The following is a 222,610-nucleotide window of genomic DNA, read 5'->3' as shown; positions in this document are numbered from 1 at the left end:
TTTTTTTTGAGGGGGGAGCGTTATCCCAGGGTGTAAAAACGGGGGATCCCCCCGCTTCTCAGGAGGCCAAGAGGGGTGTGGGCGCAGCCACGGGGGTGTGGCGAGGCCAATGCGGTATGGGGGAGCCAAGAATGGTGTTGAAGGGGCCAAGAGCAGTGTGGGAGGAACCAAGAGCGGGGAGGGGGGGCCAAGAGCAGTGTGGGAGGGGCCAACAGCAGGGGGATGGGGGGGGGGGGGCAAGAGAAGTGGGGGGGCCAAGAGGGGTGTGGGAGGGGCCAAGAGTGCTGTGGGAGGGGCCAGTGGCAGTATGGGGGGAGCCAAGAGGGGTGTGGGAGGGGTCAACAGCAGTGTGGGAGGGGGCCAAGAGGGGTGCTGACAGGGCCAAGGGTGCTGTGGAAGGGCCAGTGGCAGTATGGGGGGGGCCAAGAGGGTGTGGGAGGGGCGTGAGAGGGGCCAAGAGCAGTGTGGCAGGGGCCAAGAGCAGTGTGGGAAGGGCCAAGAGCAGTGGGGGGGGCAAAGAGCAGTTTGGGAGGGGCCAAGAGAAGTGTGGGAGGGGCCAAGAGAAGTGTGGGAGGGGCCAGTGGCGGTATGGGGGGGCCAAGAGGGGTGTGGGAGAGGCCAAGGGCAGTGTGAGAGGGGCCAAGAGCGAGGGGGGCCAAGAGCGATATGGGAGGGGCCAACAGCAGTGTGGGAGGGGCCAAGAGTGGTATGGGAGGGGCCAATAGCAGTGTGGGAGGGGTCAAGAGGGGTGTGAGAGGGGCCAAGAGCAGTGTGGGAGGGGCCAGTGGCAATATGAGGGGCCAAAAGGGGTGTGGGAGGGGCCAAGAGGGGTGCAGGGGACCAAGAGCGATATGGGAGGGGTCAAGAGCAGTGTGGGAGGGGCCAAGAGCAGTGTGGGAGGGGTTAATAGGGGTGTGGGAGGGTCCAAGAGGGGTGGGGGGGCCAAGGGGGTGTGGGAGGGGCCAAGAGCAGTGTGGGAGGGGCCAAGAGGAGTGTGGGAGGGGCCAGTGGCAATATGAATAATACTAATATAAATAATACTAATACATTACAGATGTATTACTTATATATTACATTACGTAATATATTTAATATCACTTATTGTATCACATAATGTACTATATATTGCTTCTGATATATATTGTCTATAATATATACTACTTACATAGTACCCCAAGTAAAAGAACTACTTCAGTTGGCACTCAAGTTGGCACTTCAGTGGTTACATATTATGATATATATCACCTAAATAGTACTAATATATTACTTATATATTACATTAATATATTACATAGCACTTGCGTAGCACTTAATGTATCATTTAATGTACTACTTTATATTATATATATTGCTTCTTATATATATTGCCTATAATATATACTACTTACATAGTACCCCAAGTAAAAGTGGCACTCAGGATGGCACTCTGAGATATATCATATAATATATATTACTTAATGTATTAGTAATATATTAGTAATATATATTACATTACTTAATATATTTCGTATCAGTTATTGTATCACTCAATGTATTATATATATTGCTTCTCATGTATATTGCTTATAATATGTAGTACTTATATAGTACCCCAAGTAAAAGTACTTCTACAGTTGGCACTCAAGTTGTCACTTCAGTGATTACATATCACCTAAATATTACTATTGTAGTACTAATATATAACATATATAAAATATTACTTATATATTACAATACATAATGTATTTCGTATCAATTATTGTATCACTTAATGTACTACATATATTGCTTCTTATACATATTGCTTATAAAATATAGTACTTATATAGTACCCCAAGTAAAAGTACTACTCAAGCTAGCAGTCAAGCTGGCACTTAAGTTGGCACTCTAGTTTGGAGGAAACAGTGCTGTACGGCAACCCTCGTACGTGCAGGGGCTTTCCATGAGAAGTTTTCGCTGTGGGCCTAAAAGCGCTGCTCTGGCTCTGCTGAACGTTTGTGTGTTCCCAGTGAAAGGAAGCAGCTAGGCAGGGATTGCTGTGTGCAGCATGGTAGCTTGGAGGAAACAGTGCTGTACAGTGACGATTGTACCTCCTAGTGCTTTATGTGAAAAGTTTTCGCTGCGGGCCTAAAATGCTGTTCTGGCCATGCAAGTTGTAGGGGGGGCTGGCTGGGGTTCAGGTGACACCGACAGGGTGCAGGGCATCTGGTTGCTGTCAGGGGGTACAGTTGGCATGCGGGGTGCTCAGTTAGCACACCAGGGCCAAGCCGACTACAGAGGTCTCAGCATATAGAGGGTAAGTTTGGTGTGCCGGGCATCTTGTCGGGCTGCAAGGGGGCTGGTTGAGGTGCACGGGGTCCAGGCGAGGCGTAGGGGCTCTCGGTGAGGTTCAGGGGGTGTAATTGGCCATCTGGTGGCCCAGAGATGTTCCAGGGGGGCCAAGTAGTGAGCTCGGGGTCCGGTGGCTTGCAGAGTAGCCAGGCAAAGTCTAGGAGGTGTGGTTGTGCTCTAGAGGGCCTCGTTGGTGTGTACAGAGGCCCAGCAAGGTGCACGGGGTCTGGTTGGTGTGCAGGGGGCCCAGACATCTACGTGGCGAACAGCACATCTTTAACTTCTTTCCCCAATCCTTCTCTAATGTTAAAACCGTAGGGTCGCTCAGAATCACACATCATCCTTTTGCCATTCCGGATGATGTAGCCACATAAGAAAAATCAACGTAAGGCACTTCCTCCCGTTTCCCTTCCCTCCAACAAAACAACATCGACAGTATATAGTGTTAAGCTGTAAGGTCCGTTCTTTGGCCACTTCTCTCGATCTTCTAAAACGTACAGCGGCCACCAACGATTACAATAGTCAATTAATTGTTTCCCAGATAAGGGGTTCGCTTCCCACGTCCCTCCAATATTTTAATATACATTCCAGAGGTGAATTTTTGAAAAGACCGCTCTCAGACCCTTTAGACCGGTCGGAACCCACATTAAACAAAATAAACAATTACGTACACAAAACTATGACACCGCCTAACAGACTAAACAAGGCTGTTATACAAGATAATAATGAGACATGTACAATGGCCAATACCCCATGATACCCTAGCCTGCATCTTACGCGCAATCGAGGCTTTCTTCTGACCCCAGGCGACACTCCAGGCACGTCACCGTAATAACGTGTAATCTCGCCTTTCTTCCCGGGTTTCCCTTAATAGCAGAGTCCTGTGGGAATTTCTTGCGTCCAGTCTTACGGACAGGCTTTTCCAGTCTGTGTTACCATTGGTAATGCCTGAAAAAAAACACAAACAAACCAACCAACCAAAACAACCAAAAAAAAACCCCACCAGGGCTCTTACTCCAAACTCACCGGATCAGGGGATCAGAGGATCTCCCCGAAAAACCACTTAGGCGATGCCAGTCTTCACCATCCCGTGGGTTCGTCAAGTTTCCGAGGCAGCATCCCAGCCGGGTCACCGAAATTCTCTACTGAAATCGGGAACGAAACCTCCTTAACTCCAGGTTTAGCGTTAACGCATGGGGATTACTTTATCTGGCGGGGTACGCGAGGGAATCGTTCTGCCTAACTCGCCTGTCGTACATAACCATTAGCCAAAGCTCATATCATCCCGTTATGTGCCTATTCATTAACTCATTATCGTCGTTATATCATTATTACCTGTGCGATTTAGGTCCCTGAGGGGCTTCCACGGAGGTCCTCGGCAGGTCTATAGCAGTTTCTGGAGAGGATCCTTTCTCGAACTTTGTCTAGGTTTTAGAATCGGGCCTTTCTTGGGTTTACATCTGCGCTTTCTTACATCCGCCTGCCTTCAGATAGTTTGTTCTTTTTCAGAGGGCCTTGACATTGAAGGACAAGGGCTTCCGATTAGGAGTCTCTCAATTAGACACGGAGCCTCTCCACATACGCGTTTCCGGGGAGGCGTTTATCACGCTCACCTAGCCGATGGATCTCCGTGTGACAGATGACACGTCATAGGCGTTTGACCGATCGCTTAAGTTTTTACGCTACGCTAAGCAATTATTTTTGCTTGGCCATTTTGCAACAGCGGTGTTTCGGTTTGCCATCGGTATTTTTTAATTCTTTCGTCTCTTCATCCCTGGGCTTTTACAATTGGCTCGTATCTCGGTCACCGCATTTGTTTTTAAATTATTTTGTCTCAGTTTTCCCCGTTGCTGACCTCTTAAATTTTATTTCTACATCTCCCCTGTAATTTGCCATCAATATTTCTTATTTATTTCATTATTTCTTTATTAACCATCGCTTTTAATGTACCCTGTCTACCTGTATTCCATTCGCGTTTTTTTCAAATTATTTTTTGTCCTTTGTTTGTCTCCACACCCACGTTCCCTCCGCTCCCCGGAGCCCTCTCATTCTCGTCATGATGTCTTTCGAGACAATCCTCGTATCTGACAGCACCGTTTGAGCTCCACGGCTCTCCGCGTACATCTCTTACGCGGACAGATCCCTTCCTCGGGCTTTGTCCACACCCCAGAGCTGTCTTACTTAATCACCGCCATTTCGGATGCATCCGTTTGGTTGATTGTCCCCCGAGAACCTCCGTACGTCGCGGGGATGCCTTCTCGAGTTAAGCATCCTGTGCGAGAGCCGTCTTTTATGTTTGACTCTTCTCCCGATGTCAGCGTGCCTCCCGAGGCCATGCTCGTGCTCCGCTGCCCTTTATCGGCTCTGCTGTCAAAGTACCGAGGCCTGAACGACAGGTCTCGAGCCAAAGTCACCCTCTGGACGAATCTCACGACCAAACGTGTTATATACTGACTGTATCCAATCGTTACTGACATACGTAGCTTGGATAGAACATCTCATTATTGAGATATGTAACTTAGATAAAACAGTACAGGAATATACCGACATTTCCTAGTTTAGGAGCCAATTATTGAGGTTGATTACGCAAACTCCCTCGGTTCCTCTTATGTTGACATTTCCTCGTTTAGAAGCCCATTATCGAGGTCGAATTCCTCGGTTTGTCCTCAAGCCTCGGCCAGGCTCGGGAAAGAATCTCAAAGGAGGACGACGAGTCGACTCAATCCACCCGATGTCTTGCGTGCATTTTGTCAATTCTACACATTTACAGATTTGTTCGTTAACCCATCTAAAACCGGAACCCTCGCACAGCAGACGGAGACCTCGTCCATGAGCGGACGCACCATGTAGGACTCACCAGTTGCCGGGAAAGTCTCTCCGATCCTTCGTCGTGACGGGGCTCCCCGGCTGAAGCACGGATCCAGGCGATGGTTAAGCACCAGGACGATCGGCGATGTATCTTTCTTAATTGCTACGACTCACCTGGTATAGTAAGGACTGGACAAATCGCCTTATTTTTTAAAGCGGGGGGGGGCGAGTGGGGGGGGGGCGAGGGGGGGGGGCGAGGGGGGGGGGCGAGGGGGGGGGGCGAGGGGGGGGGCGAGGGGGGGGGGCGAGGGGGGGGGGGCGAGGGGGGGGGGCGAGGGGGGGGGGGCGAGGGGGGGGGGGCGAGGGGGGGGGGCGAGGGGGGGGGGCGAGGGGGGGGGGGGCGAGGGGGGGGGGGCGAGGGGGGGGGCGAGGGGGGGGGGCGAGGGGGGGGGCGAGGGGGGGGGCGAGGGGGGGGGGCGAGGGGGGGGGGCGGGGGGGGGGGCGGGGGGGGGCGAGGGGGGGGGCGAGGGGGGGGGGCGAGAGCGGCGGGGGGCGAGAGCGGCGGGGGGCGAGAGCGGCGGGGGGGGGGGGGGGGCGAGTGGGGGTGGGCGGGGGGGGGGGCGAGAGCGGTGGGGGGGGGCAGGGGGGGCGGGGGCGTGGCCAAGAGCGGCGGGGGGGGGGGGGGCAAAAGCGGAGGCGGGGGGGGGGCAAGAGCGGGGGCGGGGGGGTGAAAGTGGGGAGAGGGGGGCGAAAGCTGGGGGGGGGGGGGGGGCGAAAGGGAGGGGGGGGTCCGAGACCGGCGGGGGAGTGCCGAGAGCCGAGAGGGGGGTGCCGAGAGCTGGGGGGGGGGTCCCCCTAAACTCACCCATTCTCTTGATGTGGATTTTTTTTCTGGTCTTTGACAAGCAGGGACTGACCCAGCTCGCTCACCTGGGTGAGGGGAGAAGGGGGAAAAAGCCCAGAGCTGAATGGGAACAGCAAACAAGCAAGCGAGTGGGAAAAGCAAAAGGGAAAAAACGAGAAAGAGGCGGCAGCCGTTTACCTGAGGGGAGCCGGATCCTTTGCTGCGCTTCCGCTGGGACACGTCTCACAGCAGGTGTGAGGGGAAAAGAAGCGGCGGGCGGGGTGAAACTGCGACGAGCCCATCGCCACGACTGTCCCTTCCTTCCCCTTTCTTCAACCGGGCCGCAGCCCCGCCCCGAGCCCGTTAAAAAGTCCGACCCGCCACAGTTCCCCGCCTCCCCTCACAGCCGCGGCTAGCAGGGTCCCGCTCCTCTGCGCATGCGCCGGCGGCAAACCACGCCCCCTATCGGTCCGGGCTACGCTGTCAGCCCGCCCGCCCCCTCCCTCGCTTCGCGATTGGTCGAGCGCGGCCGCCTTCGCTCCACCCCCTCACACCCCTCCGCACCTGCGGGCGACACTATCCTCGCACCCCCTCCTCCCCCCCCTCAGGTGGCAAAAAAAGGCGGGAAAAGAGCCTCTCCCCTCACGGCCGCCTCCCTCCCGCGGTTAAAAAAATAACCAAAACATTAAAAGGAGACTAAAACATCCTCCGACGACCGGAGACGGCCGGTTTTATCCCTCCTCTCGCCAAATTAAAGGCGTTTAAGGCACCTGCTGTGATTTTCCCCAGAGTCCTTCCCTCAGGGTGGAGGAAGAGGCAACAAAATGGCGCCCGAGGTTACGAGGGGAGCTCGCTGTCCCACAGCCACCACCCTCCCACATCTGGTCCGGGGATATTGGGGGGGGGGGGGTAATCCTGCACCCCACAAGCACAGGGAAGCCTTCATCACCCACCGGCACAGCTGAGGATATCGTAAACCTCTATGGGGATTTGGGGACCCCCCTCTCCTTCCTCCCCCATCCTCCAAGCCTCCACATTCCAACCTCCCAGTTGAGAGACACCCCAGGACCCCCCCAGAATTGCCCCTCTGAAACGCACCCCTGTTCCGCCCACGGTTTTCCTTCAAGAAGGGCTTTTTTTTTTTTTTTTCTTTTTTAAACCATTTCTCCCTTGAAAAAAAATTAAAAATAAACATTTTGCTGCAAATGTCCCATCCTCAGAGTGGCACGGCCGCCTGCAGCGCCTCTGAAAGCTTCGTGGCGATTTCCGCGGCAGGATGCGGGGGGGGATCAGTCCCAGTTTGCGGGAGAATCAGGGGCGGTTGGGGAAAAAGGGGGTGTCTTTCCTCCCCTGCTCTTTTTTGCAGCTTTTTCCTCCATTTCTCCGCAGCCCCTGGCCCTGGAGCAGGGCGGGGAGGGCGGCCACCTCCTCCAAACTGGGGTCACGGGGTGCGGACCCCTCCCCGCAACCCCCTCCGTCTCCACCCGGGGATTCAGCTCCACTGTCATCGCGCCGAGCTGGGGGGGATCAAATGTCAATCTATCACCCCCCGCTGCACCCCCAAAAATACCCCACCTTCTCAGCAACTCCCTCCCCCCCCCGCCCCCCCAATTCTTTCCACACCTCCAGGTCGCCGCAGTTATCATCCTCCGTGGCTAATTCTTCCTCCCCACCGGGTTTTTCCTCCTCCTCCTCGGGGACACACAGGGACACCCCAATGCCCGTCACCGTCTCTGGTACAGCTGCAGGGGGGGCCAGGTGAGATTTTTTTTTGAGGGGGGAGCGTTATCCCAGGGTGTAAAAACGGGGGATCCCCCCGCTTCTCAGGAGGCCAAGAGGGGTGTGGGCGCAGCCACGGGGGTGTGGGCGAGGCCAATGCGGTATGGGGGGAGCCAAGAATGGTGTTGAAGGGGCCAAGAGCAGTGTGGGAGGAACCAAGAGCGGGGAGGGGGGGCCAAGAGCAGTGTGGGAGGGCCAACAGCGGGGGGATGGGGGGGGGGGGCAAGAGAAGTGGGGGGCCAAGAGGGGTGTGGGAGGGGCCAAGAGTGCTGTGGGAGGGGCCAGTGGCAGTATGGGGGGAGCCAAGAGGGGTGTGGGAGGGGTCAACAGCAGTGTGGGAGGGGGCCAAGAGGGGTGCTGACAGGGCCAAGGGTGCTGTGGGAAGGGCCAGTGGCAGTATGGGGGGGGCCAAGAGGGGTGTGGGAGGGGCCAAGAGGGGTGTGAGAGGGGCGTGAGAGGGGCCAAGAGCAGTGTGGCAGGGGCCAAGAGCAGTGTGGGAAGGGCCAAGAGCAGTGGGGGGGGCAAAGAGCAGTTTGGGAGGGGCCAAGAGAAGTGTGGGAGGGGCCAAGCTAAGTGTGGGAGGGGCCAGTGGCGGTAATGGGGGGGCCAAGAGGGGTGTGGGAGAGGCCAAGGGCAGTGTGAGAGGGGCCAAGAGCGAGGGGGGCCAAGAGCGATATGGGAGGGGCCAACAGCAGTGTGGGAGGGGCCAAGAGTGGTATGGGAGGGGCCAATAGCAGTGTGGGAGGGGTCAAGAGGGGTGTGAGAGGGGCCAAGAGCAGTGTGGGAGGGGCCAGTGGCAATATGAGGGGCCAAAAGGGGTGTGGGAGGGGCCAAGAGGGGTGCAGGGGACCAAGAGCGATATGGGAGGGGTCAAGAGCAGTGTGGGAGGGGCCAAGAGCAGTGTGGGAGGGGTTAATAGGGGTGTGGGAGGGTCCAAGAGGGGTGGGGGGGGCCAAGGGGGTGTGGGAGGGGCCAAGAGCAGTGTGGGAGGGGCCAAGAGGAGTGTGGGAGGGGCCAGTGGCAATATGAATAATACTAATATAAATAATACTAATACATTACAGATGTATTACTTATATATTACATTACGTAATATATTTAATATCACTTATTGTATCACATAATGTACTATATATTGCTTCTGATATATATTGTCTATAATATATACTACTTACATAGTACCCCAAGTAAAAGAACTACTTCAGTTGGCACTCAAGTTGGCACTTCAGTGGTTACATATTATGATAGATATCACCTAAATAGTACTAATATATTACTTATATATTACATTAATATATTACATAGCACTTGCGTAGCACTTAATGTATCATTTAATGTACTACTTTATATTATATATATTGCTTCTTATATATATTGCCTATAATATATAGTACTTACATAGTACCCCAAGTAAAAGTGGCACTCAGGATGGCACTCTAAGATATAACATGTAATATATATTATAGCCCTAGGGCCACAGGCAAATGCACTAAAATACACATGGATAACTCTAAATTTTGACAAGACAGCACAAAACTGCACTTCTGTACTTTGCGGGTAATTAAAGTCACACAGCTGCATATGGGCAGCACAACGTCGCCTTAAGCTGTTTTCTTCTAACATACCACAGCCACAATTTTCACACAGCTATTTCCAACCGTTTTCGTGAGCGCAGCGGTGCAGCCTGGCGTGCCACACTACAGGTAACTCCGACACCGCCGGCGAGGGAAAACGCGCGCGCCCGCCCGCGCAAGCGGCGCCCTCGCGGCGTGGCACCGCAGCCGGCCCCGCCCCCTGCTCGCGCGGGGCTGGAATGGGGAACAGCCGGATCGCGCATGCGCAGTGTACCTTGTGCGATGCCCTTCCCCACCCTCTGCCGCTCAGGCAGCAGCGACTGCACCGAGGCAGCCGGGGGCAGCAGAGACCGGCGGGACGCCGTCCCTGTGTGTGCTCGCCGCCGAGCAGCGCGGCGGGCTGCAGTCCCCGCCGACACGGACGAACACCAACAAAGACAGGCTCTGCTGACGGTCACTAAGCACCGGGACGGGGTGACGAGCACGAGTGTCACCTGCTACCGAAAGGCTGGAGAACTTGACTAGACACGGCGAGCGGCTAGGCACACGCCGGAGCCTGAAGGCTGCACTGCACAGGCAGTAGCCTGCTGGTGGCAGTCCCAGCACCGCCAGCCGAAATGCGCATGCGTCGCATGGGCGTCTACACGGTTGTTACCAAGCGACAGCAGTATAGCCCGTGGGCTGTTGTGCGCATGTGTAAATCGGCTGGGTGCAGCACCCCGCGTGCCCGCGGAAAAGCGGCTGTGAGCCCGGCCAGTGGCGTTGCAGATCTGGAAACTGCACTGCCTAGCTGCGTAAAACGCACGTGGTGGAAAGTAGGCCAATCACGTGACAAGCCGCAGGCGCGATGGGACCGGCTGCAGCACCGGAGCGCAAAACGAGAGGGCAACACTGAGCACCCTCAATGAAAACACGCATGCGGGGTGCGATTCCCTGCAGCATTGGCCTCTGATCGCTCGAGGGCACCTGTCAGTATGCGCTGCACATGCGTAAAGCCTCGGGCCACTGCTCCTGCCAGACTCTGAGCGATGTGCGCGCGCGCAGCCATGGGCACATCTGGCGGCGGGGCGGAGCTTGCTGGCTGCGGTCTGGTGGTAAGTTACGGGAGTGCTCCAAAGAGCTCCGTAGGGAGCGCCCTCAGCCCTCCCCCCCCGAGTCACAGCGTGCCACCTCCGTGCCTGCTGCTGCTGCACAGTGTCCTGGGGACGGGCTGTCTGCTCCACGGAGCTGACAGCAGGCCCAAGCGCAGTGAGACTGAACGGACCATCTTGCAGACACAGGGAAGAGACAAGGGCTCAAAGATAGTCCGTGCTTCTGGTCAATGAAAACCAAAGGAGGGCAGCAGCAACTGTTAGAGCAGGAGTGAGATGGCTGCCTGTTCTGCAGCCGGGCTAGTGCCCAGGGTCAGCAGCGATTGAGGCCAGGGTCACGCCCATAAAGTGCACAAAGCAGCCGAGTGTGCTGATCTGACAGCCCGTGCACTGCCACAGCGGCAGCTCTCTGTGGCTGCAGGGAGCTTGTATCGTGGACTCTGAGCGGTTGAAGTGGGAAGGGGCTTCTGGAGGTCACCTTGTCTAACCCTCTGTTTAAGCAGGTACACTTAAAACAGTAGACCAGAACCACATCCAGATGGTAATTTGAGTATCTCCAAGGAGGGAGACTCCACAACCTCCTTGTGTAACTTGTGTCAGTCCTCAGACACCCTCACAGTGAAAAACTGTTTCTTGATGTTCAGTTTCCTGTGTTTCAGTTTGTTCCCACTGCCTCTGGTCCTGCCACTGGGCACCACTGAAAAGAGCCTGGCTGGGTTCTCTTTGTACCCATCTGTTGATAACTTACATACATTGATGAAGTCCCCCTCTGAGCCCTCTCTAGGCTAAGCAGTCCCAGCTCTCTCAGCCTCTCCTCACAGGAGAGATGCTCCAGTCCCTTATCATCCCTGTGGCCCTTTGTTGGACTCTCTCCAGTATTGCCATGTTTCTCTTGCACTGGGAAGACCAGAAGTGGACACAGCACTCCAGGTGTGGCCTCACCAGTGCTGAGCAGAGGGGAATGATCACCTCCCTCATTCTGCTGACTATACTTTGCCTAGTGCAGCTCAGGATACCCTCAGCCTTCTTTGTAGCAAGGGCACATTGTTGGCTCATGCTGCTTTCCAGCTGGGCACCATCACCATGTACTAGCGCCTGGGGTTGTTCCTCCTCAGGTACGGAACATTGCACTTCCCCTTGTTGAACTTCATAAGGTTCCTGTCATCCCACTTCTCCAGCCTGTACACACAAATGAGCCCTGGAGCCAGTCTGCCTATGTGGGCTCCGGGCGCTAGCAGAAGGCCAGCCAGCTAATCATAAAACACCCTGCCCTACTTCAATCCTTGCACTCGTGTTTACTGTGCTGAGTCTAGATAGTGGATGCCTCTCCATTTGAAAGACAGCAAGAAAAGGCAGTGAGAACAACAGGAGATGAGGAGCAGGGTCTGGCCTTAGCCTTCATCAGGTCACTGCTGCTCTGCTGTGGATGCCAGTTAGGATAAGATGAAGGTCTCACTGACCACCGGCTCTCAAAAACAGTTTATGCTCAAAAGGTTTCCAAACACACCCCTCCTACTGTATAAGGCAGGGCAAGCCTTGTGCCCTTTGAAATGCTGGTTATGAAATTCAGTTTTTCTGTAATTTCCCCACTTTGTTTGCTTCAGTCAGCATTCACAGATTGGCAGGGAAGCTCACTGAGCAGACCTTTAGCAAGGAGCCCTCCATACTCAGCTTCTATTTGCTCAACAAACCTGTGGGAAGGAACTCAAAGACACTTGAAACAACTCTCCCAAGAAAGACCACCTCTGAGCATCACCAAGTTGTCTGAAAAACATGGCAAAGGCCACAAGGCACCCCACCATGGCCCCCCCCATGGAACCAACAAAAGCTTCAGACACCCAAAATGATTGCTGCACGAGCCCAAATGTGGCAGCAAAGTGGTAGAGGCTGCCCTACAGACCCCCAAATGAGTTCCCCCACACTGAGAACAGAGCTCAGATGTGAGTAAAAGCCTCAGGGCCCCTGCAAACATCCCAGAGACTTTGACAAAGTCCCAGAGAGAAATCACAGTACCCACAGACCCATAGGTGTCTCACCACAGGCCCCTGGAACAGCTCCAGAGGTGATCAGAGCACTTCAGGGATCCCAGGCTCACTGGAAGTGAAAAGAGCCACAGAGGACCCAGAAAAACCTGCCATGGGACCAAGGGTGCACAGGACCACATGGGCACCAAGAGGCCGACTCCAACCAGTGAAGGAAGATGAAGAGACATCCGGAGTCACGGGCAGGACTGTGGGTAGTTTGTGGTTGCTGTGAGTACTGGAGCATTGTTTTGGGGTGGAATTAAGGGGAATGAAGGCAGGATGGAGGATGAGGGGGATATATCAGGCTTCAGGAGTTCTGTCAGAGGTATTGTTGGACTTGGGCAGCCCTTAGGGGAGGGAGTCGATTCAAATCTGGGGGTGGCTTTGAGGTCTAGGGACTTCAGAGTTTGGTGGTAGTCTTGGGGCAGGTTTTAGTGACTAGGGGCTTTGGGGTCTGGTTTGAGTGGCACCTGCAGAGCTCTCAGGCTGATCAAGTTGGCAAACAGCATGTCAGGGTAGGAGCTATCTACCAGAGGGGTTCTAAGTGCATGTGGGTGATAGTGCCTTGGGTTCTACCTGTGGCTAGTGACATTGCAGGAAAAGTCATGGGGGACCCCAGAAGAAGCGTTGTCTTCAAAGACATTGTGGGGGACTCCAGTGGCCACCACATCAGGGACCTCTCTGGAGATGAGAAGCCCACACCCCTTATTCCTTCAGGCCCATTTCCCATTACCCTCCACATTCATTACAGAGCAGCCCTGGTGAAGATCCAACCCTACTCACCCCTCACTCTCCCAGCATGCAGGGCCCTCCCCACACTGACCTGCCTGGGCTCACCACAAGGACTCCATAACAAAAGCCCGCCTGCAGGCCTGAGGCAGAACCTCATTTCCATTCCTTGTGTGTTACACCTCTCAGACCTTCCTATAAACAATGCTTAACCACTGTTCCTTCAGCTTTTAAAGATTTAAGCGCTGATGGCATTTAGTTAGTTTTGCCTCTCTCAAACACTCCTTGCTCTTTCCTTTCTTGTTTGCTACCCCTTCAAGGCCTCTTCTATACTTACATACTTCCTTAGAAAAACAGCACTGAAATGAACAAATCAGGTCATATTGTTTCTCTTCCAAGTTTTTGGTCCTCAGAGGATTACCCTGCAAAAGAAACAAATCTACTGAGCCTGGTCTCACTGTTTCAGAGTTTGTTTGGGAGCACTGAGGCAGGGTTTGAGGTCATCACAGGTGTTTTGGGGCAGGATTTAGTTGGTGCTCACGTTAGTTGGTGCCTCCAGTCTGTACGTGGGGGTTGGCCCTGACTGTCTTTGCCTGTAGGTGTGGAGATTTGAAGAGAGGGGTGGCAGAAAGGGAGAACAAGGAGGAAGAAAGAAAACAGAAAAGAAGGAGGGATGGGAGGGATGAGATAAGGTGAATTCGTAAGACTGAGACGAAAGGGGGCAAAGGAGAAATGAGGGGTAAGTATGAGAGTAAAGGAGAGAAGGGAGAAGAAGAGAGAGAAGAAATGATGGCATGAAAAATGGTGGTGAGACAGGGAAAGGATACAAGTAGGGAAAAAATCGAGTGTGAAGAAATCAAGAAAGGGTGGGGGGAGGAAGAGGGCAAAGTAGCAGGTGGGAAGCAAAGAAAGGGAGAGCGAGGGGAAACGAGCTATGAGAAGAAACCTGTAGGGCCGATGGCAGCATACAACCACCCCGGCGCCCCTCAACGGCTGGGAAGCGCGGGGGTAGGGGCGGCGCTGCACGAACCCCGCGCACCGGGCCGCGCGCCCCGAGGACCGGCTCGCTGCGGCGGGAGGAGCTGCCCCCGGCGCGCTCTGGTGCCAGGCGGGGCTCGGCGCCGTCGGCCGGGTAGTGCCTCTGCCGCCGCCTGGCTGCTCGCGGCCGCGCAGTGCTACCGGAAAGGAGAGCGACCTTTGTCAGAATTTTGAAGACGAGGGGAGGGACTGGGATGGTTTTTAAGCGATTGTATGGGAAGATTTGGTCAAAGTTCGAAGATGATAATACCGTTTGAGAATGTCTTTGAGAAATCAGGATGGGATGCTGTGAGGAAACGCTGGCTGCATGTCTCAAGACAGCAATAGATGGCTCTCGGTCTGGAACTTGGTGGGAGATGCTGGGAAGGGCAAGGAAGACAATAAATAGGGGATTCAAAGTCTCCAGGAGCTGCGGTGGAGCTGTGACAGAGGGATGCCAGAGCCTGGAAGGCAGGAAGGGGCTACGCTTCCAGGCTGATCTTCTGGTGCTTTGAGGTACTAGACAGGTGTCAGGGCGTAAGGTTTTACCCATCTTTCGCTTAAAAAATTGTTTATTTTCTGCTTTGCTGCACTGCAGGCTGCGAGCTAGATGCTCATGTCCTAAGTGGTACCCTAAAAACAAACACCAGTGCTGCTGTGACCGTAACTCGATTCTAACAGGTGTCCCAAATTAGATCTCTGTATTGTTCTCTAATGTGGTATCTCCTATGCAGAAAGATTCTTTTATTTCTTTTTTTTAATGGATACCAGTACTAATGCTGTGCAAGGCAAGTACTAGATGGACATCTCTGCTAATTAAATTAAATGTATAGACTGAAAATATGTATGCCAAGTGGAAGCCAAACATCAAAAGTGACTTCAGCCTTTATCTTAAAGAGACAGTAAGGTCACAGTAAGTTCTAATGTCCTTTTCAGTGTTGTGAGATCCTTGTTGTTTCTCATTACAAATTAGCTTGTCATTTTGCAGTCCTGCTGCTGACGTGAAGTTTGTGGAGAAAGAAATTAAGACCTTAGAAGCTGTGTGTCATGCTACAACTGAGGTTTAAGTCGTCCACTCACAACCCATAAATATCTCTTCTGTCATGCTGCCTGTCTCACTGAGTTACTGTGACTGCAATTATGCCCAGATTTTGTGAAAAACTTGTGCAATGAAAATCTCAAATTAGCGCAGAGAAGAAATGCATTAAGTATTTTCTAAAGTAAGACACAGACTAAATAGAAAAAAAACTTTTCAAATAGAAGTGAGTGGTCTGGTAAACATCCTAGGGCTCTATCAGATGATCCTGTATGCATTTTGAATTTACTGTCAGTTGTTGATGAGGCTCTGCGTAGAATCTCTTCCTTTGTGTTTGACTTGGAGGTTGCTGGGTTTTTTTAATACGTTGTTCGCTTGCACAATATTTGGTGCTTAGGAAATTTACCATAAAAAATCTGGTTCTCCTGTTACACAAGTTTTTTTCTTCTCCTTAAGAAATAAGGAGCTTAAGGAAATCATCACCAGCGAGTTGGGTTGAATAAACTCAAAACCACTGCCTCCCCGCCCTCTCCAAAAAGCTACTCCTACACAGAATTCCACCTCATATTCCATTCATATTCTTCATTTCCCCTCCTTCCATGTTTGTCCCTGATCGGACAGCTCAGACCAGTCCATGCCATGCCCCAACCCTGCTCACCCTTCACCTGCCCAGCACAAAGGGCTCTCCCCTCACTGACAGGACAAAAGCCTGCCTGACTGCCTCCTCACAGCTCCAAGGCGTCTGCATCTGCAGGACCAAGAGCATGCGCACCAGTTCATACTGGGAAGGCGCCAAAGGGGAGAAGAAAATCTGGGGAGGATCAAATAGGCCACCCAGGCTAACCGCAGGCTGCCTGCAGCCATTGCTGGGTGGTATCATCCTCCCCTTTCCCTAGCACCTTCTGGCAGGGTCATCCTCAGAGGATGGACAAGAGAAATCCTGGTGACAAAGGGAACGTGCTTGCCATGGCCCTTATCCACCACAGGGAAGGAAAAACTCACCCCAGGCTCCAGCAAGGTTCAATTTTGAGTGCTTTGTGCCCTCTTGCATAAAGGTGATCAAAGAAATGATAGTATGTATTGATTTGATTATGACTGCTGAAGGAGGAAGGAGAATCTCAGGAAATAGGAGAGTCTCTTCTTACCTCTCCTTTCTCTCCCCAGGAGTACCTCTTAAGAGAGAAATACCTATGCTGGATTTACACAGGGATGTCCCATCCGACCCCTTCCCCTTCACTGCTTCCCTCACTCCAGTGTCTGATCTATTTTGTGGGGTTCATCAGCTAAATTATGAGGAGTCCCAGTATCAGTTAACACCCGGTCCCTCACACAACAAGAGAAAAACAGTGGTTGGAGTGGGGCTGTTGATCTGTGTGTTATCTTGATTCCACCCACCCCACTCCCCCTAACCAAAGATACCTGATCTCCAGGAACCCTACACTAATACAACAGATCCTGAGAGCACTTCCTCCTACAATCCTTAGTGGCCTCATAGATGCTGCATAACCCTGTCTGTGGGACAGCTTGTCCAGGACAACTTTTACTGTGTGCAAGCATCACACAGGGAGCATCTACACAAGAGTCAAAAAGCAGATTCACTACCACATACAAACAAGAACTAGGATTTAAGGGACTAGCAGCATAAGATTAATATGCTTACTGCCCATTTTCCCCATGACCATGCTGATAAAATCCAAAGAATTGCCACTGCCCAGGCAACTACTGGTCAGAGAAGGACTAGCTTCTTCTCCTGGTGTTTCCAAAATGCTAGCTGCCAATTGCCCAAGTTTTCCTTCAAAATTATTAAGATTTTCACTATTTCAATGCTTTCTGTGGGTTTCCGTGGGTGGGTAACCACCACAAACCCTCTTTCTCAAATCCCTGAGGTACTACCTAGCCCCATTTCAGGCTCACATGTCTGTGCTTCCACTTATCTTGCATGGCTACACAGTATATACTTCCTCACAGCTCTTTCCAACAACTTAGCAATTCCCTGAGAAGTCTGAGTGCATGTAGTGAAGCTATCAAAACCAGGTCTTGAATCAGACCCCAGAGAGATGAACCCTGGATAGTGAGGGAACATTACAAATGTTACTTAAAGGTTATTCAAGAGTTCTGTCTTTCAGGAGCTTATAATTTACTTTAGCAAACTACAACACTCTAAACATAAACTGTGAATCCTAAATGATAAAGCATGGAGCTTGAGAGCACAGTGATCAATAAACCATAGGCTCTCAAGCATAGTGATATCCTGTAAGTCATAAACCCCTGGCAATATATGAGCAAACACTAAAGGCTGAACCATGAACCCTAAGCAATAACCACTAAAAGCTGGGTGAAAACCTGGAAATGCTGTTACAGTTTTACAACTTTTTTTTTTTTCTTCTTTTTTTGAGGGGATGTGTGCAGAATAGTAGCTTCTGGCTGCAAAATGGTATTTCTGAGAACTCTCATACACTATTAACACGTTTAATGTGTTTACAATTCCAAAGACCTTTTCCTGTCCTGATTAAAGGCATTGAACGGTGCTTCATATGGCCAACCTCAGGAAAAAAGGGGTCGAAACAATTACATGTGAGATAATAGTAACTCAAGTCAATGGTTTCTTTTACCATTCAGAATCAGCAGACTGACTAGTCAAAGGCAAGACAGTTGACTGACTGATAGCTATTACTGGTGTAAATGGGTTCCAGGGCAGAATTTGGGGTGTATGTTACCGCATCTAAGGGACAAAAGATATTTCAGAGAACATTCCTAAATACATGCAATTCCTTAGCTATAGCTATTGCAAACAACTATACGTGGTATGTAAAGAAAGCTAAGGAGAACAACCATAATGGCTATGCAGAGAACACCTAAGGGTGCTTGTACATACTAGAAAGCAAATCTCTTTTGTGGAAAAAAAAACAAAAACAAACCAACACAATAGCTTTTATGATCTTATGTAAGATGACACTTTCAACATGAAGTTGAAACAGAAAATATCTGTGCCTTCATGTGTGTATTTGCAATAGGTAATATCCTAAATTCAATCTAATAAAAAAATTACGTGAGAGTATTTTATGGGTAACTAACTGTATGACACTCTGTAGTATAGGCATAGGGAAGTCTCACAGTACTCCTGTATTACCAGACACAAAAAAAGGCATTGTTATAAACATAAAAGCCAACTTTTGACTGAATAACACATCTGATGAAAGACAAAGAATTCTGATAGACGCAGTACTTTTCTGACGGTTCTTTCTCTCAAAACAATTACTTCATTTTTCACAAAGCAGCATCATCCAGCCTCAACAGCTAAACTCGACAAGCATTTTTGCCTCCTGGGGTTTTCCAGGGGTTATTCTGACTACTGATAAAGCCCGTAGTGTTGTGAAATTAAGTCATATTAAATGCACTGAACAGAGAGCATTAATCTGGGCAAATTACTTCCAACAATTAGAAACCCATGGGTGTAGCAAATTCAGACAATAGTTTCTATTAGAGAACATAAGATTAATGCCATATATAACCTCCTTTCTCGTAGACTGTACAGCTCAAGGAAGGTTTTCATTCTACTGTGATACAATTTAGAAAATATTTCCTGCATCTCTGGTAGAGTAGATGCCTAGCCTTCCCTATTAAGTTATCCATAAGTGTCTGGGATGATGGGTGAGAACACAATTTTTCTTTTGGAAAAACCTGAATTTCAGCTGAGGGGGAATGTGTGGGAAGAAAAGAGAAATATGTAGCATTCTTTTATTTGTTTTGAACAACTGTCATTGGGAGTTAAACATAACTGGTTACATTTCTTGTGCATATTTGTAAGCATTTTTTGGCAGAGATGATGCCATCTGCAGTGACATCTGTACAGTGGTAACACTCGGATGAAATTATTCATTCTGCATTTAGGCTAGAGATAATATAGAAATAGGAGAAGTTTCAACAGTTCAAAAGCTTCTGTTCTCCCCTGTCCCCTTTTGAGATATTTCTTCCGTATTTTAGCCATCTGATCAACTGCACTGAATATGTGCTTCTAGTCAACCGCTTCTTAAACTGCTGGAATGCTGATTTTCCACCTGTTCCCATGTTCTTATTGTTTACTGTTCCTGACACCGGCTTGCTTCGCTAAAGATATATCTGGTGCCTCCAGTGTTTACAGACACTCTGATTCTACTTCCTCTTTAGCATGCACATGGAAAATGGATCTCTGTACTCTGCTAAAAATAGTTCCCTCATTTTATAAAAGATGCGCCAGATAGACATACAATCCTTGTATAGATAGCCCTTAGTTTTTCCTACAGTGACCGTGCTTTAGTGACTTTATAAATTAATTTCAGGCAGTATTTTTACATCATTTATTTACCATCAAAAGGCTTTCCCCGTTGCCCCCCTCCCAAATTAAAAAAAAAGGAAGCCTCTTATCATTGTCTTTATTATCTATGTGGCCCATATTCACAGAAAATTAAACATCTCAGCACATCAGTATGGACTCTGAGAACAAGTCACCCATGTTTTTTGTCTTATTATTTGAAAATGCTTTTGAGACACATTTACAGGAAGTCTCTGTATGATAACTCCCTTGAGTAAGTATTTGTTTCTCCACCGAGTTTCTCTGATTTAGGACAGATCCAACCATCCAAAAGAAAAGTGAAATGTCCTCAAGTTTTACACATAGTAACAGAATAATTTCTCCAAAAGCATTATTGGTGGGACACATGCATCAGGCCCTGTAGAGGAAAAGGCTAGTGTATTTATCAAAATGCTTTAAGTAAATGCTCAGATCCATCCACCAGTATGCAACATTCCTAAACTGGCAGTCTGAGAAGAAAAATCTCTGTTATGATAGCATTTTTCACTCTGATCACCAGAAAGTTTGTGCTGAATGTGGAGGACAAAAACAAAGCCTTCATTGAGGCAAATATGGAGAGTGCCTCATTCATGAGAGAAGGAAAAAAGGAATCAGGAAGATAATATGACACTTTGCAGGCATGCAAATCTCACTGAATAGCAGCGCAAGAGCACTTTTCTGAAGTATTATCCACAGTCAATTGCCTGCATACAGTCTATTCACAGATGTCTTTGCTCTGCCAATCTAAAGTAGCTGTTCTCTCAATAATGTAAGAGTAAATACACACTTGTGACGCATCCAAATATCACTGTCTGCATTCAAGTGTCTATCATACAAAAACACTCTTGAGTTCAGTCAGGCACTCTCAGGCACAGAAATTTTTTAGTTCTTAAAGGTCAGTAATGACAGTTTCATTTCACTGTTCTGCACCAAGGATTTTTTCTATGCAAAGCTCTAGTGTCGTTTGAGAGAGCAGTGCAGAACCAGCTCTCCCGCCTATAAAAGTAATAGTTTTATTTCAGCATCCTCTGTCTGCTCAAAACCAGCTGTGACATGGCCTTCAAATGACAGAATCCGCCTCAAACAATTCACTAAACTCTCTGTTTTGTAAAACCAGTTCTCTAGACTGTGGCAGCTTTCAATGGAAAATCCGAGCTCTTTATCAATAGGTCACTCTTCCAATTCTGAATAATTTCAGAGTTACATCTAGAAATATTTACAAAAGGTGGTTCTGGCATGGAAAAACTGAATATACTTCATAAATTCACTTAGTATTCAGTGAGCCTGAGGCAAAGTGATCAGGAAGAAGAATGTGTCGTAGGTAGTGTCTTCAACTCCCCAACCTCCAAGCCCAAGGGTATCTGCAGGTCTTTGCTTAAGCTTCTACTGCATTTTTAAGTCTTTAAAGGGCCTGCTGCATTCTGTAAGCACTACAGCTAAATTTGATGTTTCTTGACACATTATTGTCAAGTGCACTGAGAAAGATGTTTCTTTGTGTACCAATATATGCATATATCCTCCTGTGTTGTCCTCAGTGGGACATCTCTTCTACATTAAGGGGCTACAGTTGACTGAATAACTAAGGAAAAATGTAATAAGTAAACTGTGGAAGCTTGTGGGTGTTTTATCATCCAGTTTGTACCTAAAATTACTAAATTACATACATCATTATGAAGAAGAAATTGACAATTTGAATGCCTGGAGAAGAGTGGCCCAGCCATCACATGTCACTGGTATGGCTCACTGTCAGTAGAAAATATGATTTCAGGCACAGGCAGTGTCTATAGCCAAGTTTCAGTGTTAAACATTAGCTTGCTATATGTGGCTGGTGAATAAAAGGTCATTGGAATTTCAACTTCCAATTCAATCAATTAATCCCTTCAGGACAGTTAAATGGTTGCAAGTTAGAAACATGAATAAGACCTTGTATTGTGTAGAAAAATCACTACAGCATAGCTGCCATAAATTTGACCTACTTAGATTCACAGAAATGTAGTGGAACCGTACTTGTGTTTGTTCTTAGCATCATAGGAAAATTCAGGTTGGAAAGGACATAAGGAGCTCTCCAGGCTCCTGCTCGAAGTAGCGTCAGAAATAAGGCCAGACCAAGTTACTCAGAGCTTGTAAAAAGGAATTCAAGAACACAACCTGTCGTGGTTTGAGCCTGGTCGGCAGCCAACCATCACACAGCCACTCTCTCTCCCTTCTCTTCCGGCAATGAGAAGGGACAGAGAGCCAGGCTTGGGGTTAGAGATAGAACTGGGATGGGGAAGAATCCCCCTTTATGGTCACAAGCAAGAGGCAGACTCGTTAGGGGAAGAAAAAAAGAACATACATTTATTACAGACACTAACAACACTTAACAGAGTAAGACAGTGAGAAGCATTGCCCCGTCTTGAGAACACCTTCCCCCCACCCCTCCCTTCTTCCCGGGCTCAGTTCTGCTCCCGATATCTCTACCTCCTCCCCCAGTGGCGCAGGGGCAGGGAATGGGGGGTGCAGTCAGCGCTGCCACTTCCTTCATCTTCGGTGAGGGGAGTGTCCAAAACTTGTTCCTCCTGCTCCATCGCGGTCCCCCTCTCACAGGAGACAGTCCTCCACAAACTTTCTCCGACTCGAATTCCTCCCACGGGCCGCAGCGTTCCCCACACTGCTCTGTCATGGGTCACTAACTTCCTCCGACTGGATTCCCTCCCACGGCTGCAGCCCTTCCCGAGCTGCTCCGGCGTGGGACTCCCCCGCATGCTGCAATCCTCCCAGCACTGAATTACAGCAGCGGGGCTGCCTTTTCCCATGAGACCCCGGCCTTCTTCGGGCACAGAACCTTGATCATGCGAGCAGGAGCCACAGGCCACAAATCAATGTCTGCTCCACCGTAGATCTTCATGGGTGGCAGGGGGGGGCCGCCCTGCCGTCTCACCACAGGATACAGGGGGGTGTCTGCTCCGGCACACCTCCCCCCTCCTTTCTTCCTCCATTCCCCCACTGACCTTGGTGTTCACGCAGCTGCAGCAACTCCTTCTCACCAGTCCCACTGCCCGTCACCACGTCCCTTCTTAAATACGTTATCGCAGAGGCGCAGCTGATGGGCTCAGTTTTCCAAACAGAAGTGGAGCTGATGTGGAGCTGGGGGAGCTTCGAGAAGCTTCTCACAGGGGGCCGCCCCGATAGCCCCCTCCCCTGCCACCAAAAACAACTCCACCACTCACTCAACCCAGGACACAACCTCTAAATGAAAAGCAAGGGGCAAAATACCCCTTTTACCCTTTATTCCACCACTGCCACTGCTTAAAAGACTGCAGAGAACTAACCTTAAAAGTACATTTCCAACAGTCATTTGTCACCTGTATTAAGTTATTTGGTTCAAATTATATAAAATCCCTTGTAAAGGAAGTCATGTGTATTAATGGGAGAACAGGTAACATCTGGGGGAAAACAAAAGCAATACAGCTTGTTATTATTTGTGACATTCATCAAAATAATCTAATGCTGACAAATTTGAAAAGTGATCTTTTGTCAGTGCTTTTTCGTTTACTAAATGCTTTAAAGAGTGGCATGAAAGTACAATAGAAAATTGAAGATTTATATTTGTGACAACTGTTACTTTACAGCACAGACCTTTGAGGAAATAATCTGAATTCTTCTGTTTCAAACTGATGTGATTTAATAGCGTGTTTTGGAAATGATAAGCTGGGTGAGAACTTGCCTGTTTTCTACTAGGTTCCTTCTGACAAACATCCCAGAGACTACAGTTTCAGAGCATGAATGAGGAAAAACTGAAGCACAAGGGACATACTCTATTGCCTCCTTAATACGTGGAAGCTGGAGTTGCTCTTCTCATCTAATTTTTTGCACACGGCATTGCTGTTCCGATACATATAATCAGTACTAAGAGTTTTTGTTTGGAATAAAATATATTTGTACAGGAGCACAGTTCCCTGCATAGTTCCCTGTTGGTAGGACTGTTCCTTCTTGATGCTCTTGTAGCTTAAGGCACAAACAAACAGGGAATTATAGAAATAGAGTTGGACAAATTGCTTAACTTCTGAATCACAGGCTCTGGAATTATCTGCATATTCACATTCACTGCAAACCGGTCAAAACAAATGAAGTCTGGTGAAACAGCACATTACGTGGCCAAACTGGAAATGAAGGACCTTCCTCATTTTAAAAAATTTTAAGTGGTCATGCTGCATCTCTTCCATAAGTTGTTATTTCAGGGTCAGATGAGGCAGGTAAATTTGTCAAAGCATGTGGTAGAGAGTTTGAGGGGCTCCTAATAGTTAGCAGCTATCTGGCCAACTAGTTAAAATTTGGCAGTTAATGGGATAACTCTTGCATGGTTGACAATGAACAGGACAAAGAGGTAGCACATCTCATACCGATCCAAGTTATTTGGAAGAAACACAGGACTCAATTCACCTCTGTCATGAATGGGGATACTTTTATGGAGAATAATGCAGTAATGAAACAGTTGAGCTTTGTGTTTGTTGTGAGCTGAGTTGATTGTGCTCAAGAATATTCACTGTACGACTCTTCCGTGGCCTAACTACAAGCTGTACCAAAAAGTACCAACTCACCTTTGATTTAGCTGGTCTGCATGAAGAGTAGAGGCATAGCTGCATGGCTTTTGCAATTAATAGCAGATGAAGCATCAGCTCCTGCAGTTTGTCCCCCTTCAACACTGCAGGACTGCATGAGCATCCATGTCAGTGTACCCTTGTGGACACCATATACTTTTCCTATGTCTCATTGCCTTACTCCCATTCTGATACAGGAAAAAACAAAACAAACAAAACAAAACAGTTGCATTTCTTCTATTTTATATCACTTTAACATTGCTACCTATAAATCCCAGATGATGCTATTCTGAAAAAGCCACAAACTCCCAACAAGAAACAGGAATGGGCTCCAGTGAGAGTCTATATGTCTTGTGCCAAATGGAATGCTGAAAGATAATTTTATTTTAATGGTTGTTTAGTACCGTAGAAAAGTGTCCTGTTAATAGAGATATTTTCTACTTGTCACGAGAATTTGTTAATACTGCCCCCTGAGGATCGACACTGACTCCCTAAACCTCTTGACTTTTGACAATAAAGCTGGGAAATAAAAAAAGTTTACTACATAATGTATAATTTTTTTTTTTTTTTTTAAGATAGCCTGTCAGACTGTGTTTTTAAAAGTTGCAACATACATTCTTAAAGGTGGGGAAAATGTAGCATCTTGTTATATTGATTTGATCATCAGTTCTAATGATGGAGCTGAAAGAACCTTTTTCTCTACCAGTCCATGCCTGATCGGATATTAGTTAATTACTTAATGCTAGCTTGATTCTAAAAAGAGACCCCATTCACATCAGAATATCCACCTAAAAGAAAACTTTTCACAATAACTTTCTAAAGTATCAGAGCCCTAAGTAAATGAGTCATTACACAGTATTATAGCTCCTCTGATGGACAAAACAAACAATCAAGCAACCAAGCAAACAAAATCCCTGAAATTGCACAGGAAGGTTCTATATACCACCTTGTACCACCTCCAGTTCTAGTCTGAAAGCATTCCTTGTCCCCACCACTTCAAGATTTAGAATTTGGATTAGTCAGTTTAAACATGCAGCTAGAAAAATGCCTATTTCCTTAATGGAAATAAAATAAGGCCATCAGCCTAAGAAGTAGGAAAACAAAGAATATTCTTATAAGGTTACAAAGACTGATGCTAAATGCATGTTTATGTACCATGTAAATTTCTGAAGAACATAAATACTGCCTTACTATGTATTAGTCCTATTGCTTAATCTAAGTTATTTGATTTCCACCTGCACAGGTCAATCTATATATTCTAGAATACAGAAGCTACTGTCTTGTATGGTTTCAGCAGGCTGATTCCCTGCTGGAATTCAATGGATGACTCAAAATAAAGACAAAAGGCAGCCTTGCATGAAAGTTTAGAGAATACTCTGTAACACCCTGCTGCCCAAGCCACTCACACACATTATAGCATCGATTTAAGTGAACTTGAAAGAGTGTAAAGGCTATTTTCATATTTATTTTGCTCTACAGGAGTGAGTGGCACTATGTATGTTTAAATAATGCATTTATTCTTTCACAGAGTTCAACATCCACACAGATACAGTAAAGCGACCTTAACTGAGCAGACAGATTCGTGTATGCCTTCCCTTGGACGTTGCTTTTGCAAATAACTGTAAAGAACTAATGTACAATCTGCCCCAGGAAACCCCTTTGTTGATGGGTGTACTTGCCTCTTTCTGGGAGAGGCGCGCTTCTTTGTGTACTTCTCTCCCCTGAAAATCACACTCACTGTGAGTAGATGAGCTCACGGAAGATGAAAATATTTCACTGTTTTGTTTACTGTCATTTGTGACAAATATGCTTCAAAACACACACCAGTATGACTTGCCTCAGCAAGCCGGTGTCTCCTACTGGCTACTGCAGAAAATCCACTTAGAAAAGCAATGAGTTTACTCTTTTTATTTCAAAGACCTTTATGTATAGAATACTATATTCAAAACTCTTCAGGTAAAAGTACTGAAAGGGAGTGACTTTTTGGTTTTCGTCCAGAGTGTCAGACATAAAGACAATACGATAATTTTCTTCTCTTGTTGCTAACGGGGACAAATACTTGAGAGATATGTATCCCAAAATAGTTCTGTGTGTGAAAACACATTTGTCACCTGGGAATTAGCTATGCCTATTTGTTACGCTGATCAACCAGACAGTGATCAGATTTTAATTCCCCGAGAATCTTGCACTGTGCTGTATGTAAATTAAAGTGCTACTAAAGTTTGCATGAGCAGGAACTAACTTGTCCAGTAAGATACTGGGTTATTGTGCAAGTTCTTCCCAACCTGTTTTCAAATACACACATGTACATGTGTAATGAGTAGATGTAACCTCATCGCTAAGCCTTGCAATAAACATTGCTAAATTTTGTAAGAGTTTCATGAAGAAACTTCCCTTAGAAAGTAAGTATAATATGTAAACTTCCCTTTGGTTTCAATTTTCAAATCCAATAGGTTTATAGGAGCTGTTTAAATTCCCCCATCACCTTCCCAGTAGTAACTTCATGCAGTTTTTCTATCTGTTGCATAAAAAACAACCAAACAAAACCAACAAAACAAACCCACTTGTCTCTTGCTGTAGATTATGATTTTATGCTAAACTAGCACTGATGAAAAACAGTGGTACCATAGGGACTTAATACATTTGGTGTACGAGAGTTAGCTCTGATTTTCGCTGTAACCGAGGACCACTTTATATAGTTTTTAGTCCAGTCAGTGTTAGGGTTACATATAGCAATGGGACTTTGGGAATTTGCTGTGTGCTACTGGGAGTATGTACTGGTAGATTATTCTGTGTCCTTTGTTAACTGCACCCACAGGCATGACTTTATTCAGAATTTCTTATACGGGATGATGAAAAAGGAGCAATGTCACTGGCAGAATAAAGCTTGAGCACTGTAATGAAAACACTGCTCCTTTCATTGCAAGTTTTGTTGAAAGTCGATTAAAGATATGCATTTAACTTGTACATAGCTCAGAATATGAAGAGCAGCATGCTGGTTAATCCTGAATTATTGATTAAATTTAAACAAACTGGGAGGTTTTTCAGGGGGTCAGCTTGACTGCAACATACCAGATCAGCTTTGGCAGACAGAAAATACAAGGCTAAATTCTTTTTTCCAGTCAACTGATTGGAACATAGGCCACCAATCTAGCAAGTGCACAGCTTGTTACAAAAGTGTGTGTTTTTAAACTAACAGCCACAAGCAACCAGTCGGCTCAGGTAGGAGAGTACTTAAGAGCATAGTAAACAGACACTGATTTTGTCCTAAATTGCAATGATCTTACAGTCTATTAATTTTCACAACACAGAATACCACGATAGTATCAGCACAGCCTTGGGAAAAACTTGTTTCATATGCACAATGGTGACCTGCTTTGATAGCTATTTTTGGCAAGTCATACCTAATCTATAGTCTGACATTAGTAATTGGAGTTATAGTTTATAACCAAAAAATGGGGTTTAGTTACAGTTTTGCATAAGCATGCTTTCATTTTTAAAGGCTAGCAAAGACTGATTTAATACCAACATATCTACTAAGGCGCTGGTCAGATTCTTCTAGAACCCCTACTTGCATTATGATAAGGGGAGTTCCCAGGTTTTATTTCTAGACCTTACACTGAAACTACCTCGCGGCACAGTCTGTCGCAGCATAGAAGTCAACGCAAACTCATGCTCGTGTTTGTCAGTTCCATTTAATGGTACATGCTGTCCTGTCAGCACTGACCACCAAGGGACAAAGTACTGGAAATGCACTTGAGGATCTGGAACAAGAGCACCTGCAGGATTGCTGTCAGAGGTGTGCGACTGATGAGGAATTTACAGAGCAAGAAAAGCAATCTGTCTACGCATACACACCTATTGTATACCCTTTTAATCCAGACAGACCTTATGCATATTGTATTAAATAGCCCTCTCATTTGACCACTGTGCCAGAAAAGCCTGTTCTTGCCATGCTCCTTATTGCCTTGACATTGAGCTATGCTCAACTAGTTTCTCCCAAGCCCAGAAGTCTTCTACCCACATCTTTGTCATAAGTCATCTGCCACCTCCTCTAAGTATTGATAGAGTTCTTACAGCTGTTTTCTACAGTTTAACCTTCCAGACATAAATTCCAGCAGGAAGGCCAACTGTCTCCCACAAAGCTAGTTTTCTAGACCAAAACCAGCATGGCTCTGGGATAATAGCAGCACTGTTTTAAGAATGTACTTCAACTAAACCCAAGTTCCAGAGTCCTTCCTCTCCAGAGGAGCAGGAGGTCTACTGGCTGCAGTTTATACCCAAGTATTCTAGTTGTTAATAAGGTCAAAAATAAAATCCAAGAAGCTTTGATAGTGAAAAAGCTCACCCTTGCCATCAATACCCTTTCAAGGCCCCTATCGGAAACTAATGCCTCTCTGAGGGCTGTCTAGATGCAAATCTGATACTTGCAGCTACTTTCTATCCTGAACATGCCTTAAATGAGTTTTCCAGCTCCATTTTCAAAAGCAGAGCCAGTCATCTCCAGGTATGCCGGCTTCTTCCAGATGCAGCCTTAAGGGGCAACTCGAGCCGTTCAGTACTGATTGGCAAGGCTTTTTGAGCCTCTGGCTTAAATATTATCTCATTCATACAGGTTGGTTAAATGAAAATACCAGCATAGTATTCCTCAGCCTTAGGGCCTTTAAAAAACTGCTAATAGACATACGTAACAGACCTTAGAACACACACACACAGAACGGAGGTGTAAAACTACTCATAAAAGAAACAGTCCTAGGATCACGGCTGAAAGCCTTCATCAGGGAAGCGCAAAGGGAAGGACAGCTACTTCTCTGTTCTAAGGGGCCTTTTTCTTTAAGTGTTGGTCTACTGCCTAGTCTATGTCAGTGTGCTAGAATTCTATGCACCTTATATGGTTTGTTCTGAAATGGATGGTTATTTTAATGACTTCACAGATTTTTTCATCCTATAATCACATAAAAACATTTTCACATAATTGTCCTCATTAACCGAAATCATCAGTGCACATGAGAAACCTCTTTGGCCCAACTTCACTGTGAAAACCTTCACATGGAATTATTACTAAGTGACTTTACATTTTTTTTTTAATTTCTAGTGTACATCTTAATCTGTTTTAGAAGACAGAATGCCTTGCTTAGCACCTCACATTATTCTGTTGCCTTTCCTTGAATAAAATGAGTTCCAATGATGAGACTGCTGGTTTGATGCCGGTTTTACACCCTTTCTGGAGAAACACAAACAGGGTTGAAAAAAGCCTGGTAAGGGAACCAGACCCTGACAGGCTAGACACAATTCCCCACATCTCCTCCCTTTTTAGAGTTCAAAATGGTGAAAAGAAAGTCAGAAAGTCTTCTTCTTGTTGGGCAACTAACAGGAAAATATTTCTGTTTGTACTTAGCAACACTGAATCAGAATTTTTAGTACAAAATCAGTTTGCAGAGCCTAACCTGTTACTCCAAGCTCTCTGCAACAGTTTTACTCTGTATTCTTGCCTTACAGAAATCTTCAGGGCTGAGCAATTTTTCGAGAGAGTTCACTCAGGGAAAGATCTCCACAGCTAAAAACCTCCACAATTAATGTGGGAAAATGGAAATACCACGCTTATGTAAAATGACTGTAGTATGTTGGGGTTTTTTTGCTTTATGATGGAAAACTGATCTGTACTATCTGCACACAGAAATAAGAAAATTATTATTTTCAGTCTCATTATATTACAGGAAGGATTTTTAAATGATGAGCTTAATTTGTACCCTTACTAAAAAGCATAAAGTAAATGATTAATATAGAAATGGGTAAAGTTTGTACCTTCTCAGAAGTATGGTTGCCATCTAATCTGCCATCTGAATCCACGCAGTCTCTCATTGAGTGTGTCTTAGAATTAAAACTAGGAAGTTAAGATCTGATGTTGCTTCGGTTCAGCAGAAAGACATTAATAGTGGATCCTGAATATATTCTGTAACTATCTGAAAACTTCTTGCCTTATTGAAAAACAAAGAATGGTAAAAGGAAATAGCTGGTAAAACAGTTTCAAGGCAGCTGCCTAGAATTTTTCATGGTAATTAGCTCAGTTCACAGACTTCAAAAATATAAACAAGACTCATTAAATATGGAAGAATGACATTTCTTACATTCATAAAACTATAGATCAGCATTTGTAAGCCCTCATGAAAGCATCTAGCCCTCATCCTAATTAGATATGGTAGTTTAAAACCTAAATGGGGGGGGCAGATATCTATTGTTGATTTATCATTTATGGCATTTTCTGCTAGACTAAGATGATGCATGTAGGCTTTCAAATGCATAATCCCAATGCCAGTTTCAGTAGTTATGAAGAAAGGACTATGTTAACAACAAAGTCAGTTTCATATCCTGGTATTACACTTGACTGTCTATCTCCTCAGTTTAAGGGATGTGGCCTGAGGCTACAGTCATGATAGTGAGCTATATATAACACATGCACTAAAACAAGTATAGAATTCCTGTACGGACTGAAAAAGAAAAAAAAAAAAAAAAAAAAACAAAAAACACAACAAAAAACAACCCCAAAAACAACAAAACCAAAAACCTGTATGCATACATGCATTCATTTGGAATAGTAAGTCTACCTCATGAGTCTCCTGCTGTACCTTTTGTAAGGTCTTTAGCAGATAACTGAAACCTGAAACAAAAGTTCACATATGGTTTATCAAAATATACATAAAACCAATTGTCTGCTTACCTACAAGAAACGTTTGTCATTGTCCTTCAGTCACCAGAATGATTATCTGTCGGCCATATGAATCTCAGGATGAGCCGTGGCTGATTACAAGAAGCTGCACATGTGCATAAAGAGGCCTGGTGTGAAATGGCAACTTCCCGCTGAGGACCAAAGTGCTGGGCTCACAGACATTTTGTACTTTGGCAAACTCAGTCACCAGTGAAATGACATTTAATTTTTTTTTGTATCTAGAAGAGTAATTAGGTGAGCAGGACCCATCAGATTGCAAGCTTCCAAGCCTCCCATCTCTGTAAGACAGAAACATACTCAGCAGTTATCCTGAGAGGGAACTGGAGATAACTTGGCACTGTGCTGTAGTAGCAACACATCACTGGTTTTGAATTGCAGAACCGAGTTCAAAGCAACAGACTCTTTTGCCTTACTACTGGAGGGCAGAGAGCACAAACTTAGAAGACAATTACACAGTACCAGTCATTTTTTTTAAAAAAATAATGCAGTGGAAGCACTACGAGCTCCAACACTGTGAAAAGATTAGAAGCTAAATAAATTTTGAGCAAAAATGGTTATGTCTTGACTGTGTCACGTAGCACACTACTGCATAAACCTCCAACATTGCACAGAACAGGTGTGTTCATCAGTGTGGTATTGAGCAGGAATTCGTTGCAGCTGAGCTGATCTTAAATCCTGTGCTCTGATTCAGATATTGCGTGGGCACATCTTGTCACGGATGTGGATAGCTCAGGCACCTGTAACTCAAGCTGGCGCTTGTACTGACAATTCTTGTAGTTTGGCTAAACTGGGACAAAAGGAGTGAAAAGACACAATAATTGTTTCTAACAACAAAAAGGGATTGAAGAGAAATCAATAACACAACTGAACATGGACAAACATTAAAAGGAAGCGATGGACGCATGCAGTTGACAGAACACTGAACACCATTATGTGGAGATTATTTCAATATTGGTACTTGATTTGAAAAGATGATTAGGCAGGTCTAATTTCTCTCTCTACTAGTTTCCATCTAATTTCTATCACTCCTCTTTTTAACTTGTATTAGGATGACATTTCAAATATCAGTGCTCTACATGAATTCCAGAATCAACTTGTGCCAGCGGGGAGACATACATCATCTGAATGAATGCAAGGAAGCTTGATCAAAATTTCAGCCTTGTGGTTTTTTCTGAATGCTTGCTAGTTTTCTTTCAGATCTAGAAAGTTGCAGATTGACGTATCTCTGGATTTTTTATGTTGTGATTCTTTTCTCCTAGGATCTATGCCCTACTGGTTCTGGGAAACTTGTGACCTCTGCGTTTTTAATTAGAACTCGTAACTTTTTCCATAGCAACATATTTTGATGTCGCAAATACAGAATCTGTCAAACCAAACAACTTCTGGTCAGATGAAGTCCAAATACATATAAATGTTGAGCAGCAATAGGATGTATGATATGACAGAGTTTAGAAAAAAACCTGAAAACAGACAGCAAGAGAGAGATGGAAGTCTTGGCTTTGGTTAATTTATAAGTTTGATCTTAGTAATTAATAAATACAAATATAAAATAATTACACTGCATGCTGAACTAGTTTAGAAAAAGGATTCTTAAGACTATTTTCCTTGCAGTTGAGAACAGATAAAATCCAGCTGTCTGACTGGTGTGCCGGTACTCACATGGTACAACAGAAGTGAACTATTCTCAGGAAATATTATAGATACGGAAAAAGCCTTACTCACAAGGACAAACTGTATAAGTAGGAAGTGAAAGAAAAAGAAATCCTCGGCAACAAAATCTGAGCTCAGATATTAATGAAGCCAGGATTAATGCAATTCAATATGATGGGGTAAGAAGAATAATTTAGTATAATACAGCAGTTATATATGTATTTTTTCAAGTACATTTATTTATGATACATACCTGGCATGTGCCAAAAAATCATAGAATGTTTTGGGGTGAAAGGGACCTTAAAGATCATCTAGTTCCAACCCCCCTGCCCCGGGCAGGGCCCCCTTCCCCCAGCCCAGGGGGCTCCCAGCCCCGTCCAACCTGGCCTTGAACCCTTCCAGGGAGGGGGCAGCCACAGCTGCTCTGGGCACCCTGGGCCAGCGCCTCACCCCCCGCACAGGGAAGAATCTCATCTACATCTCCCCTCAGTCAGTTTAGAACCATCCCCCTCATCCTACCCCCACCCCCTGACCCAGAGTCCCCCCCCACCTTCCCTGCCCCCCCTTTAAGCCCTGGGAGGCCACTCTCAGCGTCCCCCCGGAGCCTTCTCTTCTCCAGGCTGAACCCCCCCAACTCTCTCAGCCCGGCCCCCCAGGGGAGCTGCTCCAGCCCCCCCAGCATCTCCGTGGCCTCCTCTGGCCCCGCTCGAGCAGCTCCGTGTCCTTCTGCTGTTGGGGGCCCCCGAGCTGGCCCCAGCACTGCAGGGGGGTCTCCCCAGAGTGAAGCAGAGGGGGACAATCCCCTCCCTGGCCCTGCTGCCCCCCCTGCTCTGGCTGCAGCCCAGGGTACCAGTGGCTTTCCGGGCTGTGAGTGCACATTGCTGGATCGTGTTGAGCTTCTCGTCAACCAATGTGCCCAAGTCCTATATTTATTTCAATATTTAATATTGAAAATATTAACACGTATTGGTTGTTATATTAATTCCAAGTGTAATTTTGAAATATGAATATATTAACATAGCAATATATTTCCTTCAATATTCAATACAGAAATATTAAATATTTCCTTCAATAAGAAAAACTAAGAATTGTTGTCATTCAGATACACTATTTCTGTGTTACTATAATTCATTCATTGATTCTCGACTACAGACATTTTTTGGTATTACTGTTATTGACACCGAGGTGAGCTTTTTTAATGCATTTCAGTGTCAGTAGAGACTTGCACGGAATATTGCTTCCTGTCACCTTTTCCTTGTGATTACCAAGAAAGGCACTACCAAATTTCCTCTCTAATATTAAAAAGTCTTAGACAGAAATAATATTATGTTCTGATTAACAAGACTTTTGCTCACTCTTACCATAGACAGTTAATTGTGCTTCCTCTTCCTGCTTTAAGCTAAGATTAGGCTTCAGACTAAGAAAGCCTCATTTAGTGCCATTACCGATACCATGCAAAACAATCACCCTTTTGCAAGGACACCCATATGTAATTCATTGTCAGGCCAGCAGACAAGAGATATGAATGTGCTCATGAAGATTTTCAAAACAAATGTTGAACTGCATGAACATCTTCAAGAAGAAAGGGCAAACACCAATGTGGGAATAGCTGCGCTTTTCTTTTTCCTTCTGCTCAGTGTTAGACACATGATTACTATTCCTTTGTCTACTCCATCTGTTTCCAATTTCCATTAAAAAAGCCTGGAATATTAAGTTAGACTTGGTGTGTTTTAACCTTGAATTGCAAATAAGGCCTTCCTAGAGCTCCTGGACCCTCCACTATCACAGGCACCCTGCCTGAGTGTGTGTCAGGGGAGAGGGGCACAAAAACACAAAAAGATTTCCTAGCAGATATCTCATATTTCCCCTTACCCATCTCTGGTATAAAAGAAAACTGACTAAATTCAATATTCCAGAAAATGTACTTTGGTAGCCTTCAAGACCATCTAAACAGAGTATGAAAACAGTTGAGCTTACTTACACAATTTAGATTTTATACTTTAAAATTAAATTCTCTATTCATATAAACTCTCCTACAATTGTCAGAAGAGGTAATTTTTCAAATTAAATGCTTCATCTCACCAATAGAAGAAAAAAAAGCCCCACTGCTGTGAAAGCTTATTCCCAAAAAACACATTCTAAAATTTATTTTAAAATAAGATGAAACAATTGAATAAATATACTGCTATACATAACATTAATTTAAGCAATCTGACAGCTACTTTGCTGGTGTTATATATGAGATACAGGAGCATCACTGTATTTACGTGTGCCTCAAAAAGGACCATATTATTTTCAAAAACCAAATAGGAAAACCAGAATGTTATTGAGCTAGAGAAACAAAATTCACATAATGTTGCCTTCCAAGTATAAATTGTTCAAGCTTACACCCACAGCAAACTGGCATATCTTATGTCCAATCAGCTTTGTCAGAGAATTTGAAACTGACTTTGCTTTCACAAATCCAGCAGCATTTATTCACTTTCTGTGTTTGCAGTTTTCCCAGCTATTTCCATAGATGCTGGCCGCCTCACGGGTCCTAAGGATGCCATAGCCTTAAACAGTCTTATAAATCTAGAGGGGGAAATGATCTGTCTCTCGTCTTAAGCAGAGAGCCTAGAATGTCTACAGGGCTTTACTAGCAAAGCTGCTGAAAAAAGAGCCAAGATTTCTGGGTCCCTGACCTTTCCCAGCCCTCCTCCACCAGTATCAGCCTGCAGCCTGCTCTGTAGAAGTTTCTGCTCACCCAGGGAGAAAAATTAGAAATCTTCTCCAGGGACACTGTCTTTCACCAAGCCACTCATCAGTCCAATGAAGCATGGAAACCAGAAAGAAAGAAGTGACTTAAAAAAATGTATGTCAGTCAATAAGGGTTTCCCACAGCACAGTGTAAATGCCCAGTCTAACACTGCGTCGTCAGCAGAGCCCTCGCCTTCATGCTTGGCTTTTGGTGTTCGGCGTGAGCTGGAATGATGCAGAACCAATGCCAAGCATTTCTTGGTGATTCATGCATCTGTGAAACATGTATGCGTAAACATGTTTAAACTGAGTAATATCAGCACTTAACAGGTGTTCAGATCCTCTCATCCCCACCAGTCATACAAATGTGTGTAGCATTTCATTAATGGCGTACTTCCTTCAAAAATTTTTAGACATAACTAGTATGTAAGGCTTTTTGAAGGCTAATAACAACTGTATCATTTCTCGGAAAAAACTCCTGATTAGTATACTCTCATTTTTATTCTAAGTCACCACAGATCAAGGTAAAATGGATAAATGGGAAGAATTTTACAATAAGCTAAAAATCAGATATTAAAAGTAACCAACTGCAGTATACTTTTTTTTTTTTTTTTAGTTCAATTCAGTAGTTTTCAGGTTATGATTAGCCTTTTTTAAGTGAAACCTATGAAACAGTTTGTCTATGCAATTTTTGTGACTGCCACTAATTCCTGTCACAGGTTCTGCACAGGGAGGATGTGAGGTTTAGAGAGATTTTGCACCACCTAGTGATCCACTGATGTCTGCATCAGCAAGAGGGGAAGCAGCTGCTAGCAAGGAGCTACAGGTGTGTTTTGAATGGACATAATGCACTCTCAGCTCAAAACTGACAGCAGGTTTGGAAACTGCTGTCCCAGAAATACAGGTAGGCTAATGCTCTTTCAGAAGCACAGTTCCAGCCTGCACACCACGACCATCTTCTATGTTTGCTTTAAAACTACTTCCTGCTGGTGCTGCTAGACGGACCTGGTGCTTGTATTGGAAGAGGCCTTAACAAGCCACTATCCCGCTGACTGCCGGGGGCACCAACATTACGTGCATGGAGGTCTGAAATTGTAACAAGACTTTACTGCATGAATGTGTGAAGATGACATCATGAAAGCCACAGACTTCATGCTCTGCTCAGGGCGCTGTCACCCCAGGAGGGAAAAGCCTGGTGTCAAAACGTCTGATGAGAGTACAGCCCAAGCCATGACACAAGCCTGCTCTGAGCTGGGACTGCATACAAGTCACAATATTTTTCCTTACATAATCATAGAATATCTCAAATTGGAAGGGACCCATAGGGATCATCGAGTCCAACTCCCCACTCCAGGCACGATTACCTAAAACTAAATCATATGACTAATGGCATCACCCAGAAATATAATGATATATTGTATATATTATACAATCTGTATAATATTATATTTTATATTATATATCCTACATATGTGTAATCAGCAGAAATATGAGGATGTAAGAATTAGTCTCTCACTCTTATAAATCCTTGTAGTACAGTAAGTATCCAGTATTTTTCTCTATCCTTTTTTGTGCTTACACTGAGTCATAGTTATCTCAGGTAGCCAACTGCTCACAGCTTCAAGTGCTGGTGCACTGTTTGTCCAGAACTGAATAGTATAAAAGCCACATGTAAATAAGCAACACAAAAGCAGTTTCCCTTCTCCACTCAAACCGCTGTGGGCAAAATGCCAGGACCTTGAATGGAAAGACAATGTCTGTCCACTTTCAACTGTTTTGTTCAATGTAAAAGCCACAAATTTCTTACCTGGACTTTGTTTTTTCCAGTGAATTCTGTATTACACTGTGGAAAGTAAATGTAACAAATATTTAACTTCCCTCCAACACAAAGTGCCTTCAAGTAAGCAGTGAATCAAATCAAACATCTGTTTAGCTAAATATCTTGCTTCCTACAATAATGTCTACAGGATAACCATGGAAGTGTATAAGATAAGGACATACGTATATTAAAGGGCTCCAGAATACTCTCTCATTCTCCAGAAACTTGTATTTTAGGGGTTTCTTAAATCAGAAGACAGCAATGGTCTTCCCTGGATTTCCTTTCCAGGAATGTGTTCATTTTCCCTTGAACCCACACAAATTTCCCATGTTCACAACATTCTACGGCACGGGGAAGAAAGGTCATCTTCTCTTTACTCCAAGAGTGGCTTTTGTTATCCCCTACTTCTCATGTTGTAGAAAGCACACTAGCATTACCTTTGCAATGTCTCTCATGACTTAACAGAATTATCTCAGATCTTCCCCTTTTTCCCCATTATTTTACTCCTTTCCAGACTAGTGTTCAATTTATTAAGCTGCTTCTGCATGAAAAATAATGGCATACTCTTCATTTACCTTCTCACCCCTCTTTAAACCTTTTCCAGTTCTACCATCTTCCTTTTGAAGCAGTAGAATGAGAACTGCACATGTATGCATGTTTAAGGTTTTTTTTTAATCCCGGGGCATCACTTCACATTACCAACGTTGACCTTTATCTTTCATTTGACATATAACGTAACAACATTCTCCTGTAATTCCTCAGGGACACGGAAGGATAGAGCCTAGCACGAAAAGACAGTCTCCTTATTATCCTCCCGCTCCCAATCACTTACGAATGCTGATGAGCCTGGGTTCAAGACCCCTGCAGGACCTCCTGGAAATTGGCTATTGCATCATGTCTTGTTGCCTGCCTTCTAAAGCATTAATTTCAGTGTATAAGGACTCTACTCTCACAGACCATGGCAGCGTAGCATTTTCAGTACTTAAATGTGGTTTCTGAAATACATCATTATGATTTTGATATCATTTCAGACTAGAAAATTTTATAATGTTTTTATTTGGTTCTATTTAAGTACATTTCCCATTACTAGCCCTTAGCATAAACATGATTTTGCACATCAATTGTTCAGCAATAACTACATGACTTCTACTCCAAACAAGCAAGGTAACAAGGTAGCTTATTCGCTGCTCTGCAGCTGCCTTCGACGCTAAAGGCTTCTACTGAAGGATAGCCTCAGCATACTGCAAACGTGGAATTCGAGTACACCAGGGAAAAATATAACTATGAAGTGTTCACTCAATCAAAATTTGTTGTAGTTTTAATTTATAGTCACATTACTTACAGAACTTATGTAATTAAACACTTCAGCAAGAGAAACGTACTACTGTATGTAATTATGGTTTATATAGCAACATTAAATATTTATATCTATGAAATTACAGTTTACTCTGTCACCAGAACAAGTTCAGTTCATGGAGACATCACACTAAGGACAAGTGAAATTTTACTTGGAAGTCCCCTAAAACAAGAAGAAAAAACATGCTTTAGCAGTAGATTGTTTTTGTCACTAACTAGAGCAAAGAGTAAATTTCCTGATTATAGTCAGAGAGACTGAGGAATAATTTTTACTGAAGATAGCCGGTTTTACAGATGATATGTAGATCTACATATACAGTCTCTGAATTATGCTTTGTCAGTAAGTGGAAACTAATGGTGTCTCCTCAGAGAAAGACACTTGCATTCCTCCACAGCCTACAGCTGTAGTTCATATACTGTGGCAGAAAGGGGAAGGACATGGGCTAAGGGGAAGGGCAAGGGGAAATGGAAGAGAGGAGAACAACAGGAGAGGAAAATGAAGAGGAATTGTGGAGCTCCTCCACTTTCTCTGCTCTTACATTCTGTGAGCAAACAGATTACATAAAGATTATTAATTTCAAATCTACGCTACGATTTTATACATACTTTTGTGAGGAAGTGAAACGGATAAACAACTAAATTCGTAAAAAACAGTGATATCAAAATTTACCAGTGTTGCCAATAATTTCCCGGGAAATTCTTCTCTCAGCTGAGGTAAATAATCATAGTTCTACTGAATTCTGTGTGGCTTCACTTTAAATCTTTCTAGACAATTTCAAGACAATGACTGAAACACTTAAGTTTTGCAGGGTTAATCTCAATTGTAGAATTCAGAACCATGCGCTGAGATTAAATGTACCGCAACACATTGGGGACAAGGCACTCCAGAGCAATGATCATACCACATGGAGGGAAGTTTAACTGGCTCAGTCTAACCAGCAAAGACTACCTAGAAAGCGAGAATGAGGCTATAGCATATCTGAAATCTTACAGCTCACTGGGAATTGGGTATTTTACTCAAGTCTGTAAGGAACCGTGTTGGATTCACAACCTGGAACCTTTCCCTCTCAATAGTAGGCACCAGCAACTTCATTTTCAAAATTCTCTGTAGCCCTCATTCATTGGTAACGTGGCAGTGAATGCAACTGCTTGCACTGCAGCACACTGCACTCATTCCCTACACTGCCTCAGTTTTTACCATACCTCTCCAGGAAGCACGAGGCACAAGGTGAATTTCTTCTTTCTATAAAAAAATCGTAACCCACATCTCCCATCTTCTGAGAGTGTTCTAGCTGCCAACCTGTTATGTTAGGAGTGGGCAGTAGCGCAGATAAGAGCAAAGCAAAGCCCACCCCATTGTTTCTAAGCACCTCTAACCTACAGGCCAGCGTTAACCATATTCTGAGAACATCTGTTGGATGCAGTCCCTTTGGGATCGCAAGAGGTGACTGCCACATTTTTAGAATATGATCAGATTTACCTATTGAGAAGCTCAGGGAAGGCAACCATTCCATTTCACTTCAGAGCCTCATGGCTCTCCAAGATTGCTGAGTCTCTAGGGACTTATTTAACTATACAATAAAAGAGTAAGATGACAGCTTACGGTAGTGCGGTAGATTTGCAGAGGTTTTTCAAGACTGATACTTTAAAATTAGGTGATGAAACCTAGCCCTCTGATTTTTCTGAACTTTGAATCTGGCTCTGTGTAAAGTCTTTTGAAAATGAAAGACCACATACAAATGTCACCTGCTATCCAGGCTGAATGGGAGGTGATATTTTTGGTAGCATTAAATTTTTATAGAACTTCTTTATGTCCAAGATTCCTCAGTATTTATTTTGCAGTTATGTGTCTATGTCGTCTGGGAGTCTTGGTCTGAGAACTTTCTGCTGTGGTTTTGTTCGGTATTTGAATTAAGAACCAGTTTCTTTTTTGTGTCACGGAGTCACGCCCCTCCTCTCCCCCCCAAGACTGAAGTTTGGGTTTCTTTACCCATCTTTGGAGAACTTATTATCTGACATTAATTCCCTGAGCCTACAGATTAACCATCCTGGCATATTTAAAGTCTAAAATCTAAAACCAATCAAATGAGCGATAAAGGCAAAACATGACACCATCTGAGAATAAACATTACATTTGATGGATCAGCTGGCAACACTTCAGGAGCTATATGGAATTTGTTCTCATCTCCTGGTGGCAATCAGTGAATCTTATTTTTCTTTTCAAGGGAATGACTATAGGGAATTATTTGCTAATACAAAATGGCTAAAATGTAACAGTCTGTCAAAAGTTGAACCTGGTGATCTGATACATTGCAGTTTAATTTTGTAGAAGTCAAGTCAGTGTTCGGTAGGATATTAAATCCTTGGAAATTCCACTCTGTACTTTGTTTTTTCTTGCCTGTAAGGATGAGTGAAGCCTTTCAACAGAGGCAATAATCCTTTGTTTTTCTAAGTGGAAGATAATGCAGAATTCCCTTCATTAAGCAGCATATGCAAATAAGAAGCATAACTTCAGAGTATCCAGAAAAAGGAACAAAAATCCACAGTTGCTGTCTGGAAAGCTGCAGACCACAGAAACACTTCACCCACAATAAAAGGATGAAAAATAAATGGACTCTGGCAACTTGTGATACATAAACAGACATTTCAGTCTAATAATTGTTGAAAAGCCACAGGTATACTCTGGACAATAGACTACTTTACCAGAAACAGCATCTAAAGAAAACCAGAGAATGCTGTACATCAGGTTTACTATCCTTGACTTCCTTAACTGCTCTGACTGCAGCTGAAACTACTCCATGTTTTTACACTGCTTACTGTTCTTACTTCTAAGAATTCCAAGGGACAGTTGAATACTGTGAAATGTGATTATGATTATAATAAAAATAAAAGCAGTATGTTCAAAACATTGTCTTAAACATCTAGGTAACAGTTGCTGATGCTTTGACTTAAGGTTAAAATGGATTCATTCAGCATCTGGTACTGAGTCACCGTGACAGAGGTTAGAACGTTATGTTTGTGTTTAGGTTATCTGCTATAAATGCATTCCCGTGACTGTCCTGGGATTAATTTTATGAAGTCTGACATTTATGAACTATCACCTTATTATTACTTGGTCCTCACAGGGTTTTTTGGCAACTCCCTAACTACCTCCCCCATTCAACAAAACAAAAGGAAATAAGAAAATGGAAAAGGTCAGACTTCTGAAGTAATCTTCACCATGTGCTTAACATTTACATCACAAAAACTAATGGAGTAACTGTAACTGCAGGCACATGAGATAATGGACATAAGCTCTTTTTCCTCTGTGGTGCAAGCACCTTCTCACACAGAATCTGTCACTGATTCTTTTCCCAATTGCATGAGTTTTATTTCCCATTCTCTTCCAAGATTCCATCAACCCAGCCTCTAGCTAAAGTTTCATAAGACAACTATTTTTGACTTCTCTTTATGAAACTGTTGCATCACATTATAAACACTTGCTCTTTACACTGTGATAAATATTCAGGAAGAGAAACAGCACTGTGTTGGAGTAGGTCTGGGGTGCTGGAGATGCATACAGGTTTACGGTAACATGTCTGTTAAATCACTAGGAAACAAAATACCGCCAAATTTTCATCCAGCCTTTACTGGGACACAGTGTTAGTCCACATATGATTAAATGCAAAGCTATTCTCACTCTGACCTATTCAGAGAACAAAATCATCTTAAAACTACTGGGCCCAAATAGACTGATTGTTATTAGGATTTCCTTTCTCATTATTATCAGTATATATTACTCAATAAATACTGAGCGGGTGAGGCCCTCTATAGACAGAGAGGAGCAGCCTCACGTTCACAAGCCCGGGTCCTCATGGGGGACTTCAACTACCCTGATATCTATCGGAGGGACAACACAGCAGGGCATAAGCAATCCAGGAGGTTGCCGGAATGCGTCGATAACTTCCCTCTCTCCAAGTGACAGAGGAGCCAATGAAGAGAGGTGCTGTGCTGGACCTTGTTCTCACCACCAAAGAGGGGCTGACGGGGAGTGTGAAGCTCAAGGGCAGCCTTGGCTGCAGTGACCGTGAAATGGTGGGGTTCAAGATCCTTACGGCAGCAAGGAGGGTGCGCAGCAGGCTAGATACTCTGGTCTTTGGGAGAGCAGACTTGGCCTCCTTAGGGATCTGCTTGGCAGAGTAGCATGGGATAAAGCCCTGGAGGGAAGAGGGGCCCAAAAAATCTGGTTGATATTCAAGAATCACCTCCTCCAAGCTCAGGAGTGATGCATTCTGACAAAGAGGAAGTCAGGTAAGAATGCCAGGAGGCTGCATGGATGAACAAGGAGCTCCTGGACAAGCTCAAGCATAAAAAGGAAGCCTACAGAGGGTGGAAGCAAGGACAGATAGCCTGGGAGGAACACAGAGAAACTGCCCGAGCAGCTAGGGATCAGGTTAGGAAGGGCCAAAGCCCTGATAGAATGAAATCTCACCAGGGACGTCAAGGGCAACAAGAAAGACTTCAATAGGTACACTGGTGATAAAAGAAGACTAGGGAAAATGTGTGCCCTCTCCAGAAGGAAATGGGAGACTTGGTTAGCTGGGATGTGGAAAAGGCTGAGGTACTCAATGACTTTTGCCTCAGTCTTCACCGGTAAGGGCTCCAGCCCCACTGCCCAAGATGCAGAAGGCAAAGGCAGGGACTGGGAGAATGAAGAACTGCCCCCCGTAGGAGAAGGTCAGGTTCAAGACCATCTAGGGAACCTGAAGGTGCACAAGTCCATGGGATGTGATGAGATGTATCCGCAGGTCCTGAGGGAACTGGTGGATGAAGTGGCTAAGCCACTATCCATCATTTTCAAGAAGTCACGGCAGTCTGTTGAAGTTCCTGCTGACTGGAAAAGGGGAAACATAACCCCACAGTCTTAAAAACAGAAAAAAAAGACGACCCAGGGAACTACAGGCCGGTCAGTCTCACCTTCGTACCCAGCAAGATCATGGAGCACATCCACCTGGAAACTCTGCTAGGGCACACGGAAAATAAGGAGGTGATTGGTGACAGCCAACATGGCTTCACTAAAGGCAAATTATGCCTGACAGAATAATGGAGAAATCAGAGAAAAAACCCCTACATAATGGCAAACAGTTATCAGAAGTAGCCCCAAAAAAGACACCAAACACATAATAGGGTACTAGATGCAATCTTATTCATGTAACGTCTTTAGGTCAACACATACAGTGGTCTATGACAGGCAAATTTAGGCCAAGGCAACAGAAGCTGAGGACAACTTATCTTGTCCTAGGTCAAGATAAAATTTAAGAAGCGACAGCTTGCTTGCTTCTTTGCTAGCTGGGAGCTAATGTGAAGGTACTAATATATTTGTCAGATATCCTCGCTGAAATACACTTAATGCTAAATTGAGAAGTGTTCTTGAGAACCTCAGAAGTGAGGAAATGAGCAGGAGTAAATAGTGCCTCCCTTTTGATACTTAGGTTCATGGAAGCTTTTTTGAAATTATGACAGTTAGGTGACAAGTTGTAACCACTTACAAGGTGTTACCTATTGTAAGGGAAAACTGTGGAGAACCACATCTTGCTTTAAAAAGCTTTCTAATCTACCAATTTACTCAGAGATGGCAGCTCGAAAGAATATAGACTTCTGAAAGTGACTGGTGTAGAGCACAGCCTGAGAGCTCCAATTTCTAATATAAACACATTTTAATCTAAAGCTGTTTGAAAAATTAGACAAATGCCTCAATGTAGCACATTTCTACCTCTGTACATAAGAACTCTAAATGCTAGAAAGCTCTCAGAACATATTACAGGAGTCTATCATCTATTACTAGATCTTCTTTAAGGTCCCTTCCAACCCAAACCATTCTATCATACTGTGGTTACAGGAGCCTCTTCTCAGAGAAACTGGAGAAAGCCACACCTGACAGCTCTCCCAAATAAAAGTGCTGGAAGTCCTCCTTTACAGCAGGTGAAGGAAAATGTTAGTTTAGGTGAAGAATCTGTCACAGATCTGACACAAGCTCCAGCATGATAAAAGAAGACATGAGACAAGTTGTCTATGAAAGTGTTTTTCATGTCAGCCAAATCCATTCTTCACATTGCATGAGCTACAACAGAAATGGGTACGGCCAAGTTTTGCAAAGTGATGCATTTTGACTGTGATGGTGCCACAGTGAACATTCCACTGTAATGTCAGCTTTGTAAAACTTAAAATCTGAATTATCTTTCTTTGCTGTTTCTTTTCTATAATAATTTCTAGTGTGGCCCACTAGCTTTGACAATCAACATAACCCGCCACTTTCTACGGGCACTAATTACCACTTTCTTCTGCATTTCTATAATGCAAAACAAAAATATGAGAAACAAAAAGTAGCTTATGAAGTCCACAACAAGAATGTTTTAATATAATGCATTAGTTTCTCCTCATTCAATTCCAGTGAGGACTATACGATTCCAGGAATGTGGTTGGTCCAAAAGTTTCAATGTCACTGAAATCCTAATCTTTAGAAAACACTGGAAGATGAACTTTGACTGTATAGACCTTTAAATAAAAATAGCGTTTTTACAAATGTATTCTTCCCAAGTGCCTGCTTCTTCCTAGTATGTTTCCCATCCTAATACTGTATGTTTTTGCAGCTGGCAACTGACACTGCCAGTGAGCCTTTATGTTCAATGTTATTTAATATATTCCCATCAGAAAACTATTTTTACTATTCAATTTCAGTATCATCTTGAAGTGTCTTGCATATAATGTTCATATTTTAATTTGCATTTTTTCCCATAGGATAAGTAAATAAAGACTCAAACGACAATATTGAAAGAATTTAGGCTTGTTTGCTGAGAGAAAGAATTTTACAGAATGGAAAATCACTTTGTTTTACTGAAAATAAAGCAAAAGATGCTATTTTATATTTCAGACAGCTATGTTGGAGATAACTGATACAGCACCATCATAATAGGACATTTACATTTAATTTTATAGGTATGGGAAAATAACACGTTCAGTTATCATTATAAATGGTAAGATGAAAAGTTCTCAAAATATCATCCTATTCTACAGAGCAATCTCTTAAACAGCTACAACTAGCCCTTCAAGAGGCGGTCGGTGTGGATCTGTGTGCACAGGCCATTTTTTCATGAAACTGTCATTTCCTGGCCTAACATTACATGCTGTGGCTAAATCCATGCCACCCAATTTTCCCCTCGTGTTTCAGCAGCACGCTTGCAAGGAATCACACATCATGTGGCCCTGCATTCTGCTTTCACTGTCACAGGGTGATGCAGTGGAGGAAACACCAGCCTGTTCTACGGCTCAGAACCATTCTTTGTGCCAAGGGCATTTGAGTTCAGAGCTCTCACAATCCTTTCTAGATTTTCATACATACAAAACTCAAAACACCTAGCAAGATGGGATCAGTTCCACCTGACAGTACAGTACCAGCATAGACTACAAATGGTTCTTTCATTTACACTTCCAAGATACTTTGCCCACAAAACTGTAATTGGCATTTTGTCCATGCTGCTCACAAAGCTCTGATTTACAGTGTCTGAAGAGTAGATATCACTTACATATGTTTGCTCAGGACATATCTGCCATTGCTGCATAACAGCAAGATGTAAATTTCCTTTCTGCCATAGTCTACTAAATAAGCATACTCTGGCCCTTGCCCTGGACTGAGAAAATTTTTATTCACACACAACCAGTATAAAAATACCATGACCTCTTTAACAATCTTCAAGCCAATACTTTTTGCTGAATTGGAAAAATAATCTTATGTGGCTACAGAAATAATGTTTGTGTTTTATCAGTGTTGTTCCCGCCAAAGGCTGGATTATTTGCTTCACATCCATTTAAACACAGGAAGGTTATAACAGGGCAGACAGCAATCTGGACTTTATTGGCTGGGAAAACTGACCTTATGAATCTGATTTGATACATCTGTCCTTTCGGCTGTCTGCATATATGCCAATGCATCCAGTTGGCCATGTGCCTGCTCAGCAGTAGATCAGCTTCTGTGGCTACTGCACAGAGGATTTTCCATTTCCCCCTCTCTGCTACAAAAATAAATATATTGAAAGAAGTGCAGAAAGGAAGACGTGTTTATGGTTGCTTGTAGGTGCTTAGGAGAAACAATGTACTGTTATGATGAATGGTCAGGAAGCCATTCAAACCACCTAGAGCAACGTTCATTATGTCTATCCATCTCTCTCTGTAAGCAGACACTGATATTACTCTCATTGGCATACTTTCTGAGTACACAGGAGAGTATATGAATGGAGTGCACCACTACACAGTGTTGCAGGCCAGCTCACATCCCAAATATCCCAAATACTTCAACAGCAGAAGATTGGTATCTACCACTTGAACCCATTTGAAAATACCAAACTTTCAAAGAGACCAAGTTTCAAGTAGAGAATAAAGCATCAGAACTAGCACTGTATAACTACAAAATAGGTATTATGATGTAACAATCACTTCAGCTAAGCGAATTTCTGAATGGCATTTATTAGAGTGAAATGTTTCACTTTGTTTATCACCAGACACATGAACTCTGTCGCTCTACAGGACAGTGCAAATACATAACAGAGAGTTTTTTGAAGGGACCAGCAACCCCTTTTTCCTCAACTGTTTTGGCCATTCCGTGATTTAGAACCATCCATATAGGCTTACACCATTTGTTTTCCATTAGTAAAGCAATTTAATATAACTAGTGAATACAAGGAGAAAAAAAAAAAAAAAAAAAAAAAAAAAAAGGCGGCATACATTTTGCTCATTGCCTTTTCAAAATGAAGACTGCCAGGCTATTTAAATAAAAGTTTCTATACCAATAGGCAGTTTTTAAGACAGCTCATACTAGCTCAAGAACATGTTCTATTCTTTCTGTTAGCTGTCACTGATCTCTAGGACCCCTGATGTGAAACTTCCAAAGTGCTGCTATTATAATCTACCTGGAAAAGTGACACTATATGATAGATGTAGGAAAAAGGGAAGTTAAATATTGTAATTTTAGAACGTTTCCCTCCTGCCTTAGATTTTATTTTTCAGGAGACACACAGGTAATTTCATGATTGATAAACTTTTCTGTTTCAAATGTCTGACTTAGTTACTAGATGCATATAGCAGCCAGAAAATCTATACCTAAGAAGCCTGGCATCTGTACTGATTTATGCTTGTTTCAGGCACTGTTGTTTAACTTCACAATTGGAGAGCAGAGGATTAAAATACAGACTAGCCTCCATACTATGGATGGATTTGACAGTGCAGCTGCTTAGAAGGAAAGCAAAGAATAGGCTCATGCTATTGATCCAATTTTCTGCGCTATGCTGAGAGGATGAAGCAGTTTGATTTGATTTTACAATGACTCCACTTCCCAACATCTCTTCTAGTAGTGCAGGATAAGATAAGAAGATCATGGGAACAGCAGCTGATAGAATAATCCATCCATTGATTTCTTCTCCCTCCTTACTCCCTGTGTTTTAATTGAATTTTGTGGTTCAGCATTGGTTTCAGCCTGTGCTTTCAGAGTCAACTAGAGTACAAAATAAAGCAATGGGAAAAATCAAATTCTTGAATTTTGTCCAAATGGAATTGGACAAAAATAGACTCAAAGATTCTCATTGCAAATTTGACTCTGGAATGAAGGTTGTGTTGTTTTGTTTTGTTTCGGGGGGTTTTTTTTGTTTTTTTTTTTTTGTTTTTTTTTTTTTTTTTTGTTCTGGTTTGGGTTTTTCTCCTTTTCACTCAGCTCTTCCTTGCAATAAAGGGGATGTGAAAAGGAGAATACTGGGAAAGAGAAATTTGCTTGTTCCCAGCAAGCAGGTTAAAAAATTAAGGGAGTTGGCCGTTTTGAAGAACTCGCTTTTGACACAGAAGTCACAAAAAAAACTTAGCAGAGTGAAACAAGTTGCTGTCAGTCACCTCTTACATAAATACTTTCTTTGCCGATCCTGCTAGAGCTTGGTTTGCAGTCTCTCATCAATGCACTGTGTAAATGTTAGTAATTTAAATGCTGGGCATCTAAAGGCATTCCACTGTTAAATATAATTCTAAAAGAAAGGGAGACATTAAAAAATAGCGATGAACAGTTCACTTCCACTTCAGCACTGGGCAGAGTCTTCACATGCCCTGCCTTCCCTATGCTTAAATTAAGCTTCAGACAAGTAATAGTGTTTTCCACCACCTTAAGAACATGGTCCTGCTCCACTCTTTCTTCCTGCTTTACCTGGAGAATGCCTTTAAGAATCTAGGAGTTAAGATTTACAAACATAGATGATGATTTTTTTGACAATGTACTAACAACCAAGACTATGGATGATAAGCTCCAATTCAGTATCTCCCTATTCTCCAGCATCCAATGTGAACTGCAGGTAACTAATGCTCTTTCCTCTTGAGCAGAGCTGTGGCAAAAGCACGGTTCAATTCCAAAAGGACAGTGTGTGAACAGTGCTGTATATACTTTTTCGAAAGTTCAAGTGGCTAGTGAACTGATAGGCCATATCTAAACAGAAAATACATGACGAAAAAAAAAAACAAGATGCACAAACAACTGTTCACACTGACAACAAGGTTGTACAATGACTTAGGGCCCACTAAAGAGCTGCATGCATGAAACCAAGATTAGAGCTGAAGAATAAGGGAGGTACTCTTAGAACACCATGTAAGTTACCCTGGAGCTCCAGAATCCCTTACTAGCTGTTCTTTATAGGAAAATATTAAGCATATGTGAAATTTATAAGTTTGAGTTCTGCTCTTAATATAGTAACACTTACAATTCCTAGATTAATTTCCAAGCCCAATTACTTTACCCATCTGACGGCTTGCATTTGGAATTATACAAATTTTGGAAAGTCTTATGGAATGGCAAATACAATTTAAAATTGTATTTGCATGTCCTGAGGAGAATAGTAAGAAGAGGAAAACCCAAAATACCAACTCTCCCTTCTTGCATAATGAAGAATAGTTTTAAGACATAATGTGGTTCAGTATTTCAAAAGAATCACATCATAGCAAGGAGAATGGTGCCAAGACACATAGCAGAATGGCAGAAACTCATGCAGCGCCAAGTCTTTAACACTACAGATCTAGGATATTCACATGCAGAAGCCAGGCATGATGCTACCCACACGTCCACATCTAGCCACCAACTATGCTGCCTGGTCTTTCAGATTACAAGAATGAAGACAAAATGAGGCAAGAGCCTTCAGCAATACTGATTATCTGCACATTTGTCTGAACAGCAATAATAGGACAGACAATCAAAACTCCTTTTTATGGCAATGACTGCTATAATCTTCTTCATGTTTGGAAAGAGGATATAACATGTGCATTGCATTAAGGAAAGGAGGAATAAGATCAATACTGAGGTTATAACCAGTAACTGTCTCTCGTTTGGGGATCACCTGGTCTAAGCAGGGTTCTTCCTGCCATCCAAGGAGGCCCCACATGAGTTTCATAACCTGGGCTCAAGATGAGCTAGCCACAATGTGCGCCTTCTCCCAGTGCTTCCAGAACAACATTCTCACTGAAACACTCCGCACTTCACCAGACCTGAGGCAGCACTGGCAATGTAACTAACTCATTGATTCCAGGTATAAAATACTGTGCAAATTTTGTAGTGGTAACATATCCACTTCATCCATAGCCTCCAATTCTTCAACAGCACGCAGAGTAAGCTTTTGTTTGCTGAGCACTACATGACCGCATTATATAAAGCTGCTGCTAGCAATATCAAAACATATTAAAAGTTTAACTAAGACAATGTGTTTCAGAAGAATTTGCTTTCTTTGGAGCTGGAATGTCCCCATAAAAAGGCATGATCTGTAGTAGACTGAGCTGTCCAATGATCTGCAAATGCTGCACATTGTGTCCTGGAGTAAACCCTGCTTTCTTCAAACCCAAATTGGTTTGGATTTCTCCTGTGCATGCAGAGTGCATTTTCAACTAATGCTACAGCTGCATGTCTTAAATCTGCATTTTGATTTGTATGGTTGACTTTCACAGAAGTACTTTCACTTTACAGTATTGCAGGTATACCTACAATGCCACAAAGCCTCTTCACGGTGCCCCTGGGAGGCAGGGTGTATGCAAGTGTCCCTGAAAAGCATCGCTTGATCCATTACCTTGATTTGGCCAAAAAAAACAGGTTTTTTTTTCCCCAAGATGCTCCCTCTTCCTGCTAGCCTGCTGAAAATACTATTATTTACGTAGATCTATGCAGCATACAAAAATATAATTCAGCACATGCACATTGTTAATGTCTTCCTGTGCCAACACAGACTCATGGTTACTAATGGCCTTCTGTTTCTCCTGAGTGCCTCCCTCCCCATCTCACCAGGCCTCTCACCTCTACTTCACCTCATGCTCTGCAGCGTCACACATCTCTACTACAGCTGTTTCACTGGTTTTCCTTACAGCTTCATACTCCCCAGTCTCCTCCACCTCCCTGTTAATACTTGTGGTCCCATATTAGTGCACAAGTCAAGAAAGTCCTGGACACATAAAAGTGAGTCAGCTGAGAGCTTCACTTTGCAGCTGATAAAGGCTGAGGGATTTTAATTTTGCAGACTCTTGAGAAGATTTACCCAGCAATACAGAGGTGAAAAATCATCATGAAGATGAGACAATGTCTGTATTATTGAAAGAAAAATCTGGTGCATGAGTGTTACAGTCCTACCAGGGGTTGATTCCATGCCCAGTTTTCCTCACAGCAAAACTGAAAAGCTGTGCCTTCATTCAGTTTTCAACTTAGAATACTTCTCACTTATAAAACTATGCCTTATATTGAAGAACAACTTAACATACATAAGCACTCCCACACTGGCTCAGTTCAAAGGTAGTTCTGGCCTGGAGTTCTTTCTACAACAGAGTCCTGAACATGCGTAGAAAACAAGTGCAAGAAACAGGGCAAGTGCAGAGCAATTCACTCTTTCATATACCCTCCCAGTTTACTGCCTTTTTTAGTAGTAAAGACAAGTTGTAACATTGGCAGGGAGTTCCAGCTTTTTACACTTTCACCAGTTCTTTTGCTGTTACACAATACAGAGCTCAGGTCCTGGAAGACAAATATGATATGAAATACTTCCAGAGCCCTGCTTTAAATGCAATCATTTGCACGCCTTTTCTGTCTTCCCCCAAAGCCTCTTTAAGATTTATCACTAAAGAGAAGAAGATATTGGACACAGAGATGGTGAAGAGCAAGTCCATCCTTTGAGTATTCTGGTGTCAGGGTATTCTGAGCACATTCTTTAAGCTATTTTTAAATGTCCCACTCTCAGTAGTCAAATGCATCTCACTCCAAGTTTGATGTTAAGCCTACGTTCCTAACTTCATAGCAGGACCTCCTACTACATCCTTTGTATCGTCCCTGGATAGTACTGAAGGGACTACAGCTCAGTGCAGAAGCTAGGGTCAGTCATAGCTAGACTGAAATTCTTCCTTGTTGTCTGTGCACATACACATAGTAAGAGAATACTTATAAATGCAGGGGGGATAACCCACATGCTTTAAGATAATATTCATATTCTGGTATCTAGTAAGAGAAAGGCAGTTTAAAAAATTTAGTGCTGACTGCCTTAAAAAATGGGCTCCCTCCAAGAGAGACAGAACTAGCTTCTCCTAGCAACGTGGAGTGGTATTCAGCAGGGTGGACTGGTGTTCAGTCTGAGACATAATTCACATGCCTGAAGGAAAACTGCAGTCACAGTCTGATCTTACTACTGTGAATGCAGAAAGGCCTTGTCAATATCTGCAGAATTTGAACCAACAGAAAAAACAGGAATCAGCCTGACAAAGTGATAGCACTGCTCTTTTCAGTGAATAAAAGCCACTGCAGAAAAGAGACATTTTACACTCCACTGTTGTGAACCTGGTCTCTAGGTTTGGACAATTTATCTCCGTCAGGTTATGCAAGCCTGTGTGTGCCCAGAGAGTGGTAGCCTCTTCAAGCACATTTTCCTTTTAATTAAAATAACATTTTGAAAATAGAATTGCCCTGTGACAAGAATAAATGACAGAACAGCGGCTGTAGTGATTAGCTTGTAAGGACTTGTATAAAGCAACACGAATGTGCTGAAATACACTCTTGCAGAATATATAAATGATTTCTTCACATGGGCGAATGGGTTCCTTGGGTTTTTTATGAACATTTGGTGCAACAGATGGCTTGACTACTGTGGACATAAAAATAATTTTATCAGATGTCACCACTGGTTGCAAATGTCAGACATCTCAGAAAACATGTATGCCTCAGCAATCACCTACGCAAACCTCGGGGCAGCTCTCTGCATCCACATGCTGAGTCTGTGCACAGTTCTAGTCTCAAGAAGGGCACAGTAGCGTTAGAAAAGGTTCACAGAAGAGCACGTAAAGAGACTGACATGATGAAATAGCTGACTTATGAGGAGAGACTGGAAAGACCACGACCCCCTTGGATGGAAGAGGAAGAAGCAGGATGGGTCAAGACACGATGAAGGTTAACAGGATTATGAAACTAGTGGATAAGGTGAATATGGAACTGCTGTTCAAGAAACCTGACATTACTGAAACTTGTGGACACTCATTGAAACTGGATGTGAGATCAGTTCAGAATACATACAAGAAAGTATTTTAATGAGAAGGTAGAGAACTTCTGGATATTGTTGCCGCAAAAAAGTTGTGGAAGCAAATAGTGCCTGTATGTTGAAAAAAGAACCAGACAAGTTCACAGACAAGAGGCTCACTCAGATATAAATGGAATTAGGGTAGGGGTGTGCTTTCAGTATGCATATTTCAATTATTTTGAGTAAATCTTATCTCTAGCTGCTGCTTCTGGGGACAAAGTGCATTTTTTGTGAAACTAATTCTGCTGTAGTCATTAAACACTCTTTTCTGTTCCCAAAACTTTAATGGAAGAAACAAAACAAAACAACAAAACTAGTACATTTACCACAGATTACAGACTAGAAAAGCTAATGCTTTCAGGCATTGATATACGAAGAGTTAATAACAGTACTGGTTTTAATTACTGCCATGCAACACTGCTAGGAACAGAGAACCGTGTTTTACAGCAACTCCTAAGTGTGTTCCTCCTTAGAAACACAGAGAAGCACTGGTCAGGGAGAATCCTGCAGATGGGATTCTTTTTCAAAGACTGAATTCAAGTTAAGGAAATTAAATCTTGAATGACTGGGAGGAAATCTGTGGTTCTCCCCAAAGTATGGCCTCTAACATGGTAACTGATTTATGGTAAAGCGCAGGTAGCTTGAAAGCTTTTACAGGGCATAAGTGTTTGAAGAAACTCGCTGATATTGTCAAGCCTGTTCTGGTACTAGAACTTGGAAAAATCCTATATGAACTTTAAAGCAGACATGTAATTGCTAACTTTACCAAATTACTTTTTTTACCTCAACTCCATAGCTTGGCAAACTTCTGCTAGTTAGTATTTCAGTCTCCTCTGTTGTGGCACAAATATTCTCTGAAAAAGTCACAGCAAAACTGGTGCCCCTGAGAAAGAAGCTTTAGGCAGAGTGTTTATAGAAAAAGAGGTGGGCCAAACAAGCTAGACCTCTTCTGGCTGTGTTTAGACCAAAGAGCAGGAAAAGATATTTAATGAAAAGCCTAAATTTACACTTAAAAAAAAATTTATATACCAGCAACTTAAATGCTGAAGTGTTTGTCCCACCTCCTCCAAAAGATTTAAGCAACGAGGCAGCCTACCCTGATAGCATGGAGTTCTCCTCTTGTGGTTGACTTTATGACAAAAGGTCAAGGGATACCCTGAAATGTTTTAGGGCACACTGAAAAAAGAAGATACTTCTGTGAGAGAATCTTTGGCACAGCGCTCGTAGTTTCTGTGATGTTCTGAAGCCTCTTGCTATTCAGGGCCACTGAAGCCTCCCTTAAGAACAAGTACAACATGCTGCCTTGTGGGGATTGCCTGTAGGTCAGACTGATACACACTGTGTTCAATGTGCCTCTAGTGAGATCTGCTGCTAAATGTGAAGATTCAGTACTGCAAGACCGAAAAGAAGGAAAAACTCTGATATGATCATGTCATTTGCCCACTAACACGGTAAAAAGGATCAGATTATAATACTCATCCCCTGTGGATATAAAATCTCTTAAGAAGTTGCCAACTCCCCAAGGTCATAAGCAAAGTATGGCTGTACTGACAAATTATTCTCATTATCTCAGCACGCATTATGCACATGTGATGAAGCCAGACTTTGACAAGGAGACATAGTTTCTATTAGAGCACGTTAGAAGAGCAGTAGAGATGAAGAAGAGAAAACATGAGGCCCATTTCATAGAGCAGAGCAGAGAGGAGTCATTCTACACCACAGTAGATACTCCACTCTGATCCCAGATCCTTTGCAGCAAGCAGAGGAGCAATGCTGGAAGCCAAGGCTTATCAGATAATCTGCAAATGATTGCCTCCCTATCCAGCAACAAGGAGCATGTCCAGACCTCCTGAAGAACTGTCTCATTTCATGCTGACAGTGAGTGAGTCTTTAAACAGCTAGGAGCTTCACTGACAGTGCAGATATCCCCCCAAAAAGGATGCCGCTATCAGACTCTGGATCTTAGAAAGTTTACTGCTAGCACAGTGCTAGTAGTATATAATCAGTAAAAAAAAAAAAGAACCCAACCCCCAAACAGGCGAAGCATGCATTTTACTAGCTCTTGAAATGCTCCTGTCATGGACATGAATACGAAAGGCACACCAGACCATGTGTTCTCCTTATAAAAATTCATCAAAGGAGCTTTTGTCCATGGAGAGAGACCTCATATAGACATCCACAACTAGTGAATTCTGACTGACAAACTCTTTGAGGTTTCCAAGAACTCAGACTTCAACCCAGGTCTGTTTCAGCCAAGTGCAAAAAGCTACATCCTAGGAAAAACCCTGTAGCTACTAAGCAGAATATTTTAAAACATTTATCCTCTCACAGAAGAGCATAGAATGAAAATCTGAGTGCTGATTTTCAAAATCCATAGTTTCTTTTATATTTTAAATAGCACATATGCTCTTGTTTGACCCTCACTGCCAACCAACAGCTGAGCATTAATAAAAAAAGTGTTCCAACAAAAGTGTAGGCCTCGTGTATTCCAGAAATATTTGTAGTCACTATATCTTTCCAAACACCTATCAGACAAAATCTCTGCTGAGTCTGAAAAGTAATGTAAAGTTTTTCTCATAGCTCTGCTCTGTCTGTATGTCACTGCCATTAGAATTATATTCTCTGTCTGTAACAGCACTTGAACAATCAACTGACAGCTTGCTTTTAGTAAGCTCGGTCTTTTGAGATGTTTTCATTTATAGTAAAATGATTTCTTCCTATTGTGTGCTATATGACTAACCAAAAGAGAAAGAAAAGACTAGTGCAAATCACTTCCATAATTCACCATAAATAAATGTTTCTAACCACTGCTTGTTTTGAATTGCAGTATATTGGAAATGCATCATGTACAGACAATTTTCCAACACATTCAGGCTACATTCTGTGTGTGTTATTGACTCAACTGTGAAGCCATGTGGCAGAAACAGTTAAGAAAATATTTACAGGAGACTGAGTCCTACACTAAATCAGTAATGAACTTGTTTGTCTGACCTATTTATTCACGACCCGTAAGTGAGCGTCTCCTTTTTTCTAGTAACTTCTACCATACACATAATACTATGAAGTAATGATACACAAACTAACAAAGACAAAAGAGACCACTTAATTCCTGTATCACCTTTTTAATTTTTTGTAACTAACACAAGAAGAGAATTTGCATTGTGATCATTCCTTCCAACCTCTTGATTAACTTTTACTTAGCCAATCGTGGGTAAGCTTCTTCCAGGTGAGTATTAAGCGAAAACTTTAATCTCTCTTTAGATTCAATTTAGCCTTAGGAAGAGAGCTCTCAGACAAGTTTATGCAAGATAGCTATGTTCTATTTTCTGGAAATTTTAAAAACTGGAAATGATAAATATTCTTTTAGGTAAAACAGGCAGTGTCTTACACTTTGAATGCCTCATTTGAGATGCTTAAAACTTTTCCTGCATTCACATCAAAGCACCCCCAGGACAGCTAGTGGAAGTGGGTTATTTTTGATACATCTTTTTTCATGTAGAGACTTCATATTACTAGGAAGTATTGAATGTAACTGTTCACATACACACACGTAAATAGGTTTCTGAAGAAAATAAAACTTGCTAACCTCATGCCATCCCCCTATACCTTCGTGGGAGCTCTGAAAAATGTTTAATGCTCTGTGTGCCCCTTTCTCAGCAACGTACACCTCTCAGGTGCCAAGATTTTAAGAATGACAGCTTTGCTCACCTATGCTACTTCCAAACCCACAAAGATTTCAGAAATAAAAAAGGACTTTCATCATTTTGGGCAGCTTTTTTCCTTGAAGAGTGTTGCTTCTAGACAGAAAAACCCAGCTACTTCTTCTCAAAAGCCTTCCCTGAGACTTTCAGCAACACAAAAAGACAGTGACTCCAGGAGGAATCCACCTGCAGTCCTCTAGCCCTCTTACAATCCTAAACATGCCACAAGCATAAGGCACTTTTTTCATACATTGTGCCTCCTCTGCCCTCCAGCTTTCTTGGACAGAATCACTGATGTGGAGGGAAGAGCCTGTGACGATCCTGTTGCTGTTGGAGGTCTCTGGGCAACAACAAACTCAGCCCAGTGGTCAGAACAGACAGCCCTACAGTCAGGAGAGCACAAAACCTTTTACTTGTAGTCATCACTCTCAACAGTGCTGCTCTTCATTTTGGCCTGAGCACTTTTGTTTTCCTGAAATGAAACGTGTCAGTGCATTACATGGCAGTACTCAAGCACATGGTGGATTGATCTGCTCTGAAGGGGAACTGGAGATGTTGTTTAAGGAAGCTGATGCAAGAGATCACGGGAGACTTAAAATCATTGTAGTGGAGGCAGAGAAATAACTGGATGCAAATCTGCAGAGAAGCAGGATTTATTAGTTCTGTGCTCACAGAATTTCCCTCTATGCAGCTGCTTCTCTGATTCCAGAGTACATCTTTTCCTTACTCAGTCTAACATTACCATCCCTCACCTTGTAGGCGGCGGCCTGCCAAAGCAAGAAAACTCCCACCTTGTGGAGGATAGAAGTTAAGCAACCATGCATATAGTAAGACTTTTGTCTTTAAATCTGTTGTTTTGACCACTGCTTAAAGAGAAAGATACATGACCTCTGTGCAATGCTTTCAGCCACTCAGCTCAGACTATAGTGTATGGGATTAGGCACTCTTCTTGGCAGTGGTGGTGTGCCTGTAGGGCCGCATCTACTCCAGAAGCTAGAAATGGTGTTTGTTTGGGTTACAAGGGAACATAAGAAAAGAGAATACAAGCTCGTGCTTTTTCCCAAGGACTGCTGCAGCTGTTTTGCTTGCTTGCTTGTATCAGCCGACTGGTGTGAACTCAAGAGGTACAAGAATAAGGTACAAGAGGAAGATTTCTGCAAGACAGAAGTAAGTGATTGTGATACAGATGAAGTACAAACACAGTATATTTTCGATTACTGTGTCCAAATGAGCTTTTGTGACCACAGTTTTAAGAAAAAAAAATGGCAGTTCTTCCCAAGAAATCAATTGTAGAGATGCTAAGCACAAGTGTGCACTAACTTTTTAAGTAAAGGGGAAAAAAAAAAGCATAAGTTTTTGTATTCTGTTTTGATGCTGTTTGCTACAGTCACAATGGGCCATAGTACTCTTTCAAATTTTCCAGCACAAAGTCCTAATTTGAGAATATTCTAATGAAGAAAGACAAATGATCAACACAAGAATAGCCTGGCTTTTCTGCAACAAAATATGAAGCAAAGGCCAAATCCCGAGGTCAGGTTTTACAGGCAAAACTTTCAGAAACTCTGATGACTGGCTGTATAAATGAAGGTATTACATTTTGGCCAGTGACTGCTATCATGTGTAGAAAACATTTTTCTTTTAGAAAAACAAAGCAATCTGCATAATCCTGGCAAATTGGGAAGTCAATTTTAGCACTTGCATGAAGCATTTTGTGCTGCAATTTCCTTAAGTGTATTTCAGGCAATTTCAAATGCACACCACCTCCAAGAAACAGTCTAGCACTGAAGCCACTGCTATCTTTGGCAATGTGGAAAAGAAATGTAAGGTTTGCCTACTAGTTTTAATAAAATATGAAGATATCCTTGCTTCGAGCTCAGAAAACTGCATATACACATGGCAAATAAGAAACCTTATCTCAAACCTACTTTGCCTTCTTGCTCTATGCCTTCTACACATCTCTCCCCTCTCCAAAAGATTTTAAGGATAAGTCTCTCCAGATGGCTGCCCTCTTCTGGACAGAATCAAAACATGTTTGATTTTTTTCCACATAGATAAAATGTAGTGGTCTGCTTTTCAATGGAGGATGATTCAAATTTTTTTCCTTACATCTGTGTAATCACAAAGGCTATGCTATGCCAGGATGAGAATAATGAAATTCTAAAGAGCTGCTTCATAATTCTCTATATAGTTAGACAACTATTTTTAGAGTAGAGTTTTTTAGCCAACTTGCTTTTTTTTTTTGGTATCTTAGGAAATTTTTCACTTTTGCTTTTCTTTTTTAGATTTATCGGTGCTTAAAAACCACTGTTGTTTCCTTGTAAAGTACTTAATCCTCCTCCACAAACATAATGGAAAACATTTCCATATCTCTTTGTTGCGTACGGTAAGCATGTTAAACACAGAATATTACATCTGGAAGGGTTCTTATATAATATCTTTTCCGCTGCCCCAAGTCAGGGTCAAATATTTCTTTTCTACTCTAGATCAGTGTTTGGCTGACCCCTGATAAAGACAGCTGATAATAGGGACTGCACAATTTTTGCAGGGAACTCAGTCCACTGCTTCACCGGTTAACTATTAGTGTTCCTATACGTCTGTTTATAGACTCATGATATGAGTAAAGGGCTCTAGAGAGGATTTTCAAGAGGACCCATTCAACAGGGAGCTTGGAGTTTCTTCCTGTGAGCTCTCATCTTTAAATTGAGTGCAAGGATTAAGGTGCAAAGCAGAAAGGCTACAGACAAAACATCCCTTAAAGAGGGTTTCAGTTCTCGACAGTGGAACCAGGAAGTTGGAGGTTTTTCTCAGCATTATGTATGCGTAGTCATACAACCAGCGCACGCTCTGAAACTTTCACTGCACATCTGTGCATCACTGCAGGGACTAGGCACCAAGCCAAAGGCTGAATTCCTACGAGTCCGTGCAGCTCCCACACGTTTACAGCACTAGGACCCAGAGGGAGCTTAATTTCTGTGAGTCAGTGCAGCTAGCTGAGCCCTGAGAGCAGTGAATGAGGCTGGAAAGGCAGAGCGACTGTGAATGGCTCTTCTGGCTTGGGAAAGTGTCCACGGACTGGGGTGCTACAGACTACAAAACAGCTTGGACAACCCTCTGGATTCCCTGTACCCTCGGCACCTAGTGATACTGCTCTGAGGTGAGTGACCCCACAACAGTCACTTTTCACAAAGCAAGTTGCACCAGTTGTGGAAGTTTGGTATCTTCAAAATTAGCCAATGTGGTTTTGCTGTACAGTAATTTTTGCTGTCTTGAGGAGGAACAGATCAGATGTCTTTGAAATAAGGAGTGCTTGTTGCTTAAAAATAGCATTTGCAAGAAAAGCGTGGTCTAGTGAAACTGAAAATTGCATCTACTAACGCAGGTTAAACTGCACGCACATCTGGAAGGTGTTCATAAAGCATTTGTGTTTAAGCTAAAAGCTTGAAAAACCTCTTAAGTGAGAACAGCTTAATCTTAGAGAAATGTATGAATTCTTCTCATTATTTTTATCCAGGTATATGAAAACTTAGTTTCAGTTGCATCATACAGCAGTTACACCTATATGAAAATTCTTTACTGTCTTTGTTCTGAATATTAAAGCTTACTTAATGCATTCCTTTTTTTTTTTTATCCTATGATAATTCTACTCTAGATAAGAACTCCTTTCTTTCTTTACTACTATAAATACATTGCAGTTCTGGTAAATCAAAGCATGACTGGCCGAAAGCAGAAACCTTTTAACTATAGGCAGAACAGTAGTTCACTAAAAACCATGTATCCTCTAGGATGTCCACTTCAAAAAGCTTACAGACTCCCTGCTGCCTGCCTGTTAGTGACAATATGAAACAGACAATGTTTATTGATTTATACCAGGTGATAACACTGTTTTATCTGATACACTAGTCAGAGATAAAAATCGGGACCCAAATCAAGGAGACTGAAGGAATTTGTGTGCTGAGAACAAAAGTGTTTGTGCTTCAGTTGTTTTCTTCACTTTAAATTCTCCTTATATGCTCAAGAAGTTTTAGAAAAACAGCAAAAGTGAGCGTGCTTGTCAGGCTGGTTTTTCCAAGTTGTCACAACTGCGAAGTTGCATTGTAACTGTTAGACAGATAATTTATGGGTGTTTTCATGCAGTAGAGTATCACAGTAAAATCTTTTGGGCACTTTTTTTGCTAAGTCAAAATAAAATGGGACCACTATTTGCAAAAAGATAGCGAGGAAGCTAACTCACCAGTACATTCATACTCTGCACTTCTGAGCTGTTTCAGATATTATAGAAAACAGGCTTTTAAAAATAACCACGACAACTCCCATTTCAGACATTTGTCTGAAAACGAGAAGTTTACAGTATTTTCTGCACTTTCACAAAAATTTTACAGTGATGGAATGAGGAACCAAATAAATTGGAGTGTTCACATGAGTATGCTAAGAAAGATTTAGCCTTTAAATATATTAATAATTATATTTATAAATAATTTTCTAATAATTCTCAACATATGGGTTAGAATGATCCTTTGTGCTCACTGTAATTCTCCACTGAACTTAAAATGAAGACATCTGAAAAGATAATTTAAGCTTTTGAGTGAGAAGATGGACACTGCTTAGCTAAGAGGATGAGAAAAATAAAACCACAGTTACTTTCTTTACTACCTTACTGTAAGACTGACAGATCCTTTTAGGGTGAGTGGCTGGGATTGATCAAAATGTGAAATCGCTATTGCTCTACTGCACAGATTCGTCAAGAGGGCTCCCCCCCAGACCTTGCTAAGTAAACAGTTGTTACATAGAGTAACTAGGCGGTCTATGTAATCACTGTAAGATGTTAATTTAAAAAATCAGGTTAGAAAAATACCAAAAATATGTATTCAGATTAGCATTTTCAAGTGTAAAATGCCTTTCTTTAATGGGATACCTAGAATAAGGGTCAGATAGAACACATTTGAAAACTAAATTGTTTCAATCCATAGATTTAGTACCATAAATTCCCCTACTGTTCCATGGTTTTGGACACATAAATATGTTCCTTTACATACAGATTCTATTAATTGGTTTTCTGTTTCTTTACAAAATGCTTTTATGACTAACAGAATACCGAAAACACATTAGTTAGCATCACTTGAATTAAATTTCAAGCACGTGGAAAAAACACTGGTGATTTTAAGAAGTTAACATAAATCTGACATTCTTTTAGCCTATATTTTAAGAACAAATTCTGCTGATAAAAAATAAAGGGTTAATAAAATTAATGCTTTCACTCCAAAAGATTCAATATTGTAACACCAAAAGGCAATGCTGAATTGGTGAGTTTATAAATATTTGTCCATCCTTCAAAACTCAGACCAATAAAAGCTAGAGAAACTCAACTCCTTTCAAACCAGCTACAGCAACGGTGACCTCTGCTGGCAACCGCCCTCTCATGAAAAGTTTTAAGGGCTTATTCAGAAAGTGACCACGAACTATTTATGAGATCACCTGATACACAGAGAAATGTAAGACAACACCACTTCACACGAAACTTGTGCATGGTGAAGAAAGTGAAAGACACACGCGACAATGCTACTACGACTGCGTTTCTGTCACAGTAAGAAGGAATTCTTCCTATGCTGAATTTGACTTGAGTCCAGTCACAGAGGCCAACGCATTTACAAGCCCTTCTATGACAGATGCATCTCCCGCTCTGGGATAGCTGTCCTACGGGATGCGTGTGGCTTGTTCTCCTGACACAATGCCCTTTGTGTAGCTCTGCTGAATTAATTAAATATTTGTGTGTGTGTGTATTTATACCAAAAATTACGTGGCCAAGCAAAGCAATCATTTTTGCTTTTGCCAATGGATCGTAGTATCTATTAATGTGAGTTATGTGCACTCTAATCTGCCTGGTTTCACTAATACTAAAGCTATGTAATTTAGTTGTTGGAAAGAAAATCTCAGACCCTCAGTATTAACCTATACCATCCCCACTTCCTGAATATTGTTCGTAGTTCTGGTCATCATTTACACCTCAGAAAAAAAAATAAAGTAAATCAAGAAAAGGTGCAGGATGATGAAAGGCCTGGAACATTTTCCATATTTAGAGAAACTACATAAATTACGATTTCTAAGTCTGGAAAAGATATGGCTGAGGAGGGGTATAATGAAGATATTTATAGTCATAATTGTCCTTAAGATATTTAAAAGGAAATGGCTGTTGTCTTGTCTCCCGGTTCAAAAAGCAAGAAGTAGGAACTACAACTAGCAGGTGGCAAGCTCGAGGCAAACAAAAGGTGGTTCCTCTCCCCATGCATAACTGAGTTTTGGAATTCCTTTCCACGGGACACTGTAGTTTGCAGGGGTTCAGAAAGTATCAGACATACTAAAAGCAAAGTCACTACCTGTGGTTCAGGAAACCTGTGCTTCAACGACTACTGAGTGGGAGAGTACACCAAGGAGATGATCACCATATGGTCACCCCATTTGTAACACAACTCCCTAAACATTATTAGCTACTGCAGGAGACAGAATACTGACCTGGATGATGTAAAAAATAGCATGGAAATATGACATCATTAATTACACTGACAATATAAGTTTCATTTTGAGAACTGTATCACCCTGCAAAAATACAACAGTCCAAAGAATGGCAATGCAAACCTGAATGCCAAGAACCACCAGCATATTCCGAGGTTGAAAGGCAGAGACATGAGATGCCAACCTGACTCTGCTAACCTATCCTCAAGTGTAGCTGACTTGCTGTTGATGCATTAATGTGTTTTTCAGCCTGTGGCATGCATAAAGAAACACTACAATTACACAGAACTTCCTGGGTGTAAAAGTGGGACTTTGAGACTACAAATTTTGCTTCTCTGAGATTATTAGGTATTTGCAAATCAGTTAGGATGCGCTGGAATATTAACACAAGGCACTTGTAAACAATTATGGGAACACAGGAGAAGGGATGAAATCAAATTTAATGGATGCACAAATGAAGATGTAAGACGCTGACTGCATTGCCAGAGAGTTGGGAAGTCACCAAGGATATAGAGTTGGCTACAGCAATTCTCTACTCAGTACATCTCCAAATGCATTAGCTCCAAATGAAGCACACCCAAGTACAGCACACAGCACAGTTTCTTTCATGTGTTTAGAAGAATAAGAGACAGAAAGACAGAGTAGTTGACTACCTTCAAGCATAATGTCTGTGTGACTATGTTCATGTGGAAGACATTTAGATTACACCATTACTGTACAGCAGGAGAAAATATGCAAAGTGCTGCTCAATATTTTGAGCCTGCATACAGCTATTAAGATGAAAATTGCTGCATGCACATAGAAATGAGGCCCTACGTACATATATACACAAAGAAGACTTCTCTGGTATATTATCTAGCTCCAAAATTAAAATGACTGCATGAGGTAGTCTGAAATAACATGGTTGATGGCTTGACTGACAGGCTTCTGTAGCATCATTTGAATTTTCTGTGCCGTTGTTCAATGAATGAAACACCTCTGACTTTTTCCTTATCTTGGAGGCAATGTTTATTTCCCAGTAAATAGCCTTTCTTCTTTTTTTCCCTATGCCCTTGCATTTAGAGCCATGCTTTGAGATTTTATGGCATAGTAGTTGACACTATCAGATGACCCAAATCAAGATCTATCAGACTCACATTCTTTGTTGCTGGGATCAGTTTTATCACATGAACATGGTTTCCACATTTCACAGTGGTATTCTCTGGGAGAAACTGTGAGATGGTGACAAAGCATAGCACAAATCCCGAGAAATTGCCTGACCTGGCCTTTACAGCCCAAACCCTAACACAGTTTCCCCTCAGACTGACAGTTCCTACAAATATTTTCTGAACACAACTCTGATCACTGTCAGAAATCACACCCGCAGTAATCAGACAACTTGATGTAGTTCAAGAATTTTGTTCAGGAATTTTCTAAAGCTGAACACTGAATACAGACTACTAAACAGATTCCAAAAAAGCTTTCCCTAATTTATGTTCCTGGCTCCAAAATAAAATTTTCTGTTCCCATAGGGTACATTAGAATGTGTTAAAATATCAGATTCTGATCCCATTGATTTGTTAACATATCAAAATTCCCATTGATTTCAGTGGAAAAAGATTCAAGCACAAGGACAGAAAAAAATCAAACACAAGGTAAGACAATTTCTTTGACTTTGTTTTGGGCCCCAGTTTATATATTATTGACAAAATCATAATGACCATTTATGCTATGAAAATATGAAGCTCCTTCCAGGAATAAAATTAATGAAATGAATGAATAATCGAGAAAATAAATCTGCTTCTTACACTTAGGGTTGGTCATTTATTTTGAGCTGCCATATCTGTGAGCTGCGCTAAAGAGGATGCAATAAAAATTGATTTAGCTCAGTTAGTTGTTAACTGCTCAGAAAACTAATAAAAGATTAGACTGTTCCTGACAGTTCTGACCTACAGTGAGCAAATTAGTCCAGTATAAATACTGCTGGGAAGTAGATTATTTCTTTGACAACTTTCTATATGCTAAGTATGGCTTTGCTAGTCTAAAAATTACTATTTGATTTGTTCCATATTCTTAATCATTTCACATTTTTCCCTCCATACTGTATAGGTGTAAAGGTGACAGATTTTTTTTGTGGTCTCATTCATTGATTTACTTTGATTGTCTTTATTTTGTTCTTTACACAACCACATGCAATCCAGGCTCTTAAAAAAAAAAAAAAAAAAAAAAAAAAAAAAAAAGAGCTCTTCAGAAATTTTTGTGATGGAAACTTGCCAAGCACCTCATTGCTATATATTACTTTGATTGTGATATGTTTAACAGCTCTGGCTCACAGAATATGTGCTTTTCTATTTTGAAACATATATTTTATTTTTTGAAGCCTTTATGTGCTGGATGACTCAGGTATGAAAAAAACCTTGTGCTTGTTCACAAAGAGATTTGCCCTGTGGTGAATGACACAGCCTGCATTTTCCAAAATGCATCATTTCCTGCCCATTATTTCATGATCCTTTTGAGACGCTCTGTGTATCAGCCCCAGACCAGCAAGGTGTTTTAGGCACATGCATTACCACAGCCACAAAAATCACCCATTTAAACTATTCATTGCTTAACACATTTCAAGAATAACTCACAATCCTGATGAACACAACTACAAACTCAGCCCTACTTAGGAACTATGCTTCCAGTAATCATGGTGATGATTACACTGTGGCCTTTAAGGAGGGTCAGCAGGCAAGAACTGTCAAGCTGTGCAAGCATGAACGTCTTTTGTCACTGCAGATATCCATATCCTCAATTTTCTAGTGCTTTCATATTTCAGACTGAAAATTAACACTTCTACACATCAGTCTTTCAGCAATGGCACTTTCCCTCATTAATAATGGTCAAAGGGGCATAGAAAAGCCATCTCTGAAGATGTACAAATTTTTCATCTTATTTAGATGTATGAAGCAATCTTTCAAACTGTAATTGATTGACTGCTACACTGCACACAGTCTGGAGGCAGCTGCAGCTCAGAGATTTGTGACTTCATAGGACAATTTGCTTCAGGGCAGGATGATCTACGAAAGAAAGGGTGATTTTTTTTCAAAAGCAGCTACGAATTTCCAGTTGCACTGTATTTGTGTGTCCTATTTAGAACGCACTTAGCAGGTGAAAATCAGTATGGAGTTTGGGAGCACAACAGCTTTGGAAATTTCATCCCAGGAACTGAAAATTGTGCATTTAAAAACTGAGATACCCAGAAATAACATGTTCTATAAAGCACCCGATTAAGAGAAGTACGCTAACTTACATTGCATTCTATATCAACTGCCACCTGCATTTCTGGAAGTCCCTAGGAAACAAACTGTACATGCTGCTGTTGTATTTCAGTTTGTGTTCATTTGTTTCTGAGAGTTTAGTAAATTAGAAACAAACAAAAGAAATCCTTTCTAATAATCCACATCTAGCAGAGTTTTATACTCCATTCAGATTCCACTGCTGTTTACAGATTTCAAGGATTCAAGTACGCTATGAGAGTGAAGTGCTCAAAACCTAGGAGACAAATACACATGTATGTAATATTAGGGGGATTTAAATGTTCTGAATTACATTCACACATTAATTCTTTTGAACTAAATATGACTGTGGATATGGGGATTGTTGCTTTTACTTTTTATAGATACATTTCACTAAATTTGAGTGATTTTTGTAATCTCTAGAAAGGCAATGTATTCCCAAGTAACCACTGACTTTATTCTGTTTTGTATTAATATATCAAGCTTCCATAGGTTTGCTTCGTTATAACTTCAGTAGCCCAAGCATAGGCTTATTTCATTTCCATTTTCTACCAGACACCTTGCTGGAGAACGATGTTGCACACATGCCCCACATGAACAAAGGGAGTACTCCCTACTGTCTACCTTGCCCCTTGACAGTGGTAACACTTTGCATTACAAAAATTACAGGTTTCTTTCTGAATTTAAAAAACCTCTTTAGAGTCTTTTGTAGTCAACAGATATATGCTCCTTATGTACCGGTAAGAAAACAGGAAATTCCACATCCAAAATTAATAACATGGTAGGTATCTTAAGTTTTCCATGGCTTTCTGTCCTTTTTTCACATGCAAGCGCTTTATGAACACAAGCAGAATTATGGACAACACCTACAGCACCATGTTTGACAAGTTTCTTCAGATTGCTGCTTGCCAGAAAATTTGTATACTTTTCTGTTTCTGAACGCCTAAGAATTTTTAAGTAGCAGGAAAAATAAATATACAGTTACATATTTCTGGTTCATTTTTAAATATCGCTAGCATCTTCACACATCTAGAAAAGGAGACTAAGCTTCATGTTGGACTTTCAACATGGAAAATACTTCAAAGTGATAAACATAAATACATTTGTGTTTAAAAATCACTATGCAGAACAAATTAAGCAAGACAGTTATACAGGGTTCCTGAGAAAATGATGACTTTCAAATACTGAGAAAAAATGTAGAATCAAAGAATAAATCAAACTGGAAGGGGCCTCAGGAGGTCATCTGTCTAGCTTCCTGCTCAAAGAAGGATCTACGTACCATTTACTATAAGACTAGGATTGGGTAGGCAATAACAAGCATCAAACTTTCTGAAATATTATTTTCTTGGATAGATGCAATCAGTGCAGCGTTCTGGGGATAAGCAGAGTACAGCCATACAGCAGCTCTTTAAGGAACCCAGAACCAAAGAACTGCCTTAGGGGTGACATTCAGTCTCCTAGGTAAGACGTGAATTGGCTCCACCGATGAAGGATAATATCCATGTGATAATTGCCTGTATTTATTACTGGTTTGACACCTACAAGGCCTTCCATATGAGAAGTCACACATTCTTTCTCTCATTAGTCAGTTTGGGGGTTTTGGTTTTGTTTTGGACCTTCATTTTTGCGTTTCCTTTGAAGCTGGCTGCAGTTCACAGTCATCAGCTTTGCTATTTTTTTTATCATATATTGCCTTTGACCGAGAGTTCGGGTTAAGTACTTCTGATACCTATAAAAAAAGATATCCTTTCACATGCTAGATTCTTTCCTCACTATCTGGCTGCTCTACTGGGGACTAAGCCCAACTCCTTCGCTCTCCCCACTATCGTGTTTTTGGACTTGAGACAAACAATGAAAGTCTGAAGAGGCTTAAGCAGATTTAGAAGGCACAGATGCTTGGTGCCTCTTCCACTACAAAAGCTAAGCCCATCAAAGGGAACCACCTGATGACAGGTTCAATAGCAACAAAAAGCAGTTGTTTCAACATCATGTAGTTAAGCTGCAGAACTCCTGGTCACAAGGTAATTTGTGGCTAAAAATGTAAACAGCTAGGCAGGTACAGGGAAGGGAAATATACTCAAGATTTTAAACACACAAAACCCCTCTAGCACAGAAAACTGCTCATCCCAACACTGCAGAAGGATAGAAGAGTGGTTGGAAAGGTACCACTATATGCTTATCTTGCTCTTGGACACTTCCTTAAGGATCTTCATGCAAGGCTGTTTTATATTCACTTATTCCCATAATACAGACTTGAGTCCTATAAATAAGGCTGGTATTCTTTGCTCATCTATGGATGACATTCCTACCATGTACTGGCTGTTTCATAACATGTTGTTTGCTTATGCTCAGTTTACCAAGCGATCCATAATGCTCGATGAAAAGTGTTTTCCTCTTCTTTGTCATATTATTCATATTTACATTAATTGCAAATATTATTTGTTGCTGAAGGTCACAGACGTGCATGTTAAATAGCTTAGGGTCTACCCTTCTCTGTTCCTCTGAGTTTCTCTTTTTACTTCAGTCCCTTCACCATATTAAACAAGCATTACAATAAGCAGTAGAAATAATGAAACCTTGTTCTCTATGCTGATTAGAGGTGTCTGATAAATTTGCAAGCATCTGTGAAGTTTGAATAACTTTTAGGACATACAGTTACACGTTTGTGCTAACAAAAATTCTCTAATCAAATGGACCTCCAACATCCTAGCTCTTGTTTTGGTCAGGACCTCTACCTATCCCACATTTTCATCAAACTTGTAGAAACATATTAACATATTATCTTTATGTAGAAACCTATTAGCTTTAAAACCTCTAACCTTCTGTGATTGACACTCTACAATTTCAACGGTCATTTGGTCAAGGGTTCACAGTGTCAATTCACAAGTGTCATTTCTGTACTGAAAGAGTCTGAAACCAAGTGATGATCTTTGTTGAATCCAGTTTGAAGTCTACACAGCGACCAAGAACTGTGTACTCAGTTATGCATTGCACTTCTGTAGTAGCTCATGTTTTGTTTACAGATATGTAAAGCCACAGAAACTAGGCATGCTTCTATTGTCCATGTCAAGAATCCTCTCATTATCTATGTTTTTGCTCTGCCCAGATCCAAATCCTCCCTTCCCCAGTCATTCTTGCCAAACCTTCTTCTCGTCATTTTCTCAGGCACATGCTGTAAACAAAAGAGTGCAAAGGTTCACTGCTCAGCCTCCCATTCCAAGACACTTTACATACGCCAAAAGCGTGAGCTTCTGGCTCTGCCAGAGCACGTAGAATCACACGCAGTAGAGGGACGTTGACCCATGAGCTCTCCCTAGATGTGTGCTCCTGCACTGTAAACTGCCTTTGTGAAACAGACTGGTTTTGTGAAGGACTGTCACTAAAGACCACTTTTTTTCCGTGTGTTCTGAGAGAAAAGCATGTCCCTCTTTCCTTCTCATTTCTCCCACTTCTTCTCTTCTATTTGAAAGCAAAGAAATTTGAAAATTATTTAATTAACTAGATAATTTCTTCTCTTTGTTCAATATTTCTATTTCCTTTAAAGAATTCAAGTCCTCTGAATTCAGTCTTCAGCACTTGACCATGATCATGTCATAACTTGAAAGTGAAAGAAAGTAATTCCTATGAAAATAACATATTTCCAATGCCACAGGAAAACTGATGTAATATTGTTGGCCAGATTTAAAGTTCATCTCTCTACCTTTGAAATAAAAAAAATTTGCAAAAGCTCCTTTCCAAGTGACACATACTTAAACTCTGACATTGTGCACAGGAACTCGGTACACAACTAATCATCAGAACCGCCCTCTGATTTTGATTTTAAGCAGGCAGAAAATGATCTTGTAAGGTGTACAACCTGATTACCTGCTTTGAACCTAATATTAATAAAAAAAAATCCATAGAAAAGTGGAAATACACTCGATAAAAACACAATAGGCCTATTTAAAAAGATTTTTAAGTCAGAAACCTGCTAGGCATACTTTATTAAAAAAAAAAAAGTTTCATTTTCTTCTCTTAGACAGTCTAAAATTGTAATTCATCATGTATTCATCATCTGCTGAAAACTGGAGTAAAAATAGTCAAACACCAAAGAAAAATCTGTTCCTAATAGCATGATTATGACAATAATCTGTGGAGTCCCACTCTTCAATAGCATTTAGAATTTTCATATTATAGAACACATCTGGCTACAAATGTTGTATTTTGTCTCTTTCCACTCTGTGCTCATGCATACTATCTCCCAATTCAGAATAAAATTGCTTTCTTGTAACTATTATGATTCTTCCTGACAATTTATTCAACAGACAAAAGCATTAACAAATGATACTCTAATAAATATGACAAGGTGTACGTCAAATATCCAGACAAAGGAAATACGTGGTTACACACAATGTTAAGTGATGTAATGACAGTGAATTTCAAATATGTCAGGTTATTTGAACTATCTGATACCAGCACACAAAACATGAAAATACAGATTTGAAATGTGTGGAGTCCAGATATGGTATGCTGTCCTGCCTGCAGAAGAGTGTCAAAGACTTTGTGAATGTGTTCACTTGGCACGTCACCTACCATGCAAAAATGCACACATTTCATAAAGGATGCAATTTCTATTTTTCACTATGGGAAAATATTTTTAGGTATTCTGTTCAGGCAGTTGCTCTCATTCTGTCCTGCACTGATCGACACTAAACAGAAATACAAACTAGAGTCATAATTACGTGGGGAAAGGATTATTCATTTTATTATACTTCCTCTGTTGAGACTAATGATTAGACAACAAAGACCAAAACCGTATCAGATAGTTCACATCTATCACCAGCAGGTTCCCAGATGACCACAAGTTGTAGGTACAGTATACAACCTTTGGAGTAAATGTGCCTAGATTCTTTATGATATCCAAATACTGTTCTTCACATGGTGGAACATAAATGTAGAAAAAGAAACAATTTTTGGTTTGTGTCACCCAGCACCGAAAACCAGAATTGAAAATTAGCATTATAAACCCTGAGTGAGTTAGTAGGAAGTTTTATTTGTTAGTAAAAGGTCCAATGTGAATGTGGAATGAGAACTTATATCCCTTTCCACCTTCCCCACTCATATGGGGGAACTCCAAATCACCTGTTCTATAAACAGTGCAGCATGGACTCACGGTGAGGCAGAAGAAATAGAACAGAACTCTGAAGAAGAGCTCTGACAAAACCTTTTAACCTCCTTCTCCTATTTCCTTCAGCTTTATTTCACTTTTCTTCCAGCAATGCCATCATTCCACAAATCATAAAATAAAAAAGGAAGAATCTTAAATTTCCAGCATTTGTGTTGAGTGAAGCCTTATTAGCATGAGTCAAATTTATCATCTTGACTCACTGAAAGCAAAAACAAGAAAGAAAAGTAATTGCTTACTTCGTAATAATGGATCTTACCTAAGGTTCTAACATCTGCTTTGCACAGTCTGTACTACATAGTATAGGACAGCCAGATGAAAATATGTTTAACCCAGATGCATGATTTACAGCCAGATGTCTGTGTTGTAACTCTTATCTTTATATGGCTGGTAATTAGACTACTTTGTCATACTGTATTGGGTAACAAAATGATTATGAATACATTAACTGTGACACTGTATTAAGGTGTTAAGTGTGTTTGGAATTTCCAATATTACAAATGTGATGGAACAGCTTCACATGACAAATATCAAATATTCATCAAAGCAAGCAGTCAGTAAAATTGTGCAACCATGTCGGTGCAGGAAAAAAAGATGATTCATTTACAGATGTGCTGATGATAAATTTTTCATTATTGCACACAACCTGGGGCACATCAGGAGCCAGACAAGAATTTTAAAAACTACCGTTATTTTTGACTGGACAAACTCTTGCAAAAAAATTGACATAACCTGTCTTCAGCTCCTACCTGAAACAAGTTTTGCTAGATGTAAGAAACAAAACCCATAGAAATATCCTTTTGGGATTCATTATCTAAAAGTAAGAACTGGAAAACCTACTGACTTAACTCCAAAATACCCTATCTCCCTTCCAGGTGTGATTTTTGGTGCTAGTAGTAATATATGCAAGAGGTTGGGTAGGCTGGTATTATTTATTTTTCTGAATGCTTCTAAAAACTTGTTTTAATTCCTAGAGGCTCTGGAAATTATATGTCCCAGAAACAAGGCAGCATTGCAGCATCACTCAGAAAGAATAATGTGACAGAGGGCAGGTGCCATGTTCCAGTCTGTTAATCTGCACATTACAGTGTAACCTAACATAAACCTATAAAATGGAAATAAAGTTCTTCTATTTGTAGCAAGACCTAGTAAAAATCTTCAAATTACTGCAAAGCACAAATTTTAAGTAAGCAATTAACTGCTTGACTGAGAATATCCCTACTTTTTATTTTATCTAAAAGTCATGGGTGATATTTTGAAACATTTGATTGAACTAGTCACGCGGTCTTGATTATGGTTTAGCATTTTCTTCTGTGTAGGCCTACCCATAGGGAATGCCATTCATACCAACAGTGAAGTAGAGCAGGATGACTCAACGGATTAATCAGCTTTCTTTTTTCTTATTAGGAAGCAAGTACTTGTTTTCCCCAACTGCTAAAGTGATCATGGTCAAGCTCATGTTGTAACTCACATAGCTTTGGTCACCCCTGACTCACATTTAGTAACCTGTACCCTACAGTCTGTTACACAGATGTATGACTGATGAACACAAATAGCCATATTGCATCCAGTGTTTTCTGTTCACCATAAAGTCGTTGTCATTTGGGGGAGAAATGTTTCTGTTCCTGTTGCTTTCTGATCAAGATTTGTCCCTAATTTGGAAACAACCATAAACCCAGGGTTTATAGGTTCTAATAGTAGTATCAATTGCTACCCAGACAAGTAGCAAAGTAGCAACTGAAACCAGAGCACCTGTATTTCGCTGAATCAATCTAGCTACTTCCTTAGCTAGAATATAGCACAGAATCTGTAGATGAGCCATATCCCTAATTTCCAATCCAAAAATTTGCTGAATTTATTAACCAAGCTTATGGAAGAAGGAAAAAAAAAAAAAAAAAGGCTACTTGTAGAAACCTTAAGTAAACATGGAGCTTTTTTTTTTTTTTCTTTCATTAATAGGTAAATTGCAACAGAAATGCAGCCCGTGTACAAGTGATGTATGTGATCATTGTCATGAAATGCCTACAACGTAAATGGACTTAATGACAAAGTTAAACAAATCTCAATTAAAGGCACAATAATTCTAGACAGACAAAAAACATCACTCTCCCAGCTTCCCACTAAGTATGTCTCCAAGCATGGAAAGGTTGCCAACTGTGGGGAACAGTTTAGAAAGTTAACAACAGAAAAAATGAGATTCAGTGGGGACTGTAATCCTTACTCCACTAAGCACTGCCAGAGGCCTGACATGAAGAAACAAGTAGTATTTCAAGCAGACTGCAAAGGCAAGGGAAAGATTAGTATCTATCAGAATCAGCTACAGATGAGATTCTTACTGATCCTTGAATGTCACAAGAATCGAGAAGAGCTAAAAGGAAATTTAAAGAAAATAATCACGTATCTGAGGATTTGGTTTGTAAATTTAAAATAGCTTTCCCTATGTTTCAGCTATATATTTTCAAATAGCTGTGCGTGATGTAGGACAACGTTACAAGAGTAACTTCACTGTCAAGTTCCAAGTTCACTGTCAAGCTTAGTCTTGTATGAAAAGGAAGGACAGGGAGCAGTTTTGTTGCTGTAGCTAGCATTGCTGTTACTAGCCTCCAAGCCATTGATTTTCATGTTTAAGCTATGCTGCCATGGGTTTCATTTCTGCCTTATCCCTGTCTATCCCTATTAATAAGATTAAGACTTTGCTCTCATTCTTCTAATTAAAATGCTGTAATTCTGGGAAGAGATTCCAAGTCTTCTTTCAGCAGGGTAATCAGTATATCTGTGAGTTGAAGTTACCATTTTTTAATGTCAAAGTCTGCACAAAGATAGCACTATTCCATGCAGGCCATAACTCTTTATCCACGCTGGTTTGAATAACACTCTCCATTCTGTAGCAGTGGTATCAACAGCATTTGCATACCATAGCTAGCTGCAGTGCTGCCGCAAGCTGATGAGTTTACAGGTTTTGGAATTGTCATCCTTCTGAGTAGTTTAAGCAACCAACGACACTCCATATCTTGTTATGCTAGGAACATATGTGCATTTGTCTGCAACATTTTGCCCTTATTAAACTGGAAGAAGCATGACCTGAACTTCAAGCTGTATTGCACTTACTAGCTGTAACCTTCAAATATTATTTACAAGTAATAAGAAGCTATAGAAATAATAACTATAGCAAGTTACCATTTCACAACCTTCAGAAGTACCTCCTCCCACTCTGATTCCTTCCCCTGTATCTTCTATAAGGTATGTGATACAGTACTAAAAGAAGTTTTTGTTTAATCAGCCTCTGCAAGATATTTTTGATGAATGTAGGGTGAGAAAATCTGTTACAGCAGTTTAGTCATCCCAGTTTCAAGAGTTCACACATTCAATCTACTGATTGCTCTCACTATGGAAATTGAAAAAAAGGTTCATACTTAATATAATAAAAGACAGCAAGGAAAACAATACACTGGTAAACACCGTAGCAGTAATCTTCTAATCCTGGCCTACTTTTATTAGAGTTCCCACATTTCAAACTCTGCATACCAGAGAAGTCAGTGGAACCCCACAGGAAGGTGAAGTGTGAATAGGATAAAGATATGCGACAACATCAGCAATTAGCATCGCTTTTCAATTTAGGCATTCAGATTTATTCAGACTTAGAACAAGGCCAAAGAGAGTTGCAGAAAAAGTGGTAGAAACATGCAACTGCACAGTTAAAAGGAAAGAGATGCATCTTCCCCATTCTGCTTTTTGACTGTAGCAAAAAATGGAATCAGCAAGCAAATGATGCCAGAAAATGAACATCTAAGAACCCTACAAATGTTCCTAATGCAAATGTGTTGCCAACTGCAGATTTGTAAGAATTGTTGAGGCTGACAGGTTAGTCCAACTCCACGTTTCCTGTTCTTAAGTAGAGGTTGCTGAAACCTGAACTTAATTTAAACTTCTTTGCACTTTAAGGATTCCCATGTATAAGGGGAGTGAACAGTACAAGAAAGGATGGGATCTTTTCTTTACAAACACTCTTCTCTTAACTGTTCTTTTGCACAGAGTAACTGTATGACCAGGAGAACTGTTCAAACACGCAGGCATTTATTTCAGACAACTGTGGACTCCCAGCAAGGGAGGACATCTTGCACTCTGTATCATCATTCACTTCCCTGCATATTACACCGACTGTCATTCAAACTTTGTGTGAGGTAAGGATGTTGCAGAGTGGTCAGGCTCCAGAGGCCACTGGTTCAAGATCCAGACAAACCCCTTCACACATTTAAATTTCACCTTCAATTTCATTTCACCTTAAATGTCTGGGTGGGGAAGAAAAACCTCCTATCTCAAAACATTCAGAGCAGCTGCCTCCCCTCAAACTCTGACGTAATACAAAGACAGAGAACTCCTACTCATCCACTGCTCACTGGGTCTGAGCCCAGAAGCCCAGACCATACTGCTAAAATATGGACACAGTTCAAACTATCTTTGCTCTCTGGGATCATTAGTCAGATTTTTTGTGTAGCAGCTGCCTGACACATTCAGGATGCGGGGAGCTTTGCACAGTGCAGAAGTTTGGATTATATTTTTCTAGCCTCATACGTTTAGTGTCAGGGTCTCAACTAAAGCAGAGCAGAGATTCTCAGAACACAGAAATGAAGCAACCTCCTAAATCAAGTCACTGTACTTACTAAAAGGAAATGCAGTTTGAGCTAGTTTTTCTGCATATATATTTTTTTGCTATTTTACAGAATCCACTACATTGTTACTACCTCACCACCTAGCATTGCAACTGCACAAGTCACTATGCAAGGCGTTAATACAGTAATGAGTAAATACCCTCCACAGAAGATGAAAGCCATGATGTTTAAGATGACAAGACGTCCAACATGCACTGCAGCGAAGATTGGGTAGGGCAGCAACTCTGAGGGAGATGGTTTCAATGTGTGAAAGTAGAAGGCAGGGAGACTTGCAACTAAGGAGAGGACACAATCAGAAAGCATGAAGAGCAGACAGCACTTGGAGCTGGAGAGGAAACAGAAAAGAGCATGTTAAGACACAGGCATGACCAAGGGCAGGACTGAGTTCCAGAGAATATGAGAATATACCAGCAGGAAAATATTGCTCAGTCCTTGAGTGTCCTGCCCAGCAAACCATTATCAAATCAGCACAATTGCTGCAAAGAACAGCTGTTCTGTTTAGACAGGGAATGCACAGCTCTGTCTGGCCCTGATGGAATGATTTAATGCAAGCGCGCATCGTGTGCGTTTGATGCTGTACCACTTAAGTCATAGTAGCAGTCACGCACTAGGTTTGGCAACGGTAATTCCATTCTTCTACTGCTTTTTAATCCATTCATTTCATAAAGGTGCAAAAAAGGATGATGGTAAAGAGAGAAGAAACTGCTACTCATATAGACTACAAATATTGACAAGTTTTTCTACTACTTGAGGCACACACACATGCACACACAAAACTATAATGAACAAAGAAGGACAGTAGGGCAAATAGAAGAGTGCAAAGAAATATGATCTGTTTTCCAACATCCTGAACACTTATGAAGATCAGCTTTGCAATGGTTTATTCTGCTGTCAATTAATCAAGATGATCTTCTAGGCTGAAAACAGTTTAGAACAGAAAACATATAGGAAAAAAAACGTAAGTATGGAACTTGTTGCATAATGTCAACACATTTACACAGAAACCATACTTTAAACCTAAGCACTGAGTACAAACATACAAAGCATGAAAGCACATGAGTGAAAATTCCAACAGCACCACAGTTTACAAAACAGCTCTCTGTCTGTTCATAGAAAATGATGTAACATTGCTGCTTCTGAAGTGCTAGGACTCACAGATTAAATCCTATTTGCTTGGTCCCTTTTCCTGATCACGTCCAGATGGGCCAAAGCATTAGAACAAATGGCTTAAAGCATAGAAAGAACCTTGTGGTTTTTTTAGTAAACTAACCTAGATGTCAGGAGACTTATTTCTTCTATTTCTTCTGTAAGAACTACTTGTGCTGCCGGAGAACATTACAACAGTTACGCAGATGATACTGCAATCTGATAACTCTTTCAGTATTTCTGTGTTTTACTTTGTTTTATTTGGCAATGTTTCCAGATTTTTTTGTGGACAGCTCTACTACAGATCCTGTTCCTAGGAGATTTTACCCTCTCATTTCAAAATTGCACCAGATTTAAAAGGGTCTCGCTGTGCAGAGAAATAAACCCCTTTTTTCTACCTCTTCAGTAATTTTCAATTTTTAAGTCACCAGAAACTACTAAAAACCCTTCAAAGCTGAAAGTTCTTGGACCCAGTTAAACTATTTGCTTAGTTTAGACGGCAAAACCCACCATATTTCATATCTCTGTAGTGAAGTACTTAAGAATTCTAAGGAAATTGCTCTGAATGCAAATAAAATGGGAAAGGCAGGTGGAGTACAAGAGTTTGAGCATCACTATGCCTTCACAAGATTCAGAACAAGCTCAGGCTTTCCAATGAGAAGATATACAAATGGTTGTACAAATCTTTGCATGTCACCTCACGTATAGCAGGACACAGCTCACTGCTCTCCACTGCTTATGTCCAGTAGTCATCTAGAAATTATATACTTCTTAAATTTACAGGAATATGTCCAAGAATACAGAAGTCAAACAGCTGATGATCAACAGACCAATTCCTTAGTTTTTTATACATTCAGTTCAACTTGGGGCATGCTGATTTAAAGAAAAACATTAGCATTTTAAGTTAATTAAAAGTATTATTCCCATACCTTATATGGGCTTTTAACAAAGTAAGTTAAATGCAGTTACAATAAGGTAGGCACAGAATTAATGTGGCTGCTGTGGGGTCAATACCCATTTTCAGCTGCAATGAAAATAAGGAAGTCAATTTCTAAAAGCTCTCTTTTGAGTTTTCTTCTCACAATTTCCATACTGTCATGTAAAGTAAATCATTAAAGAGGGAATTCAATCACTAAGAAGCTGATTGAATTCTGTATGTCTCATGAAGGTAAAATAGATTTAGATAGGGAAGAATATTCTAGAAGTTTGGGTTTTTTTTTTTTAAAGGGGGGGTGGGGTGCCAAGGGAGAAAAGGAACATAGCTACTACTTGGCAAAAATCCTATATTATTTTAAAGGTTCTTCACTTGCTACAGGATTAAATTCTACTGATAGACCACAAGCTAGTGGCAAGGCCCATTTGAATAAGTGTTTGTAAAACGACTTGATATTTTTGGATGGAAAATCCTACATATGCAAAGTAATATTCTGTTTCAGTATGGACTATTTCTCTACTATCTCAGCAATCTCTGAACGAACAGAAGAGCATCCTCATTTTGTAAGGTGGAAGTTCTATTTTGCAATTGCTTGCCTATACCCTTAGGGGGTTTTTTAATGGAAAAAAATCCAACACATCATTTTGAACTGCTCCAGCTACAAAATCTTTTATCAAATGCAGCCAGATCCTCAGCTTCAGTAGAACATTTTAAAGTTCTCCCAACTCTAGCCTTCTTTGTTGAATCCTTCCTGCATTTTGACTTGTCAAATACAGACACACTTCAACTTCTCCTTTGTATTTTCAAAATTCCCGCACCATTAAAATATTGTGGCTTTTAAAAACATTATAAAATCACTGGAAGATTCGTAGAAGATAAAATTCCATGTTGATGTAAAAAAGGAATAGAACAGGAAAGCATGAAACATACAGGCATCAAGTATTAAAAGTCATGAGAATCTTAGCCATAATGTCTTTGTACTTGCATAATGTTCTTTTCCAAATTCAAGATCCAGAGAAACATTACAGATGATGGAATCTATCTTTGGGAATCTAATCATGATATTTGAGCTCCTTTTTATCTTCTACCTCATTTTTGGAGTTATCACATTTTATGCATTACACTACAATACACGTCCAATCGCTAAAATTCTCATTTGTTTCAAATTTCTTTGTAGACAAGTGAAGGAGGATAACAAAAATGAAAATTATGAGCCTGAATAAAAATTAAATGCTAGCATTGCTGTTAGGATTCAGCTGGTTCTTATTAATCAGGGTTTGGACATGAATCAGGATTTATATTCCCTTCTGAAGAGCTGGAATAAGATTACTAGTTGGAAAAGTTTACTGGCCCTTAAAGATATTGTGTTTTTCTGCCTTAACTTCTTTTGGCTGTAAGATGGGATAGTAACATTGTAGTCTCATTGCCCTCATACTTTCTTTTCCCAGATGAATTCCAGTTTGATTCTGGTAGTTTAATAAAGTCTTTCATTTCTTGTCATTTCGTATTGGAAACCTCAGGACCAAATACAGCAAGCTAGACACTTGGCAGAACGAGCTCAAGACCCATTTGGGAAAGGTGTAGAGGGAGACAGGGACAGGCCATACACCCACCCTCATGCTCCCCTTTGGAGTCTGTTTTCAGCAGCAACTAGGGAACAACTCCTCTTCTTGTGTTGGGACAGGAACTGCAGGTGAGCAGCAATACTTCATGCTGGCTGGTAGTTAGGCAGGATGGAGGCATCTGTTTCCATAGACTTCAAAGGCATCCAACTTTAAATGGGTGAGATGGATTTATTCCATTTATGATGCACTATTTCTCCTGTCAGTTAGTGCCTAAGATCTTTAGTCACTCCTCTGTGTCAATGAATTAGGATTTATGAAACCCCGCAGCCTTATAAAGTATATACACAGTTTGAAGTCTATATTGAAAGTTCCAAAGTAATCATCACATGTCAATCATTAATTTTAGGATTTTCTTTATAGATTACAATATAGGGATGATATACAACTGCACTATGCTCAGATAACTTATTTCTAGCCAGCATTGTTATTTCTAGTTCACTCAATATTACCAGTTTCCTGCCCCTGAGGCCACTGACTTCAAGAGAATCAGATTCACATGCTCCTTCTAAGGCTGTCTTCTAGCATTTATTTTCAGAGAGATTTGTCACCAGTTTTGATAAGTCACCATTAATTCATTATTCTTTCACTGTATTTAAAGATATTTTTATCCTGACAGAGACAATATCTGTATCTTTTATTTAATGAGTGTCAGTTTGGTTTTGTTATCTTGAATAGGATAAAATTTTCTCTTCTGTAAGCGTGGGTCTGTGCATGTTTAACACTGTACTAACAGCCAATCCATCACAATAACAGCTGCATCCGATTGCAAGTTTTTACTGGTATGGCCATCATGACCTGAAGATCATTTATTGTTTTCAAAAGGAAGACACATTTTAGATGACTGCTGATGACTCTAAATTCCCATGAGTGTATTCTACATGTGAGAGTATCATAATGCCATACATTACATTCTTAGAAACAGAAGTCTTGATTATGTTTTACAACTTAGTAATTACAAAATTAGCCCTTTTAAAGTTGAGCTCTGCCTGTCCTCTGTCACAAACCTCCACCACCTACTGCAAGAAACCACCACCTGTTGCTGCAGGCTGGATTTCTCCCATCAGGTAGCTTTACTTGTCACCCTGTGCTGAAGGAATGGAGTGTCAATGAAGGTGATGGGCAATAGACTTGTTTCGTCTTTTTGGGCTTCTCTGAAGAGACACTAGTAATTGAAATATTTATGTACTGGTTCAGGACGATAGGAGTTGTAAAATTAGGCCCCTGCAAATAAACCATTCCCCTTACCTATGCCCCAGTAAGCAGAAAAAAAACCCTAGGAAGTGTTTTCCAAAGCTTTATCTGTTTCCGATTTGGTGAATTCCCTCCCACCCTGCAGGTCAAGACTCATAGTGCTATTTCCCCTGTGGACAGATGCATCATGGGCTATCGAGCATTCTTGTTATTACCCTTACCGAAACTAAACTTGAGTCAGAAGTCTAGAGGTAGATAGTTGTTGCACAATCTGTGATGACGATGATCATGGTGACATGATGCATGCTCATTGCTTCAGGGCAGCATTTTTCTCAGTCTACTGCTCTCCCTAGAAATACTCAAAGGAACATTTCGGTACTGGAGACATTTGGTATAAAAGGAAGTGTATGAGACACAGGTAGGTTCCAACTGGCTCTTCAGCATACATAAAGGTCTTATTTACAGGATGAGTCACTGTAGATATAATAGAGGAATGAAAACTTGAGTCCATTAGAAATTCCCATTTTCTTGCTCAACAGCTAAGATCAAGGGAAAGCTGAAATACAGTGCCTCTGACACTGCTCTTAGTCATGATGGCTTAAAAATTCCCTTCAAGGCCTCTCAGGCCTCAGAATATTTTTCCCTGAATTGCTACTGCTAAATTTTAATTCATATACCTGCTCAAATGTTTCAGTGAGGAAGATGTGCCAGCAGACACCTTCTCTTTAACAGCAACTGACTGCCTCATTTCTCTCACTACCAGAAGCAGTCAGATAAAACTAATACACTACTTGTTGCTTATTTTGGGGAACTCCATGATCCCATTTGCTGCATAGACAGCCAAGCATATCATCCATCACTGCAAAAAATACCAGAAAACAAGTGGCAGTTTACTGGCTGCAAACCATCTGCTAGCAGTAGCCCTAGCATAGCACACATGCTCCATATTGTGTAATTGGAAAGAACTGCACAAACCTCACTGCTGGGTCAAAACCTATATAGTATGAACCTTTTCTTCTGTCATTATTGACTAAAGCAACCACTTCTCATCTCTGAAATGGAGAAGTCTTTGGGGATACTTTGGGGACTTTCCTGGCTCATTCAATACTGTGAAAACTATTATTTCCTGCTATTATGATGTTGGTTTTCTTCTATTTCCTGTCATCTGAATTACAAAATTGGTAAATCAGATGTGTGTTCACACAAGCCTAATCCCTTGTTCTTCCACACCTTCTGCATGAACTGCATGAGACTTGAGAGCAACTAGGTTATTTGCACTAGGAAGCTCACTTCTGAAATATGCGTCATTTCATAAATTCAAGATATATCAGTGTTTCTTTAATCACAAAAAGACTCAAATATCCTTTCTGTTTATCTTTTGCACATCCCTAAAATATGCCAACAACTTAAAGAATGACAGAAAACATTCCAAATTGTATCATGCATTAGATTACAACGTTCTATGGTTTTTGTTTATTGCCTATGTTTATTTTTATTTAGAAAATCATTTACTTGCTGTATTTAAGTCAAACTGAGCATTAATTTATCTTTTCTATTTCTAGCATAGGAGCTACTTTAATGGCATCTGGTGAACGTGTAATTAGAAGGCTGAACTGTCTTCTCTATTAAAATAAGGCACAAAAAATATTTTGTATTACAGACAAACATGCTTCATTTTTACTAATATTTACAGTTGGTAATACCACATCGATAGCCCAATTCAACTCTAGTGCTTCACACTTGACCTAGTCAGCCACTACTGGAAGCAGCAGGATACCCAAGAACCTCAGGACCGACAAGACAGACAACGCTTATATATTATCATTGGTTTCTGTGCTCTAGCAGCATAACCAGTACTCCGTATGCAGCAAATAGTAAGTATCTAGGATAAAAACTGAGACATAATTAAAGCTTTACTGGCATATTATGGACAGACAAACAACAAAAAGGCTTGCCAAAGCATTTTGGAAAATTTCGTTCCTTCAGTTAGAGCAGCACCACACTTCGTGCAAGCTGAGCATGCTCCTGCACGTGTAGTACCATGACAGGAATTACATAAGGTGTCAGAGGTGTCCCAGTATAAAATCAAGGCTTGGCCTCAGTTTCTACTTCATGCTAGAACTGTAACACAGCAGTATGGCTCCAATTACTGATTGCTTCACCAGGTTTTTATTTATTTTCCTGGTCTTTTCTCACATTGTGAGATTTCACAAAGCTACAATCACCATATTTACAGAACTGTATAATGCTAAGAAAAAAACCTCACAGGAAAAAAAATATGGCACTCTTCAAGGAAAGCAAGAATACATTTCAACCAGACATGATGGAAAATCAGACTTTTAACACACAGACTATATAATTAATAGCTAACAAATTAATAATGAGGAACTTTTTCCTGCTCACCCCATTTCCACTCACTTTTAGCAAAAGCGCGTGGCAATAAACGCTCAGATTGCAGTCAGCAAAAGCTAAATGGAAAATTAATTGGGCTGAAAACCAGCAAGTTTTCAGTGCTCAATGCACATCCTCAGCCCTTAAGAGTTCATTGTAGAAAACTTTTCTGTGTTTGAGTGGAAAGTAAGTCATCCTTTTGTAAAAAAAAAAAAAAACAAAAACAAAAAACAACCAACAACAAACAAAAATTTTGGTGGCTGGATCTAAATCATGTGCAACTTAAAAAAACATGGAAGTTTTACCTGTTTAAGAGAGGTGTGGTCGAAAATAATCACTCCCATTTGCCTCAAGAGAATGTGTATTAAATTCTGTCATAGTGCAGTCTGACTAGTATTAATGACTGAATCCTTCTTTAATTTACAGCATTTGGGGGACTTTGCCAATACACCAACACTAGGAAGGGATAAATTATCTCTGCAGAGCTGTAAGAGACACGGTAAGGTAGGGATTTGCCCTAAAGGAGAAGGTTGCAGTTCGATAGTAGGAGTCCTTCTTGTATTATTCCATGAAGTCTATTTGTAATAGTGCAATATTTGTAAACTAAACCCTAGGGGCTATCACTATTAAAGTGATGGCTGACTGTCAGCTGTTCCAGCAGGGAAGCTTTATATACACTTGTGGGTAAAACTTGTATTGTTCTTGGTCATGACAAAAACATTTTGTTTCACCTCCCAATGATTGTTCTAGAGATACCACACTGTAGAAAAGAACAGCATTATTGTTGGTCCTGTAAAAAAACCTGGATGACCTGTTTCTGAGTACTGTTTCTAGTTGAAACAAGGCAGTACAGTGAGACTCAAATTTCTGCTGGAAACTGAATTACTAGAATTCACGTTCCTTTAAGACTACTATTACATGGCTGCACTACATTGGTAGCAAAGAAGAAAGTCGCTGTTTCTCTTTGTTCTACAGGTAAGAGAAAGAAGAAAACTATTCTTAATCTCAAGGATGATTCTTCTCACAGTGCTCTTAATGCCCTGGGTCTGATGGATACTGGGAAGTTCCTATGAGCCCCAGAGCAAATTTCACTACTGGAAAGCTGTCTATTGTTGATGATATAATGATAAAATGTAACCAGAAATAGGAAACATTAGAAGACCATGAACTTTCTGAAATGCAATTGTATGTTTTTCAAGTAAATTTCAAGTAGCAGATTTTCATCTGTCTTCCCCAGCCTTTTTTGCTGAGTCAATGAAAGAGCGAAATCAACCCACTGTAAACACAAATACAAAAATACCTTTGTTTTGTTTGGCACTTGTTTCACTTACAGGTGCCTGCAAGCAAGGAATTTTTCAGGACACAGAACCACTTGCTTTTTGATGTAATCCATTTCTCCACTCTTACATTAAGCCCCTCGTAACACTGCTCTTAGACTGTTCAGCTTTTGCTAGTGACATCTTCATTGCATGGTTGCCAAATAAGCAAAAAAATAGGAAGATTGAGCATCCATATTTCAATTATTACTTTTTTTAGACAGCCCTTAGATCAGTTGGTAAATACTGTATTTGTTTTATTATAAACCCCCTATGAAGCATTCATGTACAAATAGCACTTTTTTTTATTTATAATGTGCCACTACTCCTACTAAATGTGCTGAGACTAAGAAATAAGAATGAAGTGGGTTTTTTTACCCTCCAGGTCTGTAATCCCGAATGCATGTAAATTCTGAAGAAATACTTCAGTAGGATATTTTATTAACCTCTGGGAACAGTAGGTAGAGAGGAATAGTACACAGATGCTGTCTTCAGCATCATTTGACTAATACTGCATCATTTACTGGATTCCATCACAACAGAGAATCCGGGAAGAAGACAGTAAAAGAACTTTAAAAAAAGCCCGGCTGAAAATAACCTATTCTGTGGTTAAGAAACCAGCCAGTTGGAATTGAAGCAGTGTTTTCTTAGGGTGGCAGAACAGTCGGAAAAGTTGTTGGATTATTTTTGGCAGTGGCCAGCATATTATAGCTCTATCATTACTATTACTAAACTGTCAAGAGTCCACTGAAAGGGTTATTACTTTACTAGTACATTCTTGCAAAAATATAGCATATTCAGTCTGGTAGCATGAAGCTTTGGGTTTCAGAATTTTGTTTGACCTGACACATTCGTATCACTGCAACTGGCTTAGCTCCTAAACTCTTCAACTACACAGGTACAGTAAAACATAAGCAATGATCTACAGACAGCAGCAAATCCAGAGGGTCCAAATCAGTGTGGAAGTGTTGCATAACGTAATACAATGAGCACCTAACAGGTTGGCTCCTGTGCCCTGCACTGCTTGAAAATAGGCTTGGAAGATTGCAGTTAGATTTTTAAAAATTATGTAGCTTGTATTTAGATCTTGGTAAGAGCCAAACTCAGTGGCCACAGTTACTGGCAGTCAGCTCTCCTGGGGACAGAAACGGTGCAGGTGTGAAATTAATCCAGTTTGTGCTTTGGCATTAGCAGCATGTTCTTATCAAATGCACTTGAATCTGCACATTGAATCCAGCAGTAACTTTTGCAGTACAAAAGGACCTTATACAACCCTTATTTACCTTATTAAATAGAACAAATAAGCTATCTAAATATTTAAGATTAATACAATACTATTTCTATCACTTTCAATAGCACCCATGAGTTTACAATCAGAAGTGTACTCTGCTGAGAAGGTGTAAGCATGCTAGATTTAACTGGTGAAGAAGATAATGGTTCTCCTTTGATTTGGGGTCCATATGACCATTTACAGTGTAGTAATTAAGACTGGAGTTATTTCTGCCTTTACAGTAGTCAGAAGACAAGCATTTAAGCATGTGTCTTCATGTGTTCACAAGTTTTGAATCTTCCTTTCTTCTCAAATATCAGACACAATCAGGTAATTCTCTGTCAACAAATGGCAATCTGTGTTTCTCCTTCTGATTATTTACTGAATTGACCAAAAGATTTCCCTGCTGTTGTAGCTGTTGCTTTCAGTCCACTGCTTTCCTCTTCTTCACTAGGCTTCAGCAGCTACCCTTATCTTATGGCCGATTTCTCCTAAAACTGGGAGGAGGTTTACAGTTTATGTTGCCTCAGTGAAAAGAGTATCCCAGCCAAAGAGCTCATTTGAACCCACTTTGAATCACATACCAAAAAAGCCCCCAAAGTTTAAGGCCTCTGTCCTGTGAAGACTCTTCAGATTCTCTCCTAATCCAGAAAGACTCAAATATGTCTCTGGCCCTCACCTGATTCCTGCTTGAATGCTAGTGAAAAAAGCCAGCCTACTGTCATGGTTTGAGCCTGGTCGGCAGCCAAACACCCCACAGCCACTTGCCCACCCTCCCCCCCCACCTAGGAATGGGGGAGGGAATTGGAGGGGTAAAGGAAGACTCACAGGTTGAGATAGAAACAGTTTAATAATGGTAATAAAATTATAACAATGACAGTAAAAGAAAATATAAACGAGCAACGCACAATGCAATTGCTGACCACCCGCTGACCAATATCCAGCCCATTCCCGGACAGCGACCCTGAGATACCAAGATCCCACAAATGCAATCCTGGAAGCAAGAGAGAGTCCCTTCCCAACCACCCCCTACTCTATATAGTGAGCATGGTGTTGCATCGTATGGAATATTTCATTGGCCAATTTGGGTCTGGTGCTCTGGCTGTGCTTCCTCCCTGCTTCTTGTGCACTTGTGCACAGGCAGGACATGGGGAGTTGGAGAGTCTGTGAAATCTCAGCAGCAGCTGAAAACATCAATGTGCTATCAGCATTCTTCTCATACCAAACCCAATGCTGAATACAAAGCACAGCACTATTCTAGTTACCAAAAAGAAACGTGAACTCTATTCCAGCCCAAAGCAGGACACCCACCTAGAACAGAAAGAGGGTAACTCATTGTCTTTTTACATCACCAGTGCTAGTTCGCCAAACAGCTTGATTAGAAGATTGCATCAGGTAAGGACGCACTTGGTTCACCCCCTAAAATGTCATCCCAAGCTTGTCTCTGAGTTTCATTTCGTACAGCATACTGATTTCCTGGGGTTTTTTTCTTAAAATTGCAGCTATCCAGCACTGAGGCTGACCAATTTACTAGCTTTTAGCACACAGTGACATTTTGCTCTGGCAGTATAAAAGCCTTAGAATTATTTTTTTTTTTCCTTTTTTCTTTTTCCATGTGTGAATGAAAGATCTCATGCATCATCTCTTCACTGAAACAGATCCTCAGCAGTCTCTCTTACGAAATTGCTCAATTGGAACTCATGTTCCAAACAATCAGCAGAGTCCAGTCACTCTCACTGGACAACCCGGGAGATGTTGTCACTCGAGTCTGCTGAGATGCACACTTCTTTTTCCTCCAACCACTTTCACTAAACATTACACTACTACAAAACAGCTCAGCCAACTCTGTAACTGCATGTCTTCATACTTAGCCCAAACAGTGATGGGGAAGGCTAGAACTAATCTATAGGTAGCTGGTATTTCATATGGAATATTACAATCACCGACAATGTTACTGTACGTGTTGACAAAAACTCAAAGGACAAACAAAAGTTACTTTCCACTGGCTGTTCAGAATGAGTGGTAGTATGCACACTGACGACCCTCCTTCAGGATCTCTACAGGAATTCCAGAGCTTGGGGCATCATAAGAAAAGACAGCACAGGGCATGAACTGCATAACTAAGATGTGTGCACAGATTTGTGGATAGGGCATAGATAGGTTCATGCCCTACAAATGTCAGGTACTACAAACGTCTCTCATTTTGTGTATTGACAATAGGACTGCACCATTTTGATGTACTGGGTCAGAAGAAGGACCCAGGGCTGGTGATAGTGCTGTTTAGATGAACATGGACAACCAAGCAGAGTAGCCGCCAAGTTTTACATCGGCTACACTTGCTGGCATACAACTTGTAGTGCCTCTCCTTGTAACCAGACTTGCTTCCCAGACAAAGATGAGGGGGGGTCTGAGCCCTCATTTATCTATCACTACTGTGCAAACTTTGCTCAGACAGTGACATCAGCAAGTATTGCTTCACTATGCTGCACCACTCCTGGTTTTGGTGAGCCTGGAAGAGAGGGATTGGGAGCAGTGGATTGTTAACCACAGTCAGGAAAAGGTGCTGAATAAAGGTAGCTCTGTATTACAAATGTGCTGCTCTCAGAAGTTGAGAACTGCACTTTAGACAACCTTTATACTGTAACAGAGAAAAAGGCACAGTTCAGAGAGCCAAACAAATGGATTTGTCCCTGTATGCCTGCTATTAAGTGGGGAATGGTACTGAAAACGCTTATTTGCTGGCTAATTATTGAAACAAATACTTCTACTTCTAGTGGAACTCAGAATAAGCAACTCCCAGACTCAGCTCCGCAGTCAAACTGGCCCGATGGCATGCTGCAGCCAACCCCAGCTCAGTGTCTGGATGAAATAAAGACCTTGCTGCGGGAGCAGTTTTTTGTGCAGTATCCTCAGAGGTAAGCACAACACACACACTCTTCTCAGAGCAGACTGAAATCATCTGTTATGAGTATCACACAGTAGCCTGAACAGCTGTACCAGAAGAAGTGTTTAAATGACACTTGACCAACATAAAAGTGGGGAAGAAAATCATCACCTTGAACTTAAAAAAATTATTGATCTGTCTTCTAAAGAATGAAGACGAGGGCAATTCGTATTTAATAATCTTATTTTTGGAAAAGCTTAGTTCTTTGACTTATTAAACAAGTTGCTTCACTGATACCCACTAGCTAGCTATTGCCTGGCTAAAATTGGAATTTCCACTTACTCCATCTTCTTTTATTCAGTCTCGAGACATCATAGCTTTTGTGGGGAATGTTTACTTACAACGAGGGACAGTCCACTTCAAGTCACAGTTCTCATTAACATCCCCTGTTTTAGTATAGTTTTTGTATTTTTGGCATTGAAATGCCTGTGATAACCTTTGTGGCCGATGTTACAGATACCCGTGTACTACCAGCACTAAAATCGGCAGCTGTGCATCTTCCTGGAAGTTCAGATGGCTGCACTTGGCATGCACTGTGAACACTACTATAAAGCACGATGAAAGCGTCTAGTAACTAAGTATGTGACAAAGTTTAGAAATAATCCCCCAAAATAGCCTGTAAAATATCTGTACATGTCAGCAAAAAAAAGTCCACAATCCACAATCTGAGGCATACCTATTCTTTCAATGTTGACTTTTTTTGCTTCTGTTGTCATCAAGCCTAATTAACTTTTTTAACCTGTCAGTTTCTATTATCCACTAATTTAATAATTGATTAAAAGATTAAATTTTGAATCTTATTACCAGGGATCCCAAATATATTTTGTCTGGTTTTGGGCCACACTCCCCATAGAATGTTTTACCACAAGGAGAGGAAACACAAGGCAAGTTTCAAAAAAAAGCAAGTAGGCAAGATCTTTCTGATTTGGTGTTAATGGCCTTAAAGCAATAATCTTAGCATATGCAACATAAGAAACTCAGAGGAAGGAGATAAATGTAGCTGCATTTTAAAGCAGTGAATCTTGTATAGCACAAAACCAGAAACAGCTCTTTGCTAACATTGCAACGTCTCTTTCCTATAGAAGGAAATAATAAAAAAAGGGTTTAAGTATAAACACAATAGGTTGAGGCTATTGGCATGTCTAAATTGTGCCTGGATTTTGTTCAGCAAACCTTTTCCATTAACATTTCTGTCGGGAAAACTAACTCTTTAGAGATGTAATGAACCATCTGATTTTAATTTGGTTGTAGAACAAGGGGTTATTCTCTGAATCGTGCAGAGCCAAGCTATTGAGCTACACCCAGCTCTATTTCCTTATACAGATGATGATGACTGCTCAAACACGAGCAGCATGTGGGAAAGCTGCAGCCCTCAGCCTTGTTTTAAGCAAATTAAAGTAGCCTGGGAACAGTAAGGATTTTCTCCGAGAGAGATTTGACTCTCTTCATCATCATTTTGTCCCCAGTTCTTCCAGCCCAACTGTTGCACAGACATCTGCTAATGTGGCTTTTGGCCCGTCTTTTTCCTCCCCTTGATGCAGGGACTGTAGCATCTTCACCTTCTTCAGTCACTGCCTTCACTTGGAATCTCCTGCTGATTTCTTACATGCTTTCCCCAGACCTGCAAAAACACTGCCATTTATTTAAATTCAGCTCTTGTCCAAGATAAGACAATCCACACGAGATCCTATGGGACATCTTACAGTTCTACATTTTCTACAAGACTCTGCTCTAGCAAAGCTAAAGCCCTGGTTTTGTGCTTTAGTGCTGCTTATGATTCTACTCTGAGAAAGCTGAACAGAGAGAGAGAGGGGGAACTTCAACAGTAATTGACCCACACCCAGAAAAAACATTAAGACACGCTGGGAAATCACAGTGGAACTGCAGAGCCTGATTCCTCTTCTACAAAACCCTGTTTGTCCAGTCTATGTGCGGCTGCCTGCCTGCTGGCCGGACACGGCGTAATTCAGGGCCAGCTGGGACACGTCAGGCAAAACAAGGCAAAGAGACAGGGGAGGAGCCTCACTTGGTAGGGTTTTTTTCTGTTTATACCCCATCTCTGCTTATTAAGTCTTCACAGAGGAAATTCAATGTCTGCCCTTAACTGCAATTTCAGATAATTTTTTAATGTCTCTTATTCCCAGGATGCCTGCTGCTGGTTTGTTAACCCAACAGGTGGATGAATTAGTCAACACATGGTAGTTACCTAACAAGGTATTACTGATGCTGGTCTCCTAGCAGAGAGTTGTTATTAGCGAAGTTTTAGACATTTGTCTTATACTATTCCACACTCAAACAGATGTGCATATTCTCCAGATCAAAGGAAGACTGACACTTGGATCTGCTATGCAGTCCCATTTGTGGACCTTCTTGCTTATGGCCCTCTGAAAAAAGGAAGGTGTTTCCCTGGACATAATCTCCAGTACTGTGGCCACAACAGTTGTAGCTATGCTATACGCAAGATGCCAACCCAGAAGTAGCCCGTCACCCATGGTGCTTCTATGTAATATCCGTATTTGTCCAAATGAACAGCTTGAACATGGAAAAATCCCACCTGCCACCGTGACATGCGATGCCCGAGCTCTTCTAGGAAGTAGCCTGGGCTTTATCTGCCCCAAATCAGCCATGTGGTGCATCCTGAAAGGGCAGATGTGATAGATGGAGGGTGCTGAGCCAGCCAGAGTGGTGGGGCCCGTTCACATGGCAGGTAAGCGTGGCTGTTGGATATGTGATAATGGCACGATTCACTGGGGCTCCCCTCCTTCCACAGGTACCAGCTTGGTGGTCCCCACCCTAGCTCTAAGGACACCTCTGCAGACAAATTAACTGAACAGACAGCTGGTTTAGACAAGAGACTGCCTTTACTCTCACTACTCTGCAGGGTATTTGCAGACATGAGACCAACCCTGGCCAAAAAAGTTGCTGCAAAAATTACTGGAGATTTCACTCCTGGGAACATGCTGTTGCCATATGGTCTCCACATTAATAGCACCATACAAGTGCTTCATAAACAGTGTTCTAATAACAAATACCAGAGGAGTTAATAATAATCTAGCTATTATTTTCTAATGTTCTTGCTTTATTAAGAACACTTATGCTGTCTGAATGAGGTCTTCCGGAAGAACATCTGGCACTCACATGAATACCTGATGAAATCTTTATGATCCTGGGTATTTTATGAATTTGCCGGCAACAGCATCCATTTGTGCCAGCATGGCTTACAGTAACATTACGTTTTTCTTTTGTTCTAGGTGCATAGCGTAATGTCCATGCTGTACTACACTCTGATTATAGCTTTTTTGATCGGCACACAGGCAGCTCCAAAATCAGAGGACAATGCTCCACTGGATTATCCTGCAGAACTCTCCCTGCTCAATACCCACCGGAATAACAGACACCACATTCCCAAGGCAGCTCCACAGACATCCCACGGCCACTCTACTTGGACAATAGGTAGAAGAGAAGCTATAAATATCACCGTGGACCCAAAATTTCTTAACAAGAGGCGTTTCCGGTCTCCTCGGGTGCTGTTCAGCACACAGCCTCCCCCAGTGTCAGGCGAAGGACAGACTACGGGATTTCGCGGCAGTGCAGGTTCTCTCAACAGGACTGCCAGGACCAAGAGGACCGCGCACCCTGTACTACACCGGGGAGAGTTCTCAGTGTGTGACAGTGTCAGCATGTGGGTTGGGGACAAAACCACAGCCACTGACATTAAAGGCAAAGAGGTGACAGTGTTGGGAGAGGTCAACATTAACAACAACATTTTTAAGCAGTATTTTTTTGAGACCAAGTGCAGGGACCCTAAGCCAGTCTCCAGTGGGTGCCGAGGGATCGATGCAAAGCACTGGAACTCTTACTGCACCACAACACACACCTTTGTCAAAGCGCTGACAATGGAGGGCAAGCAAGCAGCCTGGCGGTTTATTCGAATTGACACAGCTTGCGTGTGTGTGCTCAGCAGGAAGTCAGGGAAACCCTGAGATGGATCTAAACCCCATGACAACGTCCTCCTACCCCCTACCTCAGTCTGTAAATTATTTTAAGTTATAAAGGACTGCATGGTATATTTATAGTTTATACAGTACAGAAAGAACCTCATTATTTATTAAACTCTTTTGGAAACCTTTTGTGTTTTGCAATTTATTTACTGGCAGAACCCTTCAACAAATTTTCACCTTAGTCTCACTCAGCCCTACAACTCTGAAATGTTCACAGGGCCACTGAACAATCTTTGCTCGCCATTCTATAAAAAGAAAACATTTTTAACAGTTTTCACACATATTCCTCTTTCCCACAACAAAAGAATTTTCCTCACAAAACCTACCAGTTTACTGTAAAAATCTTGTAGGTTAATTTTAAATCTAAATGTTTTGTCCAACTACCAAGAGACTGAAAAAGACCCTTCTAAACTTGCTTCCAGTTTTATTAATGATCCATAAAGATATTAATCTTATATAATTAAATTATCTTAGTGAACTCATGGCAGAAATACTAATTCTTCATGTTGCTAGATACATATCTGAGACAGACCTTTAGTGCAGTTTTTAGATTGCCAAATTATTTTCACTGCAGAAATAATCCATTCTGAATTATTTTGGAACATTTGTCTGCACAAGACTAGAATCTAGACGTATATATTATTGCATTAAAATGGTATTTTACAGCTCATTACTTACGAGCTATATTAGAGCGATGGGGTTGCAAATGTCAATATACATATATAAATTTTTAAAAGTTAACGTGGCTTATAATTAAAATTTGAAAATTCTCTCAAGCTACTAGCTTGGCAATGGGGACTTAACATAGGATCAATTTTTTTCATGCATGATAGAATTAAAAAAAAAAAAAAAAATCACCAAGGCTGTGTTTTAGCAAGGAGCCCCAAAATAACCCTATGCTCGTAATTTCTGTGCTTTGGGCAACACTGATCTCTAGAAGTACATGGTGGAAACTGAGGCCTGTGATGTGCATTTCAGTCACTGCACACTGAATAAAGCTGCAGTTTCTCTCATTGTTTCCTTTGGAAGAGCAGCTGTTATTCATTGCAGAAACTCTTTCAAAACAAATACCATTAAGATTTTTCAGCTTGGTTTCTTCCAAATCCTAGAGGGCACACTTTCACCCTTGTCTTGCCCCAAGCACAGTTATTTCTTCAGCAAAAAAAACAGACCTGACATTTGCTTCCTCCACATAAGCAGCAAAGGGCAGCAGATCTCTAGAGAAAATGTGTTGTGGTAAACTAGTGCCGGTAGAAATAATCAAACCTAGACAAGATGTGCTTTCTGGTACGATAGTGCTGGTCTATGTGAAGGGGAAGGCACTGAGACAGAGACCATTCCTGATAATCACTGGTATGCCACTTTTCGGCCCCCCTCTACTAGGTAGTTATGGTGTGGGACAGCAAAATTCCAGTGAGAATGTTTTGCTCTCTCCAGAACAACATATTTGCAATATTTGCATGAATAGTCAGTTATCTGAAAGGTCAAAGAGAGGGCAGGCTCCTGACTGTCCTGTGTCCTCCAAATAATGACGACTTGTTCAGGAGCAGGGGGAGGCAATGAAGACTAAGGAATACTTATAGTGCAATCATGTAGGCATCAGATTCTCTGGCACAGTAGCAGAACACACCAGCAGCAGCAGTCACCTGCCAGTCATCACAGGAGAGATGGAAGGAGATCCGTGAAACAAACAGTATTCTGAAGCAAAGCAAAACACAGAATTGGAGCAGAATCCCGCCTGTGTTCTTTGGTGGCCTTAAAGCAATGGATAAAAGTAACAAATCTGCATTAGAAGTGCTCTTTACCATATATGACACAATGCAACTAGGGAAAGAAGAAGCTGCTACTCATCCAGGACTTCCAGGTTTATGGAGACTGCCATTATTTTTACCACTGACATAACAGAACTGCAATTGAAAGTATCTCATGAATGCATTTGGTAATTCCAAACATGTGTAAGACTTGGCATTTCTTCAAAGAGCCCTGAAACTGATTACTTTCTTCCTAAAGCAATCTTGGGAGCTGGCATTCCTTCCACATCCAGCCCACTTATGAGTTCCTCTGACTACACCTTAAAGCACATTCTTGCTAAGAACAGGGTACTACAACCTATAACACACATCTGAGGGACAAAGAGCTGGCATTAAAAGCTCTATAAACTATTGTTACAAATCTGGACCTTGATTACAATTTCAATTAATAAATATTTAGCTATTCATTTGGGGGGGAGGGTTTATTTAGTCCTGCAGATACTGATGCGATCTAGTCCACATTTATCCCTTCAGCTGATTTTTATATTGTGCTCCCATGGCTGAAACTAGACTACTGGTTCATCCTTCATCACAGTGATCCACTATATTACTGGTATTTCTTGCTAGTTCATAAAAAGGTCTCAAAAGGGAGGGTGGAAGAGTAAAAAGGACAGGTCAGTGCATTCACACTTGATCTTGATCCCACTGTTAATTGCAGAAGCTGGAATTCCAAACTTAGGAGCTAAAAATTCAAGCCTGTAACTGAAATTTTCAGGGCGTACATCATTTCTCTCCCTGTACATATGTTACTGTTATGCTTGTGTGACACACTGATGTGACTGGTGATCTACTGAGTAGTGGTGAAGTATTTAAAGAAATTAATGAGAATGTGGGGCTTTATGACTATGAAATAAGAAAAAACCTGGAAAAGTGCACTCTTAAGAGAATTATTGCTATATTTCCATTTTTGTATTAACTGTGCTCTTAAGATGACAAGATAAGGCACCACCTCTGAACACAGCTACATAAACACAATCTGTGAGATTCCTCCTGCAGCACTCAAACTTCATTCCACTTACAGATGTTTGTGCCACATGCAAAGACTAGGATTTAAACAACAGGAGTCCTAGCCATTCTTGCAGTAACTGGCATCATGCTTCCCTGTTACCTCCAGCAACAAAGCTCAAGCACAGAGTTTCATGCAATCTGAAGAAGTTAGTATCATACAATAAGGATACCCTGAGCAGCCAGAAATTAAGTACAGGTCTGGATGCCTGGAGATACAAGGAACTGTCATCTCTGGACATGCCACAGAACAGATGAGACAAGTATCTGCCAGAAGTGCTTCTGCCTTGAGTGAGGTGCAAGGACTACATAACTTTCAGTGACATTTGCCACAATTTTGCATGTTTCCAGACAACAGTTAAACTATAACTCTTTTTGTTTAAGTCATGCTCACAGTTGTCACTCATCTACAAAAAGGTGGAGAAAGAACTTTTGAACATTTTTCGTTATGTATATGGACCCTTTTAAACATGGCCCCATATATTTGTAATTTCAATACATGGATGAAAGAATACAAAATTCACGCAGTGATTCCTGTGTAGAAACTCACAAATGCTACTGGTATACAGCACAGCAAGCTGTGTTAATAAAATCAGAAACAGAACAAAACCTGTAAGAGCATTTTTCGATACTGTTATTGATAGTTCTTTATCATACCTAGGCGTTTTTCTTTTTTTTTTTTTTCCCCTCCAATCAAGCATGTGCTAGTCTGCCATTTTATTGTCTGCAACTCACATTATGATCAATGTACAGAATCCTGTATTGATGCAGTTAGGTACATAGAGACTTGACTGCCTTGCTCAAATGCTTGCCTTTTTCTTTTGATAGACATTCCTGCCTAATGTCAGTGTTTATGTTTACTCATGGAGAAACTATGCTTTCAACAGTGCCCTCTCTCAGTGGCTCAGAGTTACTGACAAGATGGCAGTAGGTGACAAACTCATCTGCTGGAGAAATCAGACAGATGGCAGTTACAGCAAATTGTATGATTAAGAGGTTATACAGTAAAGCAAAGATGGAAATCTGTTTTCTTATGTGATTTTAAGGAAGGGGAAAACAGTTACAGGATTACTGCTCAGCAGGAACTGCCTGGATTCTGTACAAGATCTCATGTGATCAAAACTATACCACAACTGCAAGAGAAAGGATGAGGGACCAGAAGAGCCAGATGACATCGTAACTCAATTTACACTGCTGAAACACTGTTAAATGCACCCAAAACAGTTTATTTGGTGTTGCTTCCACTGTATCCAAGGAATTACAAGAACATCCATATTTGGATAAGTTACTTTCATTTGTAATAGCTGCAGTTTGAATTCATATGTTGATTCAAGACTGCAGTTCAGCACGGAGAGTTCTGCAATGGAATGGACTTGATAACCTCACTCATATTTGTATAAAGTTACAATAACTGACAAACCTGGGAGGAAGGATTTGTACAAATCAATTTTGTTCAACGTAACTGCTAGCTTCATTTCTCAAGAGTGCCTCTGGTATCCACAGCTTCTCCACTTCCTCTGAAACAAATGGTTGCTGGATTCTCTTCTGACTGTTTAACAAGTCTAACAAGTTTTAATTTATACGAGCTTGACAACTAACTGCTTCTCTAAAAATGAAGTGCCTTCGTTTCTTCTTAAAGCCTTATTTAAGGATTGAAAACAATTATGGCTAAGAAAAAGGAAAGCTACTTCGTATAAAATAGGAACAACCAGAGGGACTGATACAAAACAGATTTATTGGAAGAACTGCATAATCACTGTTACAGGAATCTGAAATTAATCTCTTTAGATTCTGGGTAAAGAAAAATGAGATTCTTATATTTAAAAGGCAAATCAGCCCAGACTTTGTTTCACCTTTAGCCAAATGCCATGTGCATGACACCAGCAACTTCACTACTGCTCATTTGGTCTAAGGAGTGTAGGTTAAATATTGCCTGGAGGTAAACAGATCATTCTCCAGAAAGATGAATAAGATGTGGACCATAATCAGTTTCTATCACTTAACATCCTCTTGTTACTGCTGTTATTACAGTTTTGGTTTGGTGGTGGTTTTTGTTGGGGAGGGGGCGCGGGGGGACAACGATGACACATGCCTGAAACCCTACCGATTACATAATCACGCCTACTGCCAAGTTGATGCTAAAAGCCTGGGATGCCAGAAAACCCATTCTAACGCCTAGACCTGCAAGGTTTTACTTCACTGGGCCTTGCCTTGATTATTTTCACTTCAACTGCAATACAGACAGGAAATTTTGACAGAGAAGGAGGCAGGTTACATAACAGTCGTACTTTCTCTATATGCTTCCTTTCATCCGCTGTATATGACACTACTGCTTCATTATCTAATCCCTTATTTAAACATGCAATTAAGAAGAAATGCTGTAGAAGCCACACCCTTGTCATCTTTTCTTTAGCAAGCAACACCTTTCATTAGAGCAATTACAACCACTGTCAGGGAACTTACCTGTAGGGCTTGGAATCACTGTGTATTGTATTTTCACTTTTCTCCGTCTTCTAGAGGAATTCTTTGCTCTAGAAAAGTCAGTTTCTATATGCCTACAAATAAGCTATTCTGATATGATATCTCTAGCATTACAGAACAGCCCTTGGACCTGATATGCAATCTTGAATTCCAGCATTTGGCCTGCATGACTGTTGAAGGCTGTACATTGCCACTTCAGTAGCACCCTTCAACCAAGCTGCTTTATGAAGTGAAAATAAACTATCAGAAACTAAGTAACACTGAACATTGCAGCCCAAGTGGAACAAAATATGTAATAACTACTCTACAGCAATTTAATATTTAAAGAATACAACCCAGCAGAACACCCAGGCCCAGGAGGCAGAGTTGAAACTGAGAAAATACAAAACAGAATTATCCAATTTCCAATCTGGCCAGGAGGCAGTATCCATTGCTTTTAGACAACATATGAGAATCATGACAGGACTAACATTTCATCAGAAAAATGGATGTTGCTTTGGTTTGGTTGCTGTGAAAGAGCAACACAGCTTCATAATAGTTTAAAGAAATGGTGACATTAGCTGCACAATCTTAGAGCTAACAGAGATGTGCTTTCCTCAGCCCAATCAGCTGACAACTTTTGTTATTTCCTTGATTCAAATAGGAAAAGGTAAGGTTAACATGCAGCACAGAAGACAACATCCCAAGCATGACAACAGCAGACACGAAGGGCTTTGCAGTTAGGAGAACTGCTTGAGAATTCTTAATTTCTTCAGGACAGAGCACTCTGACCAGAGGATCACCTCTTTCCTATGTGCACAATTCTATAGCAGATCCCAGGCATCACCCTCAAATTATCAGATCAAATGTTTTGTCCTTATCCTCCCAGTAATAACTGTTCCTGATAAAAGTAAAAATAATCACTGCAATCTAGCAAGCACTTCCTCAATGTTCTTTGAGTTTTCCTTAGAGTCCTTTCAGACTTCAACAGCACCAAATACTTTGATGGAATCAGAAATTCTTAGTTTTTGGAGGGTTTCCCTAAACTCTCCAAGAAATTAAGAGGAACAATGAAGCTGCCAAGTTTTACTATTCATCTTTGTTCAAGACAGCCATAATTTTGCTACCTGTTGTCCAAATGATGAGGACACTACAATCTGACTATAATTAAAGTCACCAGGGTGGGGTAGGAGGTTCTTCATTGTGTTTCTGTCAAACTGTTCTGGAGGACAAATTTTTCTTGCTTTACACCAAAGGTAAACAAAGAACCCTCAAAATGTTCATGTCTAAATCAGTTAAATGGATTACTGCTTTAAATGCATATCGCTTTTTCTTCTGAAGCATAGCTTTCAGCACACATGGCTTTTAAATGGAATACTGTCCACCAGCTTTAAAGCACAAAATCCACCATATTTACTCTGCAAACTGGTGCTTCACTTAATACTCACATCCAATTACTGTGTGATGGCTCCTGCCTGGAAAAGGCAAGCCCATACTGAATACATTGACTCATTGATTGTCTCGTTTTTTGAACTACTTCTGTTTACATATTCTAGCATACACAGTGGCCCCTCTTCAGGCATTTAGCAAGATCTTGCCCTTAAGTTTGTGATTCAAAGCATGATCATTTGCGAAATGAATCATACAGTTGTAAAGCTATGAAATAACATTCAACCAAGGTAGTAACTTTAGCCTCTGATGAACACAGTGCAGATGCTCTCAGCATCTCTATGAAAAGCACATCTGCTGTTGCTACTGATCATATGCATCCTCTGGAGATTTTGTTCTGTTTTCCTTTTTTCTCTTGGATCATTTGATTTGGTTAGATTCCAGTTCTATTGCAGAACAAGTTAAGCTGTGGCAGGAAGGAAGGAACGTGCACAGTCTGAATTCCCTTGTGAAAGGTCTATTAACCACTAAATAACAAGACTTTTATTACAGGTTCTAATTAAAACAGAACTTGTCTGATTTAGAAGTTAAGATGTGTACTAATTCAAAAATTCAGTTTGGTGTGTTGCAGTAACATTCAAGCTCTATTCATTAACTTGATGCACAGTAAAAAAAAGGAAGGGGAAAAAAGTGTTCACATTTCCAACTGCAAATGATTGTTTTGGTTCTAAGTTCTTCACACAGACTGGAACTCAAATTTAAAAAAAAAAAAAAAAAAAAAGCACATGCACTGTGAGTCTTTAAACACCATGGGATGACATTTTAAGTGGGGTGGAGCATGCTGAGCACAGGAAAGAGCCACTGATTAGGTAAATAATGAAAGAGTGTGTACAATTTGTTAAACAATGTCCACTATGTCAAAGCTATAGTTGTGAGATCCAAATTTTTATTCTGTTTTCCCACACAAAGTTAAGAATACTTTGCAGAAAGTCATGAAAACCAATTTCCCATTAAGATAGTAAAAAACTGAGCAGGCAGATTTTAACAAATTTTTCCACAGCTTTTACATCAACTGACAATGACTGTAAGAAATTTTAGCCATAAATATTGTTTACCAAACAGTAAAAATAGAGGCTCAGGTTAAAAATATTCTGAATCAGAACAGCTGCATGTAACTAGATAAGATGAAGAACTGAAGGTGACCAGAATAAGAAAAACATAGGAAAAGTCCCTTGTCCTCCATTAGCTTCCCAAGACTATAAAATCAGAATAGACAAGGAGAGCAAAAAGATTTTCGTATCATAGAAATAATTTTAGGTGATTAGTAGCATAATAAAGGCAGTATCTAATGGGAAAGTATTGTTCCAAACTGGGACTGTTTACTGACTAATGATGGAAGTCAAGTACTCTCATTCTAGAAAGACAAGAGTTCTTGAAGTTCTCTGACAAAGTGCACTCCAAAAGCACATCACTGAAGCCAAACACAACATACTTTGCAAGGGCTATTGTTAGTCTGAAGAAAGCAACTTTTCAGATGTCTACTGAAGCATTAGACAAGCTAAATTCAAAATAGTTAGGTACTAACACCATTTCCAACAGCCATCTAGCATGCATCTCAGAGTTATTTGCCAACCACGATATAAGAATTATGACATACAACTGTATCACTGAACTGTAAAAACCAGGCCAAAACCAGACGACGTTCAGTTACTTTCTGCCATGAGACTGATAGCTACTAGCCACCACCCACCGACCCATACCTGATAACCCAGCTCCCAGCTAGCTATCCAAGAGAAGACAAGATGCCCCAAACCACAATTCCAAAAGTAAGAGCCCCTGCTTCCTGGATAACCCTTTTCTACATGCTGAGCATGACATTATATGATATGGAATATTTCATTGACCAATTTGGGTCCATCGCTCGGGCTGTGCTCCCTCCAGCTTCTTGTACACCTGCACACTAGCAGGACATGGGAAGTTGTAAGGTCCTTCATTTCTTAGCAACAACTGAAAACATCAGTGAATTCTCAACATTTTTCTCATACCAAATCCCATACTGTGAATCCAAAACATTGCAAGTATTACAATTAATGACTAATTACTGACATATGAAAGAGGAAAAAAAAAAAAAAAAAAGGTTTGGTTTACTTGCACAACCTTCTGTTGAAGTTTTCATACTTCCTCCCTGTTGCTGCTGTTAAGAGAGCCTCCAGAGCCAGGAGAACTATGGCAATAAAGTTTCTGAAAAAAGTTAAAGGTACTGTATCCTGAGTTGAATCAGTTACTCTAATTACAATTTCCACAGCCAGCACAAGGAGGAGAACCGCACTATGAAAATTAAAGCCATACATTCCAGGAGTAGCAGATTTCCATATAAGCTCAGCACTACTGACAAATGCACCACCTTCCACCCAATTAAGTTACATCAGGAGATTTATCATTCTGAAATTGGAAGAATACAGTGACCCCAGCAACTTAAGTTATATTCAACCTAGAAATTTCCTTCAAATTTGCAACTGAAGTACTGAATGGCCCTCTATTTCACCAACGTTTAGAAGGCAATACAGGTCTTAATTTTCTGATTTTTTAAAAAAATAAGCAGACAATTCTTTGGAGAATGTAACATACAGACCATCTTATGCATTTGGGACAAATTTAAACAAATAATATTTATCTCATCTACCCTAAACTCAGGTCATGTTCAACTATCATACTGCTTAGACATTGTCTAATGCAGGTGAACAGGTGAATCATTCAGTGATTAATAACTTCCAGTACAGCTGTCACCTGCAGCAAGGCTTAAACACTGACTTCTGAATATCAAAGCTATGCAAGGGCAAATAGGTGCAATCAAATTAATAAATGAGGTTTTTGCAAACTGGAACTGCTCCTAGCTTCTTCAGCACTAGGCTGAAAAATTATGTTTATTGTAAGACTTTATTCTTTACATTCATAACAACCAGTCATTCTTCAGATAAAGTATATGCTTGCAGCAGTCTTGCCATTGATCTTGCACTGCAATACAAGTCAACAAATTCTGGGGTTTCTGTTAATTGGTTCTAACAGGACCTTTCATCTGAGCATAAAAGGTGATTCAACAAACATTTAAGATTGCCATTTTCTCAGCTTTGCCCTGTATTTACTTGCAAACCGCTGCCTTTTTAAATAATGCTGACATAGTTAGGAAAAGGCTGTACCACTAAGCACCCAGATGAAGCCAACAACTTAAAATCAAACAGGGTGTCTTGCAGTTTGCATGGTTCCATTTTGTTTTAGCAATTTAGTCCATCCAGTCTTATTTTTATTTTCATGCACTATATTTTTTTGTACTCGGGATCTTGCTTATCATTATTATTTTTAGATGTTCCTCAAGAGCAGCAGCTCTCATTCTGTTTTTGCCCGTTTTTCTCTATACTTACCTACTTTGCACCTAATCACATGAATCTTCATGTTCTATTTTGCTACCTGTTTATTTCTCAAACTGTCACTCTGATTAATAAGGCACAGGAGATGCCGTAACTCACTCATCAGGCAGGTGACCATGCACAGCAGGGCCCAGTCAATCAATCTGGGCCTTTAAAACATGCATCATTCCTTACCAAAAGGATCTTCCCTGTCAATATCCTGAATGGAAATGGCAGTTGGAAGCAGGAGCAACTAGGCCACAGTTTTAGCTGCTTATGATAAACGAGTGGATGGAGGAATGAACGCACATTTATCCTCCAAAGCTCACACAGAACAGGCTGCAACAATGCCGGTGCTCCCGTCAACACACTTCACGCTTTACCTGACAGAGCCTCTATCGTCCAAGTACCTTAGATCTTTCCCCCAGATATGTATTAAATGCTGTATTTTGCAACTTGAGCCCCAGTTACAGTTGGAGACAAATCCACCACACCACAGTGTTCAGAGCAACCCATGGAAATAGTACTTTCCTGGTCATTTGCCCTGTTTGTAAAGAGAGCTCTGCAACTCACTCCACTGGAAAACTGCTAATTATACCTCTTTGCAAGGCTAATCATTCTCAGTTACCTTGTAGATGTAAGGAAGTTACTATATAGTGATTATATATTATATCATATATAGTGATTATATATGACGTAGTGAACAGTAATTTATGCTGATCTGAGGCAGGACTGAAAATGAGCAAAGATGTGTACACATATGGCATGTATTTTGACAGTTTCCTACCAGCAATCTTCATGTAGGTAACGCATCTCAAGCAGTCATTGTAAAGCCCTAAAATACTCTTTGAAAGAAAATTTACATTTTTGAAAAGGCTTTTTTGTGGGGGTTTTTCTTTTTGAGGTTTTTTGTTTGTTTGTTTGAATAAATACAGTGGCTACGACAATAAAAAATGTTTCTGGGCTGACTCCAGTTGTTTTCCTGGCTTTTTTCCAATGGTGTTCAAATCAGGAGTTGTTCAAACTAACAAACAGTAGTTTTGTGGTTTACTCATACAAAAAAATTGGGAGCTCTGGTATTTTTTTAGCACATATTACTAGCAGGGTTCAAGAGTACCCTCTCCTCTGTCATGTGGTTCTGGCTATGCATAAACATTGCTTTGACCAATAGGGGCAAATTTAGATACTTTCCAGAATGATTTGTTGCATTCTCACGACAGTTGCGAACCCAGACTGGATTACATCCAGTGGGAAAATGTTTAGACAAAATACTGCACCAAACAACACTCCTGAGATGTGCCTGTGGTTTGCCTATACCAGAAAGTAGGGTTACAAAAAGACATCTAAAAATGTCATGCTGTGATTGTATGTTTCAGAGCGAATAATCTATTCACAGGGAGTAATACTCCAAAGATAGTTCAGGCCAAAAAAATGGAGCACCCAGCAAATGTGCAGTCATGCACATGATTTTTAACACCAATCATTTGGTTCAGCAATGTGTAACTCAAATATCATGACAGTTCAAAAATGGAAACCAGAAAAGGAAAGGAGCTACATGGGAAGACTAGAAAAGGAAACTATCACTTCACCTTCTCCTCCAAACACTCTCCCTCCTGACCTGCTAGATTTTAGCTTTCAAGAGTCCTTAGGAAATACTTAGCTAAAATGACTACTCCTCATTCAGTGATCAAACATAAGAGGTAAGCATGTGGGGACCGGGAGCTGGAAAGCACAAATGCAACATGAAATTGGAAGCAGGATAATGGTCTTAACACCTCTACTATGCGGCACTAGCCAGAGCATAACCAGCAGGATGACAGAAGCAACTATTCTCCTATATACAATAGCTTCCAGAGCAAAGAAAAAAACGTGAAGAGAGACCACTGTGATCAAAACCACCCCAGGGAAGTACCAAGAGTACAGTCACTATAACTAGGTAAAAATGGAACGGTGAGCGGCTGGCTTTGGATGCCAGGCGTAGCCAGTCTGCCACCTAAGTAGTTTCACTTCCTCCAACATTTCTACCTGCACTCACATTTTTTACTTACAGATTTTGTGACAGATCTGCTTCCCGTTCACTGCAGAGTTATGCTGGAACAGCTGAAGTTCAACTACAGCTCTTTTTGCACAATCAGGAGCGCCATGGCATATAACGGTTGAGGGCAGAGAGTTTATGTCCATCGCAACTTATAATTCTGTAGTAATACTAATGGTTCCTTTAACGTCTCAAGTATTTTAGACTTAGCTCCGATACCAACTTAGCCACAAGCTGTTCCACTGCAAACATACAGAAAGCAAAGTGATAAAACACTTCTGCCAAAATATTTCTGGCAAGAACCAATGAAACAGCAAATGCTGAAGCTCCACATCCTTAACTACAGTTCAGCTCCTTATCAGCCTTTGCCTCCTCAATTCCCAACACTTAAGCCCAGCCTATGCCTCTACTCAATTCTTCTCACCAACTAGTTTAGAACATTTGCAAACAGTTTCTTGGGGTGTTGTTCTCCTTCCTATTGGTTTCCCCTTTCTTATTTTATTAGAGTTGTTTGGACTTGTTCTGCTTGCGTAGATTTCACTCAAGGCAACAGAGTCATTTCTGTAACGCTTCTCACTCAAAACATTTCTACTCTCAAAGGCATTTTTGCATTTGCCTTCAATTTTCCTGAACACTACGGCAATACAAGCTTCACAGCCTTGCATTTTTAGTCCCTTCAAGTGAGTTTTAGCAATTTTGGTTTCTCTTATTGCTACAGCAGATTGCTGTGAATAGCAGCTACTATATGTGCACATTCATACAATACAGAAATAATTAATTATGTCTGTAAGTTTGACACATGTTGTTAGAAGTTCATTAAAACTACATTCTTACAGTCATCTTGTATTAGTATGTTTATGAATATTTTTTCTGACTCAAGCGACACCATTACTCAGCTCTTCTTACACTCTTTGTTTGCCTGAAGCTGTTAGTTGTTACCTAAAGCTGTTTAGAACCTAAAAGATGTTAGAAATTGAAATTATCTGGAGATAGCTTCTTGTCCACCACTGATCACAGGTAACATTATAAAAGCTAATTAGCTATTATTGTTAAGTTACTCTCAGACACAGTGCTAGTTACTTTCATTCACATCTTTGCTGTGAATGCACCAAAGATCCTTTGTAAACCACAGACTAATCAACATCAAAACAGCGAGAAAATGTAGGAATGACTTACTAGTTATTAAACTGTATGTCCTTCATTTTGTGTTCATTCTCAGTGTTTAAATTCACTTTATTTCTAAACTAGAGGCCAAAGTGAAACTTCTTGTATTTATTTTCTCAGTGTGATGGAGTAAGCAGAAAGTCAGTGCCACTTTATGACAAATTATGTTAACTTACATTACAAACAATGGCTTAGACTTTATCTGAGATTAATTTTGAAGTAGTAACAGCATAAAGCTGAGATCACTTTTCTCAACCTGGGAAGGTGAAAATTGTGGTGTCTTTGTGGACTGTCTGGTCCAGGAAGGAGAGGCTAAACTTCAAGGTCCATCAGCAGAATGGTTCATTTTATCAGGGTGGGAAAGGAAATTAGAAAAAAACAGAGACAAAAAATAGAGGACCTCTGAGCCAACATCAGCAAAACCAAAAAAACCTTCTTAAATTTGTCAAAAACAGTTTCTACAGCTTTTAGGACCTGAACAGGATTTTGGTAGAAGTATCTAACCCTCTATTTAGCCTCTTTCTTTTGCATAAATGCAAGACACTGAGGGAACTGGGAATGAACAAGCAATCAAATAATCACTTCAGCCTCTTGTATTGGATCACACCAACCTGCCAGACCTGCAATGAGCTATACCCAAAGGAGGAGGGGAGTGGGGGGAACCCTTAGCATACTATGCCAGCTCTGAAAACACAGACATCGCCTCTACGAAGCAGACAGTGTTCTTATGTGTAAAGACGTAACAAGTCAAAATGAGAGGATTCTTGCAAAGAGACCTTGAGGCTAGTTAGTATGATTCAGCAGTACTGATATGGGCTGTTTTTATACCCCTAGACAAAAAGTAACATGTGAAAACAGTTAAAGCTCAAATGCTACTTAAGAGTATTTAGTGGGGCTGTTGGTTCCATTATGGCTCATCCAATGCATCTCATTTCTTCTGCATTGATGAAAGTAACATGAATAGAGGTGTATTTCCAGATCATCGAATAATTCTTTTCCTTTTTCAGATAAAGGTATGTTTTAATGTACTCATCATTCTAAAAGACTGTTTTATACACCTTTGGAAACTAGCACCTACTCAAGATACTACCAAGAGTTGATCTTACTCATCTACACAAACGTATTCCAGGGCTGCACAACTGAGGCCCCATTTTATATAAATAGAGCACTACAAGACACAAATGCACCACCTCTTCAAGTAATTGTATTTGCCTTGGAAAAAGATCTTGTAATTGAGATGGAGTTATACAATACGCATAGCAGAAAGAAAACTAATAGAAGAAAATCTGATTTAGCTGGAAGAGTCCTCTCTGAAAATTCCATGCTGCCTATAGCTCCAATGCACAGTTTAAAAACATATTTAGACCATTAAAAAAAAAATCTGATGTATTCAAGTCAGACCAAAGGTTTGCTATTTCAGCACCTTGTTTCCAACAATGGCCAAAACTGCATGCTTACAGCTACATGCTTATCATGCATACTTGCTTGATGGCTGGTAAAGATCTGGGTACAATTTAAGCCACAAACAAAAGAATACACTAAACCCCCTATGGTTCTGAGATCTATGAGATATGAAGAAGCTAATCAATATCATGTATCTTGCCACTCAATGAAGAAATACTTCTTATGCTTTTACAGGAAGAAGAAAAACAGCAGAAAATTTTACCAGCTATGAAAAATAGGAGGAATACAGCAAGAGAAAGACTCTAGTGAGCAGCTGCATTATTAAATTATCCTCATTAAGACAGCTTCACCATGAAGACAACTGCAATTTTGTATTCATTAAGTTATAGGTGAAAACCCAGAGTAACAGATTTTATTAACCTCCTGAACTCACAGATCATGGATGGAAAACATTTGTCTTTCTGAACAGGCTTAAAGTGAAAGCAATCTACATACAGTGTTATTCATTGCACTATCACGAAAAATGCCATGGGTTTGTAATTGAACTGGAGCTTGAGGATACGCTAAAGCTACCATGAGTCTGGGAAACACAAATGCACTTCAACAGTGGAAGGAGTTCAGTCCCTTCTGAATTATGCAGAAGGACACAACGTACATTCAGTTGCATGACACAAACCTACTGCAGCAGGAACCAAAATGCTACCGAAAGTAATCAACTACGAGACAAGTACATACCACCCCTCACCGTCTTTCTTGCCATCGCTGGCATATATAGAATATATCATTATAATCATCCATTATCACAAACTGCATATATCCTATACCGTTATCAGCATATATCGGCCTTACATTCTGTCATACCTCTACTGTCAACCACCTTGAGCTGCATCACTTGATAGATTAACAATGGTAACATATATTATGTTATCAACAACTTATGGTGTTTGTTCAACTGTCAGGGCAACCTCCTATTTTAAACACCAGTGGGCCCCATTCATGTTGCTGGCGGCACCGACCACATTGCCATGTGCTGTTACAGTACAAACAGTGGCAGAATACTAGCTTACACAAAACTCAGAATGCTGGGTATGGAGGAAGCAAAGAAACTTGCTACTGCCCACTACTGTGGCAGGCAGTCCCAAAAAAATACCAAATATTATCATTATATTACTCTTATAGCTGAAATTTGGTTCTACTTCTGCCGTGTGTTCTTTTCATTCCTCTTTCCCTTCCTTTAACATTTATCCATCTTTTAATGTATAAAGAACATTTAAGTTTGTATTTCAAAAGCATACATGCTCTTGGCCTCTGAAAAATCACCAAAAAAATCACCTTTACTTCCCACAGTGTAGACCCAGAGCATCCAAAGTATATTTGCTTGTTATATTAATAGAATTCAGAAAATTGGTCTACAAAATTCCTAAGAGAGAATCAGCCAAAATTAGACTTGGCATCTGCACAAGTCTCAGTTATTTGTTGGAATACTTAGACAACACTCTTATGTTATTGTCTCTCAGTTCATTTTTTCTGCTCATGTGTTCCCCAAAGAAGGAAAGAATGGTATTCCTGTTCTCTGAAAAAGGACACATCTTGCTTGTTAGTGATTTAATTATTTATTTTCCCCTTCTTGAATCGTTGGATCATGAGGCTTAAAATCCTTCTAATTCTTGCTCTTCCACATGAGGGTACAGAAGTTATCCTACTGCCTCAAAGAAAAATAAATGTGAAGAAAATTTTACCAGCAGAGGAGACATCTCCTTTCAATTTTTGTCTTTTCAGCTGGATACTGCAAAGAGAACCTTCAGAGATCACAGAAAGCCTGTTAGTTACGTAAATCTAAATTAGTAACACAGAAAACCTGAGGTATTCAATGCTAGCATAAGCAATGTTGCAACGTATACCTCCCAGCTCCACAAGGCTCTTCCTTTGTTTCACCTTTGTGCACCTAGAGACAAAATAGAGGTGAAGTATGAACAGGGTTACTCTCCTATAAGGTTGCTTCTGAAGGATCTCTGCAGCCAACTGAGAACATTTTCATTTTCTTTCTTCCATTTGATCTTCTCTGAAACATATTCTTCATATTACTCCTCACATTTTACTTCCATCTGGTTTCAGATTTTGATTAGTAACTTGGAAGTTCAACTTTAACAGCTCAATGCAGGGACTCAAGCTGTTTCCAGCCATTTTCCTCCTTGAAAGATCTTAATTCAGTCGTATGGTTCTTTTTACTGTACCTCTGCACACACTGGAGGCTATATCCCTAGAAAACAATTTCCAACTCTTGCAAAGAGCAAAAAAAGACCTACCCTCTGCAAACATAAGGGGGATTTGTTATCCAGGAAGAAACAAAACATACAAAAGAGAAGATACTGCTTTAAAAATATTTGATATACAAAATGTCATTATAGGGAAGCTGCAAATTGTCAGGTTTATCGGACAGGATACAATACACATTTAAATGTTAGTCAACAGTTTCACCAGTAACACAAGACCAAGAATACCTCAGCTATGTGAACTCAGTCCAGACTTCACTAGAGTCACCAAAAACCAATGCCCAAGTTACTGCTCAGAAAATAAGAATTCAAAATGTTCTGTAATAAGCATTGTTTTGATGGGATATTCATGTCCTTCCCTGTGCAGGATCAAGAGAAGCTGGCAGTCATCAATTGTGTAGTCAGGTCAGGAAAGGCTGGTGGATGGTCCCACTTTCACCACTAAAAAAAAATTATTGTCATTCATAAATTGCGTATGGAGTTTCCATTACATTACCCAGGTCATGTCACAGAAAATAATGGCAAACACAGGATTCATTGCCATTTACCCTAGTAACTTCACTCGATACATCCTTGCATGCACTGAGAAGCACAAGTAACTAATGCAGGTTATTTCACTGAAAAACATTCAATACAACTGATTTTCCAGTAACTTCTCACAGACCTTTGCTCATGTGTCTTACTTTCTTCAGCTATTCAGCTCAGAGAAATGACACCATACACAAAATCTGAAATGTTATTTTTTTTCAGTGAAAGGTTAAAATTTTGATACCAGATCTGCTACCAACTCTGCCCATGCACAATTTTTTAAACTACCTCTTGTCCCAAGCAAGTCATATGTTGTCACATAATGCTGTCAGTACACTTTCTTTCTGCATGTTTCTCCATGTTCAAACATAGAGAACTATTATGTAATTTAATTGGAGAGTTGACAGTTCCAGGCATCCTAGGGCTCCTGCTCTACATAGTCAATCTCCTCCATGTTTGAGCTCAGTAACTGGCAGTACTCATACGTGTTTATTAAGAGCTCAAGAAAGTACTGTTTATGTCTCTTATCTCCCAAAGAAGCTTCTGCTCTAGTTCCTTCCTTTCTATCAAAATCATCTCACAGCTGCATGTGTAACTCTGCTATTTTGTTCAGGCTAATGATTATTATCCATTGTTCTGTTATTCTTCCGCACTTCTCTTTTTCTTTCCATACTCAGTACCTTCTCTGATGGCAATTTCAGCTGTTTTTTTAAGAAAGCTCATGTTCCTGACTGCAGACAGCAGTAGGCCACACGTGCAGCAGCACAGGAAGCCCAAAAGAAACTAGAGTATTAAGTGGCTTAAGTACAACTAACTAAAGGACTGTCTTGGAAACTATCTAATTTAAGCTAAAACCCAAAATCTTTAGCCCAGCTCAGCATCCCAGAATTTGACTAAGCTTTCATTTCTGTTCTCTAGTTCACCAAAAATACTTAGGAAATAGAAAGTTCACCACAAACTCCAAGTCAAGGTATTTGCTTTAAAAAAATATGTATAAAAAATCGTCCTGGGTTGAGTGAGTGGTGGAGTTGTTTTTGGTGGCAGGGGAGGGGGCTATCGGGGCGGCCCCCTGTGAGAAGCTTCTCGAAGCTCCCCCAGCTCCACGTCAACTCCACTTCTGTTTGGGAAATTGAGCCAATCGGCTGCGCCTCTGCAATAACATATTTAAGAAGGGACGTGGTGACGGGCAGTGGGACTTGTGAGGAGGAGTTGCTGCAGCTGCATGAACACCAAGGTCAGTGGAGGAACGGAGGAAGAAAGGAGGGGGGAGGTGTGCCGGAGCAGACACCCCCCTGTATCCTGTGGTGAGACGGCAGGGCGGCCCCCCCCTGCCACCCATGAAGATCTACGGTGGAGCAGACATTGATTTGTGGCCTGTGGCTCCTGCTCGCATGATCAAGGTTCTGTGCCCGAAGAAGGCCGGGGTCTCATGGGAAAAGGCAGCCCCGCTGCTGTAATTCAGCGCTGGGAGGATTGCAGCATGCGGGGGAGTCCCACGCCAGAGCAGCTCGGGAAGGGCTGCAGCCGTGGGAGGGAATCCAGTCAGAGGAAGTTAGTGACCCATGACAGAGCAGTGTGGGGAACGCTGCGGCCCGTGGGAGGAATTCATGTCGGAGAAAGTTTGTGGAGGACTGTCTCCTGTGAGAGGGGGACCGCGATGGAGCAGGAGGAACAAGTTCCGGACACTCCCCTCACCGAAGATAAGGGAAGTGGCAGCGCTGACTGCACCCCCCATTCCCTGCCCGTGTGCAAGGGCACAGGGAGCAGGGAGGGAGCACAGCCACAGCACCTGACCCTAATTGGGCAATGAAATATTCCATATCATGGCATGTCATGCTCACTATATAGAGGAGGGGTGGTTGGGAAGGAGCTCTCTCGCTTCCGGGATTGCAATTGTGGGATCTTGGTATCTCGGGGTCGCTGGCCGGGAACGGGCTGGGGATTGGTCAGCGGGTGGTGAGCAATTACACTGTACATTGCCTGTTTATATATTTCTTTTTGTTTCCCCTTATCATCATCACTGTTCTCATTTTATTGCCATTATTAAACTGTTCTTATCTCGGCCTGCGAGTCTCCCTTCACCCCTCTAATCCCCTCCCCCATTCCCAGGTGGGGAAGGGGAAGGGAGGGTGACCAGCTGCGGGGGTTGGCTGCTGACCAGGCCCAAACCATGACAGTCTTTTTGGCGCCCAACGTGGGGCAGAGGGTTGCGATTTGATAAGGATATTAATTGGGAGAGGTAATGAGCAAATTACAGACTGAACTCCGTTAGTGGAATGATCTTTGCAATGTCTGTAGTTGTAACTGTGGGGAAGGTGTTCTCAAGATGGGGCAATGCTTCTCACTGTCCTACTCTGTTATGTGTTGTTAGTGTCTCTAATAAATGTATGTTCTTTTTTATTTCCCCTAACGAGTCTGCCTTTTGCTCGTGATCATAAAGGGGAATTTTTCCCCATCCCAGTCCTATTTCGAACCCCAAGCCTGGCTCTCTGTCCCTTCTCATTGCCAGAGGGGAAGGAAGAGAGAGCTGCTGCATTGTGGTTGGCTGCCAACCAGGCCTAAACCACGACAAAAATACAATTTGCAAAAACTCCACTCAGCAGAAAGAAGGGAACTCCTTCTTATTCCAGACACAGAAAGCTCCTCCTAGACAGGTAAATACTATTCAATCTTAAAAGATAAGCTCCCTTTTCTAAGCAGATGGAATGAGCTGTGCAGTAATATGATAATGCAGTGAAACAGTACAAAAATGTAAGACCATAGTGAGCATTAACCAGTACTTTACAGATTGGAGTAAGTTAGGCAACATAACTTTATCCTTGCCCATGGCAGAGGGATTGGAACTAGATGATCTTTAAAGTCGCTCCAACCCAAACCACTCTGTGATTCTATACTTGACACCTGTGGCTGCATACTTTGCAATCGAGTTCCCCAGAGATACAGCCTACAGAGCTCTGATAGCTGGTTCCCAGCTGACCCTCATAATCACATTCAGTTCTAAAATTTAGAAATTAATCAGTTAAGTATGAAACAAGTGGGCTGAGAGTTGATCACAGCCTTCTGAAAGAGACATTTTATAGCTACATTTTATACAATTACAGACCAAAACAGGAAAGGAAAAATATATAGTGAAGTGTATTGTGAAGTTACAATAATTATTGTTCTGTCTGATAGCATCTGTGGGATTACATTAAACATCTTATGTTGGTAAAAACAAGCTGTTGGTTTTAAAACAAGAGACAAGATGATAACAAGACTTAGTCTTTCCTCTTTTCTTACCCAATTCTTTGTCTAAAAGGTTATTTAGGATCATCCCCATCCACAAGTCCCATTCACATTACCTTTTTTTTTTTTTGTAGCACTGCTTTTAATAAAGTACAGGGATTCTTATGTCAGAGACCAATGAAACTACAGCAGTGTGGGTCTACCCATGGTCTTGTGGTAACTCCTAGCACCCAAAAGGTTAAGCACATAGACAGACACGTTCTCTGGTACATAGCACCATAACCACTCATGAGAGGTTACTACGATTTGACACCTTTTATTAGCCATGTGCTCTAAATTCTGATTACAGCTGAACTGCAAAAAAAACCTGCAAGAGACTTCAAATATGAGCTTTATAAAAGTTAATAAAAATTGGAGGATTCAGATGCACAGTTTTCCTACCGCTGTGCTGTTCAGACACTGGGTATACAGAATACACATGAAAAGCAACAGATTAGATCAACATGCCTGTAGTAAAAGGTAGGTATGCGTCCTCATCCACACTATTCCACTCAGGTTTTTGCACTAATCTCATTAAGTTTCCAAGCATAACCCAACAGTACTCTAAAGAGCAAAACCAGCATCTGCCACAAGACATTCTCCCTCTTTCTTCATCCATGGGAAAACAGATGGAGGTAGTCTTCTTTCACTCTGTGCCTAGCTTGCTACTGGAGTCAGATCAAAAAAGCACACCTTGCATTTGAATGGAATGCAAAGAGATCTGAGCTGGTTCACAGATCCTGTGTGGGCTTGTCCAACAGCCTTCAGCCACATATTAGCAAAGCTTTATCCTCTGCACACAGTTCTTCCTTGCTACAAGAAACATCACACATGCATGTCAGACTGTCAAATAATGTGTCCTACCTCAAGCAACTGCAAACAGGAAAAACTCCCCCTGTGACTTGATATTCATGAGGAAACATGTACAGAAATCCAAAAGTGATTGGTCAGCAATACAACTTTTTTTTTTTTAAAAGAATCTTTTCCCAGCTTCAAATTATTTAAATTAATAACAGCAAGATGGCAGCCAACTAACTAAATGCAGCCAGCCAAGACAATTCATCTGGCTCCCATTATGGTTCTTGCACCCCCTCTGATCCAAAAGCTGCATTTTCATCTATTTGTATGATGCTGGGCTTATCTGGAAGCCCACGCAGCTGGAAAGTGAAAAAATGAAGCTACAGTTTAGTTGGTTCTAAGTTCCTTTCCCTAATAAGAGCATCCTTTAGTCAACTGAACTAAGTTGGTAACAAGTTTAGTCAACTGAACTAAGTTGGTAACAAGTTTTGGGGTCTACTGGCAAGCCTGTACTACCTTTCTAGTCTTCCGGTTTTATACTTTATAGAAAGGCTGTCAAGTGCTGTTTGTTCCATTTCCACAAAAGCAATCTTTTTAGGGCATCACACTATACTTGGGGAGAAGACAGAACTGGAGCAAGAGCAATACGGTGGGAGCAGACTCCAAAGAGCAGCTCAACTCTTTGGACATTAGCTCTATTTGAGACTAGATTTTCTTTTAAACTTGCCAAATATCCCACATTTCCATGGTTGATCCATGTACAAAGACAAAACACTACTGCAGTCAAGCAGCAATCTTTAGATCATTTCCTCCTAATTGCTTACATTACCCATAAGCAAAATTTACACCTGGAAATTTACACCTACTTACTCTCCCTCAGGAGGCTGTTGGGGAGAATCACTAATCGTTCTACCAATCCAGTATCAATAAATCTTAGCAATTCCCATGTACAATTCTGTCCACTGCGGCTCCTGAGTAAGCATCCTACTATTCTGACCTATACCTATTCTGAAATAAACAGCTCAAGTGCCCTCTAGTGTGGTTTCAGAATATCTAGTCCATGTTTTTCCCACTTTTGTGGGACTAAATGAGAGGGTTTGTATTTGGTTTGAAACATTTTTATAGAAACGTCCATAGAATTGTATGACATAAGCCACTGTGAAAAATACTTTGACTGAAAAATTGATGGTGATTGTGATTTTTTTGTAAAATTGCTGAGTAATAGTCATGCCTAGTTTCACGGGCATATTACCTGTTTTATCACCAAAATGCAAAATAGCAAAATTTACTAAACATGTCTGAATTTTTCATGACCATTATATCTGCTTATGAAGTGATGCTACAGTTGGGTTCTTTTCTTGATACTGATGGGTTTAGAGCATCACCATTCTAGAAAACAAAAACAAAAACAAAAACAATCCTTCTACTTACTTTTTCAGTTTCCTGTATTGCCAAACTTTTAATATATATTCAGCAAAGTAATTTTTTTTTCTTTCTACTACATTTTTAGTAGCTTTTTGGCCACAATAAACATTTTCTGAAACACTCAAGTGATTCTTATTTTTCTATTTTAATTATTTCCTAGCCCTAAGTTTTTGACCCTAAGAAATTTGACCCTTTTAAGGGTATTCACAGGCTGAATAATGAACATGCTTAGATCATCTCAGAGCATATGTTTCTGGAAGCTTTCCTGGCTGCGGTGCGTGGTCTTTCAAATAAGCTTCCTGTTTGAGCTAATACACTTATTTATCTTCAGTAGTGTGCACACTGTGAAAGCTAATAGAGTCAAGCACCAAATGGGTTTGTTTTTTCCAAACTGAAGGTAGAAATGGGAACAGTACAGGCTGTGGACTAATATAATTGTTTCAGACATTTTACAGAGTAGTGAAATTCTCAGAACTGACTTGAAAGAAATTCCAGATACACAAATATATGTTATGGTCATACCAAAGGTCCATCTACTTTTATCAGTAGCCGCAGTAAATTCTTAAGGAAACAGCTTGAGAATGTAAGTGTAAGAACAGGGGGAGTACTTTCCCAGTATTAGCCTTCTGGAATTCAGTAATGTTTGTTTTAAGAACAGGAAAAGAAAATTTAGAGTGACAATAATGGAAATAAAGGACAGCCCAAACTATCCAGTAGATGAATGATTTCAAAGAAAGAGTCCCGTCATTTGGCTCATCTTTACACAAACAAATTTAAACACCAGAACTAGATCTCCCAAACTGTCCTCTACGGTTCACAGAAGGTAATGAAAAAACAATACCTTTTTACCCATTTTTCCTAAAAACTTCAGCCTATTCCATTCTTAATGGCCTTTTCTATTACTTCTAAGACCTGGGAAAATGTAGAAGTCTATTTAAAACACTGGCAACTTTCCAGTCAGAAGTCGCAGCTGTGGCTAGGATCAGCAGCTCTTCCTGAAATTTTCTCTTGTTCTACACATACAGTACCACAGTGTAATTGCATCAGTATATTTCCTTCAAACTCTCCATTTCACGTCTTTTTATCCTTAGCCTTATATATCTTCTTTCCCCTGAACTCCTGCATATGTTCCATTTTCATGTTGTATATGTGTCTGTGTGCCAGTATGGCCTTGGCAGTAATATTTTCCCTTCGCATCATTGTGTATCCCTTTACGCCCACATTTTTGCCCACCTTGTAGTCTCTGAGTTCAGAAATAAGTGAATCCCCACATCATGGGAATTTTAACCATCTTTCAAAGTCAGCTAGTAACTAATTCTGAAGAAAACAATGTAGACATGAATCGTCTTCGTAAAATGTGTGTTCTGATAACTGGGGGTCTTTTGAGGAACAACCCGGCTATCCCACAGCTGTTGGTGGGATACCAACATTACTGCTGAATAATTTTAAAACTTTCATTAAAACAGACTGGATTTTTTTCCCTTGCCTTTTTGGGTCTTCTTAAAACATTTGCTTCGTCAAAATTCCCTTTTTTTAAAATTCTGAGCAAGTCAGGTGCAACACTACAATTCACCTTCTGTTTTCTGTCTTCGTGCCTGTGATAGGAAATCCCACAACATGCCTCATTTTTGTCATTTGTGTGAATGTTCAACTTTTTTTTCTTCTTGTCTGCAGTGGTAAGTCTTTGCAGCAATTTGTTTATATGACTGTTATGCATAATGGCTTTCTCTTAGTTCTTCTGACGTGTGAAATTGGTGTAAATTCTGAAATTTTCAAGCCAGAAGCAGAAAAGCACTGCTCAGGAAGACATGGGAATGGAAGAGCAAATTAAATTCTATCATGACTGGAATAAGGAACCATATGAAATAGAACCATCCTAGTAAAGTATGTCCTAATGCTGGCATGATTTTCCTCTTCCACGCTGCAAATATTTTAACTTAACAGTCTCCAATGAATGCTTCTTACAGGAGTTAGTAGGAGTTGGGGAGGAGGGCTATAAAACTCAACAAAGTTTTGTATACTTAAGCATACAATAAATAGTGATTACAGACATGGGCAAATTTTACTTAGCATGAAAAAGGAAATTGTACGAGTACCTTTGCCCCGGAAGGACATCTTGTACATCTCTAAAATGCTAGTAGTTGTTACGGATGCAACAACTTTGTATAAATAGGACAAGAATAGCTTTGGATACACCATTTTTAAGAGTTCTTCCTCTTCTCAGTTCATCTGCTTCCTAGCAAATTTCCGTGGAAGATGCATGCAAAAGTCAGCACCATTTCATTTTATTTGAGAAACAAGCATTTGCGTGACAGAATGAAGCTATATTGGACCCTTCCTTTCTATTTTGTCCTTGCGAAGGAGTGATTCAGGGTAAAATTCAGAAAACCTATTTAGACTCCTCAGTCAGTGCCTGAGATTCTGCTCCTCAGCAACAGCTCATCCTGCAGGGTTAAGGCAGGATATAAATGATTACATTTAATTGGTGCTTAGACTGGACCACAAAGTTCCCACAACATTCATAGAGCATGTAAAGAAGCTGCCCAGTCAGAGGAGTGGCATCTTATCTCTGCCTATATCCCCAGAAGACCTACCAAGTAGGCATGCTCTGAAGATGCCTTATACATATGTAAAAATCACTGAAGTTAACATGCAGCCCAGCAGAGAAATTTACTGGGTGAGTGGGGAGGAGAAAGGCACTCCTGTTGCCAGTCCACATGGCTAACTTGAGTCATGCTATTGTATGTGGAACCATTACCATTATGTAGCCTGTAGAATAGGTTAAATAGCAGAGAAATCTTCCCCAAAATTAATGAAATTATTTACCATAAACTTGTTGGATTTAAGATTCCTCACAACAGAAACCAAAACTTCTCTTAATTGAACTCTGTGTCCAAATATTCTTCTGATACAACACTGGCAGAGTTTTTCTGTGTCAAGAGAAAAATCGCATTTTGTAGTAAGGGTATAGAAGGCAGCTTGGTGGTCCCCCAGATATAACACTGACCAAATGCTACTAATGATGTAGCTTTTTAATTCCAAAATGTTGTTTGTCTGGTTGTTTTAAAAGCCATCTTTCTTGATTGAAAGCCATCAAGCACGCAGTGAAATAGGAAAAGAAAAAAAGGGCTTACTAGACTTTTTCAGCTCCCTGGTTTTCTTCTACTTAACCAGCAAAAAGAACAGATTTACATTCTTTAAGATAATAAACAATACACGTTCAGATATCCAACTGTCTTGGGTTCTAGTGAGCATTTCTCTGTGATTCTGAGCACCTGCTACAGTTCACACATTATCTTCTGCTGTTGTCATTATATAGTGAACTCAACAAAATGTCTAAACTTCCATCAATTCCTAGGCTAAAGTAGTTCTGTGGAAGCAGATACTTCTCTTTAAGGACTTCTGATGTCTGCTGGGCTAACTTCTCCACCATCATCATGAGATGCAAGCCCTGAAATTTCGTGCTACTCATTCCCTGCTGCTTATGGTCTTCACCTTCCATTGCTGGAATGATTATGCCAGCTAGAAGTAGATATGAACTGAAACCAGAATCTGTTGCTGGGAGCATGCCTGGCAATACATCGCTCATTCATTCCCTAGCAGCTGACCCAACTTACAGAACTCAGCAGTGGAACTGTTATTTCTCATCATGTTACAAATCACCACTGTCCTTTATGTCAGTAAAGTGAAATGCGGAAAGTATGTGGCACGTTTCACCACTCAGTTCTCTTATTTCACGTTCCAGTCTTGATGCATTTTTGCAGGACCACAGAAATGTGTAGTTTAAAACCTGTCTAGTAAACTTCCTTGATCCTAAGGCATACGCTTTGAATTTAAGTAATTTTCTTTTTTCTGTTGCCCTTTGGAACAGTTTCCTTGTCCTACTTGTCTCAAACAATTTTCAAATCAAGACAGCAGCAACAGCACATTCCATCCTGTAATGCAGATTGTGAGTCAGGGCCTTTGGGACCTCTGTGCTGATGGGATGAAATTACATGTGCCCTCAAGCAATAGCCCCAGAGGTATTCCTGGAATGGCTGGCAATGCTTGCAATACTGTACAGTACCCTGAATTTCTGCTGTCGAGACACAGTACAGGAACCCTGTTACTTTCCAGGTGAAAAGCAGAACTGCACACCTTCCCCTAGATCACAGCATAAAGCACAGAGATTAGCAGCACTTTTTATTTCTCTAATAAACAGTCCCAAACCACTATGAAATAAGTCACTCTTAGGCCCTTTTTTATGTATTAGATTTTAATTCCCTAAAGAGAAGAACAGATTTACATGGGAGTAAACCACAAGGCTGAGCTAGGACAAGTACTCAAGACCTTACAGTTTTGTGATCACTCCAGTAGCCTAGTCTGTGCAGAAAATCTCCACTTTTATTCACGCTGGGCCTCATGTTGGTTGTGATATGTGCCTCATAGACCTGTGATAGCATCCCGAGCCCAAAATAAATCAACATACAAATGCCAGAAGCTCTGGGAAAACAGCCTTTTCATGTGTCACTGTGCATTAAGATCAGGGAGCACTGGCAGTACCTCAAGGCATTCAGTCTGTAAGAATGAGGATTATAATGTCAGTCCTTCACACTGAGAAGTCTGTAAATATAGGAGAAAAGTACACATGCAAGTATGCATCCGCTTCTTGGTATATGCAGTCCAAGAAGAATTTGCAGAGTCAGTAAAACAGTGTTGAATCCCATGCTATCCTTCCCTACTATACTCTTTCATTTTTACTCATGTCACATTCTCCACCATGACCAGTATAGCATATTTGAAAAATAAAATTAATTTTTAAGTCTTGATGCTTGGACCATGTTCTTTGCATTGCCTGAATAGTACATGGCCTTGATAGTATGAGAATGCATTTTAGGATATTATAGTTTTGAAGTATTAAGATATTAATTTATAATTAGGTATACAGGTAATTATCTATCTTTATGCTTTTTGCAGCAGTGCATACAGCAAGGTTACTAGTTTCGACCCTGTGGTTTTTTAGTTTCAAAGTGAAAAGCAGCATACTGTTTGATTTTGGAGGGACAGGGTTCAGGTTGAACAGGGCATTCTTATTAGTGGTGGAAGGAATGCTAAGGCACGATTATTTCTTATCATGCCATGTATAAGTGAACGTACCACAGAATGAAACAAAGCATGCATTTGGATCTTCTCCTTTTAGGTCAAGGTAAAGTGTTTACTACTTCAGACAAGCATGTTCTCCATTGCAAAGCAGCATGGTGAAAATGAATATGGCTCCCCTTAGAATAATTATCATGAAGAAGTCTGCCTCGGCTCCAGAACAGTTTCAGTTATGATACAGAAGAGCACACAGTAAGTCTCAAAAGACAACACGGAGAGCGAGTCTAAGAATCACATACAAAAGAGGGAGTAAATAGAGCAGGTAGACAGTGCCAGAATATGTTGTACTTCAGGGAGAGCATCTCACCTCTTTAAATCAAGGTCCATTAAAGAGTCATTCTACAGATACCCTCTTCAAAACATTTTTTTACTCTGTGCTTAAAGCTTGCACTGTAATATGACATACGTTCTGGAAATTGTCCATTTATAAGGACAGAAAGGCCATGTTGTCCCGGGTTGAGTGAGTGGTAGAGTTTTTCGGTGGCAGGGGAGGGGGCTATAGGGGCTATAGTATCTCACACTATTATTGCTGGCACGTTTTTAAAGCTCTATAAGGGCTTTGCGTTTTAAAGCATGGTAGAAAAGAAAATAAATGTATATTCAATAACATGAAATCAGGCTGCGCACAGGCAAATGCCATTCATTTCTGTGACCTAACTACTCACATTCAGTAGTTAGTCACACTGTAATCCACAGCGGAGACTCGGGCCTAGGCCAAATAAATTGATCCCTGTAAAGCTGTTCCAGACCCCCTGTGACTCTCATCATAGAACTAGTTCCATACTTCATTTTCCATGCTGACCCAACCAGCTAGATTAGCTCAAAACGACATTAGCCATCATACATAGCAGAAGAATTCCTTCTCATTAAAGCCTGAGCAACAGTTTTGATAACCTGATTTTCCTTAGTATTTTTCACAGTTTGACAGATCATGTTATTACCCTCTAACCCAGGTTTCCTGGGAAACAAAGCATCTCCTTACTCTTCTAATCCTTCCATGGAAACAAAGCCGAAATAAAACACTTCATGGGCATTCATTACATTTTATCATACATAGTTCATGGACCTATCCACGTCAACTACCCAAAACGTGCTACTGCTTAATGGGTAGCAGAAACAACTAAACTTGCTTTTTGTAACAGTCACTTCTTGTCCAATGGCAACATTAACCAGGGACAAAGCTTCCTTTCTGGACAATGCTTTGTTTCATCCCAAATCAAGGAAACACTCCACTTCTGAGAACTGGATTTTGCTAGGGCAAAAATGTGTGAAAGGGACCCTTCACAAACATGCAAGCCGCTTCCAGCTTCTAGTATATGTGTTTGTCTTCTTTGATTTTTCTGGAGGGGAGCACATTCTTTTAAGTTAAAGATGACATTAGATAGTTCAGCTATGATACGGAACCTTATTTCTGTTCTTCCTTTGCTAGGGAAAATTTAGTGGAAATGTTCCTTTGGAACACATGCAGTCATGCCTAAGAGGCTGTGCATGCTGTGACTGTTTACATGAGCCTGCACACTATGCCATCATCAGTCGTTCTGCAGACATGCCCTGTACACTGAACTCACACACAGTATGGCTGTTCGTCTAAATATTCAGGACCACTCACCTGCACCTTGCAGAGGAATTTGCCTTAGTAGGTAGAGTTGCTGCAAAGTGGAAGTATGCAACTCACATAACTGGAAATCTACCTGAGTAGAGAAAAGTCAGGCCCAAAGAGCAGAAGGAATCTGCAAAGAGAGAATATTAGTTGGTAATTGGATGAGTACCTCTCGTGCTTAGCAAATAACTGGGAGGGGACTCAAAAAGCCAAACTGGGACCAAGAGCTGCTTACTCGGAGAGAACAGACAAGAAAACAGAGTATTCTTCTATCCTAATTTCCATTTTTCCCTAAGGGGAGATGGTAGAAATAATACCTGGATCATGCTTGCTGTAGCAATTAAGTAGTTTACAGGATTTTGTGCTTTTGCAGACTTGCAATGCTTTTTCTGAAAAGCAGCTTTCAGAGATAGGCCAGGATTTGAAGCACAGCAAATTCTGGACACTCCTAAAAAGAGAAAACCAGGCCAGTGCAGTTGTCAGGAGATCCAACCATAGTTGTCAACAGCCTCATATAAGCTTTGCAGACTGATCTGTCATGCAAGTTCCTGATGCAAAGCAAGTAAACATATTTAAAAAAAAATCAAAAAGTGTGGAAGAAACAAAGGATCAGACTATTTGCTCAGACAGTTGGAGAAGCACAGTCCCTTCTGACCTCCTTTGTAGTCCAGCAAGCAATTCCTGAGCTACATTCTGAGACAGAGGCAGAGTTGCCAGGCCTAGCATTCCGGCAATTACTCAGTGGAAATGGAAACAGCAATACACATGCCAATGGTATGATGCAAGTTTCATTGTCCCTCTCGGAATGAGAGTCCATTAGGGTTTCTGAGCTGTTTTCTTGGAATTTAAAGTCAATTGTAGTTCCATGTAAATTACACATTTAAGCCAGGAAATAAAATATCTTTTTTTTCAAGGGAGGTCCTCCTCATTCCCTGGCCTACGCTTCTCTGAAGAGCTATTTTGGACCTTGAACAGGGAATGTGAGCTTAACATGCGCAGAAAGAGCTGAGAAACAGGGAACAGATAGGACATGGGGTAATGACTTTAAACTGAGAGAGTAGATTTACATTAGATATAAGGCAGAAATTATTTACTGTGAGGGTGGTAAGGCACTGGAACAAGTTGCCCAGAGAAGTTGTGGATGCTCCATCCCTAGTACTGTTCAAGGCCAGGTTGGACGGGGCTTTGAGCAACCTGGTCTAGTGGAAAGTGTCCCTGCCCGTGACAGGGGGCGTGGAACTAGATGATCTTTAAGGTCCCTTCCAACCCAAACCATTCAACGATTCTGTGAAACCCAAACAATCCTCTGTATAGCTAAGAAGCATGAATATGAAAGTTTTGTTGTTCATAAAGCATAAATGTGGAATAATCGTAGGTGCATGCTTGTAAAACACTTAGCAAACAGCTGAACACTAGAAAGAAATAACAATATTGCGCCCTCCTAATTTCTTAAAGGACAGTGGGTTAGCAGAGAGCAATTTGGAAGACAATGAAAAACAGAGGAAGAGTTGGTCAGACCTGGAAGAAGAATAGTAAAATTCAGGCCTGTCGGGATACATTTTAAATGTTTTAATTCTTTAGTCAGTTTAGGGATGATCTTTATGGGATTAAAAACTCAGGCTTTCTTCTAGAAATTTAAATTAAACAGCATTTGCTCCAGCAAGGATAGTTTCTTATCTATCTGTCATTGCAAGTAAAATTAAAAGTAACATCATATATCTTTCAGTATCTAAATATCTAATGCTACAGTTGGATAATACTTCTTCCAAAAGTTTCCCAGTATGCTCTGCAATAAGAAAATAAGCAAAACCAAATGGTCCTTTCCCCAGAATTTGCATAACTGTAAATCTAACTGCAAAGAAATTTCCAGGTTAGAAAGCTATTGCAAATATCCGTATGATTGTTTCATCCAAGATATACTATGTAAGAATCTATGGGGGAAAGGATACTTTGCTAATAGAAGCCTCTTTAATGTAGAAAGCAATACAGTCAATGGGTTTTGAAGCTGGACACATTCAAGATGTAAGTAAAATGTCAGTTTTCATAGCAAATACGACTAACTACCACAGCTCATGAAATAATGTTATGAACTGTCTACTAACTTAATGTGTACTTCACAATTTCATAACCCTATTGACAAAAATGAGTGTCTTCTTTCCTTAAATATATTGATTGCTCTATAATAGCCTAAGAAATGAAAATATTAATCACCTTTTTCATTTTCATCAGAAATCTCTTAATGTATAGAAAACCTGGAAAGCACAAACATTATTATAATAAATGTCAGGGCTTACTAGAAAAAAGCAGAGAACTTGAAGTGGAATAGGAGAGGTTTCTACTTTTAGAGCAATAAATACATTAGAGGTAGAAATCCGTGTATCTGGAGGGAGGCAGCTGCCCAGTCCAGTTGCAGCAATTAGCACTTTCCCCGGGCCCTCTGCCCCTCCCGCCCCGCTCCCGCGTGGCAGCACGGAGGGCGCCAGCAGGGGGCGCTGCCGCACGCGGAATGCCCGCAGCTCGGCGCGAGCCCGGCCCGGCCCCGCAGCCGGGGGGGCGGCGGCGGGTGCAGCAGCGGGGCAGGGTCCGACGGGGCCGGGCCCCGCCCCGGGAGGGGTTTCTGCTGTGGTGTTGGCATCAGCTCTGAAGAGAAGGCTGCAGAGAGGCTGCTGGTTCCCGTCCTACATTTTGTCCTGGCCACCGAGCGACTGGGGACCAGCCAACGGTGCCGCAGCCGAGGCTCAGATCCGGGGAGGGTTGAGGCATCTGAGACTGAGCTGGCAGCAACGCAGGGAGCAGAGGAGATCTAGTCCTGTAAGCTAGACTTCCACAGTTCTCTCACAGATCTTTTGAGGTCCTGTAACATCGCTGGCTGTCAGCACACCAGGTTACTTGACCTCACCATGCATGACCATTCATGGGGGGACTGCAGGAGGAAGTGCTTCCTAGAGAAGCTAAGAACTATACGGTGAAAAGTGGTATGGTGGCGGAATTCAGGTGGATACTGACCTTGTACCCAGTTGACAGGGCCAGAAGGCTGGGGCAAAAGGGCAAGGTACAGACCCCACACCCTCCCTGCCACTAACTCACTGAATGATTTGTCTCCTCTCCATCTGTACTTCTGTAGAGTGTGCAATCACTTGATTAAGTCAGCTCTCCAGCCTCAATTGGTTTTCTGTGGTGATTAAGGTAGCACCCATTGAATGTAGTCAGGAAACAGCTCTCCCATCTAAAGTAAAGGGGTCCTGTCCCTGCAGCTCCTCCCTATATATTCACTCTAAATCTTCCTTGGCTATCCAGAACCTGTTTTACTATCATCACCTCACAATGAGCTCCAGTTAAAAAAAAAAAAAAAAAAAAAAAAAAAAAGTATTTTTCTGAAGGAACACAATCCTTGTTAGCTTTTCCAAAATAAAGGCATCAGGAATAACCACAATCTTCCTCCTCTTGGCTGCATGCACATACAGTAATGATCCCTGTCATGGAAGAGCACATACAATGAGTAGATGAGACAAACCAGGGCTCACAAGTTAAGTCAGCTGCCCTGGATAGTTGAGGGAGATACATGGCAGAGCTCCGGATAGATAGTGTGACCCTTCCACAACCCCGTTCACTGTCCACCCTGTAAAGCTGTGCATACCGATTTAGGCAGAGATGCCTTCTGCCTTCCACTGTTGCTTACTCATCTGTCTCCTAGATTAAAAGGTTTTATCAACAGCTAAATTAAAACCCAAATGTAAATTTAATTTGTTGCCCTTAGAACCTGGATTGCAATTTGCAATGACAGAAATTCGCAAATAGTGTTTATTCAAATCCAGATTTTTATTTTTAAATTGAAAATGAAAAGGGGGGAGTTTTTTTCATGGCTTCCTGTTTTTGAAAACTGCCTGTAACTCCTAGAAACAGGCTTTGCTAGATCCAGATATTGAGGAGTCTAAAAATCCTGCCCAGAGTGCTATGAGAAATTGTGGAGCTCTAAAGGACAGTTTCTGAAAGATGATCTTTTGATCTGCTTTGAGGAAGAAGAGTCATTCTGTGCTACCAAACCTCTACAATAACTTGGGCTTAAGAGGCTTAGTGAGGGGAATAGGGCCAAGACTGAAGTTCACAGGCTAACATTTTGTGCAATGGACTGTTTGCTGGCCCCCCTTGCTATAGCCCTGGGAACACATTTTAGAGGAAGAACAGTGCATAAGCAGCTAAATCACCACTTCTGAAATGCTTTTAAGAAAAGATAATCACAAAAAGATTGAATCAAGGCCACATCGAGTGATCTCACACTTCCTGACTACAGTTAAAAGAGTTGGACGACGAGAGAATATGCTTTTGTCACCATGAATTACTTTCTTCCGGAAGCAATGGGATATTAACATAAATGTATCTGCAACAACAGATGACCAGAAAAGCCCAGCCACATAGATTAGAATATCAAACTGATGTCACTATTCACGACACCAGTTGAAACTGCTAGCTGTAAAGAGCAAAACCTTCCTGATATATTTAGCATCAGTTCAATTGGATTTCTTTCACTGCAAGAATTACGTAGCAAGGAGACCTACTTACGAAGGCTGAATGCTCCATTCATAAACTTTTAGAGAAAATCAGCATAAAAATTACTAGAGAAGCTTGATAAAAGACTTTTTCAAAAACTGTCTATTTTGCCATCAGAAGCCAATGCAAAATTGCTCCCTCTTTTAGATTTATTGCTTCAAAGGTATCAGAGGATCATGAAGCCCCTTCCTACTGTTTGATACATCTCATTGTCATTAAGGTATTTTGTCTATTCAAATGGATTCATGTTTTTGTTATTTTAGAAGGAATACGCAGCACCTGGTAGGTCAATACCACGATGAGCATCACTCAAGAAAAAAAAGGCAACTGCAGGATTTTGCTGTGTCATAAGGTAGGCTGAATGTTTCTTTTTAAAAAAAATAATAAAGTATATTTCATTGCAAGTGGAACAAGAGATTCTTAATAAAACTCTGCCATTGCAATTCAAATAAACTATTTGGGATGATTTTCCCCAAATACTGCCAGACTTTAAAGCAGCTGAAAATAAACAGCAAAATGAGTGAAAGTATTATTAGAGGAGTGTAGTTGCAGTTGAAATAAAAAGACTCAATAATTTTTTCTTATGCCTTTTTGCATGGTTTCCATACACACCTTGGGAAACACCAATTCTAGACATGAAAACAATATGGACAGGTAAAACTACATGGTTACTTTACTAGAGCAGAAAACAGGAAATAACTGCTTTATTCATTAAACACTGAGATAAAACACTTAACATAGAAAACCCACTTCTCAAGAGACTCTACCTTACCTTGTACTTTCTTGTCAAGGCCCCTCAGGCAGCTTCAGACTCAAGACTTTCTGAAGACCATGAAAGAAAACAGCAGCTGAAAAAAAAAAATTGTAAGAGGAGAAAGATTAAGATCTTTACAACAGAGTCAGCGTTTTTGGTCAAGCCTTGAAAACAGGATTGGAAGTATTAGTGCTTGGAAAATGAATTTTAGGGGCCCTTGGTTTATGAGAGTGAAAACAATTTTAAGGAGAACGACCCTCTTCCTGCTATCCTCATACTTCACACGTCAAATTCTCGATCTTGCTTGTGGGCTTGCATTCTAGTACCGCCAAATGTAAGTGTCTAATTTAAAGTCTTAGCCTGAGACACGTGCCACAGCCAGAAGCCCGAGAGAGAGGGATTTTATTGAGCGCACGCGGAAAAAGCGGCGACAGGGTCTGCTGCGTGCCCCCGACAGCCGCTGCCGCGGGCGGGCGGGCGAGCAGAGCCGCCGCTGCCGTCCCCACGGCTGAGCCCGGGTTGGGCGGCCAGACCCCGCGGCCGGCCGGGCTGCCGAGGGCCGGGCTGCCGAGGGCCGGGCTGCCGAGGGCCGCGCTGCCGAGGGCCGGGCTGCCGAGGGCCGGGCTGCCGAGGGCCGCGCTGCCGAGGGCCGCGCTGCCGAGGGCCGGGCTGCCGAGCGCCGCGCTGCCGCCGGGAAGCAGCGCCGTGCGGGCAGCGGGCCCGTGCCCTCAGGGCAGGGCCGCGGAGGGCGGCCCTCCCGGCCCCGGCCAGCGCTCTAGGCACGAAGCCCGGCCCGGCCCCGCCGCCTCCCGGGGCGGGCCCGGGGCGGTCCGGGCAGCGCCGGCCCCGGCCCCGGCCCCGGCCCGCCCCTCGCCGCGCCCAGCCCTGCACCTGCCTCCCGGCACCGCCCCGCGCGGAGCCGCCGGCGAGTCGGGCCCAGCCGCCTCGGAAGGTGCTGCCGGAGCCAGCGCCCGCCATGGGCACGGCGCGCGAGGGGATGCGCTGCATCAAGATCTTGCTGTTCATCTTCAACTTGACCTTCTGGGTGAGCTCCCGGGCGGAGCGGAGCGGGGCCGGGCGGAGGGGGGCCGGGCGAAGCCGTGCCGCCTGCGGCACCTGCCGCGGGCGCTCCCGGGCCCCGGCGGCCGGCCAGGCCCGACCCCCGCGGCGGCGCTGGGCCCCGGCGCGCGCGGCCGGCGGCCCCGGGGGAGAGCGCGGGCGGCGGGGTGCCGGGCCGCCGCGGTGCCGGGCCGCCGCCGGGACCGAGCATCGGTGGCCCCGGGGGCGGCCCCGGGGGCGGCCCCGCGCCGAGGCGAGCTCTGAGGAGGAGTGCTGCAGGACGGGCTCAGAGTTTACCTTACAAGAGTGCCCTACCAATGCTCTCGGCGTTTACTCGCTCCTATTACGATACGGCTCTTCCTGGGAAAGTACACACTTGATATGACATCGCTGAGAAAAGACGACATCTTTCTTAACTGATAATTTAAAGTAGTGACCATTTCCCCAACAAACATAAAATTTCAAACAGGAGGCTGTGGGAGGTTCTCCCAGCATCCCATGCAGTGCACTGCAGCAGAACACTTCTTCATAGCATCACAATGCTTTGTAATAATGTAATTCCAAATAGTAAACCAACAGCTGCTACTTTTACAAGTTCATCCTAAGAGAAAGTCCTTGCATCATATTGCAGTTACTTTGCTGAAAGATACCCTAATGTGGCAATGAATAGTGTCTACTCCAAAGCCCTCAAGAGATTTAGAGAATACTATGCCCGTTCTCCCCTCATTGCACCTTTTTAATAGTCTCACATTTCCATAGCACAACTGAATTCAAGCTTTCTTTTTTCTTTCACTTTCCCTCAGGCTGTGTTCTCCCTCCCAGTAGCTTTCCCAGTTTTCACACTGGAAAACAATTAGCAATGTTATCTTATTAAATGACTTTTTCTTTTTTTTTTTTTTTTTTCTGATGCACTGTTTTTTAAAAAGAAGTCACAAAACAATCCTGTCCAGCATCTCTGGAGCAAGGAGTTTGGGGCTTTCGTCTCTTTCGTGCTTGAAACACAGTTAAACCAAATGCTTTTCCTTCTTGGTGACAGCACTGCAAGTTCCGGGTACACAGTGCTGCTGTGCTCAAGCTGTAGGAGCAGAGTGATGTTGCCCAGCTGCAGCTGCAAGTCAGTAGAAGGACAAAGCTTTGTGTTATGTTGTTACTTGTCAAAAAGTGACAAGTACTGTGTTTTGTTATCTGTCTTTCACTATGATGGAATAAACCATCTCCTCAGCTGGACTGGGGGCATTCATTTCAAACACATCCAAACTACCAGAGGCACCTAGAAGGCTGGACTGACAGGAGGGGACTTGTGGTGTGCTCTAGCAGTCCAAAGGCAGAGTCCGCGCCTGCAAGTGGGGAGGTTCAGATGACTGGGGTGGCAGGAGAACCTCACACTATGCTGTGATGCTTCTGTGAGGAAAGCTGTGATCCCAAGCTCTCCAGCCATATTTTTGTCTGCTTTCTTTGCTTGCTATAGCTATGCCAGATGAATCAAGTGCCAGGCAATGCAGGACAGATGAAAAAAGCACCATGCCAGGCTACCAGGGATCTAGTAAGCAGCAGGTGTTTTGTGAACCTCATTCAGGTTGCACAGTTGCTACAGATGTAGGCTCAGGGCCTCCATCGGAACAGTAGCAGAGCACTGTGCCTGGTCCTGCAGGATGCTGAAGCTGTTTGCCAGGACACACACCATTGCCTGGTAGGCTTATAAGTATGTCTGGCATGCAGTGCATCTGAGACCGTCTGTAGATCTTTCCCCTCAAACAGCATGCCTTGACACTCCCTTTTGATCTAGCCTTGTTCACATTACAGGGAATTTTTCATTGCATCTGACAGCATCCATCACTTGTTTGTTAGTCATTTCTGTGATCCAAGATATTGTACACTGTAATAATCCTTTTACCTCCCATGGTGATTTACAGAAAAATGCCCTATCATTATTGGTCTGAACACACTTAACTTCAGCACATCCCTAAGAACAATGCAAGCCTGCCTCTCTGGTAAGCCTCTAAACAGAACCCATCTTAAACTAAGCAGCAGTTCTGGAATGGCAGATGGTCTCCTGTAGCTCGGTATGATGATTTAGAGGTCCAGCTAGTCTTTCTACAGCTGTTACCCTGGAGCTGGACCTGTGATACATAGAGGGGAAGGGGACACCTCTCAGCCCTAAAGGCTGTTATTTAGCCCTAAACCAGCTAGGAGGGTTGAAAAAAAAAACTTTGGTGTGTGTCAAGTCAGCAGGGCTTAACTCCTGGTCATGCAGCACTTCACCGTGAGGTGCTTTACCTACAGTAACAGCATCTTGACTCCAGACCCATGCCCTGAGCAGCTTCCTGCATACTGCCTGACTACAGTGCAGTTCTGAGGGTTAGGAAGGAAGGCAGTGTTCCACATGAGTTTTGCATCCCGTCCGTTCTTCTCATGGGCACTCACTTCCCCTCCATGCACCCCCTCGCCCCACTCCACTACCCATTGCGATTCAGGCAAAGTTTTGATGACTAAATGAGCTTACTTACAAGGTTTGAAAGTCACTAGTAGGTTCAGAAGCACCACTACACTGAAGAACTGAAAGAAATACATTGCACTGTAATATTAATTCACTGTTACAAAACACAGGCAAGGGCTTCCTGATTTTTCTGACAGTACAATCCTGAGCTGTGGGATTTCAAGAAAGTGTAAGGTGCCAATGACACCTCTTTGATGCTCTCCAGGCAGTTGTTACTAAAGTATTTACGGGTCTGTTTATCTTCCAGCTGGCAGGATTGGCTGTCATTGCCTTTGGTCTATGGCTGCGGTTTGGTGGGGCTATGGCAGACTTTGCTTCAGACAAAAAGTCTCCAGAGTACTTCTTCATGGGTAAGTTGAAGTTCCTGTGATGACAGTAGCCTTTAGCCTTGGTTTCATCCTGAGACATGTGACACACCTTATGCATTGAATTACATGAAGGCCAACAATTCCTGAGCTGAACTATACAAAACTGGACATTCTGGTGCTGTGTGTCATGTGCATTGATGGCTTTCATCCTTTCTCAGCTTGGCATCAACTTCCTTAGGTGTAACTGAATTCTCAAACTTAGATTTGATCCAATCCTCACATATCCTAAGTGAATTGTGCCAATTCTGTCGGAATAGAAGTTGAGATGGATCAGAGACTCCTGGAACATGGGGCTCACCAATATAGCCTTCCAGAGTTTCTGTGCAGCCAACAAAACAACAGTGTCACTTCTGAATGTTTCTAATACCAGCGTAGCAGTAAAACTTCACCAGTTCTCCCTGTGTCTGCAGACAGAGGCTTTCAGTGTGACTTTAACTATGAGAGCAAATCCTTCCACACCTGAAAAGTAAAACTGCACAGTGTTCAGTCATCTCAAAAACTGTTTGTCTAACCTAGGCAGGAATCAACTAGTTCCCCAAGACCACAGAATTCCTATTGGTCATATCTAATTTTAGGCATTTAGTATAATTTTTTTTCTCTCTCGGATTTCCAGTTGAGTTTTCTGGAAATGCCACCTGAGTTACATATCTATAGACATCCTTAAATAGGAGCTGTCTAGGACTGACAGCAACTGCATTTCTCTATCCATGGGAAATTGTAATGTGCCTTTACACCAGAAGAGTCAGATTTTTTCTGTTTTAATATATCACCCCTGGACATGGACTCAATAAAATCCAATTCGTGCAGACATTTTTGGCATCTACAAATGCCAAGTTTGAATGAATACCCAGTCCTGCTTTGTCCATCAAGCCACTCTGGCTGGGTGGCCAGACATGGAAGTTGAGTCAAAATGTCCTGTAGCAGTCAGTTACCCATCACAAGAATATTGCCTGGGCTGTGCAGTTACTTTAAGTACCCTGATTCTTTTAGTGGAGACCTTGACTCTGATACACTACAGGCCTAACCCCAAGCTTCTTGAATATATGCAACCAGGCGAGAGGCACAGAGCTGACTATATAGTACTATGGGAATAGATGAATAGAATGTTATGTCCAGCAAAGCTTCTGTACAAGTTTATGAGTCTGAACAAAACCATTCAGGTGAATATTTCATTGGGACCTGAGGGTTACTGTAAAATACCCTGTAGCACCTCCACTGACACAGAGAGCCAGGAAGTGTGATTTACTTTTACATCTGAGCTGCTATGTCAGCAGCATATTAGATCATCAGCATAATTTCCAGATCCAGTTTATACCTGCTGAATTTCCTATGCTGTATCTTGGAACTCTTCCCTGCCTCATCCATTTAGGTTTGACCCAGGAGATTCAGCAAGACAGAAGGATGTTCTGGCCTTCAAATTCAAGTACTGTTGGTTTGTTAGAAGCCAGAAAGTAATTGTTCCTGTGATGTGAATAAGCACCACAGTAATTTCACAGCTTTGCAGGGCAGACTGTAACACTGTGTAAACAAGATATTCTTTGGTGCATGTGTATTTAAATCTCTAAAAGATTTAATCTGCTTCAGTTCTGAATAAGAATTACAAAAGCTGGTTAGAGCTGTTAATTTTGGGAAGTCCTGGGGACTGTTCTTGTAAAAGTTTCATCATATACTGTGACATTCAACTATTGGGCTGCCACATGTATTTATAGGGCTATATGCTGTAATATGTAACTGCTAGCAGAGGAAGTGCCAAGGAACAGGACATAAATATGTTGAGAATTCTTTTAAACTTGCACGTTTGACTGAATTCTAAAGCAAAGTTTTGGCCCTTTCTTGTAATAGGCATTATGCTCTGAATGGAGCATTCCTGTTAAAACCAAAAAATTTTCTGCTGTCCTCCCTCATTACAAATCATGTTAAATGTTGTTGTGACTTCTGAGCATCTGATGGGGCAGCCATTCAGAAGCCTGAGGCTGTTAACAATTGTGACTAAGGCAGTGGTACAAGAATGGTGGTAAGTTCAATAACAGTAGGGGTTTTTTCAGCAAAGCTGCACTTGATGGTCATGCTCAAGAGCTTTACCTCTCTATGAGGTTTCAGCTCTGAGCCCCCCTTGGCAGTTGCATATTGGGCCCTTCTCACAGAGACTAGAAATGTTGTTTATTTGGCGTTGTGTGTTTGCTCTGTAACATGCATTCTGGGTAACAGCCAGAATTTTGCATAGGAATTCTTAATATGGAACACTGTGCAGCACACAAAGAGCTGCATCGAGAGGGATGAAAGAGAAAGCAGGTCATCAGTATGACTTGGAGATATAAACACATGGCCATATATTTAAAAATTTTTTTTTTAGCTCTGTTCCACTGACCACTTTTGTGGCTGCTTTGTGATAACCCAAGCCCCTGTGATCAGATCAGCTTTGTGTCAGTGCTTGGAACAACAGCACAGCTGCACTCACAGTTTGCTTTGTAGGTTGAAGCACTGTCCAGAATCATAATCTTGTGGAAAACATCTAATTTTCTTGCTTCTAAAGAGCAGCACATTCTGCTCTTTTTGTACCTGTATTGAGCTGCCAGCTGAATCTAACCAGATTGTCTCTTGTGCCTCCTTGTGATGTTTTTTTTTCCTGGATCTGAAATATTGTTTTAGTTTAAAATAATTGATAATTATATCCTTGCATTTTCCATTAGGCGAGAATGAGTCTCCTTAAATAGCCTTGTTCTTTACCAGCAGTCCAGATGTCGTTTCTGCCCCCTTGAATAGTTCAGGCCATGTCTTGGCAACCAGGCCTGTTCATCTTTTCCATCCACTGAAATGTTTTTGTTGGTTTGAGAACAACTTACAGGCAGCACTGCTGAGGTCAAGCACATATGTGTTCTTAGTTTTCTGTTGCTTGTGGTTTTGTGTTCAGTGATCCACATTCCCCACTGCAGCTTGCAGGTTTTTAATCTACAGTATAAAAGGTTGGGACCCACACAGTCTCCATCCACTTTACCAGATGTATCTTACAATGGGGTGGCCTCCTAAAATTGGATTTTCTCTCTCTGCAGCTCCCCAGCTCTTGGAGTTCGCACTGCAGTGGCAGGCATGACAATATTTTTGTGTTCCTCCATTTCATAGTATGTTTTTTGTGCCTGTGCTTGAAGTGGTGAGGCAAAACTGTAGCTTTCCTGTTCTACTGCAGTTCAGCTCTGGAAGATTTCATATATTCCTCTCTTAGCTGTACTTGAGAGAAGAAAAAAAAAAAAAAAAAAAAATTTCAGCAAAGATGAGTAGCTTGACAGTTACCTCCTTCATCTGAGTTGTCTGTGGCACCATACTGACCAAATGGAGAAAAGATCTGTAGAATAAAGGGAATTCTCTAGGATTGCTCATCCTTCTTGAAACTCCTGTACTGAGACTCTGGCAAGATTTTTACTGGGCAGGAGTCTACAACAATCAGAAGGAAAAGAGAGATGCCTTGTGTGAACCCAAGATGTCAGCATTGCTGTCTCACAATTAATTGGTCCTTAATTAATTCTCTGTAGTAGTGCTGTTCTTAAATTTAGCAATACCTAAAGCACAGAAGTGAAGACACAGTGCCTGCTGAGTGCAAGTTGAGCATCTGAGAAGTAACAACTAACACACGGACTTTTAAAGGGTCAGTTCAAGACACCCATTCTCCCTTCTTTGCTTTTGGTAGATGAAGAGGAAAGTGTTCTGGTTCTTCAGGCAACATGGAGGACAAACTCTCTGTATCCCTAATAAATTAGGTGCAGAGGATCATATCACTGCCAGTAGCAATAAAAATGAAGTGTATGTACTCAGTAAGTCTCAGCAGGAGTGGTAACAAAAACTGATGAATGTGAATTAATCAAATCTGGATGACTCTTTCTCGTAACTGGCAGCACTTAAGCATTGCTTTTCCTGCACAGCCAGAGCTCACAAACTTTCTGCTATGTTATGTTCTCTTTGCTCCAGTTCCATGATCCAATCTGTGGTCCAAGCATCCATTGGTGCCAAACCAGTTGTGCAAAGAAGTTTCAGGGTGGCTGTGGCTTTTACTTGGGGTCTGTGAGAGCATAAGTGATCATTCTGGCTTTGAAAGGTACAGTTAGATGGCACATGCCTCAGCGTATGAAGTCATGTCTGGAGTTGAAGGATATTAGTATTTTTTCTCCATAGTAGTGGGTGCCCAGGCAAACAGGAGTTGGCCAGCAGTTAAATCCATGTGAACTGCAATTCTCTGCTCCTGTGCCTCATTTTGTTATAGTTCTATTCGTGTATTTTGGCGTCAAGCAATATAGTCCTAGTCAACAGTATTTTCTCTGCAAAATCCATAGCCTCTCAAACCCTATCAGCCTTTAAAACGAGAGCTATTGGCAAAGTAGCCTTGGTGTAGAGTTGCAGTACCACAAAAGGAGCATCAGATGGCCCTGCCATGGTTACTGGATAGGCTTTTAGTCTGTACTTAAGCAATTAACTTGTCTTCCTATCATCTTGTGTGCCGGTCTCTTGTTCTGTAGTTGAGGAAGACTGCCTTAGAAAAGGTTGCTAGTGGCCTTGAGTGGAAAACAAAAGCTGCTACACTGGAAATCTACTTAAAAAATATGACACCACCGCTACCCCCACCCCACACCCACCCAAAAAAAACAACTTTACTCAAAATGAAAGTCGTTCAAAAGTCTTCAGTCTCTGTGCTGGATCATAAAACCTAGCAGCCGTTCCTAAGAGTCAGTATCCCACCTGGCAGAGTAAAAGCACAGCCACCACAAAGCTATAATTCTAACAAGACAAACTAATTAAGCCTAATGGAATAATCTGTCCATCTACCTCAGGTTGACTGTTTTATATTTTCAATTTGCTGGATTCAGGAGGCTATTTTTTTTTTTGTTTTAATTAATCACTTAATCATGATAATGCACTGTATGGTTTTTGTCTGTTAAACTGTCCTCCTGGGTAAACCTTCTTCCCGACTCTGCTCTCTTTGTGTGTAGCTATCTAAAAGCTAGCCAGCTCCACACATTAGCAACAGCTGAAAAGACAGTTATGCCATTTCCTTCTTTGATGCACCCTCTTCTTCCTCTAGACAGCTGCAAGTCACCCTGGTGCCTGCGCACTGGTCACATTGCTGTGAATGCTGAACTCTGACAGTACATGGAGTACAGGGGGTCTCCCTCAGGCTACCTCAGAGAGCTATCAAACAGTTGTGCCTGATTCTGGTCAGACTGCCCATGCACAGGCCAGAGTCCGGTACTGCAGGCTCAACACTTCTACTTTTCCAGAAACAGCCACCTGTAGCAAGTGACCCAGGTGACTGAGAATAAACTTGTCCTGCATGAAGTAAAAAGACATCAAGATATTTCCTCTTACTGTAGCAGCGTATTAAATTCCAAGAATGCTCAGGCCTTTTCAGTTGCATGCTTTGTTCTTCATACATACTCTTTTTAAAAGGAGTAACTGCTCTAGAGGCCAGTCTCTAAAGTCTCTTTTCTATAGAAAAATAACCAAACCAGTATAACCCATTTTAACTCAAGGGAAATGTCCTGTGTTGTGTTTCATTTGGAGAGCTGGAAATACAATGGGACTGCCCACTATGAAGCCAAAGAGGAAAGCATTTTGTCTGCTGGGAAAAAAATAAAACAGCAACAAAAAAGCCCTGAGCTCCTTTTTGGGGTGTGTCACTTAAAAAACATCTACAGAGACTGTTTCGATTGAGTTGGCTTGTTTTGTTCCAGAACTTACTTTATCTGCACTTGAGTGGGTAAAGACAACTATTTTCAGAGTCCTAACTTTTGCTACTGTGGGGTTGCAGATTTCTGTGAATGCATTATGGCCATACTCTGTTTTCTGTTTTGGGTGGCTTGCAGCCTGCGCATTTAAGCATTAGAAGTGTATAACTGTCGTTGATATCTGCATGGAAATGTATGCATACACATAGGATTATTCAGGATGTCCTAATCTAGAGAGGATTGCATAGAATTGTGAGAGGATTTCAGAATACCAAATGACTGAGTATTTAAAAGGCAGATGAAATACATTATCAATAAACCAAAGTAATGCAAGTGGTAACAGATAATCTAAGCAGTATAAACACAGACTTTAAATTCACTATCATCACATAGGAACATGATCTTAAACTGTCAGTTGCTCTTGACAAAAGGGCCTTGCTCAGCTGCAGTCAAAAAGGCATACAAACATCAGGAATTAATAAGAAAGGAAATTAGAATTCAATGGAAAAATGTAAATGTCATTGTGTAAATTTCCAATGCAGTCAGTGTCTTGAATAATATATATGTTCTGGTCAAAAAGGATGCAAAAAAAATAGAAAAAGTACTAAGAAGTTGGACAAGATTATTATCATACTATCCACTATGAAAACTTCCATATTAGGAAGTTTATCACACTGTTCATATCATTAAATTGTAGAATCCATTACCACACTTCACTTCCGTGAAGTTCAACTGCAGTAGTACAGATCCACCTAATACAGGTATGCTGATTACATCTGACTTCACTTTAGTTTGGTATAGGGTGAAGTAGATATTGACAGAGCCACTGGAGACTACTGAGGAGGTAGATGTTGTTAATTAGGGTTGTGAGATACTTGTGAGCAAGAAATGTAACAGGTCCTGGTATTCTGTGGGAAGGGGAAGGCAGTGGACTAGGATGTTACATTGCAGTGAGGTTGCTTTTAAATTGAAACTCAGGATTTGTGCATAGGCAGAAGCCTAGAGACTGGCTAGTATCTGTAATTCTTTTGTGGTTTCAGGAAGACCACAAAACCCCTGCTGAATTCACACAAGACTTGTAATTAGGTCTGTGCATTATATGCTCAAATTAAGGGTATTTTCCAATTCTCCAGAAATTCATCTTCCTTCAGAAAAGCCTGCCTCTCTTCTCCAGTTTTGTAAATGTATTTTATAGATAAATATACTAAAAATCTCTTAACACAAAAATGCTAATCTCTAGTAACAAGCCTGTTTGAGAAACTGATTTTACTACCATGTACAACATACACAGCTGTCCCTGTCCGGCCTGTTACTTCCAACTCCTACGTGTGTTTCTCATTTTTTCCAATAGTGCATTTGCATTACAAGTTCCTTGGTGCTCTACTGAGGGCTTGAAAGCCTCAGTCCTTCTATCTCCCAGACAGTAATGCACATACAACCTCAGAAAAATCTCTTCAGGTCATGTCTGGGTTCTAGGACTCCTGGCATTACTGCCTCTGGTTCCCTTATACCAAGAACAGAGCTTCCTGTTTTCTCAGAGGAGTGTGAACAGTTGGCTGTTTGTTCAGTGTTAGTTACTCAGCCCAAAAAAGAAAAAGTAGAATTATTTAAAATGGAAAGTGACCATAGCAGCCAGGTAAACAAGAAACCCATGTGAAATAAAGCCAGACAGAGAGACAGTATATGTTTGTTTGCTCCTGCTCTTTGCATCAGGCTCTATACAGGAAATACTGACTCAAAGCCATCGGTAAGATTTTGGAAAAACAAACCAAGTAACAACTCTGAGAGTGGGTTCTATTTCAGACTCTGAAATTAGATCTCTACAAGCCTAGACGGCCATCAGAATGTATATGGTGGTGGTGGTTATGGTTCATGCATTGTCTGAAATAAGAATGGTTTTAATGTTCACATTAGTAGGTTCCCACCTGCCTGGTTTATGTTGTAATGTTTCTTTTCTGTTCATAAAACATTGGTAGTATGCCCTTCTGCCTATCACGTGATTCTTTACAACAGGAGCATAGAGGGACTCCAGTTCTGAGGACACAGTTATTACTCTGTCCAAGTGCCATATGACAGACTAAAGAACTGGTGACATTTCCTTTCAGATTAGTTATACATAGATTTGTGCATTACCTTGAAATCAGTTCTTAATTGCTCTAAGGAACAAAAAACAGATGTCTTGCAGATTTCACGTCATTTTTCTTAAAACGGAGCTGATCCCTCCCTCACTCGATACACATAAAGATATATTGCAGTCAGCAGCTATAAAACTCCATCCTTTTACCTACTCTACAGTGATGAAATTCTGTATTCACAGCTAATCACAGAGGTTTAGTTCATCCAGAAATGATGCACAGAATACCCTTTATCCTTCTTGAGGTGCTTCTTCACACTTGCAGATCTGCTGTCTCCAAGTACAGCCCCAGTGGGCTATATGTGCTCATACCCAGAGGAAACAGTATCTTATGGAAGAACTCCATGCCATGAACATAGATGCCAATCTAGAGATCTCTACTGAGTTGTGGATTTGCCATTCTTCATTACTGGGAGCCATGGGTTGCTCTGAGATTGACAGGTAACTTTTTAATTCCCCTTGTAATTGCAAAGCAGAATCTGCTAGAAAATGGGAATCCTTCTTGTTGGAATTTTCACAGGGAATACCCCCTTTTGACATTTTCCTTCCAGAAAATAATGATTTTCCCCATGGGATGAATCAAAAAATCAAGTACATAAAAAATCTGATGCTTTACTGGTTTCCAAATTTGTTCTTTGAAGAATGAAACAATGGCTGAAGTATGGGCTTCCCCACCCTTACACCCTCTATTTTTCAGCCAGAAGGGAAATCAATTTGTAATTAGGTGTTCTCTCACTTGACTTACTGCTACTCAAAGTAGAAGTATTAGTTTCTCTTCACAGCTTATAAAAATCTCTTGTGTTTGTGTGGGGGGGTGTTTTAGCACAGCTAAAACAAAAAAAGCAAATTATCACCCCAAAACCTGAATATTTCCCCACAAAAAAAGGTGAAGAGAATAGGCTCTGTCCAAAAAACCCCAGTCCTATGACACTTCATTTTTCATCCTCTTGTGTTTACAAAGAAGCCCATATTTGCTCCAGTCGACCTCGTAGTCGTCAGTGTCCTGGATATATCTCCTCAGGTCAAGCAATTCTCTGTTGTGTTTTGCACATGGCTTTTAATTCTTTGGAATGTGCCTCTTAATCCCTTTGCATTCAGGGACTGAGAGTTCCTTCATTTGTGGGTCCTGCATGAAGGTGCAGTAAATATCCCTGAGCTGTGAGTGGTCACATAGAAGGCAGGTTTCTGCCATTAAGCCCAGTGTTTGCCCTCCGTAATGCCATAGCAGTGTGCCTGTTCTCGGTATTCTCTCTTCATCTGTTGTCTGCTGCCAATGAATTCAGAGACTAGTTAGTCATCAGACTCTCTCTCCTCTTCATTAGCAGACACAGATCAAAGTGAGAAAATTAGGAATCAGGAAATGAACAGAGGCAAGAAGAAGAGGAAAATTTCACACAGGCCACAAACATTTACTTCCTTTTTACCTTGCACTTTTTTACTTGTGCTGCACAAAAAGCTGCAGCTAGTCAGTTTTCTCAAAATTTTTTACTCACCAAAACAAGCGTTCTACCTTGACCTGAGTTGCACACTTCTTTTTGCCATACTGAGGTTTGTGGTGAACTTTTTTGTGTCAGAGTTTCTAACTATCAAATGTGTTTCATTTTGGGACTATAAGTGTCTTTTTTGTTTCTCTGCTGCACTGTATGTGCCAAATTGGAGGCTATGCCAAGTCTTTGTATTTTACAATGGAAGCCTTTATGAAGAGAAGCCGATTAAAGCTTTGCTTTCCATCCTGCTTTTTTGAAAGAAAGGGGCTTTAGCAAAACTTACGTTACTTCTGACATACTATTGCACAGCAATGTATGACATTAACACCACCAAATTTCTGGATTTGTCTGCTTTGCTCATCCTAACTAGGCTAACTTGATGGCTATCAGTGCATGATGTTTCTAGGTAAGGCTGTGATTCTGAGGGATGCCATGCATTGTCAACCTTTTCTTTTTCTTTCCTTTCGAGAATCTTGGTTTTCAGTTCAGGTCTATTCTTATTAGGAATTTGTGGTGATCATGCCTAAAATGCTGCATATAGCCCACTAGGAAAAAAAATACTAGCTCCCTGTCTTAAATACTTACACCGTCTAGGATGTTTCTGAATCTATTTCTTTGATACCCTTCCTGGAAATATCTTCCAGTGGAGCACACCTGGATGTGGGGAGCTAGGAAACCTCACAGTGCAGGCTGGGAAGTAACCTGGTCCCTTTGAATTTTTTTCAAGCTACTCTTCAAGCGTCTCTTTACTGGGTGAAAGACAACATGGGTGTATATATAGTAGACAAGTAAAAACATCTTTAGTTTTGTAGAAATTTTTTAATTGTCATCATTATTTTCCGTCTAGAAATAGCTCCCTGAGTATCGGCAACTACTAGTCCCAGGCTGAGAAAGGACAAAGTGTGGAATGAACTCTCCTGAAGAGAAGATGGAAGAAGGTGGTTTTAAACTCCTGGCTGGCTCAGCTGTGGGGCCAGACACAGAGCAAGCTCAGCTTTGTTTAGCGAGTGGTGTGAGTTCTTCCTGTAACACGCCTTAAAAGGGAAGTTCTGATTGAGGTAGCGGTTTAGCTGTGAGTCATGCAAGTAAAATGTTAAGTCTGTTTCTCAGACAAAAGCAACTCCAAATTCCTGACAGTGGTCTCACCCCTGAGCCTCAGAGATCATTGTCTCTTGTGGGCTGGAAGTGACAAAAAGAAATAGGAAGACTTCTTTCCAGTCTTCTTAATCAAAAAGTCTCTCTGCTAAGTTGCCTGATAAGTAATTACAGGGGCTGGAGTAGGGAGTGACATGCAGAAAAGGCTCCAGGAAACATCTTTGTAATTACACTCTGTTTGTTACCATGGGGATGTCAGGAAATGGCAGTTTTGGCTTTTGGCAGTTGAGCAGCAGGTTCTGCACCTGAGAGGAGTTATTTGTCTTTTCCAATTCATCTTTCACAAGGGGCTGACCTTTCTCTCCTGAGCCATACATATCTTTGTATATCCCTACCTCAGTAAAAACCACTGTGTTGTGAATATGTGTACAAGCATCAGCTTGAAGAATGCTCAGTCCTAGTAAGTCACAAGATGCTGAATATTAAAAATCTAGAAAACACAGAATGTGAACTGCCAGCATGGTCAGCAGCAAATCCCACATATCTGGCATCACAGACCTGACAAAGATACATTAATTATAATCAGTTTATTGCTATTTAGCAGAATGTGTTCCTTAGCATCAATCCTTGGCACAAGGTAGGTACCAGGGCAAGAAGAATGGAAGGGAGGAAAATGATTGTAATAGCAGAGATAGATACCTGGTTGATATACAGTGACTGGACAGTGATGTGCCAAATGACTGGACAGCAGGAAGGAGTTTGCCTTCTCCAAGCAGACTGCATCCATGTGACAGAGTAGCTAGATGCACCCATATACTGATTGTTTGTTTAATTTTCCTAGCAATCATTGCAAACTGTCATTTGTAGAGCTTCGTAGTCCAGGTTACAGAAAGCCTGCTAACAGTAAATGCCAGCAGCTCTGTTAACCCTCAAGATTTGGTCAGACTTTAAAATAATGCTTAAATTGGTAATTGAGAATACTAAACGTTCTCATTAAAAGTGAAAGCTGGGAGCAAGGCTTACTGCTCCCTCTAGTGTGCGCAGCTTGTAGCTCCACTGTCCCATCATAATGGCATGAGGGAAATTAAACTGCTTTTTCTAGCAGTGGGCTGGCATGGCATATTTCTGCCTGTCCTCCACGTTGCCCACAAAAGACAAAGAACAGAATTACAAGGCACTGCACTGAGCCTATTGTACTTTGGCTGACATGGTACCCAGAGGCAATGCACAAACACAGTTGTTGTGGTCTGATGGGAACTGACACCACACATGAAAGGATGTATTGCGTAAGCACAGATCAAGCATGTAAATTTACAAGTGAGGAAAGAAAAATTCTGTGCTCCCATTTCCTTTTGTCCTACATAAAGCCCATACAAAAAAAAAAAAAAAAAAAAAAACAACAAAACCAAAACCAGGTGAATGTGAGTATTTCTAGCAGTTTTACAGGTGGCAGAGATGAATGCTATTCCCCTCACCTGTACAGCGTTTGTCCTGTCAAGTTCTGAACATAGCTAGGGTCCTAAATCTTTAACTATGTATGCAGCTATACTGACATCTCCCATGTTCCATACTTGTCTGAGGCCGGGTCTTTGCTGGTAGCCTCATCCCCAGATTGCTACATTATCCTCTTAATGTGTTTAATCTTAACCTAATGATTCACTATTTGCTGTTCTTTGTTTATGCCGTTAAATTTGTCTACACACAGTATGCCAGTAGCCTTAAGTCCATTCAGGAAGGCACTACCAGGAAGAAGTTGGCTAGGGTGTCTGAGCAGTCCCCTAAGCTGCAGAACAATTACCTGCGAATGTCCAGAACATGAAGGCAGTGCAGCGTTGCCACCGACTGCTGCAATGCCACTGATTCTGCCTACTGAAATAAGGTGGTGGGAGGGTATTCTGCAGTTCAGATGAGGGCAGCATACATCATGAGATGCTGTTTGTAGGCCATGCATGCAAGGATTTTGGCCTCTAAGTCTTAGACAGTCCGCTCCTTTTATACAGAATCACCTTTTTTAATATCTGATGTGATTTGGTTCTGTGATTCTATCCATTTTCAGGAGACTCTTCTCCAAGTCTTCTGATCATAACGTACTGATAACATTAGCCTTTAAAAGCTGCTGGTATCTCATATTCTGACACATCAATATCTTGGAGGAAAAAAAATGTAAAGTAATGATGCTGGAATATGCCTGCCCAGGAGGGTATAAAGCAGCTATTTACCATAAAGGAAAGATGCTATGCTCCAAATCACTGAACTGTACACAGGCTTCAATTCTCTGCAGTGTCCAAGCTCAGGACTATTGCTGAGCTTATGACCTTCCGCAGGCTGTTCTTCCCACTCATTATTTTGGCAGAGGGTACAAATTCGCTGTTTCATTTACTTCCTCCAACAATTTACAAGGAGTTCCCTCAATCATCCTCTTTCCAATAGCAGTCAGCTTCTTCCCCAGCCAATGCACTGTTTTCAGAGGAACATCACACTATAGCACCCATACCCTTCCTGAAGATCTTCAAATGTCCTTTTTCATGTACTGCCAGACAACTGATAGAGCATAGCTGCCAGATAGCTTTCATAAGTCCCATCCCTACATAGCAGTACAGCACATTTCAGCCCCAGGTTTCACAGAAATCAGCCCTCGATCAATGTTGGATTTTTTTTTTTGCTTTACATTCCTCACTGAAGAATTGTAAGGTGGTTCCAGATGGTATGGTATATGTTCTTTCTGGACTGAGCTGCCCTTGGGACAAGAAACTTGGGAGATGGAAGTCATCTTATTTGTCTTCATGAGGTTCTCCAAGAATTCTGAAGACATCATTGGTCTCCTTTTGTGGCAAGAGAAACTTTTCTGTGCAACAGGTGTTCTTTATGAGAGCCAGAGACCACTGTTACTTAAAAATGTGTGGTTTTGACAATATAGGTAGCAGACTTCAGGAAGAAAAACCTTAAATTCTTCTCTGATTCTGATTTTTCATAGGACTCTATGTATTGGTGGGAGCAGGGGCTCTCATGACCACAGTTGGATTTTTTGGGTGCTGTGGAGCAGCGCGGGAGTCTCAGTGCTTACTTGGAGCAGTAAGTAAAAGGTTTCAAGGGCCTGGGCTGCACAGGAAAATCATTCAAAAGCATATATTTTGTGTCGTTAGTGGGAAGATCTTTACTGTTCAAGGCCTGAAATGTCCTACGTCCTTTTACTGGCTAATCGGGCATCTCTAGCCACCGTGCTATTGCAGAGCTTCCATACATGAAGAAGTTCCATTGCTTGCCTCATGTGATATATTTCCTGGAATTACCTTCTGACTTTTCTGAAGCTACCATCTGAGCTACATCTTTACCATTTCCACCTTTGTTTCCATATTACAAGAAATCTGACTTGACACCCTTGTTATGGACCTTGCTTACCAGCTTTCTTTCAGTTACTGTGTGGACTGTTAAGGCCTGGGCAAGGACAAGGGACTGACTGGCGGTCCATATAAAGCAGAATTGTGCAAGGTGTATTAATATAAGATTCTCCTCTTCCTCTGCAGTTCTTTGCTTGCTTGTTGGTGATATTTGCAGCTGAGGTCACTGCTGGAGTATTTGCCTTTATAGGCAAGAAAGTGGTAAGTAGCAAGCAACTTCTAATATAGTGATAGGGCAGTTATGGATTCCAATGCCAACTGACCTACAGTCTGGCTCTTGCATAGGAAAACTTCCCAGGAAACATTTCTCAGGAAAAGTCTCTGACATTCTTATCTAGAGGTAATGACAGCTTATGTTATTACAAGTCCAGAATGGGATGTAGCTTTTGCTCCCTTCAATTAAAGAAAAACTGTAGGTGTGGTTCAACCACAAAGAACATCAAGTAGAACTATATAATCAGGGGGTATTGCTTGGGAAAAGGGAAAACAAATTCAAGCACTGAACTTCAAGTAACAGTGTATAACCAAAACACAGAATGCAGCATATGTACATTCTGACCCATGCAGAGTCCCTCTGAATGCCATCAAGCCACAAAATCTCCTATCTTTCCAGTCATGATACCTCAGTTTACCAGGCATAATTTTCTGCTCTGGAAGTTGATGACACAAACTGGAAGTCTGCACTGGATTGAGGGTAAGACTTACTTGCCACTCATTTGGAAAGTCTGATTTCTGCAGGCAATACAGGAAGCCCAGAAAATCTATGAAGACATTTATGATGACTATATGAAAAACCCTGGGGGGAAGGTCAACAGGACTATCTATCACTACCACTTAGCTGTGAGTAGTCCTCCTGAACTTTAATACCTTGCACTACTACTATACTGTCACATCACCTTTTAAAATTCAGAATGCCTCCCACTGAGGTATGAAAGGACAGAACTGAGTGTTAATTAAAATAGAGCCAGAGGCTCACAACCTGTTTTCCTGATGGCTCTGTCAGAATTCTGGTTTTCAGATCCCCAGTGATCCCTACCTTTGAAAGTGAAAATGACCACACTTTTAAATTTCAGCTGATGCTTCTGGTCTTTGTTGTGCAGAAGATATGACTATTATGGCCCTTTTGGATATTAAAGTCCATTAATAAATACTCACAAATGCAGAGAGAGGTAGAAAGGTCTGAATCTCTCTGCAATTGTCAGAGAAACAACTGTGACCCATCTCAGGACCTACCATGTGGCAGGTCTGGTCATTGACTGAACGAAGTAGGTAAATAAACAAAAGCACGTGTGTGACTCAGTTCAGGCCACCCAAAAAGTTAGTGTCGGAATCAGAACTAGGACCTGTGATTTCTTGAATTCTGTTGTGTCCATCCTGTATCCATACTGCCTCCCACAGAGATTAAGCCCAAGCTTTGTTGCTCGTTACAGCATTCCCACGTTCTTTCAAACAAACATTTCACAACCTCAGACCCTTTTGTCCTTCTCCCATAGCTGTTATTTCTGACCCAAAGAAGAATTCCAAGCATTTTGTGGGAGATAGGCAAACAGGAAAAACAAGCCCTCTGTAGGCTCTGATTTACTACTGTCTCCAAACCCAGTACTATGTTTTGTCAAAAATAAAGATTCTAGCATTCTCTGTTGCAGCTTTTGTGCATTGCCCATAACTCTGTACGTGCTGTTTGAGCTTTCTGCTTTCTCCCTTTAACAACTCCTCTTTCCTTGTAATCCAGGGATCTGCTTTTCCAAAATTCACTTGTTTACTTTGTTATGAGATACTGTGATAAAAATACCTTCTGGAAGTTGTTGTTGATACAAATTTGTCTGTTTGCTATGGCTTCAGACAATTGAAACTGATTTTTGAGTATTTTGGCCTACACGGTTGGAACTCTACCTGAGCTAGCAGTTAATATAAGGAATCAATTTATCACTTGATCTGTATAGTTATTTATTTATTTATTATCTCACTTTCAGTGTGAAACAAGTCTTTGGTTTCCCCTTCTTTGATTCTTCATCTCTCTCTCTCATTTAGCTCCAATGCTGTGGTAAAGATAATATGGAACAACAAATGGGATTACCCTGTCCAGAGAATATCCAAATGCCAAAGGCAAGTGTCCTCTGTTCTGGCTGTTCTAGTCACTTTTTCATGTCAAGTGTTTAGTAAAACAGGAGACATTCTATAAGTAAAAGAAAGAACTTGCTTTTTACCTTGAAAATTCTATCATGAAATTCCATATGAAATGGAGCAGAGTCGAGGCAGAAATAAGTTATAGGTCATATTGAACATGCCTAGCCCTCATCTCTGAAGCCTGCTTGTAGCATCCCATGGTAGCTGAGACAATATTACATCATCTGAAAAATGTAAAGAATGCACCAGAACAGGAGTCCTAAATGAAAAGCCCTGTGAAGGCTGAATTTTGGCAAGTGCCTGCCTTAATCACGCATGGAGACTCCTGACTAGAAACTTCACTGGTGCTAAGGATACTGTTACTTCTATCTTTTGTGGAATCTGCTTGTGAGTACAGTGTCAATATGAAGGGCCAGTTACAACTTTAGCATTGCCTAACATAAAGGGTTTTAAATTTAGGTAAAACTGATTGTAAAAAAATGGCTTGTATGTGTCAGCCTGTACAGGGAAGAGGCATAGATGTCTCACTAAAAAAAGAAATATGCTGTGAAAATTGTCAAACAAAACACAAGGCATAGATGCAAGAATCAGGACAGTGACTACAATAATATTTTTCATGTTGGCCTTTTGTTTGGTGAGAACAACTGACAGAGTTGATTGCAGTATATTTTTCTAGGAGTAAAAATCTTCCAATTTTGTTTTTAATAGAACTGCCTGGTTGAAATCCAGAATGTAATTGATGCTAATCTGCATTTAGTTGGAATTGTTGGAATTGCAATTGCTGGCATCACAGTGAGTAAATCCGTGTTCTCACTCTCAAATCTGTATTTGAGCCCAGTATCCTGTCCCTTACTCAAAGCTTTGTGGAAGGTGTTTTGCAGCAACTGGTGAGATTCCTCAAAGGTGCAGCTGTTCTTACCACTTCTGGTGTGTCTTCTCTCTGGGAATAGCCCACATCAGTGCAAGCAGACTTGCATGACTTTGTTTTACCAGTTCATTTTGTGTCCTCAGACAGGGTCTGAAGTATCTAATGGTAATCTTATTTTGTTGTAATAGCACGAAGGCAGAGTGCATGTGGACCAAAGTGAAAAGCAAAAGACCATAGCAGCATTTCATCTATTCCAAAACAACTGCAGACTGATGCTTTAGGCCCTTTGAATATCCATTCATTAGATTTCATAAAGAATAGAGAGTACCTACCCTTTCTATAGAAAAAGCTTTCCAGAATAATGCTGGCTGTAGCATTTCTTCAGTGTGAAGAATAGTTTATAAACAGATTTTCTAGGTCACAGATCCAGTGGTCAGTATGTATTTTGTTAAAGGATTAGGCTTTAAACTGCATAGTTTTCAGAACAGCTTTTGTTTCCTAAACGCATAGCACCTAGTTGCAGGTAGCTGTTTCATCGAACTGTATCATCAAAGCCTCACTAACTTTGCTTATAGTCCACCTTCTCCCACAAGTGTGCATTGTTGTACTCCCAAGGTCTGCTCCTTCATGACCGAGCTGTGACCAATAGATGTCACCCTGCTGCAAGGATATGGCAGGAATGGGAAGTCTGTATCAAACACGGGCTTTGACAGAAAGCATTTTTCAGCACGTGACATGACTTCCTTCAGACTCAAAAACCAGCAGCAGTCAGAAGCAGCATGAGGAGCCAGAATATTAGTAAATACATACACCTTTAGCTGTTCTGAAGAGCAGGAGGTTCATGGACTTACTGTGGACACTTAAAAGCCGATGAAGGGTTTATGTACGTGATAGAAACTGTGGTGTGGGTAAAGAGAATTAAACAATCCTGTGGTTTGTATAAAACATGAAGGTGTACTAAAAAAATACAGCAAAGCAACATGGGTGGGACAGAGTTTCAATAATCTCATTGCGCAACAAGGATACACTAGAAATATGAACTTCTCTTCTATGGCATCCCACCTCAGATACATCAGAAGTTATGAAATTACCTCTTCAGCAGCAGAAATATGTCTGTACATATTTCTGTGCTTGTTTCTGACACTTCATGGGGTATGACTGGTCAGCTGTCTCCTCCTTCCTAGAGAGGTATGTGTGGAGAGGATATGAACTCAGTGGTTTAACTGCCTGATAGTACTGCTTATCTCCCATCATTAGCAATGAAGCCTCATGAGATAGCAGCTTTGGAGAATCAACCTGTGGCAAAAAATACATTTCTGGAGATTCAGGCAACGCCCACTGTTCTCTGCTTTTAACATGCCCCCCGGCTAACTAGTTCCCTAACATGAATAGAGGTTTATATTTAACGTATAGTCTTGGTCTTGAGTAGTAACTGTCAAGAGCTTAGCTTTCTCCATAAAACCGCAATGCTTAGCACCAGTTCCAGAGACCTGGTTCCTCTGGAATCATTCTCTGCTCTTACTCAAATGCGTATACAATATTCCATGTAGAAGCATTCTGCAACTCGGAACCTTTTGGTGCAGTATTAGGCATAATACCAATAGTCACAGTTATTGATGTCAGGGAAATTTATGTTAATGTTTGGGGCTATTATGCTGGCCTTAACATTTAGAACCAAGAATAGTGAAACTAGTGTAAGCAGATAAAATCTTGGCTTTGAGTATCAGTGAAATCTTTTATGCTAATTGTCTAATGTCTTGGGGTTTGTAGACGGAAGCAGTTACTTGCTACTCTGCCCTAAGAGCCTTCACATTGTTCTGATATGCAGACTACTTTATAGCTGTTTTGTAAGTGGACCCCTAAATTGCATCCCTTAATTGCATCCCTTCTCTTCTAGATCTTTGGCATGATATTCAGCATGGTTCTGTGCTGTGCGATCCGTAACACAAGAGACATGATCTAAAACTTTCACTGCACAACTATGTCCCAGGAGTTCCAGACTAAGCTTTACAAGAAGTGCTCTTCTACCCAATTTAATAATTGTAATGCATTTTAATTAGTGTTTTAACATACTGAGAGGAAAAAATCCCATTAGGTGAGCAGGTGAATTGTATTGGTTACAGTAAAACCGAAGTGAACAAAAAGGGTTTTTAAATGTCCTTTTTAATTAGAGAAGCAAAGGTGCATCTAAGACTAATTTGATTTTTAATGTTTGTATATGTGCAATTAAGAGTTTACACATCTACAGATATCGTGTAAGCACATGTATATCTCTCTGTACAATTATATATGCACATGAGCAGGTACCTGTATATGCAGTACATTGTTTAGGTAAGTATGTGCAAATGGAATATGTTGTGTGTGCATGTTTGCATGCATATTCTTCGAGAGTCTCACTATGCAAGAGTGTACACACACCCCTAGGCATACAGTGCTTGAAGCCCTTTCATATTGAGCCCCTGTTTGCCAAGAATTAGCAGAGGAACAAATGCCATTTTAAAAAATAAGACCTGTGATCCTTTTTGTAACAGTTCTTTCCAAAGCTCAAACAGACTAGAATTAATAAAATTGGACTTTATTTAAAAAGAAAAACGTAATGCCTACGGGCCTGCTTTAGCAAACTTGAAGTCATATGAGTAGACCCATTGACTTCACCGTCATGCAGAAACTGGATTTTTATTTTTGGGGGGGGACTGGACCCTTCATGCAAATGCAGAAAGCTCTGGGGGAGGAAACATGTCCAAGGAGATCCAGGGTAAAGGAAGAGGGGGAAGGTGGTAGGAAGCTGACAAGATAATGCAAGTCATTTGAGAGCAATTGTAGCGCAAAGTGTGCTTGAGCTTCCCAAGCTAGCCTGAGACACGCACACAAAAAAACGAAGAGATAAAGGGGGCACTAAAATTCTTATTCAGAAGTCCCTTTATCCTGCAAGACTCTATATGGTATATATGCTGGTGCAGGAGTGGAGCCTATATCCAGAAAAGCAGCCACTTTGTCAGATACGCTGTAGAATCTAACTGGCCTGTGGAAGCCAACCGAAGAGTGAAAATGGTCAGGGAAAGACACGCAGCACTTTAATACCCTCTGATTCTGCTTCTGTGACTATCACAGCTTCCATGGGGCTCTTACCTCAACCTCTCACCCTTTCTTGCAGGTGTAAGTCAGGAAAGAAAGATGGGACATTGTTACAGAGCCATAAAGTAAATTTTCTTACTGGCACCTTTAGATTGCATGTCAGGTATAAAAATTACACTGTGTGCTTGAAATACCTCAGAGCTTGCGTTTACATAGTTTGTTTCTATATTTTTATTTTTCTATTTGTCATATTTATTCATAATAGAATGTTCCTTTTAAAACAGCCTAGAAGGGAGAAAGATTCTCCCCAGAAGGGGAAAATAAATTACATCAAAGGCTCAGAATCTCTTAATTTTTGGCTTACTCTAGATTCTTATTCACCATTTCAGAGAACATCTTTTTGATAACAATATCCACATAGCAGCTTTGTCTCTCTGATGATCACTAGTTCAGATTTCTGATGCAGTTGTTCCATACACAATAGGGAAAAGTTCAGCTAAACTATAGAACTCCTTGAAATGGTCCATAACGTTCAACAGGACTTTAGGCATTTACAAGTCAAGTTCCGGGGTCTTTATTCCACTGAAACACAATGGAAAGAAACGGGATTTCAGAAAACGTGTGCATTCTAGTGCTCATGTTTGTGTGAAATACACATCCCTCATGATATTTATCTCTCATTTCCCAACTCCCGTCACTTTTCTGTTACTTCAGGGTTGAAAATAGTGTTGCTGTTCCATGTGCCTGATTTAATTGGCACATCTTGCTGTCTTTTACATAGATCTCTCTTTTCAAATTGTTCAGCTGCAAACTGTGACACTGAAACAGCTGTGCACTAAATGCTGGGTATGCTGCAGGCACTGCCAGCTGAGCAGTTTCTGGACCTAGCTTAAGGTACTCAGCTGACAGGGAGACATTATATCCTTATGCCAAAGAAGAGTTAGGCTCGTATCACTCTGTTCACAGCCTCTTAGCTATGGATGCCATGTAAAAGTTGGGCCTGGGACCTTATTCTGCAAGCATCAGACCAGGAAATAGGGCCTCTGTCTGCTGTCTGCTCCTAAGAAAGGCTCAACTGGGAGAATGACACTGGCAGCAAATCCATGAAGGTCTCGAGCTGAAACTAAGAAAGTAAACAGACAACTGACATAGCCAAAGCACTTTCATGGATCTCAGGTACACCTGAGACTGTCCCTACAACTGGTTCTGCTCTAAACAGATAATGGGATAGTATATAACCAGGGTGTTTTCTACCAAGGTAATACTGACAGAGAGAAGAAACCTGTGTATAGTGCCATTTTTGCCATTCAGAGCAAGACAGCTTTCCAGGAAAAACAGTAAAAATAACACAATAGGGAAGTCAGTGGTTTGGGTTCCAAGATTATTGCCCTACAGGGATAGAAATTACAAATAAAGCTATTTCCTTCTGTTATATTTACCCCTTGTAATGATAGTATTTTTTTATTTTAAACACATCTACATATAGTTGGTTTTAATTCCTCAAATACGTAACACTGGAATGTAATGATAGGACCACAATTTACTTCTTTATTTGTTTACTGTTTCTTGAGTAAGTTGGAAGATGCCTACTCCTGCTTTCAAGATGCGCTGAATAAAAAGGCAGCTTGCAGAAACTTCTGTTGCTTCCCCAGCCCCACCACTCCCCCAGAAGTACAAAAACATCTAAGTGCCTTATGAAAACAGGGAAGAGTGGTACAAAGAAACCTTCTATAAATTCAGTCTGTAAGAACCTCACTTTCTGCTATAGTGTTCTGGGTTTGTGTTTTTTATATTTGTTTTTCTGAGCATAACTGCACTGTGTATCAGTAACAGAATAATACCAGTTACTGGTTTAGTTCTCTAAGTTATTGGTATAATTTAAGCTAGAAATCAACATGTTATGCATTTACTAGTCTTTAACAGAATCCAGAAATATAGCCTCCTTTGTTGTTGTATGCTGTCATCTATTGTTGTGAGGTGCATAATATATTGGCAGTTTTCTCTGCATCTTTGTAACTGAAAGTCTTTTTTAATTCATTAAAGGACAGAAGGTACAGCTGTTCTTTCCCTGTCAAAGCTGTAAGAATTCCTTCCTGTTTTTAGATGAAAGCTAGTTAAACAACTCCAATTTCCATTGACTAGCTTGAGCAGCCCGTTTTAAACACTCAGAATCACAGGCAGGATTACGGCTACTGAAATTGGACATACAGGGCCTACAGTTTATTGTGCTGCTGCTCTTTCAGCTCTTGAAAGTGCAAAATCCTTCATCTTCGTCTGCAGTACAAAATAATTTCCAAGCAACTACACCATATGTCTTCAATAAGAAAGCTTTTCAACGGTAACTCAATCCAAACTAGTATCTAAACTTCCTGAAACACAGTTCATGCTCCAGAGTTGCATGCTTTCATTTACTTAACACACTCCAACGCCTGTATGCACCAGATACACAGTAACTGCCATATAAGCCAGCAGAAGTACCCACTTAGTCCTGTCCCTTGTACCTCTTTCAGAAGAAAGGGATCAAAGATCAAATCCCTCCAGGCGGTAATTCTAAAAGCACATCACACACATTTTCTTCTCCTGTCAAACAGATTGTTCTAAATCATACAGATGTAAATTGTTGATGCCCTTATGATATCTCTAAATATCATTATTCACATTTCCCTTGTCTAATTTTTCTAAGTAACTGCCTTCGGTGGGAGCTTGATTTGTTATAGGAAAACCTCAGTCAGTTTTGGTATCTTGTAGAGATTGCACAGGATCTGGTGAAGCACAGCCCTGTAATATCCCTACAATGAAGATTCATATTTCACTTTTCTTCATACTGAAAGTGATGGTTTTATAGCAAAGTATACTTCATACCTATTGAAAAAGAAATTGAGTTATCTTAAGCCTTCAAATGCTGTATTTTACAGCTTTTGGAGACTACTGATTAACAGCATCAGATGTTGTTCATAGAAAATGTACATAAATAAAGCTTTTCAATCTTACTCCTTCCTCTCTATTGGTGCTCCAGTCCTAGGTTCTCCAAAACACAAACCAATTCCAATATAACATATTTCTTCTATATTTGTTTCTATAGCACAAATTCTGACCCTGGACAGAACTGACGTATTGGTTTATGCTGCAAAGTCTGTAGCAGAATTACCTCTACGGCAGCTTTCTTTGAGAGAAACCGCCCCACACACTCTTACTCTGTTGCTTACATCAACAGAATTCGCTTTAGCCCAGTGTGTTCTAAAGTGGCATTTTAGCAGCTTTTCTGTCTTGGATTTGAAACGACTTTCTAATAAAAATAACCTGACGTAAACGACTACCCGAGAGAACATGTCTCTGTGCCCTCCAGCGTGCGCGGTCAGAACCAGTCGCCCACAACCTCCCCGATTTCACGCGAAGGTTCCGCGACGCAACGCCCCCGCCTCCGCGAGCGCGACACGCGGGCGGCCGGCCGGGCGCTGAGCTCCGACCGCGGCGCCCAGCAGAGACGCCCCCACCCCAGCAAAGGGGAGAGGCCTCCCCCACCCCAGCAGAGACCCTCCCAGCGCGGCCGGGCGGCTTCGCCTCACCTTCTCCATCCTGGCGCTCAGGACACCCAGTGCGCCGGCTCCGGGCACCGGCTGACGCCGCAGGGGGTCGCGGCAGCAGCGCCACCCCAAAGGTCTGGTCGCCCGGCGAGGGGCTCCGCGGGCCGGGGTACGAGCGCAGACTGCGGGGCGCGTCTGGCCGGGGCTCGCCCGTCACCCTCGGTGGTGCGATCGCCCCGGCGCTGGACAGCGGGCGGGCTCCGGGCGAAGGGGCAGGCGAGAACCCGGGCAAGAACCAGAACCAGAACGCGGCCCGAGCGGGCGACGCGCCGCCACCGCTCGCCTCGCGCCGCCTCAGGAGCCCGCGCGGCCGTGCGGACGCGCCCCTGGGCAGGAACGGTGGGCGGCCCTCGCTCCCATTGGCTGCCTGCACTGCGGGCAGCGCGTGGGAGCGGCGGGAGAGCAGGGGCCGAGCAGGGGCGCCGACGGGTCCCTGCGCCCGCCGCCCCAGGCGCTAAGGCCCGCGGCGAGGCCGCGCGGCAGTTCCCGGGTTCCGCCCAGCCCCGAGCGCTCTGCAGGCGCGGCGCTGCGGCGGGCTGCGCGGCGGCGCCCCCTGGCGCTTGGGCGGCGCTGCCCGCGCGCTCGCGGCCCCTGCGCGCGGAGTTCTCTGTCGGCGGACGAGGCGGAGGGCAGCTGAGGGCTGCCCGCTTGCAATTGTCCGCTTTCTCCAACTTCAGACGCGTTAATTCGTTGGGGATTGTGCTTCTCAAAGCCGGCCTCAGCGGGGCTACTGCTGAGCACCTGCGCTAGAGGCCGCCTGCGCGCGTGAGTGGAGGGGCGATGGCCGCTCCGGTGCGGGTGCCCCCCAAGCCCCCGCGTTCCGTACGCCTTCGCGTGGGCGGTGGTAGTTGTGTAAAGCCCAGGCATGTGGCCGTGAGCTGGTTAGCAGCAGAGAAGCTTGAGTGAGAAGATGACCCGGTTTTCAAGCCTCTCCCAGGTAAGAGAGGCCTGCGGCAGTAATGTCAGTGTTGAAGAGGAGGCCGATGGTGTTTAAAGGACAAATTTGCCTCAGTGTGGATTCTGATCGACCCAGCCCCCTACAAGCCTACGTTCTGTTCTGTGCTCCCATGCTTTTCTGTGACTTTCTCACCAGGATTAAGATGTTGAGGTAAGAATGCTAGGATTGTCTGCAAATCCTTTGTTTAGTTATGTGAAAAGGCATTTTAGGATAAATTAAATGTAAACAAACACCTCAGTAGATTGCTATCCCTGGACCTGAGGGTCTTGAACACTAATACTGCTGAAAGGCCAAAGGGTCAAAGTGAGCTGAGGGCATGTAAATTTATATTTAAATAGATGTATTAACACAACCCACACGTCTTCATTCTGATTTTTCTTAAGTGTAAAAATGCCACATTATTGTACTCTCAGTGATTTTGCATAGGCATTAACCAAACAGGTAGACTGTTGGGTTTTGCATGCCTATGTTCATACTGAAGACAAATCTATTGGTCCCAGCTATAAGGGAGCATTATCATAATTTTGCAGTGCTGCTTTTTACTGTAAGTAGGTCTAGTTCCCTCTTTTATTTTGCTAAGTGCAAGTGCTGCTTAATAGTAAGCTGACTTAAATTTTCCTGTGATAACTACCCATTTTAAAGGCTCAGACACTTTGAGAAGGCACTGTCTGATCTTAAAGCTGAAGAGTCTGTTTCTTTGCCATTTACTGTGTAACATAATTGCTGCTTCGTTGGGTGAGTACCTACTTCCCAATTTTTTCCTATCATTTTCTATGCTCTTCCCAGAGTAGAGAGTAGCAATTCACGTTGCAGCTATTTGCTGGGAACACAGCTCTCTTGCATGCTGTCACTACAAGGTTTTTAACAGCTGTGTTGGGGGCTGGGCAATACCAGACTTTCTCACCACCAGAATGTCTTTTGTAAACTTAATTGAAACTAGCTTCTCTTGGTCCAACAGTTGTAGAAGTATCCTGGTATATATCTAGTCATAACTGGATTGTTTAGACCATAGGTATAAGGGACATACCTTACAGAAGTAGGGCTCCTACTGTTCCTGCAAAATCCTCTGGATTTTCTGTTAATTTTAAATGGTGGTTTGGGAAAATTTAGATTTTCAAACCTTGCATGCAAAAGCATTTATTTGTCACCAAATTATACATACGACAAGTACAGTTCATGCCTTGTGTAGAATCTGTGACAAGCATGCAAATGCTGTCATCTTATGGCAGTTGCCCTGGACAAAGATTATGCTATTACCACAGATTGGTTGAGGTTGGAGGGAACTTCAGGAAGTCATCCGGTCCAATCCCCCTGCTCAAGGAGGGCCACCTAGCAGATTTCCATAGTCTTTCATGGAGGCTTTGCTGCAGTTGAAATAAAATGAAGGTGTTTGGAATAGAGTATCAAATTCCAGGAGCACTCATGAAAACTGCAAAATCAAAACCAAGATTTCTCTAAGAAAATTAAGTTTCCTATCTGTATCCTGTGAATTCTGATTCCTTTATCTACTATTTCAAGCAAAGTGTGAATGGAATAGATAATTTATTGGGAACTACAATCATATTTCTAAACATAAATTTGCATAAACAGAAAATAATATGCCTTACATCTCAGTAGTATGTTTAGGTGTCACAGTTAATTTTACCCTAGTAACTCATGAGAATGGAGTCACGATGACAGGAGATTACTATTTTAGACATTTCTTTGCCATGGATGGGAACATTTATGATATTCTGGGTCATTCGTGTTTTGTATATGTCAGAGTTTTGATTTTCAGCCTGATTAAATTAAGTACTTTGATTCACCTTAATGGCCTTTCTGAATGTAATATTTAATCTAAAAACTGAATTTAGTGGAATTTTATAAAAATGAGTAGTAATGAGTTTACAACAGAGTATGCAGTATTAACTAGGAATCTAACTGCCACATACTGACAATTTCTTTTCTGTCACTATGTGCTTTGCACTTCAATCTGAGTAAGCTTTGGTGATCAGAATAAAAACTCATCTTGTTGATCAGTAAAGATGTTTCCAGACTGATTTATTTCTATCTTGTGCTTTGAATGGAGTTGGGCTTAATTAACCTGTTTAATAGATGATAGTGGCACAAACAGGTGCTGCCATGGTTGTTAACTGATACAGTACAGTGTAGGATTAGAGTCGGGTAGTGAATGTATCAGTAGGCTGAAATTACTGTTTAGATTTGCTCCTGTACATGGGCATAAGGTTACATGTGACAAGCATGGCAAACTATTTTGTCTGTATGATTCCTGCTGCAAAAGAAGAATAATATTACCACTTCATAATCTTTGTCTCCTATCTTAGAAAGGGCTTATTCTATGTAAAGAGATGTTAGCAGGACATTGGTTCTGGAACGTGCCAGGTCATTATCAACTTTCCCATGGAGATGTTGAAAATTCAGTTAGTTAGAGGAGTGGGCAATTGACTATTTATCATCCTCACAAAGTATCTGGTTCAAGTATCTATTTCTAAATATTATTTGCTGTTTCTGCTAAAAATTAACTTCTACACTTCTATGCAAAACTTTAAGGCTTTAAGTGTTGTGACAGTTGGTATTGTTTCAGGTTGTACCTTTGATTGCTTGAGGGCTATATTCAACGTAGGTTATTTTTTGTACATAGCACATGGATCCTGGAAGGGAGGGTGGAGGGGCAGAGAGAATTCTTGAGATGAGAAGGGGTGGAGAGCAAGCCATTGATGTTTTCAGTGCTAGTACCTAACCTCTATGAGGTACAGGTTAGTAACTGCTAATTTTCATAAGAGATTGCATGAGTGAATGGAGATACTGCTACAGATGGTTGCAAGAATATCAAATATTCCAGCTTCATCCTTAATGAGGGATGAGGAAGAGCAAGAACTGGATTTTCAGGAGAAAATGTAAGGCATTAAGTTACTTTCTGCTTCATTTCAGGGTCACAGTACCTTGCAAATAACACATGGAAGAGTTTTGTCAGCCCTGTTCATGCTTTCAATGTAGTCTTTCTGTCCTGTCTACAGTATTCCTGGATCAGCAGAGGTCACGTTTACTTGAGCAGGGACAATATAATCAAATTGTGATTTCATCACTCCTATTGTAGGTGATAGGGGTGAGGGACAAAGTTACAATTCTGGCACTGGATTCTGTAAGCTCTTCCACTTTGTTTTAGAGTCACTTAAACCAGGTGGAAACTCGCTCTCATTCTTAATGATTGGTTTAGTGCAATTAGAGCTTGGCACAGAGTCATCAGGTCTAATGAAACAACAGCACTCTTGGGGAGGGGGGGGAATCTCAGTGGAAAGGAACCATTTGTTAGTTTACATTTATTTCTTAATTCCTGCACTTCTCACCTGTGCATGTTCAGCACATAGGGTGGGGCTCAGCTCACTTTCCCACTCAGGAGGGACCAGCTGACCTGTGTGGGGAAAAAGAGTTTTTTCTGAGTTTCACTTTAAGTTTGATGGTATTATAATTCCCTTCTGGAGAACAGAGTAGCAAGATTTGAGGCTTCACTGATTCTTCAGTGCTCAGAGAGACAAGTTTTTCAAACAATGTACTTCAATAAAAGAGAGGCTCGCTCCACTAGTGCAGAGAGATGAAAAAGTATGCCTAATGAACACAGGTTGAGACAACAGAGGTGATGACCTAGATCTACAGTGTAGATAAGCAAACTGTATGTGTTTAGTCCCTCTTGACTACACTTGAAGCTAGGGTCCTCCAAAAAACTATTATTACTTATATGGAAAAATTGTGTTGCTAATTTGAAGAAGACTGTAAGTATATGTAAAAATCTAAATCTAATTAAAATGTTCAATATTAAAAGTATGTGTTGCCTTTTTTAACTCTGAAATATATCAGATGTTTTGTCTCTGAGCATCTCTTCCCAAAACACATGGGATTTATGAGCAAAAGCTTATACATACACACAGTTATTTCTCCTTCTTCCCCAAAGTAAATTATAGGTGGGTCCTAAATATCAAACCTGAAGTCCTATGATTCTGCTTTTGTGCATGTCACAGCATATCCAGTTAACGGAAGTACCTAGTGATACATTTTTAGAATAAAACTTTGTGCACAACAATTTGCAAACCTGTTATGAAATACACTTTTATTTTTGTTTAGTTGTGAGCAGAGAGGTACATTTCAACCACATTCTGTTGGAAGCTTACATATTACAGAGCTTCTGTGGTTTAGTGCAATAGTTTGTCCTAACCTTCTCATGAACACAGTCACTATAATCAGTGTTACATTTACCACACTTGCAGCTCACAGCTACAGGGTAGGAATAATAAGGGATGGTGTGATGAGGACAGCCCGGAATCAGTGCTGTTTGATACAACATCTCTTTATACGTGCACACGTTCTGAGACAGAGCACTTTTGAGTAGCAGCTTCTTGCCATTGCTGTCCTACAAAGAAAAAAGAAATGCATTGTTTCACTGAAGCATACATGAGTGTCAGAAGGCTTCTTCTGACATTTTCTAATATGTGCAGAAAGCAAATCTCTTTACACTTAGACTAGCTCTGATATTTTCAGCGTACTTCTGTTCGGATCTGTAATTTTGAAACTGCACGTGATTGGGGCGCTCTGCCCCTATAAATATGTTCTCCTTGCTTACATGGTTTTAACTAATCTGCTTGGCTCCGAGTGGTAACAGTACTTTGTAATCTGCATTGGCTATCTGCTGACCAAGGTGGAACTTAAAATGCTACGTTAAACGGTAAAGCTCAAGCATAGTGTTTGGGATGCCTACTTGTGAGATATTCTCTTCAGCTAGCTGTCATAACAGTAGTGGCAGTAGACATTACCTAAGTCATTTACATTAAATAAGAGTGACTAAATCCAATCTCTTTCTCACCTGTTCTGTCTTGACCCCACAGACTACAGAGGCTCTTCAGTGACAGCAGCAGTCAGTTCTCTGCTATGCCACTGATGTTATAAGCTCTCTAGTTCCAGAGGCTTGGCATTTCTCAACCATACCTTTGTAAAAAGCCAACTTGAAAACACGATGATAGTGTGATTTTTCTGTCTGTGACAAACACTATTAGAATTGGATAATTTACACACAATTTTCCAGTGAGAACAGGCACTTCTTTTGCAGTGATGGCCATGATAGAAACAGCTGCCTAAAACAGAGTAATGCCTTGTACCCGAGTCATGCAAAATCCAGCGCAGATGGTGGTGTTGATGGCCAAGCAGTAGGCACATTCCCTTTTCTCCACATGGATTATATACTCAGAAGGAGCACAGAGTGATGCTGTTTGACCAAAAGTCAGACCAAAGAGGAGAGACATCACAAAGAAGGGACTCATGCTAGATGGGGGAAAAACAAACACACAAACTGTAGGTAAAATTAGATGTACCTTCCAACCCTCTTCTCCAAATTTGACAAGAACAGTTACGATAGTCATGGACTAGAAGTAATCTTAACTTTTCTAGCTAAAGCCTAACAACGTCTTTCCAATATCAAACCTTTAACTGAAATAGTACTAACCACTAAACAGAAAAGAAGGGTAAACAGGCCATTAACAGCATATAACAATTTCTCTTTCTCCCCACTAAAACTTATTACATGGAATGTTTTACTAATGAGTGATAAAATGCTGACACACACAAATAACAGGAGCTAAAGGATTTCAAAATGTAACATATGTGACAGAACATGAGCTCTAGCATTAAACAGAGACGCTAAAATAATCTCAGTGGTTTAAAAATAATTTTCTAAAGAAAGCATCTCCTAAAATCTTCAAGAGAGAAAAAGAAACAGCAGTGCATATCAGTCATACCACTGTATTTTTTACTTTCCAGTTGGCTTAGAGACATAATGAAATGGGAACACTGCCAAGAATTAAATAACAGATTCAAGCAAATCACAATAAAGAACATCAGCAAAGAGTTCAAATCAACGAATCCTCACTTTGTCTGTTATGCTGATCTCATTTCTCAGACCTGCTGGGGTATCCTGAGAACAAAGCTTTGATTAGTTACGAGACAATTCCAGGGTCTACTCTATAGCCTCTAAACTACAAACTTTAAATGACAGTGTCTACAAACAAATGGCCACCACCCTCTAGTCTCTTCCAGCTGTCAGTTTCCCACAGCAAAAAGCCATTCATTACACAGTCTGCTTTACCCTGTAGCTGCAACAGTGCAAGTCTGGAAAGCCCAACCTCTTGCCAGCTGAATTCTTCCCTATTACAGGAACCTGATTCTGCCTTGAGCTTGGAGAGGCAGTGACCCAGCACAAGCTCTGTGTGTGCTTTATACTCTCCAGGCTAATTCCAGGCTGATCTTACTGTTTATATAATTGCATCTGAATTGCTGCTTTCTTATCGCAAAGTCATCTATTGAAAATTCATACTGAACCACAAAGCAAATGTGATAGGAACAAACATGTCCATAATATCCTAACCTGGAAATTAGAGCTGGAAATCTAATTATTTTAACAGTCATTCTCTCCTCAGGCTTTTAAACTAACCACTGTTTTTAAAAAGTTATTATTGATTAATTTAATCACTACATAGGACAGAAACATCATGACAGGAAGGCCAGCATGGAAATTGAGTCATCCTGAAGCACATATGACTAATTCTACACCCATGTTTTGTGGAAGCTTAATGAAGTTTGGTTCACTCCCTTTGCTTGTCACCAGGCAGGCACAACTGAGAGATGCAGTGCTATACACACCAAGTAACAAATCTCAAATCAGAGCAATTGCTCTATAGTGTGGTGCTCTGTAGTGTGGTTAGGTACAGCCTGACTTACCTACTCAAACGAAACACACTGAGAAACTATCTGGCCTTGAACCTACTGAGCAAATATTGAAGTAACAAGCGATTTACTCTGAAATACAAACCGATGGGGGAAAAACTTTTAAGAAACCACTCCTTGTAGCACAATGAGAAGCAAAATAGTGCACCGGCACCAGTTAAACTGCAATGTCCACAGGTGGGGGAAAACCACTTGTGTTCAGGGCTTTGTGGAACACCTGGGAGGTACAAAAAGTAAGAAGGGGTAGACAAACCCCCTGCCCTCTACTGCATTAGTATCCGGCCATCCTTCTCACTATGCTCTGCAGCTCTGCTAGCACCTACCCTTTCAGCTCATCACCTAACTGCCATTTGGACCTTGATATGATGTATGTCTTATGCAGGTCGACCATATTCTTGATTTACATAGCCATAAGAAATATGATAAAATTGAGTCTGAGCTGGTAAACATGTCCACTTTGGGCTGTTGGAGGAGTGATCCAGTCAGTCCCAACAGGTGTTTTGCAAATTCCTGAATAATATTGTCTCCCTTTCCTGTGGTTTCAGACTGATGCACACAGCTTTGTGTCCTAGGCTAATTCTCCGAGGGGTTTTTTTTTGATAACATGATGGAGTTATTGTTCTATTAAGACTAGTCAAATGCCTTCTGTTTTCATAGAGTCTTTAGTTCTGGGTTAATTTCTACCATATAACTTCTCAGGAATTAAATATAACTCTTTCAGGCTTAAGGACATGAGCAGAGTATTAATTGTACTCTCAGTAACATCTGTCCATCGACACTTAGCAACAGAAGTATAACACTGTTATTTTGCTACTACTCCAATACATTATTTAACTGTATTTTTCTGACATACTTTAAATGCAGTTAAACATATGGGCTATATGAGTATACACATAGATACACCCACATGTAGATAATGTGTATGTATATATACACACACTATATATATATATATACATACACAAACACACATACACTACATATATATGTTTAAAAGGTTGTTTAAAACTTTAATCACAGAAAAGAATGTTTGTTCTTGGAAACTCTTCAGGGTAATTCAAAGGAGACAAGAATCCTGAAAGGAAAAGGAAACAATTCATAAAAACTAAATCTTGGAGAGGACAAAAGGTGTGCAAAATGAGAGTAAAAAATTAGTATTCCTAAATCAAGGATGTCCCATGGGACCCTTTGCATGCATAGCTGAAGTAGGTACAGCTGATTATTTTCTCTAAAGATTTCACAGTGATTTACAAGCATAGCTTTAGGCAATTTGAGCTATATTTGTATATACAGGTCCTGACAGTAAGACCCCTACATCCAGGTTTAAAGTGCCCTCAACATATCCTATTAGAATATAGGCAGAGGACAGATCAGAGTATGAAGGCATATATCCTTTGCTGCTTCAAAGTGTTAATTTCTCTGATTTGAGAAAAAAAGGGTGTAATGGGGGGCGGGGGAGGAAATTCAGATTAGGGTAAAAAAGGATTAAGAATTTGCTTTTAACAAGATTTAGAGAAATGTCTGCAAACATCAATAGCTAAGAAAAAAAATTGCAACAATCCTTTAAAGTCAGTCATAGTGAAGATGAAAAAGAGAATGCAGCAATAAGAACTACAGTAATTAAAAAAAAAAAAAAAAAAGGAAAACAAGCAACAATCACTTTTAGAAGTGAGAAAATGCAGAAAACTTGCATTGGAAACTGAAGACTAGGAAATAAACTTCTGTCAAGACAGAGACCAACAGTATTGTCAAGGGACATTAGTAGATGAAGGCAATTTGTTGATGCAGAGTAAGTGCAAAGTCTTCAGTATGTACATGTGCATTTGAAAATGTAGTGGCTGAACAACCAACATACACATTTGCAACAAAAATTATTAAATAAATTACATAATGAATTTCAAAATCAACATCATTAGCTAACAGTAATTTCAATAACTCTCAGAATACTGAGAAGATTTCAAAACATTAAGAAAAGTGCTAATATTATGCCAATATTTAAAGAGAGAATGTTGACCCAGGTAACTCAAACAGCTAGCCTGACATCTATTCCTGATAAATCGGGTAAAATAACAGAAAGTTGATACAGGATTTGAGCAATCAAGAATTAACGGATGAGAACATAACTAATGCCTGTCAAGATGGTGTTACATAAAATAGGTCATGCCACACAAACCTGATTTCATTCTTTGAGGCGATTACAAATTTGGTTGTTAAGGCAACTACATAGGTGAAATGTCCTTAGTTCCATCTGTCCAGAGCCCTACAGTCATGAAGATTTAGAGCGATTAGGCAGAGTCCAACATGGTATATGCTGAATGTCAGGAATTATTAATCACTGGAGCAGGCAGCATAATTTCAGCTGTGCATTTATTCACTGTAACTTTTTTACCCAGCTTCTGAATGCACTCCAGTGCATTACAGAAATACTTGACCATGTATTAAGAATGAAAATTGATTTATCTGGAAGCACAATAAATTACTCTGAGTGGACCTTGAGACTAATGTGACTACTGCTCCTCATGCTTGTTAGCTCCACACTGATATATGGACACAGAACATCTTGGCTACTACCTCTTCTTTGCTGGCATCACATTAGCCTGCCCTTATTTCAGAGATGCGCTAAACCACTGTAGTGATACGCACGCCACGTCTCTTCAGCAATTTTCACAAGCCATTAGGCTGGTAGTAAAACTTTTCCTCGATTGTCCTTCTGGATATGACCGTACAGCTCATTCACTACTGACCTCTCTGGACACCTGATGGAAGTGAGATCCTACTACTTACTGGGAACAGCACGACAAGACTCTGGAGGGACAACAAAGTCTAGTGTGGCAATCTGTGAGTGCCTGAGGCTTCTTTCTTACAGTTTCCTAATCCATAGTTAAAAGTCAGATGCTTATGGATCCATTTCTTTGGCTGCCCCAATGCTGACCTGCAGACTATTCAGTGATAGAAATTTTTAATGTGCTTTTACAGCCATCAGCTTTGTAACCCTGTTCTGGAACAGCCCGTTACACTGTTAATTATTTATCTTTAACCTTTCTGTTAACTAAACCAATTCATTCACTGACATCAGTTATTTTACACTTTCATTATATGAGAGACAGTATGCTGATGTTCTACAAGAAGTATTTTAAGTGATCTCTGTAAACAGAATTGAGTAATCATAAAATTATTGGGTTCATTACCCAGGAATCTCTGTAATGGGCTATAGAAATTCAGTGCATACCAGAAGCTTTTATGTAAAAGTAATTTAATAGGATTCTCTGTCACCAACCAATGCCTAAGATAAAAGTAGGAACAATGAGAAGTTATCACACTTTATGCCTATTCATTCTTCCCCTGTTAGTACAACACAATGAAAACTTTGTGATCTTATGAGCAGGTTAACTTGTAGAGCAAAGTAACTCTTGTTTCCACTGCATATATATTCTATATTTAATATCCACTGCACTGTGGATATTAAAATAAAAACATGTCCATGCTTGTAAACAACAGAGAGTTAGAAGCTATGCTGTTGAAAAGCAGACAAAGCCAATCAGATTTCTAGCAGATTAGTATTCGGGTAGAGGAATTATTTCCAACACGATCCTGCTGCAGACCTCTGCTGCTAAAAGGAAATAAGATCCTAGTATGTTGCCATAGAAACAAGTGGGTTTGCCAGGTTTTGCATTTAAACAGACTGTGGCTGCTGAATTTTCAAAGCTAATCTGTCTATTGCCAGTCTCTCTGTAATAGCTTGAAACATAGCTCTCATCTCTTAAATTGATAGATTCACAGATTACCGCTCTTCTCTTTCTTGCCTAGGATTAGCTGCAGCATTTCCCATCAACCACAGATTAAAACAGCAGTTCTCTTTGTTGTGTATCATATGCCAACGATCTCCATTTATGGTCTGAAAATACTTCATAATCCTATTTGCTCTTTGGCTCATACAATAGACCACTTGGTATTTGGTTTCATTTCTTTGGAAAGTGCTAGGTATTTCTGTCATTCTAAGATATACAATTGCTGAGGACTGAGGACAAAATTTAAAACAAACAACAACAACAAACACAAGCCGGAAGCCTTCTGCAATATCATCAAGGTTGAATGACTATACCTGCCCAATATCATAACAATGCCAAGGGGTAAAAGTCACAGACACTTTTCAGTTTCTAAGGGTTGTAGTGGTCTCCTGATTTGAGTGGCAATCTGATAAGCAGTCAGTAGATAATCAGACAAAATCTCCACTGATGAAGATCTGTTATGGAGACTTGACACTATGCATGTACAATTGACTTTTTTTAGATCAGAATGTAAGCTAGTTATGTATGCTCAGTAAAAACACTGCGGCATGTTTATGTCTCTCCTTTTAGGCTTTGGGCATGCAGTCCTGTCAGATGCTGCGCTTTCCCAACACGCATTCCTCTCTTAGGCAATCCCACATGCTGACCGGAAAAAGAAGTGCCTACCACAGCTATGACCGACTGTGAAACCTGCCAAAGTGAATGCCTCCCACTGAGGAAGCCACTCAGACTCCAACTAAAAATTAAAATGGCTGTAAGGAAGGAAAAGGGAAGACTGTTTTTCCTCATGAACTCTTCCCCCCCTCAGGATACTCCTGGTAGAAGCAAGGCAAACTGAATTAAAAACTTTCATACCTAGGGACAAGAAAAGGTTGTAGGAATAATACTGTTACTTGCACTGGTTTTTACCTTATTAGAGACATTTAACTTCTGTAGCAAATTTTTTTTTGTACCCCTTTAGTTTAGAAATTTAAAGGATTGATATTAGTTTTAGAAATAGTTGTCCTTTATAATAACTATCACACATACCTGAGGATTTTTTTTAAACATATCTTTTTAATCAAGATTTTACTATCATCTTCTTTACGTATGCTTGGGGAAAACTGTTTAAAGTGGTTCTTCCAGTGCAGTGTCCAATTCTGAAAACGCTACTTTTTAAAGCCACTGTGAAGTAAGATCAGCAACTGTCAACATACAACATTCCCTGTCCTCTCATATTAGCCAGTTAGTTTCAATTAGGTGAGGTCAGCACTCCTGTGGATATACTGACTAATCTCTAAGCCCAGAGCAACTTCTGTTGTTTCTTTCACCCAGCCCTTCAGGGGGGGTTCCGGGGAGCCTGAACCAACAGGCACACGCTCAGACATCGGGTCTGTTACTCAGTGCCACCTGCGAGTCCACGGACTCCTCTATTTGTCAGCTTAGGTGAGTCCTGACAGGGTGATTTGCTTAAGATTTGTTCTTATTTTCCACATTCTATTTTGCAGTCTCTGTTCTTGCAGCTTTTAAGCAAAACAAAATTTTCAATCCCATTTGTAAATAACTATCAGTAGTGCCGAGTGACAACTGCAATGTACCTGGAAGTGCTTGTATATGCTAACCCTGTACTGTATCTTCAAGGTCTTGCACTGGTTACAGTCTTCTTTCTTAAGGTACAAAATGGGGGTGTTCTCAAGTTGTCAAAATAACCTTGTGGTCTGATTTGAAATACTTGTAATGTTCTATCATGTTCTGTCACAATTACAGAGTATTCCATTTCATGACACAGTACATAATAAAAATCACTGTTGCTACAATATGCTGTGCATTTAACAACAAAGAAAACGGATTAGAGAGATACATTTTTGGATCACTTGCTGGGGGAAGGCCTTTCTTTGTACAGTGCTATCAAAAGGTACGAGTCTCTTGCTGAATCTCGCAGTATTATCCAGTACAGAAGTTAAATATAAGTACTGGGTAATAAGAGAGGCTGGAACATTAATTTTAAAAATTCAACTTTTGACTAAACACCAACACTCTGTACTAATGAATTAGTACGCTAAGAATTTTTAAATTTCCTGTGCTTAATAAAGCCATGATGGACAAATGATACCGACTAGATATCTGAATATTTTATGAGAGATCCAAGACAAGCATTAGAATAAGTAAATGCTCATTATTTGTCTTCTCAGACTTTGAACTGACTTTTCAGTTAAACTTTTTAGGCTTTTCTTCTGCTTTTGTTTTAGGCTGTCGTAACAAACAGGTGCACTACAGTCATTAGTTATAATAAAAAAAAGGAAAAAAATCTCTGTATTTTTTTCAGCAAGTATCTGGACCAGAAATTTGAGATCAGGCATGAAGCATGTGGTCAAGATAAGTATTTAAATTAAATAGACTTTTTTTAATACATACATTTTACGATCTGTAGACCCAGAACTACTCAGTTATCCAGTAAGTAGATTCGAGGAAAACTATTATTTGTTCTCAAGGCAATTCAGAAAAAGAGGAAAGAGCAGATTAAACTGAGACAAATAAACCCACTGCTGAACAAGAAAACTGAGACAATACAATTAATGGAATTCAACCTACACATTTTCCAATCCTTTTCACTTGTTACTACCTTATGGCAAAGTACTTTGTTCAGGCCAAAGATTATATAGGCTTTATAAAAGAGCCCATACAAAGACAGAGTGGATCTGGAAAAACAACAGCAGTAACTTTTATAGCATCCAGTACTTCAACTAGTCAATCAAACCAAAGTGCAAAATGCAGCTATCAGCTGGAATACAAAAAGGATCAGAATGTATAGAAGCAGTGATGTGGTTATTAAAGCAGAGGTACATCTGGCACATGTTGCATATAACACCATTCACCACAGTAAGAAGTCTTCAGATATCACACGGCTCAAGTCGTCACCACCTACATTTTTACCATTTAAAAAGCGTTGGGAGTCAAGCAACATCAGAAATGCTGATACCGAACATTCAGCTTTTCACAACCGTACGAGTAAACATCCTTGAAGCTCTGACTCAATCATACAGCCCAGGCTCCAGGTAGGCATTACTACACAGGAGAGCAGCATTTTCTTGAACTGCTGGGGCCAGACCTGTTTATCTTAGCTGAAGCCACAGTACAGATGAAGAGCTGTATCAAGAACTTGATGATGGTATAAAAGTCTGAAGGACTAGGACGTACCATTCTGTGAAGAGGGAAGTTGAAAAGGTGAGAGCAGGAAAGTGGCAGCCATCTGCCTTTTAAAATAAAAGGGAAAAAAGTATTTAAAGTGCTAGAGAAATACAGAAGTGCACGCATGGTAAAAAAGGAAGACAGGAAGAAAGAAAGCAGACGTGGCAGGCCAGAGTGTTGCTCACCCTCCTTGAAGAAGTATTTGATAAAAAGGGAACTGGAGAACTGTGTTAGCAGTATTATGAAGGTAAGTAATAATATATACCAACATTTCCAAATGCTTGCTTTAAGTTTAGATAACCTGATATTGACAAACTTCCTGTTGGAAGCTGCAGGTCCTCAGCTGCTCCATCGAAAGGAGTAATAAATCAGTATCTGCACTGTCATTATCAGTTCTTGGTCAGAAGACATATTATACCTCAGACACTGAAGGCCACATTCTCCTTAAAACTGATTAGTAAAGACCCAGAGTAAAAAGAAACACCACAAATGTATCATGTACATGTATTTTACTGGAAATACCATTGAAAAAAAGGAAATATTCTGTTTAATTGGTAAGTTGTTAACTACATTTATTGGCACAGGTTAATATATATTTTAAAACCTTTTGAAAAAGGCATTTAGAAATAAGCTTATCTTGCTGATATTTTTAAATAAAGCATATATATAAAAATACTTACGTGTATGTATATATATACATGTAACTTTACTTGTAGTAAATGGGACTAGCCAGTAACTAATATAGTGGCTAATGTCACAATACAGCCTTTAAAGCTTTAATAAAATTCCACAGATAAAAGCATCAATATTTACTACTATGAATATGTGCTAGCAGGTAGCTTTCAATTTTTACTTTTCTGGAGTGTGTACTACCTGAAGGACTGACTAGCCAAAGCACATGCATTTATTAATTTTCATTTGCTTTTCCTATGCAAACTGGATTAGTGCCTAACAAAGTTGTTTATTTTCAGTTTTACTAAGTATAGTCCATTCACAGAAACAGGCATAGGACGAGGCAAACACGATTTTGCATCCTTCCTAGTTGATTACCTTTCCTGTAAGCTTTCTACAATGGTGCTAACAGGATTTTTGTAGTTTTGCAGATAATTTGTAAAATATACCACCTGACACACTCCTCATGATATCAGAAGGACTGTATGATGCACCATGGATTCACAACCCTGCCACAACAGTACTGGAAAATAAGGAGGTTCCAAGTGATTACTTACCGTTTGTGTCTAGATGCGGGCAGTACAGCCTTGAATTTTTACCTGTTCAAGTGGAAAGACTTTTCTCCAACTTAAAGACATTTTAATTACCACAAGACTCACAGTGATATGCAGAAACTCTTACAACCGTTAGCTAGCATTTCTAATTCTTACTGCTAAAGTTTCTTGTAATTCCCTTTTCCTACGTTGCCAGATTATGTACTTATACCACTATACTGGAAATGATGTTCGGTAGATAAAAAGAACATTTATTTTTCATGTAAAGTCTCAATGATAATTTAAATCCTATTTTTGATATGAAGGCATTCAAATATCACATATTCTACAATTAGCAAAGCCGTGAATGTGGGTAAGTTAGGCTTGATGTGGATTTTGAATCTTAACTTTAAGATTGCAAAATTATAGTTCATGCATCTATACGTGAGGCATAGCTGAGAAGACAAGACAGTAGAAGTCTCATTCTCAGAAACTCAGAGACAACTGAAATTTTTATTTTTGAATGCTCGGTAACTAGCTTAGGAGTCAATTCTGCATATCTGTTGAAGATGTCAACAACAGGAACAGTCAAAATTAGAAATATGCCATCTTGAAATGAAGTAACAAACATTGGCAAGTATTTAGATCTTGTATAAAACACCACACCCTATTAAAATAAATTACAAACTACACATACATATTGCGTTTCTGGTGACCGTATTTTCTTTTTCCTACAAAGCAGCTGAAGAGATGTTAGTAACATCCCAAATGAAAAATATCTGACTTTGCATGGCATTCTCTATATCCAGTCAAAAAAATAATAACTGATGTATCTGGAAAAGGTTTAAATGGATTATTTTACACTACTTATGGTAAAATAATCTTTCTTGGAAAGAACAGACATCTGGAATCTGTCCATTATAAGCAGCTACTCTGATCTGCATTTGGTCTAACGTACACTACTTAAGCAGGTATATTCTAAAAATTCAATATTCTGCAAACATATGAAATAACCTTCCAGCAAGAAAAGTAATTCTAGCTTCTCAGAAAATTTCCTTGCATAAGAAATTGCATTTCCAAATATGGAAGGGAAAAAACCCAGAATATTCTTTCACATCTCTGAAGAATATTTGTCAGTTACATACAATTAAAAAAATAAGTATTAGTATCACTGCTCAACAGACAAGGAAGGCATAAGGAACCCAAACTACTAGTCTTTGAAGCAGGTTTTTCTTCTTGTTGTGAAACAAACATTAATCAAGGATTAAATAAAACTATTCTTACACTTATGGCTGAAGCTGTCCTTAGGAGGCTGCCTGGTGGTATATATTTGTGTCCTAATACATAAATCAACAACATTTGATCCCACACTTAATATTTCAGATAAACAATTTAATGGCATCTTAACATTGGTTTTACAACCTTAAAACATGTGGACATATTTTATTTTTTACGAAGCTGAAATCTTTTTGAACTTAAGTAATTCTACTGAAAATTCAACTTTATAAGTTTCAAAACTGTTTTAACATACTGAAGTAGTAGCTACTGAAAATAGTCTAAAAAGACAGTTCTAATAACATCTTAAATTAATGAAAAAGCAAGATGACTTCAGGTAAAAGTGTATGCATTTTAACAGCTTCAGTATTTCTTTCACTAAATAATATCCTTTTGTGAATTATGTATTAAGACAGTAAATTTAAAAGAATCAAACTGAATTTCTTGAAAACCAGTATTTCTAATGCCAGACTTTTTTTTTTTTTCTTTTTTAAACAGACTTCTATGTAGTTTACTTATTTAAAAATTTTTAAATGGGCTAATTTGTCTCCTGACTTTTTATAGCATAGGTGATGAAATGTAGATAATGCTCTGCAGGTGGATATACTTATGTATCTACGTGTGTAAAGGAAATTAATATAGTATTAGACATACTGAGTGTGACAGAAAAATGCACCAATGTACTAACTCTGAAAGAACAACAATACTGGTGGTTGTACTAATCAAACAATGCTAGGGCATTAGTCGTTTTTTCATTTTAAGTAAAGAGCTTTTCAGCTTCTTTAATTTTTCTTTTCCTGTCCATTTTAGAAACTGCAGTCCATCCAGCCTCACGCATTTTTCTCATGGTTGTAAGTTTCAGTAGAGAGCCCGGGGTATTCACCTTTGATGTAGTTGGTTCCTAAGAAGAAAAATAAACCCATCCATTAATTTGTTTCTGTAATGAATTTGATTAACTGTTTGATTTAATCTGAAGAAAAGCTAAGGTACCTTTTTTGGTGTCACGGCACATAATTGTGAAGCTTGAGGATAATCTTTGTATAGTTTTTTAAACATTTCTTCCTCTGAGACAATGCTCTTAAATTAAAAATAAAAAAAGTTATTTAATCACACTGTATTAAAATCACACCGTATATTCTTTCCCACTAGGAGTATTAGAGCATGGAAAAATAAAAGTTAAGATGTTACTCTGAAGCCCCAACACTTCAACAGAAACAATGTAAAAAATCATTATAAAAGTTAATATATATTTTTGTATAGCAGTATTCTGTTTGTCATATAGTTACTAATTATGTACATATAAATACAATTCCAGAAAGAACCAGTGAAATAGAAAGATACACATAAATATTGTCTTGGATACAGAACCCCACATGCTTTATAAACATTCTTACACTTTGCAGTGTGCAAAAACAACTGTTAAGTACAGTATTGGTTCTCTAATTTTACCAGGAGGTCACTGTGTTCAGAACTATCTGACTGAGCATCCAGCTGTAGAAGCACTTTTTGCTTTTTCCTCATGCACTGTTCTGAATGCAGATGCGTGCTTTCCCTTTGAAGTTTATGTATTGGAGGAGTCTTTATAATATATGTCTGGGAAAAAAAAGGATGGCATTTATAATTGTATTTTCAGTGGTAATTGTAGAATCTAAAACTGAACTCATAACCCATTTTACAGACTGAGTATCCAGGAAGACACTAGAGAGATGCTGTGGAAGAGTTATCTTTCCATACAAACTGTGAAGCAAAGACCCAAACAAAGAAAAAAAAAAAATTTTTTTTTTTGTTGCCAAACAAAGAGAATGAACAGGAAGCTCTGGAAGAACTGAGTTTTATAGAACACTATAACTTCTTCATGCTTATCTGCAGAAATTCAGGTTATTCTGAACTGTTGTCACTACATACAGACTATAGCCATCATTTAAGAAAACGCAAACAAACAAAACTGTAGGAAAAAGCTTTCAGAAAGACGTGGATAGTGGTATCAAGAACAAGACTGTTTTTACTTAAATAGTTCCTTCACTAGAAGTTAAACTCAGAAACATTGCAGAAAGGATAACATAAAAATTGTAGTTGTTCCTATTAGTAAGAGAAAACATCACGTGTGAGCTTCTGACAGGGTAAAACCAAAAGTTTTACAGTTATGATGAAGCAGTCAGGAATACTTTGATAATTTTTACAGCTACAGAAGCTATTTTCTGTTCCATAGAGAAAAATGTGGTTTTACAAACAGAGAACACTTTTATTTTAAGACTACGTAAAAGAATTCTAGAGACTTTATTAAATTCACAGTCCCTTTAGGACAGGAATTGTTACTGATCAGTAGTAACAGACAAATTAAGTAACCGAGCAAGAAAAATGACACATGGTTGTGGAGACATTTTACATCAACGAAGGCCATGATGCCCTTGAAGGCTTCTGAATACAAGAAAAATAAGGGTTTTGAATAACAGAAAAATAAGGTTACAACAGACCTTGAAGGTTTCCGAATAACAGAAAAATATGAAAGTTATCAGTGAGCAACAGAGGACTTTGGAAGAACACCCGGAGCAAAAAAAGTAAAAAAGCAAGTTATTGTGACAAGGGAAAAAAGACATGCATAGTTAAGCTAGCCAATCAAATGTTAGAATAGGTGTGTGAGTAATGTATGTTAACCAATAAGCACTTATGTTGAGGGTATGGACAACTTTGCAGGAAGATAAAACCGCAGCTTTCTGAATAATAAAGGGTCTTCGATCTTAACATCAGAGTCCGTGTTGTCAATCTCCACACATGGTGGGAGTCCTTACACAAACTGCTTTCTAATATTGCTGTGGATTACATTTTTTTGTGGCCATCTACCTTTTAAATGCCTGCTTATCACAACGAAAAATAAGTAAGCATCTACAGAGAAATGAGAAATACAGTCAGAAAAATAAAACAAGAACAAATCACTACTATGAGTTACAAACCTTTAAAGATGGACTACCCAAGGGACTTCGTGCAGATACTGAAGGAGTAATTTTTTTCTTTTCCATCATGATGACTTTTTTAGGAATATCATTTGGAGACTTTTTATTTTTCACATTAATTGATTCACAGTCCAGATCTAAGTGAGGTTTAGAAGTCTCAGAAAAATGAGTTTGTATTGTCTAAAATGAAAAAAGGTTTAAATTAAAAGCATTTCAATGTCTTTTGTCGAGTGTATATAAATTATCATGGAACTCCAATTAGATTGCATACATATAAATATTACCAAATTCTAAAATTAATTAATAATAAGGTTAAAGCTACCTTGTGCTTCTTTTCCTTTTCAGGAACCATGTGTTGGGAGGGTTCTTTTGCAAGATTCTGCTAAGAAGAGTTATGTGATAGCAAGTCAATATTTTGCTTGAATTCAGTTGTTGAAAATTTTCTTGGCGTAATTACAGAACACATTCAACAATCATACTATGCTACAAAGTTCACACAAATATATGACCCAGATTTAGTCAAACTGCAGCATTCAAAAGACATAACTTTTATATTCACAGTTTCATTTGCCCATCTCTGTTGAGGAACCTACATACCATCCCTTTTTAATATGAAAATACGATACAGTTTTTGTCACAGCTGTATTTAAAAAAGAAAGAGTTCTAGTGTCATAGTTTGAACTCAGAGGGCAACTGAGCATCACACAGCTGCTCACTCCCCTCGTTCCCCTCAGTGCTGAGAAGGAGAAAATAAGCAAAGGCTCAGGATTCAAAACAGGACAGGGAGGGATCAACCACCCAATATGGTCATGGACAAGATTGTTAGTGCAAGAAAAAAATAATATAAATTTAATACAGACAGTAACAACAACACTTAACAGACAGGGTAGGACAGTGAAAAGCTTTACCACATCTTGAGAACAGCTTCCCCCCCACCCCTCCCTTCTTCCTGGGCTCAGCTCTGCTCCTGACATCTCCACCTCCTCCCCCCAGCGGCGCAGGGGCAGGGAATGGGGGGTGCAGTCAGTGCTGCTGCTTCTTCCATCTTTGGTGGGGGGAGCTTCTGGAACTTCTTCCCCCTGGTCTAGCGTGGTCCCCCTCTCACAGGAGACAGTGCTCCACAAACCCCCAACTCGAGTCCCTGCCATGGGCTGCAGCACTACCTGAGCTGCTCCAGCATGGGACACCAACCTTCTCCAACTCGAGTCCCTCCTACAGGATACAGTCCTTCTTGAGCTGCTCTGGCATGTTGCAGTCTACCCAGCACCAACCTACAACAGCAGGAGCTGCTTCTTCCCACAGGATCCCTGCCTCCTTTGGGTAGAGTCACCTTAAATGTCCACCTGGACCCCTCCACAGACCACATGTCAGTGTCTGCTCCAACGTATAGCTCCGTGGGTGGTGGTGGGGTAGTCCTGCTGTCTCACCACAAGATACAGTGGGGTTGCTGCTCTGGTGCATTTCCCCCTCCTTTCCTCCTCCGTTCTTCCACTGACCCCAGTATTCACATAGATGTTGCAACTCCTCCTCACAATGCCAACTCCTCCTCCCATGTCCCTTTCTTTAATATGTTATCGCAGAGGTGCAGCTGACTGGCTCGGCCTTGGTGCAGAGGTGGGTCCAACTTAAAGCTGGGTGAGCTTCAAGAAGCTTCTCACAAGGGGCCACTGCTGCAGGCCACCCCCTGCTATCAAAAACGTTACCACTCACTCCAATCCAGGACATCGAGTTATTATTTCATGCAAGAAACTGGAAGCATTCTTGTTTATTGAAGTAAACATTCCTTTGCTGTCTTTTTAATTCTGTTTTGCATTTCTTTTGCCAGCAGAAGAATATTATATAGCAATCACAAAATGGTTAAAGTTGGAATGGACTCTGAAGATCATCTAGTCTAACACCTCTGTTCACAGTAGAGTGAACTAGAGTAGGTTGATCAGGACTGTGTCCAACACGGCTTTGAATGTCTCCGAGCATGGAGACTCCGCAACCCCTTTGGGCAACCTGTTCCTGTGTTTTATCTCCCTTACAGTAATAGAATTTTTCTTGCATTTAACTAATACTTCTTGTACTATATTTTATTCCCATTGCCTCCTGTCCTTTCACTGGGTACCACTGAGAAAGTCTCACTCCAGCTTCCTTACTCCCTCCCATAAGGTATTTATACATGCTGATAATATGCCCCTGAACTTTCTCTTCTTGAGGCTAAACTGTGCCAGCTCTCTCAGTCCCTCTTTTTTGTAAGATGCTCCAATCCCTTTAAATGATCTTCAAGGCCTTTTGCTGCATTTACTCCAGTATGCCCTTGTTTGTCTTGTACTGGGCAGCCCAAAACTGGAAATAATTGGTCTCCCTAGTGCTGAGTATAGAAAAAGGATCAGCTCCCTTGACCTGCTAGCAACACTCTTCCTAATGCAGTCTGAGATGCCGAGCCCATTCCTGGCTCATGTTCATCCCACTGTTCACTGAAAGCCCAGGGCTTTTCAGGCAAAGCTGCTTTCAAACCTGTCAGCCCCTAACCTGTACCAGTTCTAAAATTTATTGCTTCCCCATTGCAGGACTTCACATTTGCCTCTGTTAAACCTGATGGTATTCCTGTCCACCCCTCTCTCCAGCCTATCCAGATCCCTCTGAAAGACAGCACAACCATCTGCTGTATCAACCATTTCTTCCAATTCTGTTTCATCTGCAAACTTGCTGAGGCTTTTCTCTGTTCCATCATCTATGTCATTAATTAAGACGTTAAACAATATTCAACCCAGAATCAACCCCAGGAATACATCACTAGTGACTGGCCTCTGCTTTGGCTTTGTGCAATACTAATTGCAATCTGATAAACCCAGCAGTTTGGCCAGTTTTCAATCTACTTTACTTTCCACTCACCTAGACCATACTTTACCAGTTTCTCAGAACATAAGGATGTTATGAGAGAGTGTTGAAGCCTTATTAAGGCTGAGATAAATAACATTCTCCTCTCATCTGCCAAGCCAGTCATCTCGTCATAGAAAGCAATCAGGTTGGTTAAGCACAATTGCCCCTTCATATAAATCTATGCTGACTATTCTTGTCCTTCGTATGTTTGGAAATGGTTTCCAGGATTATTCGTTCCATCACCTTTCCAGGGATTTGGGTGAGGCTGACTAGCCTACATTTCACCAGATCCTCCTTCTTGAAGGTAGGAGTAACATCTGCATTTTTCAAGTCCTCAGGAACCTCTGCCAGTCACCGTGACCTTGCAAAGATACTCGAGTGGCCTTGCAATGTTACTGGCCACCTCCCTCAGCCCCTATGAGTGTATCCCATCAGATTCCATGGAATTATGTATGTACAGGTTGTTTAAAGATTCCCTAACCTGATCCTCCTCCACCAAGGGTAAGTCTTCCTTCCTCCAGATTTTCCAGGTTCCATTGAGTATCGCATCCTTTTCCTTGTCCTTTGTCATCAGAACTCCTGCCACATTTAACAGCGGGTCCTGTAGAAGCCGTTCTTGCTGCCCTTCACTTCCCTTGTCAGTTTTGCCTCCAGATTGGCTTTGGCTTTCCCGACATCATCCCTGCAAGCCTGGACAGTCCTTCGCAGGGTTTCATTTTCTCCCCGATTCCCTCATACTTACCAATTCAGGAGTAATGCAAAACATTCACTACCACCGGAAATGAGACTTAATGACTTCAGAGAGCATCACGCTCTTGAAATCAGAACGCAAGCGAAAGCAAGACCTAGAATCAAAAGTGCACTTCACAACTGTCACTATAATAAGTGCGTAAGACCAGTCCAAGCATGTCACCCATACTGTTACATTCAGTAAAAAGAAAATACCTTCTCTTCAATTTCTGCTTTAAGTTGTTCCTTAAGGAATGACAGTTCACTTTTCAAATGTGACAGCTCGCTTTCCTAAAAAGAATTAGATTAGAACAATTATTAACTATGCTTAACCTGGAAAAAATAAAGCAGTCCAAAATGAGAAAGCAATTAATAAAGATATTCATTATAAACAAAAGAAAATTCCCTTTGTTCAATAGAGCTAGCTTATCCATGAAGCTAGCATGCCAAGAGGTATCTACAACTCATTTTCAGAATGATTTAATCACTAGAATAAGAGATGATCAAAGAAGCAGTTACCAAATTAAAAAAGAGTACATGTACACTTGAGTCATACCTCCTTCTATTAAAAAAATCTAACTGAAAAAAAGCTTTGTGGAGAAATACTCTTGTGAAGGGAAATGTCAGACAAATACTGCATTTTAAGTAGATGCTGTAGAACTACACTTCTGTGAAAGTCTTGAGGGGATGTTGACTCTCAGAATATTTCTCAAAGCTAAGCTTCCCAACAAAGGAAAAAAAAAAAAACAAAGGCAGTGATGCAACTCTGGACTTGAAGTTTTGTTTTACTTTGTTATAAAAAAAGCTGAAGTATTACTAAGAAACAGGTACTTGACCAGAACTGTTCAAGGTAAGAACTTAAAACACTTGAGAGAACAGGGGGGTGGGGAGTGAAATCCAACTATTTCATACAAAAGTTTCTTATTCAGACAGTGAGGTTAGAACATGACACAATATCAGGAAAAGTAGACAGAAAAGCTCAGCTACTCCAATTTATCTTTAGAAACATCTGGGGTTTTTAATGCACGTAATAAAATTGGTAAGAAAGTAACAGTAAACAGAGATTAGTGGGTTGATCTTTACTGTTCAGTCCCGCTAAAGCAGACCCTTAACCCCCCAAGTGTTAAATAGAAAAAAGTTTTATATCATGTTTATAATTATATTGCACTTTAAAGACAGCAGCCCATCCATTCAGTTATTTAGTGCTGAAGAGTACACCTTACCAATGCTCTTTTTGATGACAACTGCTCTTGCTCTTTTATTTTATAAAGTTTTAACTCTGTATCTTTTTCTTCAACCATTTTATCATATTCATGCTGTGTTAAAAAAACAAACAAGCAAACTCAAAGCATTTGACTAAATGTTACAATTACAGATCTACCTAGTCTTAAAACATTGCTCATTTTTTCAAATAAGGCTCTTCTGAAGATTCAGAAAGTACTACGAATAAACACTGATGTTTCAGTAGAAACTGTAAGACAGAAAAGGCAACAAGCATTATTATTTTGCTAACTGACAGAGAGTGCTTTATCTATAGGCAGCGATGCGTGTTCCAGCACATAAAAGCTAGCCACATTATTTTTATTAATGGTATATGCTAAATGTACAGCAAAACACAGCAATAGGGAATGTAAATTAAAATATGTTAAGTTAAACTTGCTGAAGGTCACTAAGTAATCTCCTCATAAAAAGAGGCCCAAACAGATACTGAAGAACACTGCTTTATGATGGTATCAAAAGAAGCCTGAATATTTCGTGAAATCCTAGAAATTTAGATAAATGGAATCTATCTTCCAGTAGGCGTGTTTTCAAAATCTGAAGATTAATTTATTTTTAAATAATTAAAAGTCAAGCATGTATTCATCTTTGTTTTCCTAGACTTCGGTCTCTATTATGAAGTTTTACTTTCTAATTCATAATATTCTGGGTTTGAAAGTTTTTTACTTAACACAGTGTCACACGTTACAAATCACAGAAATCAGTAAAAGCTCTTACCTTGTGTTTTTCCATAAGTGCCACCATTTCAGTTATTTTGTGTTGACATCGGATATCAGTTTCTCTCTGTGTTACTGTTGCTTCATCAGCAAGTAACCTCATCTTTTCTACCTGTTAGTAACAAGTTTCATTTAACGCATGAACAATTAACAATGTATTTTAAAAAAAAAAAAAAATCTTAGTTTCTTCTTACCCCTGTGGGTACAGTGTATATATAGTCTCATTTAGCGCAGTCTTCATTTGCTTTTAAGATGTTTTTCAAATCCTGTACCTTTTATACATATTGTTACAATGGGCAAATAAAGCTAGATTAAAAGTACATCCATTCTTTCATGGCAGTGTCATTTCAAACCACAAGGCCATTTCAAGCACTCTGCCCTAACATTTTTTGATATTACCATCAAAAAACTGTGGGCAAGAAAGTACTAATATGGGAAAAGTTACAATCTAAGTTGCTTGTGCTGTGTTTATACCTAGAATAGAATTTCTGTGAACAGTATCTTGACAAAAAGAATTTTTAACTGGGTTCGCATTTTTAAAGACACATACAAATACTTCAATGTAAGGATCTAATGTCCTAAAGCTTTGCTCACATTCATACACAAGAAGTTCTGTTTATGTCAATAAGACTGCTACCTAAGACCAAGAACTCTGGCCAATATAGCTTCATAAAACCATCATATATCAAAAAATAAATAAAAGGTACACTAAAAATTAACAACTCTCACCTCTTCAAGAAGTTTATTTTCATTTACTTTTTTTGTTTCAATGTCTTTTTGATAGATGTCAACTGTTTCCTTATGTTGCTTGTTCATATTTTCCATCTCTAACTGTAATTTATTCACCTTTTGAGAATGCAGAATTACCGATGTTACTTGTTCAGGAATAAATATGCCAATGATTTTTTTACCTGTTATTTTTCAGCAGAACCACTCTGCTACTTTTCAGGTATAAGATTGAACTGTCCTATTTAATGTTGAGCTTTCTTTAATAAAGAGTTGAACTTTGACTTGAAGTGAGTCAGAAAATACTCATAAAAACAATGGCAATACCACAATGGGAAAGACAGCCTATACCTGTTCTGTGCACCCCAGTCAACAGAAGTCCTAAAGCTAGAGACTAGTGAATCCCAAAGAGTCATTACAATATACGGGAACCATCCATTAGCAATCAGACACTATTCTGACTTTTGTACAAAAAACTCTTTAGCATTGCTGGCATGGAATGCAAGGTAGGAAAATGAAGCATAACTGAGTCTCCTAAAATAGTCTCCTAAGACTTAGCAGTAGGACTGTATTCTGTTTACAACTAAATCTTTTTTTTTTTTCAGTTAAGAAACAATTTATCTATAAATAGTTTATTTTCAGAATTTTGTTTAGTTCTAAAGAAGGTTAATTCCTTTGAGCCACTAAAATTAATAAGAATTTGGTATAAAACAAATAGGAAGAGTGTATTCCTAAGCAGTCACCCTAAATGCTCTGTATTCTTTGAAAAAAAGATACCGATTGTGACTTTATTCCCTCCCTTGTAAATCTATTTAAGATTTTAACTCGTTTATGGTATATTTTCCTTCCAAGTATGCATTGTGATTATAATTTTTCCTTTTAAATTTCTCATAGGAATGCCCTGAAAACAGTCCACATCTTTGTTCAAGTGTGGTACCCAAAACTGGACACAGTGCTCTAATCAGGGACTTAACATTGTAGAACACAGTAAAAGAACTGCCTAAAGTAATTAACACATGCATTTACTTTAATTGCTTTTCTGTTTCAATGGGTTGGCATTACTGAATTATGTTCAATACACTATCAACCAAAAAGAAAGGGACTGATTAGGCACGTAATTCCTTGAGATGTGATGCCCATCTCTTACAAATGTCTGATAGCGCAGTCAGTGTCCCCTGTTTAAAAATGGAAGCATCTTCCAAAAATTATGGGTTCATTCCTGTAAAATCTGTATCCGAGATCCATAAACCAGTTATGAATGTGCTTAGCATGTATTATCATTAGTTACTCTGGGACTTAAAACACTCAGTCTTTGTGCTTTACACTCATCTTGCACATGAAGTTATTTAAACCTACCTTCCCTTCATACATACTTGTCTTCTTGCTTTCTGCAGTAATTTTCTTTTTCAGCACTTTATTCTGTTAAAATAAAGTAAAACAAACACTATTTTTTCATAAGTTAATAGAATTACGTAATGATTTAGCTGCATCAAGTAGGTCGGAATCTTCGTAATTCCATCTTTCAGCAAGCAAATAGCTCTCTGTTGTGCAGCTCAGGTTCCAGATCAATTCTCCAAACAAAAAAGGGCTCAACTACATTAATACTACTGTTACTTCATGACCTCATGAAAGACTCCTCATGGGCAATGACAGAGAATAACGAAAGAGGGTGCAGAATGGGAAGAAAAACTCAGATGCTCCTGACAGAAAATGTGCAGATGTCATGACAAAAATACAAGTTATATGTTTTTGCAGTGCACTTATTAACAATTTGTCCTAATGCACAACTCTCTTCTATTATTGATAACTCAGATAGGTTATTATTTCAAGTACATCAGTGATACCATGTAGTAAATGAATACTGTATAATTTTGTTAAAGATATCATTTCTGTACTTGCATTTTTCAAAAGCAAGGATAATTTTACAAATCAAGTAATTCCAAAGGTGACTCCTTAATTTGCTCAGAGTTAGGATAAGAAAGGAAATGTTATAAATTACACAGATATATGTAAAGATATCACACCAGATGGAAACTGTTGAAAAGTAACATTTAACACAAAATACCATGTTTTATGTATTTGTTGCTTTTAAAACTGTACTTACCTCCTGTTGCAACTCTTCAACGCATTTGGTTTTATTTTCCATCTGTTTCTTTAAATTATTCAACTAAAAGAGATATTTCAAACGTTAATTAATAAAAATAAAATAGTAACTTCACAATTTAAAAAATAATCTGCATGAAGTTCTCCACAGTGCATGAAAAAATTAATTTTCGTACCTTATTTTCTAGAATCTTCAACTGCTTGTCCTTTCTTGAAATTTCATTTTCAATACTCTTAGCCTGGAATTATAATTGTAAATCTTTGACTTTACAATAAAATTTTGAAATCCATTATGATGTTAACAAAACAGGTGTGCTTTCAAACTACAGTAAGAAAGTAAAAATATTTGAACATATTTAAACTAGAAGTCATATTACACATTGAAAGCCAACCCATACACCATCCATCACTAAGTGGCTATACAGAAATAAAATAAAAGGGGTTCTCTGTTTGCCTGAAAAATAACAAAACTGGACTTCTAAGCCTCCATGTTAAGAGTAGACATCCCAGTGAAAGCCCTTGTCTTTTAAAATAAAATGGCTCAGCATGTGTACATATGTTGACTCAACTGGTAGCAGCACTGAAAGAAGAAAGCATATGTAAGAGATTACATCCCTAGGTAGAGCTTTGCACAAAAAAAACCCCAAACAAACAAAAAAGTAAGTTTCACATTTAGATTTTGTCCTACAGGTTATGTTATGTATTTTCACGATAGAGTATGGGATAAGGCATACATTTTCTTCTCTTTCATCCAGTTTATTTTTTATCTCTTCACCTTTCTTTGCCATCTTCTCCTTCAAAGACTCCAGTTCATTTCTAAATGCCAAGTTAAAAAGCATTAGTGAATATTTACTTAATAACTTTAACTTCTCTTCACTACTGCTAAATAAATCCATACTTTATTTCCTAAAAAGAGCTGCTAATATTGATGAGCACTTTGTAAGATGTTCAATTAAAATGTGACTTGTAAGTTAATGTCTGACCTGTACATACTTTTTGTAAGTATGGAAAGACACCCTTACCTGAGAAAAATGTATTCTAATCTGTAATATCATAATGCGTCTATGAAACACAGAAGGCTGCCTGTCTACTGGGCTGGTGGTACAGAGACTACTTCAGAGAGTAACATTTAACCAGTTTCACATTTTCGCATTTAATCCATAACCTTTAACTTAGGTTTTCATTTCCTTCACACCTAAGATGTTAATGTAGAACAGAATAGCTCTCTGTATGTAACATGAAGCTATGGCAAAAATTGTTCCTGTAGCAATAGGTATTATTAATCTGTAGAAACTTCTACATGGCCAACATCAACACTAAATAGTTTCTGGTTTGCTATGTAACCTAAAAAAAAGCATTAGTCTAAAAATCACAGAAAGCAGCATATGATCACAACATTTAGACTAACTGGGAAGGAATTGGGCCTACTTTCTTTAATAATATTGTACATTAATATTTGTTTTTACTTGCCTTAGCTGGGCATTTTCTTCTTCCAAGCTTTCAACTAACTGCTTTGTATTTTCTTCTCTTTTTCTACTATCCTAAATAAAGACCCATGTAAGTCAAATTAATAAAATTCTAAGTGACATCTTAAAAAAAATCAAAGATATCTTAAGCAGTATCTTGGCCTGCCTTATTCACAAGGGTAACTGCAATTCCTTTGTATTTCAAACACAAAAAAAATAGTTCAGATACTCTACAGAACCATGTCATGTTGCAGTTTACCATATGATTTGTATTTTAAAATTAATGTTGTCCTTTAAGAACAGGCAGAAGTTTACAACTTGCCTCATGACTTTCTTGCAGTTTCTTTAGTTCTGTAGCCAGACCACTTTTTTCTTCTGCTACTTGTTCCTTTTCTAATAAAAGCTTATTGATACACACTGTTAGTTGTTCATTCTTTAGCCTAATTTAAAACAATTTGAAATTTCCTTTTAAGTTAAATTTATCCTTTACAAAATGTTACTTCTCACTGAAAAAAGTTCAGGCCTCTATCTACAAATTCAAGCTCTGCAGCTAAGTTACAGTGATGGAAAAAGGTGACAGAAGAAAGAAAGAAAATAAGATTCAACTATTATGTAAATATAACGGCTGTTGATGTAGTTCAATATCCAGTTCAAAGCAGGGTTAGCAATGAACTCAGAATCTTTCTCTTCATGTTAACCCAACAAAGTCACAGAGATATGGAACAAGTACATACATATAAGTACAGAAAATGTAGTTTATAAATATAAGTATAGAAAGGATGTCATATTGTGTGCATAGGTTAAAAATTTTCAATAGAAAACAATCAGATCATTTCACTGTATATTAAAGTAACTTCTATATAACACAAAAAAATTAAGCTAATATTGTATTTTCAAAAATGATCATACGCCTTTTGTTCAAAATCTGTATTCAGTGTCATAAGCTGTTCTAAATAATTTTGTTCCTTTTCAGCTGTATTGGACAGTTGTACTTTCAAATCATGGATTTCTTCCTACAGAAGAAAAAGAAAGTGTTTTGAGTACACATGTGTAAACTACAAGTCATGAAAGCCATCAGAAATGAACTGACAACACAAAGCTTTAAGGTGAAACAAAATGGCATACATGCCATTAATTAGCCAGACCGTATCTTTACATCTCTCTGGTGTAATGTAGAAGTAGCATGAGATACTGAACTCTGATCAAAGTGCTATATGTGTCCCCTATTATAAGTCTAACTAAATAGTCTGCAGAATTACTAGCAAAATTAGCTTTCCTTTGACATTATTTTAAACATACGTTTGCTTCAGACATCATAAGCTTTTGCATTCACCTAAATAAATAATTAAAAAAAAAAAATCACAGAATTACAGTACTATGTGATAGAATAAGCACTTATTTTGGATGCATCCCAAACCACTAAGCAAAACTCTTCCCTCAGAAATTTGCTGCCATTACAAGATAAGGCAAGCTTTGTAATGTAATGCAATGTATAATATAGAAATGCTTTGAATACTGTTTCCTCCAAATAACTGGTGATACACTGACATCACAGTCAATTGATGGGGAATGGGGTGGGGAGGGGGGAGAGAGAGGGATTAGTTTTTAAGCACAGCACATAATGAACTTCTGGAATTTCTTATCACAGGAGGCAAATAGCATGAGCATCTGTTCAAAAACAGAGAAGACAAGTGCACATGTAAAAGTCCATAAACTGATAGCAAGGGCAAGTGACAGGGATGTGTCCTCAAACATCCTTAATACAGCTACTGTAGGAAAGTACATGGGCAATAGCCAGGCTCTTCTACTACATAGTATCTTCTGCTGCCATTGCCACCAGCAGAGCAGTGCATTGGTCGGAGCACTGGTCTGACTCTGTGTACTTTCTTACGTTCTTATATACAAGTGATAATGTATAACTTAGCAATAAAAACATGTTACTATCACCCTTTATTCAGACCTCTCTGATTTGGAGAATATTTTTCATTTCTTTTTCTCTCTCCTGCAAATTTTCTACAGTAGCCTCAAGATCTATCTTCTTCACTAGAAGTCCTTCAACTTTTCCCTGTTTAAGAACATCAGTGAAACTCAGTTCAGAAAATTCAATGCACAGTATATAAGGAACAAACATATGTGGTAAAATGCAAACCTGCTTTCACACTGTCTTACTATAGCTGATGCAGTTTCTTTTTAGACTTGGAAATACAAGATCATAAATAAAATAAGCCTGTATTAAAAGCATACTTCATATAGCTTAGACTTATGTAACAAAAAATGGGCCTGTGTCACAGTTCAGTAGAGTTCACAGGGACCAGAGCTAACTACCTCATGAAATTTCCCTGTAAGTACAAAAGAATACCCAGTATAATGGGAATATATATATATACACATATATATATATATAGTATAATGGAACAGGGTGTTATAACCCATAAGACCTTTCTGCACATTCTTAAATGTTTTATCTGAAAAGGGATATATATCAGCACAGTATGTAATGGTTTCTAGGCACTGAACACTGCAGTGTGGAGGATACCTCACCATAACTAAACACCCCACAATTGGCAAAATAATCACAACAGCTTTGTGAAGGAATAAACCTATGGAACCTACGAAATTGCTTATTGGTTTCTTCATTTTGTCACACATAACCTTTACATGAATTCCACTGCCTTTTCTGGGTGGTATCAGAAGTTTGGTTATCCTTTAAACAACAAAATGAGGTCAGCTTTTATAAGGCTTAATGTTCAGAAGTGTGTTATGAAGAAAGCTAGCCACTTGAGGAATTATCTTTACTGTCAAAAATTAGTTGATTCCTTAGCCTTAAATGTCACATGTTCACAAGGCTTGAGCTAAGGTTGATCACAAAAAAAAAAAAAAAAAATTTCAGAAAGGTTCAGAATGAGGAAAGAATGAATACTAAGCATAACTAAAAATGGGAAATCTTTATGTCCAGAGAGAGTGGCATTTGAATAGGTATGAATGAAGAAGGAAATGACCCAAAATCTTGACAAGGAAAACCAAACCAAAGCAGAACAAACCAAGAAAAACAGTGGAAATAATAAAGTCCTTCAAAGAAAACACTCAAATAGTCTACAAGACAGGTAAGGACGTTTAGTAGCATCATTAAGGCATATTAAACAGTGTTTATATATGGCATTTGGGACACTTAGAAATCAAGAGAGACTTCTTCATATGAAAAGTAAATGCCATGAGACTAATAAAAGGAACATTTACCAGTGTTTCTGACAGCTCTTCAAGTTTCTTTTCTTTGTCACTTTTGAGTTTAGTCATCTCTTCTACAGCACATGTAATGTAAAATTAATTGAACACATTAATTCACAGGCAGCATAAAGCATTTATCCCTTTGCAGTACCCAATTTTCAAAACGTGTTGGATTAAGTTCAGAAATTGTATAGCTAAATTATGACTTAATCCAAATGTAGAGTTGAGAAAACTATTCAGAAAGACATTAGCAAATATATATCTGAATGGGAATTAAGAATTCAGAACCTATTATGTTTTCCACAATTATGGCTTCGAATAAACCATGGACTGTAAGAATGGAGTAATCTCCAAGTATTGATGGATCTGCATTTTTCCAGAAAAAGATTTGGACGGCTGAAGATATTCACGTGGATATGATGAAAAAGGAAACCACTTAGTAGTAACTTCAAAATGTTTTCTATGTGCCCATTCACATTACTGCTATTTTTTGCAAGTACTGGACATCAAACTCATTTTCACTCTGGAATTCTCACAGGTCAAATCTCACCTTGTTCTAGATTAACTTTTGAACACCTATCTTTAGATGCTCTCAATACATACAAGGACTTCAACTTATACTTCTCACTTATGGTATCAGGACTAGAGACATATACGGCACACTGGGAAAACTCTCCTAAAGATAGATCTCTTTCTCTGGGTGGCTAAGAAGCACAAATCTAGAAATCCCAGGATACCAAAGCAATATTTAAAGCTAACCACTGTCAGTGTGATTCTACATCCAACATGGGGAGAGTGGTCTGCAGAAAAGCTTAATTCAAGTGTTTTGTCTCTGCTACAAGCTACAGAGGTAATTCCTGGAATCTACTGTTCAGCAGTCTAACACTACGCCTCAAACAGGTCTGCAGTGCTCTCAGTCTTTAACTGCAGAGAAACCAAAATGACTTCCAGGAGAATCCATCCGTGTATGGTCTTACACATGGAGATCTGAACAGCACTGCTGTTTGACTGTTGCCAGCTACAATGACTATCAAAGGAAAGGGAGTCAGATGAGTAAAAATAAATGTAAGCATTCCTGACAGGTACAGGGTCCCATAAAACCATTTTTCCAAGCAATAGGGACAGTCCATTTTCAGCAAACAGCAGAAAACATTTTTATTACCTAGTTCATTTTCTTTCTTTCTACAAATCTTACCCAGTTCAGCAGACTTATTTCTGAGCTCCAAGGTAAGTAGCTTTGACTCATCTTCATATTTCTCCAATCTAAAAAAATGGTAATTAAAAAAAAAATACTGTATAGTACAAAGCACTGCATTTGAAATTTAAAGGACAGTAAGACAAAGTCTTACGGCAAGCACTTTAAGAACATTTGCCTTTCAACAGGCAGATGACATATCTGCATCAAAGATGTAGCAAATTTCACTATTACAACTTCAGAACAGCAGACATAAAAGTGAAAAAATACATACATACATAAATCTGTATTTCTTAAAAATTATGAAAATCAGGGAGGAGTGGGGCAAAAATTTATTTTTCTTAGAGAGCAGAATCAACCAGCACAACTGAGAAACATTACATTAAATTCTCTGCATTTAGACCACTGTGTCAAAGAAACTAATTTCAGCTTCATATCCCTTTGTTCTTGGTTTTGTCATAAACTGCAACTACTTAGAAGACATCTTAATGCCAGGTACCCCAAATCACTGTTTCTTGAAAAACTCAGTTGTGGCAATGTATTAAAATACATCTTTTACTGCTCTGTTCTCATTTTTAGAAAGGTTGACTTTAATTGCTGTTAGGTTGACAAATACATAATTTTTAAAGCTACAGAAAACCTGAAATACATTAATAATAGTCATTGGTTTTAAACGGTACTATTATCAGATGAGTATCTTCCTCACTAAATGTTCCATTACTAAAGAACTGTCAAGTGCTAAATGAGATTACTGCTCACTTAGTTAAGAGCTGCATACATGCAAAAGGAAACAGCATAACTGTCTTCAAGTGCTAATAAACCAAATCATCAGACAGGTGAAGGACTTTAAAAAGTTATCAGTGATTACAAAAAAATATAATTACACCAGATCACAGATGAAGTTTAGGTTTTATTCATACCAGCTCAGTAATCTAGTATTTTAACTGTAAGATCATTCTTTGAATTTTAACTGTTTAATTTACCTATTTTGTTCTTTTTGCAGCAAGCTTTTCAAACTGGAAGTAGAAGTCTCGAACTCCTCTATCAGGGATGCATGCAAAGCCTTAGTTTTTTTACATTCTTCCACCTGTGCTTCTTTTTCTCCAGTGACCTGAATTAATGCTTTCACTGCAGTTTGCAATTCAGTTTCTAAGCTCTTTTGAGTAACCTGCAAAAAAATTATAGATTTCTAAACATGTATTGCAACAAACAGCTACAATTGTTTCCTATCTAAAGTATCAGTAATTATTTATTCAATTACTTGTCTAACCTAATTATAAAATTATAAGCAAGCTGTACCTCTGTTTTTTGCAATGAAACTCTGGCCTCTTCCAGTTCTGCCCTCAAATGTTCTTGATTGATCTGGGATTTCTTTAACATTTCTCCTTCATGTCCTAAGCAAAAATAGATATGCTTACCTTTAAGAAAAATAGGATATTTACTAAAAAATGCTTATATTTCTATTTTACAGATAAATACATTCCTACAACTTAATCAAGTTACATAATGTATTCATGTCATTGTTAAGGAAAAAGCCACGGAGATTATTCAACTTATTAAGTAACAGTAACCAAAATGTAAAATTACATATATTTATGGAATTTAACAAAATGCAGTCACTTCTATGTATCTGGCATAAAAGCGATACTAAAACCTGCCTCCCCACTCCCCAGGGAAGGGGAGGCTGAAAACTGCCTCTGTTCTAAAGAACAAAGATACTTGCATTACATACTATAAATATTTTGGAATATAAATGCCTCAAAAATGCTGAAAATCAAGTCCTGAAAAGTAAGTTTCCTCAGTGGCACTTGACTGTAAGTTTGCAAAACTCAAGCAATGTATTTTCCCCTTATAATCTTCAAAAGCCCTCACTGGTTGGCTCACCCTTAAAAAACAACCCTTCAGAATCAGCTATACTTCCAATCACAGTCAACTGTTTGTCTGTTTGCAAGTAAGATTCCATTTAAAAGCTATAACATTTTGGGGGGTTATTTGGCAAAGGTATGAAAATATGTCTTGCTGAACACGGAACAAGACTACTATTTATGGGCTACTCTGAACAAATATTATACTTTGAAGAACCTTCACTAACTTGATTTGAAACAGATCTATCCAGTAACCAGGAAAAACACTTTTATCTATTATTATGCCGTGTTTAGTATACTAAAGTCCAACTGAAACTGAAAAATATCCAGAATAGGGACAGGGTTATACAGTGCCCTGGTAAAACTTACTTCTGTTACAGAAAAGGAATGATAGGGTATATGACATTTTTACAGTAGTATAGCATGCTCACACTAGAGTTTATTGAAGAATAAAATAAAAAACCCTCACTTCTTGAAGCTGCTACGTCAGTACAAAACCAGGGTGTAGCCTATACCTAAAAAGAAAACCTTTGTTATGAAATAAGGGCCTAGACTTTATACATACACAGATTACGCTACCAGTCCTGACCCCACATCAACAGCTTCTGTTTCAAACAAAAATATCACCTGCAAGGCCCCAAAATTCTGCTGCTGACAAGGAACAGGGTAAAATTATCATGATCCTGCTTCCTATAATTCTATAACCAATTACATTTTAACATAGCAGAGAGAACTCTTACTTTTTGCTTCTACTAAGTCAGCAATCTTATTTGTTGATTCCTGAAGCTGAGTCTTGATGTCTCTTATTATATCATCTTTTTCATCACTCTGTAGGGTAAGAACTGAAATCTAACAAAATTAAAATAATATCATAATGAAGTCTAGAAAAAGAACAGATTCTCATTTTCATTTGTGCACCATGTATGATTAGCATACGTACTGATGTCATTCAAGTTAAATAAGGTGGTTGGTCTTAGCCAAACATTGATCAAGTCATATTACTCTGGATGAAACATCTCTTCAGTTCAAATTCAAACTATTAATTCCAACAGACTAAAGATACTGGAACATCACTAAAGTTAGCAGAATCTGACTTAAGCGCAGCTCCAGCTGTCTCTCGTCCTTTTTACTGATGCTTAGAAACACTCCTTGCCCCTTTGCAACGTCACTTCCATCCTCAGAAGAAACAAACTTTTGACCTTTCCAGATGCAGAGACTCAGAGTCCTGCTTACAAACTAAAAGCTCTTATCACATTTCTTCAGCTTAATCAGACTTTCTTCATGGTTACCTCATCACTACTACAAAAAACTTACTCTAATCTCTGATGCCCGAACTCAGTTACCAGCCTGCGGTTTGATACACATTCTCATCCTCCTTCCCACCTTCCTTCTTACCAGATAAGAACTGTACCTTTCTTAACTATGAGGAGTGATGACTGCTTTGCTAATTTTATGCTTCTGCACAAGACGCTTTATAAAGGCACATGTATGTATAAATAACAGAGGGAGTATCCAGTGTTTACATGGTGCTTTTAAATCCTGTCACTAAGATGTCCCTTGTTACGATACAGCAGTCTAATTCAGATTTTATTCCAAATAAATAACACAGAAGGAACATACCATCAAAAAGTCATTTGTGATATTAATTTCCATCCTTCCAAAATACCAGTACTTTACAAACAACAAAGCACTTTTAAAATCTTTTCATTTTATATACTAGTAAGTCACAAAAGCAAAAAGTGAACAAAAAAGTGTTCAAATGTTAATGAAACTGCAAGATCTGTTTCAGAAATAAAGCTGTACATATTAGACTATAAAACTGAGCAAACCTGTTTTTCCTTCATACTGATTTCCAGTTTGCATTCTTTTTCAAACTTGTCCACTTTTTCTGCTTCTTCTTTTACTTTTGAGATATAATAATATCCATAGTTAATATACTAGCTAAAATATACTCCAAGTAAAATACAATTTCCAGTTTAAGATTGCTTATAATTGTACAGCTGTACAAATGGTTTCCTAAAGAGTAATTGCTGAGGTCATGTCTGAAATTATTTTCTAATCAGTCAAAATAATCTTGGCACCAGCCTTCCACAGAATTAGTCCATTATTCTATGTATTACTTAATAGTTTGTTACAAGATGTGCAGAAATGCACATCTAAAAATGAAACAGGCACATAATAAATAAAGCAGATATTTAATTAAAATTTCTGTAGCTATACACTAGTTCATTCTCAGTTAAATAAACCAGCTACATAAAATAAGTAGTGATCTCTAAACTGTACTTCACAGACAAAACTCAGACTTTGAGTTACTATTTAAAAAATAAAGTTCCAATCTGACCAGGTAGAAAAACAATAAAAGGGCCCAGGCATTTAATAGTAGGCAGCATGAATAAAAGAGGGTCTAGACTATCACAGTGCTACCTGTTCACCATTCTAGCACTTCATAGCTTTCTGGCCTGAAACTGCATGCAATAAAATCTATGAAGTACAAAATTGTTAAGCCTGTAGCATAAACACAATAAACAGAATTCTCACATTTGAAACACATTTCCAATCTGGTGTTCTCTGCTTGCACACGAAGCTCTTCAAATGCCATTATCATTCTCTAAAAATTAAATTCAGTTATATACATTCACATAAAACAGCATTTTCAGTAATGAAGAATTATGTTTATGGTTTGTAAACAAAGCGTTAGAAGCTTGTTCATATTTGTAGGAGAAATTTTGTTAAAACCATAATTCAGAGCACAAACATATTTTGAGTTAACAAAATGTTATAATTACTCAAAGTTGGAAGTTTAAGAATTTCTGTGCTCAAGATCTAAACAATTTCAAGGATGAAATATTTTTACTGGTCCATATTGGTAAATCCCTATCACAATGGAGGAGTTGTGCTTTTCCTAGTTGATACAACAACCTATAATTAATGTTTAACCATTTTACCACGTACTCTCTGGCTCTGCCTAGTATTAAGTTCATCACTCCCAAACAATGATGCCTCGCATTTCTCTATTATAAGTATACTAAGGTCTTATCTTCCACACTGGAATAATTAATAACAAAAATATGATAAATTAGTTTATTTGGCAAGACTACACTTCTTGAACAAATCAGAAAGGCAAAAACCCTCTTTAAGTCAAGGAATATTCACACCTTACACATCTTGTATTTCACACAAAATCACCAGTTCCCATAGTGAATTTTTTTGTTCTGTCACACTCAAAACTAGAATTAATTTTCTTTGTTCATCTTTATTATATATTGTCTTTTACATTAAATAAAATTATCTACTAGAATAACCCTTATATACCTGACCCCAAAACCTGACTGAACACAGTCCTATGCAACCTGATCTAGTTGACCATACTTTTAACAGGGGAAGTTCTCCAGATGTTCTCCAGAGGATACTTCCAACCTTAGCCATTCTGTGAAGTCACCAGATAGGTGAAACAGAGTACAAACAGAAGACAGAAGTCATGGCAGTCACCTAACACTAAGCAGGTCATACATATCACACAGATCATATGGATTTACATCCCACACACTGTTGCACTTTATCCGATTAATGTGCTCTACATAATACAATTCTTGAAAAGTGACTGAAAACCGGACTTCCTGAATCACACATGACTGTTCTAATGACTTTATCAGAGAATGTTCTTTGTATAGTAGTATCTCAACGTATTCAAAAAGGAAAAAAAAAGGAAGACCTAGTGAACTACAGGCCAGTCAGTCTCGCCTGGCAAAATCATGGAGCGGATCCTTCCAGAACTGTGCTACGGCACACGGAAATTAAGGAGGTGATTGGTGAGAGCCAACATGGCTTCACTAAGGGCAAATTGTGCCTGATGAATTTGGTGGCCTTCTACAGCAGGGTTACAGCACTGATGGATAAGGGAAGAGCAACTGACATAATTTACCTGGACTTATGCAAAGCATCTAACACTGTCCCACACAGCATCTCTGTCTCTAAACTGGAGACACATCGATTTGAGGGATGAACCGCTCAGTGGATAGGAAATTGACTGCATAGTCACCCTCAAGAGTTGTGGTCAACAGCTCGATGTCCAAGTGGAAAGCAGTGACAAGTGGCATTCCTCAGGTGCTGGTGTTGGGACTGACATGGTTTAACGTCTTTGTTGGCAGTATGGAGAGTGAGAACGAGTGCACCCTCAGCAAGTTCACTGAAGACACTCAGCTGTGTTGTGCAGTTAACATGCTGGAGAGAAGGTATGCCATCCAGAGGGACTTGGACAGGCTAGAGAGGTGGGCCCATGCAGGCTTCATGAAGGTCAACAAGGCTAAGTGCAAGGTCCCGCACAGGGGTCAGGGCAATCTCAAGCACAAATACAGGCTGGGTGATGAGTGGCTTGAGAGCAGAGCACTAATATTTGGTGCTATTAGTGGATGGAAAACTATGAGCCAGCAACGTGCACTCACAGCCCAGAAAGCCGACTGTACCCTGGGCTGCATCACGAGAAGTGTGGCCAGCAGGTCAAAGGAGGGGATTTTCCCTCTCTACTCCACTTTCATGAGACCCTACCTGCAGTGCTGTGTCCAGCTCATAAGGAGGACACAGACCTGCTCGAGCGGGGCCAGAGGAGGCCACAAAGATGCTGGGGGGGCTGGAGCAGCTCCCCTGGGAGGCCAGGCTGAGAGAGTTGGGGGGGTTCAGTCTGGAGAAGAGAAGGCTCCGGGGAGACCTTATAGTGGCCTTCCAGTACTTAAAGGGGCCTACAGGAAAGATGGGGAAGGAATCTTTATCAGGGGGTATAGGGATAAGACGAGGTGCAACAATTTTTAACAGAAAAAGTGTAGATTTAGATTAGATAAAAGGAATAAATTCTTCACTGTGCAAGCGATGAGGCGCTGGCCCAGGGTGCCCAGAGCAGCTGTGGCTGCCCCCTCCCTGGAAGGGTTCAAGGCCAGGTTGGGTGGGGCTGGGAGCACCCCAGGCTGGGGGAAGGGGTCCCTGTCCGTGGCAGGGGGGTGGGACTGGATGGTCTTTAAAGTCCCTTCCAACCCAAACCATTCTATGATATGCACGTAATTCAGATAGCTCAACACAGACATATAATTCCAATCACATTTGAGCCTTCTAACAAGCCACGTCACTTACTTCAACATTGTTATTAAGATCCATGTATAGTTGCCTTGTTTCTTCTCTTTCATGTTCATCTATCAAAATAAGAACACACCATAAAGTTTTCCTTTTGAAAAAGAATGCCAGCTGTCCAAGCCACTATGCTTAAACAGCATAATGAAATATATAGAAGGAATTATAGGCTCTCTTCTTATTTTAACAAAATCATTATGGAACAGAATGCCAAAGGTTATATAATCTGGAGAAAATGTATATTCCATTGAAACATCAATCAAGCTCAGCTTTTCACATTTCCTTCCCAATCACACTTTTTAGGCAAATAGTGTAATTCTGGATCAATTTAGATAACTATATTGTCAGCATTAATGTTGTTGAATATTAATGTATCAAAAATGTGTTTGAAAAACTGTAATATAAGGTTTAGCACTGAATTTCTTCCCATCAGCAGAGATACCTATGACCACAGAACTGTCATTATAGAATTGTAACAATACTCCATCATCTTCTTTTGGTTTTGTAATTGATATTATTTTCCCCTAATAAATTATAGAAGAGTACGGAAAGAAATACAGCTATTAAATAAGTACAGTATGTCTATACTCAGGTGTTTGTGAAAGTAAGGCTAAAAAGGAACAGACACTTCTTAAGCATCCAGGATCAAGTTAGTAAAATTTTAAAGATTATAATAACAATTCTGAATTTCATATAGAATAAAATCCCAAGTCAAGAACACACTTTAAGAACTCAAGATTTTCAACTTTGTTAGGTTGACCTGTTATCTTGGCTTGATTAATTTAGTGAGAAGAATGCTAGTTACTCATAATGTTTTGGGGTTTGGAACTTTTTTCCCCATGAATCTGTAACTGCTCCGAACAGGATAACGCAAGCTCTGGGAATTTGTTAAAATGAACTAGGAAAGGTAACTAGAGTAGATTCTACTGTCTAAACACAGGCATGAAGTGCCACCTCATATGTCAATGTATTCAAGGTATCTCGCTAGGACTTGAAAATGGACACACAAGACTTCAGAAGACCTGGCTAATCAGGGTTGCTTTTACTGCCTTACACCTGTATCAGTATTTAGACACCTATATAGCTCCCAGGTTTGTAACCTTTTAGCGAACAAACATATTGACTTCAGAAAACCTCTGGACTTAACATTACAAAACATAAATGTATCAGACCTATGGCTTCACTTCTACTCTTGCTCTGATGCTGAGCCACATAGTTTATCTCAACCAGAAAGCCTATTTGGAACAGAATATTCTTTTTCCTTCATGGATTTAGAGGAAACTAGAAGCACATTTACTATCATAAATCAAAATTTAAATAGCATTTACATTTGGTAGACTTTTCTGTAAAGTGAGTACAGGTTTCCTTGAGCAGATTACACAGATGCCTTGAAGCGCTGTTTCTAAAAGAGGGAAAAAATACTGTGAGATGTTGTCACAGGAAGGCATGGTACTTTGCATGCCTAAGTAGTAACAATGCAAATGCCCTGATGACCTTTACAATTTAACAGCTATATGTAACTTCCATACTAATACACTTCTCAGCATGAAAACTGTTTTCACAAAAATATATTTGACTGTATTACTTACTCTTTGAAGAGATCTTTATTTTCACATATCTCATCTTCCAGTTTTAAACTTAGTTTTTCGTTTTCAAACTAATTTCATAAGGAAGAAATACAAAACCACATAGTTATTAAAAATATACTAGAAATACACTTTCATTTCTCAAATCTCACATGGAAAAGTAATTTGCTGCATCAGAAGAGAGAAACCCGTTTTATCTGATATTACATGCTGAGCCATCTGTTATTACAGTCTGCACAAAAGACATAATAATAAACAATTTACCAGCAACTGAAACACCTATAGGTATGTTATTCATGCATACATTCACACAATACAGGTGCATACTCCTCCCCAGAATAACTGTTTTCTCAAGGCAAAAGTCAATCAAAGGTAACTCAGCTTACCAAAGCCAACACAAACAAACAGGAACAAAAAAAAAGTAATACTAATAAATTGTTTAAAATATGCATTTCAGTCACAAAGCTCTCCATCACCACCAGCAAGATAAGAAACTGGGATAAAGCAGAGTACACTACCTCCTGTATGTGCTGAATACAGAAGTATGCATAAGCATGCCTTACACATACCAGGAAGATGAAAACAGTCTTGAACAAGTTTCTGCATACCCATACTGTGATGTGCACGTAAATAATACAAAGATGAAATGTGTATTGTTAAAAAGAGGAAAACCATTTTTAAAACCCAAAATTTTACTTTTTCCTTTAATAACAGTAGAGCCACAGGTCATTAGTATCTAGCTAAATAGCTTCTTTGAAGTCATCACATTAACAGTTCAAAATTTCTTCAACCTCTGCAACATTTTTTTAATATTTTATTGTATGAATAGTATTTTCATACTGATCAGGAAGAACTTTCTCTTTATTTCACATACCCAATGTATATTGTACAATACTAGCCTGCAATTCTTGAATGGCTTTACGCTGTGCTTCAATAATCTTTCTATTTTCTTGCAGTTTTCTTTCTTTCTGCTTTAGTTCTGATTCTACAGTTAGTTTCCACCGCTTGATCTTCTCAGCCTCTTTGTAGAGTTTTGAATACAATTCATTCAACACTTCTGTATTCTATTAAAACAGGTTCCACAATTTAATCTCAAATGCTATTTAATTTGTAATGTTTCAGATACATATTTATCTCTTAGAAATATCACAAGAATAATTTTTTTCCACTGATAGTGACACAAGCTTATATACAATCAGGAACAAGTTTAAACCTTTGTGCATCCACTGTGTATGTATCAACAGACATTACAGAACAAGAGACACAAGTGAAAAATACTCTACTGCCTTCAGATATAGTGACATCGCTAAAAATATAGTCTTAAAGATACAGACAACTGCACTCCATAAAAAGTCAATATAAGTTTTGCTAGAACTAACAGCAGAGCCAAGATTCCTTCTGCTACGTTCTTCACACCATTTCCCTCCTCTTGCTCTGACAGATACTGCTACGTTAAGTAAAAGCAGCTTCAGACACCTTGTACAAGACTACTTGCGATACGCTTTTGCAGTTAACTCATACACAAAGCAGGAAGAAAACTCAACCAACCTTGTGCTCTTAGATCTTTAAAGCGCTGTACAAGCAGTGCTTGATCGGTGGATTAGGCAGGTAAGAGTAGTACAATAGGCCACGGGGCAGTTACACAGTTTGTTTTAGGTATGATGTCACCTAACATTATCCCTGTTTTGGCTGCATGATATTATTACAGTCCTGACTTTAACAGCTGATAGGGGCAGCTCTCAGGTATATGAAAATCATTCGGAGGACTGTAAGAAATACATTCCATTTTGTTGCAGCAAACATGATTTTGCATCTGGGAAGCAGAGGAAGCTGCTGCAAAAAAATTTAGCTTTACTGAGTTATATTAAAGCAGAAAAACATTGGTAAAGATGCTACGAGAAGAATCAAATGATTGAGGAAACCACTCCACTAAATTCACTGGTTTATAGATAAAATAAAGCCAGACGAGGTAATTGGGATAATTTGCTTCAGTTTTCCAAAGAATACTCTTGACTTCAATCCTTCTGCCTTTCAACAGACTGTTCAGAACCAGTCTTACAAAGATATTAAGTGCCTAAATCTTATTCTGATCAAAACTCTTGGGCTGCCCAAGCACTTTTTCGAACTAAAACAAAAAAACAAAAGACCAAACCAAAACAAAAAAATAAAACCAAACAACAACAACAAAAAAACAACTTGGAAATCACCTTAATATTTAAAGATTTATCTCCAGGCATGTTCACTGAATCACAAATACATCCTCTAAGTGATTCAGCTTTAAACAGGAAAGACAAAATGATTATCCCCCTTTGACTACTTCCTTTAGCCCTGAAGTATCTAGTGAAAAGTGGTTTAGGCACTGTTTTAGGAACAAATTAAGAGGACCTAAGAAATCAGATATGCAAAATTTATACTTAGCTGACCTCTTCATCTACCTCAGAGCAAAGTTTTACTTGCTGTGAAATCGCATCTGTAATATGAAGAGATTTTAATCAATGTATTTCTAAAAAAAATAACAGTGGAACTGTATTTAACAGTGTTAAGCAAGGAAATTATTAAACTAATCATGAAAACTGTCGACATTATTAAAAATTTTCAAAGACTGCAAGGTAAATGCTCATTTTAGTCTTACCTGAATCAGTGATTTCACCACGGTTCGGTGTATTCATCATTACAAATGGCAAATTAAAATCATCATCTGGGCATTTGTTAAAACCCTGCATCAATTTAAAAATTAGTTTCTTATAGTAGATTTGAAAAGAAGCATTACAAAATCCAGAAAACAAAAGAACAGCTACTGTGAAAATGTAATTTTCCATTAATAAACTGCCTACAATTTTCAAAGCCCAAGGTATTGGTAATGGCTTTGGAACTCTCTTGCTTGCTTCTTACTTCACAGTGGCTTTATCAAATTGTTGGTCTTTTGCAGTTTGCTTTATAACCTACACTGTGGCCAAAGTGGAAGCTTTTGATGACGAGAACTTAATAGCTATTGCATGCCTGTACATAGTTGCACGGTAAAGAAGTCATTAAGCAAAATGATTTTTTTCAAATCCAATAGTTGATTTTTTTTTTTTTGCTTTATTCCCAAGAGTACTTCTAAATCATGGTTGCTTATGCTTAAGCGTGAAAATTTAATTTTACAAGGTGTTTTAAAAGTTACAGAAATTTGTAAGTAGTGTAACTCATCTCCTGCCAGAATACCACATTTGAATCTAAACATATTTATTTCATAAGGAGCCTCAACGTGAAAAAATACCTCGTTGAATTCACGTAATTCAGAGGTTAGCAACAGAACATTTTCACTGCAGGCTTGATCTGGTGGGACCAATAAATCAAAGCCAGTAAGATTATCCCAGGGGTGTACTTTGCACTTCCTGTTGTGAATTACCCGCATCAAACACGTATACTCGAAAAGATGATTCGCTTTGGTTTTGGTAAAAGAAAGTAAAAGGCTTTGAAATTAAAATCTAAACTATTCCGGCCCCCCCACCACCACCCGCACCATTAACAGTTCGCAGAAAACGAGTTCAGCGTACACGCTCCGTGCGTGCGCCTGCATGCGCTTTCCAGGACGGAAGTTCAGGACTTTGCTTGGGAACTACCCGGGAGGACCGCGCACCAGTGCCAGGGCACCACCGCCCGCTCGCCAGCCGTCGCCGCCGCAGAACGCGACGCAGGCGGCGGCACCATTTACCTGACACAGCCCCGTTGCCCGAGTGCTCGTCTGGGGTTTTACTGCAGACACCTGACCGCCGCTCAGGCGCGGCGGCACAAACAATTTAAACGGCTTTTCTTTTTCCATGGCCTCGGAGAAAAGGGCAGGCCTCAGAGCCAACACCTCATAACGGGCGCGCTAACGCCCCGATCTCGCCGCCTGCTGAGGGAGGACAAAAAGGCGGGAAGTAAAAGCGCGCGACTGAGGCAGCAGGCGAGGCAAGGCGGTGGCGGGCGCGGGGCTGCGCGAGGCGGGGCGGAGTAGCGATACTCGGAAGCGCGCGGGTCCGTCACGACGCCGTGTGGCCGCGAGGGTCGGCGCGGCCTAGTGCAGATCCCAGATCTCGCAGAGCAGGGAGGTCAGCCGGGGGTCCTTCGTTCTCCACGTCACCAGCACCTCCGCGTGGGTGTGGTTGAGGGTGCGCAGTTCCGTGAGGCGCCCGATAAGGCGGGCGAAATGCTGGGGGTCCTCAGGGTGATGGATCTTCGAGTACTTGTAGAGGATGCCCAGGAGCGGCTCCTGCAGCTCTTCCACGTGCCGCTTGTTCCTCAGGAGCGGGCGGTCTGCGGGAGAGCGCGGTTAGCGGGCGCGAGGCGGAGGCGGTGCGGGAGCGCGCGGGGGCGCGGAGCGGGCGGGGGCGGGCGGGCGGGGCGCGGTGCGCTGTCGCACCTGAGGGCTCGATGGGTGGAGGCGGGCCGCACCTGGGGCGAGTGAAAGCTCGTTGTAACGCGCGAAACAGCTAGTCGCCTCCCAGTTTACCTGAAAAAAACACAGTTGTCGCTACAAGCAGGGCGTATTCGGTCTCAGTCACTTTCAGTTCCCCCATGCTTCTGTAGAAGTAAAACAGGGCGGTAATAAACTCCTCGGTTATACCTTAAAAATGAAATAAAATAATCAGAAAGTTATGTCGATGCAGAAGCTGGCACTGCTGTTACGAATCATCTTTGTCCAGTTACGAATCATCTTTGCCCTAATCTTTAAGGCTCCAGGACGTTCCATTGCATGAAATAGCTAGCAAACTTTGTGAAATCAATGTTAAATTCTAAAATAGTAACAGCAGTTGTATTGTAGTTATACTGTAGAGCTTTTGGTATATACATATATATATATATACGTCAAGGCTTTATCCTAGGATGCAAGCAAACATCAACACCACCTCTTCCTTCCATGAGGATATAATGACTGCACATGTAACAAAGCAGCTCAAGGGGAGAGGAAGAGATGAGACTGAGCAGTGGCCACACTGACAGTGTGATTAAGATCAGGGCCAGCATAACAAAAAAATTCCCAAGTATTTTGATTCTGAGACCTCCGTTACCTGTGGTAGTAGTGGAAGTTGGACTCTCTTCATTGTTAGACATTTCCATGCAATAAATGTTGCTTTTATCAAGGTTTTGAATGTGATACCATGTCCCATGATCAGGATGTCTTACATGACCTGGAACAAGACAGGTGACAGTTCCCACCACACTTAATGTGACTTTAAATAGTTGTGTGCATCTGCTTTGCACATATATACCTGAAAATGCATGATTTTTTTTCAGATCCACACAGGTAGAAAAAATTGCTCTTTTAGGCATCCAGCACCAAGTTCCCTAGTTGTATTATTGTGCAAAGTCCATTGTGTTAAATTTGACACAATATATAATATGTCATTAATATAACTAATATTATCCATCCACCCCACAATTTGTGCAAACACTCAAAAATGTTGCTCTTTGTTTAGAGCTAATGGGAGGAAAACAGAGATCAAACTAATTTTACCGTTTTAAAAATTCTCTTTGTATGCTCTTAAAAAAAAAAAAAAAAACAACTATAGAACGTATGTAGGCATTACTGGCACTATTCTAAGTGCCAATATACTTGAATATTAAATTATTTGAGATTAAAGTGAATTAAATACAAGTTGTTTCAAAATGGCAGAACCTCCTACTGGTGTTAATAGAAAGCTTGTTAGTCAAACTTACTTTCACTTGTTGATGGTTGGCATTCACTAATTCTTTGGTTATATATTTGGGCTGAACGCAAAAACATTGCCTCAACTGTTGACCCTTTTAGCAGTGCTATCTGATCTTCGCTAGCTAAACTTTCAAATCCTGCAGAGAAAGATACGTGTTAAGAACCAAGAAAGGCTGTATCTGCCTTTAAGCCACTAAGAGTTGATAAAATGATTCTTTGAATAAATGTCTTTACTGGAAAGGAGGAGCCATAGTTAAAAGATGCATGTGTTGCCAGTGTCCGGTGTTATAAGATTCACAGGAAGATACAAGTAAAAATGTTGGGACTAAGCAAGACTATTGAAAATTCTCCCTAATATTTGATTCATATCACATGGTCAAATTCCTGATAAATTTACTACATTGCTTAGTGACCGTGGATGTTTTCCTTATACATTGATATATGATCTTTTTAAAAATTATGTTCATCTTTTGACAACCTCATTATCTGCACTTATAATTCGAGAGCAAAGGAACTTCATTGATTCTTTTCTTAATCGTGATAAAAGCAGGATATGTTACATAAGGAAACAAAGAGCTCATCCATTCTTTCAGATCTGTGTCATTGTAGTGCTAAATTACATCAAATATCTGCTTTAGACATGTTGATTGACTTCTGTCAATAAGTTTTACAACTTAAAGAGTAATTAAAAAATGATCACCCTCCCTAATAAATGTTATTTTGTGAACTTTACATTGAAATGCAGTGAATTTAATTGCATGCTCCCTTATTCTTTATTAAAGGACAATATGAATAGGAGCACCTGGTTAGTCCCTTCTGTGCTGCCTTTTTCTTTGAAGGAACTTCTGGTTTTTTCTTTGATGATTATGTTAAATTGCAAACTAAACCAGATTTCAGAGAATGTGTTGAAATAGTAATTCACTCAAAATGGTGTTTTGAAGTCCGTGTACTTTAAGAGAATGTCTCTACTCCATGTCAGAAATGGAAAAGAAATCTAATCATAGCAAGCTTTGAAGTGTATGCTTCTAACTTGTTCTCATGACAAGTAAATGGTAACCTGGATTGTTAGAGTTGGGAAAAAAAAAAAAAGTTGAATCAGCGTTTTCTTAAAGCTTGTATTTTTATCGGATTCATGCCATCAGTGGTTCCTGCCTTTTAAAAAAAGTCACACTATTCTGTAATATTTCCCAAAGAAAGAAACTCACCTGGAAGTCTTTTTGTGAAATCCACTAACACTTGTACATGGACAACTGCTGTCTCAGAAAGACGGAGAAAACTTTCCTCAGGACTTGCAGTTTCTTGTAGCTGCATGAAAGAGTGTTTAGACATCTGATATAACCAAGATACAGTGCTCAGGATAATAATAACTTAGCAATGCAGGCTGATTGTTCTGTATACGTACAAACTTCTTTGCTTCCTCAAGGGGAATTGTGTATTTTTGGTGTGCTGCTACAATGTGGTCAAGGAGCTGATGTTCCCCTGGAGTAAGTTCCATTTTCTCTGAGATCTGTTAAAAAAATAAACTACTCAAGTGACAGTGACTTGGGGTGAAAATTATTAAAAGAGATACTTTAAATAGAAAAATATCCCACTTTTCCAGATCTTGTTGTAGATGATACATGCTTATTATTCAGGCCCTCATCTTCCAGCTTTATGTTGCAAAGAAAACTGCTCTGTTTGAAATTCTTCCTGAGCCGCTTTGACTTGCACTGTACTTCAGTCAGCAAACCTGTGAGGCATATATGTGTGTATCAGTACATATATTTTAAAATAATTACAATTTGAAATAATCACTCTTATAGATTACATGGTCTTGCATCACAGGAGCCATCACCTATAAGGAAATACACTTCCTAGAGAATATGGCAATGTGTTATTCACTAGGCGAGTTAGTGTTCAGTATCCACCAAAGGCCTGAGTGTCTGCAGTCTTCTTATGTTGCCTTGCTTGTGGCTCTGTGACATACAAGCATAAGAATTTTTCATTAAAAACTACTGTGCAATTTCTAATTTTTTTTTTTTCTGAACATAAATACGTATCTGATATGCTTACTGCTGCCCTGTCAAGGTTCAGAATATTTAGCTGTCTTGTCAGTATTTTTTTTTTTTTTGAAATGTCTCTGAACAGCAGTCCTCTTAACTTCAGGAGACATTCATAAGCATTTGTGGTTTCTTCAGATGAAGGTGCTACAGACTCCAAAGTTAAATTTTCCTACAGTTAAATGAAGTTTAGACCGGTACCGTTTAGCTCTAAGGAGAAGGGATTGACTTTGGAAAAGGTTTTACCTGAGTTGATTAGTAAAGTAGCCAGCATAGAAGGAGCACTTACATTCTGCTAGCATTCCCACAGCTTTACACTTCTTCAAGCGGCATTCCTGACACTTCCTTCGCATGTACATGTCCATTTCACAATGACCACCATTCTTGCATCGATATACTGCATTTTTGGTTATGCTACGTCGAAAGAAGCCTACAGACAGGGATCAGGTTATGACTTTAAGAATCTAAGGAGCTTTATCTCATAATGATTTAAAGAATTAACATGTCTTTTCGGTTTTTTTGTTTGTTATTCTTCTTACAGTCAAAACATTACCTTGATTTTTAATTTGCTTTTTAACAACATAGTTATGTCTTGTTCTTTCTGACTAATATTAATCACTGTTTCCCTTACCTGATCAAGACAGCTCTCACATAGGAAGGTAAAATGAAAGTATCAAGTAATTATTGTTTTTATTTAATTTTAATAAGGAAAATTAATAACACTAAAGTAAATATATAATAAATGGTCATGAGAAAATCAGCATGTGCTTAAACAGACACTAGTGAATAATCAATGCAAAAATTAGATGCATTAAATGCTCATATAAAATATACACTGTGAAAGCATTTCTTCAAAAAATAGTATAAAAATGTGAATCTGGAGTAAGTGTGTTAGATGAAGCATTCCTTAGATAAATAAAAATCCTCTGTAGAAACGTCAGTTTGAAAAATAATGAAATCTGTTTGCTTAAATCGCAGATGTGGAAGATTATGTTGACCACTGTGGGGCCACAGTTCTGGGTAAGGTACAGATCAGCCTGTTCTCTCACCTTTACAGCCTTCACAGGTAAGTGCATTGTAGTGATAGCCTGAGGCCTTGTCACCACACACAACACACAGCTCCTCCTGTCCCTTCAGTCTCAACGAAGAGTGGCTTAATCTTGGCCGTTTTAATCCTTGGTATCCACCATCATCAATGTGGGGGGTCATAAAAGGGGGTTTGCTTAGTTCACAGCTACTGATGATATACTGCCCGTCGCTGTACTGAGGGTCCAGGCCATATGAGGTGTATTGGGACTGAGAGGGTTGTGACTGCAATACTGGAGGAGGAATTTGAACGGTTGAGTATTGGCAGTAAGGCGTAGTCTGAAAATCAGTATCTTGCAGCTGATAGTTGACATGCTCTGGTAAAACATCTAGATACAGAAGAAATTGAAGATGAAATAAAAACCTGAAGAATATCTTGACATCAGCTACTTGAAAGTTTTAAAATGTTTTATAGACTAAATATTTAATCATAAATATTAGAGGGGCATATTTCCAGAAGGGCAGTCTGATACATTCTTTTTAAATGTGCTACCTGTAATGTTTTTAAGTAAGATCTTAGATGTAGTGAAAATAGCTTGGTAACAATTTGGGCAATGTCATGTGGGTGCCACTGGATTCTCGTTACTACGTATTTGAACATCACTTGCCAACTGATGATATAGCTACTTTTAGATTTTACACTTAAAGATTGCCTTTATTAGCTTATTAATCCACACTACACAAGAATATTTTCCTGCAAGTGAATTTGTTAATGAGTGAAGTGTTTGGTTTTGATACATATTTCAGGCATAATTTTGAAAATGTTGCACAAGAAGAGTCTGAGAAAGACAGTCCAGAAATTACAGAGTGGTAAAAGTTATTGTGACCAGAGACTTAAAGTTGAAATTCAGTAGAGTAAGAAGCAGAGGCTTGTTTTATTTAGTATTTTTCCACATATAATAATTTATACTTATGAAATTTTATTTTAGCAAAACAAAGCAAAAAAAGGTACAGATTTATGAAGTGAGCTGCTTCCTGCCTGTCTGTGGAGTTTTATTTTTATCCCCCCCCCCCCGTTAAATGTACACAGCTCTACCGAAGGAAGCTTGTACAACATGCATCGTGTTTCATTCTTCCTTTGGGATTGTTTAAATCTCTGTAAAAACAAATTGGAAAGTTGTGGGTTTTTTGAGCAGTTTTTTCCTTTTTAACAGGCTTTGGGCCTTGCTTTTGCTCATTGAGAATCAAATTAGTTACTGCAATTATATAAGATATAGAATAACCATTATCTGTTTATTAATGTATCTGGAATGCTGTAAGAAAACCTGCATCTTCTTCATGGAAGTCAGAGAGAGATAGCACTGGTAATGTTTCTATGAAATGATCAGTCAGCATAATCACATGCGTACAAAAATAGGTATCAGCACATGATAATATATTTCAATACACTTTCAGTATGGGCTTGATAGTCAAATGAGTAGCTTCTAAGAACTTGCAAAGATAAATTAAAATGAAGAAAATAATTTGAATTCCCACAGATGTTCATTTTACTATAGTGCTTTTTCATAATACAAAAATTTTGCTTTACTCACCATAATACTGGATAGGCTCAGGAAGACAATACCCATCAGGTACAGTGACAAATGTATTTGCCATATTCTGCTCCAAACTGCACTGTTTCATTCACTTTGCTATGTGATGGACTTTTAAGAAGGCAGCCTAGAGAAATGGAAAAGTAGAGAAACATCTCATGAGAAAGAATTGCTGGGTAAATTTAGCTACAGAGCTAAAACCAGAAGACTCCAGAATATGGAACAGTTTGCAGATCATTAGAAAATCGGAGGTATGTGTGAAGTCACATAATACTTTCAATGAGATTGCAAACCATTTGATTGTCCTAATAGTAGGGATTCAGGATAAAGTCCATTACTAAATTTCCAAGTTATATTTAGAACTGTTTTGCTCTGAATTTTACACAAAGCCATGTGGGGGAATCAGACTAATCATTGATGAATTCTCTAGTTCAGGAAGATATTAAAAGGAGCTTCATTGGATAAAAAAAAACTTGCTTTCAGAAAGAGTTAGGGCATTTGCACTAATGTGGATGCGATGGATGCTGTTTCTGCACAAAGATGGACTTTTAGCAAATTTGCTTCATTCACTTTTTATGCAAATTTGAAGCAAGTAAATATAGGAAAATAGCATGGAAAGGCCAGCATAGAATATCTTTTTTTCCCCATGTAAATATTCTTTTATGCAGTAAAAGTCAGCTTTGCCTCACTTAAGCACTGCCTAATTTGCATTAGGTTCCAAATTCAAGAGCCTGTATTCCTTTAAGAGTACAAAGCATCCTGTGAAGACCAAAAAAATCAATTTCATATAGGATGTATTGTCCTCTAGAGAGCTCTTCTCTCTCCCTTGAATATCGAAGGAGCCTGAGCTTCTGGTTGGATGCTTTGACATTCACCATAAAAAAGTGTGCTGAGAGCTCACAGTGACACAGTGCAGAATACCTATTGTGCTTTAAGTTCAAAAGTTATCTTATTTTTCAGTAATTTGACTTTATAGAGAGGTTCTGAAAAAGTATGTTCTAAAATTCTTAAAAGTGTTTTAGGAAAAAATGTCTCTGGACCCCAGGCTGAGCTGAGTTTGAGTTTACGTACGTGTATAGACAATCTCTGGTATTGCTTAGCATTTAAGAGGTAATGGAGTAGCCACTAGAGTAGGAAAGATTTTTCTTGTCCCTCTGCATGTGTGGAATGTATGCAAGTGTTACTGGTTAAAAGTATGTTGTATCTGATGCCCATTGAGTAAGGACTTTACAAGACAATTTGCCAGTGAAGTGTTCATAGGCTTTCCCTGAGCAGATGGGAAGGGCAGAGAAGATGAAAAAGGCAAGTAAGTATTTGAAAAGTGTAGCAAATCAAACTCCTATGTGTGCAACAGGATTCTCTGTATATGTCACTTACAGAATTGACAGCAAATTGGGTTTAAAGACCTTTGTTGAAAGACACACATGTTGGGTTTTGTGCAATACCTATACCTAGCTACAGCTGAGAAAATGAATATGTCATTTCAGGGAATCTGTACTGAAGTTATGTCTTGAAAGACACACATCCCTTCCCCCAAAGCTGGATGTATCTTTGGAACTGAACACTTTCTCTTATGTTGTCAGCAGAAGGTGAAAAGATGCAGTGAAGCTGGAATGCTGATTTTTTTTGTTATCTCTGCTAGTAAATATTTGTTCAAGAGAGAAAGGACTCACTGATTCATGAGTTCCTTATCAGTTAGATCAATTTGGCCTGGGCAAAGTCTACATTTTTCCCCAAAAATGTGCATTTGCTGAACAAATGTGTTTCTGAATTCCAGTAGTTTCCTTAAATAAAAATAGTAAAAGAATAGAAGCTAAAATAAAATTACACTGATCCAGTCTGATAAAATTACTATACTGGCAGTATGAAGTACCAAATGCAAGGTGGTTGGTTGATTAAACATTCTAAATCTTGGAAGCAGACTTTCATTACGCAAACTTAGGTATTCTATGAGAATGGATTTGAGGATTTAGCCTTTCTTACTGATTTTTATGGCTAATAAAAGCAATGAGTTGCAATCACAGAATTCCCATCTTAGAATGAGACTTTGTAACTCTTAAGAGAATGTTATAACAGTATTAATAGTAAATCCAGTGGTTATTTGAGGAATCCTGTACTGTCTTGAAATGAGACTTAATGGTCATGCACGTGCATGAATGTTAACCGTTTCATTTTCTGACACTTGAGCATCTAGCATTAATAAGCTTGTTCTTCCTTAACAAGCTCATAGCACTGGGCTTTTTAGATCACAAAATATAAAGAACAGAATAGGATATATAAGGAAGGAACTTAATTTTCTAGGACAAGAAAGTTTTGATTATTTGTAAGATTGACTGTCATAGTCATATGCTTCAACCTTTGCCTCACCCTTCATATATGAGTCAGTCAGCAGTAGGGAAGCCTTCTTCAAACTTTAGGAGTCACTGAAATTTCCTGATGCATTATATGCTGGTCTCCGAAAAGTTCAGTAGCCATCCCTAATCTCTCACACCTCATGGGAGTGAACCATGACCTAAAGGATAGTTCTTCATCCCACTTATACATTCATTAACCCTTTGCCATGCAAGCAAGTAAATTCTGCATGCACACAAAGCTTAGCTACACACTGTGAAGCTGTGGAATTCTAGACAGAATGTAGCATACATGCCCAATTGTAATTTTCAAAACAGTAACCTGGGCAAAAACAAAGTAAGATTGGAGTAAGAACTTCTGGTGTTTGGGGCAGTTACAGTCGATTCCCAAACTCAACCCAGAAATACTTTGTGCCCGTTTTTCTCTTTTCTCTCTACTCATAATACAGCTACACATTCTGTGTATGTGTACTTTAAAAAGGAAGCAAAATATATATGTATACATTCCCAGAGATGATACATAAAAGTCTTTAGCCTAAAAAGTGGAAATAACTGAAAATAAGGTTAATTTTTTAATAACTTATTTCATAGAATCACAAGCATTAATACAGTTAGGATGAAAGTCTTTAGTCCTCAGTCAGACATACAGACCTGAAAGAAAATGTCATCTGCATAAAGGCATATGATGTTCCCTGCTCTTCCTTCTTCTCAATTACTTCTGAGGTGCTATTTCTACACACATGGAAATACACATGGGTATTTTCACATGTGTGAAATCCTGATGACTGGCGGTGGTGGTTGTTTGTTTTTAATTTTAAAAGCTGCTACAAGTGGGAGATTTTAATTTTTCTTTTTTTTCAGAGGAAGATGTGACCTACACTCTAGGTTGCTTAAGCATGTTTGAAAATGTTGCACTTTTACAGGCTTGGTTTTGACAGTAATGAGTGTTCTGAACTAATAACGTACAATATAAACTGAAATGTATGCTGATTCAAGGGGCTGGTTATCCATCTTACACAGAAATTCAGCAACATGCAGTTATTAGTCCTAACTGAAAGACTTCAATTTATCAAAGATGGAAGACATGAAAGGGAAAAAAAGAAGCCGTTAATTGATAAAGTAGAAACACAAACTAGTCCCTTAACAGAATGTAGACATTCAGACTGGAATACATACTGTACATCTAATTATTGTTATTTCTGGTGAAAGATGTTGTTTTTATTTTGTTGCTATAAAATACCATATCATAAAGTAACATATCATCAATTTATATTGTCAAATTTAGTAAGATGCAAAACATACTTCTTGCACAAGAGGCTCCAGGGAGCTCTTTAAGAGGTGCATACTTTAACTGCTTTTGTAAATATTTTGACAGTTGAGTCATAGGAAAATTTCTTGTTTACAGGGAATTTTAGGAACTCAAGCTGAAGGTCTTCAACATTTATTTAATGCACCTTGTGGCATGTTAATGATCATGTAGTGGAACTAGATAGCACATTTCAATTTCAGTGTTAATCACTGTACTTTTTTTTCTTCTGGAAAGCATATCTTGATTTTTTAATATGCGAAATTTAAACCAAAAATTAAAAAAAAAAAATAACTGAGCACAATCAGTGTCAGCTGTGTGCAATGCCGGGTGATACATTCAATTTCACTTAAGCAATTCAGTAATTACTGATTACTGTAATTAAAGAATGATTTTCCAAGGGAATTTGTAGGATCACTTGATTGATCCAGTATGCAGCTTATATACATTATTAAGGTTCTATCTGTTTCTCCCAGTTTTAATGTGCCAAGAAGCTCCCCAAAGATCCTATTTGAAGAAATCCCACTTTTCTGCTCATTAAATGTGTTCCTTCCTTGTCATATAATAACCGTAATAGGAAGTGGCTTATTTCCCTAATGGACTGTATTGCAATTATCTTGAAATCTTCCTTTGGAATTGTTAGCCCATGAATAATTATTTCAAAGGTATAATTTTTATAGATTGTGAAATAAGAGGTTAGAAGTGGTTTGAAACTTACGGTTTTCCAGGTGCTTTGGGGCAGGGAAAGAAATAATTTAATTTAATAGTCATTTTACTTCACCCTCTATGTCAAATAAAGTACTGTTAGAACAAATTCTTAGCAGTAGATACCAAATTTAAAAGTGCATGTTTTCTTTTTTAATTTAGTCAGCCGTTTTAAAAGAAAGGAGGAAAAAAAAAAAAGGAACAATAATTAAAAAGCCCAGTCCCTGAAAAATTTTCACATGGCAAACTGATTTATGGCTAGAGCAACAGTTTATAATCCCAGAGCATTCAGAGAAGTAAATGAAATACTTACAGTAGTTCCAGAGAGTTTCTTGCTTCCAGAGTTGAGACCGCTGGGCTGTAGCACTGATCTCTGAATCCAGCTGGAGCAAACTGGGCCTTTTCCCTATTTATCAGTTTCTGTGCATACACTAGGTTCCAGACACTCCACAGAGCAATGCTACGGCTCTGAGACACAAACTTCCCACACAGCTTTTTCTGGGGTCGAAGCAAGGGCAGCTGCAAGTCCGCATAAATCAAATAATAACTGGGTCATCAGGGACAGAGGCCATGGGGACCCTCACGTCACCGTTTCCCAGAGTTCTTCCTCTCTGATTACTAAATATTCTGCTTTCTTGGTAGGATTTAAAATTCTTCCATTTTGATTGCTTAACACTGACATGTCTGAGTGTTGATGGATAATGTTCATTTCCTGGGCAGAGAGAATGTTACAGTAGTATTGTTTGGACATGTCTACATGACATAATAATTGAATTTGGAAACACTTGATTAGGCTAGTATCTCCAAATACAAAACACTTACCTTGTTCTCCCTATTCTAATTCTTCCACACTTGTGTATTTATGTAGCACAAACAGGGCTCATGTGTGCCCCCATAACAGACAGTGATTGTTAGCAATTTTTGTTGTAAAATTTTATTGTTAAAAAAAAAAAAAAAAGTATTCCCATTATTAATAATATCTAATAAATTAGTCATTAAAATTTGAGGGTTTTATCATTTCCTAAATACAAGATACAATCTTTTGGACAGGGCATTTTCTTGTTAGGGATCATGTCATTAACTTGCTACCTAAAATGATTCACAGCAGGTTGCAGACATATTCACTCCAGAAGGAGGTCACTTCTGTGTAAGAGCAATTCTCAATTTACCTCAGGAAGAACTGGTTCTGTTGTATACTTCATGGAATTAGATGGCAAAGGGAAAAACTTATTTCCTGATGGCTATCTACTGCAAAATCACTTAAAATAGTCTTTAGGGACAGTAGGTTTTCAGGGATCTGTGGCACAATACACAGCAAACTGACATTACCCTTCAAATGAGAGTCATATTTGTATTCCATAGGCTCCATATTTCCAGGTAGCCTGGCACCATTTAGGAATCTGTTGGTCTTTGGAGGTGAAATAGTTGAGTCTGGCTTTTAAGAACAAAAAAGATTGTCTCACAGATACTATTTGAGGATCTTAGTGGGTTTTTTTGAGTCTTCACATGCTCTGCATTGATAATGTGTGGTGACAGAGATGGCTGGAATGCATAGATTATGCAGTAGAGACAAGGATAATGACCTTGTAAGCTTAATTATGATCAGCATTTGTCTTTCTTGTAAAGCAGCCTTATACAGCAACTTACTAAGATGTCAGAAAAACTTTAGTGGTAAAAATGAAGAACTTGCAATTGTTAGAGCTAAGATTTTTTAGATAGCAGTATCTCTTTCACCTATGCCATTGGCTTTTTCATGCAGCCTTTCAGCCTTTCTCATGAAAGTTGGAAAAACAAGCAGAGGTTTGTGAAATACTGCCTTCAGCTTTTAAATACTACTGACTTTTCTTTAGTACTTTTCCTGATAGAAGATATCTTACTGGTAAGCTGTTCATATATACCTATGGGAAGGACACATTTAAAGCCTACCGAATTTGGGAGAATTAAGTCTGAAGCCCGGGTTCTTAGAAGGTATCTAATACCCATTCTGTTCAGTGTTATAAAACCTAGTGAATTCAGAGTAAATTCAATTTCTAAAATAAGTATACAAGAACCTAAAATCTAGTTGTGGTAGAAATTAACTGCAGAGCCACATTAAGCTTTAGCCCATGGTCATTTATGCCAACCCACATGCTATCTTCATAGATGTGGTAATAAGGCTATTTTGCATAGTCATGCAGTGATTCAGACCAGGTGACTGGTCCGTGTTAAATTATATATTTAAATTATTTTAACAGATCACTTCTCCTATTCAAAGCTTAGCATGACAATAAAAATGGGAGACCTGAGAGCCCACTTGGGGCACATAAAGAGCTGCAAAGAAGAGGAGAATAAACTGTTGATGAAGCTTGTAAAGAATCAAGAAATGAAAAGCATATTTAGGAGTAAGAAAGGTTAAATTAGGTATAGAGAAAGCAATTATGGTGGTAAAAAATAGCACGGGAATAAGTTGTCTGTACAGTCTTCATCACTGTATGTTTTGAAGATCAGTTTGCGCAACCTGATAGAACTGATACATTGTTCTCTCTGAGTTATTTTGATCTGTAAAGGAGGAGAAAGGACATTTGGGATCTCCTCCAGCTCTGTTTTCTGTAATTTTTCCTTACATATGTCAGTTCTGTAAAACACTGATAAAGTCCCTGACCAGTAAGATGCCTAGTGCCATTTTAATGGGCCATGGAAATAATCATATATTTCAAGAATGGTTTACTAGAGGTGAGTAAACAAAATGTTACTCGTAGATAAGGCCTGAAAATATTAGATGAACAAGTTGATGTCATGAGCCAAAATCTAGAAGTGCCACCGAAGTGAACAATATGGGACACGCATGTTTTCCATAGAAAATAATCAGATCTGACGACATCAGTCTGACCTGAACACCTTGTGTTGCACTGCTTTTGCTGCCTCATTTCCATCATTAGTTTAAATGGTATGCTTCTGTGCAATCTAATCTACATAGAACGTCTGCCTTTATGCAGTTAGATCTAAGAATTTGATGAGTGCTGAAAGTGCAGATCAAGAAAGAGCTTCCCTAGATAGATACCTGTTGAGGGAATTAATTTTCAAGCTAGGCAGAATTCTTTATTCATCTGAACTAGAGATTCTATATCTCTGTAACTTGTTTGGTATCCGAATAGTTAAAGGACATCATACGTACTCCAGCTGGATCTTCTCTAGAAAACTGACCCGTTTGGCTTGATCTGGTATTGGATTGTTTACGTAACTTCAGTAATTAACCACTATCAGCCTCATTAATGAAACATAAACCACCTCTTCTGCTCATTTATAAAGCATTTGTCAAACAAAACTTAAACAAAGGGCAGAATCTCAGCATAAGTAAGAGTCCTTCAAAAGCTACTGAGTCTCTGACTACAAGTCATTACGGTCACTTTGTTGTTGTTTTTCATTAAAAATGAAACAGAAGTGATGGCATTGTCTATTGCTTTTGGCTAACTTTTCACAAAAACATCTGAGATCTGTCACATGAGGGTAATGATGCCTGGACAACTATTTTGGCCATTTCAGTACAAAATACCGATGTTCCAGCTCATTACTGTAAATCATTAAATGATGAAAGCAAGAGTCAAATACTAAACAATTGGGAGCCTTTGGGAACCTAATTGCTAATTACAGTAATCATTGATATATGTGAGTTAAAGGTTGTATTGAAATATAGTTTATTTAATTATAGGATTAAGTCTCTGCTGTTAGTAAACTGTTCTGAACGATATTAAAGTGAGTATTAACAGTAAGTTTATGTATTAAAATGATCTAACTTAATTTTCACCTACTTTTTTTTTAGAGAAATACAGTGTTTTAGAGGCATAAAACACACTGGCAGACAAATACATGCCAGATGTTTTGTGTTCTGAGAGCTACCTGCATTTACAATTTGTTAAGGAACTCATGAAAAAACTGCAAGCTTTCTGTTCACCCTCTCTTCTGGATTATTTATTAATCTTCAAAAGGTGCAGTGGTTCTGGCACTGTTAGGATTTTCTGCATAGCATGGATGAACCTAAGCCCTGGGTGAGAAACAGCACAAAGCCTTGTGACTAACATTTTTGCACATTGGTGTTCATTTGCAATCCTGACTCTCAACAGAGAGAAAGATTTAATTTGAATGGGATGCGTATCTGTTGAATGTGGTGGTTTTGATTGTTGGATCACGTTCCAAGATAGTATCAGGTCCAGTACGTTCTGCAATAGGAAATTGTTCCTTGCATTCAGCACATTCACCAACAATTCGGATGCAAAACTTAAGGACAGGCAAAGGAAGCTTTTGTGGGAACAGTACTAAACTATATATAGGCATCCGTCATGAGGACGGTTGCAAAGAACAGAAGAGGCATTGGATTGGCTGTCAAAGATGACTTGGTTTGGTTTATTTTGTTATTCACCTAAAATGTAATCTAGAATTTCGAGAAATGTCCTTGTTTTATTGTCATTATATGCCAGTTTTGCCTGCAACAGAAAGAGAATCTTGGTTGATTCACTTGAAACTTAAGAGTGTGAGTGTAGTAGGTCAGGGACTACCTTTTTCTGCATACATGTCTGGCCTCTGTTGGATGGGGCCCCAGCCAGACTGAAGTGCTTAAGGCCCAATGTAATACTTCTACTGATGGAACAAAATATTAAAAAAGATACTATTTGTACTGCAAATTCATTTTTGTAGCTTCAAGCACCAAGGTCTGTGTGTCATTTCCTTTGAGCACTGGCTTCGAAAACTTGTATCTTCCCTACATGTGTTTTTAAAGCAGTACAGTTATTTGCAAAAATAAAAGAGAAATAGTCTTTACAGAGCAAAACTGTATGTTTCAGCAGAGGAGCAAGAGTGAGACTAGCCAGGGAAATTTCATCAGGCAGCACCTTTCAACCTGAATTTATGTCATGTTCAAATATGAAATTATTCAACTATTCCACCAAAAGGGGCAACAGGGGGATCTATACGATGAACAGCTCCCATTTGGCATTGCAGTGTGTGTGATCATTCAGCTGGTTTAGTGTCAGATAATATAAATACTTTTCTATTTTGCATCAAATGTATCAGACAAATCATCACAGTCAGATTAGAAGAGAAGTAACTCGGGAGAAAATGAAAGTTCTCATTACGTTCTTAAATGCTTTCATGAGATTGAATAACAGGAGACCATATCAGACCAGAGAGGAAATAAAATTTTGATCTTTTTAAGACTGATTTTTTTTTTCTTAATCATTAAGTTGTTGGTTAGTTTCATTATGCGTTTGCTTACAGGCTTTTCACAAATCTTGAAGAGCTAAACACTTGACTTATGTTGAATCTTAATGCAAGAGCCAAACTGCTTTAAACTTACTTGAAAATCTCAAGACAGCCTACAAAATGTTACTGTTTCTTCTGTGCGCTCTCTTAAACTTGGTATGCAGGGTAGTCCCACTACCTTAAGGCAGAATAAGTACTAATAAGTCCATCCATTCAACTGTAACAAAATGTATGGGTATCCTTACATCTGCCCCTCTCAATACTGTGTACCAAATCTGTGTTTCCCCTTGGCAGGAAGACCAAGATCTGTCAATAAAATGCCTCAATGCATCAATGTGGAAAAAAGTAAAGATAGCAACTAAAGCTTGATTACAATCTCCTGCAATGATCTCAGAATTGATAGTTCATAGAGAATACTAGTAATGTAACTTTAAGCACTGGGATTCTTAAATGACAGTACTTCTTTGTAGGTACACCCAAGAGAAGCCAAGTCCTCGACCTTTCCATAAAGCAGAATATCTTGACACTGTATTAAGCATTACAAAATAATTATTGTGGAATCCCTTGGTCAGCATTTTATCAGCAGTGGAGTCTTGCTGCTGAGAGACTGAAATAACTGGATATATCCATTTATCAATGATAATGTTTTCCCTTTTTTCCAGCCTGGATTCCATCTTAAGGACATTTGTTTTATTACTAAAAACAATATTAGACTCATAAATGTGAGTGCTGTGGTGCAATGGGTGACTTTTCAAGATTTATCAAAGCAGGATAATTAAGATGAACAATAAGACTGAGTTTCTTGGTAGCAACTACTGTCACAGGACGACTCTGGTTTATGCAGCAGTAATCCACCTTGAAGTATAGGCTAGGAACTGCAAGAAGAGGATTTACATGGCCTCCTGATCTGTGAGTCTCTGTGCCACAGATTTTGTTGAGGGCAATACCAGTGAAATCATGACAGGAGCTGATGCTTGTGTTAACACCATGACTTAATTTTAAAAGCAAGCAGTCAAAAATTGCTGGGGTGTGTGGTGTGTAAGAGAGGTCTGTTTTGCTTTTCAACAAGCTGTAGCTGCTGAAATATTTGGCTGTTAGACACCAAGTTTTTCAAGGAAGGACTTGTAGTGGAACAGAGAAATGTCACATTCAGCTTTTGAAAAGCTAGTGTCTGCTGCATTACTATGCGAGACTTGTGCTTTGAGAGACTTAGTCAAAATTTTTCAAACTGTGCTGACCACACTTAAAATTAACATGGTTTTACCTGAAACCCAAGAATTATCCTAGAAATTTGCCCTTTATTGTTTTACTTCCAGAAATTAGATGCCACTCAGTCTGTCACAGATGTTGCCATATTCTACCAGCCAATTCCTCTGTGCATTATTATCCATCATTTACTCCACTGCCAGTTTCTGGATAAGTTACAGGCATTACCCAGTGCACATTGTTTTAACATCCTCAGTACCAATGCCTGAACTCATCCCAGGTTTACAGATACTATGTTATCCTCCGGATTCTGTGCTGTGACTGTTACCAATCTCTTCAATTACTTTTTTCTGTGCGTTTAGTCTGTCTAGATTTCTCTTCTTTTTTTGATTTTTCTACTGTGAGCAAGAACTTCCTCAGCTGTACTCAGAAATGCTATGTATTTATTCCATCACAGAAATACTATTTGTGATTTGTCAGAGATAGCTTAGAAATGGTTTTGATTCTCTAGCAGCTTTTCTGTTTTGGAGAGGAGCCTCAATATGCTTCTATCTAGCATATACTTTTCCTGGTAGGACAAATCCATGTTCTGTTTGACAAAATACAGCCATGTGGTTAAGAGTTATTAAAAGCATTAAAGCATTAACCTCTTGTAACCTCATTTTTCACTTTGTACACATACATAAGTGTTTAATCGAATTGAAGTTAAACACTAAAAAGTTTGAGAGGCCAAATTTATACATTCTCTTTAGTTTATACAGAATTGATGTGATAAGCCAAAGGAATTATAAGACACCACTACTCAGAAAATGCTCATCTGTTGATTTGTTTAAGCTCTCTTGCTACATACTAGAAGTTTTGGTGACAAGCATTCCCAGCATTTAAATCGAGGAGCTTTGTCCTACTGGGATCCGATCTGTGTCCTGGCGCCACAATAGCTTATTCTGCTGTCCTTTGGAAGTTGAACAAATGATTTTGTGTCAAAAGATCTGCTGGTGAGGGGGTGAGCCACATCCTTGAGTGAGAACACAAGACTAAGTGCTGTGTGGCAGTAGTACCATAGACTCCCATGTTCTTCTCATTCTGCAGTTTTATTTCAAGCAGCCAGACTCCCACAGAGGGACTGCACTGATCCTGAAATGAAAGTCTGATACAGTAGTGCTGGCCCTCGTTTCCTTCACTTGTCTCCACTTGGCATGAAAGGCCAGGATGTCATCTCTGAAGCCAGTGAAAAGTGAGTATTAAATCATAAGAATAAACACAAGAAACAGAACGGGCCAGGGATTCATACATACAATCCAGGTGCAGCTCCTGCTGAGGTGTAATGTTCCTTCATGCTGCACAGCTTGTTCCTTTAGCCAGCTTCCTAGTAGATGTGAATTGGCATTTCCAGTGCTGCGTTTCTAAATGGCTCATTGAGTGCCTCCCTGCTGTAAAGGTGAATTAAGTGGAACCTTCGAGATTGCATGTTTGATTTCACAGAACCTCCTAATGTTGAATAAGGTGAAAAACAGGAAGATACTGAAATGGACACATACATAATTTCATGTAGCTGTGTCAGGCCTGCTTCTGGGTGGCTGCTCAAAGATTCTGCAGAAATTGATTTACTGGCAGAGGCTTTAAAGGCAGCCATACAGTTGGGAGTATAAGCAGAGAGAAGCAACAGTACGTGCTGAACTGCACAGGTAGGGTCATTTGAGGATATAATAGTGGGGACAGATGGTGGAACATGGGAAACAAGCATTGCCTACAACTTAGGAATGTCATATCTATCTTAGGACATGGCAGTCTTTTGACAACTTGTTCCATAACCAGAAAGGCAAAGACAGTAATATTTGTCAGTTTTCCAAATGTTCATGAATACCCATTATGAAAAAGGAATTCTGATAACGAGCTGTCTTAACTTTTTAGTATTCTCTAATAAAAATAAGGATGGACCAGAAGGTAAAACATGCTATAATGCATGGCCTAGCTAGTTGCACGTTACTATAAAGCAGCATTACATTTCCCAGATTTGCAAAATAGATCTCATACTTTACTAATTAATTTGATTCTGATTACCCCAAATGCAGCTGCTTATTCTCTTACGGACTGTATGTTTTGAAATTGTTTCTTCTATGAAATTATCTTATTCAGCACTTCTGCACTAGGCTTGATTATCCCTGGGATCATAAACTTTTATCTGATAAAGCATCCTAGATTTTTCTTATGTGTCTGAATGGGGATTTAAAGATGACAAGTCAAAGGCAGTCCTGTTAAAACATTACTGCTGAAAACATTACTAATAAAGTTGGTAATATTAAATAAAAAAAGCTTTGTGGCACAAAGTTAAGCAAACCATCGAGGACATCACAGATCACTAACAGTAGCTTTAGTTAGCAAGTAAATATCAAAGAAGCAAGTCAGCATTACAAAGCTTGTTATTTTAACTTGAGTAGAGGATGTTTACTGTTAAAAGGGACAAACAAGAGTATTAGATAAGATGACAGCTCAACAGATCTCAGCCCAGAATTTATCACACGCTGTTTAAGGGAGTATTTAAAAAGATAAACAGAACCCCCTCAGGTCAAGGATATATGCCCTTCTGCAAATAGACTACACAGAGCAGCATTCATTTGAACCAGAGGCTTTCCACTTGGGTTTTCTTTGGGAGCGCCATGTCTTGAAACACGTTTGAGTAACCACGTGTGAACAGGAACCTTTGTGTGCGTACAAGAGCTCTGCTACGGGGAAAACGCGCAGCATTAGGCTTCTGTACCTGAAAGCACGCTGCACGGGTGAGGGCGGTAACGGGACGTGTATTGCTTTGTAACGCTGTTTCCCTAGCGAGGTTGGAGTTCCCTGCCCCCAAAAGCCACCCATCAACAAAAAAACAGCGCGAGGGCGGCTGCGCTGCCGGGAGCCCTGCCGGCCGCGGGCCCCGGGGGTGGGTCGGGCCCCGGTCGGTCGGGCCCCGG

At 40.3% G+C, this 222,610-nt stretch overlaps 6 protein-coding genes and 3 long non-coding RNA genes across 17 annotated transcripts; 3 read left to right on the top strand and 6 right to left on the bottom strand.

Moving 5' to 3' along the window:
* Window positions 1–1,059: 1,059 nt before the first annotated feature.
* Window positions 1,060–6,982, bottom strand: LOC116959514. The gene is made up of 8 exons (XM_042799938.1): window positions 6,916–6,982; window positions 6,353–6,500; window positions 6,161–6,216; window positions 5,984–6,048; window positions 5,168–5,281; window positions 3,337–3,452; window positions 3,088–3,237; window positions 1,060–2,652 (listed from the first exon to the last, which is right to left on the bottom strand). The coding sequence occupies exons 1-8, from the start codon at window positions 6,980–6,982 to the stop codon at window positions 2,565–2,567; spliced, it is 804 nt and encodes a 267-aa protein (XP_042655872.1). The 3' UTR covers window positions 1,060–2,564.
* Window positions 6,983–22,682: 15,700 nt separating this feature from the next.
* On the bottom strand, window positions 22,683–156,065 carry LOC116960277. 6 transcript variants are annotated; one of them, XR_006166024.1, is made up of 7 exons: window positions 155,511–156,063; window positions 128,144–128,219; window positions 122,833–122,953; window positions 30,841–31,127; window positions 29,928–30,100; window positions 24,123–24,310; window positions 22,683–22,722 (listed from the first exon to the last, which is right to left on the bottom strand). It is a non-coding gene; the product is annotated as an uncharacterized LOC116960277 (long non-coding RNA). The 6 variants fall into 6 exon arrangements; XR_006166023.1 differs by adding an exon at window positions 123,141–123,271 and having other exon boundaries at window positions 22,690–24,310; window positions 155,511–156,065; XR_006166021.1 differs by having other exon boundaries at window positions 22,690–22,967; window positions 155,511–156,062.
* On the top strand, window positions 59,576–93,245 carry NGF (nerve growth factor). Of its 3 annotated transcripts, XM_032987277.2 has the most exons (4): window positions 59,576–59,859; window positions 64,802–64,846; window positions 88,954–89,094; window positions 92,375–93,245. In XM_032987277.2, exon 4 carries the CDS (start codon window positions 92,387–92,389, stop codon window positions 93,104–93,106), a length of 720 nt encoding a protein of 239 aa, XP_032843168.1. In that variant the 5' UTR covers window positions 59,576–59,859; window positions 64,802–64,846; window positions 88,954–89,094; window positions 92,375–92,386; the 3' UTR covers window positions 93,107–93,245. The 3 variants fall into 3 exon arrangements, with proteins under 3 accessions (XP_032843168.1, XP_042656090.1, XP_009970603.1); XM_042800156.1 differs by lacking the exon at window positions 64,802–64,846; XM_009972301.3 differs by lacking the exons at window positions 59,576–59,859; window positions 64,802–64,846 and having other exon boundaries at window positions 87,403–89,094.
* Window positions 114,123–119,011, bottom strand: LOC116960279. Its single transcript, XR_004406306.1, has 2 exons — window positions 118,911–119,011; window positions 114,123–114,674 (listed from the first exon to the last, which is right to left on the bottom strand). It is a non-coding gene; the product is annotated as an uncharacterized LOC116960279 (long non-coding RNA).
* Window positions 129,019–155,257, top strand: TSPAN2 (tetraspanin 2). 2 transcript variants are annotated; one of them, XM_042800157.1, is made up of 8 exons: window positions 129,019–129,170; window positions 131,929–132,031; window positions 145,451–145,548; window positions 146,001–146,075; window positions 146,613–146,714; window positions 147,906–147,980; window positions 148,710–148,793; window positions 155,027–155,257. In XM_042800157.1, the coding sequence occupies exons 1-8, from the start codon at window positions 129,102–129,104 to the stop codon at window positions 155,036–155,038; spliced, it is 618 nt and encodes a 205-aa protein (XP_042656091.1). In that variant the 5' UTR covers window positions 129,019–129,101; the 3' UTR covers window positions 155,039–155,257. The 2 variants fall into 2 exon arrangements, with proteins under 2 accessions (XP_042656091.1, XP_032843170.2); XM_032987279.2 differs by having other exon boundaries at window positions 150,767–155,257.
* Window positions 156,066–156,130: 65 nt separating the features above from the next.
* On the top strand, window positions 156,131–172,414 carry LOC116960278. Its single transcript, XR_004406305.2, has 4 exons — window positions 156,131–156,636; window positions 159,181–159,185; window positions 167,613–170,457; window positions 171,306–172,414. It is a non-coding gene; the product is annotated as an uncharacterized LOC116960278 (long non-coding RNA).
* On the bottom strand, window positions 160,565–162,708 carry TSHB (thyroid stimulating hormone subunit beta). The gene is made up of 3 exons (XM_032987278.1): window positions 162,617–162,708; window positions 161,634–161,796; window positions 160,565–160,891 (listed from the first exon to the last, which is right to left on the bottom strand). Exons 2-3 carry the CDS (start codon window positions 161,793–161,795, stop codon window positions 160,649–160,651), a joined length of 405 nt encoding a protein of 134 aa, XP_032843169.1. The 5' UTR covers window position 161,796; window positions 162,617–162,708; the 3' UTR covers window positions 160,565–160,648.
* A 297-nt stretch (window positions 172,415–172,711) lies between the features above and the next one.
* On the bottom strand, window positions 172,712–202,481 carry SYCP1 (synaptonemal complex protein 1). The gene is made up of 31 exons (XM_032987276.2): window positions 202,214–202,481; window positions 201,149–201,233; window positions 200,940–200,986; window positions 199,416–199,580; window positions 198,520–198,587; window positions 198,259–198,332; window positions 196,934–196,992; window positions 194,351–194,420; window positions 193,642–193,715; window positions 192,553–192,661; window positions 191,247–191,341; window positions 190,931–191,115; window positions 189,948–190,015; window positions 188,765–188,826; window positions 187,488–187,592; window positions 186,437–186,540; window positions 185,850–185,967; window positions 185,532–185,602; window positions 184,796–184,877; window positions 184,238–184,300; window positions 184,063–184,125; window positions 183,315–183,377; window positions 181,962–182,078; window positions 181,234–181,344; window positions 180,462–180,554; window positions 179,455–179,529; window positions 175,964–176,023; window positions 175,642–175,821; window positions 174,140–174,283; window positions 173,681–173,767; window positions 172,712–173,591 (listed from the first exon to the last, which is right to left on the bottom strand). Exons 1-31 carry the CDS (start codon window positions 202,319–202,321, stop codon window positions 173,448–173,450), a joined length of 2,949 nt encoding a protein of 982 aa, XP_032843167.2. The 5' UTR covers window positions 202,322–202,481; the 3' UTR covers window positions 172,712–173,447.
* Window positions 202,482–202,558: 77 nt separating this feature from the next.
* On the bottom strand, window positions 202,559–213,596 carry LOC104357506 (bile acid receptor-like). The gene is made up of 11 exons (XM_042800074.1): window positions 213,526–213,596; window positions 208,851–208,977; window positions 207,282–207,647; window positions 206,522–206,662; window positions 205,786–205,922; window positions 205,596–205,700; window positions 205,399–205,498; window positions 204,202–204,330; window positions 203,553–203,672; window positions 202,994–203,107; window positions 202,559–202,797 (listed from the first exon to the last, which is right to left on the bottom strand). Exons 2-11 carry the CDS (start codon window positions 208,939–208,941, stop codon window positions 202,559–202,561), a joined length of 1,542 nt encoding a protein of 513 aa, XP_042656008.1. The 5' UTR covers window positions 208,942–208,977; window positions 213,526–213,596.
* Between the last annotated feature and the right edge of the window lie 9,014 nt (window positions 213,597–222,610).

This window comes from Tyto alba, unplaced genomic scaffold, assembly GCF_018691265.1.
Source record: "Tyto alba isolate M040663 unplaced genomic scaffold, T.alba_DEE_v4.0 Super-Scaffold_30, whole genome shotgun sequence".
Classification (NCBI taxonomy): Eukaryota; Metazoa; Chordata; class Aves; order Strigiformes; family Tytonidae; genus Tyto; species Tyto alba.
The sequence above is the reverse complement of the archived record's forward strand: the minus strand, read 5'-3'. Positions and strand labels throughout refer to the sequence as shown.

Coding starts and splice junctions, on each gene's coding strand:
- TSHB (XM_032987278.1), bottom strand. CDS start 161,795: ATGAGTCCCTTCTTTGTGATGTCTCTCCTCTTTGGTCTGACTTTTGGT. Junction 160,892..161,633: donor CTGGATTTTGCATGACTCGG/GTACAAGGCATT, acceptor TTTTCTTTGTAG/GACAGCAATGGCAAGAAGCT.
- NGF (XM_042800156.1), top strand. CDS start 92,387: ATGTCCATGCTGTACTACACTCTGATTATAGCTTTTTTGATCGGCACA.
- TSPAN2 (XM_032987279.2), top strand. CDS start 129,102: ATGGGCACGGCGCGCGAGGGGATGCGCTGCATCAAGATCTTGCTGTTC. Junction 146,715..147,905: donor TCTATCACTACCACTTAGCT/GTGAGTAGTCCT, acceptor TCTCTCATTTAG/CTCCAATGCTGTGGTAAAGA. Junction 147,981..148,709: donor AGAATATCCAAATGCCAAAG/GCAAGTGTCCTC, acceptor TGTTTTTAATAG/AACTGCCTGGTTGAAATCCA.
- SYCP1 (XM_032987276.2), bottom strand. CDS start 202,321: ATGGAAAAAGAAAAGCCGTTTAAATTGTTTGTGCCGCCGCGCCTGAGC. Junction 199,581..200,939: donor GCTCTGAGGTAGATGAAGAG/GTCAGCTAAGTA, acceptor CTGTTTTAATAG/AATACAGAAGTGTTGAATGA. Junction 182,079..183,314: donor CAAGTATGTATGAAGGGAAG/GTAGGTTTAAAT, acceptor CATTCTCAAAAG/GTGAATAAATTACAGTTAGA.
- LOC104357506 (XM_042800074.1), bottom strand. CDS start 208,941: ATGAAACAGTGCAGTTTGGAGCAGAATATGGCAAATACATTTGTCACT. Junction 205,923..206,521: donor TGTGGGAATGCTAGCAGAAT/GTAAGTGCTCCT, acceptor TATGCCTCACAG/GTTTGCTGACTGAAGTACAG. Junction 203,108..203,552: donor AACTTCCACTACTACCACAG/GTAACGGAGGTC, acceptor TTCATTTTTAAG/GTATAACCGAGGAGTTTATT.
- LOC116959514 (XM_042799938.1), bottom strand. CDS start 6,982: ATGGGGGAGGAAGGAGAGGGGGGTCCCCAAATCCCCATAGAGGTTTAC. Junction 5,282..5,983: donor AATCCACATCAAGAGAATGG/GTGAGTTTAGGG, acceptor GGTGAGTCGTAG/CAATTAAGAAAGATACATCG. Junction 3,238..3,336: donor TCCTCTGATCCCCTGATCCG/GTGAGTTTGGAG, acceptor ATGGTAACACAG/ACTGGAAAAGCCTGTCCGTA.